The sequence below is a fragment of the Cyprinodon tularosa genome, unplaced genomic scaffold (assembly GCF_016077235.1).
Source record: "Cyprinodon tularosa strain WSP-4 unplaced genomic scaffold, ASM1607723v1 ctg8, whole genome shotgun sequence".
NCBI classification, from domain to species: domain Eukaryota; kingdom Metazoa; phylum Chordata; class Actinopteri; order Cyprinodontiformes; family Cyprinodontidae; genus Cyprinodon; species Cyprinodon tularosa.
This window is the reverse complement of record NW_024039562.1, coordinates 1,957,875-2,203,564: the sequence shown is the minus strand read 5'-3', so window position 1 is coordinate 2,203,564 and position 245,690 is coordinate 1,957,875. Positions and strand designations below refer to the sequence as shown.

Here is a 245,690-nt window from a genome sequence, read left to right as displayed (position 1 = left end):
GTGGCCGACAGGCGCCAGAACCTCAGGGTCAATCTACACTGTTCCAACAGGAACAACCACAACATCCATGTTTTCTAAAGAAAGACTTACTATACTTTCCTACAGCGTTTGCTAACAAATAGACGCATATTTAAACACCCAAAATTCTTTCAGGTTTGTGTTTTCTTTTACATCTTTTACATTGTCATTACTTACTTTTATCAAAAGTCAATCTGCAAAAAAAAAAAAAAATTATATTTACATGTACTAATATCCACATTTAATGAATGTTTAAGTTATTATTAAAGTAGTTATTTATCTCCAATTTCACTGAAAACTCCTAGATGATTTGCAGAGACATATAATTTAATCTTTACTTCCTATCCATCTATTTTCTGACATGCTTAATGCCAAGCGGGGTCATGAGGGGTGCAGGTGCCTATCTCTAGCTGTCTACGGGCGAGAGGCGGGGTACACCCTGGACAGGTCACAAGTCCATTGCAGGGCAATACAGAGACACACAGGACAAACAACCATTCATGCACACACTCACACTTAGGGAGAATTTAGAGAAGCCATTTAACCTAACAGTCATGTTTTTGGACAGTGGGAGGAAGCCAGAGTACCCGGAGAGGACCCTCGCATGCTCAGGGAGAACATGCAAAACCCATGTAGAAAGACCCCGGCCGGCGTTAGTACATTAATGTGCATGTGCATTAACCGCAGTGTTTCTATTGTAAAGTAATTGTTAATATATGAAACATTTTAATGTTTAATAAGTTTAAAAATTCCCCTTCAGAGTATTACTGCTGCCACTGTCTGTATTAGAGGAGAAAAAAATGGTAGGGGTGGCCACAGGTGGGGCAATTGACTGGCTAAGGGTGGCCATGGCCACCCCTGGCCCCCCATCTAGCTCCGCCCCTGCAGGACCGTGTCTGGGAACTCCTGCGCAGAGCTGTGCGCACTAATCAGCCTGTTAAGAGAAAAACAAGTGTGTATTATACATAGGAAAGCTGCATTTAAGTCAGCTGTTAAAATTAACTTCTTCTTCCTTTTTTTTTATCATATAAATATTCAGGGTTATTATATAAGTCACATCTATTCCAGTTGGAAACATGGATAACAGTACAAACAAAAAATCAAGCTCCTCTCTATAGCTTTTGAAGCTTTAGTTATTAGATCAGTAACTGCTTTTCACTTGGCGCCATCTAGTGTTTTTCTCTGCGTATTGCTTAATGATATTGCGAGATAGAGGTCAATTAAAAGGCCTTTGTGCATCTTAGCCAAGGTTGTTTTAACAGCACTTTGTTTTCGTCTGCTTTGTCTGGTGTCTTTTATCTCCCCCTTCAGTAGACTGTCCAGGGTTTAGGTTGGAAGGTATAAGCATCATATGTGATGTCAAATTTATCCTAATGATTTGATAAATTATTTTAAATTCTTCTGAAAGGATTATGCAACACGTAACCTCAGTAAATAAATTATAGAACAAAAAACAAAAAAAAGAAAAAAATCCAGGAGCAGAATTTGAAATTTATTATCATTTTTATAAAATGATAATACATTTCATAAAATTATAAAAAGGGTTACACCTAAAACACAGGATTACTATCAACAAGGTTTTGGCTTAATTCTTGCTGGATGGTCAACCGTTCACCTTGGCAGTATTGGTATCATTTGTTTTATTTGGTTAGTTTTCTGGACTCAACCAATTTGCACGGGGCTTTCGGTGGAGGTGAAATTGGATTTTTGAGAAACCAGATTATTTTCTTCACAAACAGCGTTTTATGTGTGTGATGGGATTATTGCTTTTTTGGAACACCCCGTGGTGTCATATTTTCAATAATCTAACCGTCGCCACCTGGTCAAAAGAAAATAATTCTTGGAACTCAGAAGACTGAAGTCGATCATAAACTAGAACGATAGTGGAACTCTAGTATCCCCATCTACAACAAGGCCAATGAAGCACAAAAGGTTTGATGATGAGACAGAATGAAGACTGAGCCAGAATGATAAGAATTATGTTTGGTTGTTTCAGTAAAGGTAAGATACTATAGTTGACTTTTGTACGATTTCACCTGAAAGAGAGACTCAATTATTTCTATGGCTTTCAGAGCCATGATGAGGGCTGCAGAACTGATCAGAACAGTAAGAACAGTGCACACATGATCAGGTATTTTACCTGCAGCAGAAGTGCTCCTATACAATAAATAATCTCCAGTAAACATGTCAAACTATGTGAAGAAAGCATCTCAGCAACACTTTGCAATCGATTTCATAAAGGATACCAGGTGTTTCTCATTTACACAAAGGAATACAAAATGTGGGACAAGATCATTTTTTCACTCATTTCAAAAATATGTATTTCACTAGGTTGCTACAGTCTGCATCATTTGAAAACAACATGGTAACATTTATTTATGATTTGAAATAATGTGAAAGACAAAGGCTTGATTACTGACGCAAATGCGACAACAAAAACTCACACAGTTGGTTAAAGTTATTAAGTGTTTATTTCTCAGAAGACCAACTGGTTTTCAGCACATTTCAAGACCTGTGTCATGCACTTAGATGAAAGCGATGCAGTTACTGCTTCATTGAGACAGATCAAATCAGGTGAGACAACACAGAAGCAGAAACAAGTAAGACAAACAGTATAAGGCTTTTTTTATTAAACTGCGGACCTATGGGTGAAAGTGACACATAAAGTATTAAAAATCTTTGCCACACTGCACAAAATAGATGCATCCAAACCAAGAGTAAGAGGATACAGTGGATCCATGTGTGTCAAATCAGATAGAAGTGTTTAACAGGTACAGTTTGAGATTACAACCATCCAACTAACACTGTGTAGTTTTCACTTCTTCTCTCAGAAATACTCTTGGCTGTTAGATACAGTCATATTTTATGATATGATATTTTCCACCTAGCCCAACAAAAACACTAAAATCTTGCCTTTCATAAATATTAAAGAACAAATTAACTTAGGCGCTGCTGTGCTCTAACATTTCTTCAAGTTATTTAATATTTAATCAGGTTATTTCAGTCTGTTATATGTTAGGACAGATACGTTAAGATGGAAAAAAAGTGAATTTGAGGGCTGTCCTTGTCCAACAGCACACTATGCACACTTATTGAATTTTTTTTTTCTTTGGCTCAGTTATTTTTGTAAATCATTTCTTATGTTTGGAATGTAACTCAATTTGTATTTTTGCCTGATTTTTGAAGAATTACGTGCTTGTCAGTGACATGAGCTTGAATCACGCTTTAATCTTTTGTCATTGCAGTTGAGTGGGTGTTTAAAGACCAACACATCACAGTACAAGATATTTTATTATTAGAAATAAAACAAATGCAAAACACATACACATATACAAACATACATACACTTTTTTTAAAAAATTCATTAACATAAAATAGGGTATGTATTTTGGTGCAAGCCTTAGGGATTTCTCTAAAATTTAATTTAGAAACCAACATGTTAAGTTTTTCACTGAAACATCCATCCGTCCATCGATCCATTTTCTTCCGCTTTATCCGGGGCTGGGTCACAGAGGCAGCATTCTAAGCTGAGATGTCCAGACTTCCTGATCCACACAAACCTCCTCCAGCTGCTCTATGGGGGACCCTGAGGTGACACCAGGCCAGCCCAGAGACATAGTCCCTCCAGCGTGTGTTCGGCATTCCATGAGGCCGCCTCCAAATAGAACATGCCTAGAGCACCTCCCGAGGGAGGCGACCAGGAGGTGTCCAGAATAGATGCCCGAGGCACCTCAGCTGGTTCCTTTTGACATGGAGAAGCAACGACTCTACTACTCCCGGGTAACTGAGCTCCTCACCTGATCTGGAAGGTTGCATCCAGCTACCCTGCAAAAGAAACTCATTTCAGCCGCTTGTATTCGCAAACTTGTCCTTTTGGTCATTACCAAGATCTTATCACCATAGGTGATGGTGGGAACATAGGTCAATCAGTAAATCAGGAGCTTTGCCGCCTGACTTAACTCCCTCTTCACCACGACAGTCAGATACAGCAACTGCATCACCTCCGCACCCCCACGATCCAATTATCAATCTCACGTCCCATCAGACCCCAAGTATACTTGAACTCCTCCACTTGAGACAAGGAGTCTCCACTGACCTAAAGAGAGGAGTCCACCTTTCTCCGGTGGAGAACCATGACCTTGGATTTGGAGGTGCTGATCCTCATCCTGGCTGCTTTAAACTTAGCTGCAAACTGCCCCAGTGCACGCCGAAGGTCTTGGTTTGATGAGGCCAACAGGACAACATCATCTGCAAACAGCACCAATGATATCCTGAGGTTTCCAAACCGGACACCCTCAGGTCCTTGGCTGCACCTAGAAATTCTGTCTATAAATGTGATGAACAGAACCAGTGACAAAGGGGAGCCCTGGCGGAGACCAACATGCACCGGAATAAGGACTAACTGACTGCCGGCAATGAAAACCAATCTCCGGCTGCGGTCATACAGAGAACAGACAACCCTCAAGAGAGGGCCTCGCACCCCATACACCTGGCCCATCCCCCCACAGGGCACAACGAGGAATATGGTCAAATGCCTTCTCCAAATCCACAAAACCCTTGTGAACTGGTTGGACGAACTCCCACGAACCCTCGAGCAGACCATGAAGGGTATAGAGCTAGTCCAATGTGTCATGACTGGGACGAAAACTGCATTGTTCCTCCTGGGTCCGAGGTTTAAATATCGGCTTGATCCTCCTCTCCAACACACTGGAGTATACCTTACCAGGGAGGCTGAGGAGTGTGATCTCTCTGTAATTGGAGCACACCCACCGAACCCCCTTTTTAAAGAGAGGGACTACCACCCCGGTCTGCAAATCCGGGGGTACTATCCCCGACAACCATGTAATGCTGCAGAGACGTGTCAGCCATTATAGTCACAACATCCAGAGACAAAGTGAGACAAGGTACTCAGGACGAATTTCATCCACCCCCGGAGCCTTGCCACCGAGAAGCTTTCTAACTATCTTGGCTGATGGGCAAGTACTCCTCTCCATCCCCAGTCTCTGCCTCCTCCTCGGAAGATGTGACAATGGGATTGAGGAGATCCTCAAAGTACTCCTTCCAAGACCCAACAACATCCCCCAGTTGAAGCCAGCACCCGCAATAAAAAACAGTTTTGGTGGAGCAATGCTCCACCTTCTAAGGCACCAGACAGTTCACCAGAACACTTTCGAGACTGACCGATAGTCCTCCTCCATGGTCTCTCTGAACTCCTCCTAGACCAGGTTTTTGCTTCTGCAACCACATGAGCTGCAGCATGCCTGGCCTGCCAGAACCTCTCAACTGACTCAAGAGTCCCACTTGCTAACAAGGCCAAGGTAGGCCTCCTTCTTCAGCTTGACAGCATCCCTTTCTTCCGGGCACCACCACCAGGTTCAGGGATTATTGGACACCCTTGTGCTAAAACAAGGTGTCTGTTATGGATAAACTGTGATTAGCACAGAAGTCAAATAACAGAACACTGACCAGGTTCAGATCGGGGAGGCTTTTGCTCCCAATCACCAGGTCCAGGTCTTACTGTCGCTGTCCACATGGGGCATTGAAGTCCCCCAGTAGAATGATGTAGTCCCGGGTTGGAGGACCATCTAGTAACCCTCCCAGGGACTCCAAGAAGGCTGGGTACTCTGCACCGATGTTGGGCCCGTAGGCCGAGACAACGATGAGACCCGTCCCCGACCCGAAGGCGTAGGGACACAACCCTCTCGTTCACTGGTGTGAACTCGTGACAACACGTGACAACTGAGCTGGGGGGCAATGAGCAAGGCTACCCCAACCCACCGCCTCTCGCGCAAGTGTAGCTGGAACCTACACTTTTCAGGCAATGCCAGAAAAGTGTATCTTCCAGCCTCTCTCCAAATCCAGGGATCCAGAATCCAAGCTGTGCATGGAGGTGACCCTGACTATATCTAGCCATTACCTCTCAACCTCTCTAACAAGCTCAGGCTCCTTCCCTCCCTCCAGCTAGGTGATGCTCAGTGGCCCTACAGCCAGAAGCTATGTGCGCTGACCGAAACGTCAAGGCACCCCGCCTTCAAATGAAACATATTTTGGTAAAAAAATATCTTCTTTTTCTCCAAAACAGTTTCTGATCACTGTGTGTGCCGCTCAGCTCTGTGTTGCTCATGATCTGCAGCAAGAAGGGATGCAAATGTACCTAAAAGACAGACTAAGACAAGTGGTGACAAGTTTTTCTCAGACTTAAGACTAGTTGAGAGGCACAACAGGTCAAGATCAGGTAAACAGAAACACTCAGGTAATGCAGAATCCAGTTTTGTTTTCATCAACAATGACAAAATTATTTCGTTCAGCCTCTTTACTTTCATGATGATAAAGAAAACATGATTCCATCTGTAATAGAGTGACTATAGGAACAGTTTGAAAATATATTTTATTTTAAAGTTGACCGTTAAACATTAAATTACAACAGGACCCACTGAAAACTGTATACAGCTGTTAAAATAGCCTACATCTCTGTCAAAATGCCAGGTTTTTGTGATATAGAATAAAGATACAATAGGTTCCATCTTTACTGTGACATAGCAATATAATACTGAAAAAAAAACTGCCACTATCTCAGCACCTAAGTGAAGATATCTTTAAATGCTGTATGGAACAGCATTTTCATACGGCATGTAATTCTACAGATTTCTTCAAAACTGATGAAAACGGATTGAAATTGAGCTACCAAGAACCTGACAGAACTACAGATTTTTCTATTACCTGTCTTCTACATGGGACAACAGCCACCGCTATTCTTCATATGTCTGGACAAGAAGTAGTTTTGAAAAACACAAGTGTTCTCCACAGCAAACATATAGGCCTGGGTAGTATCTAGCTGACGGTGATATGGAGACACACATACTATCTCCATCCAAAAAGACAGAGAAGGAAAAGAGAATGCTGGCATTGTCTGTTTGCCACTTCTCAGCAAAAGCTTGCTTTAGTATATCACAACCACGACAGCAAGCAAAAAGTACTCAGATTGCAGAGTACTGGCGCTAATCGGAGCAGCTGAGTTCAGTGCATTTATCCTGATGGAGATCTTACACTAAATGATGTGATGTTAATGTATACACTAAATGAACATTGATAAGTATCCTGCTTCCTCATCTCAGCTACTATCTTGCTCCCAGCAATATTGTGACAGCACTTATCATGGCGACCAATAAAACACATCAGCTTATTAGTTTCCTTACCAATTTGACTCATTCAAGGACCCACAGACGTGTGTATGAAGCATTTCTTTTCTTTCTTATGACCTATCCACTGGGTATATGGTTTATTGTCCCTTGTGTTTTTTAAAGGAAAAAAACTGTGCTGCTGCTCATGACTGTACAATGATACAGTATCATGCTGATACTGTACCAGTACACTGCAAAAACGATCTAGAAATAAGTAAACCTTTTTTTGATCTGTCAATGTAATGAGTATTTTTTACTCTTAAAATAGGATACTAAGATTATATGCAATTGAAATAAGACAATTAAATTGTTTGTTCTTATTCTAAATGTAAATTGTCTTGTTCTATTGTAAAGTGTCTCACTAACAAATAACTTATTTAGATTTATTTTTTTTGCAGTGTATAAATGCCCGCATGTATAAATGTGCACTTGTTCTGGCTTGGGTGCTGCACACACAAACCTATGCAGCACCCTAAAGCATGACTAAAAGACAAGCTTAGGAGAGTGCAAAGGCAATCTGTGAATTTCAGGATCTTGTTCATCCCAGAACCAAATTTCATTACTTTAGTTGAGACAAAGAAGGTAGACTGACCAGAAAATAAAACGCTTCACCCAACAAACCAGTGCAGCATCATCCACCTTCATCCGTCCCTTGATCTATTGCTCCATTTAAGGCAATAAGATACTTAATATTCTCAAATTTAGGAAGTGACAGACCTTAAGAGGGCAAGCCACTCTTTTCCAGTTCAGAAAAATGGACTTGGAATTTGGAGGAGCTTTTCTTAATTTCTACTGCTTCACACAAGCAAAAGACCAACATATACCCACAATGTAACATGGTGGTTACAGTATCATGTACAGGGATTACTTTTTTATGAGGAAGGACTAAACTTTTTCAAGATGGATAACATTTCTTTATGGACAATTTGGGACTCAAAATGGTCAGGGTTGCGCTGGAAATTTAAAAATGAAGAGGGAATTTATCATATCACAGTGAGTCCTAGCATAAATCTAAACAAAAAGGGTGGATTCTTGGGAGGAAAATTAAGGTTTAGAGAAAAAAGATATTGATGGAAATTTTTTATACAAGTAAAAACTTTTGACCAAAATATCAAAATGTAATGCAGCATCATTTAAATTCTTCTCCTGGCCTATCTGTTATTGTATACCAGCTTCTGTTCCTTGAACAGTAGGAGGTGCTGTGTGATTGAAATCCTTATGCGTATAGAGGGAGTGGACTGCCTGTGTGGGTCTTACTGCTACCAGCTATCAGTCACTGTGATATACTGAGACCCATTTTAGCATACTACAGCTCCATCACCAGAGTGAAGGGGTTGCTTTAAAACAAGTGTCACAAACAATTCAGCAACATAAACACAGTCACAAGCCCAGAAAGTCATCAAAATGTCTCCCTCTGTGTGTGTAGGTGTATTTCCTCCCTGTCAGCAGGAGGCAAAGAAAATGTTGGTTTAATTGTACTATCTGGATTTATTTTTAGAGAGTCAGCCCAACTCACAGGGGATATGTGTCTTAGTTTGGATGGCCTCTAATTAGTATTGTTAACTCTGAATGGCTCACGTGTATTTTCTTTGTTACATCATAATTTCTATAATCAAGTAGAGCTGAAAATTAGATGGTAATCAAATTCCACAAAAGCACTGCTTGCGCTGTAATCAGCTGTAGTATGTAGACACCCATTCGCTTGTCCTGCACAATGAATATAATTATTTCTTGTCTGGAAGCATTCAAGCTAAACAAATGCTCATGGTTGTAAGTGACAGGATATAAGAAGAGATGGCACCAGGACTGAGAGTATGATCCAACAGCTGTGGATCATGTTGCTTCTACTTCCTTGCATCATGGGGAAAAAACAAAAAAAATATTGGCTGCAATGAATTTCTCAGGGTCCTTCGTCTTAGTGTCATCCAGGGGGAGACACATGTGAAGGAGGGCTGAACTCCTGTTTTAGCCGGAGGCTCAGAGAATGTTCAACTTTCATTAAAGTACCTTCTGCACTAGCTTGATCTTCATGAAAGCTGAAATCATCTTTGATTCTCTTTCAGTCATGGAGTGATGTTTTGATTTTTTCCCCCTTTATGTTGTTTAAGAAACATCAAAGAGATTTCTTGCACATAAGTAAAAATACATTTCTTTATAATTTACACGAGGAGAGTGCCAAAGCTATGGGTTTCCACCTCTTGTAAATATTATCTATATATACTTATAAAGTATGAATGAGACTTACACATCTGTGTATACAGGCTCTGTGGCATCTGAACGTGTTTACAACAGTGTCAATGATTTGCATTTCGATGCATAAATGCATTTTAGAAAGCACATTTCCACACTGGTTCCCTTTGAAGATTCATGGCTTTACTTTGAAGTAAGTATACTGATTCAGACAATGCAGTCAAAGCAGGTTCTAGACAGAACAGACGGGGGTGTGAATACTAATAGGAGATTTAGTGTTTCTTGATCTCTAAGTAGTTGCTTTGTTGAGCGCTCCATGAACAGAAATGATAGCAAATCTGCAAAAGATGATGCTATGATACTAAGACACAGTAGATATGTTTGTATGCTTTTGTTATCTTTAAATATATACATGTTAGCATGATACAATTGACACAAATACTCTACAACTAAAGTATGAGTGTACCAAAGGGGGGAAAGAAAAGAAATATGAAGTACTGACCATATAAAGGTTTACCATGCACATTAATTAATTAATAATATTAATGTTTTGGTCTCTTAAAGACACATACTATTTATTCTTCCTATGGAGTGGGAAAAAAATTTACTTTTACAATTTATAAACCATACGGATTAAAAAATACAAGAAAATTATACATTTTCACACCCCCCACTGTACAGATACAATACCTTAAGACAGGGGTCTTGGATGGAGAGGAGAGCCCCTAATTATATATATTGTATGAAGTTGTGTAAACTGGTCCTATATTCACTCTATTACATATGGAGTAATGTAAAAAAAAGTAATTTCATCCTGGGATTATTAAAGTATTTCTGATTCTGATTCCTAGTTGATGGGACAGGTGTTATGAATGAAATGGTGCCCAGCTTGAAATAGCTCCTGTGTGCATTGAATGTGTGCATTGATGACTCAAAGACATCTTCTGCCTCCATTTATCTATTTACTACAGTGTGTTGAATTCATGTTAATGTGTATTTAAAGAAATTTCAATTAGTGGAAAAAATTGCAGACCCCCATGCAGTACCTCTGTTGACCCCCTAGGGGTCGCGGACCTCTTTTATAGCCATATACAAGTAATTGCTTGATACTGGAAGGAAATTGTATCATTCTTCTCATTAGAAGTAAAAGAGGTAGCTAAGTCTGGTTTATTTTCTGGCCATTTGTGTTTCAAATATGAATTGGAACCTGATGGAAAACCATACAGTTAGGCAAGATACAAAAAAGATATAAGGTATCAAAGAAGAAAGAATCCTCCACTCCAAAAATCACCATTTGCAATCCCACAGTTATATTTAGACAGTCAAAATAATAAGAAATGAGTCCATATAACCTGTTAAAGTGTCAACCTAAATCTTTTTAACATAAGAACACTGTATCAACTCTGGACAATGTCCCACAGGCCTTAATTAAGTAATAATATAAAATAAACATAATTCTAGTAGTTTATATGTAATCTAAGTTATCAATGAAAAAAAATAAATTTGAATAAATCACTGAGAGAATTTGACATCCATACAGTTCTTTAAAGAAACATGTACAATATGTCAGGGTTGAAGTTTGATTACCTAAATGCAGAGGCAGAGGTGAGTTTTTTGTAGATTTAATGAGTGGTTCACAAACAACTGAGGCAGGAACCCAAAAATCCAAAAAATCCAACATGAGAAAAGTTAAACCATCCAGAACCATGGAGACATCAGGGGAAACCAATCACGACGAGGTAAGACAAAGTAAGACGGAGTTAGACGAGGAACCAGCACTGAGAAACTGCACAAGGAGAGTATTTATGGGAGGCTGAACAAAGAGAGGACTAACTGTCATGATGGGTTCTCAAAGAGCGACCCAAGTATGCAGAACACCACTGACGGACACAGGAATAAAAGTTTAACAAGTTTATTTTGCTACAAGCACACAGAATGTACTGGTTCTGGCTCGGGCCTGGATACTGGTTCACCGGAGTCTGCGTGAGAGACAGTTCAGTTAGCGTGGCAAGTTGGAGCTTGATTTCTTGAAGATTACTGATTGTACCTTGAGGGTTCTTGAGGTTAGCTTTGGGAGAGTCACTGTTGGATCTGGAGAGGAGTTGATCAGCAGAGTCCGCTTGCTGCTTCAGCGTCTCACGTCTATTAATGAACAGACCTTGGCTTTGGGTTTTCCAGCTCTTAGTCCTGAGCTGCATGGAAGTTCTCTATGGTTCTTCGGGTTTGGCTCTGAGGGTCGGCTCGGCAGGTTAGCTCTTCCTGAGCTTCACAGAGGAGACACTGGTTTCCTGGAAGACAGAGACAACGGTTAGAATCCAGGTTGGATTCAAAGTCACAAAGTAACACTGAGAGTCTAGGCTTAGGCGCTGACCAACTGGATCAACACTGCGGCGTTGAGGCAAGGTCTGAAGACAGCTTATGTAGTGGATCCTCTGATGATCTTGATGAGCTGCAGCTGTGCAGGAGGCTCACTCAGAAGGATCCACGGCGGACTCTGCTGGAGACAGGTGGAACTTCTCCAGCTCCCAACACTAACGAGCTGATTGGGAGCAGGTGTGAAGAGAGGAGTCTAGAAAGGAGCTAAGGAAAAGGAGACCAACACAAGAGGGCAACAAATAAAAACCTAAGAACTGAAATATAACCAGAAAAACCAACAAAATAGGAATTAAACCAATAAAACATGGAGCAAAGTAAAACTGAATACTCAAAATAAAACATAACAGAACCAAGACTATGACAATGTACGCCTCCCACCTTCTCCTGACTGTAATATTTCAAGTATGCTAAAGATACATATACATACTACATACATATATTGTTTAAAGACTTGTTCTTCGCCTATCTGCATTTTTTCAAATTTATTATACATTATACAAATTTAATATACCAGCAACAAGTCTCCCCATAAAGAAACACATTTTATAATACCCAAACTTCAGTTTTCCTGTTTACTTGTTTTTTCTATTCCTTGTGTAATAAGTTTCTCACACTTTGCAACTTAAAACTCAAAGTATTTAGATGAAATAGAAACAGTTAAAAACTTAAGATGACTAAAACTGCGACCAATATGATAGAGCTGAAATGTAAGATAAATATTTTCATGGTTCTCAAACTGTGGTAAGTACCACTCATGGAGGTTCATAATCCTATTAGTGGTGTTAAGTTTTGATGTCTGCAATTAGAAAGGGAAAGATGAATCAGCTAACTCTTTATTCGAAACCACCAAGGGCTCTACATATACATGAATGCTCATTTAATCAAAAAAAATTTCTTCAAAAAGACTGAAGCTTTTTGAGCAAAAAAAATTGACTAACAAGCACAACAGGAGACTGTTAAACAATAATTAGACAAACAAAAATGACACTAACATACAAACAACTGTCATTGCTACTTGCAGAGTTTTTGCTTTCTCATGTCTTTTTGGATTAGAATTAGTTATGTGTTTGCAGCAGGTTTTGTATTTGCTTTGCACTTTGCTCCTCTCTGTTTTCTATGATTGCAACATTTTATTAAAAATTTTTTTTCACACAAATTGTGTTTGTATCATTTGTTTGTGTTTGCAAGCCTCATTTTTGAATATGCAAAACTTCTTTAAATTTGTTGTGCATGCACATGTTTGCATTTCACTTGCAGCTCTCAGCCATTGTAGTTCTAACCTTGTTTTAAGAGACCATTTCTTTACAAAAACTATACTTTTAAAGATAGTCCAGCCATGTTAAGTTTGATTAATCCACATTCAAAGTTCAGCATCAGAACAATCTGAGCTAAGTTTACAGCTCCAGCATGAACTAGTTCAAGTGCATCACGTATATTTTGTGGATGAATGTTAAAATGTATAGCATCCACAAAATACCATATCAAATATATCCTCACATAACATTTGTGATGTACTTGTGAAGATTTTTACAAAAAAACTGACTTTACACATGAAGTTGCCATACATTTTACTTTCTGACCCACAAAATACTGTAGTAGTCAGATGGACTCTTAAAATAATCAAACATCAGCATAAATGAAACTGCATCAAGAACATGTTGCTTTTAAATCTTGCCTATTCTATCTATGAATAAGGATTTAATATATTTAAAGAACGTTGTTATGCTCAACTACTATAATTACTATCTTTTATTTTATTTTTCTCCGGGGCTTCTGAAGATCCAGTATTTCTTACTAACAGAATGTCACTCAAAGTTTGTCATGTTACTAACACCATCAGTTGGGATCAATGATCATCTGATGCTTAAGTAGACATTACTGTACCGAACTCATTAACTATAGCAGTAATCTAACATAAGTGTGCACATTTCGTGTGTCACTTCAAAGCTTTGTCTCCTCCTGCAGAGCAGCAAAGGAGTAAAACAGTTCCTGGTCATGAACAGTAATACAATCTAAATGAATGAAACATCACAATCTGGTCTCCTTCTGTCCTTAAACTATCTGCTTTCAAAGCTGCATTTACACCACTCCTCTTATAGAGACAAATACAGTAGGTCACAAGTAACATCTAAGAATTTTCAGAAGTAAACATGGGATTAAGAGTGAATCATGTACAGCATTTCTTTTTAGATCATGATTTATGTGTCCTTGAAGGAAGCCCAATTGTTCAGCAGCTTATAGGTGTATCTACCCTAATATTTACTTAAGATATGAGGTAAATGACAACCAGAAACATTTGACCTTTCTGTTATTTACATATTTAAAAAGTGCATAAATAAGGTCAACATAAATTAACTGTCAGCATAATATATTATCATTTAATTCTCAATCATCTGTTATAGAAACTCAAAGGTGTTTATAACACCTCTTTTTTTATAAATTGTGATAAATCCCACATTTCCCTTTAACTAAATGTTCTCCTGTTATGAGAGAAGTTAAGCTTTCTTTAAGACCATGTTCCAGTTTCAATAAAAGCATTTTAAAACCAGCCATGTCATGCCGCTAATTATCCCCATTCTTAATATCCGTGACACAGAGCCAAAGCCTGGGGTCACATGCTCCCTTGATTTGGTGTCTGTAAAGAAAATTTAAAAGAATAATGAAGATGACATCATGGCAGATGTGAGAGGAAATGTCTCTCCAGGCTATATCTGAACCATTCCAAAAGATAATGTGTCATCTGCAGGTGCACAAATGCACAATGTGTGTAACTTTATGACGATACAGCTTCCTGTGTTGTGGTTGGAAAAGCGCCTGTAGGCAGGAACTTTATCTGATAAGTATGTGGGAGGTTCTGGCTTTCGTTTCAAGGAGATGTAAAGAAAATGTCTAAGATGAAAAAGAAGCAGAAAATGTAAAGAATCCTTGAATTTATCTTTTTTGAAAGAAACTTTCCAAGTTACTTGGTGAATCTTCCACTTTTAAGAATACATAGAATGGTGATATATATTGTTTAAATACAATTTTCGGTGGCATTAAGGCTCCTGACAGTAACTTTGCGGAGAAAGCTTTTGTGCTTTCTCATGTGCTGCATGTGAAGCGCTTTCTTCAAACAGCCTTTGATCTAGAAACTGCAATATGGTGAGGATATGGGTAATTAGATGCAACGTCATGACAATATGGCCCCAAACCCTCTCACATACCTATTAATGGAAATATGAAAATGAGCATGCAATGTGCCTTACAGAAGTATTTATAGTATTATAACCTACTTTTATATTGTACAAGCAGAAACATTTTAAAAATTAAAAAATGTAATGCCCTACCAAGTAGGGCATTCAGGAAAATGCCAACAAGTTGATTTTATGCTGAATCGACTCACATCTGGACATCTCAAAAGTTGGGGCCTGCATGGCAGTGTGTGTGCTGCATGCTAAACTAGTCTATTATTGGCTTATTCTATGGACTTAGTAGAACACACTGCAGTTAGCAATAACAGCTGGATTAGAAGTATCTGATATAACCAAGACCGTGGCTGCAGTGAGACATATTGTAAGTAATAGGGCTTGGGAATGCGTCGTCAACAGTGCAATTCATCTTGCGACAATACAGGTGCTGGTCATAAAATTAGAATATCATGAAAAAGTAGATTGATTTCAGTAATTCCATTTAAAAAGTGAAACTTGTATATTATATTCATACATTACATACAAACTCATATATTTCAGATGTTTATTTTGTTTAATTTTGATGATTACAAATGACAACAAATGAAAATCTCAAATTCATCATATCAGAAAATTAGAATATTACTGAAGACCAATAAAAACAAAGGATTTATAGAAATGTTGGCCAACTGAAAAGTATGAACATGAAAAGTATGAGCATGTACAGCACTCAGTATTTAGTTGGGCCTCCTTTGGCCTGTATTACTGCAGCAATGCGGCGTGGCATGGAGTCGATCAGTCTGTGGCACTGCTCAGGTGTTATGATAGCCCAGGTTGCTCTAATAGTGGCTTTTAGCTCTTCTGAATTGTTGGGTCCTGTGTATTGCATCTTCTTCTTCACAATACCCCATAGATTTTCTATGGGGTTAAGGTCAGGAGAGTTTGCTGGCCAATTAAGAACAGGGATACCATGGTCCTTCAACCAGGTACTGGTAGCTTTGGCACTGTGTGCAGGTGCCAAGTCCTGTTGGAAAATGAAATCTGCATCTCCAAAAAGTTGGTCAGCTGCAGGAAGCATGAAGTGCTCTAAAACTTCCTGGTATGTGGCTACGTTGACCCTGGACCTCAGAAAACACAATGGACCAACACCAGCAGATGACATGGCACCCCAAACCATCACTGACTGTGGAAACTTTACACTGGACTTCAAGCAACGTGGATGAAGTGCCTCTCTTCTTTTCCTCCAGACTCTGGGACCTTGATTTCCAAAGGAAATGCAAAATTTACTTTCATCAGAGAACATGACTTTGGACCACTCACCAGCAGTCCAGTCCTGTTTCTCTTTAGACGCTTCTGACGCTGTCTGTGGTTCAAGAGTGGCTTGACACAAGGAATGCGACAGCAGAAACCCATGTCTTTCATACGTCTGTGTGTGGTGGTTCTTGAAGCACTCACTCCAGCTGCAGTCCACTCTTTGTGAATCTCCCCCACATTTTTGAAGGGGTTTTGTTTCACAATCCTCTCCAGGGTGCGGTTATCTCTCTTGCTTGTACACTTTTTTCGACCACATCTTTTCCTTCCCTTCGCCTCTCTATTAATGTGCTTGGACACTGAGCTCTGTGAACAGCCAGCCTCTTTAGCGATGACCTTTTGTGTCTTGCCCTCCTTGTGCAAGGTGTCGATGGTCGTCTTTTGGACAACTGTCAAGTCAGCAGTCTTCCCCATGATTGTGTAGCCTATAGAACTAGACTGAAAGACCATTTAAAGGCTTTTGCAGGTGGTTTGAGTTAATTAGCTGATGGCAGGGGCCATCAATTTTGAACCTTTTCACAATATTCTAATTTTCTGATATGATGAATTTGAGATTTTCATTTGTTGTCATTTGTAATCATCAAAATTAAACAAAATAAACATCTGAAATATATGAGTTTGTATGTAATGTATGAATATAATATACAAGTTTCACTTTTTAAATGGAATTACTGAAATCAATCTACTTTTTCATGATATTCTAATTTTATGACCAGCACCTGTATGTAGGTTTTTGCCAAATAATTTAAAATTTTAAAAATAAAAAAAAACTTAAATGGCACACTTATTTTGTTTAGTCCATAGCCACAGTTGGATCATGATTGGAGGAGAAAATGGATCCTACCAGCAGTGCATTTGTTTTATTTTTCAGCATGAAAGAAGTAACATGGAGCACAGATACTGTAACATATGTAAGAAAGAGGCACCGGATGGCATCGGTGGTGGCTATCAGGTGAATCTAACATTACCTTCAACATTCCTCTACCTTTTTTTTTACATTTTAACCATACAGAAATTAAATCCACAATTTCAGAAGAAAAAAAAAAACAGAGAGGTATCAGAGGGGAGATCTCATCACCTGCTGCCTCACAAGATGTAACAGGTCAGATGGAAGACATGAATGAAGCTGAGCTGATGTCAGGGGTTGTTGAAAATTAAACAGAAGAGATTGTGTTCTCAAAGATAAGTACCAACTGACCACCTTCTGGAGGAGAAGTGAAAACTTAGCTGATTTAGGCCCGTAGTCAAATCTCTGTTCATAGAGATAAGTTTATTAAATCACTCTATTTTCTCCAAGTAGTGCTGTTTTGCCCTGATTTTCAATTTGTTTTAAGGAATTCAAGACTAGCTCTTCTCCCAGTCCATTTTTGTTTATGTTTACTTTGGAGTGTCGTATAAAATGGATGTGACAACCCGAAATGCAATGCGTCGTGACGTCTGTGCCAAGCCCTAATTTCAGCCACACCCCGAACCCTACAGAACGACATGTCGAGTCAACTTCGACTTTTACTTCAGATTCTACTGTAAAACAGTCGACTTGTAAAAAAATCACACATCGTTTATGCCATATTACCAACACATGGTAACCAAAGAAAATGAAAGGTCATGCAAAATGGTGTCAGAAAACTAACACAGTACGTTACCCTAAAAAAACCATCCAATGGTGGCAGCATCATTCTGCAGTGGATACTTTTCTTCTGCTAGGACAGGGATGGTGGACAGGGTTAATGAAAAAATAAATGGAGCTTAATATAGAACAATATTTGAGGATAATGTATTAGAAAAATTGACAAAGTTGTCCATTCAGATGTGCAAGCTCATATAGATGGCCCCCGGATATATTTCTGGATGGAAAAAGAGAGTTCCCTTTTTATCCCATGTACAGCAAAAAGTAACTGTACAACTTATCCAGTTCTAAGGTGAATATTTTTTATCAACACATTTTTTCTTTACAGTTTTGTGGTATGCTGTTGATCTATCACACCAGATTCTAATAAAAAGCTTTAAATGTTGGGGTTGTTACTTAAAAAAAGGTGCAAAAGATCAAGGGATATGATCACCTTTGCAGCACGCTGTAATTATTTATGTTTGCAGGCTTTTACAACATAAGATCCCATTATACAACCACCCACTAGTCTATCTCACATTCAGAAAGAATCAAAATAAAGTTATCTTTCTCCAGGTCACACAAAAAGTGGTACAGGTAACATGCTGTGAGAAACATACAGCATCTTTCAATAAGAAGCTGAACTGTTTTTAAATATACAATACTCAAAAGGGAGAAACAAAATGAAAAAAAAAATGTTTGACAGTTTTTTTGTCTTTTTTTATGTCATTTAAACTTAAGATGCTGAGACATTTATTCGCATGATTCCATGCTGATAGTCAAGCAGCACTGCAGTTATTTTCTGCTGTTGACACTTGAAAGGTTTAGCTGTGGGCTACACCTCTCATTTTACACATTCCGGTTAAAATCAAGTACTAAAAGGTTTTTCACAGCTTTTTTTTTTTTTTATCAGATAGACCCACCATGGGAAATTTTATCTGATGAAAATCTGAAAATACATCACTACCAAGGAATTTGACGGAAGAATTATTACTCTTTGGTGCAGCCTTTCAGGGTTCAAGTGGGAGGTTTCTCCATTTGTTGCATTTTTCCCCAGCCTGTTTTCATGTCCTTTTTCTGTTTTATAATTTTTGATAAAAGCCAAAAGACCAAAAAAGTGTTCTAAAACAAATTTGGACAAAATGAATACTGTCATCTTCAGAGAGGACAGTGTGAAAAAAAAAGACAGCTATCTTGTAAAGAAAACATCATATATTAAATGATTTCCACAGGTTCAGCAACCAATTAATGCTATTATGTGATGTTAATTTGAATCCTATAACCAAAACAATATGCAATTATGAACACAGAAACAGTTGTAAATTTAATGCTTAAGTATAAAAACAATCAAGCCAGACTAATCAAACATATTGTAATGTATAATATATAAGACCACGTCTGAGCCTAAAGGGGATAAGATCCTTGAGAAAGGTTTTGTTTTGTCTGCACATGTCTATGCACATTCCAAGAATGTGGAGAATGGTAAGCAAGCAACAAGAGGGGCTTTGTATTTCTCCATCCACTGCCCACCCAGTAGATTAGCCTCTTATCTGTTAAATGAGACTGTGCCGACAGATTTGGATAGCAGGCCGTTGGCATCAGCAGCATGCTCCGTTCACTGAGAGCTCTGCTGTACTGCAGATAGTCCCTCCTCAACAGCTAGGCAGCACAGACAGCCTTGGACCAGGTAGTGGGTGGATATGTGGAGACACATAATAGGCAGCTTCAGATGCTGCAATTCCTCCTGCTTAAACACTGCAGGTATTCTTTTGCATCCAAGCTGTTCCTTGTTATAGATACAAAATTATAGTCATTTCAGTGTAAATTACATATTGTTCTGAAATCACAGTGTTAAAATAATGTACCAAGGTATAAAAAACAAGCATTTTCCAAATGTCATTGACAGTTGTTTCTTTAAAAGACAAAAACACATGTACAGACACAAAGAATATGTGTCATGTTTGTTCCTGTAAAGCCAGCATGACATCCAATGCATTTCAGGCTCAGACATGTTTTCCATCTTCCTGTAGTTTTATGTAAATGTGTGGTAGGAAAAGATACATTTTTATTTAAATGGATAAAAATTAATGAAGAACAACAACTACAATGCAGTAACCCTGTGGGATATTGTTTTGCATGTATTTGTGATCTCATTAGAAGTTGGAGAAAGGAGCTTAGAGGGGAGGAACAAGCTGAGAAATGTAAATTTTCAAACCTAGGTAAAATGATTACAATTGGTATAAAAAAATACTTTTTTCACTGACACTGCACTATTTAACAGGGAACTCTACAATGGAACCTAATGCAAAATTTTCAGTAATTAAGATACCATGGCTTGGTCTATTTGAAGTCAAAGAAAAGCTAAATAACCCAAACAGGCACCTAGACTTGGTTGTTCCAGCCTTGAGAGTCCAGAAATGGAATAAAGAGGAATTCATTGTCAGAAAGGTTTCGAGGAAAGTTCAAAGATCAGACCTTAAATGTTCCTTTCCCAAAGTGTGACAAAATATGCAATGCCTTGCCAAATAATCCACACTCCTCTAAATTCTTTAGTTTAGGTTCGTTTACAACTAGAAACATATTGCTGACATGTTTTTTGCTGAGATTCTATGAGATTTGTTAGGAAGCATACATTAATAGGCAGCATCCTTAAACTAAAGGACACAGCAGATGGGTCAAACTGATTGAATTTGTAAAAAAATTAAGCAGGCTTAGGTTGTAAACCAGCTTTCCAAATTTGAACATTACAGGGTTACGTTCAACCCCTCAACTAAATATGGAAAGTATATAGGCACATCAAACCTATTACTATGGCCACCCACTTTAACTACAAAGTCAAGGCATCACATATGAAATATCATTCCCTGTAATGCTGATGAAATTCAACTAGATTTGTCCATAAAACCTGATAAAACCAACCCATTGCATAGATTACAGACATGTCTTAAGGGCATTTCTGTAAAAAATCCAGATGACTTGAAATGTTCTGCATTTGAACATGAAAGTTATTTTCTTTGGACCGGGGTCCAAAAAGAAGCCCATTAGTAAGTCATTTGGATGGCATCAAAATTTGTCTGCGATAATAACATAAAACACCTAATTTTAATACAAGAGAACATCTACTGTCGCTCCTGTACATGCACATTGAGGAAAAGCATATCCTGCAAAGTTAATAACTAGATGCAATCAGCCTTTAACCAATCTGCCTCTATTCTTTGATTAAACTTTTTATGCAAAGTGCCTTGAGCAATAAAAATAAACTATGAAACAGAATCTTTAACATAGATACAAATGAGTGTCTTTGATAAGACTCGAAAGATCCATTTTGACTTTGCTTTTTTCTATCTTCTAAGGAAAAAACTGCTCAAATATTTCGGTCTCTAGATTTTCCAAGCCTCTAAAGATATTCAGTAACCCACAATACTTGCAGCTGTTAATGCAATTAACTGTTGTTTTATGAAGAATAGTCTAAAGTAGGCTGAAAAATAAGGCATGACACATTTTACCATTTTAACAGACATCAGATAAGGAGAGGAAACTGGATCTAATGGACCAAACCAAACACTAAAATCCTTCATTGGGAGTAAACTTTGTTTTACTATATATATTTTACTTTAAAATATATAATTTCACATTTTTAAAAATACATCTGTAGTTAAAAACCCGACAGATATAATTGGTTTCTCTTAAAGAAATAGACATTGATTTGTGTGTTTTAAAATCCAAGGATCATGGAATAATTCTCAAACAGAAATAAGAAAATGTTTTATTTAAAAAGGAAAAAACAAACTATTCATCAAATTTTGACTACAAATGCCATGCATTCAGTCAAGGAAGTGCCACTAGAAAGAGACACAGTTAGCAGAGTTGAACATCACAGAAAAATCTGTGGGCAGATCAAACATACACTGCCTCCAAGACAGGCTAAAAAAATATTTGCTGAAGTGATAACAGAGGATAAAAATTCATAAACTGAGAGCAGAAAGTAAATAAAACTCTTTGAGGTTATTAAGTCTGCTAAACACTTAAAGTTTTGACTTGAGGTTCTCAGTGTTGAACATTTTACCCATTCTAAGAGTAACAGTGAAAATTAAGAGTAGAATTACATTTTTATTTTAGTTTTACAAAAGAAAAAAAAACATAGCTTCTTTTCTTTCAAAAGAGAAATAAAGAATACCTTATTCCTTTAAGTTATTCCTATTTCTTTGGACTGGACATGACTAAAACTTGTGATTTACAGCAATGCTCCATATTTTTTATAATTCATTCTGTCCCTCATATAACCAGGTTGAATTTAAGGCTTTGCATTTGACTCATTCCATCTCAGTCGGAGCTGTTTCCACGCGACTAGAAGCCAATAAGGCAAGCTGAAAAGCATCCCCCAGCTCTGACTCATGATTTGATCTGGTTTGTAGTCTCTCTTACCCAGGGCCAGAGTTGATTGGTAGCATTAAGTGCACACCTGGGACCCAAATACTCACTTTTCCCCCCACTTCCATTCTCCCTAAGCCTAAGGCCTGAGATGCATATATAACGCAGGGGAGAACACTTGACAGCTCATGTGGACTTACTGAGACAGAGCTGCCTGCCACATTAAGCATGAGTGCCAGTCACCGTCAGGTCCAATGAACAAAATTGGAGCATATTCCTGAGACCTTACAAGTTTGCGATAGTTAATACATTTCTTGCAATACCTAGGCTCTCAGATTGGAGTGGTCCATCATTATCCAGCCAATAGAAATATCTGTACAGGATAGAGGATAAAGATGGATTGTGGTTTATTTTCCCAAAACATATTTGTAGACAAAAGAAAATGGTAAAGAAATCATGTATGAGAAATAAAGAAAAATAAAAGAGCACTACATCGCCAAGGTTATTGAGTTTTAAGTTAATCTATCATTATGATTATTGTGTGAAAAGCCATCACATTGTCAAGGTTTTGATAAAAGGGGTTGAAAATATATTAAATATGGTTTATATGCAGAAGCAAGTTGCATTAGTTTAGTTTTTCGAATATGAGAAATATGAGACTTATGAGACAAGTTACAGAAATTATTAGTTGAGCATCATTTGAGTTGGCTACTGGTCTGAGATGACACACAACATTTTTGGTAATGTTCACACCCTGAGTCTGGAAATTATAACTCCATAATGTTCTATAGTGAGAAGTCAGATTTGGAAACTTGGCCACCCCCACATGCTTTTATTTAGAAAAAATTATTTGATATGTTTGATCCTCAATCCCTTAAGTCTATGGTGAGTCAATTTAAAGTCTATAACTCAAAACCTCTAAGTCTGCTAGGATATGCCATGAGTAAATGAGAGAAAATGTCACCTTTTATCCGAGATGGATGACTTCATGTACCTTTTAGACCCTGGCACAGAGAGATATTTTTGTAGGTCTTGGTGAGTTACAGATGTTTACCAAATTTCGTAAATCTAAGGCATGGGGCTGATTTTTTGTTTTACAGTATGGAAAGAAGACATTTGACCACACCCACAGGCTTTAATAAAAAAAAAAATAATCCAACAACAAAACAAGTTTTGATAATTTTTGATGTTCAAGATTATTTTTGATCCAACATTGCCACTTCCTGTGGGATCTGGACAATGGCTCCACAATATTTTTATTAGATATTTGTGGATAAAACATGCATACCAAATTTCAAAATCCTTAATGAATGCTTTAGTGCTTCTAGGGGGCGCTGTAGAGAAATTAAGCCATGCACATCAAAATTGGCCTGGATTCCTGTGTGGGGTTGAACTGGGATCCATCATATGCATTTTGGTGCAGATTAAGATAGCTATGAGAAAAATGAAAGCCAATTGTATGGTTTATTCACCTTGCCCCCATTTAAACACCCTTTAACAAAAAATCCTGTGATAGAAACACACCTAGAACAACATGCTTTCTGCCTTCCAATAAAGTTTTAAATTGATAAGGTCAAAACATTTAGAAAGGGACTCTCCAAAGTAAAACAACAAAAAACCAAACTCTTTCTCCTGTACTTTAACTTTACAGTATTAAAAAAGTAAAGAGTATGATGAAGTATCAATAGTTTTACTTATGTAAAGTATCTGTCAACTCTACCTATTCTTTAGTAGCTAAACTCTCTGAAGAAGAAGAAGCTTTTTTTAAAGAAAAATGCACCAGAGGGACACACCTGCAGTTTATGTTAAAGTCAGTTTTCTTACATTGTACTCCAGCTTTATTGGTTTACTGTGATTTCCAAACTGATGATCTTGCTATTGAAAGCCAAGTGAACAAAATAATAAATCAGACAAAACAATAGAGAATCTTGTTTCTCAAATAACTACTTTTTGTTAAATATAATTTCACATGTCCCTTCAAAGATAAACAGGAATGTTGCTTTGCTATTATTAGGTCGGAACCGGAAATGGAATCGAGGCACAAGAGGAGATAAAATAAAAAGGAAACATTTATTTTGTATGGCAAAAATTAACAGCTCTAAACACTATATATTTAATGCATTTACTACTGTCTCCACAAATAAATATTCAAGCCTAATATCAGCTTTTTTAGCTACAAAGAAATAAAGTGAGTCATAGTTTTCCTGAATAGGAAGTCTTTGTGCCATTTCAATGTGATTAAATAAAAAAAAAACACCTTTATTTTACTACAGTATTACAAACTGTTCATCACAGTGAAGTAGTGAGGCATAAAACATTTTTGGAAATAAATAAATAAATTATGCTGAAGTTTATGTAGGTTTTTAATGGAATGCTTTTTTATTACAGGCGAACAGTTTCAACGGTGATAACAACACCAGCTTCATCAATTTCTCCATGTACACCTTTGGCTGTGTACATTCATTAGCTCCAGCTACCAACTCCCCTCAGTTGAGAACTCCTATTAAGTATTAAGTTTTTTTTGTTTTGTTTTGTTTCATTACCGTGTTTTGCATCAAGTTATTTTCAGCATGTAAGTCATCTTTGTATAGGAATTTCCTATTCTGTGCTTGAATTCCAATGGAAACAAACTGGCAGGGAACTTCTGATGTTTTACTTTGTCCTCCAGGTAATACATGCCTAAGGTTGTTTCATAGAGTATAGTTTCTCTCATGCTTTGCAAATCAGTTTTTAGCATTTAGATCACACCGTTGAGGACGTCAGAGTAATGATAATGAAAAACCATAGGATACTGTGGGCCATTCTGGTCAAATAATTTCCCCTTCTCCTAATTCTGTGAAGAAGACAGACTCAGAGTATAGGCTCGCCCTTCTAGCTTCAGCGCCACAGGAATTAGAGGCCTGAACAGCTACCTGGAGTCTGGAACTCTTTGTGAAAAATTGGTACGTATAATTCTTTGAAAACATACTGGTTCTCTTTAAAAAAAAAAAAATTATGTTTCAATCAGGTGCAGTTGTAATCTTAATATTTATTTTAGTTTTGTCTTTTATGTGAACTTTTAGATAAATCTCCTTTCTGTCATTTGGAGGAAGGATCTGAGAGTTATGTTGTGCAACATGATGCCAAAACTTCTAACAAATTACCTATCAGACATTATAGCTACCATGGCAGGAGGGGCAAAACAAATACTTCTGCCCCCATGAACTTGTTGACCATCATATTTAAAAAGTATAAGCTCCTTCACCTTTCAACTTATATTTTTGTGTGTTTTTATTCTTTGTAAAATAAAATTCAGTTTAAACCAGAAATGTACATACGCCTTGTAAAAAGGCACATAAACTTTTTGTTCTCATTGTAAAATATAACATTTTATCATTGTTTTTATCTTGTTTTAGGTCCATTAGCATTTTTCAATCGTAAAGTATATAAACCTCTAAATATGAAGAAAGCAATTCATTATTCACAAAAATATTTTAATGTTATTCTGGCATTTAGAAAATAACAATAATTCTGGTAATTCTTACAGAACTAAAATCGAAAAAAGGTTTCATATTTCATAAATGACAATGTATGCGTCTTTTTATGTAATGTATGATAACTGATTTCAGCTAAAAATTTGTATTTTATTATTTATTAGGAGAAAAATCTACTGCAAACCAGGGTATACTATATTTTGTGGTAGTAATGTCACTACAGCACCAGCTTTAAACCTTATTTATTTTTGCAGCAATGTATAGCATCTGTTGCGGACAGGCTTGTGGAATCCCACATTTTATTTTGCAGAAGAACATAAGAAGGACAGTCACTTGAGAAATTTTCAAACTGGGGTGAGACTTGACATTTTCTTACCTGTAAAAAAACCCCACCAAGAATCTCTATGTACTCATGGTGGGCAAGTTTGAAAAAGTTGTTTCTTTATTAGCCTAATTTCATGGGAAAAGATGCATCTAAGGAACTATGATGGTCAGTAAAGATATGAATCAAATACAAAGCATGTAGCCTACTAAAAACAAAAATCCATTTTCTTTCTTCTTTGTTTCACAGACTGTATTTGCCAATGTTGAATTGGTTTTGGTGGGAGCTCTATGTACAAATCTGGATTTATACTGTCTGTACAATACAGTTATATCTACTTTAGAGTGTATTTTCATTTATTGTGATAAAAAAAACACCTTTTAAATATTTTTTTTTGTGATTTGGTGATCCTTACTGTCAGCTGTGAGAGATATTTTAAAGAGTCACTGGTTAGTGCCAAGCCCTGCTTTATTAAACTGCTCAGTGTCCATCATTTTATGATTAATTATTTTTTTTTTTTCGACAAAGAAATTTAAGACCAGTAACAGGTTCCTTACAATTGTATCACAGGTGTTGGTATATTGGCTCCTTTCAATCCAATCCAATTCATTTCATTTATATAGCACATTTAACAACAAAAAAACGTGTCCAATGTGCTGTACATTAAACGGTATATCTGATCGTGTCGACTCAAATGCAAGACTCAGCTCAGGGAAATGGAATCAATGATCCTTTATGCAGACCTGAGCCAGGACACTGAGTTGGAGAGACTGGCAAAATATTCACAAAAGCAGAGGCTGCTCAAAAACAATTAAAGCAAAAATATCTTAGATGCAAAGCAAGGTAGAGTAAATGCTGCAACGCTTAACACAAGTGATGAAGACGAACTGGAAAATAAAAGCTAGAGAGCAAGAATTTTTTAATATGATTGATTTCCTATAAAGTAAACGACAAAAAGTACTTAAAAACATAAAATGGAAATTTCCAGGTGTCTTTGGAATATAAAACACATATAAGTATTCTTAAAAAATTATTATAAAAAGAATGATGGGTAGCTGAGTGTCACTATCCAGGAGGTGACATCCCACAAGTCTTTTCCCACTGACAAGTCATTTTTCTTATAATAAGTGCATTTTTTCTTGAAATGAGGAGTGCATATTATCTACTAATCTTATTTTAAGAGTGAAAATACTCATTCCATTGGCAAATACTTATATTTACCTGCTAGAATTAAGGCTAAATACACCTAATATAAGAAATTTTTAGTTATTTCTAGATCGTTTTTGCAGTGTGGGATTAGAGGCAAATGTTAACATACTTTTTAACCTATATTTTATTATTTTAATCTATAGAAGGACATCATCAAGCTCAACCTTACAAAACTGTTACATACATAAATCATATTTACCCTTTTTAGTTTGATTACATGTTATATAGTATTAAAGGGTATGATTTTTTACAATGCATGTAAATGTCAGCTGTATCTGATAGTAGCATGATACATATGCCATCTATGTTTGCCTCCAGTGCTAGGTAATTCACCACAACATGTCTAATTTCCTTTAGAATAAAAACGCCTTAATAAGACTAACTACTTGTCCAGTAGAAAAAAAAAAAAAGTATGGCTACCATTGACAGATGACCATAGATAATCGTCTTCAAATTGTTAGTGCTCTGGTTTGGAGTAATGCTTAAATTTCACTTAACTTACAGGTAATGCCAGAACAAATGCTTAAATAAGAAAAAAGCTCAAGTGACTTATAGGTCTTTGACTATTTGATGACAAAAGTGGTAACTAAGAAATTGATGAGAATTTGCTGGACAGTTTGCCCTTGTAATTAAAATGTACTCAATGGACCTGTGATTTACCCCCAGTTACTTGAACTATATAGGAATCTTGTTATAGCTAGGATGAATTTAAACCACTTCAGGCAGTTGCTTAAGTTGCTGCACTCACTTAAGGCCCATTGAGGAGTTGTAGAGTTCTGTTTTGACTTCAGCTTTTTATGGGGGTCATCTTGTGGCCACTCCATTTGATGACTGCAATATTTGCTAATGCCCCTTTGATGTGTTTCTGAGCCAAATTAGCCCTGTTTGTTGCTGATAAAAAAAAATTACCTCACTCAAAATGGTCATTAGGGGCTTTTTGTCAGACTTACGATAAGCATTCATTCTCTTCAACATCTGTGTGTGGAGCTCCTATGAAGTAGCCTGTTCCAAAGCATGGATGTAGAAAAATGTCAAATACCTCATCATTTCTTTAGGGTCTCTTTGGGGGAAATAATTATACAGTGAAATTTCAAATGATCAGTTTACTTGCCTGAACAAAAAAAGCAGTGGAATTATTTAGCATTGAGTTAAGTGCAAATATCACAGTCCCAGTATACTTTTGAATAAGGTCTGCAGTTGGCTAAATAATCTGTCTTTTCTAATATTAAAATATACCATTACAGAGCAGTGACTTGCTAATGAGCTGCATTATTGCTAAATCCAGAAATTACAGTGATTCTTTTTGGGAAATTCTATTTGTGCCTCAGAGTGGAACTTGGAAAAAGGGAAGACAGATGGATGGGAAGGTAAGAAATTTGTCTTACAGTAATAATCACACATTCAAAGAGAGGAAAAATACCTCTCATTATAACTAAAACTTTTTCTGGAAAAATTACAAAAATTCCTTATTAGTGTTTTGCAGGTGTACAGTTTATATGAAACTACATGTCTTTTTAAATAGTTAAGTGTCTTCAACAGTTTGGCATACTGTTGTTATAGGTAATGCATAAGAATACTCATTTGAATAATTTAGTATTACACATTGTGATAAAGCATCTATTATAGGCTAAGTTACCGTTTTTGATCACTTGCATACCCCTAACAAATGGAGTCCCCACATCCCTCAGTGAGGTCTAGAAACACAACATTTCTATATCCACCCATTATACTACTACTTGGATGTGCATGTTATTTTGGCTTTTAACCAATTAAATGAGCCATTGAACAATTATATTACCTACGGTAAATTATGTTAACATAAAAGTTAGCAAGTTAAAAAAAAAACAGGAAAAAGCTAAGTGAAACGTAAAAATGTAAGTTCCTGTATCAGCCTCAATCCTCTTAGGTGATGTTTCTTTCACTCTGTGAGTGTTTTTCCTGAATTTCTTATAGAACCACTTTTGTTATTTTCTGAATAGATCAGGGAAAGCAGCAGTTTCTTGTTATTTTAATTTAAAATTTTGCCATCAAAATATATACATATATTTTTTGAATGTTACAAAAGTAATAAGATCCTCCAATAACTCTCTTGGCTTGAAATTTGATTTTCAACGTATTTCACAGAGTGCACTTTACGGGGTTAAAGTTTATTTGCCTTGGCTTTTTAAAATGACCAAACAAATACAAGGGATTTTATACCTTAGAGAATGTGTAATATTTGTCAGCTGTGCAATAGAGTTAAACAATGTGCTATGCGCTATGTTTTGCAGTTGTAAATGTATGCATGTATGTATTTATATCATTTATCTAACATAATAAAATATGGTACAATTACAGTCCCTGTAAAAAAAAGCCATTGTATTGGCTGTGTTGTTATAGACTAGGCAGAGGCAGCTGGTCTTTGCGATTTAATTCATAAAATAGATGTGTTGTTTTTAATTAATATCCTTTAAATATACAGTAGTGTAGAGTGACCCTGATCTGGTTCTTCTGTCTTTCTTTTTCTGGTGACCCTCAGTGGTAGGGGAGGGAGAGACTATGGCTCAGAAAAAGCAAATTCCTCATTTTTAATGACTAAGATTGGGGTTAGAGACACAAAACGGATCCAGATATCTTCACTGTTACAGTGGTTATGTAATATATAATATGTAAATTATCTACATCTTCTAAATTAATAATGACAGAAACTGATTTGAAAAAAGAAGAGATCTGAAAAGGGTCTCACTACTCATACAATCCTCTCTACAGTTCAGCATAAAGCCCAGAATAACCCTTTTAATAAGTCACTTGGAAGAAACTGTGAGGAGTCAGCTGATTCCTAATCCTCTGATGAGCTATCACATCAAAAGTCAGACTGATATGTGCAATCACATGAAAGCCCCTCTGCGGCGGAGCTACCATGGTCTAGTAAACCTGTGAGTTCATTGTGTGTGTTTTGGCAAAATGAGATTGGAGTGATGCAGCTTGTGATGAAAATCCTTCATCTGACTTCAATGCAAACAACAGGATGATAGCTCAGCAAACACAGATAGTTTCCGTAATATGTTTGTGCAGATGGCTCATGCATTCCATTTAGATACAATCAGGCAAATAAAACAAACGACATGGTCTTTATTATGTGTGATCATTTCAGCCATGAATAAAAGAGTCTAAATGTAATTTCAAAGGAAATTGCATTTGAAATTAATTTAGGCAAAACATTTGTTAAGATATTTTCTGTCTAAACTATTTTACATGCAGATATGACATGCATGCTTTTTTTCCTCCTCACCGTTGCCCTGGAGTGGTGAACAAAGAGCCAGAAGAAGTCAGTGATTGACAGGTCTGTGAAGTATTACAGACAGAACCTATATCTCTGTTTTAAAACCGCACTGAGGAGTGCCAAGAGTGGCATTAAAATATGGAGGGCCTTTTCCTGGCTGTTTTCAACTCTAAGCCAGTTCATTTCACAGCATTATAGTGAAAGATTTCTTTGTTGATATTTATGCATGATAATGATGATGGCAAATATATGTCTCACATAAATGTTTGCAATGCCATAAAAAATAAAATCCTGCTAAAGCCCATAAGAAAAATGACCATTTTCAGTCTTTTATTAAGGATTTTATTTGTCAGTGTAATGACATTTGTGAACGTTGCATTTTTATGAGATTTTCACAGAGTCGCGCGCTGTTGCTTTAACACTCGCTGCCTGTCACTGGCTGTCAGTCTGAGAGATGTTCCTCTTAAACTTTCTCTCTGTCTTTCAAGTAAATTTCCCAGTAGAGCTCCTGCCCTATTTAAAACCATAACACTGCAGGCGAATGTAACCAGTTGTTAATATTGGTTCCGTGAGATGCCGTCTGCTCTTTTTTTGCACCTGCAAAATGTAAGGTCTAGGGGAAGAAAACGTATCTCAAATTAATGTTTTCCAACCCCAGTGAAGAGAAAGTCATCTGAATATCTGGTTTACATTTATAATCCAGAAACCAGCACTGGCTTTAACAGGACTGTGATTTTGCCGTCAGCATAAGCAATATGGAATTAAGAGTGCATATAACTAGAAAACTTTCTTTTCTTTGCTAATTTATTATTATTACATGAGATTTATTTCTAGTACTAAGAAGTACTGTCCTTTAAAAACAGAATATAGGTAAGTAATGACCATCTGTTCATTCTTTAAAGACCCCTCCCTAAACACATATAACCTTTAAACCATGAATTATCCTCAGCTGCTGAGACTAAAGATTCTTGCCCTTTGTAAACAAGCAGCCTGTTAAAACAAGAACTCAGACACAGTAACTTCTGACTAATAACTCACTTAGGGATGGGAAAAGCACAACCAAGAATAAAAAAATACCCAGGTGTCCTTAAGACTAAGGAGAGAATACCCAAAGGGCAATCTTTTGTGTTTTTAATGTGTTTCAACGGTACATTTTTAAATGAATAAGAAACAAAAAGTAAAAAGCTCTCAATGAGATTGCATGAAATGATGGGGAATAAAAAGATTTTTAACTATTTATACTGTTGTTTTACTGTCTGAAATATAATATTCCATTTCATCAAAGTAGGCTAACTTACTGTTGATTCGGGAACAGATTAACCCAAAGGCTGCATTTCGAATGGACTTTACAGAAATAAAGAACTATTTTCAAACAATGATTTCACAAGATGTGAACAAAAAGGTGAACATACTGACATTAATTAAAATTTTAAAACCTTTCAAAATGTTGGGATTGAGCAAAACTCTCTGGAACTTTCTTAAAATGCCAAAGGAATTGGTTCATTTTCATTAGCCATTAACCAGTCAGCCCAAGGGATAAGTGTATGGATCAGTATATGGATCAGCCTCGGAGCGCAAAGAGAACCTGACATTTCAAAGGACAGATTGAATACTGTGCAAACATGACAGCAGTTAATCGTAAAAAAACAAACAGCAGAAATCATAATACTTTTCTTAACGTTTACAATGTTAGATGGTCTGAATACAAACCAGCTCCAACATTCAAGAAAAACTAAAATACTAAAAGTTGAAAAATGAACCATTTAAGTTTTTCTTGGCTGATACTGTTTTCCAGCTTTTTTTGAAGACCAAATTACTTTTTCTGTTTTTCAGTGTAAGGTCTATAACACATAAAACTGAATACATTTGTCAGGAGTATTTTTGGCCGAGGAAGTAGTTTTAAATCCTATTGAAAATCAAGAAATCTTTTATCTTATCTTTATGCTCCAAACCAAACATCTCAAACTTTAACCAGTTTTACCTAGAAGAACATTAAATAGACTTCCAGGTTATTTGAAGATGCCATTAGGTTAAAAAAAAAATTCACAACCTCTGAGCATACAATTTTGGGGTAATTTTGTATTTCAAATATAATAGGACAAACTGAACAAAACATTAAACCATCTTAGTTTCAAAAATATTTGAAATAATTTTTAGACTTAGATCTAGACATTAGAATATTACCTAAGAGGATACTTGGTTGCTTTTACTTACCTATTTGTATCAAGCAAATATGCCATATTAGTTACAGGAGAATAAGATATATATATATAAATTACAATATGATATGAACATGTTTACGGCCTGATAGTGCCTGAAACTCTTCAAACTTTGTCATGATTTATGGAATAAAAAGGTCATTCTAAGCAGTAGTCAAATTGAATAGTAGGACTGTAATAGGGAAGGGTATACTTACTATATATTAAATGAGCTATATGGCTGCTAATAACTTCATTTATTCTACTTCTATAGATGCTATACATACCCCAGTTGTCATAGATGGACACTGACTTTGTTACCCTCTATCTTGTATTTGTGCAAAGGAACACAAGCATACACTGTGTATTTCTTGAATGTGTTGTCGACCTTCTGACTCGCTGTTTTTCTCATTATTTAGAGATTTTGCATTAGATGTAGATGTAGACTGCTGCAGCATTTAGATACATTTTGAAGCTAGTTTGAGCAAGATTCTGAGGTCTATTTCTCTCTGGAATACAAAACACTTGTTCCACACCAGGGGTGCTCAAGTCCAGTACTCAAGAGCTACCATCCTGTAACATTTAGGCTACGTTCATGCTGCGGGCCTTGATGCTCAATTCCGATTTTTTTTGTGAAATCCGATTTTTTTGTGTTACCACTCACATTTCATTCATTCCAAATATGTGTGACGTGTATGTGATACTGTGTAAACTGCATTCATACAGCTTAAGTGTCCCACATGCACAGTAGAGGACGCAATGACTTCACAGGCCAGCGTGCTTCATGTTTACATCTAGCGATCTTTCCAAACCTTAACACCTCAATCTTTTCAAGATGGTCACAAAAAATACTGCTCTCTGCGTCATCGTCTGCCATGGTGTTTGTTTTTCTTGCTGCTTCTTTTTAGCAAGAAGCAGAATAGTAGCCTACGTTGGTTACTAATGGCGTTCAGGTCAGGTGAATGCGACTTGATCGTTCACACACACAGGTTGGATTTGAAGAGATTAGATTTGTATCGGATTCAGGACCATATAGCCAAGTGGCCTGGGTTGCATTGGAAAAAATCAGATCTGTGTTGTCCAGAGAACCATGAAAAGATCAGATCCAGGTTGCATATGGGCAACAAAAAAAACGGATTTGGGTCACTTCAGGCTGCAGTGTGAACGTAGCCAAAAAGTTGCAGAATAGTAGCTCTTGAGGACTGGACTTGAGCACCCCTGTTATACACAATATGTTTTTCTTCTAGAAAAAGCCTTGTGATATAAAGTAGAGCTGTCTTCCATCCTCCAGACTTGAACAATGGCTCAGTGCTGATTAGTCTAGCTGGGTTTCTGTCACTGGACTGGAGCCTGGCAATCAGAGCGGGTCCCCTCATCATCTCCTACAAGGGCCCCCAAATTTATTGGACAGGCTCTGCTGTAAAAAGAAAAAAATATTGTGATAGATTAAATTGATACGGCAATGGGTTGCTTATAAGGTACCCAAACACCCTATGCTTAATTAAACTTCCAGAGTTTTTACCATCTACTGGTAGAAAGTGCAGACAAAGGGGTCTACCTGAAGGTTTTCTGTCTCCATTTCTAGCAGTTCAAACAGCTGCAGCTTAGACACTGAATGGGGAATTTAAAACACACGTTCATGCTTGAGAACCATAATTAAGCACAGTAAATGTATGATTATGAGGTAAGCGTTTCCAGTTTTACCTGCTTCTGTTTGGTTAAAAAAAAAAAAAAAAGGAAGGCGGAGTCAGGCTGCTAACAGCTTTGGCCTCAACCTGTGGACCTGTGTGAGGAGCGGACAGAGAGAAGCGCGGCGGCGGCGGTGGAGGGAGGGGAAGCTACCGTCACCACCGCTCTATACAGCCGAATATCATCTATAGGATTACCCAAAACAGATGGAAATCATTTTATTTCCGTACTAAATGATAAGCGCCTTTGTCTCTGAGGGGAGCAGCCGGTGTTTGATGGCATTTGGGAAGTCTTCGCGGCTCTCTCCGGTTGGAAGAGGAGACGGTATGCCGCGAGTTAGCTAATGTTAGCTCGCTAAACAAGGTCAGTTTGAAATAAGCACTCTGTTGCTGCTTGTTGATATTTATCTATGGACCGAGGTTGTCGTCTCTATATAGCTCTGATTCATCTGCAGCATTGGCTGGGACTTTGGTCCGCTGACAGGACTTGTAAAAGACTGAATTTGTCGCGGATATACTATGTTTGCGTTAGCTTATTAGTTAGCCCCCCCAACCCTCGGTAGTTGCTCACTTCGCTCCTTATCCGACTTTAGTGTTTGAAAGTAAGCTGACTCACTTTCACACTGTCTTAGTCAGGCTAATGGGTTAGTGTTTGTTAATGGTTGCCCCCAGCAGAGCAGCCTGACCGGGAGAAAGAGAACTGCGATGTTTGTGACACAGCTCTGTGTTTCAGCCTAGAATAAAACAGGTGCACCTCTATCCTCGACTGGATGAATATGGGTTCAACTCTCAACTAGCCCCTTTCGGAATTAACTCATTTTAATATCTGTGTAGATTGGAAGAGTACTTGGCTTGACTTAACAAGAGTTATTCTTTGTGTAGGCTGAGAAATTATTTATCAAGGTTGAACGTCGTAGGCGGCGTTGAGATTTACAAAGGCCTCCTCCACTGGGTCTACTTGAAGCGGGGCCCAGAAGCTAATGCCTAGTTACTGAGCTAACGCTCGCTTTCTTACATTATCAACAATCTGAAACACACTATTATAATTGGGAACACCTGATATTTTTAGTAGCGACATTGTTTATTTTCCCCCCCTCCTTCGCATGCCAGAAACGAGATTTGATTCTCTTCTCCCCAGTCGGAGGAGCAGCGTCGCTGCTGATGTTGGAAGGATTGATTAGTTGGATTTATAATTGGCACGAAAGGATTATGAGCCAGCGGCCACACGGTCTGGTAAAAAGGCCTCCCACTCAGACCCTAAGACCCGCAAGAAATCGGATCCAGCATCTGTTCTTGTTAATACAGCTTTCAGAATTCAGTTATGTGTTCTCCATAATTATTGTAAACTAAAGTACATTCTCTTTTTTCCCCCTCCATTATTGTCTTTTGTTGTATTAGACTATTTTCCTTTTAAATACATTTTTAAAGCTATTTTTGATCTCGTTCTTAAAAGCAAACAGACTCCCCTTATAAAAATCCCCATACCCATTTTATAGGTTAAAAATAATGCATAATTTTCTTTATGCATTTCAGAAGCTTTGAAAAGCTGTAAATAAAAATCTCAACATTTGCTCATTTAAAAAAGTGGCTACTTTGCTGGGCAGTTCAACACAATCTCGTACTGTCTACCTTTACAGTTCCTGGAATGAATAGGTGATTTTACTTCTCATGACTATGATTGTCAACACCTTTAGCTTTTTGTTGCAATTGACAAAAACAAAAACCCAATTGACTCAAAAATGCTTGTTTGAGCCAAAATGTTATCCAACCCATTCCATTTACATTTGTCCAAATGGAGGCAGTTTCTGGCAGCAGCAGTTCATCAACAGAGATCCTCAATCCCTCTGCTCTCTGCTGCTGTAAGTTAAAAACTCTGCTAACATTAGAAGTAGAGCCTCCCCAAAACAAAAGTTAACCTCCTTAGCCTGAAAGCCAAGCAAAAAAAACGTCCAGGGGTTATTTCTCCAACAGGCAGATGGGCGGTAAAACAGATTAAATGTTGACCAATACCACATGCTAGTAGCTGTAACAACTACTATACAAACTTTGTAAAGCACCTTAAACAGGTCGGTAATGCTTCACTATCTGCAATAGCGAAACAGCGAAGTTCAGGCAAGCAGCCTGAATCAATCTGTCAAAACATTTGTGACACAGACAACCTAATGACTGTTACTAATATTTACATTCAAGTCTCTCAAGGGAAGTTCTGCACCATGCAACACTCTATTTAGCTTCTTTAAAAATTAAAGTTAGTATGTGTTAATCTGCTTTTAGCTTTATGTTAGTTGTACAGGACTCACAGGCTAACGTGACTGGAGAAAAATAAATAAAACAGGGACATAAGTTTCAAAGGTGATAATAAATCTTTTTATATCTTTAGTAACGGCAATATAAGATTGTATTTCTTTAATTATACATAATGAATACTGTATGATATTTTGGTTATAAAGAAAATCAAAAAAAAAAAAAAAACTGAGTTGGAGATTTGTGGCTGTTACTCATGAAACACAGATATCTAACCTTGTTTTGCAAGTGCTTGGTTGCGACATCTATTAGGTGTAGTTTGGATCTACTGGTGAAAACACGTAAGAGCAAATAAACTGGAACTGAATTGAATGTGTTGTTCACCCGAAACCCTCCATGTTGCTGTGTCAACACAGAGAGCTTATGATCTGGCATAATTTAAATGGGGTAATACATTTGATAACAATAATGATAGGAGAATTGCTGGTATTTAGGACAGCATGTTATTACATTACTATTGCTGTATATGGTAATGATATCAGTTACGATTAACCCTCCCTTCCCCCCCTATCATTAAGTAGCATGAGTTCAAACATGTTATTTCTGACAAAATATCTCAACCTGGCATTAATTCAACCATTTACCGCAATTGGGATCTCACAGATTTTTTCTCTCTGTAAGTACATTGTAAAAATTCACGTTGGTAAATTGTGCAGTAAAAACATTTCTGTAGGCAGCTAATCTGCTTCAGAAAGCAATATCTGAGGCAGGAGTTTTTCTGGAGAAAAAGCTGTTTACCTGACACCCAATGTGGCATTCAATTTAAGTAACTGATATATGCCAACTTTGTTTGTTTGCTACCTTTGTTTTGTTTTGCTATTTTGTTTGTCTATTTCACCAATTAGAAATCTCTGGGCCTTTTAAACCAGGCAGTTGGGCAAATAAGCCCCCAGGCTCTTTGCGGTTTTATCCTAGACGGGAATACTTATGCTGCGTTCACACCGGGGGCAGCAAAAGCAGCAAAATCGCGTCTGCTGCTTCATTTTTGCTGCTTGTACCAGTGAATTCTGACGCGAGTCTGAAGCAGCTTTGCTGCTCTCGCTGCGCGGTCCAAAAGTGTGTCTGACGCGCGTTGGGCGGAGCTTCACTATCCTTTCTCTGCCTTGCAGCTATATTTGCTGTGATCAGTGGGAATAAAGTAGTTTTAATATGTTTTTAAGTGAGAAAATACACCTGAAAACTTCATCAGTGGAGTCAGTTCATCCAGATTACAATCCTGCCTCCCAATGTTATTTCTGTCGGAGCCGCTCAGACCCCCACATACCGGCGGTGCGCCGACAGAAGGAATCCATTCATCAGCAGCCTCTGGCTGGGTCGCCTCCTCGCGGTTTACCGCGGTGGCTGGTAGGTGTTTTTCATCTAAATAATCCGATCTGCAGGCACCAGAATAATAAAAGCGAACATATTCTGCCGGCAGATGTATATATTTTAAGTTAATTATGCGTTAATAAACTGTTTAAGAGGAGTAATCAGAGCAGTGTGTGTCATCAGCGCTGTGTCTCTCTCCCAGCCAGCTCCCAGATCAGCTTCTCTGATTGGTTGACGCGGCGCGTCGAGCAGCAAAAATTCAATTTTTCCATCTCGAGCAGCAACGCGTTTGCGGCGCGTCACGCGCGTCAGATGCCAAAACGCGCCCGACGCGCTGCTTCAGCTGCTCAGACGCGCTGCGCTTGCTGCTCGAAACGCGCCGCGGGACTTTTTGCTGCGCCTTGACGCGCGTCAACCATTGACTTTGCATGTAAACTTGCTGCTTCTGTCGCGCCAGCTGCCCCCGGTGTGAACGCAGCATTATGTTTTTTTTCCACTGTTACTAACTGGCATGGAAAACACAGTTAGCTGCTATGTTGAAACATTTGTAGCTAGTACTATAAAAAAAATTGGAGTAAAACACAAAAAACACAAACCTCAATACAGTTATGTTGCTTTTATCAGAAAAATCCGTTCAGCAAGGAATAATAAATGGATCATTATTGATACATAAAACTAATACGTTCGCGGTGATTCAATAAATTTAGCGTTAATCAGTAAAAAAAATAAAAATAATAATTTTTGTTGAGATCACCGAGCCCAGAACCGGCCATTTTTGCCCAAATATATATATATATAATACACATATGATACAATATATACAACATATAATACACCTCTCTTCTGACACCTTCCGGCAATGACGTCATGGTGCTGTAAGCTTAGAACCATTCTGCCCGCTTTACAAGCAAACCATGGAAATTTGCGAGAGCCATATTTAAACTGACAATGGCCACATGCATGGCAGTTAGATGTTGTAATACATCGGGTTAAAGTTAAAAAGTTATTTCACCTTTCCGATTTATGATCCTCCACTGAGGGGTTACTGCAGTCCTGGTTGTTGGATTGCCAACTTGAAGAGGGAGGATTTGCCGAACTTCAAACTTCTGGCCTGAGAAAAAACACATATGTAGCCAACATTTTGAAAAAGAATCTTTCCAAGATGAAAAACACCAGATACAGGTGCTGGTCATAAAATTAGAATATCATGAAAAAGTAGATTGATTTCAGTAATTCCATTTAAAAAGTGAAACTTGTATATTATATTCATACATTACATACAAACTCATATATTTCAGATGTTTATTTTGTTTAATTTTGATGATTACAAATGACAACAAATGAAAATCTCAAATTCATCATATCAGAAAATTAGAATATTACTGAAGACCAATAAAAACAAAGGATTTATAGAAATGTTGGCCAACTGAAAAGTATGAACATGAAAAGTATGAGCATGTACAGCACTCAGTATTTAGTTGGGCCTCCTTTGGCCTGTATTACTGCAGCAATGCGGCGTGGCATGGAGTCGATCAGTCTGTGGCACTGCTCAGGTGTTATGATAGCCCAAGTTGCTCTAATAGTGGCTTTTAGCTCTTCTGAATTGTTGGGTCTGGTGTATTGCATCTTCTTCTTCACAATACCCCATAGATTTTCTATGGGGTTAAGGTCAGGAGAGTTTGCTGGCCAATTAAGAACAGGGATACCATGGTCCTTCAACCAGGTACTGGTAGCTTTGGCACTGTGTGCAGGTGCCAAGTCCTGTTGGAAAATGAAATCTGCATCTCCAAAAAGTTGGTCAGCTGCAGGAAGCATGAAGTGCTCTAAAACTTCCTGGTATGTGGCTGCGTTGACCCTGGACCTCAGAAAACACAATGGACCAACACCAGCAGATGACATGGCACCCCAAACCATCACTGACTGTGGAAACTTTACACTGGACTTCAAGCAACGTGGATGAAGTGCCTCTCTTCTTTTCCTCCAGACTCTGGGACCTTGATTTCCAAAGGAAATGCAAAATTTACTTTCATCAGAGAACATGACTTTGGACCACTCACCAGCAGTCCAGTCCTGTTTCTCTTTAGCCCAGGCAAGACGCTTCTGACGCTGTCTGTGGTTCAAGAGTGGCTTGACACAAGGAATGCGACAGCAGAAACCCATGTCTTTCATACGTCTGTGTGTGGTGGTTCTTGAAGCACTCACTCCAGCTGCAGTCCACTCTTTGTGAATCTCCCCCACATTTTTGAAGGGGTTTTGTTTCACAATCCTCTCCAGGGTGCGGTTATCTCTCTTGCTTGTACACTTTTTTCGACCACATCTTTTCCTTCCCTTCGCCTCTCTATTAATGTGCTTGGACACTGAGCTCTGGGAACAGCCAGCCTCTTTAGCGATGACCTTTTGTGTCTTGCCCTCCTTGTGCAAGGTGTTGATGGTCGTCTTTTGGACAACTGTCAAGTCAGCAGTCTTCCCCATGATTGTGTAGCCTATAGAACTAGACTGAAAGACCATTTAAAGGCTTTTGCAGGTGGTTTGAGTTAATTAGCTGATTAGAGTGTGGCACCAGGGGCCATCAATTTTGAACCTTTTCACAATATTCTAATTTTCTGATATGATGAATTTGAGATTTTCATTTGTTGTCATTTGTAATCATCAAAATTAAACAAAATAAACATCTGAAATATATGAGTTTGTATGTAATGTATGAATATAATATACAAGTTTCACTTTTTAAATGGAATTACTGAAATCAATCTACTTTTTCATGATATTCTAATTTTATGACCAGCACCTGTACATCAGTGGGACTTTCTCAATAGCCGATACCGCACTGTAACATCACAAACCTGTAGGTGGCAGTGGTGTTCTTTGACAAACATGGATGTATCCGGTAAAGCACATTCAAATGAAATTACTCTTAATTAAAAACAATTATCATTTATTGAAAAGTATGTTATAATTTCATATTTAAAGTACTTTCAGAAGTTTGAATTCTGAATATTACTCTTCCTTTAAGTGAAGGCCAATTTTCCGATAAATTATTTATAGTGTATGAACTCATGTAAATATCCAACAAAAATGTTGACATACAACTCTTAGATTGTATGTTGCACAGTGGTCCGTCTAAAGGGAGTTGCTCTGGAATCAACATGCCAAGTTCTGTTTTCAGTCAGAAAAGACAGACATTGTTGTTGTGGTTCTGTTTTCTTGCTTCATATTTGGTTACTTTGTTGAACAGAGTAGAGGGTAACACAAGGGAAACATCCAACTGCAAAGCAACCTTGTCTCGTGGATATGTTTGTTATTCAGCTCATGCTCTATCTAGAGGCTGCTGCATGTGCTACGTCAATTCAATTGGCCCTGAGTGCCACTGTGCATTGGAGGCCTAATTATTTTTGATGGTTTTCGAGTTTTAACTACTGTTGAACTGGAGAGTGCATGGATGGCTGTAAAACGATTTTTTTTTTTTTTTTTTTTGTGCCCCCAGCAGTAAAGGCCTCTTGCTGCAAATCGGCCACAAAAAAGTCCATATCTTCACACAATTTACCAAAAATACAGTAGAAAGGTTCAACATGAAAACAGGGATTCTAAATTTAAAGCCAGGATTTCGCTTTAGCTGAAATTTTAAGCTCTGCTCTTGTAGAGGCTTTGTCTAATCTTGTGAAATAAATGCTCTTATGGGTATTTTACTAAAAGCCCTATACAGAATAAACAATAAAAAATAATTTGATCTTATTGCAATTTTTTTTATTGTAATGTTATCTAGAGATAGGCTGGAGTGTTGCAGTATGAAAACTTTGTGTAAAAACATTTTTTTTTATTTTAAAAAAGCAAATACACTATGTTCTTTTCAATTTATCTGCATTACTTCCAGTATTATGTTTTATTCTTGATCTTTAATTGATAGTTTATTGTGTTGATTGTAATCCTTTTTTGTTATCCTCATTTTTATAGAGGATCTCCAGTATTAGCATGCTGATATTAACTGACTTGTCAGACCTTATACTTGGATAAACCAGCCTGCAGTTGGCTGCTTAGCAAATGTGCTGCTCATTGCTCTCCAGAAATAGTTTTTAGAACCGTGTTACTTTAAGAAGAGTGATGTATAGTGCTCCTTTGTGTGTACAAAATAGCGTTTTTGATTGTTGGATGGGAAATATTTCCAAATGTAAGACTTGGTCCATCTCTTAAATGAGTCAAAACTGTAGTAGCGTTTTCTTTTTTTTCGTATTTATTTATTTTTCTTCTTTCCTTGACAGTTCACTGGCAGTGAACAGCAAAAGGTGGGGAGGGACTAGGGGGGGGCACCTCATACTCTAAACACTAGTGGGTCTGTACTGTACTCTGGCTGGAAAGGCTTTTTTTATAACTGTGTACATATAATCTGTATATATGCACATTCCTCTGCATCTTATGGAAACAGCTGGATGAAATCATTAAATTCTGTAATAACGTGTGTCCTGATATCAACTGGACCCAAATAACTAGATATTTAAGCCTTCCCAGGAACTCTTTATGATTTTAACAAGTACTAATAGTCTGAGTGATTAGGTTAAACTTTAAGTAGAGTTTGGCACATTTGGAGGCAGCATTGTTTGACTGCGGCATAAAGAACAGACAGCACTGCAATGTAACCACCTATAAATCCAACAATAACTGTTTTACACTGTAATCCATATAAACAGCTCCTAACATTTTTATGGTAACTACTGCATTGAGGCATGTTAAAATGCCAGTTTCTAATAATTCATTACCGTCTTAGTTTGAGCATGATCACATGTAAGCCATTTCCTGAGAGGATACTTTAACGCTCAGATGCATTTCATGTATGGCAACAACAACCTGGGGTCATATTTTGTCTGAATTAAAAGTATCTTATGTGTACGGCCTATTTTCATCTTAATGCTCTTGTTTTACATTAACGGCACAAATGACTGCATGAATCATGCATCATGTTATGCTCTTTTCCTCAGTTTGTATGTTTTGTATTAAGGAACCAACTGCTGAGCTTTACTGCAAGTCTTTCTAGCTAAAGCATGTTTTCTCTTTTAGTTATGACTTGAAGTAGTATTGGGAGAGAGGTGAGAGACCTTTAACTAAGATAAAAGAAAAACTTCTCAAGTGTGGTACATGTCTCAACTTGGTTAATGAACTGGAAAAGTTGTGACTCAATGTTCTTTTTGTTTATGGGTATAGATGGTGGATCCTAGAAGATGGCTTATTTCTTTTATTGTAAGTATTTTTATGCCTTCCATGTAAGAACAGTTTATACATACGTTTGAAGGCTTGTTAAGTTGAAGATAACTAAGGCGGTACAAACTATTTGAATCAAAAACTGAATCAGACAGATTCAATATCCCATATATTATTCATTATTTTATTATTGTTTTTTTTTTTTACAGAAAGCAGCTGAATTTAATTTACAAGTTTGTCCAAACTTTCAGTTGTTCTTTAAAGTATTTTACAGCAAGCAAATAAATGTAAGTGCATCACTTGATGTCACATTCTTGTGCCAAGGCAGACATTGGGATTCCAGGCAAATGGCTGACCCTCCTCTGCCCATTTGAGTGCTACAGGATTAAAGCTGGCAAGGTCAGAGCAGTAAGACTTTAATTCCAAGCCTGAGGTTTGCCTAATTAAAACTACAATGGAGGAGGAAAAATACTTGACACAGCTGCAGGTTAGGGGGTAGCTATCAGTAAAAATGGTTTATGAATTTTGCAATGTGTATGCGGTTTAAGAAATAAAAATAAACCAAGAATTTTGTTGTCTATTTCAATTTTTTTTTTCTTTTTTTATAAAGCTTTGACCTGCTGAGCCAAAGAAAAGGTTATTTTGTTCACATTTTAAACTGCCCTTAGCATCTAAGTCAGCTTATTGGCAAAGTTTGTGAACTTAGACAAGGAATTTGACCTTGTTTTCAAGCACTGAGAGCATAGACAGTGTATTTTATTAACAGTAGGTGTGGCGCATAACTAGAATGACTATCGCAATGTGGCTTTTTTAGAGAACAGGTTTCAAACTGCAGTCCTCAGAGGTGGGTTTCCTGCAATATTTACAAAAGTGTGTGTGAATGTATATATATATTAGGGATGGGACGATTTATGAAAACCGTCAGAATCGTTCGGTTCGACTGTCTCGGTTTGGTTCGCGTGTGTTTCGTTCGGTTCATGTGCTGCTCCTTTTTCTCATAGGCGAAGCGTTTACACTCCAGAGCAGAAGGTGGCGGTACTGCGACCAAAGCCAACCACCAGTAGTAAACAAGAAGAAGAAGAAGCGAAGCAGCTTAGCCGGGTGTAGCAGGGAAAAAAAATCAGTTGTTGTGGAGAATTGTGTCGGAATGGTGAGTGGGAAAGAACAGGAGTTGGAAGACGCGCCAGCAGCACTTTATAGGTCTGCTGTATGGGACCACTTTGCATTTAGAGTGACCTACGATGACGGCGGAAAGAAAGTTGTGGATAAAAGTGCAACAGTGTGCGAACATTGTGCAAAACGTTTTGTTTACGCTAACAGCAACATGACCAACATGTCATGCTAACCCCGAAATCCCTCATACTCCGTCAGCAACCCCCGCTGCGCTCCAGACCGGCTGCTCAAAGCAAAGCCTACAGCCTCCACTGTGGCTTCGTCCGCCCCCCACCTGAGTCCCTTGGAGATTGTAGAGAGCACGCTCGAGATGATTAAATTCAAAGCAGCAAAACATACGGAAATGATCCAGGGTTTCCGCGGATCATTTAAAATAATTACAATCCATTATTTTTTGGGGGATTTTTTTATTAATTCCATAAATTTTTATGGGATTTCGGTGTAACAACCAACATGTATCGAACCGAACCGAAAACCGTGACCAGAAACCGTGAATCGAACCGAACCGTGGATTTTGTGAACCGTTCCACCCCTAATATATATATATATATATATATATATATATATTTTATTTTGTGTGTGCATTATATACTGACTGGATAAAGGCAAAAGTGTTTTCTTACACTTTATTAAACTTGTTACATTTAACAAAACAGGAACCGATTGGGTTTCTATTACCATACTCTCAATCGATTGATATTTGTGCTCTTGCATGCCTCCTTTTGCAATATTTCTCTTTTAAATAACGTCGACGAACAGCAGGAAATGTAGTGGACGAGGGTAAAACCATAGCACTGTAGACATAATCAAATTGTCAGATTGAACATATTTTTGTGTAGTAAACCAAAAGCCGGCAATCGCAAGCTATTTGGTAATCGGAACATTCAAATCACCTTCTTGCAATATACTTTGGGTTTCAGTAGTGATTTTATCAGAGCTGATCTTTCTCCAGGAAAAGCTGGGACCTCAAAAGAAAGTAGATATAAAATTTCAGTTTTAATGCGTAGCAAGAAAACAGCTAAAACTTCAAAAGGTAGTAAACCGTTCATCCATCCTGAGAAGCTCAACCGGCTAGGACTACAATGTCAGCATTGGTATGTAAATTGGCTATAATCAGCATCTATGTAAACACGACTATTTAAGTATTTTTGGGGTACTTTAATGTACGTGTTGACAAACCTGAAGACAGCGGTAAAAATAACTGTTTGACATACTTATAAATTTTGGTTTGACTCAACTTGTTAAACAGTCATCAGAATCAAGGACATATTTTGAACTTGAACATTAGTAAAGGTTTGAATATTTTAAATGTCTCTTGATCTAGGTAAAGATACCACTGATCTACCGAAGGAGATCTTTTTAGAAGACATCATGGACAGTCATTTAATAAGTTTGCCCAGGCTTGTCTTTCTGCTTCCACTTTACCCTGTAACTCAGTAGATGAGCTGGTTGATAATTTCCATTCTAAAATTGCAGACGTCATTGAGTCCATTGCTCCAGTCAAAGTTGTCTCTGGGAAGATGAAATCTCCATAGAGAAATGCTCCAGCAGTGAGAAAAAAAAGGAGGGGTGTGTCGTAAAACCGAACAAAGATAGCAAAAGAATGGACTCCAAGTTAACTATGAAATCTATAGATAGAAACTTTACAAATATAATTTACAACAAAAGATGCAAGAGAATCTTTTATCTCTGATATTAAAAGCAAAAACATCAACAAGGCTAGCTCCTAATTTGCCACAACAAACAGGTTAAATAACCCTCCTATTTCTGTGGCTGATGAACTCTAATCTAAAAAGGCCTGCAAAAACTTTGCAAATTTCTTTACTCAGAAAATACATTAGAAGTATTAGTAAAGCAGACCGTACATTGTGCTGCAATGCTGTTAAAAGAATAAGCACTGTTAAAATGCCCTGATTCTGCCAAATAAATTGCAAAAGTTCAGAAAAATTGTTGGGCAGCTAAGCTCATCTTCCTGATGTCTTAATGTTTATCACATGGGTTTTACCAGTTTTAGGGTCTGATTTCATTTAAATCATAGATGCATCCCTTATGTCGGGTGTTTTCCCTCTGGCCCTAGTAACAGCAAATTAATCATGCACAACTACAAGCCCATCTCAAACCTCCCCTTCATCAGTAACATTATCGAAAAAGTTGTTTAAATTAAGACTGTGGAAGGAACCACAGTGCTAGTATCATTGGACCTCTGTGCAGCGTTTGATACTGTTGATGTCTCGATTTTATTAGATCTTCTGGAAAATTGGGCTGGCCTTTCTGGTATTGCACTGGACTGGTTTAAATCCTACCTGAAGGACAGGGATTTCTGTGTCGGAAGAAAATTTAATCACGGAAAAATCACATGAATGGTTCCTCAATGCTCCATCCTGGGGCCCTCTTATTCAATATCTACATGGTCCCTTTAGCTCAGATTATAACAACATGATCAGTTGCCATAACTATACAGAACACACATAGCTTTACAGCACAATGTTACCAGGTGACTATGAACCCGTTAGAACATTGGCTAGATGCTTAGAACAAATCAATACTTGATAGGCCCTAATTTTCTCCAACTGATTATTTAAATCCTTATCTTTTATCTAGGGCTGCAACTGATTACTTTGCTAATCCAATCATCTGGTGATTTTTTATTTTTTTTTTGATCAATAATCTGATAGCTAAGGTTTCCTTAAAGAAGGTTTTCTACAGAATTAAAGAGTATTGCGGCAATGCCATTTTTTTTTTTGGCCCCGATACCTGGCTGTGCAGTATCGGCCGTTTGTGAAGCAGGAAAAAGACTAACACAAAGTGAATCCAGTAGAACTTTTTATTGCCTACCTGAAATGGGTGACAATAGTTGAATAAACTTTTGGCTCTCCAAATGGTATCTATGCCCTATTTGTTTGTACTCGCCGATAGCGATGCCACCATTTTAGTGCTGGATCGGGGCCCCGTCTGATACTGGTATAGGTATCAGTGCAACACTAGATTTATACCAGTTGAAACAAAAACTTTTCCCCCTGTGTAGTTCTGGGTAGAGCATGTTGACAGATGAAAAAGTTGTTTTTTATGTTAGATGTAATTTTTTTTGTAATTACTGCTCTAAGTGGTTTGCTCTGTCAGCTAAAGGCATGTTTTCGTGTTTCTATTCTATTACAATTAATCGATTACAAAATTAGATGAAAATTAGATTATTTCAATAATCGATTAATTTCAATTAATCCAATTGTTTCAGCCCTACTTTTATCAAAACGTCTAATAAAAGCTGCAATTGTTTTTCACCATGTTCCATAACAGACAGGTTACTTTGTTGTGCTGTCCTCTTATCTGCATATGTCCTTCTTAGCAAGTATGAATTATACTCTAATTATATATGCTAATTGAATGAAGAACAGATATTTCAGTTTCTGCCCAGACTAATCAAGCTGAAGATCCTATGATTGTGGTCACCATCTATTTCCAACAATGCTACCAAATAATGTTTGCAATTGCTTCATGTTATATAAGGAGCTCCTTTTTTTTGACCATTTTGTCTCTGTATAATGTATTTGAGTTGTTATTGAGGTGCATTTATATGTAATTAAGTAATCCTTTGACCTAGATTATTTTCCCTCTCACTGCTCTAATCAATACAACAATGCAGGTCTGTATGCTTTAACAAAGACATGTTGCATTAGAGATCATTACTGGCAGGTTTTTGTGGGAAAAAAGTGGATAGCTCTTCCTGGGTAACGCATTAGTTTAATCACTCTTGCCTCAACTTGTATCTTGGGAAAATGCACTTTTTGTTTCAAAGAAACTTTTGTTGGTTGTGAAACTCCTCCTGTCCTTGAGAAAAGCATAAAATTGGCAGAGAATTGTAAATACTGATATGTTATCTCTTCATACAAAAAAGATTATTTACATGACATAATATTCTCTTCTGAGACCAAATATGTGATCTGCAAAAGATGGAAAGCAGTTGAAATGTCCACTTTTTTGATATTACCATGTGAAAAATCAATCACATCTATTTTTGCATTAATGGTATTATGGCTATGTTCAGTATCCTCTATGTTTACTGTTTCTTTTTCTGTGTGTATCTCACAGTGGGCTGACATGGACATCTGACAGGCTGTCAAAGATATCTTCATGGATCATGGAGGACAAGAAAGAGAAACTGCTGAATTTGTGAGCATAGCCAATCACTAGAGATTCTGACCCATAAGCATATCATTGAAGTGACTTCAGTGCATGTGGCCCTCTCAGTTGTTCACAGACATCTGCTGTGCAGCCCAAAGGCCTATTGATATGCACTATATACCAAGAGACATGAGCTGCGGGGACGCAGGGAATAGCAGGTTTCTTTTGTGCAGAACTATCCCTGTTGTAATATGGCTTCTGGCAACCCTGGCTCAGGGTGCCATGCCAGATCAGCAAGAAACACTGGTGGACATGATATCTGTGGAACTAGAGGCCTCTATGCAGTCCTCTGTGATGTCTGAGCTCCAGGCTGCTGCAACGTCAGTTGGTGAGGGGCCACCTACATCTATCCCAGATTCTCCTGTGAGGAATGGTGGAGTTCACACAAACATCCCAGATTCATCTGCAATTGTAGGGCAGGTGTTCCAATTGAAGGTTCCCCCTGGACCTGACCATGCAAGCTGCAATTTCCAGGTAAGTAAACCTAAATATGAACATATCGCAAAACTCGAAATCGTTGAGATGAACAACTCCAGTGTTTGGTTAAGATGGTTTACAGGATATACAAATATAAGTAAATACAGCTGTGGAGCACTCAATAAGTTAGAATATTATTGAAAAGGTTGAAAGGAGGGTTTGTATTTTAATTTGTATTTTAAGTGTTTCTGTTTTGATAGTTATTGCTTGCAGGTTGTGAAAGCCTTAACTTAAATTTTGCCAAATCATTTGAATACTGCATAAGACCAAAAAAAGAGGGGAGTTTTAAACCTTAAGAGTCAGCCTACTTTGAAATAGGGAAAAATTAAGTGCTTTGAAGTTGGCCTGAAGATTTCTGGATTTACTTTAGAATTATGGAAATAATGGCCAACTCTAGCATAAAACATAACTCCACAACTTATTGATTTATTGCTAACTGTGAAAAACTTTACATTGGACATCAGGACACTTGTATTTTGTCTTAGCTGTTAATTCAGTTTCCGGATTTTCAGTTCTGGAGTGACTTAAACAAAAGCTGAAACGGTTCTGGTCTGTGTCCTGGACACATCTGAATGGTGACTCTTAAAATACTGGCTGCTGCCACAATCCCTTCCTCTTGAATCTCCACAAACTATTCAGTAACATTAGCTACGTTTACATGGACACAACTAATCGGATTGAAGGCCTGATCAGATCAAAAATGTTTCATGTAAACATGTCAGACTGAAGATTCTAATCCGATTCGGTCCGATCGGATCTAAATTTAATTCCGAATGAGAGAGGTGGTTGTTGCCGATCGCCATTCCGATTGGCGTCCATGTAAACACCCATTCGGATCTGAAGAGTAAAATAATCTTCACTGCGCATGTGTGCGACGTCAGCGTGACGTTTTTCCGCCTTGTCAACAACAGGAAACCACCGGTCGCTCTCGCTCTCGCTGTGAACAACATGGCAGGGGAGTCTAGGAACGCCGACTTATACACTCAAGTTCATTTAAAGCTGCAGGAAGCAGGAATTTATCCTCCTCCTCTTCCTCTTTTCTCTCTCCACAGCCCACTCGCTCTCCCACGCCGGTTCAATCGCTCATTCTCTACATTTTCTCTCGGACATTTCGCTGCCAAGCGCTTTTTTCCTCCTCTCTCCTTTTTTCTTTCCGCTCGCTCCGAGCGCATCGTTTGTCAGGCCTCCCAAAAACCAGACGCAGACAGAACTGCCAAGTTTGGCAGGAAGTTCTGCGGATGCTTAAAAGATTTAATCTGATCCAACGCTTGGTACATGTATACACACGTCATGATCGGATCATTTCATTTAGTGTCCATGTAAACGGAGATTTTGAATTTCCGATCAACTAAGGTTTGGATCGGATCCGGGAAATTTTGCGCATGTAAACGAAGCTAATGTCTCTGTCATTCAGATCTGTAGTTATCCATGTTTTGTACTTTTTTTAGCTGCAGGTTTTCCTTTCAATCAATTTTCCATAAAGTGTGGATGCAGCCCTCTACAGCCATTCCTTTTAGCTGTAGAGATCGAAAGATAACTCTTAAGGGAGGTGTCTGGCTCTTGGCTCGACAGATGTAATGATGGTAGTCCTGTACACTATTGTTTTTTAAGGCATAATAAGGTGATAGGTAATGTCGTGTGTTCTAATTTTCTAAGAAACTGTTGTTTTTGTTTTCTTATTAATTTGCTCTTAGCAAAAAATTAACAGAAACATGGCACACCAATCTTTAAATCACTGTATTACTTTAAGATGCAACTTTATTTCTAAAGACTATCCAGAAGATTTAAATCTAGATGTGATTAAAATATATAGATTTTCAAATATCAGAAGAACAATTAAAATGTTTTAAAAGCTTTTAACAGAAATTAAATCCATAGTACAATTTAATAACTCAGGAAATGATCAAATTAGATTCTTTGAAGATGTGTGTGCTTTTTAAAAAATGTTTCCTTGTACACTTCTAGCTCCTTTGTGTATAGTCACATTAGCTACAGTTTGCTGCCATCATAAAAACATGTAATGCACTATATAGCATTTATTCCATCATTTCTGATCACTGCATCACTGCTCATTGAAGTCGACTGCGTTACAATTTGTTCCAGTCAGATTTATGAGTGACATGAGATTATTATTGGCCTGAGTAAAGATACAGAATGATATCCTGTCAGAGCGTAATAAGTCAAAATGATGAGGGATGACTCACACAGTTATTATGAATAGGAGCTCACTCTGCTTCCTGTTCCTCTTTGGCAAGATTTGATAAACTGAAAGGAATGGAAGAAGTCAGATTGTGGCAGATGATGGGATTTGTTTGCTTTACATATTTCAACTGTGAATTCCTTTTAATTTACTGTGGTTTATCAAAGTTCCTCATCACTGGATGATGGTGGTATAAAAGACAGAATAATTAGATTTATGATAATTTATTCAGTACATTTCATATCAATCTTTCCATCTCCTAGTATTGGTTTCTGTACACTTTTCTTCATATTAAAATTGTTCTTTTTATTTTTTGCTTGGAAAATGAATGTGTAATTAGATGATTATAAAAAAAACTGAAAGAAACATCCTCTGGATTTTTTTTATTTTTCTTTATTTTTAAGTACATTCAACAGATTAGTTAGGAAAGGTTAACTTAGTTTAGTACCTCCTTAACTGGTAATAATTTATCAATATGCATGGTATTGACCCATATTAGCCATTTTTTATACGAACTCTTTATCTGTATCAAAGTGAAACTAGGCTGCCATTAATATAATCTAATATATCTAATGTAATTTATTTACCTATTTTTGTTGTCTGTATGTGTTTCGGGATGAGAAGGGGTTTGGCTATGTTATATTTTGGTGTATCACGGTGATTATTATGACTATGATGATTTAGCCATTATGTTAAACTTTTTTCTCAGTTTAAGCTTGTGCTCACACCAAATGTAAATTTTGCAGCTGGAGAGTATGATTTAGAGGTTATCCCTATGTAGAGGGCAGCTCTGGGGTGCTGTAAGGCGGTTAAACAATCCAAACTTTTGTTATTATTTACATAGCAAAAAACCAGTCGGGAACTGGATCTGGCTGTGACCTACTGTAGAGAAACGCAGCGGGGATTAGCTTTCAATCAGAATGGATTTATGTAGAAAATAATGTTGACAAAGGGTGAAGAAGTGAATAGTCCTTAAAGGTTTGCATGTAGCTTTCAAAAGAGCAGTTTTAATTTAGCTCTAGAGGGACATCAGACATGGGCAATGTGGAGTCAACAAGTCATCTCCATGTCATGTATTTGTTCTACCCAGCCACTGAAGCAGGTGAGTCCAATCTTCACCGAGAATTAACCTGTGCAGATTGGACTCACCTGGTTAATTGGCTGGGTAGATTAAATACATGACATGGAGATGACTTGTTGACTCCACATTGCCCATGTCTGATGGCAATTCAACACCAGTATAAATTGGTTTCGCTGGCCAGTCGAATTTCTGGCAATATGTCAGTTGAGCAAAATTACAAGAAACCGGCACATTTTTCACAGGTGTTGCATTCAGTGTGAATGCACCACAGAAATAAATTTTTCCCGTGTAACCTGTTATAGGTTTGAGTGGATAGAAATGATCCACCCAGGATGTTTGCCACACAAATGAACAAACAAATGTTAAGCTACAGATTTATAAAAAACAAAATCAAAACAGAAACACTGCGCTAGGGCTGTCACTTCTTTAAGATGAAAGACCAGCTGCATATCTATTAATAATGACACGACATAAAACCAAGCAATTCAAATAAATAGGCTCTACCAGTTTTTTTTCCTAACCCTCCTAAAACGTTTGGACACCCATCTTGGATGTATGAAAGATAATTTTAGAAAAAAAGAGGTATAGTCCTCACAAACATAATAAATATATATATATTAGGGGCGGAACGGTTCACAAAATCCACGGTTCGGTTCGAATCACGGTTTCTAGTCACGGTTTTCGGTTCGGTTTGATACATGTTGATTGTTACACCGAAATCCCATAAAAATTTATGTAATTAATGAAAAAATCCCCCCCAAAATAATGGATTGTAATTATTTTAAATGATCCGCGGAAACCCTGGATCATTTCCGTATGTTTTGCTGCTTTGAATTTAATCATCTTGCGCATACTCTCTACCATCTCCAAGGGAGAGAGAGGGGAGCGGACGAAGCCACAGTGGAGTACACGCTTCGCCTATGAGAAAATGGAGCAGCGCATGAACTGAACGCAACACATGCGAACTGAACAGAGACAGTCGAACCGAACGGTTCGGACGGTTTTCATAAAAGATTTATGAAAACCGTCAGAACCGTTCGTTTCGACTGTCTCGGTTTGGTTCGCGTGTGCTTCGTTCGGTTCATGCGCTGCTCCTTTTTCTCATAGGCGAAGCATTTACACTCTAGAGCAGAAGGTGGCGGTACTGTGACCAAAGCCAACCACCAGTAGTAAACAAGAAGAAGAAGAAGAAGCAAAGCAGCATAGCCGGATGTAGCAGAAAAAAATCAGTTGTGGAGAATTGTATGGCTGTATGGGACCACTTTGCATTTAGAGTGACCTACGATGACTGCGGAAAGAAAGTTGTGGATAAAAGTGCAACAGTGTACAAAAATTGTGCAACACGTTTTGTTTATGGTAACAGCAACATGACCAACATGTCATGCTAACCCCGAAATCCCACATACTCCCCACATGCACCCGCTGTGCTCCAGACCGCCTGCACAAAGCAAAGCATACAGCCTCCGCTGTGGCTCCTGTCCGCTCCGCTATGAGTTCTTTGGAGATCGTAGAGGGCATGCTTGAAATTATTAAATTCAAAGCAGCAAAACATGCGGAAATGATCCATGGTTCTCTTTAAAAATAATTACAATTCATTAATTTTTTTGGATTTTTTTCATTAGTTTCATAAAAAAAAAATGTTTTGACCACGAAACCGTGAACCGAACCGGACCGTGGATTTTGTGAACCGTTTCACCCCTAATATATATATATACATGCACACATATATATTTTCCATTTGAAGTTAAATCTTTTTTTTCCCTATAATTGTTTTTTTTTTTTTCCATCAACTTAATCCATAGTTCTTTGTAACTACTTTATTGAATCAAAAGTGACATAAGATAATTTTAGGCTACCAATAACTTACATTTTTGTTCGGATAAATTTCAGGAATACCATATCCATCATGTATAAAATGCTAACATACATCTTTCTTCTTTTTTCTAAGATCACTGAGATGGGAAAAGAGACCTTACCCTCCTGGCTACACTGGCATGAAGAGAGCTGCACTCTGAGAGGATTGGCTCTAGAGCACGATAAAGGTGTATATCATATCTTGGTGTCAGGAGAACAGATAACTGAAGGAACAAGTAGCCAAGTGTATCCCAGTACAGTCTTCACCATTGAAGTCTACCCAGAAGAGCGGGCTGACACTGAGCCGGCTCTGCTCACTCTCCAGTCTGATATCAGTGGCCTGCAGCCTTTTACCTGTGGCTCAGAGGAGCCTGTCACAGTTCTTACTGTCATTCTGGATGCTGATTTGACAAAGATGGTTGCTGAACAGAGGGTCAGCTTATTAGGACTTATGAGAAAGTTCTCACATGTCCCTCTGGAGCACATGAGGGTGGTCCCTGTTGTAAACAATCGCCTGTTTGACATGTCTGCCTTCATGGCTGGACCAGGAAATGCAAAGAAAGTGGTGGAGAATGGAGCCCTGCTTTCATGGAAAGTGGGCTGTGCTCTTGATCAGACCAATATCCCCGACATTAGCAGTGTGCAGTCGTCGGCAAAAGATGGGACGATGTCAGCCAGGTTGGGTTACCCAGTGGTTGGTTGGCATATTGTCAACAAAAAGCCCCATCTAGTAAAAAGGATCAGAAGGCAGTTGTATAACACTCCAACTCCAGTGCCATCACTGCTTCCTCCAACTATCAACCAAGAGCCTCTTTCTCGTGTTGTTCCTACCCCAACTTCCCCTTCTATTGCACCAGCAACAGACAACTCTGCGCCCCCTGTCCGGGGGCCTTTGCCCTTACCAGTGAAGCCAACATTGAGGGTCAGAGATCAGATAGCTCATACACCCATCTTTGGACCTCCTCAACCAACCAGAGTATTGGGAACTACGAGTACTATTCCCATCATGCCTACCATGACTCGACCTACAATTTTGGGACCCACTGCTTCACCGACGCCACCAGGCACCACCAAAAGACCAAAAACCACAAAGAAACCCAAGAAACCCAAAACTTCCACCCCTGCTCCGAGGGAACCAAAGTCCACTACTCCTAAACCACCTAGACGCACAACCCCTCTTTCTTTGGCCCCAGACTTGAATAAAACTCCAGAAATCCGTAACCCCATCGATCAGGTCACAGCATGGGTTGGCACATACTTTGAGGTTAAAATTGCCTCGGATGCATTTTATGACCAAGAGGATGGTACCACTGACAAGTTGCGTTTGACTCTGAAGCAGAGCCCCAAGGAAGCTGTGAATGAAACTTCATGGATTCAGTTCAACAGCAGTATTCAGCTTTTGTACGGCCTTCCAGATGAGGAACATGCAGGGAATTATGTATACTTCATGTTGGCCACAGATAAGGGTGGAAAAAGCATTATGGATGCATTTGAGGTGCGAGTCAACCGCTGGGCTACTAATGATAAACCATCAGTTGTGTTTACTGCTCGTTTTCATGGTGATCCCAAAATGTTGAGGGAAAATGTCCACAATAAGATTCTTTTGACTAAGAAACTGGCTGATGCCCTTGGTGACCGAAACACCAGCAGGGTGACCCTGAGGAGCATCACTAAAGGATCCATTGTGGTTGAATGGACCAACAACAGCCTTCAGCAAAATCCCTGTCCAAAAGAACAGATCATAGCACTCAGCAAAAGAATCTCAGATCACCAAGGCACACCCACGCCAGCCTTCATTAAGGCAATGGAGCCTGAATTTAAACCCATAAACATATCGGTTCGTGGAACCAATAAATGCCAAGCCTACATATTCATTCCACCTGGAGAGGTGCCAATGCCTGCCCTTCCGACAGCCACGCCATCCCCTGGGACAAGTCAAGGAAGAAGAGATGATGTTTACCTGCACACAGTCATCCCTGCTGTTGTGGTTGCAGCCTTGTTGCTTATAGCTGGGATCATTGCAATGGTCTGCTACCGTAAGAAACGCAAAGGTAAAATGACAATAGAGGAGCAAGCCACCTTCATAAAGAAGGGAGTTCCTATAATATTTGCTGATGAATTGGATGATTCCAAGTCTCCGCCATCCTCTAGCATTCCTCTTATCCTGCAAGAAGAAAAGCCCCCCCTTCCTCCCCCTGAGTACCCAAACATGGCTGGCCCCCACAGTACCCTACTCAACCAGGATCTGTTGGAGGAGTATTCAGTTTATCAGGATGACGATCCCAATGCTCCACCTTATCAACCTCCGCCCCCTTTTACCGTTCCCATTGAAGGAAAAGGTTCACGCCCCAAGAACATGACATCCTACAGGTCACCACCCCCCTATGTACCTCCCTAACGCACAGCTGAGCTTTCCGTTTGAAAAGCTGGTCCACTTTAGGGATGCTTCTCAGACACTGCAACAGGAGTACTTTAACTTGTGTTCAATGCACTGGCTTTGACTTTATAGAAGAGCAAGCAACAGCATATATCTGACCATCATGAATAAAACATTTTGCTACTGTCACTGGAAGAATAGAAGAACAGTTTGTCATTTCTTTTCCTGTACTTCAGATCTGCTTTTGACTTATTGCATCTTATTTTTTTTTGTCTTTTTTTTTCCCAAGAAGAGTTGGTTTTATCTTCAATGATCTTCTATTTCTATTGTATAGAAAAATAATAAAGCAGCAGGAAAGACTGAGGTCCCTTGGGGCTTTTGTGGAGATGTCACCATGACAGCAGACTCAAGGCTTTCTCTCTCCCGATGTTAATCTTTATGAGTTCTAAATCATTCTTATCTGCCCTTCAGCTAGGTTTAGTAAGACTTTGCACTTGTTATTTCTTGAGGGGATGAAAAGTAAAATGGCAAATTGAACGCATGATGCATTTTTTTTTTAAATCCATTTAAATTAATTTGTTTGTCAAATATCGATCTTCCCTGTTTTATTTTGTTGCTCCCTCTGGATAATAACATGCAACCAGTGCACTTATGCAAATTCTTGTTAAACCTTGCATTGCGTCTTGAGCAGAACTGAAAGAAGGTGCAAGAAGTTTGGATCCTTTAACTTGCCATATGTCAGAGTTTCCTCTGGCACTTGACCACAAAGGTCATAAGTTTGATCATGCCTGTTGTAGATGTAGCTTAGATCTGATTTATTTTTCCTCTCTTTAATGTGTTCCACTAAAGCTGCCCGGGAGATGACTAGGTTTGCCGTTGCCAAGGTGATGTCTGTGGTCACAGTGCACTTTTTATGGGGTTGCTAAAACAATAACAAAGGGGCCATTGGAATGCTGTTATTCACAGCAGGCAGAAAATCTGTCAGTGAAGTGGATCCATTGTCTTTCATTTTTTATTTTTTTATAGCTGTGATGGGTGGGTGGGTAGGCATGGAGTACTGTAATACCACAGCTCTGCCTCCAGGGGGTGCACTACAAGTTCAGTGCCTGTTGTCGGTTCAGATGAGGCACTGGGTAAAAGGGGATGTACATATTTGTGTGCCTGTGAAACAGAACAACTCCATAATGTTGATGTTTTATCAGTAAACCTAGCTGGGAACTGATGGGGCCCCTAGTGGGGAATGTTGTTTTTCAATTGTATGTCTAGATTTTTGATCACAGTAATTTGAAGAAAAAAAGCAACAAAAAAACTTTATAGTTTGAGGGTAGAAAAGATTGTTTACATGCCCGTCACATGGAAAATGAAAAAAAAAAAAATTAAAAAATGAAGCATTATCTTAACATGAGGGGGAACAAAGATACCATGACATTATGTGAATTATGTACATTTCATATCATTAGAAAAATAGATAAAAAAATCTAATGTTTTTACTGAGTTTTTGATACAGTCTTAAACTTGTTTTATGAAAATATATTAATAAAATGTAAAACTATTTGTAACACGTGTGGTGTAGCAAATTCTTTATTCAAGATGTCTGTCGTGGAAAAATTTTTTCTTGTCTCCAATATGAATAATTGGAATACTTGTCTTCAGAAGCCTGTTAGCTCAGCGGGGTAGCACCAGTGGATGTTCGACACATTGGACCAACACCAGCAGATAAGATGGCCCCCTTTATTCTCATTTACTTCAGAAAGTTTTCAATAGACCTCATGCGTTTTGCATTCTGTGCACCTCCATACTGCCTCCAGGCTCTCTGAACCTCATCCTAAAAGATGACTTTGGACCACTGAAAAACAGTCTTCTATATTTTCTGCTTAGGCCAGGTAAGAAACTTATCATCTGGAGTTTACCTTAAGTTTTTTTGTTTACTTTTTTAACTAATTATTTTTTGAAAATTAGATGTATGCATTCCTCAGGGATGCTGTCTACCCGTCAATGGCTTTTTTATTTGTCCTGGATATAATATTGTGGAATGTTGCTTTTGGTTTTAATCTTTCCCATGAGAATAGGCTTTACTGGTTGGCAGGGTCTTATTTGCCTGAAACTTGAGTGCTGCTCTCTGTGATAAAATCCACCATACACAGCTGCTGTTAAACAGATATTTTAGAGAAGTGTGCCCTTCCTAAGTTGTGTTTCTCTCTTTGGCCCCTTGATCCTGGACCTTTTTAGTAGTCACAATACCAAAGACATTACAATTTTATGAATGCAGTACAGAGAAATGACTGATTCAAGGTACTTATCAAATCTGCTAGATAATGCACCAGTGTGTAAAGCAGGACAATATTATCAATCGGACCTAAATTTGTAGTTTTTGGAATAACTTGATTTCAAAGTGCAGAAACTGAACTTTTTAAACCCCAGATCAGGGGTCTGCAACCTGCGGCTCCAGAGCCACATATGGCTCTTTGGAGCCTCTCCAGCGGCTCTTAATAGTAGCTAAAATGTATATAAAGAGCTAAATAATTTACTATAATATATACCGGTATCAATAGCTTTAGCGTTTTTTATAAGATGGAAAAGAATGAGATTAAAAGAACCAGAAAAATGTTTTAAGAGACATTTTTCTACGAATTAGCTTGAAAATTATATGTTTTAACATTAAAAATACATGATTTGTTGATTGTTTGAGAAGGCAACAACTAATTTCCTATACAAGATTAAAAAAAAAGGTTTTCTAGAAAAGGCATGGTATATTTTGCGGCTCTAAACAACTTTTACTTGGTCGGACTCTGGGCAAAACGGCTCTTTGGATATGAAAGGTTGCAGACCCCTGCCCCAGATATTGTCATTATACGTTCTAAGTTTAGATATAGTTAAATGCAAATAGCTTTAACCAGAAAGAGTGCTTACAATTTAACCTGTAACCTGGTTATACCAAAATACCTTGATTGGTTAAGACTGTCCAATCTTAAAAACTTCTATTCAGATATGGACTGACAGGTAAGCTTTTGATATTTGCTCTGTATTTGCAGATTTTTAGTTTTTTATTCGGCAGCAATATGCAGAATTGTTTACATTTTAGAAGCACAAGAGACAGGCCTTGGTGTTTTTCTTGGTATGCTATTCTTGTCCAGTCTGTAATTATGTGTTCATAATTGGTGATTTATCTTTTTTATGAGGCAAATAAGATCTGAAGTGCTTTGATGTTGCTCTGGGTCTTTTGTGACCACCTTGTCCAGGTGCTCTTTGACTAACTTTGGTAGACTGACTACTCTGAAGGCTACTTCTTGGAAGGTTAATCAACTTTCCATGACTTTTCCATTTGTGAGTAATGGCTCTCTCTAAGGTTTGCTTGAGACCTTAGAGAAAGTAAGAGAATCACTTTCTTGTAAAGTTTTAGATCTAGACCTTGCAATTTATAACCTACTTGTCAAAAGGTTATTTTTAAGGGATGTTTTGATTGTACAGATCTGGAAGTAATCAGGCCAGGTTGGTGTAAATTAACCTACTTTTGCAGAAAGTATAGCACATCTTGATTTACCGTTTTCACTTCGGTTTGTACATTGATTTTACTTAAAGAAAACATCAAAACTGCAGGAAATTCATATGCATTTTATTTTTACACTTTTTTTTTTTTTTAAATCTTAGTAAACAGGATGTTAATGAATGTTTGTTTTTTTCTTAAAGAGTGTTTACCAAAAGATATAGTGTTCTTCTCAAAATTGTCCACTCTGACACATGGTCTAACAGCCAGGAAGCTGTTTAATCAATAGTGAATATTTTTAGATAAACACAATTTAAAGCATGTGTCAGTTTTGTGCTATTGTGTATGCTTGGTATCTCTCAGCCCAGGAAATCATCTAACACTAATCACGGACAAACAAAACTGAAAATTCATGAGGGAGGCGGAAGCTTCTGTGACCCAGAAATTTAATCTAAACATCAGAGGTCTGAGAACAGTGAGGGAGGATATTACTACAACGGTAAAAGGGGATTTAGAGTGTATTTTATTGCAAGTTATGTCAGTGTATGACAACCATACCCAGAAAAAGATGTGTCTGTACATCTGGGTTTATTTAGCATCAGATGAGTATATCCTAAATCATACTTTAAAGTACCTCTTCAGTGCTGTAGTAATGCTGAATGGCCTGTTCCATTTCATTGCTGTTGGTCATTACAGCACGTAAGTGATAACGACGACGAGGATGATATGGCAAAGTGAAGGCAATAATCATATATCAGCTAGCCAACGACCATCTAACAGTGGGCGGCTGATTCGTTTACAGGAGTCAGTCGCCCACTGACAGTAATTAGATCTAGCATGTTTTTCTAATGAACAAACAAGCAACTGTTGTGACATTTCCCCCCTAGATACAGATATTGTGCTTGATCTTTATTGAACATGTAGTAAAGAACTTGGTAATTACTATTTGAAGAAAAACATTTTCTACTCTTAAGAAAGGAGTATATGGTACTTTATAGTCAGCTCTTTTCACTTTAAAGTTGTATTTCCACAAATATACCAAAATCACAGACATGAGGAATGATTTACACAGTTATATTTTTAGACAAACTACATAGTCTCTGATTAAAGGAATAGTACACCCAAAACATGATTAGCCTTCATTTTTTAAAATGAAGGCTAATCATGTTTTGGGTGTACTATTCCTTTAAGGAAAATAGAAAAAAATCATAAAAGAATACTAAATGGGTTTATGCCCATTTATCCCGCTTTTTATGTTACACCAGTGTTTTAGAAATGAGGCAACACAAATATAGCAAAAAAATGCAACAACAAAATGTCAAATCCATTTATTTTTGTAGAAATTGTACATGATTTTAGTTAAGAAAACTGCTTTATATGAGCTACATTCTCACGTTTCTGCATTAAAGTACAAATAAAGTTTAACTAGAAAGGTCTGGCAAGTGAAGAGTAGATAAAAATTTCATGACTGTGTTTGGTCAGTCTGGATTCATTAACCGGCTCCCCCTCCACACTCATTAATAATAAACTGAATCGCACATCACATATGTGATGAAAAATATATAACCTGATGAAAACCTAAAAGGTGTGTTGATCTTTCTTCAGCTTTCGATGTTTGAAACTCCAAAGAACGGACTGCAGTGATTATTCTGCAATTGGTCAAAGCAACACAAGTTCATTCTGCATATGACTTTTGACATCATACATGTTCAAAAAAAACAAAACAAAAACAGATCGCTTGTAAGCAAATTAAGCCTTGATTCTAACGTGGTTGGTTGTGTGTGTGTGTGTGTGTGTGTGTGTGTGTGTGTGTGTGTGTGTGTGTGTGTGTGTGTGTGTGTATGTATGTATGTGATGACTGAACCAGCGCTCGCTGTAGACAGGTTGGTTATTCTCTAATCAGTACTGTTAATGATACAAATTGTCTTTATTAAAAATGTCAGTCAAATATACCTTAGGGCATAAGGACGTGTTTAGGTAAACTGCTGCGAAGAGATGGATTCAGAACAGAGAAGACCCCAATAATGGTAGGCAGCAGCATGTTATATGGAGATCCCCAGTTATAACTTATTACTCCATAGAACTATTAAACTTTGTCCCATTAAGTCTGAAGCACAATGATAAAGATCAAAACCGCAAACCGCTTTCAAGCCAGCCAACAAGTTCCACCTGGTAAAGCAGTCCTTCAGAGGGATTTATGATTTTTATCGTTGCTTTGTTCTGCGGCATCAGATACGGGTTGAAACTAGTATGACTGTCAGGAGGACAAAGATTAAAATAAAACCAGTTTGTTTCCTTAAAAAGCTGAGAAAAAATAATTTGAAAAGAGTGTAAGATGTATGCAAATGATTCACAAAATGTACTTATGTTTAAATAATTATTGAGTTTCCTGACACCAATCACTGCAGATTGACGTGTGTCAGAATCAAAGAATTTATATTAATCTGAGTAAAACTATAGGAAGAAAAAAAAATCAAAGATATTGTATTAGAGGTTTGAACTCAACGAAATAAATTCTATCCCACTGCTTAACCACTAAACCAACAGGCTTAATAAGTACTTTGCTGTCACACCATATTCTCAAAGATGTCTGATATATATATTTGGAAAATCACAAATCAGTGGTTTATAGATTAACTCCCAAAAGATTCCATGACAATTAATGTACCCTCAAAAAGATTATTTTCAAGCTGCTTTGCAAAGACTTCCTGGAAAAAGAAACCTAATAATTTTAGTGACTCAGGTTATCCTGTGGGCGATTGCCTTCGAGTCAATGAGTCAATGCAATCAACTGGTTTTCCTTAGATAGAAAACTTTGAATCAATTTGACGGTATGATCTGGTTGAATTGCGAAGTGCCTTGGCATGAGATGTGTTGTCAATTGGTGCTATATAAATAAACTGAAATGAATTGAGCTACCTCTATAGTTGTGCTGTTATAAGCTTAGGATGCTGAAGAACATGGAGACCACTTTTATAAACTGTGCTAAATCTTACCTCTATCCTCCCATCCTGCACTATTTGTTAGGTCAGCCTCTAATTTTAAGCTCTCTGCTGCCTATTCTAGTAGCTTCATCTAGGGTCTGTTTCATGAAGCAGGTTTAACAAATTCATATTCAAATCCACAACTCTAAATAGATTTAGCCAAACATTGTCAGCTCTTGAGTGTTTGTCTTCCCAACAGCTGCTATCAATTAGTCAAATTATTTTTAACTAGGTCCAAAAAGTATGAAAAGCCATGACAGTAGGCAACAGGAAGGGCCTATTTCATCTCTCTGGAGATTTTAATGCAGAAACGAAAATAAAAAAAGGAGAATGTGTTCAAAAGACAGAGAAACAATTCTACAGCTACAAAGGAGAGGGAGGTGGCTAAGGAGAAGATTATTGCTCGAGTGCGTAGGTTAATAGGAGTTGGCTATGGCAGGCCATTTTTACATTTATTAAAAGCACTCTTCTCTGTGATTCCATTTGTAGATCACTAAAATAAGATTCTTCCTGATCAGAATCCCACTCCTACACTGAGCTGTAATAATTTTCCAAATAATATTTTTGTAGCAGAAATAGAATTTTAGAAAGTAAGAAAAAAAAAAAAAAAACTAGTAAAAAATGATTGAAATGGTCATTTAGGCAAAGAAAAATATATATTTTTCTCATATATCAGGAATACATACTCAGTAAAACTAGTGTATATCAAAATGGCTTGCCATAAGTTTTTTTCTGTAAAAATATTGAAGTATTTCTTGTGTAGTATGTCAATGTATCTATTTAGGTTAAATCTTTTGGCAGCAGGTGAAAATAGTCTAAAAATGTGTTCTAATATATAGAACCTGTGGATCATCTCATGCATCCCTCCTCATGTTGATTCAGTCTTTCACTAAGTAAAGTGGCTGCTTGCAGTCATGCTTCGGATGTTATCATCCCTAAATGGCCGTTATAAGTGGCTATCAGTCCCATAGAATGGCTTCAGACTGTGCCAGTAGGCTTATTAGGTTATCGAGTAAATCATAATCCGAACTCTAAAGTAATTCCTTTCCGCCCACATAATTAATGAATCTGTATATGTGGAATCTGGAAATACTTTCATCAGTTCTTTGTGTGTTGTAAATATAGCTAAATGAGAATAAAATGCATCCGCATCTCGCTCATATTGAACCAAAAACAAGTTATCTCATGCCCAGATGTAGAATCTTCTCCCTATAAAAATGTTATTCTCTGTGGAAAAAGTCCAGGTCATTCTTTAAAAAGATCCTTGTCAAATGTTTGTTTTTAAAACCCAATGTGTCCAATGGACCTAGTGAATGATATATATAGTATATTTTTCTTGCACAAAACTATAACACAAATCTGACAAAAGCGGGAAATAAAACAACTTGATTGACTGCAAGGAGAGTGGAGAAAGGACACTTACTGAAGAAAACTTGTTCCTGACCAAGTTACCTCTGGGGAGTATGTTACTATGGTGACTGAAACAGAACTTGATGAAACTCTCTTTATGAAACTGAAAAGTCAGTTTTAGGTTTAGACAACTTAGTTTTCTGTAAACGTGCTTCATGAAACAGACCCCGGTCTGTTCCTGTTTGTTTTTTACACAATCCTGGAGGGGAAATCAGCTGGACTGCTGCCATCAACATCTTTGCTTATATGTGATAGAGTTAGGCCTCTTTTAAAATGCATAGTTTATTTTTCCTCCTAGATATGAAAATTAGCTCAGCTTTTACTGTACCTTGTTTTATGTGCTGGTTCTTAAAAAAAGTCACCTATAAAGCTACTTTACAGTTACCTCATTACCTTTGCTAAAAAAAAAAAGTAAAAAATGCATTAATTCATGCTTGTATGTTCCTGATGCAAGTCTGCTTCTGCCTCCTTGAGACCACAGTCGGCCTCAACAGAAGACCACTCACAAAGAGCCAGGTTATGTGGAACTTAATTCCTCTTAAAATTGCGTTTTTCCCTCTCCAGTGCTGCTTTATTGGCTACATCCTATCCAGTTAGGTTTCAAGTGAGAGGTACTATAACACTCTTATCACTGAATCTTTGTAAACACTTACTGGTGAGTTTATGTACCTTCTTTTATCATGTTTTTTTTCTGTACTTGCTCTTATTCTGCTTATATATTTTCTGTTTTATTAATTGATTAATGAAAAACACCTTCAATTTTTTTGCACTTTATAAAATTTACAGGCTTCTTTTTTGACGAATGCACTTTTAATGTTTTAAAATAAACAGGTAAATTAAATTATTTTCCAAGTTATTTTCCAAAGTGGAAGAACCTCCTCCCAAAAAAAGACTGGTCAAAAGAGGTGTGAAACCATACTCAATAATAATGGAGGATACAAAAAATTATTTAAAAAAAAGAAAAATCATTGGGGTTGTAGTAAAATAAATTTAGAAATTCACACTTTTAGAAAAATTATTACCTGCAAACACAAATGTTTGAAAAATCAGAATGACTTAGACTCCTCTTTACTCCTTCAGGGAAATCTGGTTCCAGTATTTTATATAATATAGAGGAACAAAGAGTTAAAGCAAGATGCTATTAAAGATAAAAATACAACAGACAATATAAAAGGAGTGTATATAGTACAAAAAGCATAAAAAAGTGACAGTTTTACAGAAGAGCTATGTTAAGGTGACCAATGTACAGGAATGAAAGGAATCTATTCTAAAACTTCCAGCTCATTTGGGTATGGACACACTCAGGAAGAGTGTCGTTTGATTCAGTGGGAGACTGAACGAGGTTTTCATAATGGTGTATATAATTAAAACATCACACAATGCTTCAGTTATAAAAAAAAAAATCATGGCAACAGAAAAGGGCTTAAAACAATGCCAACTGGACCTTTACTCTTTTTTTCTTTAAATATTGTGGAGTTTTTGTCAGTTCTTGTGACTTGCAGTAGATAGACCTATAGTTGGAATGACAGGGGGGGTCAATTATTTGCATCTGACTTAATGTGACATGGATGGTTGGTCTCTTAATGTTTTAAAACATGAGGGCTCCAAAAACTAGTTGTCCAAGTGTGAGGTTCCATAACTGCCAAAACTGTGAGACATTTTCAGAAAAAAAAAGGATTCCTGTGTCATCAAATTGAAGGCTGTGTTTGTGATATTTGTATATAAAACAATATCTGGAAAGGTAAAGAACTTCTGTGAAAGCTCAAGAAGACAATGAGGAAGCTTTTCAGAGCATTCAACCAAGTACCCAGCTAAGGGAATGTAACGGGTAAGTAATAAATACTAGGAAAATATTGCAAAAGTAGCAGTCATTTCAGAAAACCCCCCCACTAATTTTAGGAAAAGTTCAAGGAGAGTATTCAGTTAATTCTAAAAATATATTCATAAAGTTTTGGAGAAGCTCCAGTAAAATAACTATAAAGAGGCAGGGAAGTGGGATCTAAGAAAGTTACAGAAGAACTAATGAAGTGCCATAAATGTTACTATCAAGTTCCAGGAAGTAACTAATTGCAAAGAGTTCAAAGACAGGAACCTTTGAATGACAGGACATTTTCACATAACTACTAAGTAAGTTAAGTACATTGAAGGGTCCTGGAAGTTATTAAAAAAATATCCTCTCATTAACCACTTTTGATCTAATCCTGTTAATTTCAGAAGAATTATTCCTCCTATTTTATTATTTTATTTATTTTTTTATTCTTGGCACAATACAAGAGTAGCAGTTTTTTAACAAATCCAGAAAATGTCTGGATGTTGATGAACCAGATAACTACCTCATATTTACAAAAAAAACTAAAATCATCCCAATGAAGTCCCCAATTTACATCAAGCTGCAGCTTTTCCAATGCAAGCAGCGCCATCTGGTGAAAGAATGAGTTAAATCAGCTGGAGTGTTGTAGCACAGGAAGTCATGTTCTCATCCCTCAGCACATCTTTAGCACATCTTACAGTCTGAGACAGAAAATTTAGTGGGAAAGCTGTGATGAAGAGAGAAATTAGATTTTATTTCAGTATCAGTAGATGGCAGTAGTACTACACATGGACACACACAAGATGCATAGTGATTAATGCCTGATTAACGAGTCCCTTATGTCTTGTGTCTAGAACAAATAAATAACCTTTGGTCACATGGCAAAGAGACATAAAAACACAATTATCGTTTATCAGACTCTGCATGTATGGGTAACAATGTCCTATTAAAAGATAGTGTTTTTATTTTACTTCATTACCCTTCCAGGGGGATTACCAAAGCAATCAATCATAGCATTCCAGATGCCTGTGATGCTATTCATTAATCTATTTATTTATTTCCATTAAAATGTGTCGTGTCTATTCAACCACACTGAGAAAATAAGAGAAGATAACAATGAGATTATCATTCAGTTTGAGATTTAGAAAAGACAATGTAATTGCATTCTGCATGTTATCAGATAAACCGGATGTAGCCTTCAGGGAAGATATGGAAATGAAGGGACTTTGTTTACAGAAATATGACAATGCTAAAAAAATATTGAATTCATAAACCCGCAGCTCTTGTTTCACATAAACAGAAGTCATTGCAGAATTTTCCAGCGACAGTGAAGCTCACTGGATGTGATGCAGGGACTTGACAAGTGATAGATCATTACAAATGTTTACAATGTGTCTGTGCAGAAAATATTTCAGTAATGGTCTCAGATGCAAATCCTCCTGCTCAGTTTTGTTCTCCAATGTGTTTGTTTACTGACACCCAACTTAGCAGACAGAAAACAATTTATGCGCCAAGCAGTAATATTTGTTTCAGATATTTATTCCTAAACTGGATGTCACAGGTTTTAACGTGCTGCTTAAATAAGTTTATTGAAGTATAGAAGTTGAGTCGGTCAGATGTGCTCATCAAACAGTTTTTGTTGGAAAAATCCCTGTTAAAAACTTAAATAACAAATAAACTTATTTTATGGCAGAGCATGAACTGGCACGACATGTCCATGTTTGTGCAGTTTTTATGGTCTGGTAATATAAAAAAGGTGGAATTTTTAAAACAAAAGTTGAATCTTACCAGTAATGTGGACAACAACTCATCCCTTCAAGAGGTGTTAAACATCCTAGGCTCTAAGCAGGCATGAAATGCTGTATCTGCAAAATGCTGAAAAAGTGAACCTCTCCCCTCAGTTCTTTTATAGCCTCCAGACTTGGACATTTTTTATTCTCATTTTGTATGCACAGAGTGTAAACAAAACAAAATTTCACGCAAAAAATAATTTAAACCAGTCTAGAGCTGTTCCTTTCATTCCTACAAAATATTCAAGTCTTTCTAAAAGAATATTATGATCAACTGTCTAATAGGACAAGTACAGATACAAGTCTATTATCTGTGGATTATAAGACTAGATTCAGTGGGGTATAAATATTATGTACTGCTAATGTGTACACATATTTAGATGGACAGACAAAACATAAACTAAAGGGGGATTTACATCTCCTGCAGCAGCAAAAACAATTGCAAAGCATTGTGGTATTAGAGTATTATCCTCCAAATTGATTAAAAATAGTTAAGGCATTTATGGTATTAATTATTTTAAAATCATTGTGCAAACATTTTAGGACTGAATTAAGGATAGCTGGATACATGTCTATACTTTCCCTTTTTTATGCAAACGTTAAAAGCTTTTAAACTATGCTGTGAACATTTATAACATTAATAAAAACCCAGGATCAATTTGTTAGCCTCAAGAAAGAGGAAGTTAAGACACAAACTCTTCTTTCATTGAAAGAACAAATGTTCTCATACTGCATTTCAAGATTTTGTTCTTCTTGAATGAAAAACATTGGAAACAGGCAGCATGAAGAAGGATTTGTTGTTAAAAGGTTTTTAAACTGAGCTTAAAACAACCGGAGGGATTATGCCGTCATTTTCAGAAACTTTAGGAAACATTCATTGTTACCATAAAATTGATAATTAGATGATTATAATCAGTGACCTCTCCACTTTCATAAAACACACTTTTCTAATGGTCATTTGCACTGACTTCTTAATTGACAAATAGAAAATCTGTGCTTCTTTTATAAAGAAATGGTTGGTTTTGCAAATCTCACTACTCCCTGACTGAAATAAGTCACAGACTGTAAAATGCAAATGTTATAAAATTGTATTTTAAAGATGTATCTTCTGTTTGGCTGTGGAAATGAGAAATCTGTAGGTCTGTCAATCAATTGAATTTTTATTTCAACATTGTCCTGAGTAAACATTCATCTTCTATATAAATATATATATATAAATATATATATATATATATATATATATATATATATATATATATATATATATATATATATATATATATATATATATATATATATATATATATATATATATATATATATATATATATATATATAAAGTCTTGCAAAATTGCATGAGGGAAGAAGCCTATCTGCGGCTGTCAAAGTGCGAGAGGCGGGAGATGCACCCTGGAGAGGTCACCATCCATCTCAGGGCAACACAGCACACACCCACACATGAGACGGGGGACTAGAGACACAAATAAATCTAACATACCTGATTTGGGGGCTATGGGAAGAGATTTATTTCATGATCTGTTGAAGTTTGGTTTGATTGTTTGATAGTTTATAAATTCTTGCATATATTTCTCAAAGTGGTGAGCATGTATTAATACTAAGAGCAGGTAAGAATATTCAGTTAAAAATAACATACATTCATAATCCTGGAAATAGGAAAGTTTTTGTTTATTTCAGTAACTCGATTCACTATTCAAACTGAAAGATGTTTTCTAAGCCTTATTTCTGTTAAGTACAATCATTTTCTTACTGTATATTGCTAATAAAATGAGGAAATTTAGGAACATAACTTTATATTAAACAAATAGAAAAAAAAGCAGTAAGATTCATTAAGAGTAAAACTGAATATACCCTGTGAAGTATCAAACATGTAAAGGCTGTGTGACTAATGCATGGTTTCATCCATCAAAGAGAGTGCTATGAAAAATTAAGGGCACATGAAATATGCAGAAAGCTAAACCTGTGACTGTTTAAAGAAGCACAAAGCACCCTGCTCTGTCTGCAAATTAGCTCAGCCATTATTCAGTTTTATGGCATTTAAGCAAGTGGGATCCCACCGATGTTCCCTGACTGTGCGTTGGCTATAAGACCCCTACCGGACTTTTAGACAGTTAGTTAGCAATATTTGTAGCTTTGGCTAAGACCTACATATGGTATTTTGTCTATTGGTTTAGAGAAATTAAAACTGTCTCATCTAAAATTAGTCTAAGTTAATGCTTAAATAAAATAAGAACAAAGCCATAAATAATTTTGGGGAAAAAATGCAATAATGAGAAACCCTCAAGCACAGCGTGTTTGATTTAGTATTACACGCTAATTTCATCCTTTCTTGGTTGTAATGTTCCAGCAATAAAATATAAATGTAGGGAAAATGTACAACATTGGGTGCGAAACAGAGAAATTAATTAACATTGAATATTAAAAGCATTGCTTATGTTTTAATGGAAACACACTGTTTTTAATCTAGGGGTTTTATAAATGATTGAGCTGTACAGACTGTGTACTGGTGGCACAATTCTCTCTGGATATCATTAGACAACAATTTAACTTTGCTGCTTTAGCCAAAAAAATACATCCCTCTGCAAGAATCATAATTTTTGCCAATGTGAAAGTGTTGGTATATAGAGCTGGTATATAGATTATGAATGTGTTGCTTTAAACAATGCTGTCATTATCAAAAGTAGTATGATACATGTTGAAAAGTCAAAGATGTATTTTTGTCTACATGATACTCACAGGACAAGTTTAAGTGTATTTCTTTAAGAGAAATGTCAAAGGGACCAAAGTACTACATAGAGCTCAATTTAATCTGTATGTTAATAAACATAAGGAATATACCAAGGCTGAGGAATTTAAAGAAAGGTAATTCAAATGTTGGTATGAATAATGACTTCAAAACAAAAGCGAAAACCTGAATAAAATGTTGATGGTTCAGAAACACTCCAGCTCAGTCAGAAAAGCACAGGCCTACTAATCAAAGGATGTCAAGGTTGAGATCATTTATTAAGATTTAAGGTTAATGTTTTAAAGCAATTCTAGACCAAAGAAATCTTTCACTTTTATCACAAATGTATAGCTCAGTCTTCTGTTTCTATGTGTATTTTGGTAAATATTTTCAACAACTTTTGCAAACATAATAAGATCCTTATTTCATGTGCAGCCAAATTTATAATTTTATCTTGCATTGAGAATGTGGGCTCGCACATGTATGAAAACCTACAAAAGGACACATGAAAAATCAAGATTATCTTGTGCATCTTTATACTTGGGGACAGGTTATGCTGCCACCTAGAGGTGATGACCTTAATGAATAACTCAAACAGCATTAGGCTTAGAGGTTATAATCAGAACCCTTTAAATATTGTCTCCAAAAGGGATAAGCAGTGATTATAAGGAAAATGTGTATCTTTTAAGTTTTAAATGAACTCTTGGTAATTTTACTCCCACGTTTATATAATAGTGCCACAATGGTATGACATAAAGTACCCCCCATCACAATTGCAGAAGCACAATACTTTGTATTTTCCAACTCTAGATGAAGTTATATTCTGCTAATCTTGGCAATTTCATGTCTTTACCTGGTTTGATCAATTAAATAAACTAACTAAATAAAGTTTTACATCCCATGAGCCAAAAATCTGCTGTTAGTGTTGAAACAAAAATGGACTAAAAAAACTCAGCTAAACACATTACTGGCATGTAGCTAAAAAAAAACTCGCACTAAAAGGGAGTTTCATCAGGCATCAGAACATCTTACATTTCAAATTGACACAACTAAAATGTTTTTATTGCATATTTTGCATAAGCTGACAGTTTTTTTCTGCACATAATGGTGGTTTCAGGCAACATGAAATTAGTGCTTTGGACATACATCATAGGAAGGTTAGTATAGAAATTAAATTGGAGAATTTACTTAGAATAGAAAAACTCACACCAGTTGAGGAGATCCTATGGTTTCTGTCATTTATCTCATCACAAAACACTCCAAGGCAGGATGGAGGTTTCTATTTGCCATTTTCACATGTTTCATTTATGCAGCAACGTCGTTGGGAAGGGGAGAAGTAGGAATTGTTTCACCAACCAGCTGCAGGACTTTTAAATGAGAAGAGTAAAAAAGTGAGACATGTCATTTATTTTGACAGCAATTGTTCAAAGAACAGCAGTATTGCTGGACTGTGTTTTTGTTTCCATTATTGTTATTATTGTTACGAAAGGAATGGTTTTTTGGGGAGGCTATTGACAGGTTTTATCTGACGTCGATGGCACATGACACTTCCTGTCATTCTGCATTTTTTTTCTCAAAGCTAAGAAGCTCTTGGCTTTCAGAAAATGCAGTTGTGATGAACAAATGATTTTTTTTTTTTTTTTGTGTTTCCTCCTGAAAAGTCTATAAATGTGAAAGAGGCTTTTAGGATATTTCCTAAAAAGATGCTGGTGAAAAAGAGTCAATTAAAAACAAAACAACTTTCTCTTACATGATACATCTTTAATTTGTCTTATTTTTGTCCAAGTTCTTTTCTTTATGTGGAGGTAAAGAGTCTGTCATACCCATTCCTATTGTAAAGATTTACACATTGAGAACAGAAATAGAATGATCTGTTTTTAACGATATTCGGCTGAATTGCTGCTTTGACGTTTCCCAGAGGTAGCTGTGACTGCAGGAAGGAAAGGTATTGACATCTCTCCTGGTGGAATGACTGAGGAACTCTGACATTTATTGGGGCCTCTAACAGAAGCTGTAATGGGGTTTAAATCTAGGCTCCGTGGCTTTGATTTTGGAGCGGTAAGGGCTTCCTTGGGGAGTCTGGGATCCTGCTGGAGAATCTATTATGGACTTTGATTTGCCCGTCCAATAGAAATTGATCTCCCTATCGATGTGCCTGAAGGCCACTGTGTTGCTGTTTTAATCACTGAGAGCAACAGTTCCTTGTCAGTAAAAAACAACCGTCTTATGAAGCTTTAATATCTATAGTTTTTGGCTCTTGATGAATCCTTTAAAAGCCTTAAATAATTTCTCTCATCTTGGCTACACTGATTCATTCCCTCACCAAGCCACAGTACTGAGACAGCAGGCTGGCCTCAGTTTGTATGCTTGACTGTTGTTTGTTGTCCTGAAATTTTCTGGTTTCTTGTTCTGCTGAAGCACTTTCCTTGACCTAACCTGCACTTTACATATCGCTAGACTGCTCCTAAAATTACACATTAGTTCTAATTCAAAACACTTTTTTAATCCCAAATAGGGTGGTTTGATTTATAATTTGTACTTTCTATTTTTTTCCAGAGTTTTTATGAATGATTGGAACTACAAACAGCAAGGATGTCCAGCAGCCAACTGTACTAAAGCAGAGCTGATGTTCATGTCATAAGGGGTCCTTTATTCCCCAATCAGCTCTTGGGCTTTTCCCAGAACGAGGTCAGCCCTCTTTATCAGCTCATTTACCATTTTAAGTTGCTCAGTCTGGTTCATGCAGATGACTGTAGATTGGAACACAAACACAAAAACGCACCGAAAATTTGTCGGTTAGCTCTAAGAAAATCTTCCATCCAAATCTCAATAAAAAGGACTTAATATAAAAAATAAAATTTTGCGATGAACTTACTCGAGTTCGGGACAAAATTTGATTTTACTTGTAGAAACTTGTCCTCAGAATAAATTAAAGATTTTTTTCTGTTGCCAACAAGTCTGATGCTGGTAGCAGAATTTCCTCTCCCCACTCCAATATTTTAATTATTTGCAAATATTTTGGGGATTTTAGGCGCAGGCATGAGAGTAATATTTTTTCCATTAGAGTGCTTAGATTATTTTGTGGGAATGAAACGAATGTCAGACTTCCACTCTTAACCACTCTAATGTGACTCAGGACATGTTGCAGGATTTCCACAGGATTCCCCAAAAGCTTTGAGCTGGAGAAATCCGGTCATATTTATACCTGTAAAACTCTAGATATACAATTATAATATATACATTTTTATTGATTCTTTTCTTCTAAATAGTTTCTTAAGCGGATCATAATTATGACCAAACAATAAGCTTTTAAAGGTATGAATATCTTGGGTAAATGCTAGAAATGTATGAATGCGGTTTAGAAACACAACTGATATGTTTTTCTGACCCACTGAGCGAATGACAACCATGTATTTAATGTTTGATGGATGTTTGATACAGAGCAAAGTGGCTGCAGCTAAATAAATCAAACTGAAAATTACTGCCACTCTAATAGTCACCCTACTTCCCAAAACCACACGCTGTCCACCAATCAGTTTGTGAAATATTACTAAGTATAACCAGAATGAGCTTCTGTTCATGATAACAGCTGAGCGATTCGTCAGCTATTATTTTGTATCTTTGCTGTGACAGCATTATTTACTTTGTCATCACTGAAGCTAAGAATGATAATAGAGCTATCAAATCTGCAGATATCAATGCTTTCTTTTTCATTTCTGTAGTGACATTACAAACTTTGTTCTATGTCAGCCCTATGGTTTGCTAAGTATAAAAAAAAGAAAAAAAAAGCAGTTAAAAATATTCTTCAGGAAAACAAAGAAACAAATAATTATTATTTTTCATAGATAGTAGGTTTTTATGGCATTAAAAACAAAATGTATTATTCGTTTCCTTTTATTTTTTTGCAAACACTTAAAAAGTCTTAACATTGCCTTTTCACTTTGTATATGCAAAACTAAATTACCCATATTCTTATAAATTAAATCTAAATTAATTAAATAAAAAAACCTTGCATTGTTTTCCATAAAGAATTAACCTTCCAGAACAATAAAGTTAAAAATCCTTGAACTAAAACGTTCTTGCATTTAAAATTTTGAGTGTGCTGTCTTTTTATTTACCACTACCCAAAAATCCCAACCTATGTGGTGAGATTACAGGCATGCTGCCAGAAATCAGAAATTATTTACCCATCAATAACTCTGATATATGCGTATGTGCTGTGTCATGTAAAGCCTTATACAGGTAAGACTTGAGCTACATGTGACGTTGGTTTGGTAGAAAGCTATGACACAAATTCATTTCTTATTTAATCAATATTATATTCAGTGTAAAATGTTGCTACAGCGTTCTAACCTTCTTCTTTACAGCAACAGCTTTTTTTCATATTTACTGTAAACTATTCTTTCTGTAACTAAAATACCTTTAGGTGATTATTTTCTAGTTGCCTTCCCTTGACTTTTGTCAATCAGCCCACATCCTCCTAACATGTTTTCTTGTTTTTGAAATTAGAAAGAGAGATCTGCTTCTGTAGATCTGTTTTTGATTATTTGTCAAAAATATTGCTCACATACATATATGCACAGTTGTAGTTAATAACCAAGAATAACCCTATACTTTTGTTAATCGTGATAGCGTGATTGCATTTTATTCCAAAAGGATAAATGTATGTAGGTCCAGAACTGAAAACAATAATGTTGTCAAGGCCTTACTGGACCTCAGGAACAACATCTGCGGCACTATCTTGTGAAAGTTGAAGTGATCCAGTCTAATCCTACATCAAGGCCACACAGGGAGCCTGCCCATCCTGAACAGGATGTTTGTTCAGAAGTGAATTTTGTCACTTGTCTGTTCTAATTTGGCTTTATATTCAATCTGAGACAGGATAGTGAGACTACAAGGCTATAAGGCATGAATAAAACAAAATGTGGATATTTATGCAGTTTCAATAGATGGCAGTAGTATCACACTTCAACAGAACTAGTAATCAATGATATTTTGAACAAGATCCTCATATTTTACTGTGAGCAAATAACTAGCCTTTAGCCATGGTAAAGAAAACATAAAACTGCAATTATCATTCATCAGGTCCTCCGTGTATGGGTAACGAGATCTTATTATAAGATATTTGTGTTTATTTCAATTCATTACCTACCAGAGGGGTTACCAAAACACGACAAGGGATTCAATCAAGGTGTCATTGATGCATGTGATGTTATTTGCTAAACAGAGCATCAGCAGAGAGGTGATCCTCATTCAATTACCTGTCATGAAAAAAATGTATGGCCTCTCCTAAGTCACACTGTAAATCAGAGATAAGCCACAGCAACATTGAGACTCTCCTTCTGTCACAGATTTAGAGAGTAATTGCGTTTTGCATCCTATCTCATAAATTAGATCCAATCCAGGGCTGCTGGAGGAAGCCTGATCATGTGAAAACTATGGGGGCTTTTTTAGAGGCATGACAAAGCTACGAGTTTCATAGATTTTCACAGCCAACCAGGGGAGAAACATGACAGATTTTGCCTCTTGCTGACATTAATAGGGTGAGGAGCGTTTTCAGCTGAGGCTTACCGCAGGCGCACCAAGCAGCAGCAGACACTTGTCATGCGAGGGGTCATTAGCAACATTTACATGGATGTGCATGTTAAAGCATAAAAAACAAGGCACCATAGGGTCAGGTTACAACCCCCTGCCTTGTTATGTCATGCTGAATGAACGCCCCACTTGCTCTAAAAGCTTATTTTGGAATTGACATGTTGTTTATGTTGTAAATTATATACAGCACAGCAGCAGGAACACTGCCACTCATGCCCCGTTCTCTGTGTGCATTTAGGTGGAGAGTCTCTGCCCTCTATCATTACAGTCAGTCAAAACAACATCCCGAAATAAAGCAATCATGGTTGCTCTGAATGTTGTTTGTGGCTTTAAAAGATACTGTGAGAGCTGTCAGGCTAATGTTAGAGCTGGATGTCTGTGAAGAGCTCCGGTCTCTGCATCCTTCACACTCCTCCCCGGCCTGAGGAGCAGATGGGTCAGTGATTGTGTAGTTGAAGCTTGGTTGGCCCCTTCTGTTCTCTCTGAGGGTCCACTCATGGGATTAAAACCCAGGAGATCTGAATCAGAGTCATTGGGTCATAAGGTACACAGGCTACAAGCTTACAGAGACATTCAAGCAAATACAGGAGATAAAAACAAACCCAACGAAGGTAAAGCACTATCCCACAGTCCTCTCTTTGAATCTGTAAAAACAGAAAGGATTATTAGCTATAAAAATGTCAGAATATTTACATTGGTTTGCCAAATTATTGATGTTCTTTAAACATTAATAAAACCACAGAAAGATTGTGCTTATTGGAATTTGATGTAAAAGAACAAAACAAAGCAATGCATCATTGGGAAATGAAGAGAAGATGATGCCTTTTAAAGTTATATTATGAAGTTATATATGTAATGTAATGTAAATCCCTTTATTATCCCACAATGGGGAAATTCACTCCCTGCATTTGACCCATCCCCTTGGGGAGCAGTGGACTGCCTTTGTGTGGCACCCGGGGAGCAATCGGGGGTTAAGGGTTTTGCTCAGAAAGCCAGAGTTTCAGGCTGTGGGGATTGAACCAGGTTCTTGCAACCTTCTCAGAGCACAAGCGCACTGCTCTAACCACTAGGCCAACAGCCCCACTATCAATAGAAAACCAAAATACATATTTTGATTTAATATGTAGAATGTTTCAACAGACCTTATTAGTCTAAAGATAGACATTTTTGCCCCTTCTTTTGGATAAAAACGTATTTCAAACTTAAAGTAGATAGAGTAACTGCAATTTGTAAATCTATGCATAGATTATTTAGCCTTTAGTGTTATCTGTATTGTATCACTATCACAATCACCATCTGCAAGTTCAGAGTTCAGAGAGTGGCTTTTTGGCTCTCTTGATAAATTATGATGTATTGCTAGTCTTTTTGCTTTGCTTTATTATTTTGCTCCATGCCCCATAAAAGTAAAATACTGTGGGTTGGCACTAAATTGCGAGGAATAAAGAAAAAAAAAAAATCTGTGGGCTTGTTGCAGGTGATCTACAAAGTTCATGGGTGCAGTTGAGACATGCAAACCAGTTTGCTCTGCCCTGTTTGAATAAGCAAATTTCATGTGCTGCTGAGAGTTTGAGAGTGGTCAGAAAAGAAAGATTAGGTTTTAAGCCAAGGGGTTGGAGGTAATAATGATAAGAACACAGAAAAATGTAAGTGAAGGATTGAACATCAATCATAAATCCTTTAGAACAACTATAAAAGATTCCCTGTCAGAGAAGGAGGCACAAATAGTGAGCCATTTACAGCTCACATATGTTCTAAACAGCTGGATTTACCTTAGCAGACTCCTCAAAACACTCTTGATTAAAAAGGTAAACCAAATCCAGCATATAATAACTAATTAAACCATTACTCCTCTCAGTTTAGGGGGGGGGGGGGGAATCCCTCTTGCCACAAGTTAGAGATTGGGAAACAATTCTGAGAACACTTATAGATAGATTTCCCTGAGTAAAGAAGTATTGCTCAAGAGTTGCTCCACAGTGCACTAAATGTGTTTGATTCTGCACTCTCCTCGAGGAGGTACATCAGAAGGCGTTATGTGTCCCTCATTAACAGGAAAATTAACAAAAGATTTTCCACTCATCTTTAATAAGATGGAAGCAGACCTAAGCTTTTATCATCCGAGACAAGCTGTTCAGTTGGGTTACATTATTGAAGTGATATTTTCCTTGCTATGTCATGTGGAAATTTAGTCAAATCATCTTCAGCAGCTATTGCAGTCCATTAACTCCGTTGTGAGGATACATAATTGATGCAGCCTTTGGGTAGCGTTTAATCAAATGGAGAGTGCTCCACACTCCACCAGCACCTGAAAAATGAGAAGCACAATCCTCCACAATGTAGTTTGTATGGTGAGACCATAACTCATACTTTAAATTGATTTATCACCATTTGACTTTATTGCATAATGTCCAAGGAAAGACTTACAGTATTTAAGCATTTGAGGGTGGAGTTGTGTGACAGAGTTGCCGTGGGGATCATTCGTTGAAAGAAAAGGCATTAATCTTATGATGACAAACTTAGCGTTTAGATTCAAGTATTTTGAGGCATTATCCTCTTTCACAAAGTTACTGATTTTCTAAAGAACCCTCTGTATTTAATACTTCTAACTGAAAAATTATATTTACATATTTTGTCTAAAAGTACTAAAATTATTGTTTTTCTGCCTGATATTAAATCAGACTGAACTGTTCCTGCTTTAATTCCATCCATTTTCTGTCACCCTTAACCCTGCTGGGATCGCGAGGGGTGCTGGTGCCTATCTCAAGCTGTCTATGGGCGAGAGGCGGGGTACACCATGGACAGGTCACCAGTCCATTGCAGGGCAACACAGAGACAAACAGGAGATAATTTAGAGAAGCCAGTTAACCTAACAGTCATGTTTTTGGACTGTGGGAGGAAGCCGGAGTACCCGGAAAAAACCCACGCATGCTCAGGGAGAAAATGCAAACTCCATGCAGAAAGACCTCAGGTCTGGCACCAGTGCTACCACTGCGCAGCCTGGTTTGATATAGCTATCTTTTAAGTTTGAAGTTTATAGACAGATTACAATGCATTTAAGCAGTTGATGATGCCATAGTTTTATAAAGTACAGGACTTTGGAAAGGCAGTATCTGAAGTCGGTAAAATTGTGTCACTATTTACAGTCAAACAACTCCATGATGGGCTGAAAGATCACATGGAGACAAATAATCCATAATTAAAATGGAAACATGACAGAACAGATTACAGTATGCAGTCATTTAAGATCTGTGATCCAATGAAACAAAGATTGGAGTATTTGACTTTAATAACTAGTTTTACATTTGGTGGAGAAATACGGTTGCAAACTGGAGAAATACACCCCAACTGTAAAGTACAGTGACTTGCAGTTTTGTTGCTGTAGGCAAATCATTTATAAATTTGTGTGTACCGTACTACCTTTATCTATTGCTTTAGCAATGTCTTTGTTTGGAAATAAGAGTAGAATGGGTTTGGGATGTGTGTGATTGCAGTTGCTATGCCACTTAAAATATAAGACGCAGCTCTCAGGTTTAATTTCAAAGCCAGGCATTTCTCCCTGCCTATGTTAAAGCCAATGGTGAAATCCTGTGGTTTAAATGCTCTTTTGCTTTTGTTGTGCTCTTGACTTGAGCTTTGATTCACCTGAAAAAAAGAAATACACTGCTTATTTCTCTTACAAGTACAGGCTTTTGATCCTCTGTGCAGTCAAGGCAGAACAGATTTGCAACATATTTACATGATGTACTCAAGCTCTTGTGCATATTTTGTTCACCAAGGCATTTTGGTGGCAGGGGAAATTGAGGGAAATGTAAAAAAGATTAGAGCAACTCCTCATTGAAAATCTTCAAGAGGGTCTCATAACATGAATCCACAACGTCAAAGCTGTAATTTTTAGATAACTATTGACTAGAACTTGAGTGCAAAAGAGGGGGGAAAATTTCCTCAGCCAGGGATGTCTCAGATTAGTGAAGATAAAGGAGGTGACTGAGATAATTGTGAACTGTCAGAATTAATACCTCTAATGACTGTCAAATGAGCAAATTTTCAAATGTATTCTCTCCTCCCATCTAACTCCCTCCTTACAGGGATGAACATGGTGAGAGATAGGAATAAATACCAGGAGACATTAATGTGATGAGAAAGATGCCTGGTCTCTTTCACTGATTAAAAATGCAGTAACACAAACACCAATACACAGAGGCAGGGAGTGCTCAGCCTATTAACAGTGCTAGCTACAGCACCAAGCAGCAACTGATGAGGATTCAAACCCTGTGACCTCAGCCTAATATATGGCAGGGAATATATTTAAGTTGTAAAATATACATATATATCTGATTGGCCTATTGTTTCGAAATTAGCTCTTAAATCAAGTTATGTGCAATAAAGTGAAATGACAAAGAGAAGTATTGAACACTTGCAGAAGGGAAATACAAAAGTGCACAATAAAACCCAGAAAATATTGAAATGTCAGCATCTCGAAAATTCTCTGCAGCTTTAAAGGATGACATATGAAAAAAATATTATCAGCAAATTATCAAGGAATACATGTCATTAAGGTTAAAAGCAGTTGTTTGTATTGTTACAAAACACACCAAATCACCCTTTTAAGATTAATGTCAAAAAGATATTCAAAATAGTTATCCAATAAATAAGAACTGCTCACATGGAGCCATAGGGAAACCTGGAATTAGCAGGGACACACTTTAAATGCAAAAAACTCAATTTTAAAAGAAAAACATGCTGAAATAAATTTTAAATTTGGTGTAGAACATTGGGACAAGTTAACAAAACATTGGCATGATATGGGGCAGCTGGAGTCAAGAAGGCGAATTTTTTTAGCAGAACAAATTATCCTAAACATGACATCAAAGAAACGTTTACCTGGTTTATGAGAAAGATATGAACGAAAATGATAGTTTACATATAGGGGACATCTTGAAGCTCTTGTAACCAAAAAAGCCTATGTTATTAAGTTCTGAATCAGTGTCATATGTGTTTTTCCAAAATGTTCTGGTAAAACTAACTGGCCTGTTTTCTCAAGCTGATCAAAAGATCCAGGGGGAAGAAGAAAAAATGCTGAGAATTACAAAAGCCTCACAGTGAGCTTTAGAGTATAAGAAACAGCAGAGAGGAAAATAAGAGTACCGACAGGAAGCAGATAAGGTTTCACTCAGGCTGCACTTGGATAATTGGACATTTATGGAGAGATAGTAGAGCCCGAGGCCCAGGAGCCATGAAACAGAGCTAATCTAGACTCAGCATCAGTAAATTGTCTGTGAAAGAGCACATCAGGACCTCTGACAAGATAAAGAAGGCTTTCCTCAAAGGCAGAGCTGGACAATAGTGACATGAAACTCAGACGGCAGAGCCTGAGCCTTGCAGCTTGGACTTTTACAAGTCACACGAGACACACGTTGAAATTCGCCTTCCTCTGAGCAGCACTGTCACCGTCATTCAAATTGGGTCACGCAGTCCTGTAATTCTTCTGTAAGTGAAGACAGTTGTGACAGTTGTGTAAGTAGACAGCACCTAAGAGCAAGGTTTACATTTTTAAACTGTTTGTAAAATCTATACCTTAGTCACCGATTGAAGTGGAAGTATGGCAAGCTATTGTAACATATAACAATAACCACAGAGCTGTGTACTATACTTTTTGATTTTAAGATAAAAGCTTGAAGTCTTTAAGTTGATAAGTATGAGCCTTTAGATCTATCGATCCCTCGATCAATTCTTCCTTCCTTGAAATAATGCAACCCTCCCCCAAATTAAAAAAGAATGGTTTATAGCAGTAAACAATGTCCCACTGAAATGTTTAGTTCAATAAAAACAAGGAGAATAAAGAAATTAATGGAATTTTTCGGGGATGTTTTATTTTCAAAATCTCTCAATTATTAGTGTCACATACTGGTTTAATCTCATATGTTGTAGGTTTGTTTCTCCTTCAAAGATCTTAGAAACCTTGTTAGATTCCAAGTAGAAATAAAATACTAACAGACTGAAAAATAACACACACTAAAAAGTAGTGGACTATTTTAGAAAAGTGAAGCTGAATCATTTGGGTCTTTCAGAAGAATAACGATCCAAAATATTAAGTCAAAGCTATGGATTATTGTTTCACTAGACACAGTCAACAGTTTTACTAATTCCACCTTAGCCCTCAGATCTTAAACCCTTTAGAAAATCTGTAAACGTGTGCTGAATAGATGAGAGAATAGAAAGGAACCAGGACTGTGGCTGATATAGAGAGATTATGAAAAGTGTAATGGTTTAAGATCCATTTTTCTGTGACTTCCAACCACATGAAACATTTCTGAGAAAGAAGTAATCTCTGTTTAAAAAGGGTTAAAAGTATTTACAATAGAGGCACCGATACACTATATTACCAAAAGTGTGAGACAAAGTGACATCCCATTCCTAATTAATAGGGGTTCAATATGATCCACCATATGATCCACCATTTGCAGCTAGAACAGCTTGGACTCTTCTGGGAAGGCTGTCCCTAAGGTTAAGATGTGCACAATTGTTAGGTCACACACTGATGTTGGACTAGAAGACGTGGCTCTTACTCACTGCTCTCATTTATTCCCAAGGTGTTCTATGGAGTTGGGATCAGGAATCTGTGTAGGCCAGTCAAGTTCATCCACACCAGGCTCTGTCATCCATGTCTTTATTGCACTCAGAGCTCCTTTCACTCAAAGTAAGATGTGAAGTGTAGATCTTGAAAAAAAAAACCCACACCATAATCCCTCCTCCACCAAACTTTCCATTTGGTGCAATGCAGTCAGACAAGAACTGTTCTCCTGGCAACTGCCAAACCTAGATTCGTCCAATAAATTTCTACATTACACCTGATCCCTTACTCCAGAGAGCGTGTCTCCACTGCTCTGAAGTCCACCAGCAGCAGCTTTCCACTGCCACATCCAACACCTGTCATTGTGCTTTGCTGATCGACCATTGAAACCCATTCAATGAAGCGCTGTGCACACATGGCCATGGGATGTGGGGTGGGGGGGTGCTGCAGCACTCCCTAGTGGCAAGAGAGAGATAAAAAAATATTAAAAATACTTTGCACACATTATAAAATTCTTATGAATATTTTTGGAAATGATTTTGCCATTTTTTAATTTTACTATTACGTGTATTTGGATTCAGCACAAGTTCATGGAAGCTGTCATGGCAACAGAAAGCAAGCTAGAGCGTGGTATCCCACTGGCAGCAGCAGACTAGTTAATTTATATAGGCTAATGACAGAAACGAGGAGGAAATATGGCACAGAAGCGCATTTCTGATTTGTCCGCTCATGAGAGACTTTATCTCCATGACTTAAGAGTGCCCCTGAACATTTAGACACCTGTAACCAGGGAGGGCACCCTGCCTGTAGTTCAAACTAAGAACATGGTTCTGATGCGCACTTTCATCTATCCATGCAGTTTAATGTAACTATAATATTTAGAGTGTTATTTTGATCTTGTGCTCTTTGTGTAATGGAGAACTGTTTTATAATGTTTAAATAGTATAATAATATAATTATTTCCTTATGGCTTGCATACAATAGTAGCTATTTAAAATTTCCCCACTTTCCTTGATGGGCCCTTGGCTGGTCCTTTGTAGGTCCCCTAAGATTCCTTTATTAAAGATCAAACTTTGTACTAAATGTTCTTTCTGTCATGATTTGTGCACATTAAGGTCTAAAGAGAAGCAATACCTCCTGGTCAGACCCCGTAATTCAGTGAAAGGGTGGAGTCAGAGTAAAAAAAATATGCACGCCCTGAGAAGGCCAGTGGCTAGAAGTTGGAGGGAATTCGGCTGCCATTTGAATCGGCTGCAATTCGGCTGGCTTTTGATTGGGAAGAGCCACTTTGAAAGGCTGCTACTGTAAAAGGATTTTGGAGCTAATAGTCACGTGCGACATAAACTGTGACTCAGGTTCATGCAGCTGTACTATGATGTTATTATAGTGGTATTGTCAAGTTTGATTAATAGCACATATATTCACCTGAGAACTGATGTCTGTATGTTAGACCCTGGTTGCGTGCAGTGAAGTATATATATGAAAATAAAGTAGTGAATCTAAATCTATTTACCTATTTATTTTTATTGTATTTTAATTGGCCTATAAGCTCAAAGGTATTTTGTCCCAAAAAAAAAAACCCAACAAAAAAATTAACAGCACCCCCTGTTTAAAAGTTTTTTAAGTGGCCCTGGTGCACACTGTTCTTGAGCTAATCTGAAGGCCACATGAAGCTTGGAGGAGTGAAGGAATTGACTCTGCAGAAAGTTGACGAGCTCTCTGATGAGGCGCTTCAGCATTTACTGACTCCGCTCCATCAGTTTATGCGGCCTACTGTACCACTTTGTGACTGAGTTACTATTGCTCCCAAACACTCCCATTTTATTATCATACCTCTGACAATGGACTGTGGAATATTTTGGAGCAAGGATATTTTTTATGACTATATTTGTTGCAGAGGTGGCATACTCTCGTTTCCACACTGGAATTCACTGAGCTCCTGTGAGCAACCTGATCTCTCACAAATGTTTGCAACAACAGCCTGCATGCCTGTGAGCTTGATTTAATACACCTGTGGCCTTTGAAGTGATTGGAACACCTGATTCCAAAAATTTTGGGTGGGTGAGCAAATACTTTTGGAAATATAGTGTACATATCACTTATAATTTTCTAAAAAAATAGGTTTGAGTTTACTTTGCAATATATATATATATTTTAATCCCTTTTATTATCTTTATCAAAGGTGTAAGAAAGTTTGAAAGGCCCTTTTGTTATTGCTTATCCCTTTTATATGCTGATGTGAATTCTAAATAAACATCCAAAATCTTTTTTCTATATTTGGAATTTGATTGTCTGTGCCAATTTGTCCAATTAATTAGTTCTAATCCTGCTTTGCAAATAATTAGAGAAAAGTTTTCTTTGATTTTTGAAAATAAAATGGGATTACTGAATAATGTTCAATGTAGGTATTAATTATAAGGATCTAGTACAACTATTATATAATAAAATTGTCTGCTTTCCCCACATAATCAGAGATTATAGTTGGGAAAGTAAGACTGACAGGTAAAACCATAAAAAAAAGTTCTCCCACTGACTGCCTGTCCTCTGCGATTAGTTCCCCTGCTTTGATGTATTTCTCACTTGATTCCACCTGAAAAACTGCTGCCTACAGAGCAGGTGCATTCTGAGCAGGTGGAGCATTACGTAGGAGAAAGTAGAGCTGGAATAGTCTGTTTTATTTTAGCTCGGTGAAAACCGTTTTTGGATCAGACTTTCTAACATTCTTTTGTTTTTGTTTCATATCGATGTTCCTAAAGTTATTGCTTGAGCTTTTTAGCAGTTCCGCTCATTTTGCTGAGCTGCAAATCTAAACTCTGCTCAGCCCCCACTGATTACTTGCGCACAGACTCTGACACAGACAATTAATTTGCCAGGGGAGAGGCTAGTCTTAATTGGGTATAAGTGGGATTTTTCTTGGCTATGTGCAACAAAAAATGACAGGCTGTGTGCATGAGAAGTGAAGACCATCTGGTCCCTTAGGAGCTTTGAGAGATGCCAGACAAATGGAAAAAGAAACAACAGAAAACCTGTGTGGGTTTGAACAATGTTTTTTTTTTTTTTTTTTCCGACAGCCTCTCTTGTTACCTCGCTTTGACGCTCACAGACATTCTACGGTAAAGGAGTCGCCATCATCGCCCATGTAGCAGCTTCAAGGGGATGTACAGAAGCTGAAGAACCTGAAATATTTCTGTGGAAGCATGTTGATGTTGTATACAAGGATTAATACCACATATTTCAACAGAATGTATGTTGAACAGCATGAACATAGGAAAAAAAATTTCAAACTTATTCAAATTGATATCACTATATAGATGTATTTAGATTTGTTTATTTTTGATAAAGCAACAAAATTGTGTACTACATCTATCGCGAGCAGTACTTTAGAAGCTTTAGTTGCAAAGAGTCATGGAGTCTTGGAGATACCATTGGGAACCTGGGAAGATCATCTGATTTACTGTAATTGGGAAGTGAAAATAAACAAATACGTGTTCCCGAAAATTTTATTTAATTTGTAATTAACACCACCTGTAATTCATTCTTAAAATAAACTAAGCTGTTCTGTGAACGCCTCAGATGTTTGTTAGAGAAAATTTGGCGACACAATGAATACCAATGACTGGATAGGGATAAAGTCGTTTAAACTAGAGTTTGGTTAGAAAAAACTATATCTGGGCTTAGATAGATCGTAGTGCAAAGTTTAAATCATATGTCAAGGAAAAATGTCTGGCACAAACTGAAAACCCACCTAGACGTTGTTAAGAAGTTTTAGTTAAAACATGTTTGGGGAAGCTGAAGGTGGGGAAATCTGTGGAAACAGCCGGATGTTGAAAGAAAGCCTACTATGGTCCTCTTTGCAGTTTTGACATGGGAAACGTAAAAAAAAAAAAGAAGAAGAAGAAAGCATGAGGAAAATGATGCTTAGGTCATACGAGACCAACATTGACATTTCAGAACTCACATGAAAAATGCTATGAGTGGCAGAAGACACTGCACATGAAAACACCCACCCAATGAAGCATGGTGGTGGCAGCATAATGTTGTAAGGACACTTAATTAAACATGAACAGGAAAACCGTGCTAAGTCTATGGAAATTGATCTCAATGGGTAGACTGACAAAACAATATGAGAAGAAACCCTACTAAAAGACTTGAGATTCATACCTCATCAAACACAGAATTACAGCCGAAAGGCTTTATTCCTTAAAGTTTGGTTTTAGATGTGTTTGTACTCCATTATAGCTTACAGGAATAGTTGAGTTATCTTTTCAAATTTTCAACAGATTCTTAGGAGACCTGCTAATCCACCGTTTGTTGGAACTCAGTTTAGCGAAACTAGGGTAAGATATAAAACATGCAGGACGCCATCTTTGAGGACTGACTTTGGAGATCATTGGTTAAGTTGAGATAGATGGACATAGTGGACGTTATCCAAATGAAAATCTGTGGCAAGATTAAAAAATTTATTCATCAACGATCTCTGTCCAAACTGAGCTTGAGTTGCTTTTCAGTTAGAAGCAATGCTCATGTTTTTATGCAAGGTAAAATATTTAAAATGTCTAACAGCTGTAATTGCAACAAAGATAAAACTTTGTGGTTTGGAAAACCACAAATCAGTTTCATTCTACTCCATTTGTTCTTGAAGTTTGTGGTTTTAACCTGCAAAGTGGGTAAAATTTGTGTTCTGCCATTGGTGATTGGTAATATAAGTTACAAAAACAAACTATGACAAAGAGGGGTGAGATTGTAAAAAGAAAATAAGAGTGAAAGATTCTGCTGGTGAACTCTTGTCATCAAGTTTTTTCTCTGCTCAGTGAGCTCACCAATATAGCGATCAGAAACTGTAAAGTAACAACATACCCATCAGCTTCCAGAGAGAAACACAGCATCTTTTGATTATACTAATCCACCAACTGGTTTAAAACCTTTTTTCAAGATCTCCAACTAAAACACAGTCGTGCCCATTAAAATTGATTATTTTATGTTCATGCACAAAAAAGATTATAATTTGCTGTCCAATTTCATTGTATAAACAATAACAAAAATTGTTTTATTATGTTGATCATTTGACAAACATCACAACATACTTGCATGATTGCTCCAATGTGAATGTTTCCCACACTTTAATTAGGCAAAAATAAACCCAGTACAAAACTATGTAAAACAAACATGCTTTCAGTTACACTTTAAAGCCATATTCCATGTTCTAACGAAATTCACATCTGATAAAGATAAAAAAGAAAATTAAAACTGCAGAAGGATGCAGAAGCTCATCATCATTTTCTGTATTTATTTGTCTTATGATTTTTTTTATTTTTATTTAGTTCACATCAAATAGAACAGACATACATTGGCACATGCAAAGTGGACACTTTGTGGTGCTTTAAGTTACCATCCAAATCCAACTGAACAAAGACTGGATATCTATTTCTGTGTTCTTCAAACATGAAAATACTCTCAAATATTTACAAAAAAAATATACTCACAATGCCCATTACTCGATTAAAAAACATCTCAGACTAGGTTGAGTTGAACTTGTTGAAACAAAATGCTGTGTGTGGCAGAGCTTGCTGTTCAAGGTAATCAAATCAACAAGAGAAAAGAGGCACCGAAGAAAATCACTTAAACAATACAAAACAGAAATCAGATAATGGACACCCCAAGAGAATATGGCTTTAATGACATTTCAAAAGAAAGATTTTGAAGCAGATCCAATGTCTGTATTTTTGTGTTTTTTCCTCATTCATAATGACCCCTTTTTTCAGCAGGCAACTTGTCCCCTGTCAGACAAAGAGAGGAGCGCCTCGTCACAAGTTTATAACCTGTGGTTGGTTCTGAGGGGTCGTCCCAGTCACACAGGCCCAAAGCTCTTTTCTTATCTGTTAGGACTCATGCATCATGTCTGAATGTAGGTTGGATGCTTTTCACAGTCCTGGAGTGCATAGGTTCTGCAGGTGGTGCTAGGATGCCTGCGCTCTGTCTTTTTTTCTCCGTTCCTACAGCTTCCGTTGCTTTCTTTCAGATCACCATCAAAAAACAAAGTGCTTGTTTCTAATCAGATCCTGAGGTTGTTGTAACTCACGTATGTTTTCTTAGTTGCTTGACCTGTGAAAGAAAGAGCATACAAACTAGATTTACTTGAGCTGTTCTCACACAAAACTAAAGCAGAATAGAAAGGCGATTTCAATAGTAAATATGCATCATTCACTTTGGCAGGCTCTTTCTACTGTGCTGTGAATTCTTATCACCAGCTGTGCGCAATCAGTTGCAATATTTTCTGGACTAGCACATCATTTCAGCTTGCACTGCCTGCATGGAAAGCTTCAGCGTCTATTTTCAGATGTTAACTGGTGATAGAAATCACAAACAGCACTAAAGTGGGCACCAAACAAATGTTAGGGCATGGAATGGGAATCCAGGCTCGATTGCCATGGAAACGTATCAGAGCATGGCTGAGCGCCCAGATGCCGTTTGTGTTTGTGTGTCATACTGCACAGCTTTCATAATGAGAACCAATATCAGTTTCAACCCTTATGAGAGGAAACATATATTTTTGTTATCATTTTAGGTCATTCAAGCTCATTTTGACCTTTTAAACAATTAGTGCTCTGTAAAAGTTAATTCCAGGGTGATGGATTGTTTCCAGTCGAGGTTAATCTTTAAGTCCCCTCTGATGCTGTAAAATAGCTATTTGAAAGCTGTGGTTTGTTATACCAAAGTATGTCTAGTAATTAACTTGTTGCTGCTTGCTCAGCACCAGATCCTTGTGGTTCTGGTATAATGATTTTATCACACAAACATGAGTTACCATTGCTACCATTGCACAAACTCTGAGTTAAACCCTTTTGGGCGGGGTGGATCCTTTCTTCAGAGGCTAAAGTCAGGCTCATAGAGACCAATAACATCTTTATCATGTGGAAAACTTCTAATTTTGCTTTTTAAAAGCTATATTTCAAGGCCTTATCTAATTTTTTTTTTACCAACGTGTTGCACAAATGTGGACTGTGAATAGGATTTTAAAAACATTTAAACAATAGTGAATGTTATACAATAACAAAAGCAGAGGATAATAAGAATTACTGCCTGAATTGCTAAGGATCGTCTTTCAGACATAAGTCACGACTCTACCCTAGTATTAGATGTGCCAACTGCCTGTCATCTCTTCTTGGTTTAACGTTCCTTTATAAATCAATCATCTCCCATATGAAGATTATAAAGACCAAGCTTAGGTCCATCATGACACATATTTTTGACCTGCTTCAGAGTTTCTACCTGCAGTTACACACCTGACTATTACAAATGAGAATCAACTTTCAAAATATCCCAATAAGGTAAAAAAGAAAAAAAAAAGTTTTAGTTAAATTGTATTCATGTTTTACTTTACAAATTACATATCCACAAAAATATTATTTTGGTTGTAGATCAGAACAGGCCCAATATTGGTCTACCAAAGTTGAATGTCCAAAGGTAGCTGCTACCACTGATGCAGGTTTTGAAGGGGATAGTATTATGGGGATTATCCATGTGCCACAGTGCATGAGATTGATCAGCATGGTTGTTATCCCAGAGGGGGAACCTCTTATAAGATAAGTCACATGATCATGGTGTGGTGTTGTCTGTTTGATAAATAGATAGATGCTTACAATCACACTACTAACCACCTAGAAATAAGCACAGATTCATATCAAAGCTCAAGATATGGCTTTCATTTATAGAAGGCATAAGTATTTTGGAGTCATGCATATGTGCTTGCAGTTAAATCCTTTCCTGGATCAGGTTATGCCCATGCCAAGTAATTTTGATGTTAAATTGAGCTTTGGATTATGCTCTAGCAAACAAAAATCCAGGTTAAGATCTGTGGCTAGACTGGCAACAATTTCCTACATGACACCACAGGCTGACGAAGGTGAAAACTAAAAGCTACAAGGAACGATCTGAGGTGCAAAACCTGGAGTTTGAGGAATTTTTCTAGAAAAACTTCTTGTGCCCTTCTAAAAAAAAAAAAAAAGCTGAAACTAGGAAACTTAGATTAAACGGATAACTTTATGCACCAATAGTTTGTTTTTTAATTATTGGAATATTATATTTGAAGTTTAATTTTAATATATTTAGTTTTTTATTTAACTTAGAAAACACTAAGACTTGAAATCTAATTCAAAATTATCAAAAAAAAAAAAAGAGGAACACACAAAAAAACATAATTTCCTAATACAGGTATAGTACTTGCAAAAATTTTAGGGCAATTTTTGGAATTAAAGTTTCTAAAAGCAGATTTCAGATAAATACTTTTTTATTGGCAAATCTGCACTCCTACACAAGCTGTACACTGACTACTTTATATTTGTGTCATTTCTTTAGTGTTGTCCCATTACAAAAGCATAATTATTCATAAGTTATGAACCATTTTTACCCCTTTTTGTGATATACTGTATATGTATGCATACTAATAAAAGTAGCATCTCTCTTTTAAATTCAGTCAGAGAACATAAGATACGTAGCTCAGAAGTGATATGTTACCCTGTCTACGAGCTGATTTATTATGGAAGAAAAACATCTTAAACCTTAACAACAAAAGGTTTTTAACTGTCAGAGGAGGTGAAGTTGCGGTCAAAATGATCAAACAGAGCTGGAGCTTAGTCTTTCTTACTGTATATGTACATGTAGCAGTCTTCAGCTCCCTGTCAGAATAAAAGCAAAAGCCTGTAACCAGTTGCTATAAAACATACTGACATCTAATTCCTGGAAAAAATACATAAAAGATCAAGGTGGCTTTTAGTTTCCGTTAAAGCAAAATGTCACCTCAAAAATATTTAAAATAAATAAATTATAAATCAGAAACCTATTCTTAAGTTTTTGCATCTTGAAGACATTTAAGTGTCTCTGTTTTGACAAAGGGATGTGGGGGCAGGTATGCAGACTGAAGGTTGAGACAGACTGGTGTAGGAGCTATTATTTAGTTGAGGAAAATGACACACCAGTACTACAAAGATCCAGTGCTCTGCAGAAAATTGAAGAAACGTTTTTATGGAATATAATTTTAAACATTATTTAAATAGCATTTACTATGATTGATAATTCTAAAGTATACATTATTGTGAAGAAAACTTGTTTCTTAAACCATTTTCAGAATAAGAATAAAAAAAACTGTGGCCTGTACAGTAGATGTAGTCAACCCATCTACATCAATACTATGTCAGATCCAATTTTTAATTAAGGATACATGTGCAGCAAAAAAAGTCTGCGAATTGATGCAATGGGACCGAAAATATTTTTGGATTTACATTAAAACCAAACAAAAAATCCTTAATTGGTGGCAGTGGGACTTATTTTCTGTCAAAATGTTCCCTTATTGGCTCTGTAGGAAGCATTTATGTTACTTGTTTTGGAATACTTTTTGTGAATTCGTATTGGTTTCATGAAGATAATTCCAGCTGTTTAGAGTTAAATCTTATTGTAAATCTGATCATGGCTTCTTCTCTGGCAAAGTAGTGGTTGGGACGAGCTAACAGTCAGCCTTTTTTAAGGTTTTATGATAGATGTTGAATCTTTTGAATTTGACTTTCATTATTTTTTATCTTTTTAATATTTTTGCTTTTGTTTGTAGGACTTTCAGATACTCACAGTGAACTATAAATAATATTCCTCCAAGTTCTTAGTATTTTTTTTTTTTAAATAATTCTTCTCATTAGTGGTGCCAACTCCATGGCTTAGAACTTCATCTTTTTGGATGGCAAGTCCAAAACAGCAGCAAATGCAATTTACATACATAAACAGGATATAATCAAACTGGTCTGCATGAACATAAACTTCCAAGACATCCTTCAATATGGCCAATATTCAATGGGGTTTTCTTTTTTCTGCCCACACAGTTTAGTGCTTCTTGTTTTGAAGCTCCGTCGCAGTCTTGCAGTCTCCAACACGCTTGCCTTCAATACTGGCATGCATTTAACTCCATCATTCTTTAGATCACATCTGACTAAGCCTAGATTTTCTACTTATAAAAGCAGGCCCATAGCATGATTTAGCTACCACATTCTTTCACTGTGTAAGGAATACTTTCAAAATGGCATATAGCTGTAGTTGTTCTAAACACCGGGTTTTGTGCATTTAGGCCAACAAGTTAGATTTTTGTCTCATGTAAACAGTTTCTTTTACATTTGGCGTACCTCCCACAGGGCTTGGCGTGTGTTAACTGTGAATAAGACTTCCTATGGTTTACTTTCATCTATGGGTTTCTTCTTAGCATTCTAAAGCCAATTTTGCAAAGTGAACATTCTGATAGTTGTTGCATCCTCTGTCCTCCCACCTGAGAAACAGATTTCTGCAGTTTATCCAGAGGCATTTTACTGCTTCTCTAGGTTGAACAGATGTCCCAAATTGTGTGGGACAGTCCCGCATTTTTAATCTGCACACAAACCGAAGTAATGTCCCACACTTAACTTGGTCTAATGACACCAAGAGATAAAAATTTATTTACAGGAACCTTTCCTAAATGCAAAGAAAGCACTGTGAAAGAGAAAGACTATGGAAGTGTTTATAACTGGTAAAATAGTGAGTGGGGATTTTCAAAGGGCTTTTTGTAAAGTTTGCCAACGTTATTTTTCAGTTTGACACGATGGGAGCTTGATGTAAAGCAATACTGTAAAACAAATGCACAGCTGAGAAAAACATCTCTGTAATGCATTGTTCCTCATACGTATTTTAGCTGTCCCACATATGTTTTTTTTCAGATCTGGTCACGCTATGCTCCTCTGATTAATGCTCTACTTGCTCAGTGTGTTATTTTAAGTGTATGGTCATGTTGTGCCAGGTTTACTTTAAAACAAACCCTACTTTAAACTCCTCCAGCACTTGCTTGGTCTTCATGAGGCTTTTTGCAGACTACTGTTCGCTAACAAATGAACTTCATTGTGCTCATTTCTTTTCCCATGGTATAAAAGTAATTGGGGCTTCAATACAAATGCACATCCAACATTACATATTTTTCTTTAACATAAAAATATTATCTGTTTTTTCTTTTTAATGATCTACTCTTTTGGCTTATTACATCTGAGTTAATCTCTGCATTTTGTGCTTGTGCAAAGAAAAGTCTCTGTGTTGGGAAAAATCGGTATGTAAATCTTGATCGCACACAATGTACTTAATTCCTATTCTACTGTGTTAACGTTGCTATGGCAACCAGCTCACCATGGGCTACACAATTAAAGTCGCACTACTTCTTTACCGCTGGATTTTGTGGTCTCAGCCTGCAAATACGATGAATAAAACATTAGTATGTGCACAACAGGCTTGTGCTTGTTATCATTAACATTCTTTTACAAAACTTTTGAATGGGGGAGCCAATTTGGTCTGTGTTTACAGGTCCTGGAATGATTAATTTACCTTTACTATCTTACAGTTTGTTTTTGCTCATTGAAAGCTTATGTTGTCTTATCTTATACCTTATACCCTATACCTCTTATGTGTAGTTTGTCTTTTGTTACACTCTTTTATTAAGGCATTTTCCATTGTTGAGAGAAAAAAACCCATCTAAAAATAGGGCCCTGACACATACATAGACACACATGCCCGATCGGAAAATTGTGATCGACACTGAATCAATTCAACAGAATTACAGAGCAAATGCTCCTGTCTGAGAGCGGTAATCATGAAGATATTACACCTTATCAATACCAATATAAATCTGCAGAATTGCTAATGCTCTGAATCCTATAAATCACTCTGAGTCATTTTGTATGGGCTTGGAGGGGCCTGAAAAGGAGGTGGTTGGTGCTCTGACGGTTACAGGAGTTGACGGACAGTCTCCTGGGATGGACGAGGCACAGTTCAGGTTTCAGGGCGGTCATGCACATAAATTCGCCATTAATAAATGTCACTTCCACTGTTGCTGAAAAAGGAGGGCGAAAAGGAGGAGAGAGCGTTTGGGGTAGAGGGACGAGTCGAGAAAATATTCATGCAGCAGAGACAGAAGGTGAGAGACACACAGAACAGATGACATCGGGCACTTTTGGGACTTCCCTCCAGAGCTTGCTTGTCCTGCTTGGGGACTTTTTTATGTGCTATTGCAACAGATGTTATGATTTTACCCTTGGTTCAGAGTGTACTTCGAGTCAATGAGGCACATGTGTGAAAGGCAAGGATATATTCGCCCTCCCCTGATACACTCACCCAGCTCTCTGACTTACATGTGTTCACCTCACACATACTGCTTCACGCGTAGGCATATATGCTTGCAGTTGCTCAGACACAAGCCAGCATGTTGGGCTCATAACAGATGAATGTGACAACTGTTTGGAGAAATTCCCTGGAAAATCTGTTACCTCAGAGACGTAATTCAAAGAGGGAGTGAGGGAACAGCGCACCTGTGGGTGCCATGATTGCTCGACATGATTAGAGGCGCTTGGGGGAGCGGGGGTCTGTGAAAGCTGTGATGTGTGATTTGCATGGGTTGTCAATCTTCTCTGTCTCTGTCCCTGACAGTTAAAGATGAGCAAACAGATTCTGCTGCAATAGGCATCTGAAATACAGCATTTTTATTCGTATATTTTTAACCTTTCAAACTCTTTCTAGTTTTTTTGGATTCTCATCCAAAACAAACACTGTATCATCCAAACGTGGGAATACGTAGGCTGCCTCACTCACCTACTAATACCAAGCATTATCTTTGCTAATAGGATCATGCAAACTGTTTGAGATGAAGGCTGGCATGAGTAACACACAGCAACATAGACAGATTATCTGCCTCACTTTTCAGCGACAGAATCCTGTTTTTCCTTTTTTTTAATCCTTCTCAGAGCATCGTCTCCCACGCTCGCTGTCATGAACTTGGACAAAAGCTCTTGCCATTTATTGGGATAAAAGATAACTTGCTCCTCAGTGGAGGATATCGCTTATAATACTAGCAACCAATTAAATCAGGGGAATGGATTTTCTAGGAAAGTAAAGGAAATATGGGGGAGATCTAGGATGGGATTTAAATGCAAAAAAACAGCTAATTCACATCTAATGTGCAGCTCCGAGTCAGAGTTGAATTCTTGGGGATTTGTGGTTTGCATAATTTCCTGATATCAGACTTAATTAACTAATTCCTGATAAACAACAAGCTGCCACTGAAATTAAGCTAATGTCAAACGATTACAATATCACTTAGTTTGTCAGAAAAAAGAAATGTAATAACATTAATAAAAAAAAAAAACTTTTTATTTTTAGCTGGTAGATATATTGTATGTACTCTGTAAGAATATTGTATTTATCAAGGATCCATTGTCAAGGATCATTAACATAATCATTTTAGGATTCAAACAAAATTGACATTTGTTTCATGGTCAAATTACACGGACAGGGAGACTTCTAAACACTTGCTTACTAATGCGCAAAGACCTGAAAGTAAATATGGAGCTTGTTGTAATTAAGATGGTGAGAAGAAGTAACTAAGACACCACAAGTAACTTTACCAAGATTTGAAGGATGAAAGCTACTGTTATCGAGATATGTGGTGGTACTCAATGTGACCTGAAGACTGAGCAGCTGGTAATTGCAGATGACTGTCTACGCCTTTTATTAGTCATTCTCATAATTCATTAATTTTACATGAAATGAAACGTGTTGAGCAGAAAACTCCAGATTATAGTGGTGGTATTTAAAGCATGCACTTTTATTTTGCCCTTTGCGATTACAAGTCCAATGGTAATAGTATGATTATTGCTTTTAGTTAGTTTCTTCGACGCACATCAAGACAGAATTAAGTGATTTTATAAAATTTCACCGGATTACAGAACTTTTAGCAAGGCACAAAAGAAAGTACGGTTGGTAAAAATCATAATTCTATTAATCATGATATCAAAAGCTTGTTTTTAAATATACTGTATACAATACAAAAAAGCCCCAAAATAAGATGGACCTCTCATTCCTGTGGGGCACCCTGCACCTTCCTCCCAGTGGAGCAGAAAACTTGCCTTGTCTTGCCCAATGATCTGTTTGATTTTGGCTCACACCTTTGTCTGGAAAAAGCATCAAGACTTTGGTGTTGGAAAGAGAAGAAGAAACAGCGAGATGAGCTTGGAATGGAAAACAGCTTGCTAACGTGAGCGTTGAAATCACCTTACAGAGTTATTGAGCTTTAATACGTTAAGGTTCGTTAACGCAAATTATTTTTAACGTCGTAAAAGATGTTTTAATAGGCAATTAATACACATTTCTTCATGCTTTTTAGACCTTCTCTGGGCTGTAATTTGAATATTATTTTATTGTATCTTTTAGGTATTTATATACTTTTTAAAAAGCTGCGAGACAGCTCCACCCAGACTTATTTTCTGTCTACCTCTCCCACTCAACATGCTAGGTGCAGCTGTAGGCTCGCCTTAAATGGAGAAAACAGAAGAAACCTTTGGAGTTTTCTATCATTGTAGACCACAAAGTATTCAAGCTAATGGCCCCCAAATGGCTAGCACCACCTCTGCTGACACCTATCTAGTAATAATCTACGCTTTATGTCAGCAACACTTCAAAGGCTGCAAAATCTCTAATGTGAAGAAAAAGACGCCAAATAGGTTTATTTACATTATTTAAGACAATTTTATATATATATATATATATATATATATATATATATATATATATATATATATATATATATATATATATATATATATATATATATATAAAATTGTCTTGTTCAGGGACTTTATAGGTGGGACTTTATAGGTGGTAAATATAATTCCTGCTTGCTAACTGAAGAATAAAGAAAATGTTTAAATTTAAGTTGATAAAATATTTTATTTCAACCAGAATACTTTGCACTAGATGTATATAGGTGTTATCATTCAATAATGTTGCCGATATCATTTTGTATGTTGTGGCATTTCCCTTAATACGTTTTATCAAGCTGGAAAAGACTTTTGAAGAAAAAGTGTCTTTTTTATTTTTGTAAAGGTTAGATAAATACAAGTTTAAGATACCTTTATTCTGCAAACTTGTGTGTCTTTAAGACTTTACAGGGTGACCTTTACGGCGTGTACTCACTCATGGGGTCAGCAGCGGGGTTCTCACACAGCTCGGTCTTGGCCTCGCCGTTGGGCCGCTCACTGGGTTTCTGGGACAGACGGGATGACATTGTAGCAGCGGTGACCACAGCCTTGAAGCTACGCTTCCTCTTCTGCACGTTCAGCTCAGGGTGGAAGATAATGATGTACACCTTGGGCATGTAGAGCATGCCCAGCGCAACTGAGGCACTGAGGTTCATGGAGACAGTCAGGGTGGTTGTCTGAATGTACAGCTGGAAGGAACAACAGACAAGAGAAGAATACATAAAAAGATTGGGTTTTTTGCTTCTGTTTGAAGATTTGATCTTTTTGAGATATGCCTAATTTAGACCTTTCTAAAGAAAGGTTAATATATATAGCAAGTTAGAGGTATAGCAATTTAGAAGTATGTCTTGTTTTATCTTTATGAAATATAAAATCTAAAAAATACATATATTTAAAAGGTTGATGTTTAAGAAACTGATTTTAAATGAGAACCACCCATCATATGGATTTACCACAGCTTTATATTCTAAACCTTGTTTACTAAGCTCTTCATTGAGTTTTACTGCACTATCCCCTCAAGAGTCCCATTATCACAGTTCAATTGTGCATCTTTATCTTTTTTTTTTCTTTTCTCTTCTGTAATTTATTTTCCTTTCACAAAGTTTTACATTAAAATGTTTGGAAACAAAACAGTGACAGCAGCTAATTTCTTTAACAGTTGCTATTTGTGGTTAAGCTTTTTAAGCAAGGTGTCTGTGTTACAACCGTCAAATATGCCCTCCTCCGCATATCTACTAAGGCACAACATATAATTCAAAATACTTCATTTTATTGATCATGCATAAAATTATTATGTTCTGATAAATAGATTTTTTTTATTTCCTTAAAGCCATTATTATTAGGTGAACAGAAACAAACCCTCAAAAGGTATGTATCATTCTGTGTAATGCATTTAAAAATAAAGCTTCATTTTTAAATTGGATGCTAAAAATTGAACTTCTTGATAAAATTCCTATGTATTAACATTTACTGCAAATAAAGGACTTTAGCTGATGACACAATCTCATACTTGTTGTGAACTTCTTTTTTTATAACCTTGTCATGGTTATTATTTTGGTGTGGCGTGGGAGCAGTGATGCATTCAGTGGCGATGTAGAAGCCTTTATTAAAGTCTGACCTGCAGCTATTCTCTCACGACTGAGAAGACTGAGGGTTTTTAAAGCAAATAGCAGAAGCAGTGCCAAGGCTGTATCAAAAATCACATGACCTCACATGACCTCTGTTCTATTAATCTGTTTCCTCTTGACTTGATTGATGGACCACACTGTCAGACAAAACTCCATTTCTGTCATGATCCCCCCCTTCCTTTTCTTTTCTCTAGGCTTTCTTTTAGGACAGTGACTCCTCAACCAGCAGTTTTTGCTGCTGGCACCATTTTAATGAACATTATTGTATAACAAACGTCTAAATCTGACTCAGGAAAGCTAAATTTATGGTATGTAAGAAGTCTACATGTTTTTTTCTTCTGCTGTTTTCAACACAGTAGAAACAGCAGCACAATTCTTTCCGAACTGTTAATCAAAAACATTATTTATAAGGTTTCCAGTCATGCATTACAGGATGCTCTCAGTACAACCTTTTTTTACAGGATCTGAACCACACTTTTCAAACGATAAGTTGTATTCCTGCACCTACATAACCCTATTTTGGTATTTTAATCTTAGACTTCATTTTAATATGTCAATTCTGTAGAGAGCCCATTGAGCCTTTGTATTGACAGCCAAGTGTGCCCCCTCACTACTTCTGAGTACGCTGGAGGAGAAGGCCTAGCGTCAATATGAGGGCATTATTGTTTCAAGAGCTTCCTTACTAATCTACTGCACTTGAAAGCGGCAGATATCATTTATACAGCTCCTCTCCGTCAGTCAGTGGCGACAGAGATGGGGCCAGCGTATGATTGTAAACACATTATCCACCGCCGCGTATCCACAGAGAGGTAACATGCTCATCGAATCAGAAAAAGAAGGGGGAAATGTCACCATTTGCATACAGTCTTACTTGGTAAATATCATTAATGGTAATTTCCGATCACACCGGTCTCATTTACATGTGAGGCATGTTTCTGTCTTTTAATCTCAAAGCAAAATAAATAAAATCAAATGCCTGATATCAACACACTGCTGTAAAGTATTTCTCCCATCTCCTTTTACAGCCTCTCTGCTTAGATATGTAGTAACTTCAGAGGGAATGATCTGCTTGCTGCACCATGCATTTCTAACAAGGCACTCTGTGTTGTTGCCTTCATCCTTAAGGGATATGATGTCTTAGCTTTCAATCAATTTAACTAATTGCCAAATTATGGGGAATGCACATGTTATTGAACATACAACAATCTTCTCGTGTTCTCTTTTTATGTAATTAGCAGGCAGCTAAATATAACTGAAAGAAACTTTTAATAATACTCTGATACCTTAGAACGTGAGCTACAACCCACCTTATTAGATATGAATTCATGATGAAGCTTAATCCAAAGAGTGTGAACAATATCTGATTGGTACTCTCATCACGCAAGCTCACACATTTAAACTCCAGCAATGTGAAAAAAAAAAAAAAGTGAAAATGTGGGTTTTCACCCTTGTTAATACTGCTACACATGCACTCAGGCGCACACACAGAAGTAAACATACCAGCGCAATTCCTTTTTTTGCACCGTCTGTAATCACAGACAGGATTTTTTTTTTCTGCGCTCCCTCTGCTTGACCCAAATTCATAACCCCCTCTCAGCTACCATTCTAATGTTAAGCTTGTCACAAAACATTCATAATTAATTATTTTTTGCTTTAACATAAATAATTACATGAAGTCATTTTCCTGACTGCTCAGCAACACTCTATTTATAGATGCCTTAATGATTTATTTAAGTCTTCATCAGGGAATCAAACGCCTGCTTTTGAATTTTACATCTCATTGACAAACCAAATACCAGCATTGAGCCACAACAAACTGTGCGGCTCGACAAAAAGCTGATGAGGGTGTTTCTCATAATTAGACCCACGCACTGGGACCCACGCACTGCAAAGGCAATTTAGTTGAGTATGGTTTAGTGCTATAAATGCACACAGTGATAACGACTTGATTCAGTAAGTGACAATTAGGATGCTCTCTGGCCCGTCAGTGCATGCTTAAATAATGAATCCAGGGGATTTGCAGTCTCTTCGCAGGTACCTGGATATCTCTGGTTGTTTTAGGTGGCCTAGTTTTTTAAAACTAGCCCCTTCTCATGAATAACTTTTAGTGGGCTTTGAGTTGCAGAACTCCATCACATTTGGAAGACACTTTACGTTTGCACCCCCATTTCTGTGTTTTAGGGGTGGTGCTTAAAGGTTCTTGGTGTCGGTCACTAAAAGTCAAAACAAGTTCAGGAGGTCACCTGAGCGAGATGTTTAAATTTTTTCCGAAATGAGGTCCTGATAAAATGTTTAGGCAGTCAACATTGTTCTATATAAGGAGATCATTAGGGAGACTAAACAAAATAGTTAATCCAAGAGGGGCCAAGACAAAACCACACTTGAAGAGCCCATAACCCTGAAATGGACAACTGACATTGTTGAAAAATGTTACACAACTATGCCTTTTCAGTCAGAGTTACTACTCAGGAGATGCGGCACAAGCATATCTATTCATATTTCAACAACACCTTAAACGAAAGATGGAGAGAAATTGGTCTGTAGTCTCAGAGGTTCCTAGCAGAGGTTCTTGATTTGCATAAAAGTTGCCCTTGGCAGCATTAGAGGAGAGACATAAAAATAGCAATTTCTTTTTATCACTCAAGTTAGAAAACTGGCTGACCACTGTCTTGCATTTTTGCACATCTTTGAGAATGTGGAACCCCATATGTTAACAAGGAATGTACTATTTGCTGCTGACATTAGAGAATGCTGGTAGCTGGAGTGCTTGTTCAATTCAATTAACTTGCAAGCAAAATTAATTTTTGCGAGATTTTTTAATTCACGGACTCACAAGGCCAATAGATGCAATAAACTCAATATAGAAATGTTTCAAAGTAATGAAATGCAGTGACGTATATGACGTCAACAAGAAGCAGAATGCTGAAGCAAAGCAATCATGGCTGCACCTGTTTTTTTTGTTTAGTTTTTTAAATAAGCAAAAGGACTCGATTTGTGCTTATGTGATTCGGAAAGATGTTTATATGTTCTTCCTGACAGGATTTGGTAGAGTTTGATTTATGGGTTAACTCCACTAGTGTTGAAATAAATCAAGAATGTAATACGCCACAGTTACTACAATAGGCTCTATGCATAACTCCACTACTTTAAGACTCCTTTGTTTCCTTTCTTACATTACTTGATGAACTGATTAATCCAGGTGTGCCAGATGTGTCTAGCCAAGAAGACATTGGCCAGACACACCTGGATCCAGTAATGAAGACAGAAAACAAAGTAGCTGCTTTAACTTCAGGAAGCCCATTGGCTAAAAGCTTGAGATGGGAGGCGGGTACCACTGGGTGATTTATCTAATCAGCTTGAAGAGTATTTCTGAATGTCTGTTTTTGATCACATTCCATAGGAGCCTTCTTAGACGAACTCTGTGTAGATTTCAAATTGAACTACATGTATCAGTCTAGCTTATACCAGGGTAACATTTTGATAGTGTTGGGCAAATGCATTTATTGTTGAGTCAAGCGCATTCATGTTAAATGGTTCCAACTTAGCAACCAATTGAAGCATTACATTAAAGATGGGTTGTGTGGTACTCAGACCTACTGTTCTACATAGGCCTAAAACCTCTCAGCAAAATAATCAACAAGACTGGCTATAGACAACATCTCAGAATTTCAGCCACCTGCTGTTAATGGGTGACATCAAGCTGCATGATAAGAGTGAGTGGGACATTGACTCCAGATCCACACCACCAGGACATACAGCAGGCACATTGTAATGTTATTTGGGCTGAGGAAATTTGCCTAGATGGTGACGAAGAGAGGGATGGTATTTCACACAAAGAGAAACACACAAAGAACAAAAAGAAGCCACAAGAAAAAGCATAAACAGTCAAATACCTGCAGCTAGTAAGGCAAGTTCGAAGAAGTCAGCTTGAAGGGCAATTATCTTGCCCATTGATTAAAATATAAAACCTATTCACCATGCCTGGTGGGCTTCACCCCAAATCCAGCATTTAAAGACTATACGCTAAGCGTAAAGAAGGATGCAGAGGTCTAGTGAGCATCAAAACCACTAGATACACAAGAGGAAACACCAAAGCTCCAGGAAAACATCATGATTTACAAAAGAGACTAAAGACATTGTCGATTATCTTTATTAATTCTGAAATAAATGTTTATTTTTTGTTATTGTCACGAATGTTTGTCAAATTGTAATGTTACATCTATTTATGCTGTATCTCACTAAAGGGACCTAACAAGCACCTGATAGATTTGCACTCCCAAAATAATTTTGGGATAAAGTTCATGCAAAATATGAACATTTGCTTTTTAAATTCAGTTAAATCTCAGACTGACAGGTTTTAGCTAAGCAACGACTAACCCAACTCTTTGATTGGCTGTCACAGCTCTGCCAGGTTGTATTGGTTGAGAGCAACCTTAGTTTAATAAAGTAAATAAAAATGATCAAGTGGCTCTATTGTTTTATCTCATTTTATTGGCAGAAGTCTCTCTCAGCAACAAAAAACTTTAATCGATGGATGCTCCCCATCATAAAAACAGATGTAGAGGCAGACTGGCTTATAAAATCTATTCACTTAGCAAATAGCCTCTCTGCCCCGACACAGATTGCAGACATTTGCATATATTCAAGAGAAGGCTTTTTCATATTTATTTAAAATATGCATATTAGAGGCAGAACAAATAATTTTGTTTCCCCAAAAATAAAAGCTATAAGTGATACAACAATTGTATGGTAAAAGTACCATCTGCTGATAGCTTATCTTTTTATGACAACAGAAAGTGATATAAGAAATAAAAATATTTCCTTTTCTATTGAATTAATACATAAAGAGATACATAATACTACAGACTAACATTCTGGGGAATAAAGTGACCTTCTCTTTTAAATCACAAAACTAATAGAATAGCATAAGACTTTCTCCTCTATCACCTTCAGTTCAGTTTTCTTTATGCTGTGTTTGATCCTTAACAATAAATAATTGTTAAGGGATATCAAAATAGGGGCAAATTTCTTTAAGCTGATGGAATTGATTACTTTGTTTATTGCTTTTTGTATTTATTAGAATCTGTTTTGTAAAACTCAAATGTGAATGTATATGATGGTATGTGTAACATTCTAAGAAAAAAAGAGCCAATTTAAGAGCTTTGTGAATTTTCCACTCAGGGTGGTTGGGTCCCTTGTTCAGGCAATGTTTGGACAAGCAGAAACAGCTGAGTTTTGGCTGGCATTTTTTGTCCTTGGTTTTCTAAATCATTAGATATTATAAAGGCCGGTGTGAGAAATATTACAAATGTTTGAGTGGGTGTTGATTCACATCATCTTTAAATTCACATTCAGGCAAGTCCATAAAGCAAGTCCACACTCAAATAAACAATGATCATTTGTGTAGATTTGTGCTCCAACAAATGCACACAGCGCCAAACTAATTTATCCTTTAATTGTCCTGGTGAAGATTCTCCATCATCCAGATCATAGTCAATCCAAAAAAAGAAAAGGACTTTGTTTCCAACTTTGAAGACATTTTGCTTCACATCCAAGAAGCTTTTTCAGTTTAAAATGTCAGGAATAGTGTTAAGTTCGAGGATTTTATACAGTAGAGCAACAAAGCCTTGTTTTTGTTTGAAACAAGGGGCTTTTGATGTACAATGCCTACCCGCTCTCACCACATCCCCAGCCTCGTACAACAGGAGAGTGGAGGACCTCGCCTATTCAGCCAGGCCAACAATCCATTTAACAACCCCCTTTTCAGACACTTAGACGGGTATGGGGCATTGCAGGCTAACAAAAGAAGCCAAACGACCCCCATTCCAAAAGGGTGGACCCCTTCATCCGTTTCAATTTCCATGTTTTTTAAAACAAAAACAAGGCTTTGTTGGGCTACTATATAAAACCTTGAACTCAACTCTATTCCTAACATTTTTTATTGAAAAGGCTTTTTCAATTATTTTTCTTTAATTATAATCGTCTTTTATTCCAACAAAGAGGATGGATAATTTGGGAATTTATGAAGTAAATAATACTTTCTAAACTATGGCAGGTTAAAGAATACATGTTGAAAATCCAAGAAGATGTAGATTGAATATAACAAAATATGATCCAATAGGAGCTCAGTGTTTGATGTGTTAAGGTATTTCTCACAATCAATAGTTGTAAATGACACCAGCAGAAGGCCGTGCTCTAAGAAACTGTGGTGTGAACCATAACTGTGTGAGAAGAAAGAGTTAACTGCATAAAGGGGAAAGATAAACACATTACTGCTTCACTAGCTGCAGTGAGTAACATAATGAACTCCTAATCGTTGCTGAGGGTGTAATTCATCTATGAAATCAGCTGCAAATTGAGATGAGGAAAATCAGTTTCTGATCTATCTCATGTGGGGGTTTAGAGGGAGGGATATTGAGCAGAGTGTCTCTCAAAACGTTAGGAGTAACACATTCCTGTCTGCATTGATATTCTGTCAGGGAAAACCTTCGCTTTGGCTCCATCATGTAACTATGCGGGTGCCAAGCGGCGTGCAAGTCAAAGCAGATGAATGTATCTGTATTCTGCTCAGCTGTAGCCCTGATCAGCAGTGACTAACACAGAAGGTCAGAATGTCATCCTCTCAATCAACTCTAACTGCACACTATGTCAACTGCTTTGTTGAGAGCAGTTGTCAAAAGATGGAAAGTGTTTACCCCCCAACTCCACCCCTTTTCGCCACATTTTCTTTTTCCCCCAGGTTCTCATCATCCTTCTTCTCCACCCCCATATTCCTGTCTGCCTTTTCAGATGAAAGAAATAATACTTTATGCTAAGCCCTGTGTCAAAGTGCTAGACTAATAGCACCTCAGGTGCTTCAAATGTTGGTAGTTGACATCTGCTCCACCTCCTCCTTCACATACCTCCTTCTCGTCCTCCAGAATCATGTGTGGAGTGTTGCACAGGTCAGAGCAGTGCACAGCCATAATCCATGTAGACTCTACAGTGTTTGTAGTAACTAATTACATTTACTCAGTTACATGTACTTGAGTAACTTTTTGAAAAGAAAAATATACTTTTAGGAGTAGTTTTACAGCACTGGTCTACTACTGGTCTACTACTCCATCCATTGTCAGTAACCTCACTTAAAAGTATAGAGAACAATCTTTTATTTACGGGTGGATCATCTAAATAAGTGGTCAACCTAATTGTCAATCATTCTGGTGATATGTTTTCTTAAGGGCATCCTCCGTGCTTTCCCCATTAGCTATCTTTCTCTGTGCATGAGCACTTTCAGGCATATATCTGTGGTGAGCTACAGTTTCAGACTCTCATTGAAGCCCACCTTCCTCACTGCGGTTCTTTGAAAATGACTGAGGGTCTAAGATAAAAAGTGTCTACGAAGTGTATGAGAATAAAATAAAGGCCTCAGAAGAGGCAGATATATCCTGGAATGCTTTGTGCAGTGAGCTCTCCTCGCAAAGCATTATGGGATTTGTTGTCACAGTGGCCCGCTGTCGGGTAGCAACAGCGGTGACTAATAACAAAGATGGCACAGGCACCGTGCAGTAATGTTACAGGAAGAATGGAGCAAAAAGCACTGAACATCTGTCTGAATGGTCAGTTAACTGAGTTCGTGATAAAGTCCATTATATAGTCCGGGTCCCTACATAGTGATTTACAGTTTTTGGGGTTAGAGTAGATGTTTGGACACAGTAAGCATGTATGAGCTATGAGAACAGCAACTTTTAAACAGATAATACATGAGGAGAAATGGACTCGTGCATTCTCTGTCACACGCAATTTTTTTTAAAGTAGAGAGGACGGGTCTTGTAAAAAAATTAATGAAAATCCTCCACAATACCTTTAATGAAAACAAGTTTGTTTAAAACAAAGAGACTCACTTTCCAACTTAAAGCTTATTGGTTAAAAGCTATTTCCATCTGCTGAGTCTGCCATGTGATTTAGAGGTTGGCTGAAAATACAGTATACTGTAGTACAACCTATTCTAACATACTGTAACTATTGATTTTTTTCAGTTTTATAATTTAGCAAATGTGTATTGAACAGTGCTTATTCCATCTAGATTTTATTGTGTAATTACTGTATATTATATGTTTGTTTTTATCTTTTCTTGCTTAATATTTTGTTCAATTTTACATAATGTTGTAAAATATAAAATTGGATGTTATGATCATGGGTCAGTTACTCAGTACTTGAGTAGTGTTTTTACCAAATACTTTTTTACTCTTACATAAGTAACTACTTAAAAGGCAAGTTTTTAATTTTACTTGAGATAAAATATGTTGAAATAGTGCTACTATTACTTGATTAAAACTTCTGGGTACTCTACCCACCTCCTCTCATAAAGGTACTCTTGCCAACTTAGAATTGTCAAATTTTTCCACATAAAAACTGAGTAACAACACCACAAAGAAATTATTGTGGGTTTGTAAGAAAATAATGTATGTTTTTTTTAATAGAATAAAATAAAATAAAATAATAATAATAATAAAAATATAACACAAAACTCTGATATGTAGAGAAAACAAGTACGGCAATTACCATGAAATTATTCTTGTGGTCCACTGCAAGACCACATTTTTATCATATTTAGATTTAAAATACTAGAAATGTTTTCTAAGCCAAAAAAAGGCTTTGTTTTTGGTCCACTCCAAAAAGCCTCAAACTCAATGTTATTTCTGACATTTTGAATTGAAACAGCTTCCTGGATGGGAAGTGAAACATCTTCAAACTTGGAAACAAAGTCCAGTGGATTGTCTTTTAACTTTCGGAAGCTCTCTCTGCTTGACTTGTAACCTTAGGTTAACAGCCATGTGTGAAATTTTTCAGCAATGCCAAATTCTGTCCATTTTATTTGGACTGAGCAGTGAGGTCTGCATGATGGAACATCTGGTAGTAGAGTTGCCTTGCAGAAAGAAGCTCCTGGATTCAAATTCTGATACAGGGTGACCTCTACATTGAACTTGTATGGTTTCCGAGTGGATAAGTGGGTTTTCTCAAGGTAATCCAGTTTCTGTCTACAGTCTAAAAAATAACAATTAGGTTATTTGAATCTTTAAATAGGCCTTAGATATGAATGTGTGTTAGTGATTGACTAGTAACCTGCCCAGGATGTGCCCCACCTGTTGCCCAGTAAGCGCTGGAAACAGCCACTAGCACCATTTTGCAAAAAATCTGTAGGAATATACACATGATGAATTGAACAGTGCTTTATTAAATCATATAGCTTGACTATTGTTTTATAGCTTAATCCTTAATCCTGTTTTCCTCTGTCCAACCTCTGAGACTCATAGAAACAGCTGGAATAATATTAAAATGTAATAAAGTTGAAATCCTATTTATTAATTAGGCAACCTCTGAAGACATTTACTTTAAGCGCATGAATAAATATGGTCAAGTCAAAAACATTCATTTCCTAGTAAGGTATAAATTTAAAGTAATCCCCTAATTTTACACTTTTGTTCTAAGTCATTAAGTCAGAATTGAAGCTGAAAATCAAAGTCCCCCCCACAGAATACTTGGACTTTACCATCAAAGATTAATGTTAACATAGCAATTGAAAATCAAATTAAATCCAAATTTTTATTTGTCAAAAATGCCTTTTTGAAAACATATATGCATTTCAAACCTTTCAGATTTAAATTTGCAAACAGTTTACAAACATTTTTATTATTTCCTTTAATTTCAAAATCCTTTTCTGTTCCCAATAAAATACATTCAATTCTGCAGAAGTTATTTGAAAAAAACGTGAAAAGGTCTGAAGGGTGTCGATGTTTTTGCAAGGCACTATAAATGTGTCTGTTTTTATCTTGCTTTTCTGCCTGCTAGGATGAAAAAATAAGTGCTGAAAGAAACCTAAAGAAAATATGTAAAATAATTCAGGGAGATACAAAGAGAAGGTTGGTGACAGTGTAAGAGAGAGCACAACAAAAAGAAATGACTCACCTTCTCAGCTGACTGGGCTGTGCCAAAGAAAATTGGGATGAAGGCCAGCCATACTATGCAAGTAGTGTACATAGTGAATCCAATAGGTTTGGCTTCATTGAAGTCCTCTGGTACATCTCTTGTCTTGATAGCATAGATGGTGCAGGTCACCATCAGCAGGATGCTATAACCCAATGAGCAGATAATTTGCAGGTCTGTGATGTCGCACTTCAGAACTCCTCGAGCCAGCATGGGGTTTATCGTTTTTTGCTCGTCGTAGTCAACAATTGTGTTTGGTGGGTCAATGGCAAACCACACAAGCACCCCTAGAAGCTGGACAGAGATGAGGCTGGAGGTGATGGCAATCTGTGAGGTGGGGCTAATGAAGCGAGGGGCTGTGACCGTCTGCTTGCCCTGCTCAAAGATCCGATAGATCCGGTTCGTCTTGGTGAGTAGGGCAGCGTAGCTGATGCACATGCCGAGGCCCAGAAAGATCCTCCTGAAGGCGCATACGGCTATGTCAGGCTTGGCGATCATGAGGAAGGTGATGATGTAACAGAGAAAGATGCCAGTTAGCAGCACGTAGCTCAGTTCTCTGCCAGATGCCCGCACTATAGGGGTGTCATTGTAACGCACAAATGTTGCCATTACAAAGATGGTGGCAATGATACCGAGCATGGCAAGAAAGACGGGGATTACTGCCCAAGGAGAGTGCCACTCCAGCTTTATGATGGGGATGTGCTGGCATGCCGTTCTGTTGGAATTGGGCCTCATGTTGTACGCACATAATCTACAGGAAGTCTCATCATACTGGTATTGGTAGCCGTCACATAGCTCACAGATCCAGCAGCATGGCATGCCCTTCACTTTCTTCTTTCTCTCACCAGTTTTGCAAGGCAGACTGCACACAGAGATGGGCACCTCCTGCTCCCCATCTGGCCACTGAAGCTCTTCCAGCTGGGAGAGATGTGACACAGGAAGATGAGTTAGTGACTGTGAGAGATGTAAGAAATTACAAAAAAAAACTTTCAGGACACACAGCATCGATATGCAGCTCAAATGCATCACATTTACCTCCCACAGCTGAGAGAAAGGATTAATACAGTACAAGATCGTTCCTGCCAATTTATTCAGGGGATTGCCTTTTCTAATACTTGAAAGTAATTGAAATCACCATAGCAACAGAGAATACCTTTGTCCAGTGAAGTAAAAATAAATGTGAAATGCAAAAGACATTAGGCTTTAATACAAGACCCGGTGAGGTATGAAATACGTGACAAGGAGAAAGAATGGGATTCAGTTTTGTAAAATACAGCCGTTCGACTATGCTGACCCATTTCTATTTATAATCTTGTCAAGAAAAGTGCAGTGCACCCTAGCACCTAGGCACTGTCAAAAAGTCTTAAATACAAACGTCTTGAGGTGCTTTATGATTTAAGCTCATACTATAGTTTGAACATGTAAGTCAAACTGAAAAAAAATCACAGAGAGGTGGATTTACATATTTTGTTAGGTTTTAAAAAATTCATACCACTCTGAGCATATCTTTTGATTTATTTTGAAAGTGCTCTGAACTTTGGCTTTAAAAGCAGAATAAGATGAAAGCTTCTCCAACTTAGCTTCACAGCATATCAGAACATTAAGAGACTGAAAAAAGTCAAACATCAACAGTTAGACATATGATACTACAATAAATAGCTTGATCTCCTGCACTGAGAAGACCTGTTTACATTTGACATCAGAATGCTTCTTGTGACCCCTAGATTCATTTAAACTCTGTTTGAATATGATAAAAATACCTAGAATACTGCGAAACAGCCATAATTCTCAGTACTGTGGTACAAGTACCCTCAGTGGTACTTGGTTTGCCTTTAGTTGTACTTGATGTCTGGTATCAGTTCAATTTATGAACAGGACAGGACATCTATGGTATATCTAAACACTATGAGATGATTTAACTAAAGGAAGTTTTGCAGTACTGTTTGTGAAAGTTATAATGAGAAATAATTCATCTGTTCATCAGTTTTCTCTGGCTCTAGGTAAGAGTTAAGGTCAGTGTAAAAATCCTGCTGACATGGCGTGATTGGGACTTTTTTATGTACTGATGTGGTACTCATGCTGCAATTCATTATTTTTTTTATCAGTGCTCACCTCAATTGAGGATCATTCTGAATAAAGCAATGAATAAATAAATAAAAACTTTTTTCAACATGTGCAGAACCATCTTTATAAACACTTAAGATATGAAATAGAACACATAAAGTAAAACTATCCAAATAATTTTATATGGAAGCCATGTAGGCTGACTGTCATAATTAAAAACGTATGGCTGTAGTACTGTATTAATGGGACTAGAAGAAAATAAATGCTTATTCTACTCTCATTTCAATAATTCTATATCAGTGCTTTTATATAGAGATTCTACTCCATTTAAAAATCAGGTTTCGGGACAGATAATACAGGCTTTTGCCAAACTAAAAACAACTTTCTCTCTATACTATATGATTAAACGCTAAATGTTTGCAACTAATATATATCAGCGCTATCCGTGCCATTGCTTTAATGAGATACAAACATCAGTTCTAATAAATAGTTAAAACCAAAATACGTTCTATATGTGATGCAGCCATACTGGAGACTCCCAGAGGGAATATCTGACTTTTTAATGTACCAATGTTGTTTTTAAAACTGGAATCAAGGATAATCTAATTTCAGAGTATAAACAGGACATAGTAAATCTAAATTTGACAAAATAGAGGGCAAATTTGTTCAAAATTAAGTCATGTCCATCTGTACAAAATCCATCTGTTTCTTCTTGAAAGATTTTTACAACCACATATAAATTGGGATTAAGGGTGTAGAATTTATAATCATCTGCTTTGGTCAGGAAGGTGTGCGCAAGCATTTTGTGTATTTCTGTCTCATTTTTTAACCTATTCTCTTAAAAAAGTAATCTGTCTAGGGTGTACTCCCCCTTTTGCCCATAGACTAATGGAGATAAGCACCAGCTCCCAGTAACCCTGATGAACAAGCAGTAGTGGATGGATGGATGGATGGATGGATGAAGGGATAAAACATTTTAAACAACAAAAATAAACAACTTTTCAACATTTAAATAAAGGTAGCATAAAAACAGCAATTTAGGGAAAAGCTTGATTGACTCTAAGAGTTTCAAATCTGCCTGAAAATAATTGATTCAGCTTCTCTGCACTTAGGATGTCAGAATTTAAGAAGACTCTAAAATCCTTGCTGCCCATCAGCATTTAATAAATGAATAAAAAAAGTGTCAGGTTGGTGTTAGAAACTGTGTTAAGTGTTTTAAGTGCACTGCCCTTTTTTTTTGTTAGGAGTATGTTTGTATAAAGTCTAAAATGCCAATAGATAGTTGGAATTAAACCAAATAGATCAAAAAGTACAACTGTAGCTTAGTTTAGCCAAGTTTTAGATATATGATTCATTTAAACAGTGTGGTGGGAAAAAATCGATCTCCCATGAATTCGCTTATACATATATGGATTTATTAGTGCTAAGTTTCATTCATTCAAGCCTCAGAGCTGCAATGCCACAAAGTGTCTAATTGAGAGATGTTTTTTAACTTATTAGGGAGAGTTTAGGATAAAAAGATAATATTCCCACAAAAAGCCAGACAGTTTCTCAGGGATTATTAATTCCTAACATTATGTGTTATTTCCAAACTGTCTTTCCTCATTTTGGTAAAGATATGTGGAGACCTACAGAGCCTTTCTGCAGGGTTAATTAGTGAGAGAGAAACACTGTCTAGGCAGAACAGGCCTGAACATTATGCGGTGAGGGTGGCTGATGTCTTGTTCTCTTTTTACTTTGCATAATAAAATAAAATGCCAACCAAGTGAAATCCATCGATCTCTGTTTAACTGGACTGTATAGTTGAATACCTTTTTTTCCACACAACAACACTTAAACTGTAAAAATGACAGGCTACTGTATGTCCAAAGTTATAGAAACTTTGGTGCCCCTAAAAACTCTCTCTATTTTTCTTTGCACATAATAAGTTCAAATGCAAACCTCATGAAGACCTAAAGATATGTAAATTAGAACAACATCATCTTTTGTATTTTGTTTACTAGTAATCTGCTGCACCAAATACTGGCATGCCGTCCATAACGAGTAGTAGGGCAGTGTTTTCAGTAATAAATTATGATTTATGCTGAAGAATTCCTACTCCTCTCTTTAAAAAACCCAACAACAAAAAAAAAACAAAAAAAACAAAACAAATTGTCATGTATTTAAGTTCATACTCCATAATATCTGCAGCTCAATGTCCCGGTGATACTGTAGATAAAATTGTGTTTTTGGTACCTGCAAGTAGAATATACTAATTTTACATCTTCCTTTAAAAGATTAATTATTTGATTTCCCTAGCTAGACCTATAACGTATATAATGAAATTATTTTAAATTGAAATCTGTTTTTTCCATACAAAATGAGCTGAGAGCAAACCTTATTAACACTGACTTCTAAAGCTTTAAGAACTTTTTTTGCAAATTTGGTTTTAACTTCAAACTCAGCATGAAAAATACTTTGTTTAGTGTGGAGTTATAAATTGACTCATGGTGGATAATAGGAAGACATTACTTGCAGATTAAAACAGCAAATTAGTTTTGTTATCTGCTACAAATTAATTGACGAAGCAGCTCGAAAGTGTTCCAAATGGAGAAGTAGGATCTGTATTTTAACAAAAGGAGACAAAAACTCTAACCATTATGTGGTTTGAGTAAGATAATCCAGCTTCAAGTGTTCGACTACAGTTAGCTGACTAATTTTTAGAGTGATTTTAGCTACAAAGGAAGTAACATACAAGAGGTCTCCTTATCTCTCACTTTTTAATTTAATTTGATTTAAGCAATGCAAAAACACAGCATGATATTATTTCTCATCTATGACTTGTTCACCTCTAAAATATTTATTGGGGAAATTAACAGACAAAACGAAGACAGTCACTATAAAATGAAACATATTTCCAGCTAGGTGACAGAATGCCTCCTCCATATGTGCCCAATGATTACGGTTACTGACATCACCTATGTACTGTAGCACTCACATCTGCAGCGTGTTTGTGATGTGTGTCTGTGTGACGAATGTGTTATTCCTGAGCTGTCAAGATAGGTTATCAGCTGTCATTTATCAGAGGCTATGAAGGTGCCATTTGTTATGTGGACAATGAATGGCGGTGTGTAGGAAAGCCTCCTGAACGCACACAATGTGGAAACAGTAATGAGACCAGCAGCTCAGTTGCCAAGGAGACAGGAAACAAGGTTTTATTTGACATCTTGAACCCTGGAGTTTTCTTTTGAGTTTTGCTTTAGTTATTAATTTTACAAATAATTGGAGCTTCTGTGAGCAGAAAAACATGAATACCCTGACCTCTGAGCCCATAATTCAATGATTGTTTCTATTGCTGGAGACATGTTTCAATTAGATATGTAGCTACATGTGCTTATTTACATGATAATACATTGTCCAACCAACCACAAACAGATATAAGGTTATGGGATGATTTTGGATTGGTTGTTTCCCTTTATGAATAAAGCTATCATTAAAGATGTTGCTCTTGCTTTTTATCTATTATTAGAGTCTTTATTATTAATCTGATTATCAGAGATATTTAAGTATAGCAATAAAGGCAAAAAACAGTGGCTATTGATGTATTCTTTTGAGATAACCACGTACACTTGAATTGAATGTTGTTGTTGTGATACCCTTATCATGGTTTAACTTAAAAATTTATATATATATATATATATATATATATATATATATATATATATATATATTTATATATATATATATATATATTTATATATATATATATATATATTTTTTTTTTTTATAAATATTACATTTATTCTTGATTTAAGACTACATGGGATTGAAAACACTTTTTGGTCAAGGATGCACACAATATTACAAATACAGTTTTATTTTTTAATATGATTGCTTAAGTTTCCAAATATCCCTTCTTAGCCTTGTAGTTTAATTCCATCTAACAGAATATTAATTAGAATTATAGAATCCATTTTCAGAGGCATGAAGCAGAGGAGATCTGTGCACCGTACTAGGTTTCAATTTCCAGCAGCAATATCTTCAGTAACTCTCCTGCCAAATAAATGAACATATATGGACTGACACCTAAGCTGAAAATGAGCCCTTTCATTTTCCTTCCACTCTTTGCTGTCAGTTTTTTGACAGAGGCAGTATAAACATAATGAAACTTTCCTCTCACTGTTCTCCTACTTTCCGTGTCAATCCTTCCAATCAAGACCCTTCTGAGAAGGTCTCGGCCAAGCGTTCCTTTTCCTGGCCGAAACGCGTCAGAACTTTTATATAACAGGCTATATGTAACCGGCTGAAATCCTTTTATCCCTTTCACACATTAATTTTGAAATGTTCAAGTTTCACATCATGCTTCTTTTCCCTCTCCCTTTTTTTTCTTAAAAGCTGTAGATAACATTAAAATTGAATTAGGTGTAGAAACATTTTCTTTTAAGGCTGGCTTCTGCAGGACTTTGCCTTTGGCAAATTCCAAGACACCATATGAACTACTGGAAAAGATTTCTGTTAATCTATCTGGATTCATACATGGCAAAAAACAAAAACAACCAAAAAAACATAGCTCCAAAAACTGTACACTTATCAATTGGCTGGGTAAATTTCAAGTCTATTGTCTCAAATGGTTATGTCATTCTCTCTTGGTGACTTACACATTTTCTGCATATAAGAACACACAGTGTGAAATGCAAAAAAATATACACGTACTGTCACACAGGGGGCTTTACTTTTAGGAAAATATATAAAATACTATATGTGGTGCATGTGCAATATATACTGTAAGTATGTGTCCTGGTAAAATACAATGGTTAGTCAGCATACCCTGAGCTGAAGGGTGTCCGCCCACTGTCCCACCACCTTGTACTCTGGGCCAGAGGAGTTGGTCAACTGGAACTGGAACAGGTCATAGCGCCCTGGAGCATCGCCATTCTTGTTAAATACAACAGATGTGCTGGCGCTACCTGTGCAGGACAAGAGGGAGAATACAGCTATATAAATCAAATGAAAAAGAAAATCCGATTCAAAGGTGAGAAGGATACTGTACTTTTTTCCACAGGACAAAAACAAGATTCGTTGACATTTTTATTTAGATTACAAGGTGACCTAAAGATACTGTTTCCTATAACTGCAGGACCTGCTTTTGAAACATTCATGAAAACAGATGAGAGGAGTTGCAGGCTAGTGTTCTATAAAAAAAAGATACGTTTTCCTTTTTGTTTCTGCTGAACAATGACTTCTGAAAAACGTTTTCCTGTTCATAATATAGTTAAATCATTTCCATAAGGTTTGCACATGCAATACATCAACTTCCCTAAGTTTGGCAGGCCATTGAGGATAAAAAAAACAGTGTATAAAATCATAAAAATTAAACGCTTCATCTAAAAACATTTATATATATGGAAAAACACCCAAACACAGTGACACATAAGGGATTTAAATACATCTAAATTACCAATAATTAGCATTACTAACAATTAGCATGGAATAGAAGTAACAAAATGAAGTCTATAAAATATCTACTTTAGATTGATATTTTAAAGTGTTATGGAAATTTATTTAATAATCAACCTCTGCCTGTAAAATTGATAAAACATGAACTACAATATAATTTGTTTTAGCCAGTCTTTAGACTGGGAAAGACTGCAGAACATGTTGCTGGTCATGATAAATTTATGCAGAGCAACGAGATGATTTTTATATGATTTTAATATGAAGTTTAATTTGCTGTTATGCATTGTGGGGATAATGATAATGGATGAAAACATCACCAGAACTCGCTGTTTAAGAACTGCAGCAATTAAAACTTAATTTGTTTCAGGGTTGTTGTTTTTTTCATGTCTTTACAAGTAATGTCCTTGAAGTGTAGAAACTGTGTAAGATACTTACAGCTGTATTTGTGACCAGCTATCTCAATTTGTGTAGTTTAAACCGTTTTTCCCCATCTCACCAACTGAGACAATTACCCACATTTATGTAAGGATTGCATGATAGACAACTTTTGATGTTTTCCGTACACGACTGAAGGTATTGGTAAAAGCCCTTATATTAGCTGCTAGCTTTGCTGTCAGTTTACATAGAACTACATCAGTTTAGATGAGGATTCAAAAACTTCCTCTTGTATGAGGACAGATATCAGATATGACTGGGTTCTAACATGTATTTTAAAATGTATTACATTTCTCACTACACCACGGTATAAAGTTAATTTAAACCTCCTCTTTTTTACGGCTTTGCATTTCAGTCTGGATTTTAGTCTCTGGTCACCAACAGGAGATATTGGGAGGGTAAGCAGGTCAGCCAAGGCATCATATGGTCCCCATCTGCTCATGGTGTGCACTGCCCTTTTCTTCAGCCAAGTCCAGAACATTTTTCTAATTAGTTTAAAGACGACTACGGATACCTGAAATGTAATCCATGTTGAAAAAAAAAAAAAGGTTTAATTTCATTATTTGGAAACACAAACCTACCCAGTTGAGTCTGTCTTTGGCATGTGCTGATTATTCAAATGCTGTATTAAACCTTAATCACATGCCCGAGTGTGCATGTGATGTCATGCAATCTCAGATGTGTCGTTTACAAGAAGGTCAACCTTTCAGCAGACTGGTGTTGAATGGCATCAATGGAAATATGGTTAAACTGTATTTTATAATTAAGATCTGTTTTGCTGATAATGTCATTCTATCTTTTCCATACCACAGTGAAAATATAAATAAAACTGTTCATCTATGCTCCACATACACATTCAAAATGGAAACACCATCTTTTAAGTAGGACAGAGTATATTCTAATGACTCTTGGCATGGGAATTAGGTACTTTTAATAGCTCTGTCTATAAAAAAAGTGTAGAGAATGGACCACAAGCATATGTCCAAAACACTTTGGGAACACGTTGTTTTTTTTTCTGGAACAGAGCGTTTGGCTTTCGGACAGAAGGTTAATGCACCTTCCCCTTCTTTTTAATATATTTTTTTTTCTCAAGGACATTTACCACTGGATATTTAACACTCCTCTTAGGCCTAAAGCCTAAAGCCACAAAAGGCAATGATAGTAAGGAGTTGTGGCAATTTCTAAAAGAAAATCCGATGCCAAACAAAATGTCACAACAACTTACCACCGCTCACAATTTGGGTGACAGGTCCTTCACCCAAATTTGAATTGGTGACATCTTTTAAGTGCCTATTTCCATGTTTATTCAGAGCCACCAATCACATAGTATCTGCTGTTATGTAAGATGACAGCTTATTCTGTATGTTCTACATCAGCATTACAGTTACCGCACCATCTGACCCATTTACTTAAGGTGGAACACCAATTTACAAGTATCAATGTGTCAGCACAGAAAATTAATCTCGACTGAACTGGTGATACCAGCTCTGAAAGCTGTTGATATGAAAGCCAAGGTAAAACTCTCAGGGTGGCAGTCAACATCCTGTCATTTCAGCTTCAAGCATGTAGACAGAAGACTTGTTGACACGCTGTATAAAGATGTTGACAAAGTATTGACTTCTGTAAGGAAAAGCGGAGCCAAGGTTGCCATTCTTACTACTTTCCTCAGCAGAATTCTTCATTGAGCACAAATGCACTCCGTTACCCAGCTGAGCACCACGGTTGATTGGACACCAGGTGCTCCCCAGGTTTAGAGCAAATAATTAGGTTGTGTTTCTCTGTGTGCACATGTAAAAAAGACAGAAAAAAAATCTGTTTTGTATTAGCTGATTTTTTTTTAGAGGAACAAAATGCTCTTTACATACTTTCTAGCCAAAGCGCTGTCTAAGATGAAAGATTTATGCATTTGAATGCGGCTGTGAACTAAGACATGACAAAAGTGCACTACTGCTGAGCTGTGCTAAGCAGCGTGGGTGGACCAGGGATCCACTGCTGTGTTTTTTCTCGCATCATTATTCTTTTCTCTTTTTTTTGTTTCTCTGCCTCTCACTCCTCAGCTCTGTGACTCCAGCACAGTGGGGAGATTAGCTAAGGAGGTTTATACTCCTTCGCTCTCAAACATACATTAGCAGCAGCACATACACATTATAATGCACATGGTTCCTGTCTAAATTCAATAATGACCACCAAGAGACGCTTGATGGAGCACCACCAGAGTAAAAAGGTTTGAGGGGTTGAACATCAAGAAAGTGAGAGAGTTACAGAAAGCTTATTTTGGAAGAGGTGAAACAAATTTGCTGTTGTGGCACCAGAGAAACCAGAGAAGTCCAGATGGTTACTGACACTGGGCAATTAACTCTAAATTCAATATATGAAACAGCACTTAGCTAAGGGCTCAAATAAAATATGGCCTCACATAGACAACTGTTTGGTTCCATCTTAAAATAGGTCTTCTTACCTGTTGGAAATCTGTACTGCTGCCATAGCGACCATCCTACAGAAAACCAAGTAGCTCTTTGAGCTTTGGTTAGAGCTATTTGTCGTGTCTATCTGTATGATGTACTTTACACTTTAAGTAACTTTTTTGCTTTGATAATATCATTCGTAAAAAAGAAATTTGGATAAAGATGTTGATAAATGTGGAGCAATGTATAAAACATACAGAGTGGGTGCTGATATATTGAAAGACGTTATTGGAGCATATAATTAGAGTCATGTATTTACAAGTTTTCTCATCTTCACTGTGCCTCAGTGTGTGTACTCCTGCCCTAATATATACCAGCCTGACACCGTAAATATGTAACCTGCTGGACCAGATGGTCTGCTACACAGAACCATCTGGGAAGTCGTCATTGGTGAGCATTTGGAAAGCTGGAAGCCACTTTGGAAAAAGAAACCAAAAAAATAAAAAAATAAAACTGACTGTAACATCCATCACAGGCTGCACCAGTTTAACTGAGCCGGTTAGTCAAAGCAGACTGTTTTGGAAGCTGCTGGGAAAAGATTTATAACACAGAGAAAAGCCTCATTGTTGTACTTCTCTTGCACCGCATTCCTCAAAACTAGAATGATAAACCAGCTGCCAGAAAATGTTTGGAAATTTGCATCAAATTACCATGCCATTAATAATCTGCAACTCATAAACATTGCATTATACAGTCATGGAAAAAGAATTACAAGCAAAACTTTATTTTCTCTAATTTTATGTCCTAAAGGTAAGTTCCTAAAGAAGACTATGAACACACACACAGACACACACACCCACACACACACAGACACCCACACTCACAACCAAATTAAAATGCAAACAAATTGAATTACATTTAGCTATATTCAGATCTACTCATGCAAGTGAATTGTTCTTTAACTTTTTTGGAATTATTTCAAATAATTCAATCCCATAGAAATGTATGTGTTGCCCGTTGAAATGCACAATGAAGTGGCACAAACAAACAGAAAACGATTAGCCTACACTGAAAAATAAATACATACAGTATATTTTTCCATTAGACTGGTTTAAATATTTTTTGTCTACTATTTAAGCAGTGCTTTTTGAATAATAAAAAATAATCCTTGCCAGTATTTTTTTATTAATCAGAAAGTACAGATGGTTAAAAAAAAATGACTACACATATAAGATCCAATAATGTGCAAAGCCATTTATTAATCAATAGATATTTCATCAGACAATTGGACTTTTCTCACACTGTTGTTTGTTAACCTGTAGTTTATATGCTAATGGAAGGCATGATGCCAAGGAAAATAATCCTTCTTACACATTTAACAGTGTAGCGTACACAATTTAATCATCACATAACCAGCGTGCCTTTTCCAGATGTCGGAAAATGTTTTCCACGTGAGTGCACCAGCTTTCACACAAGATATATAAAGAAATAAACACAATTATGTGTCAAATATCTCAGCAATGAACCAAGATTAAGGTCAGTCAATCTTATTTTACTCTACAGTATGCACAATCTTTGATCACCTTAGATGCATAATTTTCGAAACTTGATTATTCAAGCTAATAATGATTTGATTACTTGTGGGGAACCATAATGTTTATAAATGTTATTTCAACAAGTTCAACTCAGTAATTATGAAAAAAATATAAAATATTTGATAACATTGTAACATGAAAAAATTAAGTATCTGTCATGATGCAACCAGACACTACGAATTCCATTGCATTTGTGAACTTGTGAACAAACTCAATTTAGACAGACATCACAGGACTAAAATCTAAATCTCCTTTATATGGTCATGTTAAGTTGCTCTAAATGAGTTATTAAAAAATAAATAAATAAATAAATTGCATACATGGCAAGATAGTAACTCTGAAAGAACCCTAACTGTGCCTTAAATATATATGAATATATGTGAATATTATATTCTCAGTCAAGTACAGTTTAGGCAACTGGATGTGAATTTTTCTAAAATACATTATACCTCTCATCTAAGAGGTTTCCTCAGTCCTTACTAGTGGTGGGAAGCACTGAGATTTATATACTGTAGCCTAGAGTATATTAATCTCACCCATAGTTATAACTGAGGAAACCTTTGACCCCCTAAAGCAGTGTTTCCCAACCTTTTTTGACTTGTGTACCCCTTTGTGCATTTTGTCATCCCATGAGTACTCCTCTCAGTCGAAAGTATTGATGATTGTCAAAAAGTGGAACGTACAATAGCTGATTATAAAACAAAAACTATTTTACTAAATCCTTTAACCTGATCAGTTAATTCATAGAGATTTTATTATTTCCATCTCAAATAAAAATAAATATAAGTATGTTACCTGTAAGTTAGTAAGGAATCAAAATAAATACAAAATAAAATCATATATAAACCTGCCTTTATAAAACTGGAGCTCCTCTGAGAAGTTCCTCTGTCCTCACATATAAGCTTGATTAATTGATCCCGGATCCCAGCCCTATGAGTATATACATTATATATATATATATATATATATATATATATATATATATATATATATATATATATATACACTATATTGCCAAAAGTATTTGCTCACCCATCCAAATTATTGGAATCAGGTGTTCCAATCACTTCCATGGCCACAGGTGTATAAATTCAAGCACCTAGGCATGCAGACTGTTTTTACAAACATTTGTGAAAGAATGGGTCGCTCTCAGGAGCTCAGTGAATTCCAGCGTGGAACTGTGATAGGATGCCACCTGTGCAACAAATCCAGTCGTGAAATTTCCTCGCTCCTAAATATTCCACAGTCAACTGTCAGCTGTATTATAAGAAAATGGAAGTGTTTGGGAACGACAGCAACTCAGCCACGAAGTGGTAGGCCACGTAAACTGACGGAGCGGGGTCAGCGGATGCTGACGCGCATAGTGCGAAGAGGTCGCCAACTTTCTGCAGAGTCAATCACTACAGACCTCCAAACTTCATGTGGCCTTCAGATTAGCTCAAGAACAGTGCGCAGAGAGCTTCATGGAATGGGTTTCCATGGTCGAGCAGCTGCATCCAAGCCATACATCACCAAGTGCAATGCAAAGCGTCGGATGCGGTGGTGTAAAGCACGCCGCCACTGGACTCTAGAGCAGTGGAGACGCGTTCTCTGGAGTGACGAATCGCGCTTCTCCATCTGGCAATCTGATGGACGGGTCTGGGTTTGGCGGTTGCCAGGAGAACGGTACTTGTCTGACTGCATTGTGCCAAGTGTAAAGTTTGGTGGAGGGGGGATTATGGTGTGAGGTTGTTTTTCAGGAGCTGGGCTTGGCCCCTTAGTTCCAGTGAAAGGAACTCTGAATGCTTCAGCATACCAAGACATTTTGGACAATTCCATGCTCCCAACTTTGTGGGAACAGTTTGGAGCTGGCCCCTTCCTCTTCCAACATGACTGTGCACCAGTGCACAAAGCAAGGTCCATAAAGACATGGATGACAGAGTCTGGTGTGGATGAACTTGACTGGCCTGCACAGAGTCCTGACCTCAACCCGATAGAACACCTTTGGGATGAATTAGAGCGGAGACTGAGAGCCAGGCCTTCTCGTCCAACATCAGTGTGCGACCTCACAAATGCGCTTCTGGAAGAATGGTCAAAAATTCCCATAAACACACTCCTAAACCTTGTGGACAGCCTTCCCAGAAGAGTTGAAGCTGTTCTAGCTGCAAAGGGTGGACCGACGTCATATTGAACCCTATGGATTAGGAACGGGATGTCACTTAAGCTCATATGTGAGTCAAGGCAGGTGAGCAAATACTTTTGGCAATATAGTGTATATATATATATATATATATATATATATATATATATATATATATATATATATATATATATATATATATATATATATATATATATATATATATATATATATATATATATATATATATATATATATCTATATATATAAATATATATATATATATATATACAGATATATACATTTATGTCTCACTGTATAATAATTTCTAACTACATTTATTTGTTTATTTTATTTTTGGGGGCAATTAATTGCATGCTTATTTATTTATTGAGCATTTATTTATTTCTATATTTATTTTTAAATATAATGAGTTGGTCCTCCATAACTGAAGCTCTGGGAATAAAAACTGGCAATTTTTTTTTCTTTTGTGGTGAATAAAAACTTAAAGGAAACACAGATATGTCGTATAGGAAAATATTTGAAAATACATTATTTTTACAATATGCTGAAACAAGTCTGTGTTTTATTCAGACTATGAGAGTTAGAGAGAAGACTTTCAGTCGATAACAGACTTAATGGGAAATGGCATTTTGCTCTGTTACACTGTTTTAAGTTCACGTCTCTGCTGTGGAAAATGCTGAATTTGCAAATGTTGAAAATCTCTATGAATTATAGGAATTTGAAAAATAAATCTATGTTCTCCAGGAGATACAGTACACACCAACTCGATGTTACAGTGTTATGGTATAAGGTAGTCAAATATAGTGGAAAATCTCAGTCTTGTAAATCATTCATCATTCAAACTTTAGGAGATCAAAGCAAAGTAGTAATAATAGATGATCTCTTAAATATCACCTCTAACAAAAATATGAATTGCATTGCAATTACCCTTTTTTATTTATGTTTAAAATGTTTTGGCTGAAATCCTGATATTTTCTTTTTTCCACTTTTTTTGCTAGTGTCGTAACTATTTAAGAAACAAACAAGTCAGATATTTCTAAGCAGAACTGAAAATGCCTAAAAAAATACAGTTCCAAATCAATAAGCAGATTGCCTTTTTGTATTACAGAGTGAAGACAGTTCTTCTCTGTGTGCAATCATTTGATTGTTTTGAAAATGGTTTGACTCATCTCTAAGACGGCTCCTCAGTTTTAGTTAAGACTGCAATGAATAACTTTTAGATAAATATAGTCACAAAACAAGCCTCTCTAGACAGTTTATTTTTGACTAGAAATCGACATCAAAAGAAAATTTAATCTAATATCATTCCTCTCAAATTCCCCAAGTTACACCGTGTGAAATATTAATGTCAACAAATAAAAACTGGAGGATCAGGGTAATTTGGAGTGACTCACCCTCTGATGCCAACAGGTCTATTTAAGAAACAGGTGCAAGTATGACAAAAACACGCTTTACACGCTTGTGACCAAAATATGAGCATTATGTTAACTTCTCAAACAAGGCAAAGAGTCCAAGTTTTCTAATCCCTTTTACTTAGTCATAGGATGTGTGTCAACTTTTCTGGATGGGTTTATAATATATAATTCGTGTGAAATGTTAAAAATATTCAGCAATACAAGAATCGCTGTAAAATATGTCGTTATTTAAAGACAGTTTTACTTATAATCAATCAAATCTGACATTTCAAAAGGCAGAGAATTAATTTCAATAAAGCTAAAGCAATAAACTGGGTTCACCCCTGTAAACACAGATGTTCAATACAGATTACAATGATGTATAATCTAATAGACAGCCGAATGGCTTTTAAAAGTCTCTCTGAAAACCCAGAGTACTTCAAAGAGTCCTTTAATGATCACTGTCAGACATACATAGCGGAAAATTTGTAGTGACAAAGGTTCCCCTTGTATTAAATGTATCTCCCTCCTGGAATTTCTTCTCTGTTCTCTTCTGCATTTTAAAACAGCTGTCATTATGAGCTGTCTTACGCTGTCTGTACTATACTAAATAATGTATTGTTTTAGCTAAAGGTGCAGCCAAAACACATTTTGCTCAAAAAGTCTAAAAATATCATTTTGACATATAAATGCGAGTGAATGTAAACCAAACAGTGTCGTCCTCATGAGACTGCTTATGATGTACTGTTTTTTAAATTCTCTACCATCTGTTTAGGTTTATGTTCCCTTAGGTTTCCTCGAATCTCTGTTGTGTTATGTTTTGGTGTTGCTTCCTTTATTATCAACTGTCCATATTTTGCAACAGAAGTATCTCATTAAACAATAGAATCCTGGATTTGGATCTAAAAACTAACCTCAGCCAGTCGTTTGGACACTGAAACGTGTGAGTGCTCACTTTTTATATTTTCAGGTAAAAGAATCAAAGACTTTATACTCTTCTGCAGATAGTTATACACCTATAGCTAATTTGTGCATGTCGAGTTATCACCCTGATCCTGACCCAGGTATCCAAGCCGAACACTTTTTTGGTGTTCTGCTCAGTTTCCCTGGAACACACCAAAAGGGCACCAGGTCATTACTGTCCAGGTGATCCAGGAGCAAATGTCTTTCCCCTTAAGCCATTCTCCCTCAAAACCTGTTGCCACCAATGATAAGATCAAAACCGTTATACATCTTTTTTGCACAAAAAAAATCACTCTTTTTATTTTTGTACATTAAGTAATTAAAATTATTTCAATATAAAATGACCATTGCCACATTTATCTACAATTCTGCTGTTGGTGATTTCCTCCCTTCCTGGTACGTATGTCAACAGCTTGTCTTTTTCAACAGTATTTGTGGAGGCTGAAGCACAAAAATAGAATGAGTTTTGACCATTCCTCTTTTCTTTTCACAATGTCTCTTGTCCAAAGTCTATGACACTGACTATGATCTCTTCTTTACAGCAAAACCTTCAGGCTTTCTTTTGGATTCAGCACTGCTAACTGTCACGACCATGAGAGAGGATTTACTGTTTGCTCTTTGAACCATTTTTATCTTGATTATGCCATACAACCTCAAGCAATAACCCACTGTAAGATTCACAGATTGCCCATTTTCAGTTTTCTGGCAGATGCCCACAGTTATCTATTCAAAATATCCTTGTATTTAAAAGAGTTTATGATGCAAATCGGGTTACATTTCCCACATTACCACTCATTTTCACAAACATCTCAGGGCTCACTTCATATATATTGTGTACGTTGGTAATTGCTCATTACTGGATTAAATCAAACTTGATTCATTTGACTTTTACCAAAGACCATTGTCACACTTCTGTTAGCTAAATATAATTTTTCCTGCTAATCTGATAGACATCACCTCAGTGCATCACAGCAGCTGAGCTATCAGCTCAGACTCTACCTCAGGAACTCTTTTGAACTCTTTTATGTTTACTTATTATTTCATGTATCCTGTGTTAATTCCAGTAGCTTGTAGTGTTTGCATAGTTTATTACACATAATAATTCTGTGATAGGTATTAATATGGTCAATAAATAAAGCACCCTTTCTGTTTAAATTGTGGTAGTCTGCTATTATTTATACTTCAGTTACCGGTTTTCTAAAAAGAGTAGAGCCAACTTGAACAACTTGAATAGACAGAGACAAATATTTTCCTTGTGGTTAATGATTAATAACTCTGCTTGAAATTTAGACATCCAACGAATCCAGCCACAAAGGTAAGTGGTTAATAACACCTGGTAATTAAGCAAATTGTCAATTATAATCATTTAACTAAAGATCTTTGCTTGGTTTTACCCTTGATTAGAATAACATATTAATTAACTATAACCTCAGGTTCTAGTCATTGATATGAGAGGTAAAATTACAGAACACCTTTAGAATATTATTTTGGCACGTAGATACTGTAGAATATGAAGTTCATTATGGAAATTGCTGTATGCCAAAAAGTTGCAAGTGTTCTTTAGCTGTGAATTGTGAAGACTTAGCCTGGGTTTTCTCAGTTCCACTAGTTATAAAGAAAGTTTTTTTTTTGAATGCATGTACATATGAATACATTTTCCAATTACTATCCCCAAATTAGAAAATGCTGCAAGGCACACTAGCTCCACATAACAGAACTATAACGGACCTCTAGGGGGAGAGGATTATCAACTTGTATATGACCAAAACCATAGACAATAGTATGATTTAATGTTTATGGACTGGAAACTTTGCAAAAACATACTGGATGCTTGCCTAGATGACTCAGAGGTTTAATGTTATGCAAAATTACCTTAATAAACATTTTGTAACAATCATATGTGTCCTGAAGCCTGTTTATGAGATTCACAAATGAAAGAAAAAAAAAACCTTTCACTTCCATCATTACCTGTTCCACCTCTTAGCTAATGTGTGCTCAAAATACTCAGAAAATTATGTCCTTTATGATGTCATTAGGGGAAATAAGTTGTCCAGAGCAAAACAAAAACAATAATTTAATACATTGTAAAACATTTGGGTGCCATACACAGAAACACAGAGCAGTTGGGTATTCTTTTAGGGATTTCTATATGGCTGCAATGTCCTGATCCTGTCTCTCATTGGATTGTTATCTTCTGCTGACTTTTCCCATGAGATTGCAGAGAGTTATGCAGATAGTGTCCAGTTTAAGGTTCCTGAACCAAGGTCTGCATACCTTTTGCTCAGTGCTGAATTGGTTCAATGGGATCCAACTCTGCTTGATTCGGTTTCCAACCCTTCCAGTTGTTATGCCTGACAGTTTACCATAAAGTTACATTTGCATTTTAATTTTCTCCAGTCTGGTGGGGAGGCAAATACATCCTTCTGTTCATGGAAACTTTGTTGATGGGATTGTGCCAGATAATTCTATGTATAAACTTAAGCTTCCATTTGTTTGCACTGGGCTATCTCCTTAAACCAGGACAGTCTATAGACCGATTCCCCAAATCCCTTTAACTGGACAGCAGACAATGCTCTTGAACTGCTAAGCCTTATCTGGAGATCCCCAGGGCTGCTCCCCTAAATTGTCTCCTTTTTCTCCACCTTTGGTTCCAGATAACCTAAATTCATTCGGGCATAATCATTTCATCCAGTCTTCGCTAGAAGCTGGAACGGCTCATCGGTTTTCTAGAACTTTTTTGTTCTATTCTAGTTATTTGTATTTGTTCCAGTGTTTTATTTATTTATTTTTCACCATCCACTGTATTTCTTTGTTGTTGTTTTTTTCCATTCCCTGAGTCGCATCTGTGGTGCATTTGTTATCAGCACAACTGCTCCTTTTGTTTACTATTATTCTATGTATGTATATCGTTCTGGCTCCCTTGCATGAATCAAATACTCCTGATTTTATAGCTTTTGTTTGAGGTTATATTTTTGTCATAGTTTATGTTGGTTTGGGCTGTTAGATCATTCTTTTATGTTCACCCACTCTTTGTGGCGCTGTATTGTATACGAGTTGTTTTGACCAGCAAGTTCTAGACTACCATCTGCAGGTGTTCTTCTTGCTTTGCCTTGGCTGGTTTATATGGCAATTTAAACATAAAACACGACAGGTGTGGAATTTACTTTCCTGTTGTTTATTATATCAAGTTGCTGTTGCCTTTGTGTACTTTCTTTTTGTTTATTTATTTTTTTTCTAAAATGAGTAGTAGCAGTAATGAGCGCAGTGTGGATGGGTATGATGGTAGCCAAAGCAGAAAATTACCATCTTTAGAAATAAAATGCCTGACAAAAAAAACATTATAATCCATGCTGTTTTTTAGTTTTTGTCCTTTTCCAACCACAAACCTCAGTTGATACTTTGCTGAGATTTCATGTGACCAACCAAATGCTTGCCAAGTAAAAAGAAAGGAAATAAAAACAATACATCACTTTCAACTTTTTTATATTAGAAACTAAAAGGTGTCCATAGGTCCCTTTGACTCACATATTGCTTGCAATGCAGTATTTTAAAGTTTATATCTCTAATCTTTCCATACAAAAGAATTTTCTGCAGTTAAATTAGATGGTGATCACTTTGGAGTAATAAATCCACATTGTTTCTAAATTGGATTTAAGTTTAGACTTTTTTAAGATATAAATATACTTGGATCTCAGAGATTCCAGGTGTGGCTGTGAGCTTAGGATATTGTTGTTATTCTTCTGGAAATGTAACCTCTCAGCTTACATAAAGCATTTTCACAACATGACGGTGCTAACATAATGTATCTCCATGGGAATAGTGAGCTTGAGGTGATTATTATTAATCTTCCACAACCAAAAGTCGGACTGGGTTTCAATCAAAAATTTTCGATATGATACCAATCCCAATACCTATTTCAAATACTAGTTTTATAATATCAATTCCAGTAAAAGAAAATTACATTAAATATTAAAGTATAAATCTTGACTTTCATTTTTAAGTTAGATTTTACAATTCAAAGCACTTTTTTAACATAAAACTTATTTTCAGTGCAAAAGAGAACTTGCAAATACATGACAAGACAGTGGCTAATGCTCATTTTTACATATTGAAGACCTTTTTACTTACCTTTTTTTTCAAAAAGATTAACATGTCTGCTTTCTCAAGCAAGCCCACTCCTCGCTGATGGTGCCTCCAGCAGTAGAAAGTGGACGCTCTGAGGGTTTGGATGATGCTTTCACACAGATACACCTGATTGCCAAATTTGTGCACCTATTAAGTTGCAATAAAGCTAACAAAGGTAAACTTGCCTGTCGATGAGGCAAGTTTAAATTTCTCCGGTGGTGGAGATTTTGAATCACCCAGCTCCGGTTTTCTACTGCTTGTGGGCTGCTGAGAGGAGGATGGCTGAGCAACTTTCTGCTCTTAAATTGATCCTGTGCACAATTAGGTGCTATATCAAGTTAGTGGTGTCGCCAGCCTTAGCAACTGTGTCGTTTTTGCATACCGTATATTGCGTCGCGCACTCTTTGCATCAATCTTTCTAAAGTGATGCCACACTTTGGTGGCATATCTAAGAGGTTTTATGAGGCTACCAGCAAGTTCACAACAAAGTCATCAATCATCAAAACCGAAAGACGAGGCGTGTTTTGAAAATTTGCAATATTACAGCATTTTTGTCGGTACCATAAAAGAACCGAGGTACAGTACCCTCCCCAAATCAAAAGCACATGTAGCCCAAAAACATACATTCTACTTTAATTTTACCAGAATACCTTCCTGCACATGTTTAATGTTCCCCAATCTAACTTTCCGCAGTTACTTTTTTCTTTCCACTGTTTCATGAAGGCCAGTTTTAAAGAGTAAATGAAAATCGTCTGAATGACTGATTGTATCTTCTTGAGCTTTGCTATGTTGCAGCTTCTCTAAGGTTACCATATGCATCTTGATTGAAGGCTCTTCTCCCCTGGCCCGTCAGCTTTGGTAGACGGACATGTCATGGCTGCTTTCCGGTAATCATAATTTTATATACATTTCTGGGTTTTCAGGACAACAGCACATACCCTGCTTCAAACCTCTAAACCACTTTTTGGTCTTCATGAGGCTTTTCGTTGAGGTGGCATCTGGAAGTAACTCATTAAACTAGAAATCCTTTTGTGGTATCAGAATACAGAGGGCAAGAAAACACATGCCCATATGTATCTGATGTTTACGGTGAGCATATAGTTTAAAAGTAATAACTTTATATAATGAGTAAACTTGTATAATGTTTCCCCTACCATTGAAGCTGGCATTGCGTATGTACTTGAGCAGAGTCTTCCCATCTGTGGACTCCATTTGTGGACAAACGCCAGGATGATTGGGACATAAATCCTTGTGCATGTTGTGCAGAGCGTGGGCCATGGCATACACAGCGTCAATCACAAACTGCACCTTCCCTTCCTGCTCATACTTGGAGTCGATCCCAATCCTCTCCTGGCCTGTGGGAAGAAACAACAGTTTTTAACTGAATGTGCCGAAAAGCTGTTAAACTTTATGTTATATCAGCTCTGACAGCTTCTGTTTTTATCCGGCTCCTCATTAACGTTTTTTTTTCTGTTTGTTTTACTTTAGATTCTGAGGGAATTACAGCTAAAGGGGACAACGTGTTAGAGGAAATAAGAAGACGTGTTTAATTCCCCAGTGGGTTATATCAACTCTAAAGCAGAGCTGTGAGGGAGAAAAAAAGTGTTTGTGAAGAAATTCAGCATAGTCAGACTGAATTACTAGGCTGTGCTTCAAAGTAATAGGCAGGCAACAATGAAGCTCATTTGTCCCATCTGAAAGGAGATGAAGATCACCATGAACTTTAGTTACAGACTCAGCTACACTGGTTCCCTGCTTCTTTATATCCCCCTGTTCCTGCACTGCCCTTTTAAGATGGGCTGCTGTAAAGGTTTACCTCATTCTGCAGAATACCCAAACACAACCTCTTCTCTTGGTTTTTGTTGCAAGCTGAACTTTATTCTAAGAGATAAAAGCTACTTTTCAAAGGTTGCCCAAAAATTATAGTAACAAAAATATTCCCATTACATTTTATGGTTATCATTGTAATCTTCATTGTAATTATGATTTTCAGGCTCCCACTTATCAAAAGAATGCATCACCAAGAAAACAGAAAAAAAAAATTTATTTCTCAGAGGTAGATGTCTGCAGGAACTCAGTAATCATGTTAATAAGAAAAATGAAAGCATGTGGGAGACTTTTTCGAAAAGGGAATGAGCTCGTAAGCAATCTGCTCTGACATTTCAGTCCATTTCTTAGATCTTAACATACATCTCAGCCCACACATAACCTTTTTGATATTTCTAAGCTCCACATAAGGAGTTCAGAGAACAGTCTTGGAATTGAAAGGTCTCCTGGCAGAATTTTACATTCTAATGCTCTTGTGCCTGTCAATAAATTTGAATATCCCCCAAAATAATACTTAAAGTATTTCTTTAATTATATTCAATGACTAAATTCACAGGTTATATAAATTCATTAGATTATGACCTAACTCAAAATTCTGTTTCTTAGGAAATTAAATTATTGCATAAGACCAAAGAAATATGATTTTTAAAACATTGCCATGACATGATGAAGGGGTTTGACTCTACAGCTGCGTTTGCTGATAGTCCTCCACACATTTTTAAGGCTACAAGTAAATCAAATAAGGTCATTGTTAAGAATTTGTCTGTTCGCAAACAATTTATAGAAAAGTTATTCGGAAAGTAAAACTGTACTAGCAGAAGATTCCCAAGGATAACCTTAAGAAGGTTGTGAAACAAAGCCTATTCTAAAGTTAATTTAAAGGACATAAAAATGCCTTTAATTATTTATCTTTCCTAGTTAAATCATTTAGTTTTCAGGGCCTTTTCCTCTGACTTTTCAACAAGCATTCTTGGGAGTCATTTTGTTGCAGTTTTGAAATTAGGCACTTCACACCCCTCCAGGTACGTCTCTGTCCATATTTCTCATTTGTAGAGGTACGATTACCCAGCAGTGCAGAAATTATTACCAAAATATATTAAAAAACCTCACTAACAGAATAGGTTTAAATTCAGCCTTACATGTTCAAGCTAAAAACTGATCCAGAGTGTGCTTAATATCAAAGAAATATATAATCTTGTAAATGGTTTTAATCCTGTGAGCAACATGAAATTTTAAATTCTTAAATAATAGCAGTGAAGACCTAAGCAATTCACAGCAGGTAACATAAACGGTAAAAATAAATAGTTACTGACAGTATTTGATCAAACTTCATGTCAGATACCTTTTGAAATATAAATGCTTCCATGATATGAATGAACACAAATGTCCAAGACACTTTCAAGAATGCCCATTTTCTCTCCAAATTGTTCTTATTTTTCATTATGTGTGTGTGTGCTATATTCTCAATCTGAACAGAGTGTTTTTACAGAAATGTCACTATGTCACTATTCTTGAACATGTATTGTGTGCATGACCCCAACAAAACTAACAAGTTGGCCAAAGGTAGCATCAAGAATATCACTGACTGCATTTAGATCACGTTATACAAGATTTAAAAAGATGACTAAACAGACTGTAAAACTGTTTGTGTAATATTGCTATACTGTGAGGTTGTGTCCTTAACAAACTTAAAACATGCCAAGGTAACATAAGCTATTAACATTATAGCGAGAGAGTTATATCGACATGTCTATTATAACACTTGTTGGTTGGCTTTTTTTCATCTTCCGCAAAATACCGCTATGTTATGTCTGTTGTTACTGTGAACAGAAGGAACTGACCCTTCTTTATACTAACCGAGGTTGCTGAGGCACTCATCCCCTTAAGTGCTACACATAAACAGAGGAGTTTCTGCACTGATGTTGGTATTTTCTATGGAAACATTTATTTAAACTGGAACTTTGAAGAAGTTCTGATACCGTGGGATGGCGTACTGACTTGTTTGTCTTAATACACCCAACAGCCAAACATATAAATTTATCTGTTTGTTGCCTTAGGATCCTTTATAATGAATTACAAAAATACTGCATGAAATAACAGATCCACTAGGTTGGTCAGCTGGAGGTCTATGATATTGTTTAGAAGTTCAACTGCAAATATTTTGATGTATTTGAAAAAGAAATTTAACAGAGAATAAGAGAACTGAACTACAGAGGGATCACACTTCTCAGCCTCCTCAAAGCCTTTGCTAGAGTGGGTTCCAGGCACATCCCACCGGAAGGAGGCCAAGCGGACAGCGCAGGACACCCTGGAGAGATTATGTCTCTTGACTGGCCTGGGAAAATGTCGAGACTCTCCGAGGTGTCTCGGGAGAGGGAATTGTGGGAGCCTTTGTTAAAATGACTGACAAAGCCAGACAAAGCAGAAGACTATGAGTACGATGATGTGACAAGTATGAGAACTAAGTCTTTGGAAAATGGATTTTGCATGATAAACAATACTGTGGGATTGTGCAAGGAATTGCATTTGATGAATTGGGTTAATACGCCATGGAACACAACATTTAGATTTATTTGTTTGGTGCCTTGGCATTATTTAACATGAACTACAAAAGTACTGTGCAAAAAAATTGAAGTTTTATTGGACCGGTTAGAAAGAAGTCAATGAACTTGTTTTAAAATTCCAAAGCAAATGCTATAAATACTGTGATTTAATTAAAAAAAAATAAAAAATGTTATAAAGAGAAGAGAGAACTGAACAGACTCAAAAAAATGACCTAAACAGCATCTAACAATATCAACACAAGATTTTAAGACGGAATTAAACCTTTCTTGACTTTTACTGGCTCCATATACAGTACACAAAAAAGAAAATACATTTACCAGCTAATACAATTTATTTTGCTTGAGATGACCTCTTTAAAATATTTTAAAGAAATGTACCAAAGATAAATGATTACTTAGTTATTGCTTTAACAGCCTCCACAAGGATATATTTAGGATATGTATTCAAACTATTGCTTTTTTTATATTAAGCCACTCCTACACCAGAAGAAATGTCGGAAGCATCTTGCCTAGGCTATGGGTTACTGGGGTATTATGAAGTGGACCAATGTCCTCTTTTCAGATGAAATTGTGTTGTGCATTTCATTTGAAAAAGTTCCGCAGTCTGACGGAAGAGTTAAAAGGAACCGAAGAAGGAAATTAAGCAGCTGGTGAGCTTGTGTAAATACAACAGCCTGAACGTGGAGCAGACGAAAGAGATCATCGTCGACTTCCGGAAGAATCAGCAGCACCAAATTCCTGAGGGTGCACAACCCAGACAACCTCACCTGGACAGTAAACACCACCTCACTGGTCAAAATCAGACTGTTAAACGGTTGAAACTCTAATCAAGACACAAATAAAGACTCTGCATCACACTTGTAAACATCGCATTTGCACTGCATGGTTTAAGATGGTACGTGTATAAGATTTTCAAATCCCTTTAAATAGAACTCAGCTCAATGTTCCTACTGCATTTGCACCATGTTCATTTCACTTTTGTAAGCTGCCTCTTCAGTGTTGAAAAGCTATATGCATTGAAATTTCATTTTGTATACACGCTGTGTATACAAAGTTATCGTCAGTTTGTAATAAAGTCTGTCCTAGTCTAAGTCAAGCTACTGAGAGTCCAAAGAAAGGTTTCCATCCTCAGTGAAGATTTAATGGTTTTTGTCATCCGAGGTTTTGGTCTAAAGTGTTTTCTTAAGATCAAAGTCAGCATTGGCCAGGACATTTTTAGCTCAATCAATGTTATTTTTCTCTGCTGGTGAATTTTATGAAGATATTGTTTTGCACGTGGTTCCCTGAAGAGGAAGAAGCAGGAGACCAGACAACAAAGATGAGCTGTAGAGCCCAAGCTTAAGCATCTTGGGCCCAGCAGAACCACAGGTTAGTTACCTCACTAACTGTTCTACACTAGTCAAAAAGTCAAAAATTGATTACATATACTCTAGATCAACATACCTGCTGCAAGGTCAACATTTTTGTATTAAAAGGATATTATTAGTTTTATCAAACATCCAACTTTTTTGAGAAACTCTGAGATCTAAAGTATACAAAATCCTTTTTTATTTGAATTAATTAAAACTAAAACTATTCCGATTCACTAAGAAGCACATTTATCAGCTTGGCAAGGGGTCTAAAACAAATTAAAAATTGCAACATAGTTGCTGTACTTTTTAGGTTAGAGTGAGAAAAAATAAATGTGTTTTGCTGTCACTTTGCAAGAAGGCCCCTTAGAGCAAGTGGAGGAGCATCTTTTGTCTTTGACACATGATGAAATTTCCCGTACAGGGGATTTCAAAGGAAACAAAATCCCTCAGCAAACTGTAATTTGTGTCAAAGCGCTATTGCCGTCATCAGGTATGGAGGGAAGATTAATACAGCAACCCACATTCCCCGGCCATCATGCGCGTGGATAATTCATGCAGTGAAATGCCTGTCACACTATTGGCAGGCTCAGTTTAGGTAACATGAGAATACATCACCACTGGAAACAATACTATCATTAATAAATCACCAAGATGCTGCAGTAGCAGAATGGGCTTCTAAAGAGAATTAATTCAGCTTTGGGAAGATTTTTCTGTAATTTCAATATTAAATAAAATATAGTCTGGCTCTTTGTACCAAGATAAAGGGAGAAAGAGAGATACAAAACCTAGGAGCAGATGGTCTGCTAGAGCAGTATGACGAATGCATGTAGAGCATTAATTATTCTAATAATACAATTTATCTGTCCAGCACCCACCAGGTCCCACACCTGGTGTTAGACAAGGTGTTTAAAATCAAACCAAAAAAAGGCTCCACTGCCTGTGGCTTTTATTGTGAAATATGCACATAATCTTCAAGCCTTATTTCAATAATTGCTTAATGCCTCTATACACATTTACCTGTGCATTTGCGGCTGCTGTCCTCTCTCTTTGAACCACTGAGCAGTCGGCAGTCAAAGTTTTCCTCCCAAAACTCTGCAAACCACACGTTCCTGCGATTGTTCTCCAGGGTGAGACCCATAAAGTATTCATCAAATCCTAGGACATAGGAAAAAGAGAAGAGCTCAGTTCCGGACCCATTATCAGTCCTGCAGGAAATAATGTCACAGACGTGATTGTAGTAATGGTGAACAGCTTGCCGCGAGGTTTTGGAGAAAGACATGCAAGCACTTCTTCATCACATTTTGACCATGGTGGATCCTCTTCCACTAAAGCACCACAGAAATTTAATTGCAACTTTCATCTAGGAAATGACATTAATTAAAAAACAGGATACATTATAAATAACGCAGGCTTTCTTTGTGGCACAGCAGCCCAATGCCTGAAGCTGGGAGGTGCTGGAGGTGTTGCATTGGGGATGCTGGAGGTACTACTTTGTAAAATTTTCTTGAACAGACACTTTTTTGTTGTGAAATTAAGCCAGTGTGTGTCAGCAAATAGTTTTGAGACAAAACTTTATGCATAGAAGTGTTTAATGTGTTTTTGTTCATAATATACTGCAAAACCAACAGTTTTCAGAGCAAAAAGTAATATTTTTTTCCCTTTCATCTAGTCAAGCCACATGGGTTAAGGTGATGGAGGCTTAATTAGGCTGAATAATTTTGCTGATGTTAATTCAAATGATGCAGAATAATTTTACTGATGTTAATTTCAATAGGCTGTCAGTGATGCAGGGCGATAACTAACATCCCCTATGCCTACATAGTGTACATTCTCTCATTTTACATTTAGCAAGACATCTAATGAACTAATGCTTCCTAGGTATTATGCTCCCCTTAATACTTACAATTGTGTGTATGGATAATGACACAGACTGGAGGCTAGGCATGTTCCATTTATGATTTCAATTTAAAATAATCTGTAAAAGTACAGATCTATGCTGGAAAGTGCAGTATGAAATCCTAAAATATAAAAATAAACAAAATTAAAGCTTTTAAAGACTTATCATTGACCTGTTTTTACATTATTATGCAAACACAAGTATCTCTTTCTAAAAAAACTAAAATCAGTTCTTCAAACTAAGCCATTTAAATGATCTGGCTTTAGCATGTGATATGAGAAAGAGGAGCTTTTCTCTTTCAAAGTGGTTTTCAGTCTTATCACTTTAAACCCATCAAGGTTATAATTTCTCTCTAAGGACTGTTGAAAGTCAGGGGGAGAATCTTTTACAAATTGCCTGCTTAAGCAGTATCACGTGCAGCAGCAAGTGTGGAACTCAGTCAAAAAAAATAGTTAATAAGTGATGTTTTTTTCATCTACACAATCTGCTTAAAGGGTCAAAATTGTGTTTTAGAAGCGGCATAGATCAATGTTTTACCACTAGAAAGTCTTGCCAATTTAGTGTGGTAGCTCATAGCAGGAATACACACCATTAGAGCAGATACACCTTTCTGACTTCAATTATTATCAGTGACTTTTTCTGAGCTTTTTGAAATGTCTTTATACAAACCTTTAAATTAGAATTGGGGCGCTTAACATTACCATTTAAATGTAAAAGTGATCTTAAGAAGATTTTATCCAATTGTCAAAAGCAGAACTAAGAGGAACTCTTTTTCTTCAAACAATCTAAATAGCTAAGTTTCTGTAATGTAAAATGTTTTGACTGCTCATAGTTTGTTAAAAAGAAAAAGCCAAACATTGTATCAAAGCTTTTATTTTGCTTTTACTTGATTTATAAAAAAAAATTCTAAACAATTATTCTTTATCAATGCAACAATTCTAAAAATATACATTTTATTACCAAGGATCTATTTCTTAATTAATTAATGTATCAGTGCAGATTATTTCCCTAATGATATTTAAATAATTGTACTCATTATACTACAAAAAAGAAGGGTACAATTTGCTTGTTTAATTACCTATTCTCCTTGTCAATAATGCATGCATGCATGCCTGCCTGCCTGCCTGTATGTATCCATGCGTGTATGCAGGCATGTATGCATGCATGCATGCATGGGTTGTGGGTTTAAAGCTAATTACTCTGTAAGATTTCAACCCAAAATGGTTCACAATGATATATTTTAAATGTTAGTATGGCCATAGTCTTGGGCTGTGAGTGAGGTGGTGGTTTTGGAGGTTAGCTCTGGTTAACAGTAGTAATCTCAGATATGTAGGATACTGCTCACAGTCCAGAGTGGCAATTCTTATGTTCTCTGATTCTTTAAAGAAAATTTGTTTAGGAAGTCTATTTTTTAGTTGCATATCCAGTTATTTGTGTAGTGCTGGCTAAAGTTTTGCAGCATATAGTGCCGTGTAAACACTAGAGTTGTGTTCCTCACTCAGATTTACTGAAATTATTTCTTGGTGTCTGAAGCATTTTAGGTGATTAAATCAAAAATACAATTGCAAATGGGCTAAGAATTAACAAAAAAAATTATTGACTTACAGTATCTAACTACAAGTTTAGCAACCACTCACATCTTATTAGTTAAAGCTACAGTGTGTAACTTTTAGCGACATCTAGCGGTCAGACTGCAGACTGCAGCAACATGAACATCTCCCCCCCACCGCTTCTCCCCCCCAACAGTACGGCGAGCGTTACGGGACAAAATGTCTTCCACGACGTCCGCATCACCTACCTTCTCAAGTGATGAGGTTTGTTTACATAGATAATTTTACAGATAGTATTTCATTAGTCTGTGTAGGGTATAGATTTCATGTAGACTTAAGATAATAAATATACCCGTTATTTTTTCTACATCGTTGTGACGTTTTGGCGATCTCGCAATCGCTAGTTTGTTGGCTCTGCGCTGGCGTAGCGCAAAGATGTCTGCCTCCATGGCTGCGAGACCCGCTCCTATGTAATTATAAATAACGAATCCTAAGGCAACGCAAATATTAAGGTTAAGAGGCTGAGCTCGTAGATGATGATAAATAACATAGTTACGTATAATATATTACATTTCTGACTGTATATCCCTGTAATTATTTCACACTGTAGCTTTAATAATATAATATTATTTGTTGTAATTTTGGTGAAGGAAAAGATAAAAAATATTTGAACTTGTGGCATTTAGCAAAAATATTCAATTCTCAATTCCAAAAAAAAAAAAAATAGCCTGATTTGATACCAAACACTGTTAATCTTATATCACTTTTTATACAGTATATGTGAATATCATCTTTCATTTCTGGATCATAGCTATTCAAGGTTGGAATGACAAATGACAGCCTGCACTTGTTTGGGAAAACTGCTAAGCAGTTAAAATGCAAATGCTATTTTAACTGAGCAAAGACGAAGTCTGTGTGAACTTAAGTTATTAAGGAAACTGTCAAGAAGTTGACATTATTATATAGATTAACATTATTATCATTTCTTGCTTTATTACGTGGGAGAGGTTTTCTGATGCTTGATCAGTTCATTTAAAGTCGAAAAGGCAGTCTGTGAAGATGAGTCATTCCTATCTCCATCCTACTAAACTGGGTTCCAGTTCCTCACCAAGTGTTTGGTGAATTTTCCTAAACATCTTTACCAAAAAGGATTTCCCTACCATATGTGTTAAAGAGAGAACCCTCAAGTTTAGCAGAGTGTAGAAGAAAAATGTGAAAGACATAGATTCAAACAAATTATAGTGCAGCCTGTGGTGTTTATGATGCAGAAACCTTCAATGGAGGAGCGTTTGGGCAGTATTGTGACTGCTCCCACTGCTATATCTTCTAGCTGATGGATAGGGCTGCCCTTGGACCCCCAGCTGTCAGAGCCAATCCACACGAAATGGCCCACCTCGTTGGCCCTCTTAGTGGCGTTGAGAACTCCTCTGCAACGACATCCGTATGATTATTAGAAGAGGGAAAAAGGGAGTGAGAAAGGTGTGCAGTTCTGTAGTTATCAAACTAAGGCACAGCTAGCCTTAAGCAGCTCTTTGGATAGAAAAGGTCTCTCATGAGGTTTTTCTCATTAGAGAATGTACCAAACGAAGGTTATTACTGTTCGTATTTTGAGCTGTGTTCCGGGAAAGAAGAGATGGTAATATTTAAATAAAACAGAGCATGTCTGCAGGCAGACATGCTTATTTTGTTATCATTTTCACTTCACTTCTGGATTCTTTATTCAAAATGTTCATGTGCTAAAGGTTGATTCTGTGCCTCACTATACAAACATTGCTGAGGGGGCATTGTAAATCAAACAATAACTCTTTTACTTTGTTCCAACCTGAATTCCCTACTTCTCCTCTGAGCAATGCTTGTATTGTTGTAGGTATGTTTGTGCAGTCAGCATGGGCTCTTGTTAAAATTGCATTTCTAGCTTGTTTAATTTTTTCAGAACCTGCTGCTTGGAGATTACAAGATCCCAATAAGAAAAAAAGTGGCACGTCAGAAGCAACATGTATGAATCCAGATTGCGCCACTGCGCTCCTCACCGTATGTCTTCTTCACTGGCGAAGATGATGATTGCCCGTGCATTGCGCGTTTCCAGCAACTGTTGGATGGTTTTGTCGTAATCCTCCGTCTTTGGGTTGTGGGGAATTTTCAAAGATTGGGCTATGCAGATTCCACCTTAATAATGGGAAAGAAGGAACAAATGATAAGGCCTCACCCATTCACTTCAAGCACAGTCTCTCACATCCTCGGGTCACAAAAGCGGGCATTTTTCTAATGGAAATTTCTTAAATATGGATGCGAAAAAACAAGTCTAAACATAAAAGAAGGGCTTTGCTAAAGCTGATCTGTCTTCTATAGAGTCTAAACGATATCCTTACAGCGTATACATTTACATTTTGGCAACGATCTGCAAACCACAGCAGCCTGAAGTCTAATACTTACTGTATGGTGAACCTTCCTGCTGAGTGCCGGCATCATTTCACAGACAGAGACAGTAACAAACACATCTGCTATCACAAATCCAATAATCCACACCCAGTGGGACGCAAAGCTACAGATTTAATATTATGGATTTGAGAAGAAAACACCAGCTCGACATTGAATTTTCATTTTGCGTCATTATCAAACATCTCTTGCTGAAACCTGAACTGATCTGATAGCACAGCTGGCAGTAGCAAACAAAGAGGATATTAATACAGACAATAAATCACTCTCAGACAGGTCATCTCTGATGAGCTTGTACAGGATGGAGAGCGCTGATTGCCACACGCCGCTCTCAATGGCTTACATATTTCCACATTTTGCTTTAAGCAGATTATTAGATATTGTGTTATTTGACAGCTCAATATGGGGTAGGGGAGCGAAATTCTGTCTTTCACTAAAATAACCTGAAACAGGCTTTTCCTCCCATGTGATGTTGTAATTATATGTGCGGAGGACGTGCTAACCTTTTGAGCACTAGAGATAAACAGATAATATGATAACCTGTGCAGGAGGACATTCTAACTCCTGCAAGCCTACACTGAAGCAGCAGCTTGTGTCCCGAGTCAACAGGAAAGCTTTACCCAAACCAATTAAATTTCTCCCACTCAAGCATTTTAATAGTCTACCCAATAACCTCTCAGTTTGAGTTTCCCTGAATAGACAGAGATATGGAAGGGATCTCCTAATTGCCACTCTCCTCAGGCTCATTACTTTGATATAAACAGCTTTTAGCTGGCAGATCACACACCTACAGTCACGAATTTTCCATGGCATTTCTTAAGGCAAAGAAAGAAAAATGATAACTGTTGAACCTCTTCATAGATATGTGTTTTTCTAGCATCAGCAGGCAAAGCTGTTTTTTTCTTTTGATGTAAGAAAAGACACCACAAGTGTCAAAAGGCTTCTCAGATGGCTGCTGTTATCCAGCTGGAATGGACTAAACATAAAAATGGATGACCTGCCGGTGGCAAAGCCGTTGCTTAAGGGTTTGTTGTAACTCCTTATGAGGAAAATGGGCACTGTATAATTTGTACAGAGATAGCCAGGCTGCAGGTCTCTAAGGATGAAAACTAAAGCTCCTTTTCAGCTCAGAGAGTTCAGATAATTTTAGCCAGAGTTCACGCTGTATGAAACTGCTCTTCCAGGTTTCTGTTTTCCGAGCCATGTGATGAATTAATACAGCTGGGTGCAGACCAGGAAGCAGAGTGCTAGTTGAACACACCTCTCTGCAGCTTCTCTAATGTCACCCACTCACTACTCCATCCAGACAGCGTCTTCCTTACAAGAAATCAAATAAACTAGAGCACAAACCCAAAGGAGTAAAAGATTAAAATGACTACAATTGGGGGAAAAATTTAATCTGTTTGTTTTTGTTTATCTATTTCTTCAAAAAGTCGGTGTGAATGACTTTATTTGTGATAATCACATTGATTCATCCTGTCTTAAGCCGGGCAAACACTGTACAATATTTTTACCCTTTTCCGGCCGATTCTCCTGTCGTGATAGAATTTTTCGATCGGGCCAACTTTCACCCTGATTGTGTGTCGTGCATCATGTGGTGTACAGGGGGTGACGAGGGCTGATCAGTCACTCACGACCAACCCCTGATCAGGAATCGTAACGTCGGGAGAAAATCAAACATATTTGAAATTCAGACCACCTTACGACAACGGTCGTAAGGTGGGCATGCACAAACAAGTATTCTTCTTCTTCCTCCTAACAGACCAACATTAGGTAATGAGGTTGTACGTTTGAAAGAATCTGCTCCACTTATCACCTCTGTATCAATGAACAATACTGCAGAGGGCAACCATTTCATTCATTCCCCTTCACAAATTGATGATCTTGTCGATGGGGTTACTAGTTTCCTGTGTACTGCCTTAGACAACATGGCCCCCTTTGAAAAATAAAAACTGGTTTAATGTAGATTTGCATACTTTGAAGCAAAATACCAGAAACTGGAGAGAAAATGGAACTCTACATGCTTATGGGAATCCTAACTAGTCTGTAAAAACAGTCTATTCCAGGATAAAATGACCCTTCATAAAGCAAGAGCATCATATTTCTCCTTATTATTAGATGGATAATAAGAATAATCCTAGATCTCTTTTTAATACAGTTGCCAAACTCACACAGAGCCATACCTCTTTTAAACCGTCTATCCTACCAGTTATGATTTTATGAGATTCTTTTTCAATAAGATTGATTCTATTAAAAATAAGATCATTGGTCCCCTCTAAATAAAATTGGCTTATCTCTGGAAGGTGAGGCAGCATTGAGGTACCTACAGTAGAGGATCTGTTTTGATTCAGTTGAACTTTCAGAGTTAGCAAAACTGTTATCTTCATCTAAACCTTCAACTTGTATGTTAGATCCAGTTCAAAACAAGTTATTTAGGGAAGTATTACCCCAGATTTCCACCACCTTTTTAGATGTGATTAACCTATCCCTGTTACATTAATTAATTAATTAAACCTTTACTTAAGAGGCTGTCTCCTCACTCAGATGACGTGATCAATTATACTCTCTAAGAAATGCTGGGTTGTTTTTTTAACCCAACAGTTAGGTTGAGCCTGCTGGATAATTTAACTGGGTTATTTTCATTAAATTGAGTATTCTGAGAACCTAATTCACTAGGTTAATTCTCATGGGCTTAGAGTTATGAACTGTTGGTTTGTAGTTTCTATGATGTTGTGTTGGTTTATATGCTGGAGGTTTCTTCCTGTTAAAAGGGAGTTTCCTCTGCAAGAATGCTTGGTGTGAAGGATTGCTGTCGACAGAGATGGGAAGTAACAAAGTACAAATACTTCGTTACTGTACTCAAGTAGTTTTTTCTGATATTTTTACTTTACTTAACTACTTATTTTTATGGCGACTTTTTACTTCTACTCCTTACATTTTTACACAAATATCTGTACTTTCTACACCTTACATTTAAAAAAAAATTGGCTCGTTACTTTAGTTTTGAATCATTTCAATGGAGTTACCGTTATTTTTCACGTCATCAATACCAAATTCAATCTAATTGGATGGGAATCTACGTTGCATTTGACGCACCACTACAAGATGAATCGACAGATTCGGCGGTATTCATTCGCGGCAAATCATTGCAGCTTGGTGGCGTTAGCATACTAGTATGAACGACGAGATGATTGAAAATGAACACAATGGAGATCTAGTCCTATTGGCAGACATCCATCTAAAATGTAGGCAACGCCATGAAAAAGTGGTTTCTACTTTTACTTTTATACTTTAAGTAAATTTACAAGCCTGTACTTTATTACTTTTACTTGAGTAAAGAAGTATGGTCTGGTGGAATTGTCTCTGTAAAGGGCTTTAAGATGATATGTGCTGTGAATTGGCACTTTATGAATAGACTGAATTAAATTTAACTTTAACAGCACCTACCATTTCTTTACTGTTTCCCCTCTATTTGCAAGTCCTTTACATTAACTCCAAAATGACTTAGAAAAAACGAGTATTGTGTAAACAGGACCTTACAGACATATTTACATCTGTCCCATTTTGTGATATTTTATCCCATTTTTTTAACACACTTCAATGTTTGGTTGTGGAAATTTTATGTGATGGATGAACATCAAAGTAGAGCATAGCTGTAATGTTGAGGGAAAATTGTACCTGGTTTAAAAGATCTTTTTAAAACAGAAAGAAAATGCAAATACGATTGACCAAATAGTGTCTTTAAATGTAAATTTTTAAGTTTTGCCACAGATTATCAATAGGATATGAACTTTGACTGGATTACTATGAACTCTATTGATCTTGTGAAAAATCTATTGATGCTGACAGTGGCATATTTAAATGTGGGGATGACATTTTGAATCTGCAAAAAAAAGATAAGGTTTTGTTTTACCTAAGCATATCCTCGTTCTCTACTGCATGGCTGTTTTCAAACAACAAACAGAGCTGCTGTTTTTTTCACCAATGTTCTCTTTTTTCTTTTCACACTTTCATAGAAAATGTAACATCGAGTCTACGTCTAATACTTTCATTGTGAACAGAATCACCAAGCTGAGCTGTGGATCTGAACAGGTTCTCCAGGGTTAACTTGGTTGTTCCTCTGTTGATCCACTTAAACCCTGTTTTAATGGTTTTGAAGTCTTCTCTTCCTTTTTAGATGATAGGTTAACATTTCTATTTTTTTTTTTATTTGAACAACTCAAAATGCATTGAAGCTTTAACAATCATTGATGGATTTTTAAATCCTAACCCTGCTTTAGAATTCTCCACAACTTTTTCCTGACCTACTGCTGCAAAGCTGCTGTGAAGCATTTGGTTTTAGTTCTTCTTGATACTGTCTATTTCACAATATTCTCTAACAAACTCTCTTAACAAACCCAAGGCCTTCACAGAGCAGCTGTGATAGAATACATGCAGTTTGACTAACTGGGTCTGTTTGTTGATCTGGATTTTATTTAGCAGGATCAGAGTAAATGGGATGATTGCTAATGTAAACCCAACCTTTTAGATTTTTCTCAGTAATGATTTCGCGTTTTCTTTTTAATCGTTCAACTAAGCAATAATTTTTTTCACAATATGAAAATCTATTACATTAAATACCAATTTATACATTGCAGATTGTGGTTTTAAAATGGTTATAAATTCCACAGCAAAGCACTTTCAATATGTCCAGTTCGATGTAGTATTATGGAAATACATTCTGACTAAACTCAACTGAGTTGTGAAAAGACTTTCGAGATCTTGAGCAAAGATAGATTAAAGGTCACAACAGTTATTAAAGCAGAGGCCACACTGATGAAGATAAAAAGCATTTGGAGCAAAGCCCATCTTCACTGAGAAAATGCTGTGGGCTTAAAACTACCCCAGTGCTTACAGGCTGGTAGTTGTGCAACAGTGGCTAAATTATTGAATACCTGAGAAATACCTCATCTGTCAGTCAGTCAGATGGTTGGGCAGAGAGAGGAGGGGAGGCTGGCATGATCAAAATGCAAGTGTTGTGTCAGTAGTTTCAGAGTGCTGCACAGCAGGTCGGCTTGCCTTCTGCTGTCGCTGGAATGGAAATGGACTTGAAAGAGTCCTCATCTCAGTCAATAGATTTAAAGGAGAGCTGTGTGCCTGTTCTGTTTGGTGATGTCCAATGTGAGGCAGTGAAATGTCAGACCCTGGGAGATAAAAGTGTTTCAGATAAGCAGAGGATGCAAGCACCACTTGTCCTAAAATTTTTATATTATGTAAATATACTGTATTTTAAAGACCATTTATAGTGTTTTTAGTATACACATTTGAAACAACATGCATTATTGAGGCTTTGCCTTATTTTCTATCTCACTATCAGAAAAAAAGGTAATTTAGAGAAAACACAAAGATTATATTTTGTTTTTGGGACAGTGGTTCATTTAAAGTTAGAGGGTATCTGTACATCATCCCAACACCTTATAAAATAAATCCAATATAAATACCTTAACCAGCTTTAGCTGGAGATCATCCTTGTGTCTATTTTGCTTTTTCTGGGTGGTCTGTCCAAAACATATTTTTTCTTGTTGTTTTCCTACAACTTACAGGTTTTCAAGTCACTTTGTACTATGATGCTTAACTAAAGATATCATAGTTCTTAACACAAAAAATAAATAAAATACTCTGTCCTTTTTTACTCTAACATCTTAGAAGCATGTTAGGAAAAGCAAATGAACAAATTGCTTAAGATCAAAAACAGATTAGATAGTTCAGAGATAAAGTTGTGGAGAAGCTTGATTAAAGAACATCTTGTCATAGAAATGAAAGAAAAGTCATTGCAGGAAAAAGTTTGAAGAAAGCCATGTAGCGGAAACACTGAATGAAGTAGTTTAGCCTAAATTTAGCACATTGCAGGTTATCTACAAAGATTATGTGTGCAAATTATACCAAGTGGAAAACTGTTTCGTCTTCTCCATTTAAATGGGGACTTTGAATATGTGACTTGCAGTTTGAGATATATATATATATAATAACTTATTCTTCACATATAAGTTTATATCAACGTGCCACTAACAGGGGTGAAACATTTATTTACATAAAGATATTGTAAGGTGAAGTTAAAAGATTAAATATCAATTATGAAACCTGGAATAGCATACTTTGTCATATTTTCATGTGTTTTTAAATTATGCAAATCTTTTGAAGATCAGGCTGTATGAGTGATGAAAAACTACGCTATTCCTCACCCTGAGTATACCATCTGTATGGTAAATTCAGTGGTGATCATCGTGGGAATGTTTAACATCAGCCAGTACAGGGAAGCTGTCAGAGGTTATCGTACAAGGAGCCAAATACAGGACAAAAAAAACTGTGGAAATCCACATAAATGGACAAATTTAACAACAGTTTTGTTTGTTGTGAGAGAATTAATAATTACAGCTGACTTTTGAAGTGGAAAGATATTCTTGAATGTTCAGCATTTTCAATTAAGTATGTATGTATGTATGTATGTATGTATAAATATTTTATGATTTGATTAAAGTGCAGCTGTGATTTATGTATGTACATGTGTTTATATGTATGTGATGTTAAATATCTGTGTGAAAGTGTGAATGGAAAATCACTTACAGTACAGTTCATTTTAGTTTGTTAAATTCTCTTATTAAGGGCAAATTGTAAGGGAAATTGCACGTCTTAGCATTAAATTAATCTATAAGCAACAAAATTAAATCAAGTTGATGGTTATCAGTTACTACCTCGACCCATATAAAATCTCCTAGGTTTTAAAAGCAGTTCCTAGAAAACCTAAAGCCTGCCAACTATTGTTATATATGGGGAACAGTAACTCATGCTACCCTGTAACAAGCTGCTTCTCTCCTCAGAATCAGTTAACATGAAGTCCTTGCTTTCTTTTGATGCCTTGTAATCCTTGAATATTATTTGCCTTAAACTAGACTTACATTTTCTTATATTTTGTGTATTCCCTCTGTCTGGTCCAGATTTGCTATCACAAATAGAACATCCAACCATTTGATTAGACAGTCGGAGTGCACCATTACAAAACTTGAATAAATGTATGAATGCAAAAGGGAAGAAGTAATGTTTGGCCATCACAGACTAAATTTTATCTATAAAAAATCTCTAAACTCATAGGCCTGCTGTTTCTTTTTGACTGTTTTGGTTGAAAATATAGTGAAAATCAATTCGAGAATTTTTCAGAAGATGTCACTAATATGATGTACAGTAGGTATAATTGAGAAAAGGAAAGCCATAAACAATAAAGGACAAACTTATAGTAGATTTAAGATAAGAATAAGCTTGTAAAGAATTTATATAATGGCTGCTGTATTCTTCAACTGTGCACCTCTGCAAGCATGCCCTTATTGAGAAATCATAAGAGAGGCATGAGGAGAAAAAAGATAATGAAATATTTGGAAATTGAAGAAATTGGATGAATTTTTCAAGCTATTCTCTTCCGTCTCTTGGCAGGAGCCCACTGCCGACAGCAAAAATGTTTTTCTGTTTCTCCGGCTTGAGTTCATGACCCAGACGAACACAGTGATGGTCATAGTTCTGCTGGTGTTTTTTTCCTCTTAAAACAGAGTGGTTCCTCTCTCTTTTTTAAGGAAATCACTTCCAAAGCTTCTAAAAATAATATTTGCAGATCCCACATGATTCAGAAAATGAATTGACTAAACCATTGAAAATCATGTGAATTTATTAGGTCTCTAAGTTTGCAGCAGGTGGAGGTTTGTTTCTGTTATAGTACCCGGACTCGGACTGGTAATCTGTGCTAACGGGGCATTTGCCCATGGGCCGGTCCTAATTTCAGCCTGCGAAGGCCGGCCCTCCTTAAATCATACCGGCCCCAACACTTACTCTCCAGCCGAAGCACCTACCTGTGATGGTAAACAATCAAGGAGCTCAAGGAGTAATACAGTGTTAACAACCTAAATAATGCATGCAATATATATAGCCCTTCATTGTCCTGCACATCCTTGTGACAGTTAGCATATGGTTTAATTTTCTATTTCTTCAAACTGTAAAATCCTTGCAACAAACTAAATTATGATAAAACTAAAATGCTTTCTTTAAACCAAACTATGATGTTCTTCTTATATTTGGCGAATTTATGTTCCAATATTTTGCAAAAATATGTTGCGGTGCATGTGGTGATGGTTGTCAGGTGATGCTTGAAGATAGATTGGTTAATCCACAATGTGTATTGGTATTGTGTTTTACATTTGAGATACACGTTTGACTTTGCTTCTAATTTTTATGGGGGGGCGTGGGTCTGTAAGTGGGCCTGTGTGGATGGAAAAATACCAGGGGCTCATAGTACCTGTCTTATCTATATTCAGAAGGCTGGTAGGCCATATGCATTCATTTAAAATGGGTTTGTTTAAATTCTAATCAGTCAACGTTGTAGATGGCAATTGCTTTGAAAAAAGAAAACAAGAAAAAAGAAGGAAGAGTGTTGGCTAAGAGTTTAAAATTCTGACCCCAAAAAAGGTTAAAACAGAAAATGGGTTCAGGTTGAAGTGGCTGTCTTAGGGCTTACAGCTAAAGCACAGATCCAGACATATTTTAAAATCCCTACACACCCCAAATAAATGCTGGTCTTAGAACTACGAACAACAGGTGAATACATGTTCAAACAAGAACAAAGATTATCATAAATAAAGATGATTCTACAAAAAAGTTACTTAACTTTAAAAGTGAACCGAGACTGTGGTTTGACATAAGTAAGAAATTGTATAATAACAGCCATATTCTGTTGTTATTTTATTGTTTAATTTGTGTTATACTTTTCAGGACACCTCCATGGTAATGTAAGAGGACTGTACGTATATAAGATATTTGAAAGGAAAGCATATATCTGCTCTCACAGCCTTATAAATAGAGATTATAACAAAGAAATCCCTTACCTAAGTTATGCTCAGGAGTTTATACATTGTGTAATAGGGGATTTATGTTGTCTCTTCATTTTTCAGTAGGAGTCAGACATTTTTAAAGTTAAAATATGGAGGTGGTAACAAGGGTAAAGTTACTTCCATCCACCATGAACACAGCCCCCAGAGCCCATTCCTGTGGAGATAAACAATACCAGAGGAGTAAACACTGGCCCAGGGCGAAGTGTGGAGCGTGGTGAAACAGGGACACAGGAAACTGCATGGAGCCCCCCCATCAGACTAGATAAAACTGTATGTTCTGCCAAATCAGAGCAAAAGAAATTAAAACAAAAAGAGAAAAATACATTGCACTGGCATGAAAAAGCAGGTTAAAAAAAGTTGTTACAAACAGAGACTAATGATGTGTTAGTGAACAATTGAAATAAAACAGTCAATGGTAATTCTAAAGAAATAGGTTTGTTAACCTTTGTTTAAAGCAATTTAGAGTGTAAACACTTTAACATTCATCAGAGAGTTTGTTCCAGGTAAGTTGAGTATAAAACACTGAGTATAGAAGCTTGGTGTTCTGAATACATTCAGTAAACTTGGGCCAATGTTTTAATTGCATATATTTTTTTAGATTCTGTTGGTATATTTGTCATTCAATCCTGGTAATGTTTTTCAGGTAAGAGAGGTTAAAAAAATGTCTAAACTTATGTGTAGGTTTTAATAATGGTGTTTATGTTCAAGATATCCAAAATTTCCATCTACAATAATAGTAAATGGTAATTAACGTAATAATAATTTTTAATTTTTACTCTTTAAATTTTATGTTACTGAGTAGATTTTTTAGTATTTGATTAAAAAAAATTTCATTATGTTGAATTGACATTTTCTAAATGCTATTATATTTTTGTTAAAACATGCTAGTAGTGATTCTGAATAAATTTAAATAATCAAATTTCCTTGTGTTTCTTTTGACGTAATAATATTTAAGTAAAAATGGTTTTCATTTTTTTTATTTTAAGAAGTTTTAAAGCAAATTTATTTATTCATTTAAGTAAAACTTAGTACTCGTACTAATTGTAAAGTTTTTTTTTTTTTTATGATCTGTATTTTATCCCAAGCTCTACTTTGGTTTTGGTTATCAAAAGCCAAGTCACCTATAGTTGCTATAGTTGCAAAAATAGCTTTTCTGAACATCTGCTATGTAATAAACAAGAGAAGCCATGTTTAATGCATTTGTCCCTGTTTAATAAACAAAACAAAACAAAAAATCTGTCTACTTCAACCAAATGACAAGAAAGAATTTAGAAATGTCTTTATTTTAATCTGAAATGTGAAATATAATTCCTCTTTTAAAACTTGTTCTTCTTCAACATAACCGTTCGTAGTAAAAAAAAAACCTGGATTCATGCTACCAAAACCTAAAAATCCAGGTGCATTTTGCAACAGTACCCTCAACAGCTAGTGCAGAGGTATATAGAATGCTCCATGCAGCAGAAGTAAGTGATGCTAATTTTTCACAGTAGACCTGCTGATTATTCATTTATTCCTGGTCCTACAATCAACTTGAAAACAAAACGCAGCCTGAACCTGTGACCTTTGCTCTGCATTAGAGTAATATGTCAAAGAGGGTTTCAGTGATCATCGCTGCTAATTTCATTGGGCTCCTAGAAGTTCTCTGCTTATCTGATTGCCACAGGTCATGCACCGCATTAACTTCCTCAATTATTCATCTTCATTGCCCTCAGATCTAAAAATGCTTCTCACGATGTGAGACCGGGTACTGCCATTTTGCTTGGTAATATACAAATCCCTTTAAATTAGAAGCAGTTGATTGCTTCAGCCCTCCAGTTTGCTCGCCTACTCACCAGTACCCTCCAAACCGGAACCTCCAGGGTTTCCAGAATGCTGAAATTATATTTATCACCTCTAAAGTCAAACGGCAGACTTAATCCCTCCGGTCTGCCTGCATTAACACTTGGGAGCACATCAAATTGGGCTGACATGCAGCCTATATTCACGTTCTACATCTCGCTGCCCTTTTATATTCTGCTTGCCTTTTCCACTGATGGCCTGGGATGCGTCAATGTCGTAGGGGCCTTACAGAAAGACTGCAGTCTTTTTTTCTGATACGTCATACCTATTCCCTCCTCTTTTTTCAGTTGCAGCGTATAAGGCTTACATGTTTACAGGCAAGTCTAAGTTTCACATCACTGTTAAGGCTAGATCTGAGAAAGCTCTGTGTTGGCAAGGTTGGCAATCAATTCCTCAGTGGTACTTTGTGGGAGGTTTTCCTCAAATGCAGGCTATGTTTTTTTGTTTTCCTGATGGGAAAAACTGAACACCACCGCTCTGGCCTGAATCCAGACAGACACAAAAAAGTAAAAATGAGATTCATCTCTGCCAGAATTACCTGCAGCCAGATGGAGGGTGCACAACATGAGGAGAGACAGTGGAGAAAAAATAAAATAAAATATGAGAAAAAAAATGGAAAAGATCAATACAGACTGACCATTACTCTAGTCTCAGCTTGGGGTAATGGGCACCCATATTGCATTAGTACGCGAGATGGTTCTCCTTGAAGTGGTGAAGCGAGAATCCTACTAATGCATCTGACATTTGGACGCAAGTGAACGGGGCAGCCACACAGAAATGTCTCAAGGCTTTGCAGCTCAGCTTGCAGGGATGCTGCAATGTCGACCAAACAATGCTGCTCTCCGTTTTACATTTGTTTACAGCAGAGATTTTAGAATAACTGCACTGTCCTTTCCTATTAACTAAGATTTCTTCAGACAGATCCATTGAATGAATCCCGTGACTGTGTATGCTATTATATAATTAATGTGTTTATTAAAGATAAATCCACGGTTACAGGAAATGTTCCTTTAGAGGATATAATTCTCATTTGTGTATGAATACAAAATAATGTGGCGACTGGAGCTCGACGGGAGCAGAATGAGTGCAAAACAACAATAGCTATAATTCCGTACCTCTTGTGTTGCTGTTTGGGAATCATAATTATATCACTCTGTTTACAGCTCTTTGCATAAGAAAGAATAAGCATTAGCAGCAATGCGTCTGTGAAGCTCAGCTGGTGGAAGCACTGTTTATTTCAGGACATGAGACGAACTCAGACTTCCAAAACAAGCCTTTAATCAGGACTTTTCTTAATTCACTACCACACAGGGTACTTCATCTCTCTTTTTTTCTCTCGATACTCTCTTTTTCCGTCTTTTGATGCAAATTATACAGCCACAAACAGCTTCTTAAAGTTTTTGTGTGTGGACACACTGGACACGAATGCACAAAGATATAATATTCATATACACTGGTCTTCTGATCATTGCCTGCGGGATATCATTAGCTTTCCATATTTTTGAGGGTTATGCACATTGGTCTATTAAGAGGCAAGACAAAGCTCACTCCTAACAAATGTGCAGGGATTATACTGGGTTCCACAGAGGTGCAGGTGAAAGAAAGCATCACCAGACATATTTGGTTAATCACCCAGTGCTTTGTAATGAGGCACCTTTGGCCTCATGTTGCACACAAACTGCATCAGCCACTGTGTAGAATCTGTACAGACTCAAGTCTGAAGCACAATGCAATGAACCACATGATTTGATAAAGCTAGCTGACCCACCGAACTGTATATAAACAGTTTGTTCTGCTGATAGCAGAACTCCTGACTGACACAGCTATATGCAGCCGGCAGCACCAGAATGGAATGAACAGGTGAGTCAAGCGTATGCACAGTTGCCACATCCTTTTTGCAGCAGGAAAACACAGCCCAGTGTTTGAATACAAATCACATATCATCTTCCAAGCATTTAAACATAAAGCATTAGTTCAGCCTCCAATATGATAATTTCCACTTAGGAATTCATACTATTGTACATTCAGACAAGTAAAGAAAATTTTTAAAGAATTTTTTCCCAAAATCTCTCCACTTAGTCATCTTTTGTTTAATGCTCTCTGCAGAAAAAGCTACTTTTTGTTTTTGCAACATAAGAGTTACATTAAGCTGAAAGACCATGAACATGAATCTCTTGTCATGCATATTTTAACTGTGGGCGATTAAGTACACTGGTGGCACAACTGTCAACATTACCTCATTAAGAGTTACTAGTACTGCATAGAATTGTCTAAAAAGCATGAAAATGAATTTAGAGACTATTTTTTTATTTAAAAAACAGCATCACCAAAGCAACAACTGCTTATAGATAAATACAACTATCCAAAAAGTAATTCAACATTTATTAAAATAAATATATTAACCCTCAATATGAGTATACAAAAATATGATATGCCAGTGGAATAAGTATGTTTAACGTTAAAATAAGATAATTAGATATGCACTTGAAATAAGACAATGCAATTTTAGTCCGTGAGGCAGACACCCTGTCTACTTTTAAGGCTAGACTTATAACTTTCCTTTTTGATAAAGCTTATAGTTAGGGTGGCTCAGGTTATCCTGAGCTATCTCTATAGTTATGCTGCTATAGGCTTAGACTTCTGGAGGACATAAGGACCCCCATTTCATCATTCTGCTTCATTCTCTCTCTGTTCTCCTATTCTGCAGAATCTGTTAGTTCAATCTCTAACCTTCTGCTCTCTCTGCTTTTCCTCAGAGTAGCTTTGCCTCGTCTGTTCCTGTTTGGCTGTGACGTCATCCTGGAAAGAAACATCAGCTGTGCTGCTTCTATCAACACCCTTGTTTATAGATGTTGGAGATCGGCCTGATTTCCAGTGTGGTCCTGTTTCTCTGACCGTGACTGAGTGGATGTGCTCTCTTCGTCCTGTGGCATGGGAGCTGCCTTGGAGCTCGTCTGCCTGGCTGTGTGTTTCCTGGACGGGGCCGCCTTTTACAGCTGCTTTTTGTATCTCTGCTTCTGTCTCCTTGAACCCCAGTCGGCCTCGGCAGATGGCCGCTCACACTGAGCCTGGTTCTGCTGGAGGTTTCTTCCTGTTAAAAGGGAGTTTTTCCTCTCCACTGTTGCTACAAGCATGCTTAGTGTGAGGGATTGTATTTGAGTCAATGAGTCAATGCAATCAACCGGTTTTCCTTAGATAGAAAACTTTGTATCAATTTGACTGTATGATCTGGTTTAACTGTAAAGTGCCTTGAGATGACATGTGTTGTGAATTTGGCGCTATATAAATAAACTGAATTGAATTGAATTATTTGTTTTCTTATTTTAAATATTTGTCTTATTCCACTGGCAAAAGTGTCTCACTTTACCTGCTTAATTCAAGACAAAATGCACTTACATTAGGAAAAATTGACTTACTAAGATTTTGAAGTGTAGGAATCAAATAATTATTTTTTGGACAAAGAAGATTAATAGTTTTAACCATTCTTCAAAATGGAAAGCCCAGAAAACACAGCATTAAAGTAAACGGAAGTGCAATATCTTCATAAGGCAAAAAAAACACAACAAGACCTCAGTTAGCATCCTCTGCTACTATATAAACCCAACAACAGGTAATACTTACTTCTTGAACATCTGTTCATACAAACCACATCGTTAAGCAGCAGCAGGAATAAATCATACCACATTATAGATGTATTTTATTTAATTTAAAATCCTATTTTTAAAACATTACCTTATGGATAAAGACAAATAAGAAAAGAAACAAAACAATTCGCTAAAATAAGTGGCCTTTGATAACAGAACCAAATAATAGAAACTCTATGTTGCTTTTGAAAATAGATTGATTAATAAACTGTCTTATGATACTGAGTGCAAATTTTAGTACAGTGTACAGTGGACAAATTTTTATTTTTCAATACTTAATTAACTGCTGGGGAGATTCTGAAAAGTTGCTCAGCGTTTTAATTATTTTCAGGTAGGGAAGGTATTATTTTGTGAGGCATCAGTCTCCTTTTTTTGTAAAAATTGCCCCTGATGGTATCTAACCAGCCATGTAAACCATAAATGTGCTTTGCTAGCATATGTGTTAGCATGGTGCAGGTGTAAAACTTTGGCAAATTGGACTGTAGTCTACCTTAGGTTTGGGTTTTCTTGTGCACTTAATAAAACAAACATAGAAATCTGCTGCAATATACTTAATAATGCGAAAGCACCACATATCAAGCTTTAATGGCATAGTGGTAATTATTTAAAACTGCTTAATGTAGTGATAAGCTGGACATACAAATTATGTTTAGAAAATAATAGTGGATGTTTCATGACCGACAAAATCTTAAGAAACTCTGTCAAGTGTCTACTTCACTCAGCAACCAAGCAGGGAGGGCTGCAGTTAACTAAGAGCTATAGAACACTGTAAAGGGAGAGAGGTTATCCACCAGAGAGGTTATCCATGAATTTAGCAATACAAAGAGATGTGAGTTACTTATGTTTCTGCATATAACACTCTACAAGCTTAGTCTTTCTTTATTTCTTTAATGAAAAAGGTTACTTGATTTTTTAAAATATATCTCAGTGCAGATTAATATTCATAAAATGTCAACCACAGGACAGAGGTTGGCAAAAGCGCCACACTGTGTTTTAAACCAGAGTGTGAAACTCAGAGAAGAAAAACAATCCACTGGTTTCAAAGTTTTAAGACGTTTTGCTTCCCACCCAGGAAACATTTTCAATTCAAAATGTAAGAAATAGCTTTGAGTTTGAGGCTTTATAGAGTGGACCAAAAACAAACTTTGTTTTGGCTTGGAAAAAATCCAAATTCAATCAGATGAACAGGTCCCCCCCTTTGGAGTGTTTTTTTTTTTTTTTTGGTCTCTTTGTTAGCCTGTAATACCAGATATCTGTCTATGTCTCTGAAATGGGGGTGTTTAAAGGGAATTTTTGGCCTGGCTGGACACGCGAGGTGTTCTGTTCCCATGTAAGGGGGTGGGGAACTCTCTTTTTCTCCCTTGCAAACACATCTTTATTTGCTGAAAAGCTGAATTTAAATATTTGCTGAACCAGCACACTATTTCACTTTAAATTTAGAAAACTCTACATATTGGCATTTGTTTTTGTCATTAAAGGTGTCTTTAATGACAAGTAGGGGTAGGAGTACCCCTACTTGAGCCAAATAGACAGTTTTTTCTCACAATAATACTTTCTTCTAATTTTTTTTACACAATAACTGATATGATAAATGTGACATATTGTATAGGTTCTTGGTTGAAGCAAATAACTAACACTGCAATGAGCCAAAGTTAAGCCTAGCTTCCTCCATGTTCATTATTTGAAAAAAATACTACAAAGCTAAAGAAAGGTGAAAAGAGAACAGGAAATTCTTACTGCAGATATTCTGTGTGCCAGTTGTTTCTCTATCTACATTTCCAGTCACATTCCACAACTCACTCAGCTAAAAAGATCAATAATTAATCCACTCAAAACAGATTTTATAATAAACAGGAACCTCATACTGAGTCAGTAAAGTGAAAAAATATTTTTAATCAAAAAGATAGATTTTTGAAAAAGAATTACATTTTCTGCAGTGCAGTATTTGCATTCGGTGCTAATCTCTATGCCTTACCTGCTTCCTTGGAGAGCTGGGTGAAAGCCTCCACTCCCTTCTCTCCATAGCTGCCTTCTGAGGCGACAGTAGAGACATAGGTCCAGTTTAAGGCTTGAATGATGTCAACCATGGCCTGGGCCTGGAATGAGTCTGGAGGGACAACCCGTGAGAAGAAGTCATAGCGCCTGTCGTCGCTTAGCTCCGGGGCTGTTGACGCGTAGCTGATCTGAGGGATCTTCAGGAAAAGATAAGGAGGTTGACAGGGGAAGAAAAACTTTAAATTTTTGCTGCTCAGAATCAGCATCACAGTAGTTGCAATGGTGCCTACTCTGACAAATCACATTCTTCAAAGGTTGTGCTTAAAATTGCTTCCAGTTTGTTGAACGGTGTGCTGCAATCTCACCATTTCCTATTTTATTAAAGGTTTCTCAGATTAGTATTTTTAGTGTGATATTTATACACTACATAACCTCAGCTCAGCACTCAGAGAAATCCCCACAGTGGAACGAAAAGTATTTTCTACTAACAGTCCCACAATGCACGCTGCCTCATTTTACAGATACAGCACGGGTCAGCTATATACTTAAAGGCTAAAGAAACTGTGCAGTGCTACATACTTTCTTAGAGAGAGTTAGATAAGAATTCTGATTCACTCTGAATGCCAAATAGAAAGCTGCTTCTGGGCATATACATAAACTACAAACAGGAGGAACAAACTCTTCCCATTTTGCATTCAGAGGAAAGAAAATCTTCCAGTAAAAAAAGTACATGAACATATAGATAAATGTAAAACCACATTTTGTTCAACCATTCTGGAAACAAAAATGCAAACAGCCAAAACAGTATTTGTAATTGGACTTGCAGATTGATAAAGGAAGGGAGAGACATGAAATGACATAAAATAATAGAAAAAAATGTGTTTTCAAATCTGTCATGGTGGCAGGGCCATTCTAGCGACACAACAATAAAGTGCATTACCTGCTTAAAGGCTGAAATAAACTGACAAATAGGCCCTTTTAATCTACATTTATTGATATACGGTAGTTGCATCTAAAAATATGAAGCCCCCAAAAATAGTTCTGCTTGTGGGAAGATTTCCATTAAATAAAGATAATATTTCAAGATTTCATCCAAACTGCAAATACCCCAAGACAACTGTAGTCTTCATATTTTTGAAACCCACTGATATAAATAATTCTGAATGCACATGAAAGGTCAACTTCAGATATTAAATAATCTAAAGAGATTAGGGTTTTCTGTTCTGAGGAGCCAGGAATCCAAACTGCAGCTTTTCAACCATTTGGAGGATGAGTGAGGCAGACACTGAATAGGACACCCCTGACAAGAGTAAAGCATGGTGATGGCTCAGTGATCTTCTAGGGCTGCTGTACTTTATGTGGCACTGCAAAAGTGAAGAACAAAATGGATCCAGTCAACTATCAGGGAATGCTGGGAGAAAAAGTCATGCTCCCTTTAAAGAAGCTAAAGTTTGGGGTTCAGTGGATCTTCAAACAGGACAGTGATCTTTGGCATATCTAATAGTCCCCCAAGGCAGAGTTTCAGAACTAGTCCTAGGAGATACTAGCATGACCATCATAGTTGCCTGGCTGGAACTGCATTGAAAACATCTGGTGGGATTTGAAAAAGGCAGTTACACTAAGCGTACCCAAGATTATTCATGAACTGGAACCCTTTGCTCATGAGGAGTGGGTTAGGATTAATCAGAAACACTGCCAGCGGCTGGTGTCTGGGTGTGAATCCCATTTGCAGCAGGCCATAAAAGCAAAAGGGCACTTTCCTAAGTACTAAAAATACTTGTCCTGAATAGGTTGGCTGCAGTAGTCATTAAAAAAGGCATTTTGTGTCACAAATTGAGAAACCATTTGTAAAAGTTCCTTAAATATTTTATCGTAAAAAAGCAGCTGCTTTGTACAATTTGCCAAAGACACCAGCTATTTTAGTAATATATGGTGCAACTCTATCTGCATTGCTTATAAAAAACTATGAACTAACATTACAGGCAAGTTAAGATTTCCATCAGTTACCCCCTAATGAGACTTTAATTTGTCTTTAGAGCATAAAATTCAGTTTTCCACCTCTGCTACTTGTCTCAGTTAAGCACGGCCAGTATAAGTACATACAAACAAAATACAATAAACTTGTAAGTCATTGGTTAAAATAAAAATAATGAACATTTAAAACCCGTTTTTATCTCATTTATGCTGCTGAGATAATTTAGACTATTATCAAGCACATTCAAACTGTCTGATGCCTCAAGTGAGAAGCATAATCAGATTGTTTTTGACCAACCAATCTTTTAGAGTTTAGTTTAATGGGTATCCACATTCATAAATTAGTCTCAACTGGATATAGTCTCTTCTTTTAGTCAAGCTGTGAGAAAATAGTGCATGGTCGTCACTTTCCTAATGTCCTGTTCTGTTAATAGTCTGCAGGTGTTCTTCCAAGACCCCAGCCCCTCATTAGATTGACAGCTGTAAAATTTGGTGCTATTACAGGGAGCATGACCGGCCTTCGCTTTAAACAGCTTTCACCATCAAGCATAAATTTGTACCTGCTCAGCTGTATTAATTATAAAAAAAATCACTGACTACACGTTGCATGGATGTGAATAAATGTTAAAAAGGGTAATAAACACGTTTACTAAAGGAAAAATGACAAAGTCCATTAAAGTTCGAACATATCCATAAGTTCTTTAATGACATGGGCATGAGAAAACACAAACTCATGAAAACACTGACGAGGTGAATCACAGCCAAAACAATTAATTAATCCAATAAAATTAGAGAAGTTGAAAGTTTGCCACAATTGCTATATATATATATATATATATATATATATATATATATATAATATTGTATAATCCATCCATCCATCCATCCATCTTCTTCCGCTTATCCGTGGTCGGGTTGTGGGGGTAGCAGCTTCAGTAGGAATCCCAAGGTGCTCCCAGGCCAGCCGAAAAAAACATAGTCCCTCCAGCGTGTCCTGGGCCTCCTCACGGTGGGATGTGCCGAGAACACCTCACCAGGGAGACGTCCAGGAGGCATCCTAATCAGATGCCCGAGCCACCTCAACTGGCTCCTCTCGATGTGGAGAAGCAGCCGCTTGTCTATGTTATTTAATAATATCCATCCATCCATCCATCCATCCATCCATCCATCCATCCATCCATCCATCAAGATACCGTATATATAAAACAGGGCTGATGTGCATTGACATGAAGAATAACACAGCAGGTAAGACAATGTGCATGTAGTCGAGGTGAATTTTTACGGGATTTGTTCATTTCAAAACACAAGAGAATCCATCTTGTCCTGTTTCCTCTTAAACCTTTTTAGACCGACCCCAAAATCAATCACTTTGGAGTCTGATGGCTTTAGGTGGGAAAACAAAAGCAGCCAAGCCAACAGCAAAACCAAAGCAAATACAGAAGTGCAGGAGAATTGAGTGTATTTGCTTGTATCACATCTGTTTGGTAAGGATCTACAATTTCATCTTTGCAAGAGGAACAACAAAATTGTAAAAGTGTATTTTCTCATAGTTTCTCATGGCACCTGTTGCTGAAAACATTTTCATTTATTAACTTGATAAGCTAAAACCAAAAATTGGTAGGCTAACACAACATTCACTTCACCCAACCAGCTTAGAAGGTTCTGCTAAACATACCTCATCTCCCTGAACTGATGGGATAGGGGCAGGCCTAGTTTAATAATGTATACAAATAAACCAAGAGTCCTACACATTATCATTCTGGCTTTTCAGATTATTTTATTGGATCCACTACTGGAAATTGCTAGTTTAAGTTCTTTTCTGAAGGTGTCTAAAAAAACCAGAAATATAATAATGGCTTGTAAAGGTCTGACTTTCGATTTTGATCAGCATTGCACAAAAGTTCAAGGCCTCAGGTGATGTCTTTCTATGGTGGAATCAAAGAGTTTGATTTATATACTGCACAGTTAGCCCAAAGGGTACATACCAAAGGTGTTAGGCCTGATTCAATTTCAGTAACTGCAACAGCAAATATGTTACCATTTGATAACCTCAAACCAGCAGAATGACAGGGAGCTGGACCAGCTGTAGAATATTAATTTAGGATGATGGAAATGTCATTAAAGTCTATTCTCATTTTGGATCATAAAAATGTATTGCAGAGTAATTGGTGACTTAATTACATTTTGGGAAAAGTAACTTGTTAATATATTACGTATGTAATATGCACTATTTTTAATAATAGGCAATTACCTTTCAGTTAATCAAACTCTGTATTTGACCACTTTTTAATAACAGTTGAAATAATCAATGACTATGTGGATGTTAACAGAATCATTCTGGTTTATAAGTGTACCATTTCTCAGTCCTATTCTAAACCTACTAATAATCCTACATCAGTTGCTAATCTTACATATATTCTGCCTAATAGTATGACTTAATACACCTACTAACTAAAATTATATATTACACAAACTTGTGGTTTTAAACTGGTTACGTTCTGCTAAATCCTATTATTATTATTCTAGTACAGGCAAAATTGTAATACTTTCCTAAGGTCTAAAATTCATACAAAGAATCATTTTTTAAAGATTTATTACAACCTTCATGACACACTACATTCCAAGGACTGGAATTATTCCTCTCAGAAAGGCCTTGTCACTACACTATACTGGTTATGTTGGATCCCAGAACAGGTTTTGAAACAGTAGATACGAAATCTTACAACACAGACTTAAAAAAAATAAAATAAAAATCTAAATCAAGTTATTGTTTTTGGTCCAAAAAAGCTCAGAATATCATCCAATCATCAATCACATCATAGTCACTTTGATGAAATTCTTCTTGATAGATTAAATCACATTGAAAACTCTTAGAGCTTCCAGGGCCAGGTCTATTCTTCAAATCCTCCATTAAACAAGTCAGCAAAAAGCATTTGTCCTCTCCTCTGTAACCTTTGTGAAGTAAGGAACATACTCTCTCAAGGGGATGTGAAAAAAAAAACTGCTCCATGCTTTTATCACTTGCCGACTTGACCACAGTAGCACCATATTAAATGAATGTTCTAACAGTTGCTTAAATGTTACAGTTAATCAATAATGCTGGAGCCGGAGTCCTAACAGGTGCTCTAAAGAGAGACCATACTATTCCTGTTCTGGTGTTTCCCTGTAAGATTTTGGATCCATAATAAAGTACACTAGTCCATTCTTTTGTAGTTCTTTATCCTTCACCAACCCATCTAGAATGCTGAGCTCAAATTAGTTTTTTTAGCTGTTCCTTGTATTTTCAAGACCAGAATGAAGGGACTTTTTTTTTAATTTTCAATGAGAGGCAGCACCTTATCTCTAAGCAGGAGGCTCAAATTCTACCTACTTTTGAAAGGAAGGTATAAGAACCTATATCTTTGAAAATAAACATACTTATTTTGAATTAAAAAAAAAGTAAAAGCACTGAATGTTTTATTGTGCAGGCACACATATTTTTTACTATCTCTTTATGTTTTTCATACCTGTATTGCATCATGTTTATTTTTAAGCTTTATTTTAACTTAAATCTTATGATTATCTGTTTATTTCTAAGCTATTTATGTTACATTTGTTAAATTTAGAATAGAGCTAGTACAATTTCAAATGTGGTTTTCTGGGCAATGTTTAACAAAAATGAAAAATAAGTTGAACTCTTTGATATCACAATGTCTGTCACATTTACTGTAATATCGACGAAAGTGAAAATAAAAATATCATTAAATATTCACTGTGATTTTGGCTGTGAATTGATCTGCAAACATTCAGAACCTCCAGAAAAAAATACTCCTCTAAATGTAGGAAAAATGCATATTCATGTTGAAATAGACTATTTTATTTCACCATAGATTACTTGATAAATAAAGCCTAACTCACTCGATCTGGAACATTTGGATATCAGATCTTGCCACAGAATTTTGCAAAAAGGTGGACTGAGGTCTATGTTCTGACTCTGACATTTAAAAGCATAAATCTGCTTTGATCTAAACCCTTCCACTATACCTCTGGCTGTACATTTATGATAATTCCTTTGCTAGAAGGTGAACCCTTGCTCCAGTCTTGTGTTGTCTTGCAGCCCCTGACAGTTTTTTTTTTTCACTTTTCTATTATCCTATATTTAGCTCTATTCTTCACCTATGACCAGCTGCCCTGTCCGTGTTAACAAATCCGATAGTTTAATGTTGGTCTCATTTGGCCAGGACACCTTAATCCACATGCTTACTGTCTTCCTTACATTCTCTAATGTTCTCTTAAAATGCATAACCCCTCGCAAAACAGCTTTAATCTGTTTGAGATTGAACTACATATAGATGCACCTCATCGAATAATTAGGAAACCTCTGAAGAAACTAGATATGTTTATGATATCAAGGTAAAAGTGATTGCATATGCTTCATCGAACATATTTCACGTAAGACATATTAAGTTGAAATGCATATAAAAACCATGCATCATTTCCCTTCCACTTCACATTATAGCAATAACTTATGTTGCTTTAACACATTAGATACACCAAATTTTATGAGCATTGTAAAAAAGTTTTAAAGGGTATTAATAGGTACTGTATTTGCATGAAAAGCCCTCATATGTAGCAGTTATACCTGGTGGTATATCAGGGTTAAAAATAACCACCCACCATAGGAGAGGAGCATGTTCTAGCAGAGACATCGATCACTTTTCCTTGAACCCAGGCACAGCAGCCCATCTGAGTCTAATCTGAGCACTGTATGAATGCCATCCATTTCTGTTAGACATCAAAAGCAGCTGGACACTGGAGAAACACTGGAATGAGGACAGTGACATGCTGATGGGATTTTCTTCAACTCACAGAGTAGGAGTTATAGCTTTGACCCACAACCAAAAAGGGGTCAATTGCACAAAGCTGACAAACTGAGGAGTGGAGGATGAGGTCAAGATCCCCGAATGTGTTTCCTGTCACTAAAGATAAAAAAAAAAAAAAAAATCTGACAATCTATCTATATGAATAAAAATCAGCAAAGACCAATTAGTAATGCAAAAAAAGCAAATTACGAACAGAAATGCAAAACACGTCAAATCCCCTCAGTCCTGCTTTGATTGATCATACTGGGTCAAAGATGGACGATGGCAGAAAGCCAGAAAAGCAACAGCAGAAGTGATTTAAATTTAAAGAGTGTTTAATTCAGGAAGATGAAGCATCTATTTGGAACATGGGCTCAGGGTCTATCTATCAGCACTGCCGTTATAATACAGTGGAGTCAAAAGGTGTTATAGTTTTGTTGTATCACAACCTATCTCATCCACAGCTGTGACACAAAGCTGCATGAACATTTGTCTCTCAGGAGCTTTTTGCTGCAGGGAAATTATTAGAAAAGCAATGTCTTTTTACTTTGTCCTAGGCCTGTGCCCTGGTAATGTGCTTTCTGAATGCCTTATTCCCTAGGAATCCACTCTTTTTTTTTGGACTACAAACATTAATTTTATTTTCCCGTCCTGTTCTTTTTTAATTATCAATTTGACCTCCAGGTATACCAACACTGATAGAGAAAATGCTGAGGATTAAACCTGCTGAATTAATCATACTCAGAGACGCTGACTAACTGAATTGATTAGATTGTAACTTATCCACATTTCTCCCTCTCTCTCCCTCTCTCACACACAGTTAAGTGAATAATATAAAAAGGATCTGAACCTGATAAGTTTTACTCGATAAATCATACATAGCAAAGTTGAACTTTTTAATGATTTTTACACAGCAGCATACCCATCAGCAATATAAGCTCCTGTTAACAGCAAATTTAAATGTTTTAGAGAGTCTGATAATGAATGGAACAACAGACCGTAGAGAATAGAATTTTTATCAGTGTTCTTTGCAAATGATGAGATTGAAATTAAGTGCTTGTATATTTCTTTTGTTTCTGGTAGCCAAAGAAGTAGGCATTGATCATAACATTATATATTACTACGGTTGGCTGCTAATATAGTAAAAAGCAATAGTTTGAATACTCTCATTTTTAAAATTCTGCAAAGGTGAGAGCAACAGTACGCAGATAAACCTTTTTTTCATGGTCCACAGTCTTTTGTTTCACAGCTTCTAGACAGATCAGGGTGTCACAAAGAGAAAAAAGCATGCAGTACATTTCCCAGGTCAAACACTAAACAGTAAATTAAGGAGTGACAGCTAGTTTATGGTGCACCTGCTAAACTCACTGAACCACATGACAACTTGCATAAAGAAATTGAGGAGTGTACTTCCAATAAAGTGCTGTTCCTGGGGAACAATGCATTGTTAAAGTCCTGCTGGAAAGAAGTTAGAGTTTGGCAGTTTTCTGTGAGAAGTATCTGCTTCCATGGAGGGTGACACAACAAAATAGCTGACCTGGCTGACTTTTATGGAAATACTATGACGTTGTCAGGTTGAGTGGAGGTTTTGGAGGAGCCAAGTGCAGAGACGGAAGCTGAGGTGGTTTCTTGAAGATTTAATTTCCAAAATGTGGCAACAGAAGCAACAATCCACAAACAAAATACAGAGAAAAAAAAACTAATGTAGGAGGAGGATGTAGGAGACATCATCAGGAGCAAGGAAACAACAAGGAACATGCACTGAGGAACTGCACATGGACAGTATATATAGAGCAAAGAATAAGATTGGGATGATGAGATGACAAGGAACGGGTGTGGATGGAAGCATCTAGAAGGGAGCTAGGGGAAGGAGACTGACACAAGGGGGCAACAGAGGGTAAACAAGAAATACATAAGAATACAAAAAAATTTTAACAAAAACCACTATAATAATAATGGAAAATAAAATGGAAATAAAAACAATGAAAGATCAAAAAGAAAACTTATACAGATCCAAAACCATGATAAATTTGGGATTTTAGTAAGGAAGTTTGCAACCTGCTTTAACCCCTTCTCTGTCTGTTGAATCAAATAGACCAGTCTGTAATAAAACTAACCAAGACAACCAGACAAGAGTTGACATGCTAATTCTACAATCAAACATAGTTACAGAGTATAAATATTGCAGTTAGCATTTTAGGGATCATCTTAACCCCTATTATTTGATATGTTGCTCAGATGGCTTACATGGTACATTAAAATTAAGAAGTAATATTTTTTTTTGTTACACAATAAATGTAAGGAGAGATTGCTCATAATTATTTGGTAAGGACAACCCCTCAATTACATGCTGATATTAAACTTACGCCCAAAGATAAGAAATGGTTACTGGACTTTGGAAAATTTTATGTTTCTTAGCCAATATTAATGCATATCTTGTTGAAGAAAAGTAGAATCTGATCCTTTTTCATAGAGAAACAATCAACCAAACTTGCAACCAGCACCAAAAACAACATAATTTGATGTGGATGATTTTCTGTCAAGAAGACAGAAGCATAGCTTTTTAAAGTACTAGTAAGGTGTTTTGAATTAAATAAGGGGAGAAAAGGAAATCTAGGTATATTCATTTTTCACTCTGAGAGACGTGAGGAAAAAAAGCAACAGGAAGGCTAAACTTTAACCTGTTATTTTGTAAAACATGTATGGATATATGTGCAGCCCGTTTATTGTCCTGGTTTTGATAAAGATCTTCATTTGTAAGCAAATATACACAGATAACATCAATCATGTTAGCCAGATTAGATAATTAGCTAATTATTAATGTTAGATGATAAATTATTTGATATTTTTAAGCTTACCTAAAAAAGCTCAATAATTTATAAATTTCCTGTTGCTAGTACAGAGATGTCAAAAGTGTTGAATAAAAACTATGCAAGTGACTGAAACCTGAAAACTTTTAGTTTTTTTCATGTGTAAGTTTTGTGCATTTCACATTAAATCTATTTTTAATTTTATATACTGACAGTATGTTCTGTGATGCATTTATTTATCTTAATAGTAAGCTTCTGCAGTCATGAATACAATTTCCATGCATACAAATGGATGCAATTAACTGTTATCTACTGTGAAAAGCATTTTGTTTTATTTTATTTTAATTTTTTTTTGGAGGGAATTTTGTCAAATTTCCCAGTGTTTTAATAGAAATGTAAGGATTAACCAAAATATTAGCTTGTAAAAACTTTTGCCTCTCTTTGAATCAAACCTACAGATCTGTTTTGTTTTGTTTAAGATTTGTCTTAAAGTCTTTAGTTTGCTCTTGAAAACTTTGCTATGCACCTACTGGTGGGCTAGAAGAAACATTTTAGAAGTGGTTTTAATTTCTTCTCAAGTTGTTCCGAAAGACAAAGTGAAAATCCACGTAAATTGGTACCAAAGCATAAAAAAAGACGGAATCATAAGGGTGAAAGGTGATAATGATTAGCTTGTATTTATCATAGTTAAAGCACCCACAAACACATCATGAGTTAAACCAAGAGATGATGATTAACGTTTCCCCATTTCAGTATTACCATTACCCAAAGCTAACGTCTGGCACCTGCCATCTGTAGTGTGGATCAAAGTTAGGATTGCTGAGGGTAATCGCCTGGGCTGCTCTTGAATGTATCTGAGCTGACAGGATCGATGGAGGGAAAACACAGGGGTCTGTTAGAGGGGACACTGCTTTATTGATTTACCAGCACAAAGTGCTATGGCCTCTCAGAATGAAAATCTGCTGCTGAAGGAGGCTGGAAAAATAGAAAATAAAAAAACACATGGAAGGAAAAGAGTGAGTGGTACAGTAATCTGCTTACTGACATTAAACGGGAATTTCAACTTGGGTGTTTAAGAGGAGAGATGACTAAGCGAGGTTGTGTAAAGGTTAAGATGTGTTCACAGTTAGTTGGAATGCCAGGTGAAGTTAATTAGAGAGTCATGGCCTTTCAGATGGATTCTCATATTTAGCAGCTCCACGAGAGCCACAGGCAGCTCTAAATAAAGGTGAAAGACAGTAATGTTTGTGCCTTAACTGTGCTGCTCTGCTAATGTGAAGGTGATGATCTGGATGAGCTCAGAGCAAGGATTGCACATGCAGCAGGATCTGTTCTTTCTCATTTGCCTCACGTAAAAATAAATGACACAAGAGGAGTGGCGTGCGGCATATGGCACAGCTCTCAGTCAATGTAATGGCAACCATCTATTCTTCTACCCACTGAAGAAGAGAAAATAGCTATGATGACTGTACATTCAATATTGTGAATAAGCATTTGCCCTCTTTAAGATGTATTCAGCTTTTGCTTTTCTGTTAGACCCACATGTTTCAGCTAATAAAAAGACAACAAGAGGGATCGAAAAAAAAGAAAACTAGATTTATAAAGGGGAAGGAATGTATGCATTTGGCCTTTATGTCACAATTCCTGGCCCTAGTGCTGGTCTGATTCAGGATTCAAGACACTGTCAGCCTTGCCCTGTTTCCAATCAGCCTCCATCAGATTCACCGTTTTCTGTGCCCTGACCTCCTTCCCGGATTCTCCCCTGGATTTCCTCTGGATCTCGATCACCCTGGCTCTGACTCCAACTTTGCTCTCGGATTCTCCCCTGGATTGTTTCTGGTTCTCTGATCACTTGGCTCTGACTCTGACCTCGCTCTCGGATTCCATACTCTGGTTTGTCCTCTTGATCATTTTACCTGTCTCTGCTCTCCCGGATCTGACCCTGTGCATTCCCCTGGACCAACAGTTAACTGTCAAAGAAGGACTCCTGCAAATCAGCCATGCAACATTCAGGAATCCTCTGAGGTTCACCAGAGATGTCACACGCTGACTGGCTTCATTAGAAACTCTCAAAGTTTTTCCCCTAACACAGAGAAGAAGTTCCGGTTGCTTACTCTGGTGAATCCTTCCCGACCGTCGGCAGTTTCATATTTCAATACACTGTTTAAACGTCTCTCGCTGTATCTGGTTAAATTCTGGGTCTTCCCTTTTCTGGTCGTTACACTTTAACCTAAACTGTGTCACCACTAGTAATGAGGCTGTTAAGTTTGCCTTGGCAATAAGTCTATAGTCTCATAGAGTAGGGAGTTACCCATTCATTTTTGTGGAACTATTTTAATTCAGGGATAGTAGGTGGTTTTTGAGCATGAATTGTCTGTTAAAAGACAAGCTACTCTGAAAACATTTCTATATTCCGTTTACTTGCTGGTTAACTTTGGACCGTTATTCTGCTACATAATACGGCCATGAACTGATGGGGGAACATGGTCCTTCAAGATTTTATGACAAAGTAAAGTGTGTCGTTTCATCAGTTGAGGCAAGTCAACCAGTTCCTGAAGAAGCATAGCAGCAATAGACCATCACGGCACCATCAACATTGACTGCTGTTACTGTAAGATTTTCTTTTTACCACATGTAACATGTTGCAACCAGACGGTTCCACCATTATCTCGTCAGTTCACAGAATATTTCTCCAAAGTTGTAGGGATACTAAAGAGTTTTTTTATTTTTTTTGTGACATCCTAAATGAATCAGTGATGTCTTCTACTGTAGGAAGTGTTGGGAGGCCTGCCATTCCTGAGGCTGTTTACCATTGCCCTATATTTTATATTTATTTATATATGTTGATATTTATCAAATTAATTTGATAGAGTAAATTATTGTGTTTAAAACTTTTTTATTTTTTATTTTACTGTATCATGTCTTGCTTTTACATATATTTAACCTACAAACGCCAAAATTGCAGCTAATTATTATCAGCACATTAACATAAAAATATAATTTTACATCAGTTTTATTAAAATTCAAAATTGTTTCGATGTTCTAAAACCTCACAAAAAAGAACTCCAATAGAAATCTATGAGGGACATGAGTTTTTTTATAGCACTATATATTGCATATATATGTATATATATATATATATATATATATATATATATATATATATATATATATATATAAAGATTTTTCATTAAACAATGGACTAAACCAAGCGGATATAGTTATTCTCAAAGTTTAGGCACTAGATATTGAATGGCATCTGGGTTTTCTGTCCAAAACTCCAAAAGGGCACCCTCAGAGACATGACTCCAAATGAGCCGTGACTGGCAGGGTGGAAATGTTTCCCGTGAAAGGCTCTACATGAAGCAAGGGCAGGCAGGCGGTTTCTTCTTGCAGAAATCCCTGCGCCTCTATTTACTGCATGATTAGCTTCTAAGTATATCTTGACATCAGTCAGCTCCACTTGGCCGTTTGCAACAATTCGCTGCCATGATGGGAGGAAATCACAGAGGGTTCTGACAGATTCAACTATAACCCCATGCTGTCTGCGGCTGAACGCAAGCATGAAGACATATAACACCAGCACAATGACAGACAAACACTCAAGCTATAGGCTTAACCCTATGAACTGACCACAGAGTTATTTAGAAAGCATTTATTGACACCCCATCCATACAGGAATAAACCTTTACCTCCAAATATAGGTCCCTCTTTTGGAGATTTGTTCATTACTCTGCTGTCTGGCCATTTAAAACACCAGCAGTCGATGTTCAATAAAAAAAGAGTAACACTGTACTAAAAAATGCCTATAAAGATATTGAGTAGCTTTCAAATTTTACAACTTTCCTGCTAAATCAAGGCTCTGTGCCACAGTTTGCAGTGGAAAGACATGGCTTTGTATCCAAACAGCAGTGCCATTTGTTAGCAGGGCAGAGGTGATGACTGTGTCCCTACATGGCACCTCGGGCTGAGCGTGGGTAATCTCTCTTTACCAGAGCGTGGCAGTGCCAGCACAGCCGAGGAGGCAGGGAGGCAGGGTGGGGGGAAACTGACAGCTTCCCCTCCCTCCCTCTCTGACACTTTGTCCCCCTCTCTTCCTGCCCATCTGCGTCTCATTTTCACTCAGATTTTCCTCTTGTGAATGTTGTTTCATCAATGCTTCCTCACACAACCTGTGACATTCTGCATCACTCTTACGTTCCTCACCGATCTCTGGGTCATAGCTCTATTGGACAGCAATGGCAGACGCTCCTCTTTCAGAATTTCTGTACTTCCTTTTCATCTATCTGTGCATTGATACACCCATGCTGATGATCAGCAGACAATTACTGCCCAGACAAGTCCTCAGGCTGCCAATACCCCCACATCCCCAAATCCAAGACAATCTGTGCTTAGTAATGTCAGCCAATGTAAGCCAATCTTTTGATTGGCTTACATTGTTGAGAAAAAAACATTTTTTTTCTCAACATTTTGTCCGGATTTGTCAGGAGAAAATGTTTTATTAGTAATTCAGTAAAAAATTGTGAATTTGTAGTATAAACACTCTGAGCATTAATTTCTAACTTTGCTTATTTTGATATAAAGTTTCTGAATTACAGAATTATTCTGTTGAGGTCTGCAAAATCACAGGGGTGACTGTTCCATTGACAGTTATCAGTCATAGACCAGTCTACACCTGGATGGTTAGTCACAGACAATCATTGCCAAAGACACTAAACACTTTAAGAAAGCTTTTTATTGGAAAGTTAAATGGAAGGAAAAAAGTGCTGTTTCAAAAGTTGCACTATACAACAGCCCTAACCACAGCATTGAAAGAATTATATAACAAAGCCTGTATGAGAGTGTGGGAGATTCACAAGGCAGTGACAGCAAATCAAGTCAGTGCTGTAAGAACATCCACATACAGATATTTCCTTGACATAGGCTGAAATGGTTGCATTCCTTGTGTTGACCGTATATTATAATATATTTGAAACTCATGGTCTGTTACAAAGAGTAGAGAAATACATTACTTTAGACTTTCAAAAGCAATAATGACAGTAGTGTGAATACAATGCACATTGCATGGAAATACTGGAAATACACCTTTCAGTAGAACAACTTTGATCAAATTACTAGTAATGCTACACTTTGAAGAATCTAGATGCATTTTTTTCATTTTCCTGTAAGCCCTAGATTTCAAATCAGATAAAAGTCTCTATAATAAATCAATTTAATACATTAATTGTCATTGTGACTCATTAAAGGTGCATTGCTAAAATTTTAATGTTTAGATTTTTTCCATACACACCAATATCCTGGCATGTAAATTTAGTTTTACTGTATTTACAGCAGCTAATGCAGCTAATGCATCACTTAGTTCTTGTGAATACACCATGGTAACACCAGGGGTATTGCATCCTTTTATCTACTGCACTGCTGCAGAACTTTATTGAATAGTGTTCATACGCTCTGCATCTGAGCCTAATTATTTCTTCTGTGATATCTCTGAGTTCCTCTAGTTATACCTAAGCACGTTTAAACACATTTTTGACTTCAGCACTTTTATTCTGGGGCCCATCGTGTTCCCTTGGTTTTTTGTTTCTTGTGGTAAATGGATGCTGGTCTAGCACAAGTATAGTATTTCTATGAATTCCATCCCTGTCTCACCCTGACACCTTCCTATCTCTGTCTAAATCCTCATCTCTCCTGGTTTAATGGTATGTGTAAAAACTGTAGTATTTTTGCAGTTTTCGATGCAAATGCATTGTATTTCACACAGACAACAAAAACAAGAAAGACGCTGCAAGGTGAAGGCAATGCTGAATCACTATAAATTAAATGGATGTTTTCAAGCTATTTTTGAACCCTAAACTTTGGTGTAGATCTTACACACAATGTTTGAAGTTGTATAAATTGCATGATAGCCATTCATAATGCCTCATAGAACTCCTTAAATGATTTCAGTTTAGCATTTATAGGTTGTTGTTTTTCTTTTCATGCACTCAGTCTAGCTGTTCATGAACTAGGGCATGTCTATTTGGGTGAACGCCTGTAAGTGTACATTTTGTGGAAACAACACAGTAGGAGGGAGAAGTTGACTCACTGAAAAGTAAAGAATGGTTTGTTTGAGGCTTATCAGATGTTAATCCATCATAACATTATCTGACAAATCCTCACAAAAACTGTGGGAATATCTATTGGTAATATCACACTTGCTGGTTTCGAAGCAAACTTACTTTTTCTGGAGGCATCTAAAGCTTCTATAATAACAGCAGACAACTGAATAGCCAGCCATGTCAAGGAAATAAGAGTCAGCTTTTTCCTCACCATAGGGTCTTTTTAATTGCCTTTCAAAAGCTCCAGGTTTTTAAAGGCTCACACTTTTCAAGGCTCAAGTAGCATTTAAGCACACATTTACATAGGTAATTACACATTCCAAGGGCGTTGGTCTCTTGTAAGGTTGGTGTTTTGGAAGTTTCTCTGGGATTGTTGAAGGGATGAGAATGTGTTCAGCAAGATATCCTGCAGTGCTTTGTGCCACCAGCAGAGGCAGTACCTGGATAAACTGAATGTGCAAAGGTTGTTTTTGTCAATTACATTTGTCAAACATATGTTTTACAACTTTATCTGTATAATTAATTTCTCAAGAATTAGCCTACTTTGAAATCTTTTTTCAGAGACAGAGACTGGAGGTCTTCTAACTTGTTTCCAAAAGATCTCACGTTGCCCATAATGATTGATAGAAGAGATAGTTTAAACTCCCTGCTCCTCTCTCCTCTCCTTGGTCCTACTTTACATCCCAGGGGGCTCTTTTCAAATCAGCTGTTACTTCAGAAAGTAGTTGAATTATTATTTCAGATTTTCAGACTTTTCCTAGGCTGATTAAAATTATTTTTTAATGTAAAGGGTAATGGTAATAACATACTAAATAATTCTCCAGGATTCCCTTTAACCTGGTAATAAAAGAAAACCTCTGGTGTATAGTTCAGGGATTTTAGTAGAGAAGGGTTTATTACAGACCTGAAAAGGCCCACATCTAAACTAACCCAGCATTTCATTACTCATAAACAAGACGACAAACTAGATCCCCATTCATTAACAAAAAACTGGAGGGAGTAGTCCAGCTTGATTAGAGGTTAAGACCTAGTTGGGTTAGTTCCAAGCTGTTACACACTGTAAAAAAAAAGCTAATTTAAGACCAAAGATTATCCAACCTGATACCCTCTTCTCTAAAGATCCTTGGGAATCTTATCAATGTGCAGCACAAATTGATAGAAAGATTAAGCCCTGGTTGAGTCTAGCCTAAACTGAGAATGAGCTTTATTGTGGTAGAACACAGTACACTAAGGCATTTTCTAATTCCACAAACATACATAGACATGAAGACAACTATACCTATAATCTCCTCAACTACACTACCAGGGTAAAGATCTGATCAACTTTTCCACAGTGTTACAACAGTCCCTACTGCCACATGTTACATAGAGGTGTGATAGTGACTAACTTGGAGTTTCTGCTAGGGTCCCGGCTTCTAGGTTCTCTGAGGCTTTTCTCTTAGCCACACTGCCCACTTTGAACCCTGTCTTTGACAAACTGTGAAGAAAAATAGCCTTTGCTGCTTTAAAAGGTTAAAATTAAGACACTGAGCAAGGCTAATGCCTGTCTCAAGCGATTTTAATCGCTTTTTATTATTTTGTTTAAATATCTATTTTTTGTGTTTCTCACAGAAAGTGAGTAAGTTGCCTTTTGGTTAATAAAGCAACCACACAGACCCCTGCATTAGCACATTGATTACATAACACACCATTTTTCTTGGTCTAGCATATATCATCTTCCAAAGACTTAGTACTTGTACTCATCATACCAGTTATCTTCCTCTTTATCTGGGACTGGGTTGCAGGGGCAGCAGTCTCAGCAGAGACTCCCAGACTTCTCTCTCCCCATAAACCTCCTCCAGCTCTGTTGGGGGAAGCCCAGAGTACCCCCAGTCTACCCAAGAGACATATACCATTTTCCCACTGGCCAAAAAACCTGTTTGAACCCAGGAACAATTGGCTTTTCATGGCAATGGGAACAGCTCACTGACCCACAACGACCATGGTCAAATTACCTTGCAAACTAGCCTGGTTAAAAAATTCCTTCCAAACGGCTTGGCTCGGAACTGCATACAAAGGGAACATTAGGCCCTGGTTGACCTGCTAATTTAGCTGATACTAAATTTAAAGAACCTACATCACAACATCGCAACCAGTCGCGTCTGATCTAAAAAGCCGAACATGTCGTATTACTTTTAATAAACATGGCTCAGCACTGCAAAGAAGGATTTTTCTACTCCAGCCTCTCCAGGAAGTCAAGCTTGTAACCCTATCTCTAAAGGAGTGTCCGGCCACCCTGCAGAGAATGCTCATCTTAGCCGCTTGCATATTGGATCTCATTCTTTCGGTCTTGATCCAGATTTCATGACCACAGGTGAGTGTAGAAAATAGACTGACCGGTAATTCATGGTCTTGGCTTTTCATTTAGCTCTTTTATACCACAAAAGACCTGTACAGAGTCTGAATTATAGCCGCAGCCACACTGATCCATCGATCTATCACCTACTCCATTCTCACCTCACTCCTGAACAGAACCCCAAGACACTCCTCCACTTGAACTCTCCTCCAACCTGAAGGCAACAAGCCACCTTTTTCCAGTCAAGAACCATGACTTCCGACTTGGAGGAGCTGATTCTCATCTCAGACGCTTAACATGCTGAAAATCGCCTTACTGCATCCTTGGCAAGTCTTGGCAAGGGGGGGAGCCAGCAGAACCACGTAATCTGCAACAAGTAGGGATGAAATAATCTGATCCCCAAACCAAATCCTGTCCATAAAGGTTATGGACCGGTGACGGAAGGCAGTCCTTTTGGTTTCCCACACGCACCAGGATTAGGTCTTCCTTAATGCCAGCAATGCAGACCAAACTCTTGTATTCCAGGAGTGCCCCCCCAGGGCACATTGAGGAAGAAAGTTGAAATCCTTCTCCAGGTCCCCAAAACATATGTGGAAAAGTTAGACAAACTCCCAAGCACATTTAAGCACCCTGCAGAGGGTGTCGAGCTGGTCCAATGTTTCACTGCCAGGACAAAATCAACACCACACCACATCTTCCTGGGTGCGCTGGACAGGTGCCTGTCCAGCAGCCAGCTTGACAGCACACAGAAATCTAAGGTACTCAGGGTGGATCTTATCTACCCACGATGATTTGCAACCACCTTGGTAATTTCAGGCTGATGAACATATCTGGCCTGAAGCACATTCTTTGCAATGAAAGCTGGATTGTGGAAATAATTAAAGTTCCCTCCACTGTCTGATGACATCCCTCTTTCAGGGTCAGCAGCAGACTGTTTACTAGAGCCGCTTTGAAACCTACCGATTATCTTTCTCCGTGGCCTCTCAAAACTCTTCCCAGGCCTGTGTTTTTAACACTGCGACCACCCAGGCAGCGGCATGCTTGGCCTGCTTGCGTGTCAGCATTTGTACAACCCAGTCAGGCTCAATAGGACTAATTCTTTAGCTTCAAAACATCCCTTAACACCAGCATCTATCAACGGGTTCAGGGATTGCAGCTGCAACAGGCACTACAGACCTTACAGCCACAGCTCAGGGCGTCACATTGACAATATATGCAGAGACTCTGCTCTGACTAAATGTCCTCCTCCAATTATTCTCCCCCAGGTGTCAATCTCATTTCCCACAAGGCTGTTGAAGTCCCCCAGCAGAATAATGGAATCCCCAGGAGGGGCGCTATCAACCCCACCATTCCCAATTATTTGTTTGTGTTTTATTGAGCCCATACAATTATAATACATCAATATCGCATGTCAATATATGTCAATATAACACATCAAATTAATAGCTGTAACATTACAAAATAAACCGGTTGGAGACATTTACCTTTGCACTTTTCCCTCTAAAAAAAAGACACAAAAAAAGCCATATTTGTCTTTTATTTTTTTGCAAAAAAAAAATGCTAACCTTTTTTATTTCCACCTGGCTGAGTTAATTATTAGCTTACTCTCTTCAGCAAGGCTACCTTCTCTATATCCCCATTTTTTCCTAACTGCTGCTCTAGATGTTTAGTGTTGAAGGGCCTTTTTGCTACAGAAAAGAAATCCAAAAATTAAGATCTCTCTGAGTTGCCCACACTGCTGAGCTAGCCTCAGTGTCACATGACACAAAAGTTAGGCTTTTATAATCTTTTATCTAACCTTTTACCGTCTCCCTCTTTCCACCCACTCCTTGTTTTTCCCAGCCAAATCCCTCACCCTCTGTCTCTGCCGCTCTCTCCTTGCCAGTCCCCTGGGCGGCTCCAGTGCTCCACGTTGGCCCTGGAAGCTCTTGCATGGCTGCCCTGTCAGAGTGTATTTTAAGACAACCAGCATGTTTCTCCATGGGTACAGAGGCTAGGTATGACTCACAAATCAGATATTTGACCAGGAGAGCCACACTGTGGAGTAAAGCTGAGCGTGGGAGGAAAGTGTGGATAGCTCACAAAAGGGAACCTGACCGACCTCCATCTTTCCATCTGGTAAACAGACTGCTATTTCAGCTCTATTGGTATTTGAAATTGTTTCCCAAAACCAAACAGCTCTCAAAGCTTCATCAGAGGAGAAGATCCACTGAGGACAAGCTCAGCATTTATGTAGTGTCATGTAAAAGTTGTTTCAGTGACAACCATAAATCATACATGGAGCCCACTGACTTTAGAATCTTGCTTTTCAAGATAAAATAACAATTGAGCTTCTATGGTGTCAATAATTCTGTACAGACACAGTACTTTAAATCATTTTATAAAGTTTCTTTTTATTTAACTCTCACACAAAGCATAACCTGCCAAGCAGCAGATAATCGTGACTACAAACTGCACGCTCTTTAGGTGGGACAGATACTCAGATCAAAGATAAAACAAAGCCTGCAGGTTTATGACTAAGTGTTATCAAATGCATTTCTTGAAATTCACAGGATTTCACATTACAACCCACTGTATTGATTTTTCATGTCCGCAAAGTGCACCAGACTTTGCAACTCTGTGATCTTTATGGCCTACATAATACTGCTATTTTAGCTCCAGCGGACAAACATGACATAATAAAACAAGAGTGAAATCTATATTGTATCTTGTCCTTGTAAAGAGATGAAAAAACCTATTCCTTGATTAAAAGCAAGACATATGCGCATGTGGAAATATGCACAGCAGCTTTAAATCACTGTTCGCTGCCTCTCCCCTGTCCAACCCTAATATGCTGCTGACATCTTATTTATCAAAGAGCAAGCGAGGCACATGTTTTTTTATTTGGCTACACCTGGATTGCGTGTGGTTTGACACATTCATTGTCAGCCATGCACCTGCAGCAACCTGACCTGCATCCCAATGATTCCGACTGTACTATCTTTGTTCTCCCAGTGCTGCTCTCCCTTCAGACAGAATCTCATCCACAGGCCCATTTCTCTTTCTCTCTCTTTGTTTCCAATCGCTTGGTTTAAAATCTTAAAACTAAATTTTAAGCACATTATCATTTAAGAAGCTAGATTTAAGATTTATTTATTTATAATTTTCTTTCAAAAACTATTTTGATTGGGTGTATTGTCCCAGTGAAGCACCCAGCCTTATCCATTGCACTTTGTGCAACAAAAGAGTTGCACAAGAATCAAAACAACGCTGAAAGTTATGCTACTACCACTATGCTTGACAGTCCACTTAAGTTAGAAAATCAAACTGTAGTTTTTCAAATGTTTTTCTTCTCATGTTTAAAATGTAGCTCACTCTTTTTCTCATTGGTTCATAAAACTTCTCTAGAAGGCATCAGAGCTTTCCATCTGTGGAGCTGCAAATTTCAGTTACCCTTTAAGGTCTCCATTTTAAAATAGAAGCTTCTTTCTTGGCTGCTACCCTTTTAGTCCGTAGAGATATAAATTTAATGTCTCTGCAGAAAGTGGTACTGGCTTTCTAGTACTTTCCAGTTCATTGCAGGCTTGCATAATTCTTGATAGTTCCGGTTTCATCATGAACATCCTGACAGGTTTTTGTTTCTGACATTGGCGGTTGACATTGAATAGCCTAAACTTGGACTCATTCAGGAGTTAATCTAAAGAATAAATACAAAAACTTAAAAAAAAAAAATCTTATTTGATAAAGAAGGCTCACCTGACTGGCCTCAGAAAGACAGGTAATACGCAGGAATTGAACAAATATAAATAAATCTTAACAAAGCCTGTCAAGAACAGTGGTTTAATATTAACCTCAGATGTTGTTGATACCCACAACATATATTTAGCAGGGGTGCAACCTGCTGAAGATGTTCAACAAAATCTAATTAGGGGAGACATCTATATTCAGGCCAATCTTTCTATTAAAAATATTCCATTCTGGAAACAGAATGGCTAAATATAATCATTAAAGTCGTAAATAAATATAATTCAACACCATGATGGTTGTGTGTTTATTTCTGTCCAAGGGACTGCTTGAACCAAGACTATCAGCGAAAGTGGTGATAGTTCAAAATTTTAAAAAGAAAGAAAAAGCATGTGATTGATTTAACAAACCTATGGAAAATGCTCAATATTGGAAGAGAAAGAAAAGTAACACTATTTTAGACAACAGTGAATTCAGCATGAAGCAGTTTATTGCCATCCCATGGACTTTATTATCCTTTGTTTAGCAACACATGCACATGACCTTCCACCCTGCCTTTTAGGAACAAATACCAATGCCCTTTATAGCTACTGTCACAGTCTTCTTCACCTGAAACACAATTAACTGTCACATGAGGAATTCTTCCTAGTCAAGGGACACATACTAAAAAGAACAATTCAGGTCAGGGAAGTAAGTTTCTTCTCCCCCTAACAGTTTCTGGATCCCGGTGGCAAAAGCCCAGTCACTTTCCCTTTTCTGTCATAAAGGGAACAGCCAGAACTGCCTCAGGATGTCAGGTTGCATCTGACTTGCAAGGAACTAAATATTCTGATGGGAGTCAGGCCATGGCCCTATGCTTTCAATATGACTGGGATGACAGAAACCCAATATTGCTTCATCTTACGAGCCAGTGACTTGATGCTAGGAGTTTGTGATGGGAAATTCTGATGCATTTGGAAGGTCAAGGGGAGAAGGGTTAAAGAAGTCTTTTGAAACTTTATTTTTTATCTTGCTAACCAAATTGTATAGTGGACAGCAGGCTAAAAATCTGAAAATCTTTCACCTTGTCTAAAACTAGGAGGTTGCTTTGCAAAAATAGCTTGCTTTGCTTTTTCACATTCTTCCACGTTATAGTCCAATGCTTTAGATTATGATTTTTCAGTATTGTGTATTATGAGAAATTCCATGATAGACTAACAAATAACTTTAGGCAGACATTTTCCCTCATTAAAAAATTTATAAAGGACTATTTGAGGGTTTAATGTTATTGGAGAAAGGTGGTATTTTCTGCATTTTTTGCTTAGTTTTTTAATAGCCATCAACCATGACTTTACCTATTTATTGAGCTATTTATCAAGCAAAACAGCATTAAACATTGATGGAAATTACAATAAAATGTCAATTTCAATCAGCTCTATCCTAGTGAAATCCCCTGCTTCCAGCAAATCACCTTTGACTGGAAGCAGGTATCAGATTAAGAAGCTGCAAACATGCAGGAAAGAAATCTAGAGATTTTATAGTTTAACTTAAAACTTGACCTGTCTAAGCATCTGTTATCTATATGGTATGTAACAATCTGTATCTCTATCCAATATATAAACTTTCCAAGTTTAGGAGACCATTCAGTATACTTGTACTAGAATAATGTGGCTGACATTTGAATGTCATGTGGAATAAGTCAATTTATTCACCTTGTGGGATATTTTGTTTGTTTGTTATTAAGTCAAGAAATTAAATTAATTCAGGTATATTCGTTACAGGAAAACCTCTCTATTTTCTGGCAGTTTTAAAAAAATTTATATGACTGCGATTTTCCCTGTAGATAACATTTAACAGGATCTTTCTATGCTTATTGCAGACAACTATTTTTTTATGCAGTTGATTGATTTCTTGATTGATTCCTTATGTGGATAATTAAATAGTGATTTTCGCAAACAGTTTTGTACACATCATGTTTGCAACATTTAAATTAATAACTGTTAACAGTTTAAAAAGACTCTATACTATATGGGCCTAACTTATATTGGTAAAATGTTTCTTTAGTGCTTTATTTGCAAGCTTTCCGCATGTCCTTCAGGTTGTGACCTCAGGAAAAAATTCTGTTACACTCTGCTGAATGAAAATTCCCCAATAAATAAAGTTTTCATTGATTGCTTGAATATTTTAGAAGGTTTTCACATCTTTTTTCTGAATGATGCCTTAGTATCTTATCTATTTTACAAACAAGTAAATGTCATTCGCTGGAGCTTTATTCAGGCAAATAAAAGTCTTGCAAGAGATGCTGGATGTCTACCAACGGAAATAATTATTAAATTCAGTTCTATAGTTTTATAAAAGCTTAAAGGTATAATGGAGGGTGTTTTTTTCCGGGTGTTTCATACTGTACCTCATACTGGTTATTTTTCTAGCCTTAAACCTTTTAAGTGAAATTTACTTCTCAAATATCTATGTAGGTCTATTTCCATTTGGGTCTCTGCTGCTTCTAAAAATATTCTAAGAGCTTAAAAAAACATCCATACATTTTTGGAAATGAATACTTTTCTTGCTGGTATCTTGAAAAGGAGCTTTGACTACACAAGTTTTGTAGGCTAGTTTTACTACTGCATGTAATGTACTATATCTCCAAAAAACAAATAAATAAATAAACAAAACTAAAAATAAAAAAAATGCTTTGTTGTTTTCTGGATAATTTTGACTGACGGAAAATTCTTTCCATACTGGTTGTTGCAAATCTGCAACAAGCCTATCAACATATCTGTTGAAAAAAAAGCATGATATGTGACTTTTGATTGATGCATCAAGACATAATTGTTTCCCCTTCACAACTCACTTCACTAAATTACCGTATAACCATCTTGAAAACATTGCTAAAAATAAGATATCTTCATAAACAGGACAGGACACACAAAACGATGTGCCTGCCTTTTTTTGTAGATTAGAGCTCTGTTATAGTATACAAAACATCTAATAGACTAGATAATAATCAAATGTGTTGTGATTAAATCATTGATGAAAAAAAATGTTGCAGCCCTAGTCTTAACCCTGAATCAACTAAAAGCTTTATCTTTTGTAGCATTTATCTGTCTTAAGATGTACTAAATTGTGTGAAGTCCTTTGAAGTTGTTTTTTTTTCATTTGGTATTTTCATCTGTAAACCCATGAATTTTTCATCTACAGATGGTGTAATAAAAGAAGTGTGCATATTGTCACAGATTCTGCATCAAACCAACCATATCAATGCATTTTTCCCACAATGTTTACATTTGATCACTGCTGCACTTTAAGAAATAGAAACATCATGAGAGTTGTACCAAACGAAATTTCGTTTTGTAAACACTCTGTGTATACAAAATGACAATAAAATTGGTCTGAGTCTAAGTAAGTTCTGTATCACTTCCTTTGCACAGTGGCGAGGCATCTTCTGTTTACTTATCACCTTGTAGGATACCTTTTCCTCTCAGTTCTGCAGGTATAGTGCATCACTGAGGGCATCTGACCTTGGAGTCCTATCAGCAACACCATGGCATCACAGCCAAGAAAGAACAATGAACAATTGCCCACTCAGTAAGCACAAAAACATTTTCCAGCTCTGCCCTGAACAACCTGCCAACTCTGGAAGAAGTGGACACAGTCTTCCATACACAGCTATTCTGCATACACAGACTCCCATTTAAACTCCCATCATGATTCATAAAAGCCAGCGTCTTGACTAATGGAGCAAAAAAGATTTATGTAGAATGCGTTTTTGTGACAAGCATTTCACATAACTTCCACTCCCAGAGAGACAAAGTGTAAAAAGGCGCACTGCACGCTACCATGCAGCTCAGGGAACAGACACCAGATCAGACAATTACCCTCAGACAAGTTAACCAGGCGAAACGGGAAGAAGCCCAGTCATGTACAATGGAACTGTCACACATCACCCCTGAAGGCTTATCTTTGTTTTCGACAAGTGCACAAACAGGCACCTTTTGCAAAATATCTCATGTGTATCAAAACTTTCCTAATAATACGATCAGTCGAACAAGTGAAACAGCACAAAATCAATGCCGTGAACATTTAGATGATATGGAAAAGAGGGCTCATTGATCCTTAAAAACCAAATATGCAGGAGTTTCAGTACTTGCAAGAACTTTCAAATAACAATCTCTATTCCTATGTATTAAGAATTTGGACCATGGATACAAAGATTCTCAGATACTGGCAAACTAAAGATAATCCCATGAATAAAGAGCTGAACAAAGCAAAGGCTTATCTGAACAGCATATGCCATGAACATGAAAAATTTATGTTGTGGTGTAAAAGGGTGAAGTCTCAAACTCTTGGTGGTAAACCTGCTTGCATATACAGTATATAACAAACAGAAAAATTAGTAAGTACCCTGTGATTCTTCCTATTTTTAATATTTTTTGTTCATTAAAATATATTAAATCCAGACTTTACCTCAGATGAGACATGGGTCTAAGGTGCAGGTATAAAAGTAGACAATTAATTAAACCTGAAAATAACACGTCCACACACCAGTATTTGACATTTAGAAAGTTGGTGCACTGATGTATTCCACTAACCTTAGCTGTTACCGTAATCCTCATGGTCACAGGTTTATTGCTGATAAATATTAGCCTGACCCCAGCCTTTATCTAAATCCTACCTCAAGTAAAGAAAATTGAGTGACTCACTTTGAAGCAGACCTAAATATCTGCTCCCACTGTATCAATATTAAAAATAACACACATAAACTATACCCTTTAGAATATGCACAGGATTTAATGTCAGAGTTAAACAAGAGCAGCAGCACTATTGACTACAGGCAACTGAAACAGACACATGAATTTAGATTCCTCATTCAGTAGGAAAAGATTGAATCCAAATTTATTTTCTAATATTTACATTTTAAATATTTGCTAGCTAATCAAAATTCACTGCATTTAACTAAATCCTGAGTGACTGCTTCATGCGTTAAATCTGTTTGCTGTTCATATATTTTGAATATATTGACCTATAGGAATGAGTCAAACATGCTAGGAGATGAAATAATGATTTGACTGCATGACTAATATGGTGGAAGGTCAATAAAAAAACTATAAAATTCACCTTGAGCATTTTAGTAGCAAACATCCTATACTTAATTGGTCATTTTCACTCTATAGGAAAAGTAGGATGCTTTTTTTACCCATTTTATTTTTTTAATACTTACTCTTGTGAAGACTCATTAAATTTATCAGCCTACATTTAATTAAATTTTGTTTTGAAACAGATACTATATACATGAGGCTTTGGCTTTTATGCTCTTGTTTAACTATTTTTTTCAAATATAAACCTGTTTCTCTGAAAAGCCTGTGTTAGAAAAAATGTTTAGAAAAAAAACATTATGCACTAGCTCACCTAAAAAAGTGCTTGTTACAGCAGCTCATAAATAAAAAATATAAACTTTGTGTTTTTCACAGTATGCAAAATCTTCATCACTGTATACCCAGATAATGTGCTATAAATCAATCAGAGCAACAGATAATTCACATGTTCAGGTTGATGAGGTCCTTTAAGTGTTTTGCCCAGAAATCAAAGGATGGTCTTTTCAGATTTAGAGGTTTTCATACGGTTGCAAGTGATCTTTACTATCCAAAGGAAGTACATATGAATACAAGGGTATAAGTAAAGCAATCATTGGATAATCTTAGCTAGGAGCCCACCTATGTAAGCCCCTGTCCAATTATCTAACAATGTTTTAATAGCTGGCATCTTAATCATGGTTTATCATCAATAACAAGAACTCTATATTACAGGTGGTTAATTTCAGTCCTCGAAGGCGGGTGTTCTGCATTTTTTTAGATGCCTCTCTGATCCCACCGACAGAGCAAATACTTATATTATCTACTCACACTAAAAGCCAAGTTCCTAGTAGAAATTTGCTCATGGCCCATTTAAATAAAATCAGCAGTATTAAAACAGTCAAAGATCTAAAAACAATATAGGAATATCACTCTTCTATCATAATCAAAACATCATGAAGATTTAGGTCCGAATCAGCTTTAATCACTAAATGGTACAAACGAGGAATTCGACTCATATTCCATCTCATTGAACACTTTTTATACATATTCTGTATATTGTTTTTTTAAAACATAAAAAAAAAAAAGTTTCAAAGCTCATGAGGTCAAATGATAATAAAAAAAGTAGGACTTTTTAGGATTGGTTGTGGCAAACTTTCCAACCTCACTGACCCTGCATCACTTTAGGTACTAAAATAAGACATTTTCAAGGCCTTACACAAAAAGCTTCACTGCTTAGCCAAGGGTGAAGCTTTGTACAGATTGTGGCATTTCTCAAAGTCTGATTAAAAAGAAATCTAACACCTAGCATAAACTTCACTCTAGCTTGCTGCATTGATTGTGGGAAGAACCTGGGCAGCTCTGTGTCCCTTTATTCTATCATCATCATCATCATCATCATCATCATCATCATCATGATCATCATCATCATCATCATCATCATCCTACAGCAACCTTTGAATAATCTCTCACTTTCAGTTCTTTCACTAACACAGAGCTTAGCATGTGTCAGAGTCGTATCTTATAACCATTATATTGTAATCATATAAGGCTATTTAATTTGGACTTTCTAAGACATGTATAGAGAATTACTTTAATTATGATTATGATAATCCATCAGAATCAACACTGATTGTTGTTTGGAAAATTATCATATCTGTCTTTTGAGATGAATCTTTCTATGCAAGGTTGCTGACGGATAAATGGACATAAATAAAAGATGAAATCCTAATTCAATAAACAAATAACACAATAACTATTTCCAAGTTTATATTGCTCATATTTCAAAGCTTTGTATTAATGGCTCATTATGTAAGCTTTTGAAATGAAATCTTTCCTATCATAAAGCAAAAAAGAAAACCCTCTAGCACCACATTATTCACTAACTAGCCTCAAAGTCACGTTAGATTCTGTTTGACACACACTCTTTGTGCTCCTATACACTGTAAGTAATACAGAATAACTGCCAATAAAGCTGCTCTTATTCAAATTTTTTTCTATTATAAGACCATAAAATGAGTCTGATAGTTTGATTAAAAAACAGCCCACTGGGTGCATTGTGTTCCGATATAAGGCCACCTATAAAGCACTGAAAGGCTTTAAAAAAGAATGTGAGTCAGACTGCGCACTGTTCACATAAAAAAAACTATTTTGCTAGGATTTCAAATGGCAGGAACAACAATAAATCAAAGAGGATATTAGATTTTTGCGACCTATAAAAACTAACTTTTAGAAAAAGCTCCGAACACCACAAATGTAAGCAGGTTACAGGCGTGAAGGAATAGTTTAGAATAAGCTTTTAATTTCGCTAGGTTTCTAAAGTGAGGTGGAGAGGAACGGTTCATCAATAATGGCTGTCTACAAGCCAGATGTGTAACAACTGAGGAGCCAAACGAATCAGCCTGCTACTTCTCACTTCCTCTGTGAACACAAAGCAGGCAATAACATCCTGTCTTTCACATAAAGTCTCCAAGGCTGGTTTTGAAAGGTTTTTTCCTTTATTTTACACCAGCTGTTGACTCTTAGAAACAATGAATTTAGTGTTGCAAGGGAAAAAATATATGCTTAACATTTAAAAATCCAAACGTGCAAAAAATTGGAAAGCTGTTAATTTATGTACACCTCCTAACACAACCATTGATCCAGTCTCTAAATTTACTCTGTTCCTTTTAATAAGTTAAAGGGAGATAGAATTCAAATTCTTTAGTATAAGAGTCTTCGATTTTCAAATACCCAATGTCTTATATAAGAATGTTAATTCTAAACAAAACATTGGAAGCCTCCTTGAATCCAGTGGCCTCTACAGTCATTAGGATGATAAGTAAGTTCTGAAGAAAGGTACAACAAAAAATATATTAATCTTTTATTGCAGTGGAATAATATTAAAGAAAAATTGCTGCAGTAAGGTTTGCGGATATTTTTAACTCCTCTTCCATCCTCCTCGCTGTGCGTGGTCACAAGATAAACCTGGGTTTTCCTTCAGCTTTTTATGTCACAGTTATAGTTGCTTTAAACTTTTTAATTATTGATTCGACTTTAAATACAAAAAGAGCTTAGGTATGTAGATTTTTGCTTTTTCTGACTATTTATAGGAATAATTATTTTAACGGAAGCACAGGTGAATATAATAGTCCCACTCAAGGCAAAACCTATCAAATATCTCTAGCTAAAGTATTATTTTAATGTATACTTAAATCAGTTTTTACAGTTGATCAGAATCTGAAGAAAATTATAAGATATTTCACTTTTCAAAAGCGGGAAGACAAGAACCATGTAATTCAGAAAAATGTCACACAGAAGATAGCATCTAGTCTAAAACAAGACTTTAGAATTGGCTTACAATCACACTCTAGGAACTTCTAATAATTGATTTCATAGGCACAGATGCTGTAAAAACTGCCTTTGACTGGATGATGCCAGCATATTTTTTGCCTTACTGACAGCTACAGATATTTGCAGGGAGGTAACAAAACTGATTGGCCTTCCAGCAGCAAGTGGAAGGGGAGTGACAGCGCTATGCATAATCTATTGATGAACAACCTGCTATTGATCTTCCTAGTCTCATTAAGGTCGACACGAGTGCTTTACTACTGATAAGGCAGTTTAATAACATTATATTGTGCCATCAATAGCTTTTGTCCGTCAGCAGTAGTTTAAGCAACCTTATTTTGCAGAACATAGGTTTTCGAAATTGCAAAATGTCAATTGTGATTGAGGCTTTCTTAGGATTCAATTCTAAGACAGCACTTGAAATCCCACAGGATTTGCATCTGAACACAGTAATCTTGTCGACTGATTTTTTATGTATGCTCGACCGGCAAAGGCACACGACACTTTTTCAAGCTTAAGAGAAAAGATACAAAAACTCAAACTGCATATATACACACACACACCGTTGCCAGAGAGAAAATGAGGGAAGAAGAAAATAACATTCGTCCGACATTTTCTCGAGGGAAATTCACAGAAAATGAAATTGAAGCTGATAAAACACAAAAATTCTGCTCTTTCATTTTCAAATGCAAAATCAACAGGTATTTTAGCTTAACTACTTGAGGCTCACGCTGCACTTTAATAATTTAGGCTCCCTGTATGAGGCCAGGGCTGTTCTAGCTGATATATTGGTTGTATATTACTGCGTATTGTTTGAAAATGCTCTGATGCACCCTGAAGCCCTGCTGCAATAACACAACACAGGGACCAACAATGAGTCCCGGTGGCAGTTCATTATATATTCCAAGAAACAAAGCACATTGGACCGTCACATGTTAAAACTAAATGTTCAACAAACAATTTATTGAAAATGTGAACTTATTCGGTCTAATTTGTTTGCTCCTAAGTCGTCAACCATCAATTACTTTGTTGAAAAGTCACCAATCATACTTGCACCAGAGCTGCACCCGAGTCCCATTTCAGTACCATTTCTTTTACTGCATTTTATAGTGAAACTGTATATCTCTTTCCCCTTACATGTATATGACAGCTTTATTACATTTACAGATGTATAATTTACCCACTTTCACTATATTTTACAACAGTTGTATAGTTGCAAATATTAAGATATCTGTGCAACTATATTTTAATACAAGCTGTTGCTTTACAAAACGTCAATATTCCATACATTTGTACATATACATACTGGTGCAAGTAACAGGAAGAAACATTCATGCAAAGTCTTTGTCTTTGCATGACATGAAAAATAAGAGAAAACATAAAACCATTCTAGCAGAAGAATCACTGTATGTTCTTTTCACTCTCTTGTAGCTCTTAAAGCCATGTGGCGTGTCTCTGCCTCATTTCTTGACACTCTTCATGCCTACATTAGTGTTCTCATATCAGCCTGTAGTCCAAGTAGAGCCGCATGCACAAAAGCTGAAGAGACAGCAAGGCATCTGTGTGAGAGCTGCCATTTCTTTTTATTTTATGTTTGATACATGCCACTGAGAGGCTTAATATCTTGAGTGTGTTGTTGAATTAGCCTTTCTGCAAGAGTATGGCTGTAATGGAGACAATGAAGGACTGTTATAGGCCAGACAACCATGAAATTTTGCACCGACACTCTTTGTGCCGGATGGCTGAGTCCTAATGACTTTGGCGATCCCGTGACAGTTTTTCTTTTGACTGATTTTCTGAGAAATGTCTCAGAATTTCCTCAGGGTGGACATTCATGAAAAAGGGTGCAGTCATTCATCGCCTACAGTTCATATACTGTAACTATGGCCCCTACTCTGCTCTGATGGATTACAGTTTATTCTATTGTCTTTTACTAATATTTTGTCAATGGATGAAAGCGCAGATCTGTTTGCATTCCCAAACATGCATTTTTTTTTTATTTTTTTTTTTTTGCTATAGGTAGAACATTTTTTCATAATAATGCTAGAGAATCTTTGGAATATCTTGTCACCTGACAACAACTACAGCTTTTCTAAATTGCTACATTTACACTGTGTATAACAACATCTATTCTGATTTAACTGTTGCATTCTTCTGGGGTTTACTTCAAAAACAGCTGCACTTTTATCACATTCTATTTAATTTTTATCTATTGATTTTGCGCACTAAACATAGCAATGAATTTGGAAAAAAATACGAAATGTTTTTCTTGATCTTGTGGCTTTTTAAAGGGGACATATAGAGTTCATTTTAACTCCACTGTACTGTTAAATTTTGCTAAATAAAACTGTTTCATCTTTACATTGAAGATTTACAGTGATTTATTTGTTGGAATAAGTTGACACTTATGAAACTGCTAAGGAATAGCAGTCCAGCACGGTAACGAATAAACCTGTAATGCTTTGTGATTCTTTAAACATTTATTAAAACTGTGATTTATTTATTCCACCAACTTCAGATTTGAGCCTGCAGAGCATATGGTGGTAAGACAAGAAATATGTTGTAGATCAAATGCCTGCAAAGATAAAGCCTCATTTTTTCCCAAAGCTCCTCAAAGGGAAGCCAGCCCTGTAGAGCTCGAAATATTTACTCTAACTTTGTCTTGAGAGGCCTACGGTATCACTTTAAGCATTAGATATGAAGGTTAGTCTCCTCATTGCTTTGTCTCTATCTTTGAAGTTCTTATTTTGAAGAAAAAATTGGAGGTAGCTAATCTCTTGACAGAATTCCTTTACAGTATAAAGACCACTTGTTTGGCAGGCTGGCTCTAAAGTGAGTATCTGTTTAGTTCCTTTTAACATTTATATAATTATCAACTTATACAGTCAGCCAAAGATTTTCTGTAAATCAAAAAAAGTACATGTGTCCCACTGCAATAACATTTGGACAGAAGCTACTTAAATATCACAGTTTTTACCCAGTTATAGCATTAATGAATCAAAAGATGCTATTTCAGAACTGATTCAGTTACTTCAATATGCTTGATGCTTGAAACTGAAAGAGAAACCAATGGCACAATGTAATTTCTGATCATTATTATCTGATCACTTAGGGGCAAAAGGGAAATATGAAGGGGGAGCTTTAAATGGCTATGATCTGAACAGGATAAATTCAGTGTCTTAAAAACTTGTTTAAAAAAAGAAAGCTTATTTAATTTTCATAAAGAAAGAAATAGAAATAAAATAGGGTTGGAAGCCAAAATCAACCTAGCCAACCACAAAATATAAACGAGTCAAAGCAACAGAAAGAAAAGCCAAATCATTAAACGCGGATTGTGCTTATTGAAAGGTTTCCTCTAACTATAAAAGCAAACAAATAAAATACTGATTCGTAGTTTTGGCCATAATATCACAAAATTCCAATTTTGTCTCATAATACCACCACCTGCTCACGTTTCTCAGTGATGCGTCTTGCAAAGTCTGTTTTAAAGTTTGAATTTGTTACATAAGAGCAGTAGTTGTGAAATTTCTATGCAAGTTTTTGAGCAGCACATGAACCTGAAAAGGAAAATTGTGTTTCTTTTTAGTAGCTTCGTTCAGCTCTTTCACTTCTACTGGTTCTATTATTAAACACCTTTCTGACAGATAACATTATGTCATCCTACCCCAGAGAACCCACAGTACTAAACACTTGTAAAATGGCTAGGCTTTGGTACATTCAGGTTCCCCAGAAAGTTAGATTTTTAAGTGTCAGATCAAAGGATCATTTTAAAAGTCAGCCACACAGAAAACCTGCTAATTTTTGTGACAGCCTTATTCCTGATGCAACTCAACACCAAAAAAAAAGATAAAAAAAGAGAAAATGTAGAGGAAGTAACTCCTTAATTCATCTGAACATTTGGGCTTTCAGCTGTGCTGAAGTGAGAGCATGGAGAGAATAAAAATGAGTGGTTACATTTCAGTCACTGATTTACCCTTAAGTCCACAAAAAATTTGTGGACTATGGTAAGGGCAGTACTCTTTACAAATATTGAGGTGAAGTTAACTGACATAGTCACATAACTTTGCAGCTTTAGCTAGGTGCATTGCTAGTGATTCATGTTTTTAGTTATGGGATTTATAGAATAATAGTATTCTTAGAAGGGCTGGGTATTTTCGCCAAAGTCCTGAATCGATTCGATTTTGATTCATACAGTTCTAAATCGATTAATTTCGATTCAATCTGTTTTTACAATAATGAAGGTGGTTCAAATGTGTTTCAAAACACTCATGTATTTAATTTTTTCCTGTCATATTAAACACAAAGTGCAAACTTGTAAATCGGACAGTTTAAACTTGAGATGCGAACAAAACTGTCTCTAAAGTGCAAACGTGTATGTGAAAAGTGAAAAAGCACAAATATGACACAGCGGGGACACAGTAGACATGCATCAGCTGCATTATCTCCACTGCACAAACCATATTTGCAGCGTTGTCTGTAACAACTACAGAGTGTTTGCTGGTCACCCTCCATTTGTTAATGTCTTCAATCAACCTATTAGCTATATTTTCAGCCCTCTGGCTTGAAGTATTTTGAGTGCATCTTTCCTGCTTATTTGAATGTGAATGTCACGCACGTCACTATAAAACTAATCGATCTCATTCCCTAGACATTGATTTTGCAAAAATGTAAAGGAATCGATTTAAAATCGATTAAATCGATTTTTTTACCCAGCCCTAATTCTTAGGCCTAGAAAACAACATCAGCAACATGGTTAAAAATATGAATGAATAAAGAAATATTACATTTAAATATTTTTCATATGGGCTGCCCAGTGGAACAGTGGGTAGCACTGCTGCCTTGCAGCAATAAGGTTTTGGGTTTGATTCTCTTTCTGCATGGAATTTGCATGTTCTCCCTGTGCATGCATAGGTTCTCCCCAGGTACCCCAGCTTCCTCCCACAGTCCAAAAACATGACTGTTAGGTTAATTGGCTTGTCTAAATTCTCATTAGGTGTGTGTGTGCACGAATAGTTGTTTGTCCTGTTTTTTCTCTGTGTTGCCCTGCTATGGACTGGCAACCTGTCCAGGGTGTATCCCGCCTCTTACCGCTAGACAGCTGGAGATAGGCAGCAGCACCCCTCTCGACCCCAGCTTGGATAATGCATGATGGAAAATGGATGGATGGATGGATGGATGGATGGATGGATGGATGGATGGATGGATGGATGGATGGATGGATGGATGGATGGATTATTTTATACTATAATTACTTAATTCCTTTAACACACTTGCTTAAATTTATCTATCACTATGTTTACTGTGATTTACAGACATCCTGACAAGAGCACTCATAAACATAACTAGCGTATCTTGCAAAATAATGTTACATTTTAACCACTGATGTCATTGTTTTGTTGACTTATTAGCTTTCTATAATACACACACAGCATACACAATTTAACACACACCAATTGTGGTTTAGAAGGATATTTTACATAGTTTTCCAAGTGTTTTGTGAATAAGAATATGAAAAGTGTGACATTTGAACCTATTACCCATTTCTTTTGCTTATTTTTGGTGGGTTTCCCACTTAGTTTGTGGCATACATTAAATTCTATTTATGCTTCTATTAAAATAATCTGATTTTCTTTGAAATATGGTAAATGCTTGTACGTGTTTGTCTTGTTTTCATGCCTTTTGCAGCCTTTTATGTCCCATGAGGGAACTCTCTGTGACAATAAATCCCTCGTATTAGTCTTAAGTGCAGTATAATTTCTAGGTTGGCTCATAATTTCAGAGCTGGATGTGGAAAGTGTTCAGAGAGTGATAAAATAGAGAACAAAGCACAGAAAAAGGAAACACAATGCCTACTTTTGATGCTCCAGACACACTCAAAGGCAGCACTAAAAGCAGCCTCATTTACTTGACTCATTTACAAGTATTTGTGGGACTGTGAGATAAGTGCTTATAAAAAATATAGATATCATGTTTAAAAGGCAAACTTCTTACTCATCTCTGTAGACCTTTCATACTTACATAAGAGCTGAGAAACAGAGTTTGATGTTATTTAGTCATGCAGAATATAAACCCACAACAGCTGAGAGGCTGAAACTGATGCCCTGCATTGAATGTTGCACACATGACAGATACCATTGTTCAAGTGAACTACAATGAGATCTGCAATGGTTTCTTTCACTCCAGAAATGATAGATTTCTTCAAAAACCAAAGTTTAAAATCAATTTTTACTTTTCATAAGAATGAGTGAGAGGAGAAGCAACTACAGGCAGAGACCTTCTCTTCCCTTTCCACTCATCCCCGTAAGAGGATCCGACGTAATGGGGTTTCCTCTCCTCTGGCTCCTTCTGCTCAGCAGAAAAAAAAGCTGCACAAAACTTCCATCAAAGTCTGATACTTATATATTTTCCTCACATTTAACAATGACTGAGATAATGGGTGACTCAGTTCTGACCTCAATGTGACTGTATAGTTGTACTCAATGTGATCATAAATCTCCTCAGCCTAAGCTGAAAGAGTTAAATTGCTGATAGTATTCAACCAAAACCCAGATCTGATGTAAAAATCAGGCATGGCACTCATTAAAGACAGCATTTTCTCACAGTAAAGCCAACAAAAGAGAAATAAACAAGCCCCTGTGTGATTGGAAAACACTGACATGAATACAAATTAGTTTTTTTTTAAGAAAAGTTTTTTTTTTTCATTAAACATAGGACCCTATTACTTTGCTGCATAATAAAGCTAACCCTGCCCCCAGGCTTTAATGAATAACAATAACATTACTTGTTCACAATCTGTCTTAGCAGGTGGCTGACTCAACTGATTTGTGTCTAAAGCAATGATGACTTGTCCAACACGATCCTAATTTATAAATTTTATTAAAACTGCTGTAACTTGAACCATATGAGCCCCTTTATGCAAACATTACAATACATATTTTAAACTACTGCTTAACTTGAAATTAGTTTAAAGGAGAAGTTCGGTTTTTTACACTTTAAGCCCATTTTCTGTAGTGTCCAGGATGAAATCGAATGATCGACACCAAAAGTTTGACAATTGGTCCTGTCTCTGCTTTTTGGCTCATTTAGAATCACCCCTGGCTGCTTTAGAATGGCTTGCATAGAGCATGTCCGATAATGTCCTTAAAACAACCTTAAACGTTCTTTTTTTAAAATATGCTACTCACCGGGTCGTCAGCGCTGTTCAATGACGTTCCAAAAAAAGTTTCGTAAAGAAAAAACGTTCCTGTAGTGTTTTATTTAGCATTTTGTAAATCCCATTGAGTTCTGTTGGAATAGTCAATATTCCGCTGCCACCGGAAACGGAAATGGGGCCTGTTTACACAGTTGTAGTCTTTTCGCTTCACTCTGTGTACTCCGACGTCGAGGTGCTAACGTCTCTGTTAAACACTTTAAAAAACTCTGAAAATGGAATACGAAAGGTGGATTCTTGATTCTCGACGTCGGAGTACACAGAGTGAAGCGAAAAGACTACAACTGTGTAAACAGGCCCCATTTCCGTTTCCGGTGGCAGCGGAATATTGACTATTCCTACAGAACTCAATGGGATTTACAAAATGCTAAACAAAACACTACAGGAACGTTTTTTCTTTACGAAACTTTTTTTGGAACGTCATTGAACAGCGCTGACGACCCAGTGAGTAGCATATTTAAAAAAAAGAACGTTTAAGGTTGTTTTAAGGACATTATCGGACATGCTCTATGCAAGCCATTCTAAAGCAGCCAGGGGGTGATTCTAAATGAGCCAAAAAGCAGAGACAGGAGCAATTGTCAAACTTTTGGTGTCGATCATTCGATTTCATCCTGGACACTACAGAAAATGGGCTTAAAGTGTAAAAAACCGAACTTCTCCTTTAAGTATTTTTCCACTTTTAAAAGGTTCTCTTGCCAAGTCCAAAGTGGCAAAGGTATCCCCATAGCATGATGCTGCCATTACCTTGGTAAGCAAGGGGATGATTGGGTTCATGTGTGATTTTTCCACAAGATTCTTTTTTTTAAATCCTAATCCTGCTTTAAACATCTCTACAGATTTATCCCAGACATTAAGTGGTGCTTCCTGGCTTTCATTATTCTGTTTGTTGTCTTTTGTTCTTAGAGAAACCTCTTAGGACTACATAGAACAGCTGGATATAAATGAGATTAAAATTAAATAGAGAAGCTTTAGCCTGAATACAAATGCATGCAACTGCTTTAAGATTTAGATAGGTTACGGCTTTTGAAAACAACATGCAACTTAAATTTGAACTTTAAAATCCACATAATAAACATAGAGGTTTTTATTTGTTATGTGACTGGAAGATAGGGAGGGATTATATTTGTGTCCTAGTTTACAAATAATAAAAAATACTCCATTTGTTAGAGAAAGATGGGAGTTACCTTCTAGCATTTCAATGACAAATTCATAGTATTTTTATTTCAGAAAATAAACAGATCCCACCACACTGACTTCAAAAGTTCAATATATTTGAACTCTGGCCTTGGAAAATAGCAGTATTCACCAATAAATGAGCTAATTTGAAAGAACAGGTGGGACTGACCTTTCTTTAAGTAAGTATTGATTGTTTGTTTCCCTGTTTGTATAACTGCATGCTTGAAGAAAAACAAGTAATTTAAGGGAGGGAAAGGGGAGGGTATAGGGACTGGCATGCAGCTCACTGTGACTGCAACAAACATTGAATTCAAACAGTAAAAGAGTCTTCGCACTACATACTTAACAAAAGGTGTATTATTTTCATCTTGTATAAGGCTATGGTTAACGTAGCTGGGTCTTTACGACTCATTATATGACATGATTACAAAACTGTGCAACAGACAATGCATCAATTCCTCCTTGAGAATCAAATTTATTTTAGCCAAAAACTAAAAGGTTCAAATTAAAACCAGGAAAAGGCGTTACTAGACTGAAGGGAATATCTTCCCAAATACCACCTTTTTATTTCACACTCCACTTATTATCATTTGAATACACACATTGCTGTTGTTTTGTCATTTGTTATTTTTTTTGGGGACAATGTTACATGAAAAGTTAGCACTGCAGTGTCCCCTCAAAACTGCACTACATGAAACAGCATGCATAAATTAGTGAAGGCTAGTGCAGTTTTTCATTAGGCTTCTGTAATGGATTGGCTATGACTAAACCACCTAACGACCCCCATCCAATGATTTCCAAGAAGACCAAGCAGTTCTAGAAGCTGTATAATCTGGCTAATGAGCAGTTCTTAGATTATTTTTAAAGTAAAACACATTTGTTTAGAAAATGAAAGGTCCAACATGACCTGCTTAAACCCACAATTCTACCTGATAAATCATGAGCTAGCCTGTCTGTCTGTTTTTACAGGGGTAAAAATACATTGAGGCTTAATGGTCAATTAAATTTAGCCACTCTTGAAAATAGGACATATAGGAGGATGTATTATGCAGATAAGACAGATGTGACAAAAAACTACTTCTCACTTAACTTTGCACATATCTACAGTTAAAAGTAAAAGTTTAAAAATACAAAAAATGTAACAAAGAAGGCTGGATGACAACTTAACCTTATATTGCTGAAAAGCACTGTGAGCAGTTTTATTAACTGCTCTTAACGTATATAAAATATCCAAAGTTTTGTAAGAAAACTGCAGCAAAAAGTGGCTTCATAAGGTTACCAAGTCTTCGTAACAACACAAGACAGCCAGATAGTTATTTGAGAAGTTTTACAATCCTGCAATGCTGTATGTAAGGCTGTAAAATGTCCTAAACACTGCAGGGATGTTTATTTGAAACCAAGTTCAATATCAATAAAATTAGACTTTAGGTGAAACTGTTGGGAATAGATGAATATGTGTATCGGCACTTTGTGTTTAGTCGGACATATGATGGAAAATAATTTATGCTCTAAATTATAAATTTCTCTTCCTAAAATCCTAGGAGGGTTGTTAGAGTGCTTTACATAATTAACTCTCTGAAAAACTATAATGCTTAAGCATTGAGGCCTCAGCATGAATGCAAAAAATGAATGATCAATGAAGATATTTTAAGCCCAAATACGCAATAAAGGATTTTTTTTTCTGGTAATAAGTATACAGTACTTACATGGTTCCTTAAAGGAAATGAAAGCTTGGTGCAAATGGGCATGGTATCAATCTGAATACTTTCGCCTTAAAGTTTTCATCAGACTGACATCCTGGGGGATGAAACTGACTCTGTGGCAGCTGTTGTTTTTTTGTGTGTACTGTAAACAGACTTCTTTTGCACCAATCTGAAATCAAAAGTCCGATAACATAAAAAAAAGTGTAAATATATGTAATTAGAATAAAATGTATTTATTTTGATTCTTTTTGTTGTTGTGTAAAATGAGCAGATAATTTCAACCCTTGGAGTTATGTGTGTCATGCATCAAGGTTATAGCACCTTAGCTGTCACATTATGGAAGCTTTAGGCTTTTTCTGTCTCACCTAGAATGCTTTAAGCTTAATATTAAAACACAAATTCTCCTCTTTGTTCTTGCCTGTGTTGTTGCTTTCTAATGCTAATCTAGTTTTGTCTTGAACTGAGCATGAAACACAATATCTTTTTGTAGCAAATGGAAGCCGTACCTGAATTTACAAAGAAATTGAAATTATAGAACTTTTTGGAAAAGGTATGGGTACTTATATGAAGTACTTATAATGTGTTTATCATCAGGAATTTATGACCAAAAAAAGCTAGATGTTATTGTAGACCTATATTCAATCGTCATTTCTTATATAAAATGCTTGAGAAAGTAGTTGCCAAACAAGTGTGTGACCACTTACACCATAATGAACTCTGTGAAGAGTTTCAGTCTGGCTTTAGAGCTCATGATAGCACTAAAACAGCTGTGGAGAAAGTCGCTTTTGATATTCTCACAGCCTCAGATAATGGACTTGTATCTATGCTATGCCTTGTTAGATCTCAGTGCTGCATTTGATACATTTGATCATAATGTTCTTTTAGAAAGACTATAATATTTTGTAGGAATTAAAAGAGCAACACTAGACTAGTTCAAATCGTATCTATCTGACCGATTTCAGTTTATTCATCTTAATGATAAATCTTCCTCATGCTCCAGGGTTACCTTCGGAGTACCACAGGGATCAGTGCTAGGACTAATTCTCTTTACTATATATGTATGATCCCAATCGGTCAAATTATTAGACAGCATGGGATTAATTTCCACTGATATGCTGATGATACTCAGCTATAATTATCTATAAATCCAGATGAAGCTAACCCATTATACAGATTAAAGGCATGTCTTGAAGATACACAAACCTGGATGACTCTTAACTTCCTGCTCCTTAATGCAGACAAAACAAAGTTATAGTCTTTGGACCAGAGTCTTTGAAGAAGAAGCTGATTAGTCAGTCTTAATTTGGATGGGATTAAATTGATCTCAGATAATAAAGTAAAATATCTTGGTGTTATTTTTGATCAGGACCTGTCATTTAAATCCCATATCAAAGAGGTTTCTAGAATTTCCTTCTTCCATTTGCGGAATATTGCAAAAAATTTGAATTATCCTTTCCAGGGATGATGCTGAGAAACTAGTCCATGCATTTGTTACTTTAAGATGGTACTATTGTAATTCTTTACTATCAGGAAGTCCACATATTATAGTTAAAAGCCTTCAGCTAATCTAAATTGCTGCAGCCAGAGTTCTGATGAAAATAAAAAAGAGAGATCATAGCTGTCCTATCCTTGTTTCTCTTCCAGCTAAATCCAGAATAGAATTTAAAATCCTCCTTCTCACATATAAAGCCATAAATGGCTAAGCTTCATCTTATATCAGAGATATGATTGTTCCTTACAGAGCACTTTGTTCTCAATCTGCAGGTTTACTAGTGGTTCCTAAAATTTCTAAAAATAGAATGGGAGGCAGATCTTTTATTTATCATGTTCCTCTCCTGTGGAACCAACTACCAGTTTTACTCTGTGAGGCAGACACCCTGTCTACTTTTAAGAGTAGGCTTAAAACTTTACTTTTTGATAAAGCTTATAGTTAGAGAGGCTCAGGTTATCCTGAGCTATCTCTATAGTTATGCTGCTAAGGGCTTAGACTGCTGGAGGACATAGGGACCCCTTTTTCATCATCCTGCTTAATTCTATCTCTATTCTCCCACTCTGCTAATTTGTTAGTTCAATCTCCATCAACCCCTTTGTTTATAGATGTTTGAGCTCAGCCTATTTTTCATTGTAGTCCTGTTTCTCTGACTGTGACTAACTGGATGTGCTCTTTTCGTCATCTGATGTGGGGGCTGGCTCTGAGATCGTCTGCCTGGCTGTGTCTTTCCTCGCCTGTGGAGCTGGTTGACAAGTTCCTTTTGTATCTCTGCTTATTTCTGTATGTCTGCTTCTGTCTCCTTGAACCCCAGTCGGCCTCGGCAGATGGCTCACACCGAGCCTGGTTCTGCAGGAGGTTTCTTCTTGTTAAAAGGGAGTTTTTCCTCTCCCCTGTCGCTACAAACATGCTTGGTGTCAATGGCTACGTTTACATGGACACAACTAATCGGATTGAAGGCCTGATCAGATCAAAAATGTTTCATGTAAACATGTCAGACTGAAGATTCTAATCCGATTCGGTCCGATCGCATCTAAATTTAATTCCGAATGAGAGAGGTGGTTTTTGCCGATCGCCATTCCGATTGCCGTCCATGTAAACACCCATTCGGATCTGAAGAGTAAAATAATCTTCACTGCGCATGTGTGCGACGTCAGCGTGACGTTTTTCCGCCTTGTCAACAACAGGAAACCACCGGTCGCTCTCGCTCTCGCTGTGAACAACATGGCGGGGGGATTCTAGGAACGCCGACTTATACACTCAAGTTCATTTAAAGCTGCAGGAAGCAGGAATTTATCCTCCTCCTCATCCTCTTTTCTCTCTCCACAGCCCACTCGCTCTCCCACGCCGGCTCAATCGCTCATTCTCTATTTCTCTTGTACATTTCGCTGCCAAGCGCTTTTTTCCTCCTCTCTCCTTTTTTCTTTCCGCTCGCTCCGAGCGCATCGTTTGTCAGGCCTCCCAAAAACCAGACGCAGACAGAACTGCCAAGTTTGGCAGGAAGTTCTGCGCATGCTTAAAAGATTTAATCTGATCCAGCGCTTGGTACATGTATACACACGTCATGATCGGATCATTTCATTTAGTGTCCATGTAAACGGAGATTTTGAATTTCCGATCAACCAAGGTTTGGATCGGATCGGGGAAATTTTGCGCATGTAAACGTAGCTTATGATAATCAAGTCAATGATTCGATGCAATCAACTGTTTTTTTCTTAGATAAAAAACTTTGAATCAATTTGAGTGCCTTGAGATGATGTGTTGTGAATTGGCGCTATATAAATAAACTGAATTGAATTTATGTATAACTCAATATATTATTTATCAGACTGCATTACCCTCCAGATGGGCTGAACATTTTGATTCATATTTTAATTATTTTGAATAGGCCAACCTTAGTTAATGAGTGGATGGCAAAGATTGGCCTGGTTTGGTTGCTTATTGTAGTCATCCATATCCCAAAACTGCTTAAATTTCAGTCCTCAGGGCAGCTTGTGTTGAATTTTCTTATGGGAGCTTTCAGAAGCATCGTACCATTTGTTTCTGTATGTTCCTGCTAATACTAGAAACATTTGCAGTTCCACTTTCTTAGATTCCACAGGGACACCGGCAGAACAGCTAAGCAAAAGACTTTTCTATCGAAAGTTTTACACAATAATGTGTTGAGAAAATATTTCCTTTCATTTTCATTATTTTATAGAGTGGTGAAAGTTGGACTGTAGTCGAGCAAGTCTGTGTTTAATGGCATGAAAAGCAGCCCATTAGCAAAAGATGGAGAGAAGACACAAAAGCTGTAATCAGGGGTTTGGATTATTAAATGCCTACAAGATATATTGTCCTCTGACAAAGTTTTTAAACCTCTTGAACTTGTTCTATCCTTAGTAACATTACAACAACTATTTTCAACTTATCCTACAGTAATTTAAACAGTGTTTAGCTTAACTGCTAAACCTTGAGTACTGTGGAAATATTACACCACATATCTCTCTGAATACCCCATTCCCCTGGCAAAACATAGTGGTGGTACTTATAGAGAACAAGAACAACAAAAAAATCTTTACAATTACTCATAAAACCCCACTGTAACTGGAAAAAGTCACTTCTTTAAAATATTGACTTTGGGGAGCTGAAAACTATGAATACTTGGACTTTCACTTCAAAATTATGCAAACTGTGTCTTGGTGTATTATATAAAAATGCAGTAAAACACAAGCTCAGCAAGGGGGTTTGTGGTTTTAAGGTGACAAAATGTGAAATGTACTTTTTGCAAGGCTCTGCACAGTAAGTATGTGCCTACTTATGCATGATTTCCCACTCATAATCCTGCATATTTGACACACCATCTGTCTTTTTTATCATTTATCATCTGGCTGAATAGTATAGCAGGGATGTGACTAATTGCCTTTAGCAGAAGTCCACGGAAAACCAGATTTACTTAACCTCTGCTATTTAGTGTCACATTTAGAGCTTGCAGTGTAATTCACAAGCAACCCCCCCCCCCCCCCCCCCCCCCCCCCCACACACCCACCCACCCAACCATCACACACACACACACACACACACACACTCACACACACACACATACACTGAGCCATCTTATTCCGCTGGTGTCCATCTCCTCTACTGTCAGCTGAATGGATCACACTGCAAGTCTTCCATCTCCTTCGATGATTTTGTGAAAAAGGAGAGTCGACTGGAGCCTGTCAGTGCCATGAGAGCAGAGGACATCAATGCCTCACTTAGACAGCTATTCTAAGGGGGCCGCTTCCCCAGACAAGAGGACAAGACAGAGTTCACCTGGATTCAATACAAGGTTTCTGCCTCTGCCTTTGAGAGAAAAGATGCAATGCCGAACAGCAGACTGAACTACCCAATGTTAAATGTCATCTGGATAAAAATCAATTACATGATTTATTGCAGAGTCTAAAACTTACAAATGGTCAAAAGCTGTCTGTTCCTTTGAACTGCACTGTCATCCTTCTCCACCTTATGATGTAGAGCAGAAAGTAATGGGTTAGGCGATTTTAAAAAGGCACAAAACATTATAGCTGCTGATAGCAATTCCCAAGTTTTGCAGATTGATTTCTTTTCCTCATGTGGCATTGTTGCTTCTCATTTCCAACACAGCGTGAAAGGCACAGAAATAAAAACATCTTAGCGGCAAATCGGCCTCACCATGGCAACAGTATTGATCAACCCTCCTGGGTCCTCAGAAAAATCTATCCCTCATGTCAATTTCCCAGCATTAACAGTTCAGCAGCCACTCATGTCTTGAATAGATGGGGTATGATATTTGGAATCTGGCAATAAAATCCGCAATCACTATTTAGCTCCCCTCATGATTCATTTATCGCAGGGGTGAGACACCAAATGACCTATTGATATTCAGGGAGAACAATGATGTACGTAGGCTAAGAGGGCAACTTCAGAGGTTAGTACTTTAAGATTTCAGAAGTACAGATTAAGTTTTCTAATCTAGATTATGGTGCTTTGAAACATTTCCCCTTTGAAGGTGCTTTCTCAAAAAGGTAATGATTATTAGGTAGTATTATGGTAATAGCTAAAAAATTTAAGGTAAAGAAGACATCTTGCTGTTGAAAAAAAAAAAGAAAAATGCTGAATTCCCAAAAGACAATCAAGGCGAAATGAGATGAAAATTCAGGTCTGCATTCACTACAAACCATGTAAAGGCATTCATAGTCCTTAATGTGTTTTACAATTTTCATGCCATGACCACAACCCTAAAGGCATTCATTGTTCAATCCATCATCCAAAGATAGATGGAATAAGGCAGAACTGCAAAGCAGACAGATATGGACACCTAAACTGATCATATAAGGAAAAATATACAGTAAGAAGTGTAATTTACAGTTTAATATCAGGCATGTAGGGTGTATGTATGTTGAAGAACGTGTTGCTATTAAATTAAATCAAGATTAAAATGCCTGGCCCACATCTGAAAGACTGCATGTGGAAAAAGACTGCAGTACACGTTTCCCTTAACACACTACCTCCACTTTCAAATTCAGTAGAGGAAGTACAGTACATTGCTGCACATATCCTCTTATTCAACATGGAAATGGAAGCTTTTCAGAGATATAGGTGGAGGAATGTAGCTCAGTACAGGGAAAATTCTACAGGGAAACCCGTTAGAGGCAGCAAAAGACTTGAGATCAAGATGGAGATTCATGATTCAAAGGGACAACAACCCTAAACATAAAGCCAAATCTACAGATAATCAGATTAGATTATGCATATATGTATTTCTTTAAATGGCCCAGTCAAAGTACAGTTTAGTTGCAGTGCCTCAAAGTGTAAGAAGATTTGAGGCTATGTCTGTCTTTGGCAAGGCCCCGCATGGTATCAAAGGCTTTCCCTAAATATCTAATTTATATCAGCTCTAGCTAATATATTTAATTATCAAACAGGATTGTGTTTAGGTGGAAATATTTACAGAGGAGGATTTGATTTGTCTTCATTCAGATGTGTCGATTTCCACCTAGCGATTAAATCCTGCACTCTTGCAGGGCGTTGGGGAAACAATAGGAGATGTAAAGTGATGGATGAAGCTGCATGAAAAATGCTGTCATTCCAAAGATTCCTCAAGCTTTATTGCGACAGTCAAGCTTCAGCCCCTCATTGCACATGAACTACACCTACACTCTGACAGCTTGACACTTACAGACGTGAAAGTCTGACTGGTGGGAGGAGAGACTGAAGGGAATCAGGAATAATCTTTAGAAGATCTTGTATATAGTTTATAAAGATACGATTTCTACAGAAATCTTAAACAACGACATTGATAAGAAACATAATAAATCTACTCAGGTTTTTGAGCATGACTGGAGGGTTTTAACCAAACTGGTATAATGAAGATGTATTATGCTAACTCAGTCTAGAACAACTGAACATAAGGCAAGGCTAAAAGCTGTGATGGAGCCCATCTGTCCAGTCAATGAAGCCTCAAAACCCACAAAATATCCAATAAATAAATAAATTATGGTATTATGTGTGTTGAGCTCACTTTATTCACGTGTGCAAAGGGAAAAAAAAAGATGACAGAGCTAAAAGCTTGTTAAGTATGCTGATGGTCTTACAGCTGCAGTTTAACTGATACTTACTGTCAGACCAATCCTCTGTCTAATTGAATTGAAACTATACACTGCACGACATGTCTGTGTGTTGCAGTCTGCAACCACAAATCATTAGCAGAAAAACTCCAGCTCTGCTGTCGCCGTGCAAACATGAAACGTGGAATACAATTATGTACACTTGCTAGAGTTGCTATGCAGAATTTAAAATTATTTGTTATTTTTTCCATGTTGCTGTGTTTTAAATATTTAATTTGGTGTATGGGTGCCCTGCTGCTGATGCTTCCTGTTTTCATGCAGCACCAGCAGCTAAGCAGGATAAGAGAATGTGGCCACCAGCACGATCTAAAAAAATAAAATAAAAAAATAGTTGTAAGGATAAAAGCAAGCCAACCTAAAAATAAATCTCAGTTTTAAGGCTCTAAAATAATACATATTCTTACATATCTATGGTCTTCCACTCGTATAATCATGTGCAATCACATGAAATAGGCCTGTTATTCTCAGGAGAGTAGTATTGAGTTTGGGTGTGATTGTGTCAGGCTGTCAAAGCCCACTCATCCAAACTCTGGAGTGAGACTGGAACAGACGGGAGCTGTTCTTTCAGCACCACCGGGGATCTGCAACAGAACACTCAGCTGTCGCATCCACACAATGTAGTGATCTGGAAAGCGACCCAAACTCACACCAGCTGCCCTTCTAAAGCCCAGAATTTATGAAGTAGATAGAATTTATCTACAAACTAAAGCAGGAAAAGTAAAGAAGACACACTTTTTAATTGTTCTTCTCGGGAAAGAGTAGGCGCGCCGCTTCCTCTGTTCCCCTGTAGCGCATAAATACCAGGGGACTGTTCAAAGTATTTGGATATAAAAAAAATGAAAAACATAAAAGTCACATACTCATGAAAAAATAAAACAAAAAAGCATGCTCAGAGACTTGCCTGAAAGAGGCGTAGGATGTTGGCAACCATAATCGACACAGAGCTCGCCGAGGCTCCGATCACTCCCACCACTTTCTCAGGCTTGACAAACACCGGTGGCTCACCGTTCGTGCACCTCACGTCTGAGGTGTCCTTCGTGATAAGGGCTTGCACAAAAGTTAAGGACTGCTCCAGAGCGTACGTATCCCTCGAGCAAGTGTCCAGCACTCTTGCGCCTAGAGTGATGTTGGGCAAGAGTTGCTCGTCCTGGTTGATTTGGTCCAAAGCGTACATCATGGCTTCCAGGCGCTGGATCCCGTTCTCCTTTTTCAGGTCCCCACACGGCGCGCCGTCGGGGCCCCTCGAGTGCACCGGGAATAGCCCGCCGAGGGTCAAGTGCCCCTGTGTCCTTATCGAGTGTGGCGCGTAGGTCTCCTGAAGAAACGCAAAATCCACCGCGGCGCTCAGGAGCCAAAATAGCCTCCATACACAGACACCAGAACGCGCCATGCTAAACTTTTGTAGGAAGGATGGAGACGGATGTGGAATTTTGAAGTTTGTTAGAAAATCTCCATTTTTAGTCACCAAGGTGGAGATTCAACAAGCTGGGCCGAAGAAAAGAGAAGTGGAAGGCTCAGGCAAACTGCGACCATCGCTGAGCAGCCAGGAGGAGCAAGCAGCGCAGCTTGTTGAATAGTGAAGCCCCTTACAGTAATTCAGTTCCCCCCATCCATTAGACGGAAAGCATCAGTGATCACTCTCCAAATATTAGCTGACTGTTTGAAAAGAAAGGCACCCTTTGCAAATAAAATCTGAAACACCTTTAGGACCGAAATTCAAGCCAATGTATCGGGGAAAGGGGCAGGGATTATCTCAAAAGCAGCGCCTAAAATGAAAATTGTGAACCGGCAGAAGTGGGTGACATTCTTCCTGCCCACAACAACTCCACAGAAGCGCAGATATGCTCGTTTCGGCAGTGGTGTCTGTCTCCCATGGGTGCATAATCATCCCCAAAGCCTCCAGAGAAAGAAAGAGAAAGAGAGCACGAGAGAGAGAGACACAGTTAGATAAAAAAAGAAAGATTAATACCCGCGCAAATGAGCGATCACTGAGCAGAAGGCTGAGAAAACCCAGCTAATTAAATCCGAGCCCCTTTTTTTTCTGTCTCTGCAACCGGTCGCATTTGAGGGCGAAATGAATGAGAGATTTCAGTGTGCGCGCCGAGTTTTCAGCTCCCCCTCTTTTTTTCTCTCCATGAGAGACGTCACTCAGTTGGCAGTGGGGTGGGAAGGGGGGTTGGCACCACTACATAGCAAGGTTTCCTGGAAGTTGTCTACAGACTCTTAAGAAGGGGATAGTAACAAAAAAGGGATCACATACACATAAATAATGCGAAAAATTGTGAGTTGCTCTCACTGTTTCTCCCCGTAGGCTACTTCCCATTAAAACACCCACAGAAACACACAATGGAAAAACAAACCTGGTAATGTATTTTCTTTTTATACTGATAATAGCAGAAGTATAGTGGAGACTGTTTGCATTTTGAAAACGGCAAAGAAGTGCTTTTATGAGTTGCTTCACTCCACCTGAGCAAAGTGCCTTTCCTTAATAGTTCCAAATTAATCACTGATGCACCTTTAAAAAAAAAAATAGAAGAAAAAAAAAGGGGGGGTGGACCCCACGCTGGTCTCCCAGGCAACCCTTCTCTGAAGACTCCCCTGTGCTACCCAAACCCACAACACACACATACAGTGGATATTAAAAGTCTGTAAGCCCCTGTGAAAACGTCAGGCTTTGTGAGAATGAGACAGGTGAAAATAGTCTTCACAATATATGGGGGGAAAAAAAAGCTTTGGTACTATTGAACTTTAAAAAAGATAATTAAAAAAGAGTGCAGACTAATATTTTTTCAAAATTCTGTAGTAGTCTTCAGAAGGAGTATTTTAGCATCCTACATCTTAAAAATATAGAGTATAGGAGATGAAAGTGGTGACGGTTTTCAGATCTATCAGTTTCAGAAAACATGCCTTGTACACAAAACTCTTCAGGTAACCCCCTACACATTGTGTTTTTACGCTTTTCAGCTTTGGTTAACCCATTTCAAAGGTCCTCTTTTTTCTGATTAGGTCATTCATTTATTCATGTGAATCCATGCTAAGAACATTAAAATTCATCTTTGACTTATTTATGGATATGTGTTGCTTTTGTGCCAAACTTATCTTTTTGAATTTGGCCAAATTTGATATCATCAGTATAACACATTATTCTGCATGGTTTGGGGTAATATTAGGGTGTGAATTTTTGCTGCAAGAAAGTACTTATTTCAGTCTTCCATACCCTTGCCCAAACATATGAAGAACACCTTAAATCTCTCTACAAAACAACTAGTACTAACCCAAGGCCTGTTTCACCAAGTGGGCTTACGTTTACTGAAAACGTTAAGTTTTTTAAACCTGAAATCAGGGAAACTAAGTTTTGTGTTTACCAAAGAGAGTTTTCTCAACCCTTGTTTCTGTTACCCTAGTAATCCTTAAAGCCAATCACAGTGGGCGTTTCTCAATATGCGTTCTTGAGCGTTCTCGTGTGCTGGTGTACTCGTGACACGTCATCAGCCTCAGCCCGAGTACCGTTCCAATTCTCAAGAACGCCAGATCGAGAACGCATCAAATCCCCGGATGTTGTTCTCACCCCGCCCTCTTTATCGAGCATGCATCAGAGCAGACTTGTGCGTTCTTCAGACTGACAGCTTCCCCAGAATGCCCCGCGGCCGCAGCTTGATTCGAGACAGCGCTCACAGTGTTAAGTTAAACATTCCCTTTTCTGCTGCTGTTGTTCTTCAAAAGTACGTTTTGAAATCGTTTGAGGCGATAACATTATACATTTAAGCCTCCCTGTGTGGTCTGTTTACAGAGTTAGTGCGAAATTTAAAAAAAAAGTGCGACGTTGAGCGGACCAGAGTGACCAGCAGACCTCCGAGGGTAACCGCAGCCAGGGCTGATGTTACCCCGTCTGTAGTGCACTTCTCTTGGTCTAGTTATGTGTGAACTACCGCTCGTTCTGATGGCGGTTTTTTGCGGTTCAGTAATTTTTTTTAAATGTTTTTTAAGCTTTAGAAATTAAAAATATTGTTTTCAAAATGTTTTGTGTAGGGAATAAATAGTTTTGACTGTTAAAGAAATGCTAAACAACGTTGCCTGTGATGACGTCACGAGTACGCTTCTGCTCCAATACACATACGTGCTCGCGTTCTCGTCAAGTCCGATCTTCCTGCGTTCTCGCCAAGAACGGACTTGACGAGAACGCGAGTACGTACTCGCGTTCTCGTGAATTGAGAAACGCCCACTGTTTTGCTTCCTGATCTAATCAGAAGATTTTTGTTGTAGTTTTTGTTGTAAAACGAAAATCAGCCAGTAGGTTCGTCATAGATATTAGGTCTTAAAAACACAATACCATGTCCTTTAGATGAGGATCCAATTAAAGAATGTAAACAATCTATAGCAGGCTGTTTTGATATTTATTAGTTTGTTTGACTATGGATTCCTGATATCTGAAATTATATTTTTCTACGTCGAAATGAAAAAAAAATATGACATTCTTAATATCTCAAATAAACATTCTGGATGAACAGAAGTTGAATTTCAGATCGCCACATTCCTATTGTCACTGACAATAATTTGCAGTATTTTGATCATAAAGAATTATAGATCAGATATCAAAGATTGCCTACATATTTGTTCACGGTGATAAATGCCACAACAGCCACTTAAAATGTGCAAACATTTCTAGGTATATAAAACGTAATTCTTACTATTATTATTCAGTTCTTTTACTTCCTAAAATTCAGTTTTCTGCTGCAAAAATCTAATTCAGAAAATTTGTTATTACAGTTCTGAATAGGAATATGTTTTTGATCAGGAAGTATCATTTTTTTATAAACTACAAATGGAACAACAAAGGGAAGAGTGCTTTTAAAAAATGTTAAACGGACCTGCCATGTAAGACATCATTTAAAGTTCTGCATTAAAAAAACATTTTTTTCCCAAAATTTTTTTTTTCATTTCTGAATTAAAATCTCCGGTTCCAGTGGTGTGAGATAGGTACTTTTGCTGTCTCTTGTCATGGTGATTCACCAAATCGGTGCTCCACTAATAATGGCTTTTCATACTTGTTACCAACATGCTCAACTCTGAGTGGACCTACTTAGAGCTGATTAAACTAGCTTACAGCATTATCTGTTAAACAGAAAATTCAGAGTTTTATAACCTTAGGCTAGATCAATTCAGAGTTGAGGATTTAGGTCTGAGTTTGTACAACCTGCTTTGTGAAATGGGCCTCAGTACTCTCTCTGAACCTCGGATCCTCTACCTGACACCTGAGAGCTTCTGATGTTTCTGCAGGTATCAGTTGGAGCCATCTCTCCAGTGTTGGGGTTACTGTCCTGAATGCTCTAATGACCACTGGCACTACAGGTGCCTTTACCCATGACGGCCTTTCTGGTCCTTAACTGAGCCCTTGATATTATAGGTTTTTTTTGTGTCTGTGTATTTGTTTGTTTATTTTATATCATTCGGGATGGCTAGATTAAAGACGGCTGTCCTCTGCCTCAGTGATTGGAATGTCTTGTTGGTTTGCCATTACTATTTTGTCTGTTTGTATCTGGAAGTCAAATAGGATCTTAGCTTTGTCAGTCTCCTCCACCTTAGGAGGTGTTTCCAACTTTGACCTGGGGGTCTTAGGTTTGTATTCTAGACAGATGTTTCTGTACACTATACCAGACACTCGGTTATGGCATTCCATATGTTCCTTTCTTGCTAGTATCTTATACCTGTATCGAGCACCTGTGAAATGCTGGAGTGTTTCTGGGGCCCATTTGCATAGTCTTCAATTTGGATCTTGCCTGGTATGTAGAACTAGGCCTCTATCTGTCTGGTGCTCAAGACCTGCTAACTTAACCATGGCTCTGATGCTCACTAGGCACTTAGCACTTCTTTGTGCTGAGTGTATAGTAAGTGGACACCTGATTTGGGTATCCACCATGCATTGTCTATAGTTTTAATGTTTTAACAACAGTGGTCTGAATTTACTCCCTTTACCAACTTAATATCCCAGCAGAATATCTGATTATTGCCAAGGTATAGACGCTAAATGTCCAGATCTTGTTCTTGTCAGAACTTGCCTTATCGTTGCAGGTATTGGGTTTTTGTCCCTCTCTAGTGACCTGTTCGTTACTGCCATTTGAATTTAGCTCATTTAGTCTCTAAAAGGTTGACAAAGCATAAAGCAAGATTTCTTTTGCAGGAGATCCACAAGTATAAAAAAAGGTTTTTTAATTGTGCAATTGAATTCATAAATGTTCATCACAAAATGCATACATTTTTACCTCAACATTCATAAATTTGTAAAATTTCTCAAACTGTTAAACTGAAAAAGTAACAATACACTTAGCATACAAACCGGCAAATGTGCAATTTTATGGATGGATCAGTCAACACTATAAGGTAAGGATCAGCTTTCTTGTGCTTATTACTTTTGAGACTTTCTTTCCACTAGGTGATTCATAAATAAGATGATTTGTTCAAAGCTGGGGAAGAGCCTTAGAATTGGATATCTTCTCATTCCCTCCTCATCCCTTAATTAACTGCAAATACATTTTGTTTAGTTTTTTTATTTGGCCCAGAAGCCCTATAAACACTATATTAAAAATTATGCTCCCTGCCTTTGGGAGTATACTTTAGTTGGTTCAGTGGAGAACAGTCTGTTTGTTCGTCTGGCTTCTGTATCCTTTGTGTACCTCTTCAGTTTGGCAGCCAAGGCCCAGTGTCTTCTTTTGGCACTTTCCAGGGCCTCAGGTATGAGCATCTGTTTGTATTTCCGGGGTATTCCCTTTCTGGTTCCACTGTTCAGCAGTTCTGACAAATTGGCTGACTTCTTATTTGATTTTGGCTTACCCAATACCTTGGGTTCCCTTCACATTTCATGTTGTTGTTTTTTTTTTTCTATGTATTTATTTGTTGTTCGGTTTTTTAATCTGACGGATATTCGGTGTGCTTCCAAGAAGAATAAATGCATTTCTTTATTTTTAGCATTTCCCCAAGCATATATATGTTTTTTCAGTTGAAAGTCACATGACATACAAACTACAAGAACCTTACATTTCTAAAGGGGGTTTATGGTCTATACACACATGCATCATTATGCTGGCACAGGCACTGATAATAACAAACCACACCTCCAGGAGCAAAGAAGCCTTGCATCCCACTGACAAAATACTGCCATCGACAAACTATTTAATTGCACAGATGGTTGTTTTACCAAAAGCATATTATGATAATTTGCATTAGCCAGGGACTCACTTGGCAATTTGAAGTAATAATTAAAAAAGGTACTTTCTTTTTCCTACTCAAAGTAAATCTAATATGCAGAATGGCAATAATAATCAATGTTAAGCTCCGCTAATAAGTACATGCTCAGTGGGTTAAGTAAGAAAGGGCTAATTATACACTTTGTAAGAGCATGACTGGTCTATAAGCTTTCATTCCCAAGTAACCTTAGTAACTGACCACTTTCAAACTAGGGACAGCACATCCACTAATTAGACTTACTAGGCTGCAGATGTTAAATGACGGAAGCCCTGTTGTAAAAAAATAAATTAGGAAGTATAAAAGTCATTTTTGATAATGTTAGACTAGTTCTAGTTTTTATATTGGTAAATGTCCAGTCTAGTTAAACAATATGAAGCATTTAAAGTAAAAAATGTATATAACACATGCTAAATAGAAATGATGGGGTCAGTTTTCAACTTGATAGAGTCAGTTTTCATATATATATATATATATATATATATATATATATATATATATATATATATATATATATATATATATATATATATATATATATATATATATATATATATATATATATATATATATATATATATATATCTTTATATATAGTAGTATGCCTCTACTAGCTTTTACTGACCTAGAGACTTATGCAAGATAAATAGGAATGGTTGGAAAGAGAAACCTTTTCCTTGTTCTGACGTATGTTTTGGGTGAAGGTGTCCATTTTGGTCCATTTTGGGGTTAGGGTTCCGCTCAACTCTGAACAACTTCCCAATCTCTCATGAAAGCTTGCTGCTGCTAGAATCATTCCTTACCATAGTGGACATTTCATTAAGGACATAAGTTTTATATGTCTAGATCCAAAACTTTATTTTTTGTTTTATAAAAATAAAACAAAAAATACCTTCTTGGCAAACTTCACAGAGAACTTCTTTGTCACATTGGGTCATCTTTCTGACCAATACGCAAAATGACACATGATAAATTAAAGGTAATCCACAATATTTACGTAGGAAAGATTCAACCAAAGGATAGGATCCACAGCAGTCAACACAATATTACAGGAGGTTTCTGAAATGCCCTCTGGATAGTCTACAGATGAGAGACACTGATTTAAAAAAGTTCACATGTGAGCAGTTATAAATGGGACAGGAAGGGCTTAGTTGTGGTTGCTAAGAGTTTGGAAGGGGTGTTGGGTCCCATTGCTGGTCAAAGAGGAGGTTTTGTCTCCAGAAAGGTCTAAGGCCAGAGATTTTGAGAGTGAGTTCCTGGAAGGGTGTTTTCTTCAGGTGAGAAACATGCTGGAGAGTGGACAGGTTGGTGCAGAAACTTAGGATTCCACAAAATAGTGAACAGCAGTACATGTAAATTTCCCTCAGGTAGGTCATAGAAAATAAGCAAGAGCATCAGCATGAGACAGAAATCGTGATTACCACAAAAACACAGGAAGACCATTTCAATTTAAGAACTGGCTGGGATACTGTCATTGGAAATAACCCAGCAACAAATTTATGATCCTGTAGCCCCTTATAAACACCAGTCAGCCTGATGAGAAGATTGCATCCAGGTGTGCAGCAGCACACAGCCGGTTCAGCTCTCCAGCAGAGAGCTCTCTTAAACAGGTTTAACACTCTTACACAATTCTTAAGGGTTACTTTTAACATTTAACTGTCTTACTGTCAGTTGTTCAGTAGGACGAGATTTGTGGATCTCTGACAGTTGTTCTCTGAAGAGACTCTCTCACCTGAGCCAGATTGTGTAACCTTTGTCTTCTTTGTCTGCTTAATGGTGGATTGAACATTTCTCCCAAGCGTTTGCTATTATGCCTATTATGCTTTTTCAGAACAGCAGGGTTTATACTAGACTTAAATTACACTCATTTGATTTCTGAAGCCAATTAGATGCACTAGTTTATGTAATGCTAGTAGAATAAAAGATGTATGAAGGTATTTTTTTTTATCTTTTAACGTTTTTGGAAACCATGTATCATTCTCTTTAATATTCACAATTTGATGTTATTATCAATGTTTTTATTATCGTATAAAATTTCAACAAAATGCATTGAAGTTTTTGGATATGACCTTAATACACTTGTAGATGTTCAAATGGTTTAAATGAATTTGCAGGGTACTAAAAAGAAGATCATAATTACATAGATTTTGTTAATATATGCTGAATTGCAGATTATGGCCTCTGAATGTTAGAAAAATAAATATGTATTTAGTTTAAAAAAGGTTTTATTTATGGCAGAACCTATGAAGATGGAAGATCTTCCATAGACTTTGCTTGTCTACATAAATCGCACTTTTAACTGCTGACCTAATTACGGAAGCAGTATCTCATCATGCGGTGAATGTTATTACATATGTGAGCTTTTTGGTATAACATGTAAATCAAATTTACTGCTTGTATTTACAGTTGCTCAGGGTCCTATTCTTTTATTCCCCTACAAAGTGAGAATATAGGGCAGTGTGGTTTTAAGTAGTCACTCTGCATTGCTTTATCACTAAAATGATTACAAGACATAAAATCCTTTTTATGAAAATGTTCCCTCTATTAGTTTTTGTTTAATTAAAAGATTAGAAAAAGTGATTTTGCTGTAATTGAAACTTGTCCCAATGACATGACTAGCCCTGAATGCATGCATTTTCTAATTAATCAAACTGAATAGAAAGTAGCTCAAGACTAATCCTGCCAAGTAGTGTATTTATCTCCATTAGCATACTTGGTACATGAATATCATTTCAACAGGCTAAATGTGCATGTCCAGCCTCAGGCATGATAAGGTGCTCATGGATGGAGATATTCTGCACATTCATGAGACCAAAAATACATTAAAGGTGTGGGAACTGCTGAGAAGAGAATGCTGAAGGGAGGAATCAGGGATATAATCGAGGAGGGAGGCAGATGGCCACCTCCGCTGCGAGCAAGCTGATAGAGACAGGCAGGCCAGGAAAAATGCAGCAACAGCTTCCATAAATGACACCCTGAGAGAACGCCGTCTCAACGCGCGACACTAATTTCACTGCTCGGACTGTGTGGTAAGAGGCCGACTCCCACTTACTCTGTCAACGGAAAGGTTACTTTTGAAAAATGGGGTCCTCACCATGATTTAATTCACTGACTAACCCTGGGAAGAAGGGCTTTTTCCCCCTGGGACGCTGTGTGATTTAGACTTAGATTACACTTCGGTTTGGATCTCCTCACACTCTCCCACCTTACTTCTTTGCAGACAGTACGTCACGTGCATGCTCGCAGACATTCAGATAAATTCAATTTCATACAGAAGGAGGAGGCAGGTCTCAAGGAAGTGTGAGGATGAATTCTGCAGGAGGTTTATTTTCATACAGCTGACCAAACAACAAAAACACAGCCAAGACTTCCTGAATGCTGGAGGTGGAAAACACTGAAAAACACCATGCCAGATAAATTATAGGCTCTTAGAAAGGAGACAAAGCTTTTGTTTGAAGCTTTCAGTAAAATGTGTGCAATGCTGTCTTCTTTAAATCAATTACTGGGCTGCCACTTTGTGATCCATTAAAGAACCACGAATCATAGAACAATAAAAAAGTCAACCATAGGGACAAGAGGCAATAAGGTTTTCTTTTGGGCTGACACTGGGCACAATAGGCTCTGTCTGTCAAATGAATTAACCCGGAAACCTGTTTAATTTCCAGAGCCAGATGAAAGGGTGGCCATATCACCGGGAAAGAAATAACTCCGGAGAAGGCAGTAATTGCATGTCGGGGTGATTTGTCGAAAGCACGCAGGGGCCACTGGCCTGTTCAGAGTCATGAATATTCTGTTCGGGTGTAGGGGTTAACACTAGATCAATGTAGGGGCATTCTTAGATTAGCAACATGAAGGTCACCAAACTGACAAGCCCCCATGTCTTATTTTGTACCATCTGCTTTGGAATAATAAAATCATGCAAGTTTTTTTTTTTTTTTTTTATCAATGGAAGCAGCATCACAGCTAGTAAAGAATGATGAAAAAAGGAGGGTATTGTAATTCTACAAGCATCCTCCATGACAAGACAAATTCCTACCTCTTCTGCTGTTTATGCTGAAGACAAAGCAGGTGCTCGGCAGCTAGGACGATAGACTCTCCACACTTTCAGTTATGACTGTATAATCCATCTGTCATAGCTTCTCCTTTCTAATTATGTCTCTGTAAAGCTGCTTCTTTGAGCGTTGTGCCCATTCACACTGTGAAATGTGAACGATACATAGATAATGCACAAGTGACCACTGGAATACATAACTGCATCATACACCATGTTAATAAGAGATATATTTCTCCTAATACCTTCAAATGTAAGGAATTAAAGGCTATGTGATCTGCATAGATAATAGTTTTTTTTCAAATATGGTAGCTTAAGGACATGAAGGGGCATAAAGTGGTAAATTAAAATACAAATATTGGCTCCTTGACAGCCATAACTGTTTCTTTCTCACAGACATCACAAGTGCGAGCCTCAGACTGTAAGCCAGAGAGCAGGTGATAATGATCAGAGGTATGAAATGTGACAGTAAAGGAACCAAAGGGGGTGAATTTCTATCCACACGGTCTTGGAATTTTCCAGCAACCTTTTCTAGGTGGCTGGCTGTTTGGGCTGATGACTAACTTCATGCTTCACAGAACACAAATAATAAGTAGATGCAGCTGTGTTAGTTAGCCAGCAGGACTCAAACCACAAATTTAAAAGTGAAAGCAAACACCTCTCCCCGCGTGGCTGCTAATTAGAAGTGGTTTATCTTGCTGGGATTTTTTTTCTGCATCTTTTGTATTTTCTCAAGTTTTGGGTGATAGAGGAGACTTTGTACTGAGCCTTAGTGAATGACTCACTGCAGCCCCTCCTGAGGTGTGTTTCTGCGTAGGTGGAGATTATATGATAGCCCTGTTTGAAGGCAGAGAGGAGAAGGTAATCAATAAAAAGTGTAAAGGCTGAATAAATAAATATATTTCCATCAGAAATAGCTGTTCTTAAAAAAAATGAATGATTGCCACCAACACACATTTTGGCAAGTGGAACAGCATATTAGCACTTTTTTAAATCACATATGAATATTTTGGGAGGTTTTTTGACTGCTCGTTTTCCTTATAAAAAAAAAAAGGCTTCTGGTTATGTATTAATCTCCCATGCACAGTTACCATGTTTTTTATAGCTGGTCATCAGGCCATCTGCATTTATGATCTTTCCTTTACAAAAAACAAAGTTAGTTTCATGCTCACTTTTCTATAGTTGATATTTAGATTAGAACGAAGTGATATTTAATTGAATCCAACCTAATGTGTAATATGATAAGCATCTAGTGGATATTTGAATTCAAAACTTAATCAGCCTCAGCTGATAATCAAAATGATAATCAGTTTATCCACTCATCAGTATAAATAACTAGAATGAGTCATGTATTAAATTTTATTAAACCCATGTGAAATATCCCACAGGAGGGGGGGCTCAGTCAGAAAAAATTAAAAACTATCAGTCTACAAATTATCAGCTAACTTTGAGTGGGATATTATTTATTGGGGGAAAATGAATGAGAAGACATTCGCTTTGTTTTATAAATCTATAAATGGTTTTCAAATCTATTTCTATCACACATAGAAATACTGAATAAGGATAAACATGCATCAATGTTTTTTGTTATTAAAATTAAAGCAACTCCATCTGTTCGACTCAGAACATTATGTTTTTCACCACACAATATCGTTTGAAAATTTATGATAAAAGGAAAAATTCATCACAGTTTATTCTCATGTAAGACAGTTCAGTGAAGCTACAGATGGCTTTCATATAAACAGAATAGCACAGCAGCCACTGAAGGTGATAAATACATCTTCTGTTTAGAGAAAAAAAGTAATTATTTTGAGTAAGATGCTTTATTATTAGTTCAACCTGAAAACCCTGCAAGTCTGTGGGAGTGAGCTGAAATTGGTTAGACAGCAAAAGGATGGTACATGCTATGAACTGATAATAGTTCTTTTTGATATCTGAAAACTTGAAAACTTGGCATTGCTTAATTATTTTTAAAATGTTTAGGATTATATTGATTACAATCAGTGCACATCTTCCTCACCTCCTTCTTGTTCACAATCATGATAACTATACGGCTGCTTGTGGGCTGTTTTTGCTTAGCCACATCCATCCATCCATCCATTTTCTTACACGCTTGTCCCAAGTGGGGTCGCGAGGGGTGCTGGTGCCTATCTCTAGCAGTCAATGGGCGAGAGGCAGGGTACACCCTGGACAGGTCGCCAGTCCATCGCAGGGCGCTTAGCCACATATAAAAAATTATTTAAGCAGCACAAAGGGCTGTAGGTTTCAAAACAGATGGTCAGAAATATTTTTTGAAAAGATATGCTATAACTTGAACTGTTATAGCATGAAGCTTTTAACTTGTATGATTGTTTCTACTGTTTTTCAAGGGGGTAAACATATTTATTGATCTAAGGGCTAAGTCGTATAGATGTTTTAACCCATGGGTGGTTGTCCAATTGCAAAGGGGCTGATATAGATCTAACAACAACGTTTAAACTATGAAATGTTAAACACCGTTTCAAGATTAGACAAAAAGAAAATTGGGACATCTTCTCAAAGCTAGGCTAAGAGGAATTTGGTTAGCTAGGCCCCAGTGTTTGGTCCCTCATTATTCATCCAGCATCTGAAGGAAGAGAAGCTTAAAACTCATACTCAACTCTGGTTCTCTAAAAGCTTAGCCTTTTGTTATGCAAAGCCAGCAATGGCACTTATCAAAACACATCTTCTGATGCTGTACTGCTCTGAGAGTTGCCCTGCTCTTCTAACGAACACATAACAGATAGACTGGAATTATGGATTAACACCAACTTTTCAGAGAAACTAACTCTCTCATGGTTGAATTAGACTAAACAAGTGCAGAATTAACACTGTACTTTCGACATACAACAGCAGTATTGGACATGCTGTGCAGAAGATGATAAGCTTTCCCTTACGTGTCTATTGATTTCTAAATACCTAAAAATTGTTAAGGCTATGAAGACGGATTTCCAACCAAGCCTGGCTACTAACATTTTTCTAAGACTGAATTTGTATCTGCAAGAGGAAAAAAAATATGTGTTTTTTAAAGACGCACACCACAGGAGACCTTTGATGAAATGAAAGTCACTTATGGTGATGATGCCCAATCATATAGCCTTGTAAAATGTTTAGCAAGTGTACCCCATCATATGGGGTATCATATAGCCTTTTCATCAAAAGTCTCCCGTGGTGTGCGTCCTTTCAAATGCAATAAAATGATCACTGCTCCAGACTCAACAGGTTCTATTTCAGACTTGATTCAGTTCAAACAACCTGTAAATCAGAAACCACAATTAGTTCAGAGCTGTAATTTGCAGCTTAAGCAATAGAGACATAAATACTGCACATGCACATTTTCAGCAAGATCAAACAATGTTTTGCTATTTTTTCTAGATTTTATTTTTATAAATGTTCCTTCCATTATTTTCAGATTTTATTTTTTTAAATATTGTTCTTTAAAATTTTTTCAAGCTTCTACTTGTTTTCATTTTATTTAAAATTCTATTTAATTTTATTTTATTTTTGAGAGACTGATTTCTACAAATTACATTCTTTTCAAATCCCGATTTAGAGATTTTAACCTCTACACTTCTAAGTTGTATTGTATGTGCGTAGACCAATAGAAATGCTCTTGTTAATCTTTGTCAGGTTGTGTGGAGGTTTCTAGAGGACGCAAATACAGAGATGGAAGCTGAAGTGGTTTCTTGCAGAAGCAAAAGTCCAAAAACAAAATACAGAAAAAACGAAATCCAGGAGACATCAGGGAAAACACACAAGGAGCACAGAAACAACGACAAACCAGCAAAGATTAACTGAACAGGAGGTGTATATATGGGAGACAGAAACAATTGGAGGACTAATTATCTGATAGGGAAGAGGTGTAGACAGAAGTAACTAGAAGGAGCTGAGGGAAAGGAAACTGGCAAAAGGGGCAACAGAGAGTAAAAAATACAACACTGATTAAATGCAACACAAAATGGAATGAGCTGCTGCACAGTGGAATAGTGGGTAGAACTGCTGCCTTGCAGCAAGAAGGTTCCGGGTTTGATTCCCGGTCTTTCTGCATGGAGATAGCATGTTCTCCCTGTGCATGCATGGTTCTCTCCGGGTACTCTGGGTTCCTCCCAACAAAAACATGACAGGTTAATTGGCTTCTCTAAATTCTCCTTAGGAGTGAGTGTGTGCGTGAATGGCTGTTTGTCTCTGTGTCGCCCTCCGATAAACTGGCAACCTGTGTAGAGTGTACCCTGCATTTTGCACATTGACAGCCGGAGATAGGCACCAGCACCACTTGCGACCTCAGCAGGGACAAGCAGGACAGAAAATGGATTTAAAAGAACGCAATGAATAAGAAAACAATGAATAAAATCAATCAAAGTGGAACTGAAAACTTAAAAAGAAATTCAAACAGAAGTCCACAAAGGGCACAATCATGATAAATCTCCACACAGAGCTAACTCAAAGAAATAAAACTGTACAAATATACATCTTCTGCATAATAATTATACATTTCTTTTTGATTTAGCAGATTTTCAAACTTGCCTTTTAGAAACATTTTCTTTCATGTCCTTTATTGAAACATTTTTTTTGCTTCGAATGATATTTGAAAAAATTTGACACCATACCAGAAGACCGAAACATACTTGGTTAATATTAATGTGCATGGTGCACATTTGGTGTTCATCAGTTTTATTTCCTGATTAATGTTCTTCACATAAAATAAGCCAAGGCCAATGAGTTATGAATAAGACTCAAAACAACATGCAAGTTTAACTTTATGGCTCTTTCTTAATGTGTGAAGAAGCTTCCTAGAGACTCATTAATGCAAGGCAGCCAAGGCAAACGAAACAATATAAAAAACAGTTTTGCATTACATTATTACCGTAACTGGACACTAGTGTGTTTTGATTAGGGGATTCATTACAAGAGGACCCAATTAGTGAATAAAAAGTGGATTATAATGAGAATTTTCACCATTTTTTTATATTAAGAACATCAAAATCAACAAAGACACAAAGCCTCTTATGAAACAGACACTGTTACCTGAGGATTCTCATATTTCTAGTTATAATGTAAACAACCCAAACCAAAGAGTTCAACCAAGACTTCAATCATGAAGAAACGACCTGGTTTATGCAAACTGAAGGACAAATGTACTGGACTTTCTTCAAGGATAACGGCCGTAGCTAAGGGAATTTCTCTGCAAATTAATGAAAAATATCATATTTCTGCACAGTGTGAAATTTTTTAATGTTTTTAGGATAATTGGGAGTGTTTGATGCCTCATCACTGCAAGGGTTAAATTTGAACCATCTAAGCCTGACATTGATTGTTTTCTGTATTCTCTGCTGAAGCTGAAAGGGGAAAGATGGATGGGTCTGAGAAAAAGCTTTAATTTAGCTCTGAGTATTAAGCATTAATATTTGACATTGATCTTCTCATCAAACTTTTAGCAGGGAATAACTGCGAAATGATGACCTATTTGTAAAAAAACTTTATGTAACAACTTCTGGGTGACAGAAAACTAATAACTGGTGATAAATCCTGGTGGTGCTGTAACATTTGTCTTTAAATTGAGACAATCTTGTTTTTCGCTTTTTCTTTTGAATAATGGAAGGGATCCTTCTATCCTTTTTTCTTGGAAGTCAGTTGTTTCTTACAAACAAATCAGAAACATAACAAAATATAAAACCTTCACTTTCATAACAAATCAAGACCTTTTCTCAGGAAAAATATATTCAGCTCAACTGTTTTGATCTTTGATTTCCATCTCTATTCAACAAAGGGCTTGGGCTTGTTTGAAGCTGTTCCCACTGTAGACTTTGCTCAGTAATAAAAGGCATCTTTTTGACTACACACAGTGCCTTCAGATAACTTTGTCTTTATGCTTGGATACTTTTTAAAACCTAGAGTCCTGCAAGTAAAAACTTTTTTCCTCCGTCTGCTCAGTTTTTTTAATTACAAACCATGACAAATGTTTAATGTCAGGATAGTTGAACGAGCCAATTTCACTAGATTGAATAATTCTTTAAGTTAATGAACACCCTGTTATCTGTGGGTAGATCAAACCCTATAAATTCTCTCTCTAGTTGGAAAGCTTGGTCATTTATTATTCATTTTAGTTTGTGCTTTTGCTCTCTGGTCAATCCAAAATGAGTTCATCTTCAATTTATTCTAATGCATAAAACTTACACAAAATTATGATTTTTTTTTTTTTAAAGCCAGACATATTATTAGACAGTAAAGACCATTGTTACATATTTCATATGCACCCTGAGCATTTAAAAAAAGGCTGCTTTTGTCATTATTAAAAGTGTATGAGTGGATTAAGCCTGTACTTATCAAATCAGCTGCAGATCTCTTTGTTATTTCAGGTGGGTGGGGCCATATTTTTCCCATCCTGCACAGATCATTACCATATGGAGCTGCGATGGAGGAGAGGCCTGCTTATTTCAGACAAATGCCCCTACAGCTCCCCTCCTGAGTTAGGAAATTGTACACAGAGGTACACACGCTTGCATTTTCAACAAAAATGTGTTTAGTGCGAGCATTTGTCGCCTTGCAATTCATCAGGAACATGAATTAATTTCCCACTCTCATTAGGTGGAAATTAAAGGAGCTGCAATTACTGTACATAGATATCACATAAGGTAGGATGATAAATCACTGCCTTTCCGAGAAAGCTATAATCTTTGATTAGAGACTGCTGCCTGAGCTTCTGTCACCTCCTTTACCTGGAGGCAGGACACAATTAAAAGAGTTTCAACTTAAACCGTTTTCTCATTCTGTCCAAAGAGCAAAGGAGCTGAGTATTTCGTCTAAGGTAAACCCTTTGGGTTTAAATGCTCAGGAAAGAACATGCCATCAAGGATCCCTTCTGTCACTGTGCCCCGGCTTTTTTTCCTCTTAAGTCCCAATGGCCCTGAGTTCCCACTGGATCACTGTGGCTGGACCTGTAAGAAAAGCAGCCATTTCCCTGGGGACATTCGCGTCAGTCCACTGGGAACTTTTTGTAACCATCCCAGCTGATGTTAAACATACAGATGGAGGGCAGTTTATAGTTTATTTAAGTTTATTTTGCTGTTATGCTTGAAACAGGGCAGTGTATTCAGGCAACTACTCTGTTCTGCCAGTGGACAGGCCTAGTTTGATTATTACCACACATTGGACGAGCTACGTTGCAAAAGTTATCCGTTGCTTTTATTCTTCACAGGAGACATACCAGCATCCGCCCGTACACTTCTTTCATCCCGAGATATTTTCAATGTTTTATTATTTATTTTAGCTGATTTTTAAAGGGTGATGGGGACTGATGTCTTCCCTTTATTCAGAAGAATATACCAAAGTAATATCAGTGTGATATTTGCTATGATTTTATCAGTAGGGTTTGATTTGAACACTAAAAACAAAAATTATGTCTTGTTCAGTATCGCATCACCAGAAGGAAGACTTGAACTCATCCAAGGTGTTGACATTGTCAAGTTTATGGCACTTTACAGCTTCCGTGGTAGTTATTACGCAGCAGAGGATACTTATTGGTTTTTGGAATTCATCTAAAGTAGTGAGAGTAAATCCTACACACTGGGGCTTTAAAACAGTGTTTTCTTATGGACACACGGTGATCCCAAGATGCCACTCTGCTGCTGTTCTCTAACAAGCAGCTTTGAAGCATTCTTCTGATGATGATAAACTCAGGTCATTTTCCAGCCCTATTTGTTCCACTTATTTAAACTGCAGAAACTCTATCAATCAAATCAAATGCTCTTCTGTTTTTTTATTTATTTAGTATGTTGTTTTTTTTAAACTGGTTGCCACTATGTTGCTTCTGATATATATTATTTAACATTCATTATTTTGTCATGTTTTCCAACGAAAATCTGTATTTTAGTGGAATTTGAAGATAGTTACCCAAGAAAAGGTATTGCTTCTTGAGTAATACTTTCAATTAGATGTTTGTCTGGACTTTTGACTGGATCAGCTTTTGATACAATGTCCTACTCCCAATCTCTAGTCGTTTGGAGCCAATTTTCCTCCTGATTTGCCACGTGTATGACTAAATTAATCCTCCACTAACTCTGAACAGCTTTCCTATTCATGTTGAAAACATATCTCTGTTTAAGATGCTGGTACAATCAAATTTCAGCATGAGAATCATGCGGTCAGGATTTGTGTCAATGGCGGTGTTGGTTTTCCTACACTTAAAGCATTGTTCATAAAACTTGTGTCCCATCTGACACAGAACCTTCTCCAACATGCCATGTACATGCCTTGTAACAAACTGTAAACTGGACTTCGCATGGATCTCTTTTCTACATTGGCTTCTTAACACTCTTCCATATTGGTGAGATCTGAGGTGTGTGAACTGTGGTTCTGTCAACAGTTTTTTTCTTCGGTTGTGGATATCAGCAGCACCTCCACAGTTACCATGGGTTTCTTGGCTTTTTCTCTGAAAAATCCTCCCCATTCCAGCTCTGTCCTTTTAGGTTAAGAGCCATGCCCTCAGAGATCGCCATAGGCTACACTTTTTCTTTTGAGATGACGGGTCAACTGTGCGAAGTTCAGAGTTTGGGATATTGTTTTCTAATCCAATCCTGCTTTAAACTTCTTCATAACTTAACACCTAACTGTTATTTTCTTTTGAGGGCATGTCTAGAGGACTTGATTAGGCAACACTGTAAGACATCAATGTGCTATACAGTAGTAGGAGCTGGCTGAAGAAGCATGGTCATTGGCATAATGGGTTTTTACTCTTAAAGTTATGGAAGATGAAAATTAAGATAATGCTGAATTTAGGATTCACTAGTATTAGGAAATTCTTTTGCTGCTGTTATGTAGGCATTATTGAAGTGATGCCAACTGTAAAATTCTTCCACCCATGTGGAAATAAAGACTGTGGTGACCTGCAGGCTGAAAAAAAACACAAGACTTGTAATGGGGATTTGGTGAGACATTTTTTACCTTTTCAGCCAACAGTAAAGACAGCAGGCTAAAAACATTTCCAACAAATCAGTTCAGTGTAGTGATTTCAAGACAACCACAGATATATTGTCATTAAAGCCCACATCTCCAGCAACCAAAGTAAGATGGGGGCACAAAATTACGCTGTAATCAATAAAAGATGTGTCAAACATATTATATTAAACATCATGTGAAATGCCCAGTGGCAAATGTGTGCAGTGTAAACCACTCATAGCAAACAAAGACCAAATTTCTGACACCAGAAGTTGCATAACGATCTTTGATACAATACTCACAAAACAATGAATTACTAACCTAATTTATGAGATTGTATCTTACTTTTATCAAGAAGTAACATTACAAATGTTAAAAATATAAATGTATAAAAAAAAAAAAAATTGTTGTTCAAATTTGTCGTAGTACTCTAAGTGATGATGTCACAGGTTCGGTTTGCTCTGAAGCTGAAAATTGAATGCATTGGTAATAGCAGCTATACCTCACAAATGTAAAACACATACTAAATTTGGTACGATTGAAGATGAAGCTGAAAGGACACTAGAGCAAATAAATCTCATTACTTCTCCTATGGAGCCTATTTGGCATGTGACTATCTGTGGGAAGAAGATAAGAAGAAGCTGTGGAGCTGTTGTTCTAACTATCCATGCTACCCGATGAGCCTCCTTAGGTTGTAGCAATGCGCATGCGTTAACTGTAAGTCACAAGTTGCAGATATATAAAGCTATCTGAATGCGCTGCGGTGGGAAAATCTAACATCAGCATGTTTGGGACAGACTGGATTACCTGGTATGGCTCTTGTTCACTGATTCCCACAGTGATGTAGTACATCTGCTGCCACAAGGCTGACCTAGACCAATTATTGAGTGTTGAATTATGCATTACCAATGCTTGTACATTTAGATTGCTGTGCCGAGAGGTTGATGTTTTGGAGGTGGCCATACTGTCCCTGAAAGTTGTCCGAGCAGAGACATTGGAACAATCTTAAACTCATCTTAAAAATAAATCTCGCAAGACGATGAGGGTGAGCATTAAACTGAGGATAATCTTACTGTCTGCCTTGGAAATGGGGAATCACTAAAGGACCCTGTGCTGCAGATACTGTTGATCCTGACGGCTGCTGTTTGAGCTATAAAAAGTGTGTTTAATAAGAGGTTCAAAACGAGATAAAGCTGGAGAGCTAAGTTCCAGTGATGGACGTTTGTTTTGGAGCCAGGGGCATGGTTGATGACTTAGCATCCTTTCAGCTTTGTCTGCCATCATACCAAATTTCTGAAGTCTTTTATGGTTGTGAGGTAAAGCTGGTATTTCCTTTGTATTTAACTGGTGGCTGCAGAGTAAACCAACCCCGTAATGTAACAGCTTATAATACTGCAACATGGCAACTTGCCAAAAAATTATAAAAAGTGTTACCTTTTTGATTTTATATGTTCATATTTTTCACATTTGTAATATAATTTTTGATAATAGAAAGACACAATCTCGTAAATTTAGTTTGGTTGATCATTTCATGTCCACTTTAAGCAACAAGTTTTGATTCAACTTAGGCATACAATGCAATTATGACCAAAAATTACCTGTGAGCGCAGGTAAGGAAGGACTTTATAACTAGATTGATCAAGAAGTGGCGTCACATCAGTTAAAAAAGCAAACTTTCTCTGTCAATCATTTGGTTGCCTAATTTCATATTTTGTGATGAGCTTATAAAATAGCTCAGAGAGATTTGGTTTGTTTTTTTATTGAGCTGGCAAACTTTTACATTGTTTTACATTGAGCTGAAAACTGTTAGTAATATCCACTGTCTTACTCATGAGCCTTAGCTTTTGACAATTTTTTTTTAAAACATGTCAGCACTAGGGAAGCTAATATTTTAGTTTACAGGATAAGGGTAAACAAAGCAAACTTTTTGATTAGCTATGCACACCACTGCTTTTGACAATTGTCTCTGCAAAAATAAGAAGAGAAATCAGTTTACTATTTTCCTTTCACCTTATCTTTGTGGCAGTAATGAAACAAAACATGAAAACATTTATGGGAAACAGATTCTTTGCAAGGCATTGTACAGCAAATAGTAAAAGGTAATGGGTCAATACTCAAATGTTCCAAGGGCTTGACGGAATTGAGACACCCAAAAAGAAAATATTTGATTACATTTATTTTATAGGAACACTGAATGATTTTTGTAGTGAGATTTTTATCCAGGAATAGATGTACAGAATTTAAAGGTTTGAGAAACTGTAACAAAAGATTCTTTTATTTTCAGACAGAGGTAGCCATAGGTGTACATTAGTCGTGGCTCATTTTGGCATGAAGATGAGCTGAGTTACCGTTAAGTCAGGCGCCTCACACCACAGGGTCATCTGCAGCTGAGAAATCAGATTTCTTCAAGGAAAGTAACAGTGAGCACACTGTGTTTACAGAGTTTGCGGGGAGGGGTGATTGTGTTTTGTAGCATTTAATGGGCGCCCAACGGTGTCAAGTGAAACTGAGTGCTGTCAGAGCAGGGCCCAGCACAATACAGACAAAGCAGAATGGGACTTATTATGGCTGCTCTGGGATAGAATTGAGCCCAGTTCATTTGTCACATATCGCATTTTGTTTCATGCTTTGCAACATTTCCTCACATTTCTTTCAGGGAGCCAACAATAGGTTGTTCTATATCATTTCTATTCCCCTACCTCTCAGCTCACTTTAAGCTCCTCCATGTCATGATGGTGTTTTTTTTTTCCTTATTCTTTTGGAATTTCTCCCCTCTTGCTTTCAAGCTGAAAATCAAATCTATAAATCAAAGGCAATGGGAGAAAGACGTGGAGACTGAAGGGCATTTAAATCCTTTCAGGGTTCCCAAAGCTTCAGAGGGAGAAATAAACAGGAAATTAAAATGGAGCACGGAATGGCAGCAATCCTTCTTTTCAGAGCAGGTGCATTTCTCAACGCTTCCTTCTTTAGATTCTGATCTAATTGGAATAAATCATCTCCTTGCATATTAATTTGACTGAGAAAGAAATAACTATGCTAGATGAGCTAAAAATTATATCGCTTTATTCTTGTATTAAGAAACATGACTGTTGGACAAAAAAATCTACCTGTAATTTGTTTTGATTGTTATTAATTTTTCTTCTGTTAGCTATTGTATATGTGTTCTACAGCCACAGCTGCTCACCTTGTTCCAAATTCAGCAAAGTTGCTTGCAGACTTTCAAAACAGGCTAGATTTGGTCAATGGCTTGTACTTATACAAGCCATATATAGCAATTTTTCCAAGTCAGGAGACTTGACCAAAGCACTTTACATTACATTCAGTCATTTACCCATTCACTCACACACCAATGGTAGCAAGCTACATTGTAGCCACAGCTGCCCTAGGGCTTATTGACAGAAGTCAGGCTGCCGTACACGCGTGCCACCAGGCCCTCTCATCATGTCACAAGGCAATGGAGGTGAAGTGTCTTGCACAAGGATACAATGACACTGAAAGCTGGAGCCGGTGCTTGAACTGTCAACCCTTCGCTTTCAGGGGCAACTACATCCCACGTCACTTACATATAAATAATTATATGTCATTCATTACATGTATGTTATTACAGAAAGAAAAAGGAACTCATTCACTCCCTAAGCTACTAAATTTAAAATTCTGATATTTGATATTCAACACGTAATGTTTTATGCTGTCAACCAATGCATCACAGAATTTGCATATGTTTAAAACTTGCAGGTTGGCAGGTTTTATAAGATAAGGTTTTATGATGTATGTATAGTGCATTTGCATGATTTGTATAGATGCATGAAGAGCAAATACATTTGAGCCCATTTGATTTGGTTTGTCATTGAATTTAATTTGGTTTGATTGAAATTTCTTTTGATCAAATGATTGATTTAATATGAATATTTCCTTCTGCCTGATCCAAAAATAAAATCAAAGCAGGAAGATTTACTCAAAAAGAGCAATGCTGCCCTGTGAACTGAACATCGATGTGCAAGGTTTTACCTCAAGGCAGAAATTAGCAGTGCTTGCACTGAATCAGTGCTTGCTGCAGCAGGGGTAAAAATAATCTTTTAATGAATGGGAATTGTAAGTTTATATTTGTGTTTCAAAGAGTTAGAATTAGGTTGTGTTTTTCATCCTGCTGGGCAGCTTTGAGCTACAGGTCCTGGTAGCAAAACTTTTGTCAGCAGTCACAGACTCTAAATATTTCATAGACAGCCGTATTTAAGGTCTGTGCTGGTTGATTGTGACAATTACAGTTAGATCTTTATACAGTGGAGCTGAAAAGCATATCGACCCATATCAAATTGCCATGTATTTTTTACTTTAAAGAAATTAATTATTGTCATTACACTGAAATGTAAATGGAGAGGTATAAAAAGTTACATCTGACGTAATTTTAAATGTGCCAAATTAAAAATGTCGAGGGAAGTTCTGCTTATTAATTGTTATTATTACTATATTAATTAATTACAAGGCATAATAAGTAAGTTAAATTCAGTTTATTCTCAAGGCACTTTACAATTAATCAAATCATACATTCAAATTGATTCAAAGTTTTCTATCTAAGGAAAACCAGTAGATTGGGTCCACTCATTGACTCTAAGGCAATCCCTCACACTAAGCATGCTTGCAGCAATAGTTGAGAGGAAGAACTCCCATCTAACAGGAAGAAAAAATGTAGCAGAACCAGATTCAGTGTGAGCGGCCATCTGCCAAGGCCGACTGGGGTTCTGGTTGTCAACCAGCTGCCCAGTCGGCCTCGTCCAGAAAACACACAGCCAGGCAGACAAGCTCTGAGCCAGCTCCCATGTCAGAGGATGAAGAGAGCACATCCAGCCAGTCACAGTCAGAGAAACAGGAGTACACTGTAAAACAGGTCAAACTTAAACATCTATAAACAAAGGTGTTGATGTCAGCACCACAGCTGATATTTTTCTCCAGGATGGTGTCACAGCCAAACAGGAACAGACCAGAATAATCTACCGTATTATGAGAAAAAGCAGAGAGAGCGCAACATTAGAGATTGAACTAACAATTCTGCAGACTGGGAGAATTGAACTAGAATGAAGCAGAATGATGAAAAAGGGGTCCCTATGTCCTCCAGCAGTCTAAGCCTATAGTAGCATAACTATAGAGATAACTATAGAGATAGCTTTATCAGGAAAGTTTTAAGCCTACCCTTAAAAATAGACAGGGTGTCTGCCTCATGGACTAAAACTGGTAGTTGATTCACAGGAGAGGAGCCTGATAACTACCAGATCTGCCTCCCATTCTACTTTTAGAAATTCTAGGAACCACTAGTATACAGTACCTGAGGATTGATAGCAAAAGTTTTAAGGCTTAAATGTGAGAAGGAGGATTTTAAATTCTATTCTGGATTTAATAGGAAGCCACTGAAGAGAAACTAGGATAGGAGAGATATTATCTCTCTTTTTAATTTTCATTCGAACTCTGGCTGCAGCATTATGGATCAGCTGAAGCCTTTTAACTACAGTTTGTGGACTTCCTGATAGTAAAGAGTTAGATTAGTCCAGCCTTGAGGTAACAAATGCATGAACTAGTTTCTCAGCAACACCCCTGGAAAGGATATTTCTAATTTTTGCAATTTTCTGCAGATGGAAGGACATTCTAGAAACCTCTTTGATATGGAATTTAAATGACAGGTCCTGATCAAAAATAGCACCAAGATATTTTACATTATTGTCTGAGATCGATTTAATCCCATCCAAATTAAGACTGACTGATCAGCTTATTTTTCAAAGACTGTGGTCCGAATACTATAACTTCTATTTTGTCTGCATTCAGGAGCAGAAAGTAAAGGTCATCCAGGTTTTTATGTCTTCAAGACATGCCTGTAATCTATGTAATGGGTTAGCGTCATCTGGATTTATATACAGATATAGCTGAGTATCACCAGCATAACAGTGGAAATGAATCGCATACTGTCTAATAATTCTACCGATTAGAAGCATATATATATAATAAAGGTTATTGGTCCTAGCACTGATCCCCGTGGTACTCCACAGGTAACACTAAAGCATAAGGAATATATACATCTAATGTGAACAAACTGAAATGTTCAGATAGTTTTAAACCAGCCTAGTTTTGTTCCTTTTATTCCTACAAAATATTCAAGTTTTTCTAAAATAATATTGTGATCGACTGTATCAAATGCAGCACTGAGATCTAACGGGACAGGAACAGATACAAGTCCTATATCTGAGGCCATGAGAATATCACTATCAACTTTCACCAGAGCTGTTTCAGTGCTATGATGAGCTCTAAAGCCAGACTGAAATTCTTCAAAAAGTTCATTATGTTGTAAGTGGTCGCACACTTGCTTGGCAACTACGGTACTTTTTTAAGAATTTTTTATAAGAAAGGAAGATTGTATATAGGTCTATGATTGACCAAGTCATCTGGTCAAGATGATTTGGCCAATACCTTTCCACCTCCCGAAATAGAAATAAACATTCAAGTCTTACACCATCCTACAATAGGCAAACTCTGTGTTAAAGACCTGCAGCCACCAGGCCTCTGAACATCAGGTCAACATCTACAGAACCTGCCTGTTTCATGTTATTTCTCCTGATGAGGCAAATGCTCATCTCTGCCTGACTAAACGAAAAACATTCCTCTGTAGTGCTGATGAGTATCTGAGACCAACAATAAACAGCTCATTATTAAAACTGTGTCCTAAACCACCCACCTACTGATAGATGGATAAATGGATAGATAGACAGAAAGACAGATAGACTTAATGATCGATTGATCAACAGATAAATATTATTAATTTTATATAAATATTTCTACTGGGTATGATGCCATCATCAACACAAAACGATTCAACAGGAATAGTAGGTTAAAGTCATATTAAAGTCAGAGTCCAGCCTTGGCAGAGAGGCCCTAGTGGCTTATGGTAGAGCTGAGTTACAGCTTCTAAGCAAAATAAGGTAAGTGTTTGTCCAGCTTTTAGGAGTTAGTTAAAGAACGAAAAGGGCTCAGAAGGTTTCCACTTTTCTTCTCAACTCGTAAGTTAACATTAGCATTTACCAGATGTGGTATCTGTCTGGCATTGCCTCAGCTTTCTGACTTCATTGTTTGTAGATGCACAGTTTCTCCAGTTCTAGAGACACTGAAGCAGATCCATTTAGCAATTTCCATCGAGTAGTCTTATTATGCACAGTAATTGTTAAAGTCTATTTTTTTCTTTCATTGTAGATGTAAAGAAAAAAATCATCTGTTTACTCAGAAACACAGTGGTTGATGAGCTTATAAACTGATTTTGTTTTGCAAAGGTTGCTTCCTTTTTTTAGCAAATGTATATTCCTTGTTTTTTTTTCCCATTGAGCCTTGCTGGTCTGTGCAGACTGTGGATCAGGTCAGCCTAAAGTGCTTGACATCTGTTGTGTTGTTTGTTTCACAGTTCACACACTACTCTGACTCAAATGGTTGTGTTGCACATTCTAAAATAATCTCAGTTTAAATATTGCTGGGAAACTTTTTTATAAGGTTGCAAACTGCTGAAACAAGATCATTATTGATTGTCCTGCATTTTCTGAATTGCCATATGTTTTGTTGATCTCTTTTCTGATGCTCTGGGACAGCTACCTTTTGGTTGGCTTTGTTTGTGAAAATGTAAAAGTCTACTGCTTTCTTTTTTTGGTTAGGGGGTTAGGGTAAGAACTGGAAAACTAATTTAATTTTTGTCGGTTTTGAAACAGAGATGAGTTCTAAAATATTAAGAATGTTATGCTAATTTCAACAAAAGAGTTTGAAAGCAGAAAAACACATCTGACTTGTTCAGCAAATTTTAACATTTCATCAGAAAAATTTGAATATTCATGGCACTAATAGCTTTGTTTATCCAAAGCTATATCCATCAAATAGACTAATGCTGATGCTCTGACAAAGAGAAACTCCCACTGTTTCTAAAATAGTCTAGCTGCCTTTAATTTTATCTAAGCAGGCCTTTACAGACAAATTAGAGAGAACTAATCATGCATGTCCTCTCAGAAAGACATTAAAGGGAAGACTGAGGCACTGAGTTGACTCATTCACAGGAAATACATAACTCTCAATCCTATACGGTGCAGACTAAGGGCTTCACAGGCAAACATTATGAGTCATGTAATTCCTGACAGCTCTTTGCAGAATTTTAATTAAAGCTAAGCCTAATGCCTGTTCATATATAACAGCCAGTGATTACCCAGTGCTATACTATTGATTAACATCATATATGTAGATCTTTGCACACATCTACAAAGTTGCTGATATCGCTCATTCATTTAAAGCGATGTTTCCTTATCAAAAGTAGGCTGTGAGTTTTGTGCAAATACAAACATATTACCTTCTTAACATGCACACACCAGTGCCTCTTATTCATTGTCTTGAGCTAAAGGGTAAATAGAAAATCTCAAACTGAAACCAAATCTGAATGATTGTTGGGTGAAAAATGACAACTCTGCCTTCCTTTCATCGAAACACTCCCGTGTGATAAATTGCGTTCCATCAGGCTGAAGAAATAAATCTTGGCACGCGGTGGTAGAGACAGGAGAGAGAGGCATGCTTAGCTTTTAAGTGGAAGCTTACAATTGAACCGCAGGCACTGGAGTCCATAAATTGCAACATCAATTATTAACACAAAACTGTTTTAATGTGCCAAAAGAAACCCCGGAGGGCACACTAATGCAACTAGCAGGAAACAAGGAGAATAGATAAAATGACCAGTGTAGGCCCTTTTTACCTCAGGGCTGATTGAAAGTGCAGGGAAGTGACCAGCACAACCACCCAGTCAGACATTAGCAGCCATCCATAATTATATTAATACATTCTTATTAGAGAGTTTCATTAATTGGAAAATTGAAATGTGTTGCTTAAATTAAGCTACGTGGATGTAGTTGGTAATTAATGTATCCGTGACAAAGATAAAAAGCAGCAGGGCAACATTTTGACAGCCAGGATACTTTTATAAAACTTGTGTTGATGTCTGCAAAAGAGGAAGTGCACTGAAAGCAAAAAAAAAAAGAGAGAGAGAAGCTTAACAATCAGCAGAGAAAGGTGCGGTCGGCTTTTTTTAATTGCTTGCTAAGACTGAAAAGCAAATTTTTGCCTTTTAAGTAACAGTCTGACTAACATGTTTTTGTCTTTTATACATTTGTTCCAAAAGCTCATATATAGTGCTTTACAAATGTAATAAAAAATTGATCTTTCCTTCCTTCCCTGAAGGATCTCTTCACAACTGTCTATGTCAAGAGGATGTCCAACTTTATAAGGGACTCAACAGACCCAGCACCAAGAGTTTTGAAAGCTGCTTGGGTGGCAGATACAGTGCTGAGATCAAGCACTCAGGGACAATTTTTACAACGGTGCTGTGCATTTTTATTGTTTTGAGTTATACTATCCCTTATGAACTGTATTTTTATTTTTTCTTACCATTTCTCAATATACCTTACAAGGGTCAGTAGAAACATTTCATTGCACAGCTACAGATTTTAGGTTGGTACAATGACAAAAAGTTATTCTCTATCAGAATATTGAAGTGATTCACCTGAAATTGCAATTGCAAAGAGTGCATTTAATATTGGAGCTCTGCATAGAGCCAGAGCTCAGGTGGAGGGATATTTTGACAGTAAAGTTATTTATTCACCCTACAAATATGTTCTAAAGTGATAAGACAGAAGATGCACCTGAAGTCTTTTTACTGGTCAGATAAGAAGAAGAATATTTTACATGCAATTAAAGAACATCGTCTGCAATAATGGACACGGTGGTGGTGGCAGCTTTTTGTTTTTGCTCATCCAGGACTTTAGGGATACAACATGGTGAGAGGTAATTGGAAAATAACAAATAATCATGTAAGAAAACTTTTCTGAGGATGTTTTAGGCAAGACTTCTAAGGTTGGGGTTTACATTGCATTGACCCAGTTTGATTGACCTAGTTAAAGTCCAGACCTAAAAGTCTTAATAAAATTGTATGCTTGATATTGTTCAATAAATCTTACTAAGCTTCAGATGCTTTTGGTAAATATTGAAAACTAAAGATGTATACACCTGAATAAAACTGGATACCACAATTTGTATTCCTGTACTTGGATAAAATCATTAATCTTTGGATTTCATTACACTTCATAATTATATGCTACTTTTTCAGTTGATCACAAATAAAAATCCCTAAAAAAATTATGTTTTTGAGTCAGCAAGCAATGTCAAATCCTGTATATGTTTTTTTTTTTTAATTGAGTAAAAATAATAAAATATAAATCAATAAAACACTGGGAGAATACAGCTTAATCCTTAAAAACCAAAAACAAACCAAAATGAAATTCTGCAGGAGATAGTTCTCCACTCTCACAGGAGAAAACGTGTTCAAATCGAGTCAAGACACAAATGACATTTTCTCTCCTTCTGCTGATTAATATTTAATAATTCACCATGTTTTTGGAAGGGGAAAAGAGGCATCCTGATATGAGAGCAAGCTCCAATTTAAAAAATGAGCGTTTGCAAGTATAAAGCAGCATCCCAATTCCCTGTGCTGGGTGTACATGATGCAAAACCTGTAAATTTTTCTTGATTCTCACACATTAAAACATTGCTTGCGGCACACTACAGCACTGCTGCACATCCAGCCAGTCGGTTGGTGGAGGTTGTTTTTACTTATTTAAGCTTTGGCTTTATTTCCACCCAGCGATCACTGCGCAAACTCTTCAGGACAACCTCACATCTCTGCCTTCATCTGACAGAGGGAGTAGGGAGTGTGTGAGCCGAACGCTGAGGCTGTCTTATTAGTGCTAAACTCCCCCACTTAGGCTTTGAGATTGACAGGAAAAGTAAGAAAAAGTGCTCATGCAAGCTGCGCCATAAACAGTGGCAGTGATAAATATCTGCTGTCACTTCCAACATGACTCACTTGTCTGAGTTTTGGCTTTACTGCACACACAGGAGGCAGGGCCTGAACGGCCCTATATGCTGCTGTGAAATCTTTATCAAATTACACATAATAGATGCACTCCATGAAAAAGCTTATATTACCAGAGAGTGCGTTGAAGTGGAACATTGCTCAGCTCCAAATAGTGAATAATGATCACAGTTTTAGAAAGGCACACACCGACACTGATCCAGGTAAAGAGGAATACAAGTCCCCATTTATCTCACAAAAGAGGGTCCATTCATGGAATTTTATGAGAAGTTCCCATCCATTGTTATTGCAATAGACTTAGAACCTAAAAGCTCACCACACGTTTTGTCATGCTTTAAAGTTTTCATTTAGTTTTTTCATTTTCTACAGAGGAAAGATTAAAAACACAATTCTCTGGAAATCACTGGGTCTGACCATATGGTGCTTATTTTAAAGTAATCTATTCACTTACAGAGATGCTAATGGAAAAACAGAAGTAAAAAGGTCCTGGGATGAAGCTTATGATAATGCAGAACAATATTACCACAAAGTATTAATCTACAATATGTGAGTCAACCTTTAAATCCTGTTCAGTCATTATATAATAATCTGCAGTGAAACTTTGGTTTATTTTATTCAAAGTAACCTTCCACAGAATCATTGATGCAGATTAAGTCCAGCCGTTAATGAAAATAGCACGCAACAATAGGCCAAAACAGAAAGCAAGAAAATCACTTCAACAGCACTTAAAAAGGCATACAAAAATCCTCAGGCATTCTCACAGCCTTTAAATACAGTACAGAACTAGAATTTATCTTGCAAATGCTCCTTTAATTATTTAGAAAACAAGTAGACCTCACAGTGAAATCAACATATACAGTCCCTTGAGGACCGTTCAACCTTTTCTGATGTCCTATTAAAAGTTCAGATTTCATGATACTTTTATGAGGCCAGTTAACATAGAATAGTCCATAACTTTAAAGTGGAAGAAAAATAAAACAGTCTGTATAGCTGGTGTTGCATAGATTTGGAGTTTCCTTTATTTCCAGTTGGATTGGACACAATCTTATATGGAGCTGGTAAAAAAGAATGAAAAAGATGCACTGCATGTACTGGGCCAAAATAGCGTGAAAATAAAGTATAAATCAGTTTCCTGCAGGTTGGTTCAAATGTATGTGTAGTTTATGGCTCCGGTAGACAAACTACATCTCCAACCACACTGCATCATATACATCCTCGCTCATCCGGCTTGGCGCCTTATCAACAGGAGCACCAGTATTTCAAGTTCTCTTTATACTCATTCATGAGACCCTGCTTTATATGGATTTTTAGGGGCTTTGTTGATTGAATTTTTTTAAGAGAACAACAACAACAACAAAAAAACTGCATCAAAAAATCTACAAATTCTACATTTAAATTTGAGAATAATTACAAAATAAGAGTTTTATCCCAAAGCATAGGTCATGGATTAACAGGCCGAGGTCCCAATTCAGACCCACCTGCTGGCTAATCCAGACCCATACTGATTTAAAAACATTTATAAATTACCGCAGGTTGTCCAAGGACAGTGTCTAACTTCACTTGTGCTCCTTCTTCAGTTAATATGGTAAAGACGTCCGGAGCGCTGGGACCAGGCTGCACGTGATCCAAATTAGCCAATGAGCTGTGTCAGTCAGGGCTGCTGCTGCTAGCAACTTTTAGACACAGCAGGCAAACCTGTGGCAAGCCAGGCGATGGGAAAGAAGAAGATGATGAGAAAAAGGAAACAGAGAAAGTATGGACTGCTGGAAGATATGAAATGGTGTGCTCAAAGATGACCCTGCACTTTTTGAATAAGTTTGGCTCAACCTGCTGTGAAGCAGGATTCTCCACCATGACCATAATCAAAACTAATTATGGATCCAGGCTCAAAATGATCACCTTGATATGTGCTTTGGAGTGGCTTTGTGGCCATTAAAACCCAGGTTTAAAGCCTTGCAGGGCAGCTTAAAGCCCACTTCTCTCCTTAACCAATAAATAGAAAAAAGGAAAGAAAAAAAAAAACGGTCAGTTTAGGTGCTTTATAAAATATGTGAATCAGGAAATTGTCTATATACCAAACTGAACGACAGTTGTTCTCTACTTCAAAAAACACTTTCAATTTTAAAATAAAAAAGTGTTGTATTAAAAAATTCAATGTATAACATGGATGCATAAAAATCTCCTTTTATTTCAGTGTTAAATTCTGTTTGAGGTAACGGATTATAATTAAAAATGTCTCTGGGCCTTTACTGGTTGATGATTTTCTTTATTCGGACCCCGCTGATTTTTAAGTGGTTACCTCTGTGCTTAATGGATATTAAATATTGATGTAACTCTTATTGGCTTTTTCCAACAAGTTGTTGTAGTTATCAATGGTTGTAGGCAAGAAGGATCTCCAGTGGTCTGTTTCACTTACAGTAGATCTGGAGAAGCCTTTGACTGAAGACACTCTGTTGATTTCAACAGTCTGAAAAGATGATAAAATGAAAGATATGCCACACTATAAACACTGAAGGATCTAAACTCTCTGATGAAGTACATTCTACTCTGTCCCGTCTTGTAGTAAGGGTTGGAGTTGTGTCTCCAGTCAAGTTTGTTATCCAGCTAAACACCAAGGTATTTCTGCTCCTACACCTTGTCCCCTTTACCTCCCATAAGGATAATAGAACTTAGGCTTCAGGACTCTTGGGCTGACACAATCTGGACACGGTACCTCATTCCAATTCAGTCTCTCCAGTTGTCTTTTCACCTGACTTCTACAGACAGACAGGTAAAAGGGGGAGGCTAAGGCACCATCTTTTGATTTGTTTGAGAGGAAACATATAGGAGCAGGAGGGCCCATGGCAGAGGTGCAAGATAAAACATCACAGGTGTAGGAGGGAAGCTCTGGGTCAAAGAAGAGCACAATGTTCATGTGATTGTGGGCAGACGAAAGGGATGCTGAGCCTGCTCCTGAGCCTATTGAAGAATGCATTAAATTTATTGCCTTGTCCAGACTTCCATAGATCAAATCATCATTCTGCTTGAAGCCTGTGATCTTCCTCATTCCTTGCCTCACATCTCAGATTTTGTTTTTGTCTGAGCTTTCCTTCCAGCTTTTGTACAATTACCTCCTGCTTTCTATTATCTTGATCGTAAGTTGCATCTGTTTACTCCTCAACAATGTCTCCTGTCTCTCTCTCTGAATTTAATTTTTTAGCAGTTCCCTCAGATCACTGGTGATCAGGGTTTTATTAATGGTGAAGAATCTTAATGTATTGGAGAAGTTGGCTTTGTATACACAGAAGTTTTTAGTCCTTTCACTGATGTCCTCTGCATATAGATGGCACAGCTCATGACATTTTATGGCCTCAAAATCCAGACCTTATTCAGGGCCTTTAAAATTGGTAGCTACAATATAAAAGACAATCTTCTTCTGGTAAACCTTAAGTAAAAAATTGTTGTTGTTGTTGTTGTTATTGCTTTTTACAAATATCCAATTGCCCCAATCTGATTCAAAAGCAAAACCTGCTAGTCTCATGTCTGTCCTGAGCTCATTTATGAAATTGCTTAAAAGGGTCTATCCCATGGTTATTCCATCAGGAATAATTATATAATATTAAGAATCAGTCATCTAAACAATTACAATATTTAAAAAGGCAAAACATTTAATAAAACACTATTTTACCAAATAATGGTTTATTTACCTCTCGGATTTGGTTTTAAATTAGTTTGAGAGCTAATTTAACCTAATAAGCAATCCTTCCAGATAAATATTGGCTCTCAAACGTACTGTAATATCCATGCTGAAATCTAATATTTCATGGTTTCATTTGTAATGGTTTTCATCTATTTTCAATGTCTTTTCCATCCATGTGTACATAGTAGTTACGGTAGTAGGTTAGTTGATTTCCCCTTAAAGGAATAGTACACCCAAAACATGATTAGCCTTCATTTTCTACTCAACCCTATGCTGAACAACACTCTGGAGTACTTTTTTGATATCTCAAATGCATCTGGAGATCTGGGAGGCTTCTTGCTGTCTGCTGACATTCAAATAATGGAGGTCTATTGTGCCCGAGACAGAAAGGTCCATAAAAGTCCACAAAAACGTGTCAATATTCCTCCATACTGCTCGTTCAATGTATTCCAAGTGTCCTGAGTGGGTAGCATCCAGAATTTACTCGAAACGAAGTCATTTAGAATGTTTTTAGAGCATAAACAGTAGTGTATAGGATTTCCTGAAAGCGCGCACATGCGCGTTCACGACGCTACGGAAGCCGGCACTACAAACCAGATGAAAGTTCGCATTCAGCGTCTGCTCTGCCAATAATGCAAGCGTAGAAGAAGAAATGTGCTGTTTACCTGTGCAAAGAAAGAAACAACGAAAGAAAAATGTCTGAGGACTTCAGTGTTGAGGAAGAGCATGAGTTCTTTGCCGAGCTGAATGCGCTGGTTTGGTCTGCCGGCTTCCGTAGCTTCGTGAACGCGCATGTGCGCGCTTTCAGGAAATCCTATACACTACTGTTTATGCTCTAAAAACATTCTAAATGACTTCGTTTCGAGTTAATTCTGGATGCTACCCACTCAGGACACTTGGAATACATTGAACGAGCAGTATGGAGGAATATTGACACGTTTTTGTGGACTTTTATGGACCTTTCTGTGTCGGGCACCATAGACCTCCATTATTTGAATGTCAGCAGACAGCAAGAAGCCTCCCAGATCTCCAGATGCATTTGAGATATCAAAAAAGTACTCCAGAGTGTTGTTCAGCATGGGGGTGAGTAGAAAATGAAGGCTAATCATGTTTTGGGTGTACTATTCCTTTAATAAAGAGTTTTTAACTGAAAGAGGTCTGAGTTGAAGTTGAACTTTTTTTGTTGATAAATTTGTATATCTTAAATAGAATGTATTGTGACTTTATTCCAAATGCATGGAAAGTTAACTGGTCAGGATTAGGGGTGTGACTGCCTAGTGGTTAGGGCATTGTGCTTGGAATCCAGAGGTTCTGAGTTCGAGTCCCTCTCCCACAGACTGCCACTCTGGGTCCCTGAACAAAGACCCTTAACCCAACATGGCTCCCCAGGCGCCGACAATGGCAGCCCACTGTTCCCCAAGGGGATGGGTTCAATGCAGAGAATTCATTTTGTTGCTCTGTGCTTGTGACAGTCTAATGACAATGAAAGTGACAATGTAATATTTGTATTACAAATAATTTTATGTTGGTCTATCTCATGAAATCTAAATAAAATGCAATGATGTTTGTGGTTGTACTTTGAGACAAAGTCTATTGGGTATGAATACTTTTACATGACACTTAATGGTAATGTACCATATTTAACAAAGAGAGAAAAACGTTTTACACCGAGTAAATTAGTCTCAATTAAGGTTGGTGACCACTTGCCTCCCGGAAAGGAATTATCCAAATTGTATTTATCCTTTGCCTACCACCTGATAAATTATGAAGTGAAACCCATGATAATGAAGAAGTAATGATTATTTTCCCTAAAAGCTATCAGAGCCATTATGGTGGAGTTTTATTTGATGGAAATATATGTAAAGATGTACAAACAGCTTCTGGGAGTGCAGTCATGTGTGTCTTTTTCCTTTGAATATTGCCCATTTAGAGAATTAGCCAAATTAGGTTATAGAAATGTAATCGATGTGACTTAATTAAATCTGTTTCCTTAAAGCATAAACATAATTAATCTACATTTTCTTGCTGAAGAGGGGAGGTTTTCTTTTCCTTTTTTTGTTCCAGGTTAAGTTTTCCTCTGAGTAATTTAGATTGACTACCTTCCTTCCAGATTCCAGACTCAGTGGGATTGAAGCGAGATTGGCAGCCCTTTACAAATTCTTCTAGTTTTGTTTCACAGCACACTGACAACATGCAGGGCACATGTGCTACAAAACAGCCTTTGCAACAACAAGGCTCCAAAGACTCTTCTAACCTGGAACTGAAACATTTCCTCTGTGTGAATGCGCTGAACAACGGAGAAAAAAAAACATTACACTTTAGAGATGGTACAGGTCTTAAAAGCTCATATGTGCATGCTCTCCCATGTGCAATGAGCTACTTTGTTTGTTGAAAACCTTCCAAGTGGCAAAAAAGCAGCTGCTATCTCAGCAGTCTCAGGGGGCTAGTTAAATTTAGAAAGATAATCTGCTGCAATATGCTGAGGGATTAGGACGTTAAAAAGCACCGGCATGGGAAGAAAATAATGCCATATAGTTGTGGACAACAAGAGGCCTCAAGTGCATTGTGGGGAACAGAGAAGTATGCTTAAAATCTGACTAATCAGTATGCAGATCAGGAAAAACAAACAGCAGTTGTGCAATGACACGTCTTTGTAATTTGCCACTGCGCCCTCTGTCTTAGAGCTACAAATGACGATGATGACAACGACAGTTCATCTTTGGGCTATTAGCATTGTCTCCCAAGGCTTCACTGCGGTAATTTCAGAGAACATTACCTGCAGGAATGCAACACTAAAGCAGGAGATGTGCTATCTGTGGCTTAATCAATGCTATTTGCATATCCAGGATAAAACTAATCCTCGTCAAGGGGAGGTTTCACACCTGAGGCCAGTTCTTGTCCTTCCCAAATTATCCCAGTTCTAATAAACGATCTCTTGGAGTTTTTCACCTTGCCAACAAGAGAACAAAGCACACTGTGTGCAGAGAGAGGCGACTCTACAAGGATGTTTGGACTAGGAATGACAGGGTGATGTGATGCAGAGAATAAAGACTTCTGTCAGGCCTGGCTAAGTGTTATGAGGGGTGATGTGTAGACTGGGTATGATGCTTTTCTGGTCTGTAACTCAACCCAACAGCAGGCTTCAGGTGAATAACAAAATGTGGATCCACAGGAATTATGTTCAAAGTGAAAGGGGCTACAGAGAGCTTGGCCACCAGCTTGCTGACTAGGACGTGGCCAAGGTTTTCAAAAAGCTTGCCGGGGGTAACGGCCTCCTGCTGATTCTTAGCCGGCTTTGCTGCTACACCTGAATTAAAGGGCCAATAAATGCAGGTACTGAAACTGAAGGCACCCTGAAGAAGGAGATGCTATTTGACGGTCAGGGGAATTTGTGTCACATTAAAGGAATTCTGAGCAAAAAAGGACCTGGTTCTTAGGGATCCCTTAAGGCCATGCATTGTGGAGGCAATCCTTTCCCCCCTTGAGCACTCCATTCTTTATACAATAAGCAAATTTACCAAAGCAGACAAACGTGACATTTTTCTTGAGCAGGAAAAGCTTAACAGTCTGCTTCATAGGGGTTCAAGGTTGATAAGACGACAGCTGAGGTCTAAAGAGAGTGGAACAGCACCGTAAAAAGAAGATGACACAAATCAGTAGGAGATGGAATTTTTCCTGCCTTTTCATTTTTATACATGTCTTTTGTAAAGGATAAGGTGAGAGCAGGAGTCACCTACCTACACTAAAACAGGGACTCCTCTTTAAGTCTGCCTCTTAATGGCAATACCTACATGAGGGTAGATTTTGGTTGGGGTCTATGGTGAATGCTAATCATGTTTCAAGCTTCTTTATTGGGCACCTCATGTATTACATACAAATACTGTTTAGTAATAAGTGTAAAAACTGTAACCAGAAATAAATTGTACAAGAATATTATAGAAACATCAGTTCATGCTTGCACAATAGCTTTTACAATTATGATATTGTTTTTAAATTATTTCACTTTTTTTAATAGATTGAAACCACAAAAAAATATTTTATGTATTCTTATGTGAATGAACAGTATTAGGTAACACAAAATTGTGGTAATGTTTGTTAAATGTGTTTTGTAGAAACTATGACTAATCACTGGCAACAAAGTGTGTTGAAGAAAACCACCACTGAAAACACAACATACTAAAAACAATGTCTCCACAGTGAAACATGGAAAGAGCATCATCATTAAGCAAGGATGCTTTTCCTCAAGTTGGACAGTTACTGGAAAAATGTATGTAGATAAATCCAGTCTAATCCTGCAAAAAACCTAAGAGCTGGGAAAAAATGGAGACTAAGGTAAGAGATTCAAGACTCAGAGGTTCTTGTCACTAATCATTTAGCTAGATGACACAAGAAAAGGTTTATATTAAGTGTATTATCTGCTCAGAAAAAGTCAGAGTCAACTTTAATGGCCAAGTTTGTTTGCTCAGAAAAGGGCAGGGTAGTTAATTACTAACAATATTCGTGTCAATACAGGCTACATTCGATAAAGTTTCAAGATTTCCACTGAACTCTGATCCAAAACCATAAGATATTCTGGGGGATATAAGCAGATGAAAGGCTTTAGCGTTTCAACATCTCACAGCCAAATTAAACAAAGTTGTTAGCAGGCTGACTTATCTTAAATCTAATTGTTGTGTTTGAATACTTCGAGATCGTGACAATTATTGTATCTCTACACAGGGCATTTAAAACTATTGCATTCACAATGTGATCTCCATTTCAGCCAGGTTGAAACAGAGGAACTGAACATGTCAAACAAATGAGCTCTGCTTATTTATATTACTACTACTACTGATATTATGTACACCTCTTATCTCAGCAGGGTGGATTCTAGAAACAAAACCCATGCCATGACCTGCTTTCTAATTAACGCAGATGATATTGAAATGACCTCCATCCATCCATCCATCCATCTTCCTCCGCTTATCCGGGGTTGGGTCGCGGGGGCAGCAGCTTAAGAAGGGAGGCCCAGACTTCTCTCTCCCCAGCCACTTCTTCCACCTCTTCAGGAGGAACCCCAAGGCGTTCCCAGGCCAGCTGAGAAACATAGTCTCTACAGCGTGTCCTGGGTCTTCCCCGGGGCCTCCCCCCGGTGGGACGTGCCCGGAACACCTCACCAGGGAGGCGTCCAGGAGGCATCCTAAACAGATGCCCAAGCCACCTCAACTGGCTCCTCTCGACGTGGAGGAGCAGCAGCTCTACTCCGAGTCCCTCCCGGATGACCGAGCTTCTCACCCTATCTCTAAGGGAGAGCCCAGCCACCCTACGGAGGAAACCCATTTCGGCCGCTTGTATCCGCGATCTCGTTCTTTCGGTCATGACCCAGAGTTCATGACCATAAATGAGGGTAGGAACGTAGATCGACCGGTAAATCGAGAGCTTCGCTTTTAGACTCAGCTCTCTCTTCACCACGACGGACCGGTACAGCGCCCGCTTCACGGCAGACGCTGCACCAATCCGCCTGTCGATCTCCCGCTCCCTTCTTCCCTCATTCATGAACAAGATCCCAAGATACTTAAACTCCTCCACTTGGGGCAGGACACCCCCTCTGACCCAGAGAAGGCACTCTACCCTTTTCCGGCTCAAGACCATGGCCTCGGATTTGGAGGCACTGATCCCCATCCCGGCCGCTTCACACTCGGCTGCGAACCGATCCAGCGAGAGCTGCAGATCACGACCTGATGAAGCCAACAGGACCACATCATCTGCAAAAAGCAGAGACGCAATCCTAAGGCCACCAAAACGGATCCCCTCAACACCTTGGCTGCGCCTAGAAATTCTGTCCATG

At 37.1% G+C, this 245,690-nt stretch overlaps 2 protein-coding genes across 2 annotated transcripts; one reads left to right on the top strand and one right to left on the bottom strand.

The window, feature by feature from the left end:
* Positions 1-34,456: 34,456 nt before the first annotated feature.
* On the top strand, positions 34,457-58,074 carry LOC119774076 (dystroglycan-like). Its single transcript, XM_038271383.1, has 3 exons — positions 34,457-34,736; positions 48,434-49,000; positions 54,233-58,074. Exons 2-3 carry the CDS (start codon positions 48,578-48,580, stop codon positions 56,534-56,536), a joined length of 2,727 nt encoding a protein of 908 aa, XP_038127311.1. The 5' UTR covers positions 34,457-34,736; positions 48,434-48,577; the 3' UTR covers positions 56,537-58,074.
* Positions 58,075-87,925: 29,851 nt separating this feature from the next.
* LOC119774137 (metabotropic glutamate receptor 7-like) lies at positions 87,926-207,113 on the bottom strand. Its single transcript, XM_038271510.1, has 10 exons — positions 205,917-207,113; positions 157,629-157,845; positions 140,856-140,991; positions 140,098-140,252; positions 136,396-136,533; positions 130,790-130,990; positions 115,946-116,085; positions 109,058-109,993; positions 97,918-98,170; positions 87,926-89,001 (listed from the first exon to the last, which is right to left on the bottom strand). Exons 1-10 carry the CDS (start codon positions 206,403-206,405, stop codon positions 88,952-88,954), a joined length of 2,715 nt encoding a protein of 904 aa, XP_038127438.1. The 5' UTR covers positions 206,406-207,113; the 3' UTR covers positions 87,926-88,951.
* Between the last annotated feature and the right edge of the window lie 38,577 nt (positions 207,114-245,690).

Excerpts from the sequence above, each read along its gene's own strand:
- LOC119774076 (XM_038271383.1), top strand. The coding sequence starts at position 48,578 with ATGTGGCCCTCTCAGTTGTTCACAGACATCTGCTGTGCAGCCCAAAGG. Across the intron at positions 49,001-54,232 it reads ATGCAAGCTGCAATTTCCAG|ATCACTGAGATGGGAAAAGA; the intron begins GTAAGTAAACCT and ends CTTTTTTCTAAG.
- LOC119774137 (XM_038271510.1), bottom strand. The coding sequence starts at position 206,405 with ATGGCGCGTTCTGGTGTCTGTGTATGGAGGCTATTTTGGCTCCTGAGC. Across the intron at positions 136,534-140,097 it reads CAAACGCTCCTCCATTGAAG|GATTTGATGAATACTTTATG; the intron begins GTTTCTGCATCA and ends CCTATGTCCTAG. Across the intron at positions 98,171-109,057 it reads CAGCCCAGTCAGCTGAGAAG|CTGTACATTCAGACAACCAC; the intron begins GTGAGTCATTTC and ends TGTTCCTTCCAG.